Source organism: Rutidosis leptorrhynchoides, chromosome 1, assembly GCF_046630445.1.
Source record: "Rutidosis leptorrhynchoides isolate AG116_Rl617_1_P2 chromosome 1, CSIRO_AGI_Rlap_v1, whole genome shotgun sequence".
NCBI classification, from domain to species: Eukaryota; Viridiplantae; Streptophyta; class Magnoliopsida; order Asterales; family Asteraceae; genus Rutidosis; species Rutidosis leptorrhynchoides.
In genome coordinates, this window is record NC_092333.1 from 274,754,556 (window position 1) to 275,042,913 (window position 288,358).

The window sequence follows — 288,358 nt, forward strand, 5'->3', positions numbered from 1 at the left end:
ATTGAAAACAAATTTTTTTTTTCTTGGCTACTAGCAAGCAGTAGGATTTTTTTGTTTTTTTTTCTCATTTTTTTTATATCATGAACACATTTTTATTTTTTGTTTCATGTTTGTTTAGAAGTCCTAAAAACATTTTGATGATTGACTATTTAGAATGAAGTTGTTTGATTGTTTAGATTTTGGTGAAGAAGATGAAGTGGGTTGAAACATGTAATAGATAAGTATTTGGGTTTGTATTATAAATCAGAAAAACTGAAATGGAGGAATGGTTAAGGGTGTTGATGAGTGAACGAGAGGTTTCGGGTTCGAGCCCGGCTTGGTGCAATTTTTTTAAAACTGACTCCTAAGGTAGTTTTATACTTTTAAAAATTATTATTATTATTAATATTATTATTATTATCCTTAGGTATTTCTACAATTATTAATTTTACAAAACAAAAGATATATATGTAAATATATTATTACATAAAATATACTAATATTACATAAAATTATGTTTCAACTAATATTATTGATATAACATTAATTAAATATCAAATAAGTATCATAATATATTATAAGAATAATTAATACATAACAAATATATAAACTTAATTGATTTATACTATAATGTGTTAATACTTGATATAGGTTCGTGAATCCGAGGCCAACCCTGCATTGTTCAATGTAGCCATATGTATTTTTACTACAAAATACAGTATTGTGAGTTTCATTTACCTTTTTACCCTTTATATTTTTGGGCTGAGAATACATGCGCAACTTTTATAACTGTTTTACGAAATAGACACAAGTAATCGAAATTACGTTCTATGGTTGAATCATCGAAACTGAATATGCCCCTTTTTATTAAGTCTGGTAATCTAAGAATTAAGGAACAGACACCCTAATTGACGCGAACTCTAAAGATAGATCTATCGGGCCCAACAAGCCCCATCCAAAGTACCGGATGCTTTAGTACTTCGAAATTTATATCATGTCCGAAGGAGGATCCAGGAATGATGGGGATATTCTTATATGCATATTGTGAATGTCGGTTACCAGGTGTTCAATCCATATGAATGATATTTTTGTCTCTATGCATGGGACGTATGATTATGAGAAATGGAAGTATGAAATCTTGTGGTCTATTAAAATTATGAAATGATTCTTTATGATAAACTAATGAACTCACCAACCTTTTGGTTGACACTTTAAAGCATGTTTATTCTCAGGTACGAAAGAAATCTTCCGCTGTGCATTTGCTCATATTAGAGATATTACTTGGAGTCATTCATGACATATTTCAAAAGATGTTGCATTCGAGTCATTGAGTTCATCAAGATTATTATTAAGTCAATTATATTTGGATATATTATGAAATGCTTTACATGCCTGTCAACTGTCGATGTAACGAAAGTTTGTCTTTTAAAAACGAATGCAATGTTTGTAAAATTTATCATATAGAGGTCAATTACCTCGCGATGTAATCAACTGTTGTGAATCGTTTGTAATCGATATGGACTTCGTCCGGATGGATTAGGACTGGTCTCTACAGATAAATGATCTCAGATAATAATAGTTGAGAAAATATCTCAAGAAATATGGAGAATATGTATAATGAGAGATACGATGATATCTTATAATATCTAAGATAAGATGATGATGAAGAATAATGTCCGCAAAGGTTTAGAGTCGGGATCAAGGTATTCGTTAATGACTTCGTCAGATACAGAATCATCAAGATTCTTTAAATACAGAGTTTGGCCCTTGTATTTGTCCTTGGTCTCCTTCATGATCTGCTCAATCCGTTGTTCAGTACCAACTCTTCTCTTTTTCTGGGCTTTACCAACTTATTTTTTTTTTCATCAAACTTTTGACTGTTAAAGTCGTTTATAGTTTTTGCTGCTTCATTAGCATTTCGAGAACTAGTTCACAGTTCAGGATGTTTTTCAAAAACTTCATATTCGAAATCCGTAAGTCTTTGAGATAGACGTTATGGGTATATATAACTATTGAAGTAAAAACGCTGCGAGGTTTCAAAATACTGATTGCTGATTTTCAGTAATTGGTATGGCAATTCTTGTTGCAAGATGCGGATGAGTAAAATTGGGGTTTCAATGAATAAGTATAGTGAATTTTCAGAGAGGCTTAAGTCGAAGGTTAATGAAGGTGTTGATAAGTCTACTGCTAATGTGGCGAGGCATAAAAGGTTCCCCAGTAACAATGACAAAAGGACAACGTATCTATCGAGGTTATAATAAGACTGATCCGTCTTGAAAAATCGAAGTTGACTTGCTGGAGCTGTGACAAAATTGGCTACTTTGAAACGGAATCGTAAAGTTGTTTTTGCTAATAAATGGTAAAAGGATCTGACGCGGGTACATGTTAAACTATGACTTTGATTTCGAGAGTTTTTCCGGTACAAAACGACGGGTAACATGTGGTTAGATCATCATCTCGATTGTTCATTATTTGAGGTGTCTTTCGAAATTTCGACGGGTTCAAAATGCAGATTGTCATAGTCAATATCCAATTGATGAAATTGTCATGAATCTCGAATGATTCTCATATCCTTCTGAGTTTTACGAATAAGAGTGACTTTCTATCACAGTTTTGAATTCAAAGTATGGCTTTGATAGATGTAGGAATTTAAGAGTGAGGATTTCGGTTATATCTTGAATTAAATTCTGAGCTTTCAAAATCAAAATATGTAATTGAATTTGGATGTGAATAGTTGTTTTGATTTCTATGAAAGAATGTATATTTTTATGAAGGTAGTGAGTATAGTTGATGATTGTTAATTCAGAATCGAAGAATGTAACATTTTAAATTGTGAATTTAAATATCTCTCAGATATTACCTACCCGTTAAAAAAAATTACAAATAATATTTTGAACAAGAATTTTTATTACAATCTTTATGAAAATATATGTGGGTATATTTTCTTCAGATGTAATACAGATTCAATGAGTTAATATCATATTAAGCTCATTTGATTTTTGACTTGAATTAGAAATGAATAATCCCTAAAACACTAGAGATTACATAATCTTTGCGGAGTATTTCACTAATGTAATCAATACTTCAATATTTATAGATATTTCCTTAGTGAAGTATGCTGATGCTCATAGAACTCTTGCTAACTTCGCAAGATACGAATGTTGTTTTCGAGTACATCGAAGATGAAAGTGTAAAATCAAACATGTTGTTGAATAATGCACTTGATTTATTATGAAACCGAATTCATTTAATTGAAACAGAGATTGTAGTTAACGATGGTTAAGTTGCTAACGAAGAATGTACATCATAGCATATTAGTAATATGAATTAACCTACTAGTTAAGTTTCATACATAATAGCTTAGTACAGAAAGATTTATTATGGTTTAAAAATTTATATATATAAGATATACATATAAATTTTTCGAAGGAATTGAGTTAATACTTCATAACTCGCTAATACTATATCCGTTGTGTGATCCATAATGATTTCCACAGTGATTCTTGAACGGGCGGAGTTTGTAATGTTTAGAGGTGCTGACAATTCTAACAATGTTGACAGCACTGACTGTATTGGTGAGACTACGGGTACTGTGATTCTGCTGGTAAAACAAATCTAGCTTGTAAATCACGCACCATCCTTGTCAGGGTTTTGATTCTTTTCTCTATCATCTCTGTCTACTTATCTGATCTATGATTAAGGCTAAAATAGATAATATCTAAGTCTTTAGAGATTACATAATCACCGTAGAATATGTCTTTGATAAAATTATGAATCAATACTTCATCGTTTTTTGTTGTTGGTATTCCGTATCTATGTTCGTGTGATGTTGATATCCGAGATACAGATTGTGATGTCGCAATGTGTGATGCGGATGTGATTGTTGGTGGAGGTAATGATATTGTTGGTGTTGTTGATGGTGATACCGTTGATGCTGGCGATGCTGCTGGTGCTTATAGTATTGAGGCTTGCGATATTGATGTTACTGGCGATACTGGTTATGCTGCTGGTGCTGCTGATGGTGTTTGTAACCTTCGCACCATGTTCTCCAAAGCCACTACCCGAGCACGAAGCTCGTTGACTTCTTCTATTACACCGGGGTGATTGTCGGTTCGGACGAGCGGATAAATAAAATCTAAAATTTGGTATAGTATATAATCGTGACGAGATACTCTGGAAATGAGAGAAAAGATGGTGTTTCGGACAGGTTCGCCGGTAAGTGCTTCAGGTTCTTCGCCAAGAGGACAATGTGGTGGATGGAAAGGATTGCCTTCTTCTTGTCTCCAATGATTAAGGAGACTACAAACCCATCCCCAATTCATCCAGAATAGGTGATGACTGATTAGTTGATCTATTCCGATCACACTGCTTTCGGAGCTTGAATGGGATTCCATTTCGGAATCCGAGTGACTTGATCTGATGACAAATTCCATTTTGTACGATTGGATAAAGGATTTTTCGATATAAAATGATTTTCTGGCTATTGCGTGGTATTCTATTTACATAAGATATATATATATATATATATATATATATATATATATATATATATATATATATATATATATATATATATATATATATATAGATCAAAAGATTTCGTAGATTACGGAGGAATTTGCGGAATATGTCAGGAAAAGTTTAAAGTAACAGATACGATAAGATATGATTTAGCAGATATGCTAAGATATGAATTTTTGTCTATACACTACTCATGCAATTAATATAGCAAGACGTGTCTAGACTAATAATGATAAGCATGTAATTTCCTAAAGATGATAAGCAGATGATTTTCGACTAGAAATGATAAGCAAAACTTTTTACATGCAAACACGGTCGAAGTCCAGACTTACTAATGCATCCTAACGACTTATTAGTTAGACACACTAATGCAGACCTGGTTCGCTAAGACCACCGCTCTGATACCAACTGAAAGGACCCGTTCATATACATTATAAACCAATCTCAATAGTTGATTACATCGCGAGGTATTTGACCTCTATATGATACATTTTTCAGACATTGCATTCGTTTTTAAAATATAAACTCTCTTTACATCGAAAATTGACAGACATGCATACTATTTCATAATATCCACTATCTAACTATAACTTGACTTAATAATAATATGTCATAAACACAATGACTCGAATGCAAAGTTCTTCGAAATATGCCATGAAAGACTCCAAGTAATATCTTTAAAAATGAGCAAATGCACAACGAAATATTTCTTTAACACCTGAGAATAAACATGCTTTAAAGTGTCAACCAAAAGGTTGGTGAGTTCATCAGTTTATCATAAATATTCATTTCATAACTTTAATAGACCACAAGATTTCATATTTCCAATTCTCATAAATAAACGTCCCATGCATAGAGACAAAAATAATCATTCATATGGATTGAACACCTGGTAACCGACATTCACAATATGCATATAAGAATATCCCCATCATTCCGGGATCCTCCTTCGAACATGATATAAATTTCGAAGTACTAAAGCATCCGGTACTTTGGATGGGGCTTGTTGGGCCCGATAGATCTATCTTTAGGATTCGCGTCAATTAGGGTGTCTGTTCCCTAATTCTTAGATTACCAGACTTAATAAAAAGGGGCATATTCGATTTTGATAATTCAACCATAAAATGTAGTTTCACGTACTTGTGTCTATTTTGTAAATCATTTATAAAAGATTGCGCATGTATTCTCAGCCCAAACATATAAAGGGTAAAAAGGCAAATGAAACTCACGCATATAATTATTGTAAAACCGTTAATAAAGCATTTGCATGTATTCTCAGCCCCAAAAATGTAAAGAGTAAAAGGGGAGCAAATGAAACACACCATACTGTATTTCGTAGTAAAATACATATAACATCATTGAACAAGTGTAAGGTTGGCCTTGGATTCACGAACCTAAATTAATTACATATATTTATATGTTGGTCAATATTCATCTAACAAATTAGGTCAAGTCATAGTGTACCACAATCCTAGTGCTCGAGACTAATATGTAAAAGTCAACAAAAATCAATTTGACTCAAAATAATTTCTAAAATTTATACATGATTATTATATAGTTTAAATATCATCATTTTATATTTTTAAATATTTTTAAAAGATTTGTTAGAGTAAATAATATAATTCATTTATTAATAATTAAAATATACTTTTATATATCCTAGATAATAAAATTTATAAAGTTCATTGAATATCATAAACTGTTATGATAGGTTTTATTAAGGTATTTATATTATTTGTATTACATTTTTATTTGATAAAATAACATTGATAATAATAATAAGTAAAAGTTGTATTATTTTGTATTAATAATTATTATTATTCTACTAATAATAATAACAATATTTATATTTACGAAAATGGTATTATAACAATATGATAATTCTTATTACTAATGAAATTCTATATTAACAATGATATTCCTATTAAAATAATGATTTTTGTAAAGACGATATTTTTAATATTAAATATAATACTTTTAATAATAATAGTGATAAAAGTAATGAAAGATGATAATTTTATTTAAATCAATATCTTTAAATTTCATCATGATACTCATACTCATTATTTCTTAATTTATTCGTTTAATAGTTTTTAATCATCTTTTATACTGTTTTAGTGTTAATGATAATAATAATTATAATAACTATGTGTTACTAATATTAGTTCTAATTATAATAATACTAAAAATAATAAATATTATAATAATATTAATTCTAATAACTATGTAATGATAATAATAATATAACTTTAACAATAGTAATAATAATAAAATAATAATTTTTAATGATACTACTTCTTATAGATAATGATAATGATGATGATGATGATGATGATAATAATAATAATAATAATAATAATAATAATAATAATAATAATAATAATAATAATAATAATAATAATAATAATAATAATAATAATAATAATTAGATAAAAGTTATAACGACGATAATAATGACGATAATAATGATCATTTTTAATAATAATACAAAAATTCATTTGACGATAATTTCTAATCCATCCGTCAAAACCATTCGGTATCTACAGGAAAAGTTCTTAATTTTTCGCTAGCTTTCCAAGGACATGCATATATTATATCTTATCTCAACCGCATGTGTAACTAATTCAAGATTCAAAATAACCTATCTAAGGGCAATATCAAAAGTACAAGCATGCATAATCCTATTTTCTCGAGCACTAGTCAGGGATACACTATTAATATGTAAAAATTAATTTACGAGTACTCACGTATCAATATTGAGATTCAATATTGCAGGAAAGGTATGTAAACGCAACGGAGATGATAAATACTAGATTGACCTCACGAGCATACCCATGAACCATACCCATCACCTCCATACCTATAACCCATAATTTCCTTAGCCCTATCCCACTCGAGAAACTCATTTTTAAATCACGTGAGCAGAACCTCATCGTAGTATTTTATGTATAATACTAATAATATCTCTCCTAATAATACTAATACTAATAATAATAAGATTAATATTTATAATCTTAATATTAACAATAATAATAATATTAATAATTATAAATATAAATATAAAGAGATTGAGAGATGTGAAGTAACAAATGAATCAGGAACCGAGTACGTTCAAGTCTTTATGAATTTTTTCCCACCTAACACCCCATACAATCGCATGGGGTTTGTAAGTTATAACCATGCGTTTGCATGGATAAATAATTGTGGCCAAAATAAATTTTTCAATCCAGCCGCCACACACGTTTTTACATATTACATATGATTCGTAATTTTATATATTATTTAATATATAATATATTTAATCTTTAGAATTAATTAAATATTATATTATATTTACGTGTGTAGAAAAAATGTAATTTTTGTTCAAATGACTCGTACGTTGTCACTTGACTCATGTACCACTTTCAGTTTTTCGAGCGCACTTTCGTACGTGTAGAAAACTAGCCTTTTTCATTACGCGACGTGTACCTTTATAAATAATTTAACTTACTCATCAATAAATTACTTTATGAAAAAGGTGACCTATATAATTGAGTGTTGTGGTCATTACTTCTATAAATCAGTGGCTCGTTGTTTATCAAAATATAATATTTTAAATCAGGACGTTTTATGACTAAATTATATATATTTATATTTTCATTTCAAAATATAAATTTGAACTATTTACTTAATATAGTTTTTCAAAACTAATGTCATTCAAAACTTATATATTTAGGAATCGTTTAAATATTAAAAATTACAATCTCGTAACATTTGTATTTTTAAAGTTTTAAAATTAATATAATTCTTTTATCTATACACGTTCATAAAACGTTTTAATAATCAAATTATTTTATATTCAAAAATCATTTTATTACAAAGGTTATATTAGTAGAAGTTTGTTCATGTCATAAAACGCTTTTAATAATAAAAGTCTATTATATCGAAAAGGCGTTTTCGTTAAAGAAAGTACCATCATATATGAATCATATCAAGTTTCAGGGTTTTAAATTTTCATTTTTAATCATGACTCGTAGGATTAAGTCTAAAGGAAGATCAAACGTAAGGAATCAACTTAATGTAAAATGTCGATCTATTTAACTTGTCAATATTTATTTTCTAATTTATCTATATTCTCTAATTTCACTTTCACAATACATAATAGGAAAATTAATTAATTTATCTTTTCGAAAGTCACGGGGCAATTATTGTAAGGCATGTATTGGAATTTAACAGGAATTTCCACTAATCTGGCTAGCTCTCGCTACTGGACACTTTGTCCTTACTCGAAGATTACTTTACCATTTATTCTGAATATCGGTAAAAGGAAATGATTTCCCAAATCAACGTGGACCTCATAACAGAGACTCGTAATCATAGTTCATTGTATCTGATAATTCAATCATATGTTATTATCTTTTAATTCCGTCAATAAGTATATTGAATAAATATCGAAACAAACACGTTTATGTAAAGTATTATTCATTCAATACCTTGATAGCATTTCCAAGTTCATAAAAATAGATCTCATAGCTTATTTTCATATCAACTAATCCGTTCAATGTTTTATTAATATTTTTCAATTTAAAACTCACATATATGTATATGTATATATATTTGTTTACACATAATTGTTCGTGAATCGTCGGGCATGGTAAAAGGGTAATTGATTACATGAATATAGATTTCAAAACTTTAGAGACTCAACATTACAGATTTTTCTTATCGTGTCGGGAACATATAAAGATTAAAGTTTAAATTTGATCGAAAATTTCCGGGTCATCACATAAGATAGTTTATAGTTATAGAAATTGAATCAAAGTTTGAATACGAGTATTACCCTGAATAAGAAAGATAACCTACTGTAAATAACAAAGGTTTCTTGATCTTAGATGATTACTTGGAATTGATTTGAAAGCTTGGAAGTAGACTTTCAAACTTGAAAGTATTCTTGATTTTATGAAACTAGAACTTATAGAATTTATGAAGAACACTTAGAAATTGAAGATAGAACTTGAGAGAGATTAATTAGATGAAGAAAATTGAAGAATGAAAGTGTTTTTATGTGTTTTTGGTCATTGGTATATGGATTAGATATAAAGGATGTGTAAGTTTGTTTTCTTGTAAATAATTCATGAATGATTTCTAATACTTTTGTAATTTTGTGAGATATTTCATGCTAGTTGCCAAATGATAGTTCCCACATGTTTCATGACTCATTAAGGGCTGCTAAGAGCTGATCATTGAATATATATATACCAATAGTATATACAATTAGAAGCTGGGTATTGTACGAGTACGAGTACCGAACGAATACGAGAAGAAGTCTTGATGAAAATGTATGAGAATGCAATTGTAACCAATTTTGTTAAGTACAAGTATTTTGATATGTGTCTTGAAGTCTTCCAAAAGTATATTAATACAACTTAATACACTGCATATATTTACATTTTAACTGAGTCGTTAAGTCATTGTTTGTCGTTACATGTAAGTGTTGTTTTGAAACCTTTAAGTTAACGATCTCATTTAATGTTGTTAACCCATTGTTTATTATATCTAATGAGATGTTAAATTATTACATTATCATGATATTATGATGTATGAATATATCTTAATATGACTTATATACATTAAAATGTCGTTACAACGATAATCGTTACATATATGTCTCATTTCGAAATTCTTAAGTTAGTAGCCTTGTTTTACATATGAAGTTCATTGTTAACATAGTTAATGATATATATAATTATCATTTTATCATGTTAAATATAGTGTAACAATATCTTAATATGATACATATGTATTTAGTAAGACGTTGTTATAATGATAATCGTTATATATATCGTTTCGAGTTTCTTAACTTAGTAGTCTCATTTTTATGTATATAACTCATTGTTAATATACCGAATGAGACATTACTTATCATAATATCATGTTAACTATATATATATATATATATATATATATATATATATATATATATATATATATATATATATATATATATATATATATATTATCATATAGTTTTTTACAAGTTTTAACCTTCGTGAATCGCCAGTCAATTTGGGTGGTCAATTGTCTACATGAAAACTATTTCAATTAATCAAGTCTTAACAAGTTTGATTGCTTAACATGTTGGAAACATTCAATCATGCAAATATAGTTTTCATTTAATATATATAATCATGTAAAAGTTCGGGTCACTACAGTACCTACCCGTTAAATAAATTTCGTCCCGAAATTTTTAAGCAGTTGGAGGTGTTGACGCATCTTCTGGAAATAGGTATGGGTATTTCAGTTTCATTTTGTAGTAACCCGAACTTTTCTATGTTTATATATATATTAAATGAAATTGTTATTTACATGATTAAGTGTTTCCAATATGTTAAGCAATCAAACTTGTTAAGACTTGATTAATTGAAATAGGTTTCATATAGACAATTGACCACCCAAGTTGACCGGTGATTCACGAACGTTAAAACTTGTAAAAACTATATGATGACATATATATGGTTATATATATAGTTAACATGATTTTATTATAAGTATGTATCTCATTAGGTATTTTAACAATGAGTTATATACATAAAAATGAGACTATTAATTTAAGAAACTCGAAAACGATATATATAACGATTATCTTTATAACAACGTCTTACTAGGTACATATGAATCATATTAAGATATTGATACACTTGGTTAATTATGTTAAATGATAATTAAATATATTATTAAGTGTATTAACAATGAAATACATATGTAAAAATAAGACTACTAACTTAATGATTTCGAAACGAGACATATATGTAACGATTATCGTTGTAACGACATTTAACTGTATATATATCATACTAAGATATATTATATATCATAATATCATGATAATATAACAATTTAACATCTCATTTGTTATAATAAACAATGGGTTAACAACATTCAACAAGATCATTAACCTAAAGGTTTCAAAACAACATTTACATGTAATGACTAACGATGACTTAACGACTCAGTTAAAATGTATATACATGTAGTATTTTAATATGTATTCATACACTTTTGAAAGACTTCAAGACACTTATCAAAATACTTCTACTTAACAAAAATGCTTACAATTACATCCTCGTTCAGTTTCATCAACAATTCTACTCATATGCACCCGTATTCGTACTCGTACAATACACAGCTTTTAGATGTAAGTACTATTAGTATATACACTCCAATGATCAGCTCTTAGCAGCCCATGTGAGTCACCTAACACATGTGGGAACCATCATTTGGAAACTAGCATGAAATATCTCATAAAATTACAAAAATATGAGTAATCATTCATGACTTATTTACATGAAAACAAAATTACATATCCTTTATATCTAATCCATACACCAACGACCAAAAACACCTACAAACACTTTCATTCTTCAATATTATTCATCTAATTGATCTCTCTCAAGTTCTATCTTCAAGTTCTAAGTGTTCTTCATAAATTCCAAAAGTTCTAGTTTCATAAAATCAAGAATACTTCCAAGATTGCAAGTTTACTTCCAAGTTTTCTAAATCCATTCCAAGTAATCATCCAAGATCAAGAAACCTGTGTTACTTACAGTAGGTTATCTTTCTAATAAAAGGTAATAATCATATTCAAACTTTAATTCAATTTCTATAACTATAACAATCTTATTTCGAGTGGAAATCTTACTTGAAATTGTTTTCGTGTCATGATTCTGCTTCAAGAACTTTCAAGCCATCCATGGATCCTTTGAAGCTAGATCCATTTTTCTCATTTCTAGTAGGTTTATCCAAGGAACTTGAGGTAGTAATGATGTTCATAACATCTTTCGATTCATACATATAAAGCTATCTTATTCGGAGGTTTAAACTTGTAATCACTAGAACATAGTTTAGTTAATTCTAAACTTGTTCGCAAATAAAAGTTAATCCTTCTAACTTGACTTTTAAAATCAACTAAACACATGTTCTATATCTATATGATATGCTAACTTAATGATTTAAAACCTGAAAACACGAAAAACACCGTAAAACCGGATTTACGCCGTCGTAGTAACACCGCGGGCTGTTTTGGGTTAGTTAATTAAAAACTATGATAAACTTTGATTTAAAAGTTGTTATTCTGGGAAAATGATTTTTATTATGAACATGAAATTATATCCAAAAATTATGTTTAAACTCAAAGTGGAAGTATGTTTTCTAAAATGGTCATCTAGACGTCGTTCTTTCGACTGAAATGACTACCTTTACAAAAATGACTTGTAACTTATTTTTCCGACTGTAAACCTATACTTTTTCTGTTTAGATTCATAAAAAAGAGTTCAATATGAAACCATAGCAATTTGATTCACTCAAAACGGATTTAAAATGAAGAAGTTATAGGTAAAACAAAATTGGAAAATTTTTCTCATTTTAGCTACGTGAAAATTGGTAACAAATCTATTCCAACCATAACTTAATCAACTTGTATTGTATATTATGTAATATTGAGATACCATAGACACGTATACAATGTTTCGACCTATCATGTCGACACATCTATATATATTTCGGAACAACCATAGACACTCTATATGTGAATGTTGGAGTTAGCTATACAGGGTTGAGGTTGATTCCAAAATATATATAGTTTGAGTTGTGATCAATACTGAGATACATATACACTGGGTCGTGGATTGATTCAAGATAATATTTATCGATTTATTTCTGTACATCTAACTGTGGACAACTAGTTGTAGGTTACTAACGAGGACAGCTGACTTAATAAACTTAAAACATCAAAATATATTAAAAGTGTTGTAAATATATTTGAACATACTTTGATATATATGTATATATTGTTATAGGTTCGTGAATCAACCAGTGGCCAAGTCTTACTTCCCGACGAAGTAAAAATCTGTGAAAGTGAGTTATAGTCCCACTTTTAAAATCTAATATTTTTGGGATGAGAATACATGCAGGTTTTATAAATGATTTACAAAATAGACACAAGTACGTGAAACTACATTCTATGGTTGAATTATCGAAATCGAATATGCCCCTTTTTATTAAGTCTGGTAATCTAAGAATTAGGGAACAGACACCCTAATTGACGCGAATCCTAAAGATAGATCTATTGGGCCTAACAAACCCCATCCAAAGTACCGGATGCTTTAGTACTTTGAAATTTATATCATATCCGAAGGGTGTCCCAGAATGATGGAGATATTCTTATATATGCATCTTGTTAATGTCGGTTACCAGGTGTTCACCATATGAATGATTTTTATCTCTATGTATGGGATGTGTAATGAAATATGAAATCTTGTGGTCTATTGTAACGATTTGATATATATAGGTTAAACCTATAACTCACCAACATTTTTGTTGATGTTTAAAGCATGTTTATTCTCAGGTGAATACTAAGAGCTTCCGCTGTTGCATACTAAAATAAGGACAAGATTTGGAGTCCATGTTTGTATGATATTGTGTAAAAACTGCATTCAAGAAACTGATTTCGATGTAACATATTTGTATTGTAAACCATTATGTAATGTTCGTGTGTAAATAGGATATTTTAGATTATCATTATTTGATAATCTACGTAAAGCTTTTTAAACCTTTATTTATGAAATAAAGGTTATGGTTTGTTTTAAAAATGAATGCAGTCTTTGAAAAACGTCTCATATAGAGGTCAAAACCTCGCAACGAAATCAATTAATATGGAACGTTTTTAATCAATAAGAACGGGACATTTCAGTTGGTATCAGAGCGTTGGTCTTAGAGAACCAGAAAATTTACATTAGTGTGTCTTATCGAGTTTGTTAGGATGCATTAGTGAGTCTGGACTTCGACCGTGTTTTCTTTAAAAATGATTGCTTAACATTTTTGTTGGAAACTATATATTATTAACATGTATATATTATGTGATATATTAATCTCTTAACATGTTTGATATTGTGTAATAGATGTCTACCTCTAGCACAAATCCCATTGACTCACCTAATAATGACGAAGAGTCGAATATATATTGGACTGATTCACAAGTTCCCGAAGAGGAACCGGAAGAAGAATCAGAACCGGAAGAAGAATCAGAACCGGAAGAGGAGGAACCGGAGGAGGAAATAGAACCGGTGGGGGAAATAATAAAATGGTTAAGTAAAAGAAAATTCTCAACCAACCGACCAAGGTTAATTATGGTCAATGGTGTTTCTGCCAAGGAAGCAAAATATTGGGAGGATTACCAATTCTCCGATGAATCGGATTCTGACGACACTTCCGATGATGTTATAGAAATTACCCCAACTGAATTTAAAATGGCAAAAGAAAATAATAAGGGAAAGGGCATAAAAATAAAGAAATCTAATTCCAACCCCGATGAACTTTATATGTATCGTCAACCCCCGAAGTCCTTAAGTTGTAACAATGACCCGGGAACCTCTAAACCACCAGGTTTTTCTAAACCGTTGTGGAAAACGACAGCTAGTATTAGGGGAACATCATATATCCCTAGAAACTTGCCAAAACGAACCAAAACTGAAGAAGAAGAAACGAGCGAGTTGGAATAAGATAGTTGTATTCGTATGGTGTAATATATGTAATATAGTGTGCTTATGCTTTATGATATATGTAAAAATTGCTTGTATTAATAAGTATTTTTTTTTATGAATCTAACTCTTATCTATGTTACAGTATAAAAACACAAAATGAGTAGACACCCCAATATTTTAAGAGACCTACCTGGAGACATGATTGATGAAATCTTGTCTAGAGTCGGTCAGAATTCTTCGGCACAACTATTTACGGCGAAATCAGTTTGTAAGACATTCAAAGAACGTTCCAAGAATGCCTTGGTTTATAAGAGACTTTCGTTTGAAAGATGGGGGATATCACATTGGGAAACCCATAAGTTACGATGTGTTTACTTTGACGCATATATTGCGGGGAATCCAAGTGCTATTTTACGCAACGGGTTAAGAAATTATTTTGACTCAATGTATCCGAATATAGGACTTCATGATTCAGAAAAAGCGGCTAACATGCAACATAAAGAAGCATGTTATACTTACGGGTTAGTAATGTTTGCTTCTCACCAAAGTGAGAACAAGAACATCGGGCTACAACTATTAAACAAAACATTTTCACAAGTAACGGACTCAGTAGTTGGGGTGAGAAACAAGGTTTTTAGATTGTTACGGGACTGTTGGACATTACGTAACCCTCGTCCCTTTGACGACGTTACAACACGCTGTCTTATCAACGGCCATAACGGTTATGTTCCACAAGACCAAGGATGGGAAGTAATCCTAGTAAAACCAGAATGCATGACTTGTTTCTGGATGTATGAATTACGTGTCTTTATTGCCTTTGCTGAACGACTTGTGTACTAGCTAGAATTATCTTCACAACCATCTTGTATCAAATTTATTGTGTGCTATATTTCATGCTATATGTAAAATAAGCGGTATTGTAAGTTTGTAAAATATTGTGTAAAAGTTTGAACGCGAAATATTATTATAATCAGTTTTTCATATAGAATTGTAGTAGTTGAATTGTATATTAGCTACTAAGTATGAACTTAACGGGTAGGTACTACCCGAATTTAAACTTATAAAACGCTAATATGAAGAAAAAGCTTTTATAAATGAGTTCATATTATGCTACGAGATACTATTGACTACTCTTAATATTCTGTATGATTAACTTGTTTCATTTGACTATTTTGAAGGAAATTGCACCAACTACTCGACACACCTTGAATATGAGCGAAGAGGAATTTCGTGCCTTTCTTGCTTCAAACATAGCCGCAGTACAGGCTGCGCTACATACCAACAATAACCTTGGATCTAGCAGTACAGGAAATCGTGTAGGATGCACCTACAAAGAATTCACTGCTTGCAAACCTTTGGAATTTGATGGAACCGAAGGACCGATCGGATTGAAACGGTGAACCGAGAAGGTTGAATCGGTGTTTGCCATAAGTAAGTGTACTGAAGAGGACAAAGTGAACTACGCTACGCATACCTTCACAGGTACTGCATTAACATGGTGGAATACCTATCTAGAGCAAGTGGGACAAGATGATGCTTACGCACTACCGTGGTCAGCATTCAAGAACTTGATGAACGAGAAGTACCGTCCCAGAACCGAGTTCAATAAGCTCAAGACAGAACTTAGAGGGTTACGAACCCAAGGATTTGATATTACCACGTACAAAAGACGATTCACAGAATTATGCCTATTGTGTCCGGGAGCGTTCGAAGATGAGGAAGAGAAGATCGATGCATTTGTGAAAGGATTACCGGAAAGAATTCAAGAAGATATAAGTTCACAAGAGCCCACCTCCATACAACAGGCATGTAGAATGGCTCACAAACTAGTGAACCAGATTGAAGAAAGAATTAAAGAACAGACTGCTAAAGAGACCAATGTAAAGCAAGTCAAAAGAAATTGGGAGGAAAACGGTGATAAGAATCACCAATACAACAACAACAGCAATTACAACAATAATCGCAACAATTATCCCAACAATCGCAACATCATTCGCGACTACAATAAACGGCCCAACAACAACAACAACAACAACAACAACAATAACAACAACAATACCAACAACTACAACAATCATCCCAACAACAATAACAACCGCAACAACAACAACAATCAGAAGCAGCTATGCCAAAGGTGTAAAAAGTATCACTCGGGGTTCTGCACCAAATTTTGCAACAAGTGTAAAAGAAATGGTCATAGCGCGGTGAAGTGTGAGGTCTACGGACCAGGAGTTAACAGAACGAAAGGAACAAATGGTGTCAGAACGAGTAATGGCGGAGCAAGTAGTGTCGGAGCAAGTTATGCCAATGTAGTTTGTTATAAATGTGGAAAACCGGGCCACATTATTAGAAATTGCCCGAACCAGGAGAACACGAATGGACAAGGCCGCAGAGGAGTTTTTAATATTAATGCGGCAGAGGCACAGGAAGACCCGGAGCTTGTTACGGGTAAGTTTCTTATTGACAATAAATCTGCTTACGTTTTATTTGATTCGGGTGCGGATAGAAGCTATATGAGTAGAGATTTTCGTGCTAAATTAAGTTGTCCATTGACGCCGTTGGATAGTAAATTTTTACTCGAATTAGCAAACGGTAAATTAATTTCAGCAGATAATATATGCCGGAATCTCGAAATTAAACTGGGTAGCGAAATATTTAAGATTGATTTGATACCAGTAGAGTTAGGGAGTTTTGATGTAATAGTTGGCATGGACTGGCTGAAGAAGGTGAAATCAGAGATCGTATGTTATAAAAATACAATTCGCATTGTACGAGAAGAAGGAGAACCCTTAATGGTGTACGGAGAAAAGGACAACATGAAGATACATCTTATTAGTAATTTGAAGGCACAAAAACTAATAAGAAAAGGTTGCTATGCTGTTCTAGCACACGTCGAGAAAGTACAAACTGAAGAAAAGAGCATCAATGATGTTCCCGTCGCAAAAGAATTTCCCGATGCATTTGATAATGCTAAAAACGAACATATATTTCATAGCATTATTCCTCAAGAAAGACAAGCTTTTAGTTGCAATTGTTCTATTTACAAGTGATATTCGTTTGTATAATAAAAGGTGAAGACAAAAGACAGATTCGACGAATTGAAGACGCAAACGACCAAAAAGCTCAAAAGTACAAAAGACAATAAAAAAGGTTCCAATTATTGATAAGAAACGTCTCGAAATCACAAGAGTACAAGATTCTAAACGCAAAGTACAAGATATTAAATTGTACGCGAGGACGTTCGAAAATCCGGAACCGGGACCAGAGTCAACTCTTAACGCTCGACGCAACGGACTAAAAATTACAAGTTAACTATGTATATAAATATAATATAATATATAATTAATTATATTAATTATATATATATTATATATATATATTAAAAACCCTCGGCAGAGAAAACTCCAAGGACTGAGCTGTAAAATTAACCTCCGCGACTCGCGGAGTTTGAAGGGGATTTTGCCGCGAGTCGCGGAGCCCCAAATTTCAACTCTGCCTATAAAGCAAACCGAATTCTGATCAAAATATCATCATCTTTTCTTCCTCATTCATACATAAAACTTATATATATATATATAATTTATATTTTAATTTTAATTTTAATTCTAATAATAAGGGTATGTTAGCGAATGTTGTAAGGGTATAAGTCGAAATTCTGTCCGTGTAACGCTACGCTATTTTTAATCATTGTAAGTTATGTTCAACCTTTTTATATTAATGTCTCGTAGCTAAAGTTATTATTATGCTTATTTAAAACCAAGTAATCATGATGTTGGGCTAATTACTAAAATTGGGTAATTGGGCTTTGTACCATAATTGGGGTTTGGACAAAAGAACGACACTTGTGGAAATTAGACTATGGGCTATTAATGGGCTTTATATTTGTTTAACTAAATGAAAGTTTGTTAATGTTAATATAAAGATTTACAATTGGGCGTCCCTATAAATTACCATATACACTCGATCGGACACGATGGGCGGGGTATTTATATGTACGAATAATCGTTCATTTAACCGGACACGGGAATGGATTAATAGCCACTAGAATAATCAAAACAGGGGTGAAATTACATTCAAGGGTAATTGGTGTAATTGTTAACAAAGTGGTAAAACCTTGGTTTACACGCAGTCGATAACCTGGTGTATTCATTAAACAAAGTATTAAAACCTTGTTACAATTCGAATCCCCAATTAGTTGGAATATTTAACTTCGGGTATAATAATAATTTGATGAGGACACTCGCACTTTATATTTATGACTGGTGGACTGTTATGGACAAAAACCAGACGGACATATTAAATAATCCAGGACAAAGGACAATTAACCCATGGGCATAAAACTAAAATCAACACGTCAAACATCATGATTACGGAAGTTTAAATAAGCATGATTCTTTTATTTCATATTTAATTTCCTTTATTTTATATTTAATTGCACTTCTAATTATCGCACTTTTATTTATTTTATTTTATCGCACTTTTAATTATCGTACTTTTTAATTATCGCAAGTTTATTTTATCGCACTTTTATTATTCGCAATTTCATTATCATTATTTACTTTACGCTTTAATTTAAGTCTTGTATTTATTTTATATTTTACATTAGGTTTTAACTGCGACTAAAGTTTTAAAATCGACAAACCGGTCATTAAACGGTAAAAACCCCCCTTTATAATAATAATATTACTTATATATATGTTTGTATTTTTATAAAAGTAAACTAATATAGCGTTGAGCTTTGTTTAAAGATTTCCCTGTGGAACGAACCGGACTTACTAAAAACTATACTACTGTACGATTAGGTACACTGCCTATAAGTGTTGTAGCAAGGTTTAAGTATATCCATTCTATAAATAAATAAATATCTTGTGTAAAATTGTATCGTATTTAATAGTTTTTCCTTGTAAAAATTAATAGTATTTTATACCCCTCTGCTTTGACATCAAGTATTTTTGGCGCCGCTGCCGGGGAACTATCTTAAAAGCCGGAAGCGCAACGCTAATATAAAAAATTTTTAGTTAACTTTTATTAAAATTCGTTTTGTAAAAATACGTTTTAAATATTCGAAAAATATAAAAAGAAAAACAAAAATATAAGTATTTTTAAGATTTTGTTAAATATTTAAGTTTTATAAGTTTCTTTATTTTTATTTTAGTTTATAAAAATATAAGTTTTATTTTAAAATCTTTTATTTATTTAAAAACAGAAAACAGAAAATAAAAAAAAATAAATAAATAAAAACGCGTAAAAACTCAAACCTGTCAGCTGAAATTCTGAACCCCGCGACTCGCGGGGTTTGATGCAATAAATGCCGCGACTCGCGGAGGGTATCTGACAGGCGACAGGAAGCCCTAATCGAGCATTAATTACGGGTTATTATTAATTATAATTATTATTTAAACCTAATTATTATTATTATTATTATTATTAGTTTTATTTTTACTTTTACTTTTTATTTATATATTTTAGTTAAATTAGTTTTATTAAATTGTAAAATTAGTAGTTTTATTAAAAAAATAATATAAATATAATATTTTTATAAAAATTGTACTTTTTACAACTTTTTGTATATTTTTATATTTTGTCCCTTTTTAATCGTTGTAGCGTAATATTTGTATTTTTAGCTCATATTTAATTTTAAACTTAGTTTTTGCTATAGTTATTTTTACTCCTAGATTTTTAGGCTTTGCCGTAGAATTCCTTAAGTGCTTTTTCTTTAGACTAAGATTTAGGTGCTTTAAAATTTTGCGACGCCTTTTTAAGTTTTAGTTTCTTTTTAAGTTATTTCCATTTGGGATTTAGTTTTTCCTGTAAGCTTTAATATTTTTAGACCTTTTACTATGTACCAATTATCATTCCAATTAGTAATATCAATTTGCGATTATAATTTTAAGTTAGTTGTAGTAATAAGGTTAAATTAGTTAAGTATTTTTAAGTTTTTATAAGTTTCTTTTATTTTTCCGTCACCTTTTATTTTTCAACCATTTTTCTTTTTCGACCTTTTGCGACGAACTCTTTTTCTCTCTTATTTCTCGCTATTCTAGTTTTTAGGACTTAGAATTTTTTCTACTTCTTATCTAAATTTCTTAAAATTACGAAAATTTATTTTGAGTGGTTAAATTAATAGACATCAAAATTTTCTGGTTCGTAGTAATAGTTGGATTTGTACGTGGACCGGGTTATTGGAGCCAAACAGTCCTCAATTATATTGAGACCAAACGAATCCTGCCCCTCTGCTGCATCTTTTGGCTATTCGAAACGTGGGCAAAATCAGAAAAGTCTATTAATTGGATAACTTATTATAATTTTTCTTTCCTTTTTAAAACTAATAGGATATTCAGTGAATGCACCGAGCAAGACGTTCGCCGCCGGTCATACGTTCACCACCTGTAACTCGATCAAGACATCGTTTAACAAATATAACCGCCGTTGATTTTTCTTTAGAATCGTCATCCAGTCAACCAAGTACTTCAGTTCAAATTTCCGATAATCCATTTTTTGAACCCAACATCACAATTGAGAATCCAGAGAATATTCAGGAACGGTTCATAGATCCTGAACCACTAAACTTTCCTCCGGAGCCACCAATCATTCAAACAGAGATTGTTGAGGAACGAACTATTAAATCAGAATCATCTAGTGATACCGATTCAACAAATTCAATTATGGAGAATCTGGAACCTTTAAGTATGGAAGACCGAATGAGAGCTAAACGCACTGGCCAAGGTCACGCAATAACTCATCCAGACATTAATGCGCCAGATTATGAAATCAAAGGACAAATTCTACACATGGTGACTAATCAATGCCAATTTAGTGGTGCGCCGAAGGAAGATCCAAATGAACATCTACGTACCTTTAATAGGATCTGCACACTATTTAAAATCCGAGAAGTGGAGGATGAACAGATATATCTCATGTTATTTCCCTGGACTTTAAAGGGAGAAGCCAAAGATTGGTTGGAATCGTTACCTGAAGGGGCGATCGATACATGGGACGTTTTAATTGACAAATTTCTTAAACAATTCTTTCCTGCATCTAAAGCCGTAAGACTTCAAGCAGAAATTGTTACGTTCACACAAAAACCAAATGAAACTCTATATGAGGCGTGGACAAGATATGGAAAGTTATTAAGAGGATGTCCGCAACATGGTTTAGACACCTGTCAAATAGTACAAATATTCTACCAAGGATGCGACATCACTACAAGAAAAGACATAGATATAGCAGCTGGTGGTTCGATTATGAAGAAAACCGAAACTGATGCTTACAAAATTATTTATAATACTGCTTCCCACTCACATGAGTGGCACCAAGAAAAAGATATCATTAGATCATCTAAAGCAGCTAGAGCCGATTCTAGCCATGACTTAGATTCCATTTCCGCAAAGATAGATGCTGTGGAGAGACGAATGGAAAAGATGACTAAGGATATTCACTCAATACGAATTAGTTGTGAGCAGTGTGGAGGACCACATTTGACAAAAGATTGTCTCAGTATTGAATTAACAATGGAACAAAGAGAGAATATTTCATACATAAACCAAAGGCCTGGAAATAATTATCAGAATAATTATCAACCGCCAAGACCGATTTACAATCAAAACCAGAATTATAACCGAAATATTCCATACAACAACCAACAAGGTCCTAGCAATCAACAAGTATCCAATAATACTTATAATCAGCAAAGACCGAATTTTCAAAACAAACCACCACAACAAACCGATGATAAAAAGCCGAATTTAGAAGATATGATGACGAAGCTAGTTGAAACTCAAACGCAGTTTTTCACATCTCAGAAACAAACCAATGAACAAAATGCTCAAGCATTTAGAAATCAACAAGCTTCTATTCAAAATCTGGAACAAGAAGTAAGTAACCTAGCAAGGTTAATAGGTGAAAGAAAACCGGGAAGTCTACCTAGCGATACAAATGCTAACCCCCGGAATGAAACAACTAAAGCTATTACCACAAGAAGTGGTACAACACTTAAACCACCTGAAATACCTGTAACTTTTGATGAAACTATTCCTACTCCACAAGAACCACAACCTGATCAAGATAAGGAAAAAGAACCGGTAGTTGAAAAGATTAATGAAAATAACACAGTTAAGGATAAACCTTTTGTTAAACCATACCAACCACCACTTCCTTACCCGAGTAAAATGAAGAAAGAGAAACTTGAAGCCGAGCAATCCAAATTTTTGGATATGTTTAAACAGATAAATGTAAATCTTCCTTTCATTAATGTGATTTCAGGAATGCCTAGATATGCTAAATTCTTGAAAGATCTAATCACAAATAGAAAGAAAATGGAAGAACTCTCGGCTGTCACTATGAATGCTAATTGTTCAGCAGTGCTGTTGAATAAGATACCAGAAAAACTATCTGATCCAGGAAGTTTCACAATTCCATGTTTTCTGGGTAGTCTTAGTTCAATAGAAGCATTGGCAGACTTAGGTGCTAGTATAAATCTAATGCCGTATTCACTATACGCTAAACTAGACCTTGGAGAATTAAAACCAACAAGAATAAGCATACAACTAGCCGATAGATCAATAAAATATCCTAGAGGGATAATGGAGAACATGCTAGTTAAAGTTGGTACTTTAGTATTTCCAGTAGATTTTGTTGTTTTGGACATGGAAGAAGATTCTCAAGTTCCTCTCATATTAGGAAGACCATTCTTAAACACGGCTAAAGCAATGATAGACGTGTTCGGTAAGAAACTGACCCTAAGTATAGAGGATGAGAGTGTTACCTTTTCAGTTGATAGAGCAATGCAACAACCACAATCTGCAGATGATACATGTTATTATATTCAAACTATAGATGCACATGCAGAATTATTAGAAGAATTTCCAGAATTACAAGGGACAGGAGAATGTTCTTTAGGAGAAGGTAATGAACCAATTGATGAAGCTGAAATGTTAGCTACACTTATAGCTAATGGATATGAACCAACAACAGAAGAAATTCAAATGCTAAAAGAAGAAGACAGATATCGATATAAATCATCGATAGAAGAACCTCCGAAATTAGAGTTAAAGCCACTTCCAAACCATTTGGAATACGCTTATTTACATGGTGAATCTGAATTACCTGTAATAATATCGTCTTCTCTTACTGAAAATGAGAAATCACAACTCATTTCTGTGTTGAAAGCTCATAAACCAGCCATTGCATGGAAGATTCATGATATTAAAGGAATAAGTCCTTCGTATTGCACACATAAAATCCTTATGGAAGAAGGTCATAAAACGTATGTGCAACGCCAACGAAGACTAAATCCTAATATGCAAGATGTAGTTAAGAAAGAGATTATTAAACTGCTAGATGCAGGTTTAATTTATCCAATCTCTGATAGTCCATGGGTAAGCCCAGTTCAATGCGTACCTAAGAAGGGTGGCATGACTGTCATTACAAATGAGAAAAATGAGCTTATTCCTACTAGGACTGTAACAGGATGGCGTGTATGTATTGATTATAGAAAATTAAATGACGCCACCAGAAAAGATCACTTTCCCTTACCTTTCATAGATCAAATATTGGAAAGATTAGCCGGAAATAGTTACTATTGTTTTCTAGATGGATTTTCCGGATATTTTCAAATTCCAATAGCACCCGAGGACCAAGAGAAAACCACATTCACGTGCCCTTATGGTACTTTTGCTTACAAAAGAATGCCATTTGGACTTTGTAACGCCCCTGCAACCTTTCAAAGGTGTATGATGGCGATTTTTCATGACATGATAGAAGAATGCATGGAAGTATTCATGGATGACTTTTCAGTCTTCGGTGATACATTTAAATCATGTCTAGTTAATCTGGAACGAATGCTAATTAGATGCGAAAAATCAAATCTAGTACTTAATTGGGAGAAATGCCATTTCATGGTTAAAGAAGGCATCGTTCTTGGACATAAAATTTCAAAAGAAGGGATTGAAGTGGATAGAGCTAAAGTAGATGTAATTGCTAAACTTCCACATCCCACCAATGTTAGAGGAGTTAGGAGTTTTCTAGGGCATGCCGGTTTTTACCGACGTTTTATAAAAGATTTTTCTAAAATTGCCACTCCTATGAATAAACTCCTAGAAAAGGATGCGCCATTCATCTTTTCAGATGAGTGTATCAAATCTTTTAATATTCTTAAAGAAAAACTCACTAATGCACCGATCATGATAACACCAAATTGGAATCTACCATTTGAACTAATGTGCGATGCAAGTGATTTTGCAATGGGAGCCGTTTTAGGACAAAGGATTGAAAAACGATTTCAACCTATATATTATGCTAGTAAGACATTACAAGGAGCACAAACAAACTATACAACTACTGAAAAAGAACTCCTTGCTATTGTCTTTGCTTTTGACAAATTTCGATCATATCTCGTTCTAGCAAAAACGGTGGTCTATACCGACCATTCTGCTCTTAGATACCTATTTTCAAAACAAGATGCTAAACCAAGATTAATCCGTTGGATCTTACTCTTACAAGAGTTTGATATTGAAATCCGAGATAAAAGAGGAGCTGAAAATCTCGCCGCTGATCATCTTTCTCGTCTTGAAAATCCTGAGTTAGAAGTTCTAAATGAATCGGCCATACAAGACAACTTTCCTGATGAATATCTATTGAAGATAGATTATAAAGAAATCCCATGGTTTGCAGACTATGCAAACTACTTAGTTTGTGGATTCCTTGAAAAAGGATTATCGTACCAAAGACGAAAGAAATTCTTCAGTGATATAAAACACTATTTCTGGGAAGATCCACATCAGTTTAAAAGTTGTCCCGATGGAATAATACGCCGATGTGTATTTGGAGATGAAGCTAGTAAAATTTTAAACCATTGTCACACAGGACCAACAGGAGGGCATTATGGGCCTCAACTAACAGCAAGAAAAGTTTATGAAGCTGGATTCTATTGGCCTACAATTTACAAAGACGCACACCTTCTTTGCAAATCCTGTGATGCATGTCAAAGGACCGGAAAAATAAGTCAACGTGATGAAATGCCACAAAATGTCATCCAAGTATGTGAAGTATTTGACATTTGGGGTATTGACTTTATGGGTCCATTTCCAAAATCTCATAATAATTTATATATACTCGTAGCCATTGATTATGTATCTAAATGGGCGGAAGCACAAGCTCTCCCAACTAACGATGCACGAGTTGTAGTTAACTTTTTAAAACGTCTTTTTGCAAGGTTTGGAACACCGAAAGCTTTAATAAGTGATCGGGGTACTCATTTCTGTAATAATCAACTTGATAAAGTTCTTAAAAGATATGGAGTAACTCATAAAATCTCCACCGCATATCATCCACAAACAAGTGGACAAGTTGAAAATACCAACCGAGCTTTAAAACGTATTCTAGAGAAAACCGTAGGATCAAATCCGAAGGAATGGTCCATTAAATTGGAGGATGCACTCTGGGCTTTTAGAACAGCCTACAAAACTCCAATTGGAACCACACCTTTTAGACTTGTTTATGGAAAAGCATGTCATCTTCCAGTAGAAATTGAACACAAAGCATTTTGGGCTTTGAAGACATGTAATCTTGATTTACATGAAGTCGGACGTCTACGATTAAGTCAACTAATTGAATTAGAAGAATTAAGACATGAAGCATACGAAAATTCGTTAATCTATAAAGAAAGAACGAAGAAATGGCATGATAAAAGAATCAGAAGTTCAAAAGAATTTAAAGAAGGAGACAGAGTTCTTCTTTTCAATTCACGATTCAAGCTATTTCCTGGAAAATTGAAATCAAGATGGTCTGGACCATTCATAGTCAAAAGAGTTTTCCCATACGGAACGATAGAATTAATAAATTCAAATGGGATTGAATTTAAAGTTAATGGTCACAGAGTTAAACATTACATACATGGTCCGATGGAAGTCGACAACGAAGTTAATCACAATTTCGACACCACAGCTAACTAAGTGTGGGGAGAATCAAGTCTTTAAAGGATAATATGTATTTCTGTTAGAGTTAGATTGTCTGTTTTCGTGTAGTTCTCGAAAATGGAACACGTATGGTCTTTCCCTAGCAGACCCTAAAGAACTAGTCTTCTCCCCCCATTCTGAATTTTTATTTTTTTTAGGTTTTTACCAAATGAAGACTGCCTGTGAACTAAACCATGGTCTAATGCTACACGCTTTGATCACTAAACGTAATAATGACATACTACCGAGTGAATTAGTATCAGTAATCAGAGAAAGAATGGATGGAGTTAGAAAAGAATCTAGATGCGAAGATAATAAGTTACAATTTGGTAAAGGAAAATCAAAATCCGCAGCGAAAAGAAGAGCACGACACCTAGAAAGATGTCACAAATGCGGAAAATGGTCACATGGAGGTAAATGTTCAAATAATCAAACCTATTCAAATACCGAATTTGTTACTTTATGCAGAGACGGACCGTTCATATGTTTAGAAGAAAAGACACTGAATGCTCGAGGTTAGGCCTATGTAGCCATGGAAAACCAATTAAACCGACTATCTTATGAATGGAATAGATCATATAACTAAGAAATCTATTTCACAGGTATGTCTGTACAGTTTTTATTTTTATTTTTATTTTTAACCTTTTGATAATAAACGCTAATTTGTTCGCTAAAAAGTATTAAATTGGTATTGAATAAAATTAGGTTTGGCGACCGAAATTATTGATATCATTCAAAAATTTATTACATCACTGCGAAATTTAACGTTTATTCTTAAGGTATAAATATCTTTAATCAATCAACCCAAAATATTTCAAAAATTCATCATGAGTTAAATTAGGTCTTGGAACCGAAATTACTTTACCGAAAAGAGGGGCGCATATTTTTGATAATATTTGATTGATTAAAGTGGGATAAAAAGACAAAAAGATTTTTAATTTTATTTTTACCATGTTTTTAAAATTAATATTTAAATCTTAAATTAATATTGTAAACTTTGTAAAAACAATATATTTAAAATCGTAAATATTTGAAAAATTAATATAAGTTTGATATGAATTTATAAATTTTTAAATTAAGTTTGGTATGAATTTTTAATTTTTAAAATATTAATTTTTAATTTTATGCATTTCAAATTTTAAGTTTGGTGTGAATTTTTAATATTAATTTTGAATTTTATATTTAAGTTGTGTGAATTTAAAAACAAAAATTTACTTTATCTCATTAAGTTAAGAATATGATTTTTAAAATTCGTCGTAAGTTGAAGACTAGGTCTTTGAACCGAAATTGCTTTACCCGAGGGAGGGACGAGAACTTTTATTATCATTATTTTTAATCTTTTTGATTTAAAGTATGCCAAAAACATTAAAAAACCCAAAAATCTTAGCTTTTAAAACAATCGCTACAAAAAGACAAATTTTAAAATTTTGTCGAGAGACGGACTAGGACATCGATCCGAAACGACCTCGTCCTAAATAACAAGGGAAACAAAATTTTAAAATTAAATACTTAATTGTTTTATAAGTTAAAGATTATAAAAAAAAAAAAAACAAAAAAAGAGCAAACTCCGCGACTCGCGGAGTTTGAAAGGGAAACCTCCGCGACTCGCGGAGGGACCAAAACCCAGAAAAAAAATAAAACGCAAAAACAGATCAGTTTACTCCCCACAAAAACACACTGCAAAAATACAGCTCGAAACTGCACCCGAAAAACACGAAAAAACCCCCCAAAAATCCCAATTTTTAACCGTTAATCACCAAATTTTTTGCTAAAATCATGTTGAGAAGGATGCTATCTAAGAATTACTCAAGATAAACGGTAAATTTCTACACCTAAACACCATTTAATTCAAAATTTGATGTTCTTGAGCTATTTTTTCCGCAATTTGATTTTGATGCTTTTTAGTGTAATTAAGCTTAAATTGTTTATGTATTATGCTTGTATAACCTAGATTGATGCTGTTTAACATGATTAGAAGCCTTAAACTTCAAATTTTGAGTAATCTAGGGTTTGTGTTCTTGAGCAAATTTGGGGCTTTTTGATATAAACAGGTTATGGCCGATTTTTGTCATGAATTGTTTCTAAATTGAGTAGTGTAACATGTCTAGGTAGTTAAATGATCCAAACTTTGAGCCTAAACATGATTTTGAGAATTAAAGTGGACTTTTTCAAAGTCTAAAATTCATGAACTTGATTTTTGAAAGATAATGCCATTTGAGACCTGTTTAATTGCTAGTAATGATTATTTTGACATGTTATTTGAGTTGAATGCTTATGAACTTGGCGAACATTTTCGTATATGCTTATTTGAAAAAGTGTAGATTTGATAAAAATGTGAAAATGAGCTTAAGTTTGATATAAATTGATAATGTCATTGTAATTATTTTGATTGATGATTTTGCTGACACTAATGCATATTTGGATGCACAAAATTTGTGTTTGATGTGTTTTGCAGAATGAAAGGGGTGAATCTTCATCCCAAGCCCGCAATGCTCCTGCTGAGAATTTGGAACAACAGGAGGTGGATAACTACTACAAGCAGGATGTACCTCATCCAGTCATGACCTTTTCCGATATGCATTTGGAAGAGTTGCACCCGAACCTGAGATTTGACAGACTTTGGATAGATTATCCAAAATATCAATGGGGTTTGCATACTCTTCACTCTAAGGTTGTTGAGGTACCGAGGGTCATAGAATGGGGACCCTTAGAAGCTGTAGAATTGGCCGGGCCAATTAGGGAATTACTTGTACACAGGTATGGTAGTTCTTCTTTTAATGACTGGATATGTTTATTCACCATACGTAGACCTGTATATAAAGTATGGTGTGAAGAGTTGTTATGTAGTATAGAGTTGAATGATCGGGTAGCTAGTTTAACCGATCGTTCTTTTATTAGATTTTTGTTAGGCGGTTCGATGCGCCACATGTCTTTACTGGACATGGCTCAGGCTTTACGTATATATACGCCTGAGGAGTTAGCGTCTGCCGATTGTAGAGGATTGATACTAAACGTTAGAAAGATAGATGAAAATTTTGATACACACGGTGTGTGGAGTCAAATGACAAGCCATCACCGTTTCAAAGGGGGAAACTACTCTTATTTGGATATAGATAGAGCCGAATTAAGAGTAATACATAGGTTTTTAGCTAATTCGATTACACAAAGGGGTAAGAACAAAGAAAAAGTAAATGAACAAGATTTGTTTTACCATATGTGTATTCGAGACCCACAGAGCGCTGTAAGTATACCATATTGTGTGGGTTATTATTTATCAGCTATGGTTTGGGGGATGCGACCACATAGCATAATAGGAGGTGGTATTTTTATTACTTTGATTGGTGAATATCTCGGTGTGGATATAAGTCAGGGGGGATTATTACTAGAAGAGCCGGAACCCCGCGACACTATAGGTTTAAATGTATACCATGGTGCGAAAGTTTTGAAGAGGCGAAATAACGCCGCAGTACGATACCATGGTAGACATCCACAGGTAGAGAGAAACCAGCAACAAGGTAATGTAGGAGGGGGGAATGAGATACAAGAAATGCATAGGTTTATAGCTTCTCAGGAATACGAAAATGCTAGACAGAGAGCATTTGAAGATTGGCAAGTTCATCAGAACCAGATCATAGCTCATTGCCAACATATAGGTAGAAACTATATTCCTACACCGAAACCCATCTTCCCTCCTTGGTCTATAGAGATGCAGCCACCATATCCTACGTATGACCCTGCCGAAGCATTCTATAGCACTTATGGTTATGCCTGGAACCCCTATTGGTACCAATATCATCCTTAGTTTACTTATTATTTTTTTTATTATTTTGTAATTTGTAATTATTGATACATTTAATATTTTTATTAATATTGTAATCATTTTTATAATTATCTAACTTTTATTCTTAGATTTTAATAATTTTTGAATGTGGGGTAATATACCAAACTTCAAAAATATGTATATATGTTTGCAGTTTATCTTATGTACACAACAGGGTAAAACAACGCATTTTCAAAGACTGGCATTAAGTTCAGCAAAAGCAACTAATTTTGACGACAAGATGCAAAATATATGTGAAATAACAACAAGACGGAATGAACAAATGATGTGCACAATTTATCATTCAGCAAACAAACGCCAATATATTTGGAAACTTTGGTAAAAATTTAATCATTTTCACACAAATCACCCTCAATAATTTAAATTGTTACTGATTTCTTGCAAATGAGGGCATTGCAAGATCTTAAGTGTGGGAAGGGATTAAATTCTTTCGGATTTTAAAATTTTTATATTAAACACTTGGTTACCATTAAAAATACTAGTAAAGCAGTAGTTGTATTAGAATCTAGTGCTCTCTGATAAAAAAGAACAGCCCTAGTCTTATATACTGACTACCCAATTCTAGTAAAATTTTTCAAAATTTTCAATTAAATGAATTCAAAATCATGTTTATACATATTTATGAACGATAAAACTAGGTTTTAACACCGAAATTATTGTTACCTCAGAAAGGACATAAATTGAGAAACAAACTAAAATGTTAAAATTCATTTAAAATGGAATAAAGGACGATAAAAAGGAAAATAAAAGCTAAGTGTGGGAAAATTTACCAAGTTATTTTAAACATATGTCACATATATCTGTAACAAATAACTGAAAATACTTTTGCTTTGAACTAAACTAAACTGTTTTACCCAATGAAAGAAAAGAAGAGATGGATCTACACGATGAATCAATTCCATCATTAAAAGGAAGTAAAGTCTTCCGAAAAAGACACGCGCTTCTTGATTTAGGTCATGAAGTTGTCGTTCAGACCAGCTGTAGGTTGACGAAAAATCTAGAAAAGTCATCTCTAAAATCAGCAGGAAATCCACGGACCTCAGCATTAAACAGGGTCGCCATGTGGTCAGATTTATCCTAACCATGAGAAGGATTTATCTCGTACAATGGGGGGGCACCATGCAAATTAGCTGGATAAGACTAATGAATCAGATCCCCAGAAAGGATAATCTCCTTAAAGATTAAAAATCAGCTTTTAAGACTGATATTACTCAATCCTAGAGATTGACCTTAAAGATTGAGAATTACAAACTCATGGAATTCGATGATATCTAAACTCGAGCTTAAACGAGAAAATATTTTGATCAAAAATTACAAACCGATTTGTTTTCTGAAAACCCTATTTTCAATGCGTTCATTACCATTGAACGTAAAATCCTAGGAATTCACCTGGAATTCATTAGGTCACCTGAACTAAATCGGGTGTCAACCGTAAGAACGGTGGTTGCATAGTGGTCAAAGACAGGACCTTGTGCCATACCGAAAAATTATAAGGGTGAGCTTTACTATTGCTCCTACCAAGGATAGTAATTGCGTCCGACACGTTATAGACCATAATCAAAAGCATGTCACGGGACATTGCCTAAACAGTTGCTTGTTCAACGCTTTCCTTTCAACCGGACGGTAGTTTACCGAAAGGTAATATACGGGACAAGTAAACTGGACGTGTTGCTTTCCAAACACAAGGTTAGCAAGTGGGTGACACAAAACCGCAAGTTTTGAGCTAAAATTTTCAAATCTGAAACCCACCAAACCCACAAAAATATTTTGCAAACACCGGTAAAGGGTTATTCCGGAAAACTTATCTAGGGTAAAAACTAGATTTAATTTTCAAAAGATCAAATGTTTTCATAAAGATCCAATTTCCTTAATGGATCTAAATTTTTATAGTCATGTGGGACTGTAAACCATATCGTTACTACCATTGTTTATACCGCCGTATAGAAATCACTGATGTACAAAGTGTGAAGAATAAAGAAGTGATTCTAGTATTTCAAGACGATATTGCTTGAGGACAAGCAACGCTCAAGTGTGGGAATATTTGATAATGCTAAAAACGAACATATATTTCATAGCATTATTCCTCAAGAAAGAAAAGCTTTTAGTTGCAATTGTTCTATTTACAAGTGATATTCGTTTGTATAATAAAAGGTGAAGACAAAAGACAGATTCGACGAATTGAAGACGCAAATGACCAAAAAGCTCAAAAGTACAAAAGACAATCAAAAAGGTTCCAATTATTGATAAGAAACGTCTCGAAATCACAAGAGTACAAGATTCTAAACGCAAAGTACAAGATATTAAATTGTACGCGAGGACGTTCGAAAATCCGGAACCGGGACCAGAGTCAACTCTTAACGCTCGACGCAACGGACTAAAAATTACAAGTTAACTATGTATATAAATATAATATAATATATAATTAATTATATTAATTATATATATATTATATATATATATTAAAAACCGTCGGCAGAGAAAACTCCAAGGACTGAGCTGTAAAAGTAACCTCCGCGACTCGCGGAGTTTGAAGGGGATTTTGCCGCGAGTCGCGGAGCCCCAAATTTCAACTCTGCCTATAAAGCAAACCGAATTCTGATCAAAATATCATCATCTTTTCTTCCTCATTCATACGTAAAACTTATATATATATATATATAATTTATATTTTAATTTTAATTTTAATTCTAATAATAAGGGTATGTTAGCGAATGTTGTAAGGGTATAAGTCGAAATTCTATCCGTGTAACGCTACGCTATTTTTAATCATTGTAAGTTATGTTCAACCTTTTTATATTAATGTCTCGTAGCTAAAGTTATTATTATGCTTATTTAAAACGAAGTAATCATGATGTTGGGCTAATTACTAAAATTGGGTAATTGGGCTTTGTACCATAATTGGGGTTTGGACAAAAGAACGACACTTGTGGAAATTAGACTATGGGCTATTAATGGGCTTTATATTTGTTTAACTAAATGAAAGTTTGTTAATGTTAATATAAAGATTTACAATTGGGCGTCCCTATAAATTACCATATACACTCGATCGGACACGATGGGCGGGGTATTTATATGTACGAATAATCGTTCATTTAACCGGACACGGGAATGGATTAATAGCCACTAGAATAATCAAAACAGGGGTGAAATTACATTCAAGGGTAATTGGTGTAATTGTTAACAAAGTGGTAAAACCTTGGTTTACACGCAGTCGATAACCTGGTGTATTCATTAAACAAAGTATTAAAACCTTGTTACAATTCGAATCCCCAATTAGTTGGAATATTTAACTTCGGGTATAATAATAATTTGATGAGGACACTCGCACTTTATATTTATGACTGATGGACTGTTATGGACAAAAACCAGACGGACATATTAAATAATCCAGGACAAAGGACAATTAACCCATGGGCATAAAACTAAAATCAACACGTCAAACATCATGATTACGGAAGTTTAAATAAGCATAATTCTTTTATTTCATATTTAATTTCCTTTATTTTATATTTAATTGCACTTCTAATTATCGCACTTTTATTTATTTTATTTTATCGCACTTTTAATTATCGTACTTTTTAATTATCGCAAGTTTATTTTATCGCACTTTTATTATTCGCAATTTCATTATCATTATTTACTTTACGCTTTAATTTAAGTCTTGTATTTATTTTATATTTTACATTAGGTTTTAACTGCGACTAAAGTTTTAAAATTGACAAACCGGTCATTAAACGGTAAAAACCCCCCTTTATAATAATAATATTACTTATATATATGTTTGTATTTTTATAAAAGTAAACTAATATAGCGTTGAGCTTTGTTTAAAGATTTCCCTGTGGAACGAACCGGACTTACTAAAAACTACACTACTGTACGATTAGGTACACTGCCTATAAGTGTTGTAGCAAGGTTTAAGTATATCCATTCTATCAATAAATAAATATCTTGTGTAAAATTGTATCGTATTTAATAGTTTTTCCTTGTAAAAATTAATAGTATTTTATACCCCTCTGCTTTGACATCAGTATTTCCGAAAGAATTACCGGGACTACCTCCACATCGATCTGTTGAATTTCAAATAGATCTTGTACCAGGAGCTGCACCAATAGCTCGTGCTCCTTATAGACTCGCACCCAGCGAGATGAAAGAACTGCAAAGCTAACTGCAAGAACTATTAGAACGTGGTTTCATTCGACCAAGCACATCACCATAGGGAGCTCCTGTTTTGTTTGTCAAGAAGAAGGATGGTACATTTAGGTTGTGTATTGACAACAGAGAGTTGAACAAACTTACCATCAAAAACCGTTATCCACTGCCGAGAATTGACGACTTATTTGATCAACTACAAGGCTCGTCGGTTTATTCAAAGATCGATTTACGTTCTGGATATCATCAAATGCGAGTAAAGGAGGATGATATTCCAAAAACTGCTTTTAGGACGCGTTATGGTCATTACGAGTTTATGGTTATGCTGTTTGGATTGACTAACGCACCAGTTGTGTTCACGGACCTTATGAACTGAGTGTGTGGACCATACCTTGACAAGTTTGTCATTGTTTTCATTGATGACATACTTATTTACTCAAAGAATGACCAAGAACACGGTGAACATTTGAGAAAGGTGTTAGAAGTATTGAGGAAGGAAGAATTGTACGCTAAATTTTCAAAGTGTGCATTTTGGTTGGAAGAAGTTCAATTCCTCGGTCACATAGTGAATAAAGAAGGTATTAAGGTGGATCCGGCAAAGATAGAAACTGTTGAAAAGTGGGAAACCCCGAAAACTTCGAAACACATACGCCAATTTTTAGGACTAGCTGGTTACTACAGAAGGTTCATCCAAAATTTTTCCAGAATAGCAAAACCCTTGACTGCATTAACGCATAAAGGGAAGAAATTTGAATGGAAGGATGAACAAGAGAAGTGTTTCAGTTATTGAAGAAAAAGCTAACTACGGCACCTATATTGTCATTGCCTGAAGGGAATGACGATTTTGTGATTTATTGTGACGCATCAAAGCAAGGTCTCGGTTGTGTATTAATGCAACAAACGAAGGTGATTGCTTATGCGTCTAGACAATTGTAGATTCACGAACAAAATTATACGACGCATGATTTGGAATTAGGCGCGGTTGTTTTTGCATTAAAGACTTGGAGGCACTACTTATATGGGGTCAAAAGTATTATATATATCGACCACAAAAGTCTTCAGCACATATTTAATCAGAAACAACTGAATATGAGGCAGCGTAGGTGGATTGAATTGTTGAATGATTACGACTTTGAGATTCGTTACCACCCGGGGAAGGCAAATGTGGTAGCCGACGCCTTGAGCAGAAAGGACAGAGAACCCATTCGAGTAAAATCTATGAATATAATGATTCACACTAACCTTACTACTCAAATAAAGGAGGCGCAACAAGGAGTTTTAAAAGAGGGAAATTTAAAGGATGAAATACCCAAAGGATCGGAGAAGCATCTTAATATTCGGGAAGATGAAACCCGGTATAGGGCTGAAAGGATTTGGGTACCAAAATTTGGAGATATGAGAGAAATGGTACTTAGAGAAGCTCATAAAACCAGATACTCAATACATCCTGGAACGGGGAAGATGTACAAGGATCTCAAGAAACATTTTTAGTGGCCGGGTATAAAAGCCGATGTTGCTAAATACGTAGGAGAATGTTTGACGTGTTCTAAGGTCAAAGCTGAGCATCAGAATACATCAGGTCTACTTCAACAACCCGAAATCTCGAAATGGAAATGGGAAAACATTACCATGGATTTCATCACTAAATTGCCAAGGACTGCAAGTGGTTTTGATACTATTTGGGTAATAGTTGATCGTCTCACCAAATCAGCACACTTCCTGTCAATAAGAGAAGATGACAAAATGGATAAGTTAGCACGACTGTATTTGAAGGAAGTCATCTCCAGACATGGAATACCAATCTCTATTATCTCTGATAGGGATGGCAGATTTATTTCAAGATTCTGGCAGACATTACAGCAAGCATTAGGAACTCGTCTAGACATGAGTATTGCCTATCATCCACAAACTGATGGGCAGAGCGAAAGGACGATACAAACGCTTGAAGGCATGCTACGAGCATGTGTTATTGATTTCGGAAATAGTTGGGATCGACACCTACCGTTAGCAGAATTTTCCTACAACAACAGTTATCATTCTAGTATTGAGATGGCGCCATTTGAAGCACTTTATGGTAGAAAGTACAGGTCTCTAATTTGTTGGAGTGAAGTGGGGGATAGACAGATTACGGGTCCGGAGATAATACAAGAAACTACCGAGAAAATCATCCAAATTCAACAAAGATTGAAAACCGCCCAGAGTCGACAAAAGAGCTACGCGGACAGTAAAAGAAAAGATATATAGTTTGAAATTGGAGAAATGGTCATGCTTAAGGTTTCACCTTGGAAAGGCGTTGTTCGATTTGGTAAACGGGGGAAACTAAATCCAAGGTACATTGGACCATTCAAGATTATAGATCGTGTCGGACCAGTAGCTTACCAACTGGAGCCACCTCAACAACTCGCGGTTGTACATAACACTTTCCACGTCTCAAATTTGAAGAAATGTTTTGCTAAAGAAGATCTCACTATTCTGTTGGACGAAATCCAAATCAATGAAAAACTTCAATTCATTGAAGAACCTGTCGAAATAATGGATCGTGAGGTTAAGAGACTTAAACAAAACAAGATACCGATTATTAAGGTTCGATGGAATGCTCGTAGAGGACCTGAGTTCACCTGGGAGCGTGAAGATCAGATGAAGAAGAAATACCCGCATTTATTTCCAGAAGATACGTCAACACCTCCAACTGCTTAAAATTTCGGGACGAAATTTATTTAACGGGTAGGTACTGTAGTGACCCGAACTTTTCCATGTTTATATATATATTAAATGAAATTGTTATTTACATGATTAAGTGTTTCCAATATGTTAAGCAATCAAACTTGTTAAGACTTGATTAATTGAAATAGGTTTCATATAGACAATTTACCAGCCAAGTTGACTGGTGATTCACGAACGTTAAAACTTGTTAAAACTATACGATGACATATATATGGTTATATATATAGTTAACATGATTTTATTATAAGTATGTATCTCATTAGGTATTTTAACAATGAGTTATATACATAAAAATGAGACTATTAATTTAATAAACTCGAAAACGATATATATAACGATTATCGTTATAACAACGTCTTACTAGGTACATATGAATCATATTAATATATTGATACACTTGGTTAATTATGTTAAATGATAATTAAATATATTATTAAGTGTATTAACAATGAAATACATATGTAAAAATAAGACTACTAACTTAATGATTTCGAAACGAGACATATATGTAACGATTATCGTTGTAACGACATTTAACTGTATATATATCATACTAAGATATATTATATATCATGATATCATTATAATATAACAATTTAACATCTCATTTGTTATAATAAACAATGGGTTAACAACATTCAACAAGATCATTAACCTAAAGGTTTCAAAACAACATTTACATTTAATGACTAACGATGACTTAACGACTCAGTTAAAATGTATATACTTGTAGTGTTTTAATATGTATTCATACACTTTTGAAAGACTTCAAGACACTTATCAAAATACTTCTACTTAACAAAAATGCTTACAATTACATCCTCGTTCAGTTTCATCAACAATTCTACTCATATGCACCCGTATTCGTACTCGTACAATACACAGCTTTTAGATGTATGTACTATTAGTATATACACTCCAATGATCAGCTCTTAGCAGCCCATGTGAGTCACCTAACACATGTGGGAACCATAATTTGGCAACTAGCATGAAATATCTCATAAAATTACAAAAATATGAGTAATCATTCATGACTTATTTACATGAAAACAAAATTACATATCCTTTATATCTAATCCATACACCAACGACCAAAAACACCTACAAACACTTTCATTCTTCAATTTTCTTCATCTAATTGATCTCTCTCAAGTTCTATCGTCAAGTTCTAAGTGTTCTTCATAAATTCCAAAAGTTCTAGTTTCATAAAATCAAGAATACTTCCAAGATTGCAAGTTTACTTCCAAGTTTTCTAAATTCATTCCAAGTATGTAGCGACCCCGACAAATCGTCAAGTGACGGCGTCGTCTACGTAGGTCCCATTTCATGGTCATAAGTCTTTAAGACAAAGTTTGACCAAAATATGTCGCCTTCATTTCAAAATAAAGATTGTTCCCAAAGTTTACAAGAATTGTTCAACCAAAAGTTAAGTTACAAGGTTATAAGTACATTTGAAATCTAGGCGACACGGTTTAAAGTAAAGTCAAAGACGCTCCAAGTAATGCATGTATACTCGACATCCAATGCAAGTATCAAATAGTGAGCGGAAGCATGTTTCACACATCGTGTAAGACCTGAGAAAAACATAGAAATCTGTCAACGAAAACGTTGGTGAAATCATAGGTTTAAGTAAGTAAGTGAGTAAAAGTAAGTAAGTCGAACCACAAGGTTTGCAAAGTTGAAATAATAGTAACACATTCTAAAAGTTAATATTCACGAGCACCCAATTATCAAAACTTAACATTCCGTCCGTTGAATACCCCATCAATAGTGCTAGAACAAACACTGATTCTCGAAAATATATTTCATCCGTAAACGGTAGCGAACCGTCAAAGATGAGGGTTGTCAAACCCATATGGCCATATAACATAAGTTCTCGCTTACACCATCTGATGTAACTAATGATAATCGGATTGAGGATTTTCGTTCTAAACTCGTATGTAGAATGTTTGTTTTCCCGTTCTTGTGTTCACTTAGTTCAAAAGAATCGTTTATGTTTTCTCATCCCAAAAGTAAGTTCAAAAGAGTAAAAAGTGGGACTATGATCTCACCTTGAGTGCAAGAGTTAATAAAGTACTTCAACAAGTAGACGCGTGCAAAGACAAAGCTAGTCTTGACCTAAACATATAGGTTGTATCAATAACGGTAAATACAAACGGTCAAAGATGTTCAATTAGTCCTATGGCTCGTTACGACTCGATTAATATAGCATGTGAATCAATTTGTCAAGTTTCATGCACGATACAAGTAGTTAAGTATGTTAGAACGATTGTATAATCGTTTGGTTAAGTTTGACTAAAAGTCAAACTTGGTCAAAGTCAAAGTCAACGGGGTCGGGTCGGGTATCCGACAATTTTCCCAAGACGAGAAGTCATATAAGAGCCTAATAGTCAAGTTTCATGTTAAATGGAGTTTTAGTTAAGCGGAAACATTTTTGTGACATTTAAAAACAAAAGAGAGTGGCCTGGGGCTTTTGCGCGGCGCGCACTGGGTTGCGCGGCGCGCACCCAAGTGTAATTTCTGGTCAGAACTCAACCAAGAAGGCAAACATCTGGGATCTCTGATTCTGCGCGGTGCGCGGGTAAATGCGCGGCGCGCAATACCTGGGAATCATGCAGTTTGCAGAAAAAAATGGTCCAAGTCACGAACCAAAATACAATATAACACATTTCATGCACCGAAAACACTTAAAACGCATAACCTATATCATTAGAAAGGTAATTTGACAAGGAAAACAACTAAGCACATTTCATCAAGCAATTCATCAATTTCAATAACCGATTTTCCGTCAAGTGATCATTAAGAATCCATTTTCAAAGTTTCAAGCTCATCAAATGCATTTTAAGTTTCGGGAATCCAATTCACACATGTGATATGCCGTTTTGAAGGTAATCAAACACACATTGCAACTAAACACTTATCAACAACAATTCATAGCATTTGATGCGCCAAAAGTTCATATAAAGCTTATCAAACCCTAATCCAAAATCACCAAAATCACTAATCAAGTTTATGAAGTTTTACAAATCAACCTACACATCAAATTGAAGCTAGTGACACTAGGAACACATCTAATACTTGCACTTTAACATATTAACAACATTTAAGCATCCAAATCATAAATCAAACACACCAAACTTTCAAGTTCATGCTAGTTATCAAAAATAATGAAATCGAACATATAAATCATATATTCATGTTAGACTTGAGCCATAGACACTAATTAACAACTTTATAAGTTAAAAACATCAAGAACACAAAAATCTAGTGATTTTAGAAAGTTACCCAAACGAGATGAGGTTGGTATGAAATCGAAGAGGAAGATGCAAGGATTCCAAATATGTAATTTGTTTGGATTGAAGCTTGATCGATTTAAAATGGATGATGATTTCTTGTTTGAAGATTTGAGAGAATTCTTGAAAGTGTTAAAAGAAAATGAAAATGAAAATGGAAGGGAATGGGGAGGTGGGTGTTGACTAGTCAAAAGCTAGTCACATCTTTGCTCCCTTGGCGAAACTAGTCCCTCGAGTTTGTTGTCGGGTGCGGGAATTAACCAAACGAAATATTTTAAAACGTTAGAGTAAACGAGTGATGTTATAATTAAATAACGAGAATATTATGAACGTTAGTTAACGAAAGATGCCAAATTAAATGACGAAAGATATTATTTAAAAAAAAAAAAGACGGTGTTAAAATAAATTTAACGGAAAAACGCGGGATGTTACATTATCCACACCTCAAAAGAAATTTCGTCCCGAAATTTAGTTGGAAGTAGTAGTCGATATCTCTTACTCGAGACTTTACGTTGTTCATGACATGAATAAGTGTAGGTACGTCCTTGAGTGTTCTCATGAATTTGGATAGTCAGGGTTTTACGTTGTATTAAGGTTTGGTTTTACGATCCCCGGTTTCAACTGGTTTTCCTATGAAGAGAAGTTTGTCATCGATAGTTGGTGTATCTAGCAGGATTGCACGTTCCTGTTCCGCAGGACACGTTTCTAAGTTTGTTACACGAAATGTAGGGTAAACGGAAACTTAATTTAGTCGGAAGTTCTAAACGGTAGGAAGCGGTTCCAATACGCCCCAAGGTTTCAAAAGGTTCGATATTGCGGATATAGCCTTTCTCAATTTCCCAAAATGGATTACACCTTTCCAAGGTGCGGTTTCTCAATATTACGCGGTTACACACTGGGATTTGTGAGGTTTTCATCTAAGTTTGGTATAACTCTTTTGGCGACTACGGATCGTCTCGAGCCCTCCTCGGATTTGAATGATCTCAATTGTTGTTTCTTGATGGAGTTCAGATTTCGGTGGTTGATGCTTTGGTTAAATGAACAGGGGTATGACATTAGCGGTCATATAGGGTTTCGGAAAGTGCGCGTGAACACACGAGTGGTAACTACTGTTGTAAGAGTGATCTACTAAAGGTGACAATACGAGTTTGTGACATGTCTTTCCAAGACGTAAATCGTTCGTTTGCTCGGTTCGTCAGTTTGTGGGTGGTACGCGGTACTCATGTCTAAGCGGGTTCCCAAGGTTTCTTGTAACACTAGAAGTGAAACGAGTATTTCGATACAGGATAAATGACAAAGATACACCGTGTTGGTGTAGAATCTCTTAAGATATGTTTGAACAAGTCAGTTAGGGTTCGAAAAATGTTCGTTAGGACTATTCACCCTCATGGCGAATACTAATGTAATATAAGGAGTTTCTCTATCCTTGGAGAAATGTTACAAGGAGTTTCCTTAAACGGAAATGCGAGCGATAAAGATAGGAGTGAAATGAGGAGCTAGAATAGGATGAGCTTACATCTCGAGGTTGCCATAACGTGCCTCTAGTTGTCAAAAGTTGAAGTCTGAAAGAGAAACGAGGTAGTACACGTAGTTGTATAGTTCGGGGTTGAACAATAGTTGACCGATTATCAGGAACATAAGGGCGTTAAGTCAAAGAAGAGTGAAGTATCGTTGGATTGTGTGTTATCTTAAATTCCAGTAATATCAGACAGTAACGGTGAAATAACAGAGGTATGTGTGTGGTACGTGATGACGAGAAAGTTGATCGGATCTACAGTTTAGTATTCGAATTCTTCGTGCAAAATAACGAATTTTAGTTACGTTAATTTTGAGTCGAGAGAGTATGCCTTTCGGCGTTCATGTAGAAATATTTTCATGTTTGAGTTCCATCTGTTGCTATACGATTTTAACTAGAAATGTTGGTGTGAAGAATCACGCTCAAGGTTCGAACACGGAGAGGTTTAAAGTTTTCCCTTAGTGAGTTAACGAGTTTAAAAGTCGGGTAACACGAGAAAAGTCAGAAATGAATCTTTGGTAATAACAGACGAGATCTAAGATTTTTTTTTTTTTTTACGAATACAAGTCCGAGTTGGTAGAGTTTCCTGATTACATGTGGCTTGATTTCGAGATTGATTGTAATGCCTTGACCATTAACATCATGGTCTAGAAAATTGGACTTCGTTCAACAGAAATTCTCACTCGGAGAATTTGGTATAGAGTTGCTCTTTTCTCAAAAGTTCGAGCGTCAGATGGTGATGTTGTTCGTTTTCCTTCTTTACTTAAATAAGTTAAGATGTCATCCAAAAATACGATAACAGATTTGTCTAGATAAGTTGCATACGTGGTTTAGGAGGTTCATGAATACGGACGGAGTCCTAAATAAATCAAACGGTACTAAGAGAGATTTACAACTAACGTTGCGAGTTCGGAAGATGGCTTAGGAGACATCGTCTCCCTTAACCCCCAATTGGTGATAACCGGAACGGAGGTCGTTTTGGAATACACACGGGATTCATGCAAGAAATCATGAGGTCATGGATGCGAGGGAGAGGGTATCGGTTTCCAACCGAAAATTACTCAGTTCACAATAATCTATACAAGATGATGGGGAAACATTTTCTTTTTTTTTTTTTTTTTTTAACGAATAGGTTCCGAGCTCCCTAGTTCTATAGGTGTCAAGTCAAAAGTCTTAACGTATATCCTCCAATAAAATTTATAGGCACACAATATTTTCCGTTGGTCACTTAAATTGCCTAAGTAGTGTCTAGGGGAAAAAGGTGGAATATAAAGAGCACGAGTCAAATCCTTGGTTATAAAACGTCTAACGGTACTCGAATCGAATAAGTATGAAATATACGGTTTGTTGTGAAGAAACGTACCCGTGACTAGTCCATCATCGTCTCGGGCATCCTAGGTGTCGATGTTGTAAGTTCAACGGCGCGCGTTGGTTTTTGCTTTATTCTTTGGGCATTCATTCCTAAAATGACCCGATTGGCCACATTTGTAGCAAATACTCGGCTTTGGTGCGTCGGGCCCCTTTTGAGTGACGGGGGCGGTACTTCCACAATACTTGGCAATATGACCACTACCTTGGCACCGATGGCAAATTAGCTTGCCACATTCACCAAAATGATGCTTGTGGCATTTGTTGCAAAAAGGTCGTGTCCCGGCATAACTTTTCTTGCCGACGGGGGTGAGAGGTTCCTTGGCAAAGTTGTTGTTGTAGTTACTCGATTGGGGGGCTTCCCATGTTCTTTTGTTGTTACTCGGGTGGTTCTCGACCATTGGTGCCGGTGCTTCCATTTCATTCGCCGTTTCTAAAGTTTGGCGGGCCTTGGTTAAAGCCTCTTGTAGGTTAGTGGGTTGGGATGCCATTACCCCGTGTTGAATGCTCTTAGGGAGGCCATCCATGTAAAGTTCGACTCTTAGGGATTCGGGAGTCATGAGATTTGGACACATTGAGACTAATTCGGTGAACCGTTGATTATAAGTTCCGAGGTCATTCCCGACCGTTTTTAAATTCCTTAGACCCTGTTCGGGCCTCCGAGTCTCGTCGCGCGGGAAGTATTCGGTGATCATTCTTTCTCTTAATTCAGTCCAAGAGAGTGTGTGGGCTTCATCTCTTCCCACTAATTGTACATACGTGTTCCACCATGAGAGAGCAATACCGGTGAAAGTGAGGGTGGAAAACTTGACCTTATCTTGGTCTCGACAACCGCTTGTGTTAAAAACGGTCTCCATTTGTTCAAACCATCGGGTGAGAGTAACCGGTCCCCCGGTTCCATCGAAAGTGGGAGGATTGTACTTCATGAAGTTCTTGTAGGAGCAACCTTCGATTGAATTACCGGCTCCATGATTGTTGTTGTTAGAAAAGTGATCGGCCACGGCCGTACCCACGGCGGTGGTTATCATTCGTTGAAGAGCTTGTTCTAGAGTTTCGAGAGGAGTATTGTGTTGACCTTGGTGAGCCATTGTTCCTTCATGACACAAGAATATCGTTGGTTAGTATTTTCAACAATACTAACCGGAGTATGGAATAAGGATAAAGAGAAAATTTTCCTTGACTCGCCTTAAATTCTCTATGTCATAGTGTCGGAACGTCCATGTGAATCACCGTAATATAATCCCGGAAATTATATTACCCTGATTCTCATGTGCATTTAACATTACTTCATAAAGTCAAGGTGGCGCATCAACAAAATTTATCAACGTAAGATCAAGATCGAATACGAGTTAGATATGATAGAAGAGTTCGAGTATAAATGCACAAATAGTCAAGTAATTCCTACTTTAGTCTATATGCCGGTTGTAGTCTAGATTCACCTATGTACCCTATGACTCGGGGTGGACACAAATGAACTCTAAATCCCTACAACCAAGGCTCTGATACCACTTGTAGCGACCCCGACAAATCGTCAAGTGACGGCGTCGTCTACGTAGGTCCCATTGCATGGTCATAAGTCTTTAAGACAAAGTTTGACCAAAATATGTCGCCTTCATTTCAAAATAAAGATTGTTCCCAAAGTTTACAAGAATTGTTCAACCAAAAGTTAAGTTACAAGGTTATAAGTACATTTGAAATCTAGGCGACACGGTTTAAAGTAAAGTCAAAGACGCTCCAAGTAATGCATGTATACTCGACATCCAATGCAAGTATCAAATAGTGAGCGGAAGCATGTTTCACACATCGTGTAAGACCTGAGAAAAACATAGAAATCTGTCAACGAAAACGTTGGTGAAATCATAGGTTTAAGTAAGTAAGTGAGTAAAAGTAAGTAAGTCGAACCACAAGGTTTGCAAAGTTGAAATAATAGTAACACATTCTAAAAGTTAATATTCACGAGCACCCAATTATCAAAACTTAACATTCCGTCCGTTGAATACCCCATCAATAGTGCTAGAACAAACACTGATTCTCGAAAATATATTTCATCCGTAAATGGTAGCGAACCGTCAAAGATGAGGGTTGTCAAACCCATATGGCCATATAACATAAGTTCTCGCTTACACCATCTGATGTAACTAATGATAATCGGATTGAGGATTTTCGTTCTAAACTCGTATGTAGAATGTTTGTTTTCCCGTTCTTGTGTTCACTTAGTTCAAAAGAATCGTTTATGTTTTCTCATCCCAAAAGTAAGTTCAAAAGAGTAAAAAGTGGGACTATGATCTCACCTTGAGTGCAAGAGTTAATAAAGTACTTCAACAAGTAGACGCGTGCAAAGACAAAGCTAGTCTTGACCTAAACATATAGGTTGTATCAATAACGGTAAACACAAACGGTCAAAGATGTTCAATTAGTCCTATGGCTCGTTACGACTCGATTAATATAGCATGTGAATCAATTTGTCAAGTTTCATGCACGATACAAGTAGTTAAGTATGTTAGAACGATTGTATAATCGTTTGGTTAAGTTTGACTAAAAGTCAAACTTGGTCAAAGTCAAAGTCAACGGGGTCGGGTCGGGTATCCGACAATTTTCCCAAGACGAGAAGTCATATAAGAGCCTAATAGTCAAGTTTCATGTTAAATGGAGTTTTAGTTAAGCGGAAACATTTTTGTGACATTTAAAAACAAAAGAGAGTGGCCTGGGGCTTTTGCGCGGCGCGCACTGGGTTGCGCGGCGCGCACCCAAGTGTAATTTCTGGTCAGAACTCAACCAAGAAGGCAAACATCTGGGATCTCTGATTCTGCGCGGCGCGCGGGTAAATGCGCGGCGCGCAATACTTGGGAATCATGCAGTTTGCAGAAAAAAATGGTCCAAGTCACGAACCAAAATACAATATAACACATTTCATGCACCGAAAACACTTAAAACGCATAACCTATATCATTAGAAAGGTAATTTGACAAGGAAAACAACTAAGCACATTTCATCAAGCAATTCATCAATTTCAATAACCGATTTTCCGTCAAGTGATCATTAAGAATCCATTTTCAAAGTTTCAAGCTCATCAAATGCATTTTAAGTTTCGGGAATCCAATTCACACATGTGATATGCCGTTTTGAAGGTAATCAAACACACATTGCAACTAAACACTTATCAACAACAATTCATAGCATTTGATGCGCCAAAAGTTCATATAAAGCTTATCAAACCCTAATCCAAAATCACCAAAATCACTAATCAAGTTTATGAAGTTTTACAAATCAACCTACACATCAAATTGAAGCTAGTGACACTAGGAACACATCTAATACTTGCACTTTAACATATTAACAACATTTAAGCATCCAAATCATAAATCAAACACACCAAACTTTCAAGTTCATGCTAGTTATCAAAAATAACGAAATCGAAAATATAAATCATATATTCATGTTAGACTTGAGCCATAGACACTAATTAACAACTTTATAAGTTAAAAACATCAAGAACACAAAAATCTAGTGATTTTAGAAAGTTACCCAAACGAGATGAGGTTGGTATGAAATCGAAGAGGAAGATGCAAGGATTCCAAATATGTAATTTGTTTGGATTGAAGCTTGATCGATTTAAAATGAATGATGATTTCTTGTTTGAAGATTTGAGAGAATTCTTGAAAGTGTTAAAAGAAAATGAAAATGAAAATGGAAGGGAATGGGGAGGTGGGTGTTGACTAGTCAAAAGCTAGTCACATCTTTGCTCCCTTGGCGAAACTAGTCCCTCGAGTTTGTTGTCGGGTGCGGGAATTAACCAAACGAAATATTTTAAAACGTTAGAGTAAACGAGTGATGTTATAATTAAATAACGAGAATATTATGAACGTTAGTTAACGAAAGATGCCAAATTAAATGACGAAAGATATTATTTTAAAAAAAAAAAGACGGTGTTAAAATAAATTTAACAGAAAAACGCGGGATGTTACAAAGTAATCATCCAAGATCAAGAAACCTTTGTTACTTACAGTAGGTTATCTTTCTAATACAAGGTAATAATCATATTCAAACTTTAATTCAATTTCTATAACTATAACAATCTTATTTCGAGTGGAAATCTTACTTGAAATTGTTTTCGTGTCATGATTCTGCTTCAAGAACTTTCAAGCCATCCAAGGATCCTTTGAAGATAGATCCATTTTTTTCATTTCCAGTAGGTTTATCCAAGGAACTTGAGGTATTAATGATGTTCATAACATCATTCGATTCATACATATAAAGCTATCTTATTCGGAGGTTTAAACTTGTAATCACTAGAACATAGTTTAGTTAATTCTAAACTTGTTCACAAATAAAAGTTAATCCTTCTAACTTGACTTTTAAAATCAACTAAACACATTTTCTATATCTATATGATATGCTAACTTAATGATTTAAAACCTGGAAACACGAAAAACACCGTAAAACCGAATTTACGCCGTCGTAGTAACACCGCGGGCTGTTTTGGGTTAGTTAATTAAAAACTATGATAAACTTTGATTTAAAAGTTGTTATTCTGGGAAAATTATTTTTATTATGAACATGAAACTATATCCAAAAATTATGGTTAAACTCAAAGTGGAAGTATGTTTTCTAAAATGGTCATCTAGACGTCGTTCTTTCGACTGAAATGACTACCTTTACAAAAATGACTTGTAACTTATTTTTTGACTATAAACCTATACTTTTTCTGCTTAGATTCATAAAATATAGTTCAATATGAAACCATAGCAATTTGATTCACTCAAAACGGATTTAAAATGAAGAAGTTATAGGTAAAACAAGATTGGATAATTTTTCTCATTTTAGCTACGTGAAAATTGGTAACAAATCTATTCCAACCATAACTTAATCAACTTGTATTGTATATTATGTAATCTTGAGATACCATAGACACGTATACAATGTTTCGACCTATCATGTCGACACATCTATATATATTTTGGAACAACCATAGACACGCTATATGTGAATGTTGGAGTTAGCTATACAGGGTTGATGTTGATTCCAAAATATATATAGTTTGAGTTGTGATCAATACTGAGATACGTATACACTGGGTCGTGGATTGATTCAAGATAATATTTATCGATTTATTTCTGTACATCTAACTGTGGACAACTAGTTGTAGGTTACTAACGAGGACAGCTGACTTAATAAACTTAAAACATCAAAATATATTAAAAGTGTTGTAAATATATTTTGAACATACTTTGATATATATGTATATATTGTTATAGGATCGTGAATCAACCAGTGGCCAAGTCTTACTTCCCGACGAAGTAAAAATCTGTGAAAGTGAGTTATGGTCCCACTTTTAAAATCTAATATTTTTGGGATGAGAATACATGCAGGTTTTATAAATGATTTACAAAATAGACACAAGTACGTGAAACTACATTCTATGGTTGAATTATTGAAATCGAATATGCCCCTTTTTATTAAGTCTGGTAATCTAAGAATTAGGGAATAGACACCCTAATTGACGCAAATCCTAAAGATAGATCTATTGGGCCTAACAAACCCCATCCAAAGTACCGGATGCTTTAGCACTTCAAAATTTATATCATATCCGAAGGGTGTCCCGGAATGATGGAGATATTCTTATATATGCATCTTGTTAATGTCGGTTACCAGGTGTTCACCATATGAATGATTTTTATCTCTATGTATGGGATGTGTATTGAAATATGAAATCTTGTGGTCTATTGTTACGATTTGATATATATAGGTTAAACCTATAACTCACCAACATTTTTGTTGACCTTTAAAGCATGTTTATTCTCAGGTGAATACTAAGAGCTTCCGCTGTTGCATACTAAAATAAGGACAAGATTTGGAGTCCATGTTTGTATGATATTGTGTAAAAACTGCATTCAAGAAACTGATTTCGATGTAACATATTTGTATTGTAAACCATTATGTAATGGTCGTGTGTAAATAGGATATTTTAGATTATCATTATTTGATAATCTACGTAAAGGTTTTTAAACCTTTATTTATAAAATAAAGGTTATGGTTTGTTTTAAAAATGAATGCAGTCTTTGAAAAACGTCTCATATAGAGGTCAAAACCTCGCAACAAAATAAATTAATATGGAACGTTTTTAATCAATAAGAACTGGACATTTCACATTTGATCTTCACGCTCCCAGGTGAACTTGGGTCCTCTACAAGCATTCCATCGAACCTTAACGATTGGTATTTTATTTTGCTTAAGTCTTTTAACCTCACGAACCATTATTTCAACGGGTTCTTCGATGAATTGAAGTTTTTCATTTATTTGGATTTCGTCTAACGGAATAGTGAGATCTTCTTTAGCATAACATTTCTTCAGTTTCGAGACATGAAAAGTATTATGTACCTCGGCGAGTTGTTGAGGTAAGTCAAGTCGGTAAGCTACTAGTCCGACACGATCTATAATCTTGAATGGTCCAATGTACCTTGGATTCAGTTTCCCCCATTTACCAAATCAAATAACGCCTTTCCAAGGTGAAACCTTAAGCATGACCATCTCTCCAATTTCAAATTCTATATCTTTTCTTCTAATGTCCGCGTAGCTCTTTTGTCGACTTTGGGCGGTTTTCAACCGTTGTTGAATTTGGATGATTTTCTCTGTGGTTTCTTGGATGATTTCTGGACCCGTAATCTGTCTATCCCCCACTTCACTCCAACAAATCGGAGACCTGCACTTTCTACCATAAAGTGCCTCAAACGGTGCCATCTCTGAAATGTCCCGTTCTTATTGATTAAAAACGTTCCATATTAATTGATTTCGTTGCGAGGTTTTGACCTCTATATGAGACGTTTTTCAAAGACTGCATTCATTTTTAAAACAAACCATAACCTTTATTTCATAAATAAAGGTTTAAAAAGCTTTACGTAGATTATCAAATAATGATAATCTAAAATATCCTGTTTACACACGACCATTATATAATGGTTTACAATACAAATATGTTACATCGAAATCAGTTTCTTGAATGCAGTTTTTACACAATATCATACAAACATGGACTCCAAATCTTGTCCTTATTTTAGTATGCAACAGCGGAAGCTCTTAATATTCACCTGAGAATAAACATGCTTTAAACGTCAACAAAAATGTTGGTGAGTTATAGGTTTAACCTATATATATCAAATCGTAACAATAGACCACAAGATTTCATATTTCAATACACATCCCATACATAGAGATAAAAATCATTCATATGGTGAACACCTGGTAACCGACAATAACAAGATGCATATATAAGAATATCCCCATCATTCCGGGACACCCTTCGGATATGATATAAATTTCGAAGTACTAAAGCATCCGGTACTTTGGATGGGGTTTGTTAGGCCCAATAGATCTATCTTTAGGATTCGCGTCAATTAGGGTGTCTGTTCCCTAATTCTTAGATTACCAGACTTAATAAAAAGGGGCATATTCGATTTCGATAATTCAACCATAGAATGTAGTTTCACGTACTTGTGTCTATTTTGTAAATCATTTATAAAACCTGCATGTATTCTCATCCCAAAAATATTAGATTTTAAAAGTGGGACTATAACTCACTTTCACAAATTTTTACTTCGTCGGGAAGTAAGACTTGGCCACTGTTGATTCACGAACCTATAACAATATATACATATATATTAAAGTATGTTCAAAATATATTTACAACACTTTTAATATATTTTGATGTTTTAAGTTTATTAAGTCAGCTGTCCTCGTTAGTAACCTATAACTAGTTGTCCACAGTTAGATGTACAGAAATAAATCGATAAATATTATCTTGAATCAATCCACGACCCAGTGTATACGTATCTCAGTATTGATCACAACTCAAACTATATATATTTTGGAATCAACCTCAACCCTGTATAGCTAACTCCAACATTCACATATAGAGTGTCTATGGTTGTTCCGAAATATATATAGATGTGTCGACATGATAGGTCGAAACATTGTATACGTGTCTATGGTATCTCAAGATTACATAATATACAATACAAGTTGATTAAGTTATGGTTAGAATAGATTTGTTACCAATTTTCACGTAGCTAAAATGAGAAAAATTATCCAATCTTGTTTTACCCATAACTTCTTCATTTTAAATCCGTTTTGAGTGAATCAAATTGCTATGGTTTCATATTGAACTCTATTTTATGAATCTAAACAGAAAAAGTATAGGTTTATAGTCGAAAAAATAAGTTACAAGTCGTTTTTGTAAAGGTAGTCATTTCAGTCGAAAGAACGACGTCTAGATGACCATTTTAGAAAACATACTTCCACTTTGAGTTTAACCATAATTTTTGGATATAGTTTCATGTTCATAATAAAAATCATTTTCTCAGAATAACAACTTTTAAATCAAAGTTTATCATAGTTTTTAATTAACTAACCCAAAACAGCCCGCGGTGTTACTACGACGGCGTAAATCCGGTTTTACGGTGTTTTTCGTGTTTCCAGGTTTTAAATCATTAAGTTAGCATATCATATAGATATAGAACATGTGTTTAGTTGATTTTAAAAGTCAAGTTAGAAGGATTAACTTTTGTTTGCGAACAAGTTTAGAATTAACTAAACTATGTTCTAGTGATTACAAGTTTAAACCTTCGAATAAGATAGCTTTATATGTGTGAATCGAATGATGTTATGAACATCATTACTACCTTAATTTCCTTGGATAAACCAACTGGAAAAGAGAAAAATGGATCTAGCTTCAATGGATCCTTGGATGGCTCGAAGTTCTTGAAGCAGAATCATGACACGAAAACAAGTTCAAGTAAGATCATCACTTGAAATAAGATTGTTATAGTTATAGAAATTGAACCAAAGTTTGAATATGATTATTACCTTGTATTAGAATGATAACCTACTGTAAGAAACAAAGATTTCTTGAGGTTGGATGATCACCTTACAAGATTGGAAGTGAGCTAGCAAACTTGAAAGTATTCTTGATTTTATGAAACTAGAACTTTTGGAATTTATGAAGAACACTTAGAACTTGAAGATAGAACTTGAGAGAGATCAATTAGATGAAGAAAATTGAAGAATGAAAGTGTTTGTAGGTGTTTTTGGTCGTTGGTGTATGGATTAGATATAAAGGATATGTAATTTTGTTTTCATGTAAATAAGTCATGAATGATTACTCATATTTTTGTAATTTTATGAGATATTTCATGCTAGTTGCCAAATGATGGTTCCCACATGTGTTAGGTGACTCACATGGGCTGCTAAGAGCTGATCATTGGAGTGTATATACCAATAGTACATACATCTAAAAGCTGTGTATTGTACGAGTACGAATACGGGTGCATACGAGTAGAATTGTTGATGAAACTGAACGAGGATGTAATTGTAAGCATTTTTGTTAAGTAGAAGTATTTTGATAAGTGTATTGAAGTCTTTCAAAAGTGTATAAATACATATTAAAACACTACATGTATATACATTTTAACTGAGTCGTTAAGTCATCGTTAGTCGTTACATGTAAGTGTTGTTTTGAAACCTTTAGGTTAACGATCTTGTTAAATGTTGTTAACCCAATGTTTATAATATCAAATGAGATTTTAAATTATTATATTATCATGATATTATCATGTATGAATATCTCTTAATATGATATATATACATTAAATGTCTTTACAACGATAATCGTTACATATATGTCTCGTTTAAAAATCATTAAGTTAGTAGTCTTGTTTTTACATATGTAGTTCATTGTTAATATACTTTATGATATGTTTTCTTATCATAGTATCATGTTAACTATATATATATATCCATATATATGTCATCATATAGTTTTTACAAGTTTTAACGTTCGTGAATCACCGATCAACTTGGGTGGTCAATTGTCTATATGAAACATATTTCAATTAATCAAGTCTTAACAAGTTTGATTGCTTAACATGTTAGAAACATTTAATCATGTAAATATCAATCTCAATTAATATATATAAACATGGAAAAGTTCGGGTCACTACAGTACCTACCCGTTAAATAAATTTCGTCCCGAAATTTTAAGCTGTTGAAGGTGTTGACGAATCTTCTGGAAATAGATGCGGGTATTTCTTCTTCATCTGATCTTCACGCTCCCAGGTGAACTCGGGTCCTCTACGAGCATTCCATCGAACCTTAACAATTGGTATCTTGTTTTGCTTAAGTCTTTTAACCTCACGATCCATTATTTCGACGGGTTCTTCGATGAATTGAAGTTTTTCGTTGATTTGGATTTCATCTAACGGAATAGTGAGATCTTCTTTAGCAAAACATTTATTTAAATTCGAGACGTGGAAAGTGTTATGTACAGCCGCGAGTTGTTGAGGTAACTCAAGTCGGTAAGCTACTGGTCCGACACGATCAATAATCTTGAATGGTCCAATATACCTTGGATTTAATTTCCCTCGTTTACCAAATCGAACAACGCCTTTCCAAGGTGCAACTTTAAGCATGACCATCTCTCCAATTTCAAATTCTATATCTTTTCTTTTAATGTCAGCGTAGCTCTTTTGTCGACTTTGGGCGGTTTTCAACCGTTGTTGAATTTGGATGATCTTCTCGGTAGTTTCTTGTATAATCTCCGGACCCGTAATCTGTCTATCCCCCACTTCACTCCAACAAATCGGAGACCTGCAGTTTCTACCATAAAGTGCTTCAAACGGCGCCATCTCAATGCTTGAATGGTAACTGTTGTTGTAGGAAAATTCTGCTAACGGTAGATGTCGATCCCAACTATTTCCGAAATCAATAACACATGCTCGTAGCATGTCTTCAAGCGTTTGTATCGTCCTTTTGCTCTGCCCATCAGTTTGTGGATGATAGGCAGTACTCATGTCTAGACGAGTTCCTAATGCTTGCTGTAATGTCTGCCAGAATCTTGAAATAAATCTGCCATCCCTATCAGAGATAATAGAGATTGGTATTCCATGTCTGGATATGACTTCCTTCAAATATAGTCGTGCTAACTTCTCCATCTTGTCATCTTCTCTTATTGGCAGGAAGTGTGCTGATTTGGTGAGACGATCAACTATTACCCAAATAGTATCAAAACCACTTGCAGTCCTTGGCAATTTAGTGATGAAATCCATGGTAATGTTTTCCCATTTCCATTCTGGGATTTCGGGTTGTTGAAGTAGACCTGATGGTTTCTGATGCTCAGCTTTGACCTTAGAACACGTCAAACATTCTCCTACGTATTTAGCAACATCGGCTTTCATACCCGGCCACCAAAAATGTTTCTTGAGATCCTTGTACATCTTCCCCGTTCCAGGATGTATTGAGTATCTGGTTTTATGAGCTTCTCTAAGTACCATTTCTCTCATATCTCTAAATTTTGGTACCCAAATTCTTTCAGCCCTATACCGGGTTCCGTCTTCCCGAATATTAAGATGCTTCTCCGATCCTTTGGGTATTTCATCCTTTAAATTTCCCTCTTTTAAAACTCCTTGTTGCGCCTCCTTTATTTGAGTAGTAATGTTATTATGAATCATTATATTCATAGATTTTACTCGAATGGGTTCTCTGTCCTTCCTGCTCAAGGCATCGGCTACCACATTTGCCTTCCCCGGGTGGTAACGAATCTCAAAGTCGTAATCATTCAATAATTCAATCCACCTACGCTGCCTCATATTCAGTTGTTTCTGATTAAATATGTGTTGAAGACTTTTGTGGTCGGTATATATAATACTTTTGACCCCATATAAGTAGTGCCTCCAAGTCTTTAATGCAAAAACAACCGCGCCTAATTCCAAATCATGCGTCGTATAATTTTGTTCGTGAATCTTCAATTGTCTAGACGCATAAGCAATCACCTTCGTTCGTTGCATTAATACACAACCGAGACCTTGCTTTGATGCATCACAATAAATCACAAAATCATCATTCCCTTCAGGCAATGACAATATAGGTGCCGTAGTTAGCTTTTTCTTCAATAACTGAAACGCTTTCTCTTGTTCATCATTCCATTCAAATTTCTTCCCTTTATGCGTTAATGCAGTCAAGGGTTTTGCTATTCTGGAAAAGTCTTGGATGAACCTTCTGTAGTAACCAGCTAGTCCTAAAAACTGGCGTATGTGTTTCGGAGTTTTCGGGGTTTCCCACTTTTCAACAGTTTCTATCTTTGCCGGATCCACCTTAATACCTTCTTTGTTCACTATGTGACCGAGGAATTGAACTTCTTCCAACCAAAATGCACACTTTGAAAACTTAGCGTACAATTCTTCCTTCCTCAATACTTCTAACACCTTTCTCAAATGTTCAATGTGTTCTTGGTCATTCTTTGAGTAAATAAGTATGTCATCAATGAAAACAATGACAAACTTGTCAAGGTATGGTCCACACACTCGGTTCATAAGGTCCATGAACACAGCTGGTGCATTAGTTAAACCAAACGGCATGACCATAAACTCGTAATGACCGTAACGTGTTCTGAAAGCAGTCTTTGGAATATCATCTTCTTTCACCCGCATTTGATGATACCCGGAACGTAAGTCAATCTTTGAATAAACAGACGAGCCTTGTAGTTGATCAAATAAGTCATCGATTCTCGGTAGTGGGTAGCGGTTCTTGATGGTAAGTTTATTCAACTCTCGGTAGTCGATACACAACCTGAATGTACCATCTTTCTTCTTGACAAACAAAACAGGAGCTCCCCACGGTGATGTGCTTGGTCGAATGAAACCACGCTCTAAAAGTTCTTGTAATTGGCTTTGTAGTTCTTTCATCTCGCTGGGTGCGAGTCTGTAAGGAGCACGAGCTATTGGTGCAGCTCCTGGTACAAGATCTATTTGAAATTCAACAGATCGATGTGGGGGTAATCCCGGTAATTCTTTCGGAAATACATCAGGAAATTCTTTTGCGACGGGAACATCATTGATGCTCTTTTCTTCAGTTTGTACTTTCTCGACGTGTGCTAGAACAGCATAGCAACCTTTTCTTATTAGTTTTTGTGCCTTCAAATTACTAATAAGATGTAGCTTCGTGTTGCCCTTTTCTCCGTACACCATTAAGGGTTTTCCTTTTTCTCGTATAATGCGAATTGCATTTTTGTAACAAACGATCTCCGCTTTCACTTCTTTCAACCAGTCCATACCGATTATCACATCAAAACTCCCTAACTCTACTGGTATCAAATCAATCTTAAATGTTTCGCTAACCAGTTTAATTTCTCGATTTCGACATATATTATCTGCTGAAATTAACTTACCATTTGCTAATTCGAGTAAAAATTTACTATCCAAAGGCGTCAATGGACAACTTAATTTAGCACAAAAATCTCTACTCATATAGCTTCTATCCGCACCCGAATCAAATAAAACGTAAGCAGATTTATTGTCAATAAGAAACGTACCCGTAACAAGCTCCGGGTCTTCCTGTGCCTCTGCCGCATTAATATTGAAAACTCTTCCACGGCCTTGTCCATTCGTGTTCTCCTGGTTCGGGCAATTTCTAATAATGTGGCCTGGTTTTCCACATTTATAACAAACTACATTGGCATAACTTGCTCCGACACTACTTGCTCCGCCATTACTCGTTCCGACACCATTTGTTCCTTTCGTTCTATTAACCCCTGGTCCGTAGACCTCACACTTCGCCGCGCTATGACCATTTCTTTTACACTTGTTGCAAAATTTGGTGCAGAACCCCGAGTGATTCTTTTCACACCTTTGGCATAGCTGCTTCTGATTGTTGTTGTTGTTGCGGTTATTATTGTTGTTGGGATGATTGTTGTAGTTGCTGTTGTTGTTGTTGTTGTTGTTGTTGTTGGGCCGTTTGTTGTAGTTGCGATTGATGTTGCGATTGTTGGGATAATTGTTGCGATTATTGTTGTAATTGCTGTTGTTGTTGTATTGGTGATTCTTATCACCGTTTTCCTCCCACTTTCTTTTGACTTGCTTCACATTGGCCTCTTCAGCAGTCTGTTCTTTAATTCTTTCTTCAATCTGGTTCACTAGTTTGTGAGCCATTCTACATGCCTGTTGTATGGAGGCGGGCTCGTGTGAACTTATATCTTCTTGGATTCTTTCCGGTAATCCTTTCACAAACGCGTCGATCTTCTCTTCCTCATCTTCGAATGCTCCCGGACACAATAGGCACAATTCTGTGAATCGTCTTTCGTACGTGGTAATATCAAATCCTTGGGTTCGTAACCCTCTAAGTTCTGTCTTGAGCTTATTGACCTCGGTTCTGGGACGGTACTTCTCGTTCATCAAGTGCTTGAATGCTGACCACGGTAGTGCGTACGCATCATCTTGTCCCACTTGCTCTAGATAGGTATTCCACCATGTTAACGCAGAACCTGTGAAGGTATGCGTAGCGTACTTCACTTTGTCCTCTTCAGTACACTTACTTATGGCAAACACCCATTCAACCTTCTCGGTCCACCGTTTCAATCCGATCGGTCCTTCGGTTCCATCAAATTCCAAAGGTTTGCAGGCAGTGAATTCTTTGTAGGTGCATCCTACACGATTTCCTGTACTGCTAGATCCAAGGTTATTGTTGGTATGTAGCGCAGCCTGTACTGCGGCTATGTTTGAAGCTAGAAAAGTACGGAATTCCTCTTCATTCATATTCACGGTGTGTCGAGTAGTCGGTGCCATTTCCTTCAAAATAGTTAAATGGAACAAGTTAATCATACAGAATATTAAGAGTAGTTAATAGTATTTTGTAGCATAATATGAACTCATTTATAAAAGCTTTTTCTTCATATTAGCGTTTTATAAGTTTAAATTCGGGTAGTACCTACCCGTTAAGTTCATACTTAGTAGCTAATATACAATTCAACTACTACAATTCTATATGAAAAACTGATTATAATAATATTTCGCGTTCAAACTTTTATACAATATTTTACAAACTTACAATACCGCTTATTTTACATAAAGCATGAAATATAGCACACAATAACTTTGATACAAGATAGTTGTGAAGACAATTCTAGCTAGTACACAAGTCGTTCAGCAAAGGCAATAAAGACACGTAATTCATACGTCCAGAAACAAGTCATGCATTCTGGTTTTACTAGGACTACTTCCCATCCTTGGTCTTGTGCAACATAACCGTTATGGCCGTTGATAAGATAGCGTGTTGTAACGTCATCAAAGGGACGAGGGTTACGTAATGTCCAACAGTCCCGTAATAATCTAAAAACCTCATTTCTTACCCCAATTACCGACTCCGTCACTTGTGGAAACGTTTTGTTTAATAGTTGTAGCCCGATGTTCTTGTTCTCACTTTGGTGAGAAGCGAACATTACTAATCCGTAAGCATAACATGCTTCTTTATGTTGCATGTTAGCCACTTTTTCTAAATCACGAAGTCCAATATTCGGATATATTGAGTCAAAATAATTTCTTAACCCGTTGCGTAAAATAGCATTTGGGTTCCCCGCAATATATGCGTCAAAGTAAACACATCGTAACTTATGGGTTTCCCAATGTGATATCCCCCATCTTTCAAACGAAAGTCTCTTATAAACCAAGACATTCTTGGAACGTTCTTCGAATGTCTTACAAACTGATCTCGCCTTAAATAGTTGTGCCGAAGAATTCTGGCCGACTCTAGACAAGATTTCATCAATCATGTCTCCGGGTAGGTCTCTTAAAATATTGGGTTGTCTATCCATTTTGTGTTTTTAAACTGTAAAATAGACAAGAGTTAGATTCATAAAAAAATACTTATTAATACAAGCAATTTTTACATATATCATAAAGCATAAGAACACTATATTACATATATTACACCACACGAATACAACTATCTTATTCCGACTCGCTCATTTCTTCTTCTTCAGTTTTGGTTCGTTTTGCCAAGTTTCTAGGGATATATGATGTTCCCCTAATACGAGCCGTCGTTGTCCACATTGGTTTAGAAAAACCTGGTGGTTTAGAGGTTCCCGGGTCATTGTTACAACTTAAGGACTTCGGGGGTTGACGATACATATAAAGTTCATCGGGGTTGGAATTAGATTTCTCTATTTTTATGCCCTTTCCCTTATTATTTTCTTTTGCCTTTTTAAATTCAGTTGGGGTAATTTCTATAACATCATCGGAATTCTCGTCGGAATCCGATTCATCGGAGAATTGGTAATTCTCCCAATATTTTGCTTCCTTGGCGGAAACACCATTGACCATAATTAACTTTGGTCGGTTGGTTGAGGATTTTCTTTTACTTAACCGTTTTATTATTTCCCCCACCGGTTCTATTTCTTCATCCGGTTCCGATTCTTCTTCCAGTTCCGATTCTTCTTCCGGTTCCGACTCTTCTTCCGGTTCCTCTTCGGGAACTTGTGAATCAGTCCACAAATCATTCCAATTTACATTTGACTCTTCATTATTATTAGGTGAGTCAATGGGACTTGTTCTAGAGGTAGACATCTATCACATAATATTCATATGTTAAAAATATATAGTTTCCAACAAAAATGTTAAGCAATCATTTTTAAAGAAAACACGGTCAAAGTCCAGACTCACTAATGCATCCTAACAAACTCGATAAGACACACTAATGCAAATTTTCTGGTTCTCTAAGACCAACGCTCGGATACCAACTGAAATGTCCCGTTCTTATTGATTAAAAACGTTCCATATTAATTGATTTCGTTGCGAGGTTTTGACCTCTATATGAGACGTTTTTCAAAGACTGCATTCATTTTTAAAACAAACCATAACCTTTATTTCATAAATAAAGGTTTAAAAAGCTTTACGTAGATTATCAAATAATGATAATCTAAAATATCCTGTTTACACACGACCATTATATAATGGTTTACAATACAAATATGTTACATCGAAATCAGTTTCTTGAATGCAGTTTTTACACAATATCATACAAACATGGACTCCAAATCTTGTCCTTATTTTAGTATGCAACAGCGGAAGCTCTTAATATTCACCTGAGAATAAACATGCTTTAAACGTCAACAAAAATGTTGGTGAGTTATAGGTTTAACCTATATATATCAAATCGTAACAATAGACCACAAGATTTCATATTTCAATACACATCCCATACATAGAGATAAAAATCATTCATATGGTGAACACCTGGTAACCGACAATAACAAGATGCATATATAAGAATATCCCCATCATTCCGGGACACCCTTCGGATATGATATAAATTTCGAAGTACTAAAGCATCCGGTACTTTGGATGGGGTTTGTTAGGCCCAATAGATCTATCTTTAGGATTCGCGTCAATTAGGGTGTCTGTTCCCTAATTCTTAGATTACCAGACTTAATAAAAAGGGGCATATTCGATTTCGATAATTCAACCATAGAATGTAGTTTCACGTACTTGTGTCTATTTTGTAAATCATTTATAAAACCTGCATGTATTCTCATCCCAAAAATATTAGATTTTAAAAGTGGGACTATAACTCACTTTTACAAATTTTTACTTCGTCGGGAAGTAAGACTTGGCCACTGTTGATTCACGAACCTATAACAATATATACATATATATTAAAGTATGTTCAAAATATATTTACAACACTTTTAATATATTTTGATGTTTTAAGTTTATTAAGTCAGCTGTCCTCGTTAGTAACCTATAACTAGTTGTCCACAGTTAGATGTACAGAAATAAATCGATAAATATTATCTTGAATCAATCCACGACCCAGTGTATACGTATCTCAGTATTGATCACAACTCAAACTATATATATTTTGGAATCAACCTCAACCCTGTATAGCTAACTCCAACATTCACATATAGAGTGTCTATGGTTGTTCCGAAATATATATAGATGTGTCGACATGATAGGTCGAAACATTGTATACGTGTCTATGGTATCTCAAGATTACATAATATACAATACAAGTTGATTAAGTTATGGTTAGAATAGATTTGTTACCAATTTTCACGTAGCTAAAATGAGAAAAATTATCCAATCTTGTTTTACCCATAACTTCTTCATTTTAAATCCGTTTTGAGTGAATCAAATTGCTATGGTTTCATATTGAACTCTATTTTATGAATCTAAACAGAAAAAGTATAGGTTTATAGTCGGAAAAATAAGTTACAAGTCGTTTTTGTAAAGGTAGTCATTTCAGTCGAAAGAACGACGTCTAGATGACCATTTTAGAAAACATACTTCCACTTTGAGTTTAACCATAATTTTTGGATATAGTTTCATGTTCATAATAAAAATCATTTTCTCAGAATAACAACTTTTAAATCAAAGTTTATCATAGTTTTTAATTAACTAACCCAAAACAGCCCGCGGTGTTACTACGACGGCGTAAATCCGGTTTTACGGTGTTTTTCGTGTTTCCAGGTTTTAAATCATTAAGTTAGCATATCATATAGATATAGAACATGTGTTTAGTTGATTTTAAAAGTCAAGTTAGAAGGATTAACTTTTGTTTGCGAACAAGTTTAGAATTAACTAAACTATGTTCTAGTGATTACAAGTTTAAACCTTCGAATAAGATAGCTTTATATGTATGAATCGAATGATGTTATGAACATCATTACTACCTTAATTTCCTTGGATAAACCTACTGGAAAAGAGAAAAATGGATCTAGCTTCAATGGATCCTTGGATGGCTCGAAGTTCTTGAAGCAGAATCATGACACGAAAACAAGTTCAAGTAAGATCATCACTTGAAATAAGATTGTTATAGTTATAGAAATTGAACCAAAGTTTGAATATGATTATTACCTTGTATTAGAATGATAACCTACTGTAAGAAACAAAGATTTCTTGAGGTTGGATGATCACCTTACAAGATTGGAAGTGAGCTAGCAAACTTGAAAGTATTCTTGATTTTATGAAACTAGAACTTTTGGAATTTATGAAGAACACTTAGAACTTGAAGATAGAACTTGAGAGAGATCAATTAGATGAAGAAAATTGAAGAATGAAAGTGTTTGTAGGTGTTTTTGGTCGTTGGTGTATGGATTAGATATAAAGGATATGTAATTTTGTTTTCATGTAAATACGTCATGAATGATTACTCATATTTTTGTAATTTTATGAGATATTTCATGCTAGTTGCCAAATGATGGTTCCCACATGTGTTAGGTGACTCACATGGGCTGCTAAGAGCTGATCATTGGAGTGTATATACCAATAGTACATACATCTAAAAGCTGTGTATTGTACGAGTACGAATACGGGTGCATACGAGTAGAATTGTTGATGAAACTGAACGAGGATGTAATTGTAAGCATTTTTGTTAAGTAGAAGTATTTTGATAAGTGTATTGAAGTCTTTCAAAAGTGTATAAATACATATTAAAACACTACATGTATATACATTTTAACTGAGTCGTTAAGTCATCGTTAGTCGTTACATGTAAGTGTTGTTTTGAAACCTTTAGGTTAACGATCTTGTTAAATGTTGTTAACCCAATGTTTATAATATCAAATGAGATTTTAAATTATTATATTATCATGATATTATCATGTATGAATATCTCTTAATATGATATATATACATTAAATGTCTTTACAACGATAATCGTTACATATATGTCTCGTTTAAAAATCATTAAGTTAGTAGTCTTGTTTTTACATATGTAGTTCATTGTTAATATACTTTATGATATGTTTTCTTATCATAGTATCATGTTAACTATATATATATATCCATATATATGTCATCATATAGTTTTTACAAGTTTTAACGTTCGTGAATCACCGATCAACTTGGGTGGTTAATTGTCTATATGAAACATATTTCAATTAATCAAGTCTTAACAAGTTTGATTGCTTAACATATTAGAAACATTTAATCATGTAAATATCAATCTCAATTAATATATATAAACATGGAAAAGTTCGGATCACTACAATCTCAATACCCGAGTGGTAACTATTATTGTAGGAAAACTCTGCTAATGGTAGATGTCAATCCCAACTATTTCCAAAATCAATAACACATGCTCGTAGCATGTCTTCAAGCGTCTGTATTGTCTTTTCACTCTGCCCATCAGTTTGTGGATGATAGGCAGTACTCATGTCTAGACGAGTTCCCAATGCTTGTTGTAATGTCTGCCAAAACCTTGAAACAAATCTGCCATCCCTATCAGAGATAATAGAGACTGGTATTCCATGTCTGGAGACAATTTCCTTCAAGTATAATCACGCCAACTTCTCCATTTTATCATCTTCTCTCATTGGCAGAAAGTGTGCTGACTTGGTGTGACGATCAACTACTACCCAAATAGTATCATAACCACTTGCAGTCCTTGGTAATTTAGTAAAGAAATCCATGGTAATGTTTTCCCATTTCCATTCTGGGATTTCGGGTTGTTGAAGTAGACCTGATGGTTTCTGATGTTCAGCTTTGACCTTAGAACACGTCAAATATTCTCCTACATATCTAGCAATATCGGCTTTCATACCCGGCCACCAAAAGTATTTCTTGAGATCTTTGTACATCTTTCCCACTCCGAGATGTATTGAGTATCTAGTTTTATGTGCTTCCTTAAGTACCATTTCTCTCACATCTCTAAACTTTGGTACCCAAATTCTTTCAGCCCTATACCGGGTTCCGTCTTCCCTAATATTAAGATGTTTCTCCGAACCTTTGGGTATTTCATTCTTCAAATTTCCCTCTTTTAAAACTCCTTATTGTGCCTCCTTTATTTGAGTGGTAAGGTTAGTACGAATAATTATATTCATAGCTTTTACCCGAATAGGTTCTCTGTCCTTTCTACTCAAAGCGTCGGCTACCACATTTGCCTTCCCCGAGTGGTAACGAATCTCAAAATCGTAATCATTTAACAATTCAATCCACCTATGCTGCCTCATGTTCAGTTGTTTCTGATTAAATATATGTTGGAGACTTTTGTGGCCGGTATATATAATACTTTTGACCCCATATAAGTAGTGCCTCCAAGTCTTTAATGCAAAAACAATAGCACCTAATTCCAAATCGTGAGTCGTATAATTTTGCTCGTAAATCTTCAATTTTCTGGACGGATAGACAATTACCTTCATTCGTTGCATTAATACACAACCGAGGCCTTGCTTTGAGGCGTCACAATATATCACAAAATCATCATTCCCTTCAGGCAATGACAATATAGGTGACGTAGTTAACTTTTTCTTCAACAGTCGAAACGCTTTCTCCTGCTCATCCTTCCATTCAAATTTCTTCCCTTTATGCGTTAATGCAGTCAAGGGTTTTGCTATTTTTGAAAAATCTTGGATGAACCTTTTGTAGTAACCAGCCAGTCCTAAAAATTGGCGTATATGCTTCGGGGTTTTCGGGGTTTCCCACTTTTCAACGGTTTCAATCTTTGCCGAATCTACTTGAATACCTTCTTTGTTTAATATGTGACCGAGGAATTGAACTTCTTCCAACCAAAATGCACACTTTGAAAATTTTGCATACAGTTGTTCCTTCCTCAATAATTCTAGCACTTTTCTCAAATGTTATTCGTGCTCTTGATCATTCTTTGAGTAAATGAGTATGTCATCGATGAAAACAATGACAAACTTGTCAAGATATGGCCCACACACTCAGTTCATGAGATCCATGAACATAGCTGGTGCGTTAGTCAATCCAAACGACATAACCATAAACTCGTAATGATCGTAACGCGTTCTGAAAGCAGCCTTTGGAATATCATCCTCCTTCACCCGCATTTGATGATACCCGGAACGTAAATCGATCTTCGAATAAACCGACGAGCCTTAGAGTTGATCAAATAAGTCATCGATTCTCGGTAGTGGATAACGGTTCTTGATGGTAAGTTTGTTCAACTCTCGGTAGTCGATACACAATCTAAATGTACCATCCTTCTTTTTGACAAACAAAACAGGAGCTCCCCATGGTGATGTACTTGGTCGTATGAAACTACGTTCTAAAGTTCTTGTAGTTAGCTTTGGAGTTCCTTCATTTCACTGGGTGCGAGTCTGTATGGAGCACAAGCTATTGGTGCAGCTCCTGGTATAAGGTCTATTTGAAATTCAACGGATCGGTGTAGAGGTAGTCCCGGTTATTCTTTCAGAAATACATCAGGAAATTCTTTTGCGATGGGAACATCATTGATGTTCTTTTCTTCGGAATTGACTTTCTCGACATGTACTAGAACAGCATAGCAACCTTTTCTTATTAGCTTTTGCGCCTTAAAATTACTAATAAGATTTAGCTTCGCGTTGCTCTTTTCTCCGTACACCATTAAGGGTTTTCCTTCTTCTCGTACAATGCGAATTGCATTTTTGTAACATACGATCTCTGCTCTCTCTCCTTTTTCAACCAGTCCATGCCAATTATCACATCAAAAACTCCCTAACTCTACTGGTATCAAATCAATCTTAAACGTTTCGCTAACCAGTTTAATTTCTCGATTCCGACCTATTTTATTTGCCGAAATTAATTTACTGTTTGCTAATTCGAGTAAAAATTTATTATTCATAGACGTCAATGGACCACTTAATTTAGCACAAAAATCTCTACTCATATAGCTTCTATCCACACCCAAATCAAATAAAACATAAGCAGGTTTTTCATCAATAAGAAATGTACCCGTAACAAGCTCCGGGTCTTCCGGCGCCTCTACCGTATTAATGTTAAAAACTCTCCCACGGCTTTGCCCATTATTATTTCCCTGGTTTGGGCACGTAGTTTTGTAGTGGCCATTTTTTCCGCATCCGAAACAAATAATGTGGGCAGTATTTGTTCTTTTAGTCACTGGTCCGAAAGCTTCACACTTCGTTGCAGCATGACCCTTCCTATTACATTTGGTACATACTACTTCACAAAATTTACTCGGATGATATCCTTCACACCTATAGCATGGAATTTTCTGATTGTTGTTGTCATTGTTGTTATTGAGATTGTTATTGGGATTGATGTGGTTGTTATTGTTGTTGGGACGGTTGTTGTAGTTGTTGTTGAGACGTTTGTTGTAATTATTGTTGGAATTTCGATTGTTGTTGTTGCGATTGATGTTACGATTGTTGGGATAGTTGTTGCGATTGTGGTTGTGATTGTTGTTGTTGTTGTACTGGTGACCCTTGTCACTGGTTTCTTCCCACTTTCTCTTGACTTGTTTCATGTTGGCTTCTTCGGCCGCTTGCTCTTTAATTCTTCCCTCAATTTTGTTTATGAGTTTATGAGCCATTCGACTTGCCTTTTGTATGGAGTCAGGCTCGTGTGAACTCACATCTTCTTAAATTCTTTCTGGTAACCCTTTCACAAATGCGTCGATCTTCTCTTCTTCATCTTCGAATGCTCTTAGACACAATAGGCACAAGTATGTGAATCTTCATTCGTGCGTACTAATGTCGAAACCTTGTGTTCGTAATCCTCTAAGCTCTACCTTGAGCTTATTGATCTCGTTTCTAGGACGGTACTGCTCATTCAATAAGTGCTTGAATGCTGGCCACGGTAGTGCGTAAGCAGCATCTTGTCCCACTTGTTCTAGATAGGTATTCCACTATGTTAACACAGTACCTGTGAAGGTATGCATGGTGTACTTCACCCTATCTTCTTCAGTACATTTACTTATGGCAAACACCGATTCGACCTTCTCGGTCCACCGTTTCAATCCGATTGGTCCTTCGGTTCCATCAAATTCTAAAGGTTTGCAGGCAGTAAATTCTTTGTAGGAGCATCCTACACGATTTCTTGTGGCGTAAGTTGCATTGCTAGATTCAGAGTTATTATTGTTGTTTTGCATTGCAGCCTGTACTGTGGCTATGTTGGCAGCAAGAAAAACACGGAAGTCTTCCTCGCTCATGTTCAAGTTATGACGAGTAGTCGGTACCATTTCCTTCAAAAATAGCCAAAAGAATTAAGTTAATCATATAGAATATTAAGAGTAGTCAATAGTATTTCGTAGCATAATATGAACTTATTTATAAAAGTTTTTTCTTCATATTAGCGTTTTATAAGTTTTAATTTGGGTAGTACTTACCCGTTAAGTTCATACTTAGTAGCTAACATACAATTCAACTACTACAATTCTATATGAAAAACTGATCATAATATTTTGCGTTCAAACTATTATACAATTTTTACAAACTTACAATACAGCTATTATACATATAGCATGAAATATAGTACACAATAACTTTGATACAAGGTAGTTGTGAAGATATTTCTAGTTAATACGCAAGTCGTTCAGCAAAGGCAATAAAGACACGTAATTCATAAGTCCAGAAGCAAGTCATGCATTCGAGTTTTACTGGTATAATTTCTCATCCTTTGTCTTGTGGAAAATAACCGTTGTGACCGTTGGCTAGGCAGTATGTTGTAACGTTTTCAAAAGGACAGGGGTTACGTAATGCCCAACAGCCCCGTAATAATCTAAAAATCTTATTTCTCACCCCAACTACTGAATCCGTCACTTGTGGGAATATTTTATTTAGTAGTTGCAATCCTATGTTCTTTTTCTCAATTTGGTGAGAAGCGAACATTACTAACCCGTAGACATAACATGCTTCTTTATGTTACATGTTTGAAGCTCTTTCTAAAGAATGAAGTCCTATGTTGGGATAGGTAGAGTCAAAATAGGCTCTCAACCCGTAGCGTAAAATTGTATCTAGGTTCCCCGCATTCAATGCTTTAAAGAAAACACGGCGTAACTTATGGTCTCCCCAATGTGATATACCCCATCTATTAAAGGAAAGCCTTTTATATACTAAGGCATGCCTGGAACGTCTTTCAAAAGTTTGACAAACTAATTTCACCATAAATAATTGTGCCGATGAACTCTGACCAACTCTAGACAAGATTTCATCAATCATGTCCCCGGGTAGGTCTTCTAAAATATTCGGTTGTCTATCCTTAACGTCCATTGTGTGTTTTTATACTGTAAAATAGACGAGGATTAGATTCGTAAAAGATAATTAACAAACAAACAAGCAATTTTTACATATAACATGAAAATACAAGCACACTATAATACATATTTTACACAACATGATTACAACTCTTTATTCTGACTCACTCGTTTCTTCCTCTTCGGACTTGGTTCGTATCGCTAATTTCCTAGGGATATATATGGTGCTCCCCTAATACGAGCCGTTCTTTTCTCAAATGGTCTAGAAAAACCTGGTGGCTTAGATGTTCCCGGGTTATAGTGAAAGTTTAAGAAATACGGGTGTTTACGGTACACCCCATCAGGGTACTTCATGTTAACATAATGTTCATCGGTTTTGGGCTCGGGTTTTTCTATTTTGATGCCTTTTCCCTTATTGTTTTCTTTTGCTTTTTCAAATTGGGTCGAGGTAATTTCTATAACATCATCAGAATCCTCATCGGGATCCGATTCATCAGAAAATTGGTAATTCTCCCAATATTTTGCTTCTTCGGCGGAAACACCATTGACCATTTTTAACTTTGGTCCATTGGTTGAGGATTTTCTTTTATTTAACCGTTTTTCTGTAGTTATTAATATTTCTTCCTCCGAAACCTCTTCTTCTTCCGGTTCCTCTTCTTCCGATTCCTCTTCTTCCGGTTCTTCCTCTTCCGATTCTTCCTCTTCCGGTTCTTCCTCGGGAATTTGTGAATCTTCATAAAATATATTCGACTCTTCATTATTATTAGGTAAGTCGATGGGATTTGTACTAGAAGTAGACATCTATCACACAATATCAAACATGTTAAGAGATTAATATATCACAAAATATTTACATGTTAATAATATATAGTTTCCAACAAAAAGTGTTAAGCAATCATTTTTAAAGAAAACACGGTCGAAGTCCAGACTCACTAATGCATCCTAACAAACTCGGTAAAATACACTAATGCAAATTTCTGGTTCTCTAAGACCAATGCTTGGATACCAACTGAAATCTCCCGTTCATATCGATTATAAACGTTTCGTATTAATTGATTTCCTTGCGAGGTATTGACCTCTATATGACACGTTTTTCAAAGAATGCATTCGATTTTTAAAACAAACCATAACCTTTATTTTATCGTTAAAGGTTTAAAATATTATGACGTTTATCAAACAATGATAATCTAAAATATAACATTTTCACATGACCATTACATAATGGTTTACAATAATATTACACAACAATATAAGTCTTCGAATGCAGTTTTTAAACAATATTATACAAGCATGCAGACTCCAATCTTGTCTTTATTTAGTATGCAATAACGGAAGCTCTTAATAATCACCTAAGAATAAACATGCTTTAAACATCAACAAAAATGTTGGTGAGTTATAGGTTTAACCTATATATTTATCAATTTGTAATAATAGACCACAAGATTCTCAATTTCCATTTCTCAATAACATGCAAACTGCATAAAAATCATTCATATGATTAACACCTTGTAACCGACCTTAACAGGATGCATATAGAATATCCCCATCATTCCGGGACTCTCATCGGACATGATAAATCGAAGTACTAAAGTATCCGTAACTCGGATGATGCTTGTTGAGCCAAATAGATCTATCTTTAGGATTCACGTCAATTGGTGGCAATTATAATAAACACCAATTCTTAGGCTACCAAGCCAAAAATGGGCATATTCAGTTCGATAATTCAACATAGAATGTAATTTTTTATCACTTGTGTCAATTTCGTAAAACATTTATAAAACTGCATGTATTCTCATCCCAAAAATTATAGATTTTAAAAGTGGGTCTATAACTCACTTTCACAGATTTTTACTTCGTCGGGAAGTAAGACTTGGCCACGGGTTGATTCACGAACCTATAAAAAATGTATACATATATATCAAGGTATGATCGAAATATATTCACAACATTTTTTAATACGTTTTAACGCTTTAAGTTTGTTAAGTTAGCAGTCCAACGTTAGCAATCTACAACTAGTTGTCCACAGTTAGATGTACAGAAATAAATCAATATATATTATCTCGAATCAATCCACGACCCAGTGTATACAAGTCTCAGGCTAGATCACAACTCAAAGTATATATATTATTTTGGAATCAACCTCAACCCTGTATAGCTAACTCAAGCATTACTGCATATAGAGTATGTATGGTTGTTCCCAAATAATATATATATAGATAGGTTGATATGATATGTCAAAACATTGTATACGTGTCTATGGTATCCCAAGATTACATAATAAATGTTAGAATACGTGTATAATACAATATAAGTTAGTTAAGTTATGACTTGTATAGATTTGTCACAAATTTCACGTAGCTACAACAAACAAAATTATCCAATCTTGTTTTACCCATAACTTCTTCGTTTTAAATCCGTTTTGAGTGATTCAATTTGCTATGGTTTCATAATGAACTGAAATTTATAAAACAAAACAGAAAAAGTATAAGTTTATAGTCGTAAATACAGGTTACAAGTCAATATTGTAAGAGGTAGTCATTTCAGTCGAAAGAACGACGTCTTGATGACCATTTTGAAAAACATACTTCCACTTTGTGTTTAACCATGATTTTTGGATATAGTTTTATGTTAATAATAAAAATCATTTTCCCAGAAGAACAACTTTTAAATCAAAGTTATCTTAGTTTTTAATTATCAAACCCAAAACAGCCCGCAGTTTTACTACGATGACGTATGTCCGGTTTTACGGTGTTCATCGTGTTTCCAGATTTTAAATCCTTAAGTTAGCATATCATATAGATGTATTACATGTGTTTAGTTGATTTTAAAAGTCAAGTTATAAGGATTAACTTTATTTGCGAACAAGTTTAGAATTAATTCAACTATGTTCTAGTGATTACAAGTTTAAATCATCGAATAAGATAGTTATGTATATATGAATCGAATGATGTTATGAACATCATTACTACCTCAAGTTTAGTAGGTAAACCTACTATAAGTGATAAGAAATGATCTAGCTTCAAAGGATCTTGGATGGCTTGAAAGTTCTTGAAGTAGAATCATGACACGAAAACAAGTTCAAGTAAGATCTTTACTCGAATTAAGATAGTTTATAGTTATAGAAATTGAATCAAAGTTTGAATATGAGTATTACCTTGAATAAGAAAGATAACCTACTGTAAATAACAAAGGTTTCTTGATCTTAGATGATTACTTGGAATTGATTTGAAAGCTTGGAAGTAGACTTGCAAACTTGAAAGTATCTTGATTTTATGAAACTAGAACTTATAGAATTTATGAAGAACACTTAGAACTTGAAGATAGAACTTGAGAGAGATTAATTAGATGAATAAAATTGAAGAATTAAAGTGTTTGTATGTGTTTTTGGTCGTTGGTATATGGATTAGATATAATTGATGTGTAAGTTTGTTTTCTTGTAAATAATTCATGAATGATTTATAATACTTTTGTAATTTTGTGAGATATTTCATGCTAGTTGCCAAATGATGGTTCCCATATGTTTGATGACTCATTAAGGGCTGCTAAGAGCTGATCATTGGATGTATATACCAATAGTATATACAATTAGAAGCTGGGTATTGTACGAGTACAAGTACCGAACGAATATGAGTAGAATTCTTGATGAAAATGTATGAGAATGCAATTGTAACCAATTTTGTTAAGTACAAGTATTTTGATATGTGTCTTGAAGTCTTCCAAAAGTATATTAATACAACTTAATACACTACATATATATACATTTTAACTGAGTCGCTAAGTCATCGTTAGTCGTTACATGTAAGTGTTGTTTTGAAACTTTTAAGTTAACGATCTCATTTAATGTTGTTAACCCATTATTTATTATATCTAATGAGATGTTAAATTATTACATTATCATGATATTATGATGTATGAATATATCTCAATATGATTTATATACATTAAAATATCGTTACAACGATAATCGTTACATATATGTCTCGTTTCGAAATTCTTAAGTTAGTATTCTTGTTTTACATATGTAGTTCATTGTTAACATACTTAATGATATATATAATTATCATTTTATCATGTTAAATATAGTGTAACAATATATTATAATGATACATATGTATTTAGTAAGACGTTGTTATAACGATAATCGTTATATATATCGTTTCGAGTTTCTTAACTTAGTAGTCTCATTTTTATGTATATAACTCATTGTTAATATACCTAATGAGATAATTACTTATCATAATATCATGTTAACTATATATATATATATATATATATATATATCATCATATAGTTTTTACAAGTTTTAACGTTCGTGAATCGCCGGTCAATTTGGGTGGTCAATTGTCTACATGAAACCTATTTCAATTAATCAAGTCTTAACAAGTTTGATTGCTTAACATGTTGGAAACATTCAATCATGCAAATATAGTTTTCATTTAATATATATAATCATGGAAAAGTTCGGGTCACTACAATTTTAGAGAGAGAGAGAGAGAGAGAGAGAGATGAAGTGGGTGAAAGAAAAATTTGAAATTTTCTGGGTCTAGCAGAGTTTTAAAGTACCAGGTACAGGAGCACCGTTCCTAAATTAGGAGCGCCATTCCTAGAAGAAAAAACGCCGCTTTTGGAAGTGGAAAGCACCGATCTTGGCTACTGATCAAATTCGATCCCAGATCACAACCTATAGCGGCGCTCTTATGATAGAAGTGCCGCTCTTAAAGAGCCAAAAGTGTCGCTTTTATTACAAAAGCGTCGCTCTTCAACCTAGAAGCAGTTTTCCACATTTTAAGTCCATTTCAACCCGTTCACAAGCTATTTTTGACATTTTTTAGTTTCCCATATGCATGAAATGCTGTTAAATGCAAATGCAACTAACAAAAAGAATATCATACAGTTCTATATGAGATGCAATCTAAAAATGAACATATAATACAAGTGTGATTGTTTTTTATCACGGGTCTATCACTTGACCCGTTTTGACACAAAGATGTTACTTGGGGTAGAGCTTGATGTCATCAAGATCGAAAGCATTGACTTCATCATTGTAAATCTTAAGCCTATGATCGTTTACCTTGAAAGTATTTCCATTCCCAAACAATTCTACATATCCCGTAGGGTATGATCTCTTGACAATATATAGACCCGACCACCTAGACTTAAGTTTCTCGGGTGAGAACTTGAACCTTGAGTTAAAAACGAGCACCTTGTCGTTTGGGTGAAATTCCTTAGGACCTTTTAATCGGGCATCATGCCACTTCTTGGTTTTCTCTTTGTATGACAAAGAATTCTCGTATGCATCTAACCTTAGTTCTTCTAACTCATGAAGTTGCATAACCCGCTTTTCTTTTGATTTGGTCAAATCTAGGTTTACATCTTTTAATGCCCAAAATGCTCTATGTTCAACCTCCACCGGGAGGTGACAAGCTTTACCATATACTAACCTAAACGGTGTGGTCCCTAGGTGTCTTATAGGCGGTCCAAAATGCCCATAATGCATCTTCTAGCTTAATGGACCATACCTTCGGGTTGTTTTGAACCGTCTTCTCTAATATCCTTTTCAAGGCACAATTAGTGTTCTCGACTTGACCACTCGTTTGGGGGTGGTAATGAAATGTCCCGTTCTTATTGATTAAAAACGTTCCATATTAATTGATTTCGTTGCGAGGTTTTGACCTCTATATGAGACGTTTTTCAAAGACTGCATTCATTTTAAAACAAACCATAACCTTTGTTTCATCAATAAAGGTTTAAAAAGCTTTATGTAGATTATCAAATAATGATAATCTAAAATATCATGTTTACACACGACCATTACATAATGGTTTACAATACAAATATGTTACAACAAAATAAGTTTCTTGAATGCAGTTTTTACACAATATCATACAAGCATGGACTCCAAATCTCGTCCTTATTTAAGTATGCAACAGCGGAAGCTCTTAATAATCACCTGAGAATAAACATGCTTAAAACGTCAACAAAAATGTTGGTGAGTTATAGGTTTAACCTATATATATCAAATCATAATAATAGACCACAAGATTTCATATTTCAATACACATCCCATACATAGAGATAAAAATCATTCATATGGTGAACACCTGGTAACCGACATTAAAAAAATGCATATATAAGAATATCCCCATCATTCCGGGACACCCTTCGGATATGATATAAATTTCAAAGTACTAAAGCATCCGGTACTTTGGATGGGGTTTGTTAGGCCCAATAGATCTATCTTTAGGATTCGCGTCAATTAGGGTGTCTGTTCCCTAATTCTTAGATTACCAGAATTAATAAAAAGGGGCATATTCGATTTCGATAATTCAACCATAGAATGTAGTTTCACGTACTTGTGTCTATTTTGTAAATCATTTATAAAACCTGCATGTATTCTCATCCCAAAAATATTAGATTTTAAAAGTGGGACTATAACTCACTATCACAGATTTTTACTTCGTCGGGAAGTAATACTTGGCCACTGGTTGATTCACGAACCTATAACAATATATACATATATATCAAATTATGTTCAAAATATATTTACAACACTTTTAATATATTTTGATGTTTTAAGTTTATTAAGTCAGCTGTCCTCGTTAGTAACCTACAACTAGTTGTCCACAGTTAGATGTACAGAAATAAATCGATAAATATTATCTTGAATCAGTCCACGACCCAGTGTATACGTATCTCAGTATTGATCACAAATCAAACTATATATATTTTGGAATCAACCTCAACCCTGTATAGCTAACTCCAACATTCACATATAGAGTGTCTATGGTTGTTCCGAAATATATATAGATGTGTCGACATGATAGGTCGAAACATTGTATACGTGTCTATGGTATCTCAAGATTACATAATATACAATACAAGTTGATTAAGTTATGGTTGAAATAGATTTGGTACCAATTTTCACGTAGCTAAAATGAGAAAAATTATCCAATCTTGTTTTACCCATAACTTCTTCATTTTAAATCCGTTTTGAGTGAATCAAATTGCTATGGTTTCATATTGAACTCTATTTTATGAATCGAAACAGAAAAAGTATAGGTTTATAGTCGGAAAAATAAGTTACAAGTCATTTTTGTAAAGGTAGTCATTTCAGTCGAAAGAACGACGTCTAGATGACCATTTTAGAAAACATACTTCCACTTTGAGTTTAACCATAATTTTTGGATATAGTTTCATGCTCATAATAAAAATTATTTTCTCAGAATAACAACTTTTAAATCAAAGTTTATCATAGTTTTTAATTAACTAACCCAAAACAGCCCGCAGTGTTACTACGATGGCGTAAATCCGATTTTACGGTGTTTTTCGTGTTTCCAGGTTTTAAATCATTAAGTTAGCATATCATATAGATATAGAACATGTGTTTAGTTGATTTTAAAAGTCAAGTTAGAAGGATTAATTTTTGTTTGCGAACAAGTTTAGAATTAACTAAACTATGTTCTAGTGATTACGAGTTTAAACCTTCGAATAAGATAGTTTTATATATATGAATCGAATGATGTTATGAACATCATTACTACCTCAAGTTTAGTAGGTAAACCTACTGGAAGTGACAAGAAATGATCTAGCTTCAAAGGATCTTGGATGGCTTGAAAGTTCTTGAAGTAGGATCATGACACAAAAACAAGTTCAAGTAAGATTTTTACTCGAATTAAGATAGTTTATAGTTATAGAAATTGAATCAAAGTTTGAATATGAATATTACCTTGAATAAGAAAGATAACCTACTGTATATAACAAAGGTTTCTTGATCTTAGATGATTACTTAGAATGGATTAGAAAGCTTGGAAGTAAATTAGTAAACTTGAAGGGATTTTTGAAGTGTTCTTGAAGTGTTCTTCCTATGATGATTATAGCTTGATTCTTGAAGTGATTTTTGATGAAGATGATGATTAACTACTGGAAAAATACGTTCATAATAGTGTGTGTGAGTTGAGAGAGAATTAGAAAGAGAATTGGAAGTGAAATGGAGTGAATGATGAGTGGTAATTGGTGAGTGGTGAGTGGGGTTAAAAGGAGTTCTAGTTAGTTGACTAGCTCATGGTAGAAGTTAAAATTGATTAGTCATACATGACATAATCAAGAGTGGAATCTCATGCTAGTTCCTATTGGTATATACCCATAGTAAGTACGTTTTGAAGCTGTGTATAATACGGGTAAGAATACGACTAGAATTCTTGATGAAAGAAAAGAATGGGAAAGTAACTGTAACCATTTTCATTAAGTATGAGTGTTTTGATATATGTCTTGAAGTCTTCCAAAAGTATTTTAATACATCTAAATACACTACATGTATATACATTTTAACTGAGTCGTTAAGTCATCGTTAGTCGTTACATGTAAGTGTTGTTTTGAAACCTTTAAGTTAACGATCTCAATTAATGTTGTTAACCCATTGTTTATTATATCTAATGAGATGTTAAATTATTATATTATCATGATATTATGATATATTAATATATCTTAATATGATATATATACATTTAAATGTCGTTGCAACGATAATCGTTACATATATGTCTCGTTTCGAAATCCTTAAGTTAGTAGTCTTGTTTATATGTATATAACTTATTGTTAATATACTTATGGAGATACTTACTTATCATAATCTCATGTTAACCATATGTATATCCATATATATATCGTCATGTCGTTTTTACAAGTTTTAACGTTCTTGAATCGCCGGTCAACTTGGGTGGTCAATTGTCTATATGAAACATATTTCAATTAATCAAGTCTTAACAAGTTTGATTTCTTAACATGTTGGAAACATTTAATCATGTAAATATCAATCTCAATTAATATATATAAACATGGAAAAGTTCGGGTCACTACAGTACCTACCCGTTAAATAAATTTCGTCCCGAAATTTTAAGCTGTTGAAGGTGTTAACGAATCTTCTGGAAATAGATGCGGGTATTTCTTCTTCATCTGATCTTCACGCTCCCAGGTGAACTCGGGTCCTCTACGAGCATTCCATCGAACCTTAACAATTGGTATCTTGTTTTGCTTAAGTCTTTTAACCTCACGATCCATTATTTCGACGGGTTCTTCGATGAATTGGAGTTTTTCGTTGATTTGGATTTCATCTAACGGAATAGTGAGATCTTCTTTAGCAAAACATTTCTTCAAATTCGAGACGTGGAAAGTGTTATGTACAGCCGCGAGTTGTTGAGGTAACTCAAGTCGGTAAGCTACTGGTCCGACACGATCAATAATCTTGAATGGTCCAATATACCTTGGATTTAATTTCCCTCGTTTACCAAATCGAACAACGCCTTTCCAAGGTGCAACTTTAAGCATGACCATCTCTCCAATTTCAAATTCTATATCTTTTCTTTTAATGTCAGCGTAGCTCTTTTGTCGACTTTGGGCGGTTTTCAACCGTTGTTGAATTTGGATGATCTTCTCGGTAGTTTCTTATATAATCTCCGGACCCGTAATCTGTCTATCCCCCACTTCACTCCAACAAATCGGAGACCTGCACTTTCTACCATAAAGTGCTTCAAACGGCGCCATCTCAATGCTTGAATGGTAGCTGTTGTTGTAGGAAAATTCTGCTAACGGTAGATGTCGATCCCAACTGTTTTCGAAATCAATAACACATGTCGTAGCATGTCTTCAAGCGTTTGTATCATCCTTTCGCTCTGCCCATTAGTTTGTGGATGATAGGCAGTACTCATGTCTAGACGAGTTCCTAATGCTTGCTGTAATGTCTGCCAGAATCTTGAAATAAATCTGCCATCCCTATCAGAGATAATAGATATTGGTATTCCATGTCTGGAGATGATTTCCTTCAAATACAGTCGTGCTAACTTCTCCATCTTGTCATCTTCTCTTATTGGCAGGAAGTGTGCTGATTTGGTGAGACGATCAACTATTACCCAAATAGTATCAAAACCACTTGCAGTCCTTGGCAATTTAGTGATGAAATCCATGGTAATGTTTTCCCATTTCCATTCTGGGATTTCGGGTTGTTGAAGTAGACCTGATGGTTTCTGATGCTCAGCTTTGACCTTAGAACACGTCAAACATTCTCCTACACATTTAGCAACATCGGCTTTCATACCCGGCCACCAAAAATGTTTCTTGAGATCCTTGTACATCTTCCCCGTTCCAGGATGTATTGAGTATCTGGTTTTATGAGCTTCTCTAAGTACCATTTCTCTCATATCTCCAAATTTTGGTACCCAAATCCTTTCAGCCCTATACCGGGTTCCGTCTTCCCGAATATTAAGATGCTTCTCCGATCCTTTGGGTATTTCATCCTTTAAATTTCCCTCTTTTAAAACTCCTTGTTGAGCCTCCTTTATTTGAGTAGTAAGGTTATTATGAATCATTATATTCATAGATTTTACTCGAATGGGTTCTCTGTCCTTTCTGCTCAAGGCATCGGCTACCACATTTGCCTTCCCCGGGTGGTAACGAATCTCAAAGTCGTAATCATTCAATAATTCAATCCACCTACGCTGCCTCATATTCAGTTGTTTCTGTTTAAATATGTGTTGAAGACTTTTGTGGTCGGTATATATAATACTTTTGACCCCATATAAGTAGTGCCTCCAAGTCTTTAATGCAAAAACAACCGCGCCTAATTCCAAATCATGCGTCGTATAATTTTGTTCGTGAATCTTCAATTGTCTAGACGCATAAGCAATCACCTTTGTTCGTTGCATTAATACACAACCGAGACCTTGCTTTGATGCGTCACAATAAATCACAAAATCATCATTCCCTTCAGGCAATGACAATATAGGTGCCGTAGTTAGCTTTTTCTTCAATAACTGAAACGCTTTCTCTTGTTCATCATTCCATTCAAATTTCTTCCCTTTATGCGTTAATGCAGTCAAGGGTTTTGCTATTCTGGAAAAGTCTTGGATGAACCTTTTGTAGTAACCAGCTAGTCCTAAAAATTGGCGTATGTGTTTCGGAGTTTTCGGGGTTTCCCACTTTTCAACAGTTTCTATCTTTGCCGGATCCACCTTAATACCTTCTTTGTTCACTATGTGACCGAGGAATTGAACTTCTTCCAACCAAAATGCACACTTTGAAAACTTAGCGTACAATTCTTCCTTTCTCAATACTTCTAACACCTTTCTCAAATGTTCACCGTGTTCTTGGTCATTCTTTGAGTAAATAAGTATGTCATCAATGAAAACAATGACAAACTTGTCAAGGTATGGTCCACACACTCGGTTCATAAGGTCCATGAACACAGCTGGTGCATTAGTTAAACCAAACGGCATGACCATAAACTCGTAATGACCGTAACGTGTTCTGAAAGCAGTCTTTGGAATATCATCTTCTTTCACCCGCATTTGATGATACCCGGAACGTAAGTCAATCTTTGAATAAGCAGACGAGCCTTGTAGTTGATCAAATAAGTCGTCGATTCTCGGTAGTGGGTAGCGGTTCTTGATGGTAAGTTTGTTCAACTCTCGGTAGTCGATACACAACCTGAATGTACCATCTTTCTTCTTAACAAACAAAACAGGAGCTCCCCACGGTGATGTGCTTGGTCGAATGAAACCACGCTCTAAAAGTTCTTGTAATTAGCTTTGCAGTTCTTTCATCTCGCTGGGTGCGAGTCTGTAAGGAGCACGAGCTATTGGTGCAGCTCCTGGTACAAGATCTATTTGAAATTCAACGGATCGATGTGGGGGTAATCCCGGTAATTCTTTCGGAAATACATCGGGAAATTCTTTTGCAATGGGAACATCATTGATGCTCTTTTCTTCAGTTTGTACTTTCTCGACGTGTGCTAGAACAGCATAGCAACCTTTTCTTATTAGTTTTTGTGCCTTCAAATTACTAATAAGATGTAGCTTCGTGTTGCCCTTTTCTCCGTACACCATTAAGGGTTTTCCTTTTTCTCGTATAATGCGAATTGCATTTTTGTAACAAACGATCTCTGCTTTCACTTCTTTCAACCAGTCCATACCGATTATCACATCAAAACTCCCTAACTCTACAGGTATCAAATCAATCTTAAATGTTTTGCTAACCAGTTTAATTTCTCGATTCCGACATATATTATCTGCTGAAATTAATTTACCATTTGCTAATTCGAGTAAAAATTTACTATCTAAAGGCGTCAATGGACAACTTAATTTAGCACAAAAATCTCTACTCATATAGCTTCTATCCGCACCCGAATCAAATAAAACGTAAGCAGATTTATTGTCAATAAGAAACGTACCCATAACAAGCTCCGGGTCTTCCTGTGCCTTTGCCGCATTAATATTGAAAACTCTTCCGCGACCTTGTCTATTCGTGTTCTCCTGGTTCGGGCAATTTCTAATAATGTGGCCCGGTTTTCCACATTTATAACAAACTACATTGGCATAACTTGCTCCGACACTACTTCCTCCGCCATTACTCGTTCTGACACCATTTGTTCCTTTCGTTCTATTAACCCCTGGTCCGTAGACCTCACACTTCGCCGCGCTATGACCATTTCTTTTACACTTGTTGCAAAATTTGGTGCAGAACCCCGAGTGATACTTTTCACACCTTTGGCATAGCTGCTTCTGATTGTTGTTTTTGTTGCGGTTATTATTGTTGTGGGATGATTGTTGTAGTTGCTGCTGTTGTTGTTGTTGTTGTTGTTGTTGTTGTTGTTGTTGTTGGGCCATTTGTTGTAGTTGCGATTGATGTTGTGATTGTTGGGATAATTGTTGCGATTATTGTTGTAATTGCTGTTGTTGTTGTATTGGTGATTCTTATCACCGTTTTCCTCCCACTTTCTTTTGACTTGCTTCACATTGGCCTCTCCAGCAGTCTGTTCTTTAATTCTTTCTTCAATCTGGTTCACTAGTTTGTGAGCCATTCTACATGCCTGTTGTATGGAGGTGGGCTCGTGTGAACTTATATCTTCTTGGATTCTTTCCGGTAATCCTTTCACAAACGCGTCGATCTTCTCTTCCTCATCTTCGAATGCTCCCGGACACAATAGGCACAATTCTGTGAATCATCTTTCGTACGTGGTAATATCAAATCCTTGGGTTCGTAACCCTCTAAGTTCTGTCTTGAGCTTATTGACCTCGGTTCTGGGACGGTACTTCTCGTTCATCAAGTGCTTGAATGCTGACCACGGTAGTGCGTACGCATCGTCTTGTCCCACTTGCTCCAGATAGGTATTCCACCATGTTAATGCAGAACCTGTGAAGGTATGCGTAGCGTACTTTACTTTGTCCTCTTCAGTACACTTACTTATGGCAAACACCGATTCGACCTTCTCGGTCCACCGTTTCAATCCGATCGGTCCTTCGGTTCCATCAAATTCCAAAGGTTTGCAGGCAGTGAATTCTTTGTAGGTGCATCCTACACGATTTCCTGTACTGCTAGATCCAAGGTTATTGTTGGTATGTAGCGCAGCCTGTACTGCAGCTATGTTTGAAGCTAGAAAAGTACGGAATTCCTCTTCATTCATATTCACGGTGTGTCGAGTAGTCGGTGCCATTTCCTTCAAAATAGTCAAATGGAACAAGTTAATCATACAGAATATTAAGAGTAGTTAATAGTATTTCGTAGCATAATATGAACTCATTTATAAAAGCTTTTTCTTCATATTAGCGTTTTATAAATTTAAATTCGGGTAGAACCTACCCGTTAAGTTCATACTTAGTAGCTAATATACAATTCAACTACTACAATTCTATATGAAAAACTGATTATAATAATATTTCGCGTTCAAACTTTTATACAATATTTTACAAACTTACAATACCGCTTATTTTACATAAAGCATGAAATATAGCACACAATAACTTTGATACAAGATAGTTGTGAAGATAATTCTAGCTAGTACACAAGTCGTTCAGCAAAGGCAATAAAGACACGTAATTCATACGTCCAGAAACAAGTCATGCATTCTGGTTTTACTAGCATTACTTCCCATCCTTGGTCTTGTGGAACATAACCGTTATGGCCATTGATAAGACAGTGTGTTGTAACGTCGTCAAAGGGACGAGGGTTACGTAATGTCCAACAGTCCCGTAACAATCTAAAAACCTCATTTCTTACCCCAATTACCGACTCCGTCACTTGTGGGAACGTTTTGTTTAATAGTTGTAGCCCGATGTTCTTGTTCTCACTTTGGTGAGAAGCGAACATTACTAATCCGTAAGCATAACATGCTTCTTTATGTTGCATGTTAGCCGCCTTTTCTAAATCATGAAGTCCAATATTCGGATATATTGAGTCAAAATAATTTCTTAACCCATTGCGTAAAATAGCATTTGGGTTCCCCGCAATATATGCGTCAAAGTAAACACATCGTAACTTATGGATTTCCCAATGTGATATCCCCCATCTTTCGAACGAAAGCCTTTTATAAACTAAGGCATTCTTGGAACGTTCTTCGAATGTCTTACAAACTGATCTCGCCTTAAATAGTTGTGCCGAAGAATTCTGACCGACTCTAGACAAGATTTCATCAATCATGTCTCCGGGTAGGTCTCTTAAAATATTGGGTTGTCTATCCATTTTGTGTTTTTATACTGTAAAATAGACAAGAGTTAGATTCATAAAAAAAAAAATACTTATTAATACAAGCAATTTTTACATATATCATAAAGCATAAGCACACTATATTACATATATTACACCACACGAATACAACTATCTTATTCCGACTCGCTTGTTTCTTCTTCTTCGGTTTTGGTTCGTTTTGCTCAGTTTCTAGGGATATATGATGTTCCCCTAATACGAGCTGTCATTTTCCACATTGGTTTAGAAAAACCTGGTGGTTTAGAGGTTCCCGGGTCATTGTTACAACTTAAGGACTTCGGGGGTTGACGATACATATAAAGTTCATCGGGGTTGGAATTAGATTTATTTATTTTTATGCCCTTTCCCTTATTATTTTCTTTTGCCTTTTTAAATTCAGTTGGGGTACTTTCTATAACATCATCGGAATTCTCGTCGGAATCCGATTCATCGGAGAATTGGTAATCCTCCCAATATTTTGCTTCCTTGGCGGAAACACCATTGACCATAATTAACCTTGGTCGGTTGGTTGAGGATTTTCTTTTACTTAACCGTTTTATTATTTCCCCCACCGGTTCTATTTCTTCATCCGGTTCCGATTCTTCTTCCGGTTCCGATTCTTCTTCCGGTTCCGACTCTTCTTCAGGTTCCTCTTCGGGAACTTGTGAATCAGTCCACGAATCATTCCAATTTATATTTGACTCTTCATTATTATTAGGTGAGTCAATGGGACTTGTTCTAGAGGTAGACATCTATCACATAATATCAAACGCGTTAAGAGATTAATATATCACATAATATTCACATGTTAAAAATATATAGTTTCCAACAAAATTTGTTAAGCAATCATTTTTCAAGTAAACACGGTCGAAGTCCAGACTCAATAATGCATCCTAACAAACTCGATAAGACACACTAATGCAAAATTCTGGTTCTCTAAGACCAACGCTCGGATACCAACTGAAATGTCCCGTTCTTATTGATTAAAAACGTTCCATATTAATTGATTTCGTTGCGAGGTTTTGACCTCTATATGAGACGTTTTTCAAAGACTGCATTCATTTTAAAACAAACCATAACCTTTGTTTCATCAATAAAGGTTTAAAAAGCTTTATGTAGATTATCAAATAATGATAATCTAAAATATCCTGTTTACACACGACCATTACATAATGGTTTACAATACAAATATGTTACAACAAAATAAGTTTCTTGAATGCAGTTTTTACACAATATCATACAAGCATGGACTCCAAATCTCGTCCTTATTTAAGTATGCGACAGCGGAAGCTCTTAATAATCACCTGAGAATAAACATGCTTAAAACGTCAACAAAAATGTTGGTGAGTTATAGGTTTAACCTATATATATCAAATCATAATAATAGACCACAAGATTTCATATTTCAATACACATTCCATACATAGAGATAAAAATCATTCATATGGTGAACACCTGGTAACCGAAATTAACAAAATGCATATATAAGAATATCCCCATCATTTCGGGACACCCTTCGGATATGATATAAATTTCGAAGTACTAAAGCATCCGGTACTTTGGATGGGGTTTGTTAGGCCCAATAGATCTATCTTTAGGATTCGCGTCAATTAGGGTGTCTGTTCCCTAATTCTTAGATTACCAGAATTAATAAAAAGGGGCATATTCGATTTCGATAATTCAACCATTGAATGTAGTTTCACGTACTTGTGTCTATTTTGTAAATCATTTATAAAACCTGCATGTATTCTCATCCCAAAAATATTAGATTTTAAAAGTGGGACTATAACTCACTTTCACATATTTTTACTTCGTCGGGAAGTAATACTTGGTCACTGGTTGATTCACGAACCTATAACAATATATACATATATATCAAAGTATGTTCAAAATATATTTACAACACTTTTAATATATTTTGATATTTTAAGTTTATTAAGTCAGCTGTCCTCGTTAGTAACCTACAACTAGTTGTCCACAGTTAGATTTACAGAAATAAATCGATAAATATTATGTTGAACCAATCCAAGACCCAGTGTATACGTATCTCAGTATTGATCACAACTTAAACTATATATATTTTAGAATCAACCTCAACCCTGTATAGCTAACTCCAACATTCACATATAGAGTGTCTATGGTTGTTCCGAAATATATATAGATGTGTCGACATGATAGGTCGAAACATTGTATACGTGTCTATGGTATCTCAAGATTACATAATATACAATACAAGTTGATTAAGTTATGGTTGGAATAGATTTGTTACCAATTTTCACGTAGCTAAAATGAGAAAAATTATCCAATCTGGTTTTACCCATAACTTCTTCATTTTAAATCCGTTTTGAGTGAATCAAATTGCTATGGTTTCATATTGAACTCTATTTTATGAATCTAAACAAAAAAAGTATAGGTTTATAGTCAGACAAATAAGTTACAAGTCGTTTTTGTAAAGGTAGTCATTTCAGTCGAAAGAACGACGTCTAGATGACCGTTTTAGAAAACATACTTCCACTTTGAGTTTAACCATAATTTTTGGATATAGTTTCATGTTCATAATAAAAATCATTTTCTCAGAATAACAACTTTTAAATCAAAGTTTATCATAGTTTTTAATTAACTAACCCAAAACAGCCCGCAGTGTTACTACGACGTCGTAAATCCAGTTTTACGGTGTTTTTCGTGTTTCCAGGTTTTAAATCATTAAGTTAGCATATCATATAGATATAGAACATGTGTTTAGTTGATTTTAAAAGTCAAGTTAGAAGGATTAACTTTTGTTTGCGAACAAGTTTAGAATTAACTAAACTATGTTCTAGTGATTACGAGTTTAAACCTTCGAATAAGATAGTTTTATATATATGAATCGAATGATGTTATAAACATTATTACTACCTCAAGTTTAGTAGGTAAACCTACTGGAAGTGACAAGAAATGATCTAGCTTCAAAGGATCTTGGATGGCTTGAAAGTTCTTGAAGTAGGATCATGACACAAAAACAAGTTCAAGTAAGATTTTTACTCGAATTAAGATAGTTTATAGTTATAGAAATTGAATCAAAGTTTGAATATGAATATTACCTTGAATAAGAAAGATAACCTACTGTATATAACAAAGGTTTCTTGATCTTAGATGATTACTTGGAATGGATTAGAAAGCTTGGAAGTAAATTAGTAAACTTGAAGGGATTTTTGAAGTGTTCTTGAAGTGTTCTTCCTATGATGATTATATCTTGATTCTTGAAGTGATTTTTGATGAAGATGATGATTAACTACTGAAAAAATACGTTCACAATAGTGTGTGTGAGTTGAGAGAGAATTAGAAAGAGAATTGGAAGTGAAATGGAGTGAATGATGAGTGGTAATTGGTGAGTGGTGAGTGGGGTTAAAAGGAGTTCTAGTTAGTTGACTAGCTCATGGTAGAAGTTAAAATTGATTAGTAATACATGACATAATCAAGAGTGGAATCCCATGCTAGTTCCTATTGGTATATACCCATAGTAAGTACGTTTTGAAGCTGTGTATAATACGGGTAAGAATACGACTAGAATTCTTGATGAAAGAAAAGAATGGGAAAGTAACTGTAACCATTTTCGTTAAGTATGAGTGTTTTGATATATGTCTTGAAGTCTTCCAAAAGTATTTTAATACATCTAAATACACTACATGTATATACATTTTAACTGAGTCGTTAAGTCATCGTTAGTCGTTACATGTAAGTGTTGTTTTGAAACCTTTAAGTTAACGATCTCAATTAATGTTGTTAACCCATTGTTTATTATATCTAATGAGATGTTAAATTATTATATTATCATGATATTATGATATATTAATATATCTTAATATGATATATATACATTTAAATGTCGTTACAACGATAATCGTTACATATATGTCTCGTTTCGAAATCCTTAAGTTAGTAGTCTTGTTTATATGTATATAACTTATTGTTAATATACTTATGGAGATACTTACTTATCATAATCTCATGTTAACCATATGTATATCCATATATATATCGTCATGTCGTTTTTACAAGTTTTAACGTTCGTGAATCGCCGGTCAACTTGGGTGGTCAATTGTCTATATGAAACATATTTCAATTAATCAAGTCTTAACAAGTTTGATTGCTTAACATGTTGGAAACATTTAATCATGTAAATATCAATCTCAATTAATATATATAAACATGGAAAAGTTCGGGTCACTACAGGTAAGGAGTCGAGAACCTATACACTACACCATATTTTTCCATGACTTTCTCCGTAAGTTGATTCACAAAATGCGTTCCTTGATCCGAGATCAACGCTTTTGGAACCCCAAACCTAGCAAACAAGATTTTTAAGAACATAACAACAAAGCTCGCATCATTTGTTGGCAAGGCTTTAGCCTCGGCCCATTACAATACATAATCAACCGTTACTAAAATGTAAAGGCATTTATTCGAGTTTGAAACGGCCCCATGAAATCTAGGCCCCAAACATCGAATACCTTGCATATTTGAATTCGGGTTTGAGGCATTTCATCTCTTTTCGAAATGGAATCGGACTTTTGACACGAATTATAACGTTTCACTAATTCATGGGCATCCCTGAATATAGTGGGCCAATAGAAACCCGAATCAAACACCTTTTTCGCGGTGTGATTCGGTCCAAAATGGCCACCCGTGGGCGCACTATGATAACTTTTTAAGATATCCCGGGCTTCTTGCCCATACACACACCTCCGGATCACTTGATCCGCCCCTATGCGGAACAAATCCGGGTTTTCCCAAAAATAATACCTTAGGTCATTGAAAAATTTCTTCTTTTGTTGATACGAAAGACCTTTTCTCAAAACATTTGAGGCCATATAGTTTGCAAAATGGGCAAACCATGGAACCTCATCTACTAACTCAATCCCCATCAAATGTTCATCCAAGAAAGTGTCCCGAATTTTGGACTCATCTAATGGTTGTAGCCCGGGGTCATCTAACCTAGACAAATGATCGGCCGCCACATTCTCGGCCCCCTTTTTATCCTAAGAGAAGAACCCACCTAATTAGCCTATGTTTCGAATCTTGTTTTTGAAAAAGATATCGCAACGCGGAGTGGTCCGTGTATACGACCGTTTTAGAAAGCACGAGGTAAGATCGAAATTTGTCAAAAGCAAACACTACCGCGAGAAGATCTTTCACAGTGGTAGTGTAGTTCAATTGTGCCCCGGTCAATGTCTTACTCGCATAATAAATTGGTCAAAAGTGTTGGTCAACTCCTTGACCAAGGACGGCCCCAAGCGCATAATTGCTCGCGTCACACATCAATTCAAAATCTTTATCCCAATTGGGAGAGATAAAAATCGGTAGGTTAATGAGCTTTTCCTTAAGTAAGTTAAACGCCTCGATGCAATCATCATTAAACAAGAAAGGTTGGTCCTTTTCTAGCAATTTGGTCATGGGACGGGCAATTTTAGAAAAATCCTTTATAAATCGGCGGTAGAATCCCGCATGCCCAAGAAAACTTTGGATTGCTTTTAAATCTGATGGTATGGGTAAGTCTTTTATTGCGCTAACCTTAGCCTTATCAACCTCGATTCCCGCCTTAGAAATTTTATTCCCAAAACCACCCCTTCGTTTACCATAAAATGGCATTTTTCCCAATTAAGTACCAAATTAGCTTTTTCGCAACGGGTCAACATTTTATCAAGGTTTTGGAGACAATGGTAGAAAGAGTCTCCAAAAACTGAAAAGTCGTCCATGAAAACCTCCATAGTATCCTCTACTATATCTGAGAAATTCGCAAGCATACACCTTTGGAATGTCCTCGGGGCGTTACACAACCCGAAGGGCATTTGGCGATATGCAAAAGTACCATATGGACATGTAAAGGTCATTTTTTCTTGGTCCATGGGATCAATAGGGATTTGAAAGTATCCCGAAAGCCCATCAAGAAAACAATAAAATTCTTTTCCACTTAAACGCTCAATCATTTTATCGATATATGGGAGAAGGAAATGATCCTTTCTCGTGGCATCGTTTAGACGCCGATAATCAATACACACCCGCCATCCCGTGGTTCTGGTTGGGACAAGCTCATTTTGGTCGTTTAAGATCACCGTGGTCTCACCCTTTTTGGGAACCACTTGGACGAAACTCACCCATGGTGAGTCCGAGATGGGGTAGATTAAGCCCGTGTCTAGCAATTTAATAACCTCCTTCTTTACAACATCTTTCATATTAAGGTTAAATCTCCTTTGTCTTTGGACAACCAGTTTAAAGTTCTCCTCTATGAGGATTTTGTGAGTGCAATATGATGGATTGATCCTGAAAGGACCCGTTCATATACATTATAAATGATTCACAATAGTTGATTACATCGCGAGGTATTTGACCTCTAAATGATATATTTTACAAACATTACATTCATTTTTAGAAGACAAACTTTCATTACAACGAAAGTTGACAGACATGCACATTATCCCATAATATATCTAAATTATGATTGACTTATTATCAATCTTGATGAACTCAATGACTCGAATGCAACGTCTTTTGAAATATGCCATGAATGACTCCAAATAATATCTCTAAAATGAGCAAATGCACAGCGGAAGATTTCTTTCATACCTGAGAATAAACATGCTTTAAAGTGTCAACCAAAAGGTTGGTGAGTTCATTAGTTTATCATAATCGATCATTTCCATAATTTTAATAGACCACAAGATCCTCATTTTTCATAAATATCATTACACTCGCAAGTGTATAAAATCCATTCGTATGATGAACACCGAGTAACAGACATTAACATAATGCATATAGAATATCCCCCGTATACTCGCAAGTATGCCATAAATATTGACAATCGCAATCACCATTTAAATCGAAGTACTAAAGCATTCCAAATTCCAGAATGTGGTTTGTTAGGCCCATAGATCTATCATTAGGATTCGCGTCAATTAGGGGCCATTTCCCTAATTCTTAGGTTACCAGACTTGAAGGGGCGATATTCGGTATAGTAATCCAACCATACAATGTAGTTTCAAGTACTTGTGTCTATTTTGTCAAACATTTATAAAAGCAGTGCATGTAATCTCAGCCCAAAAATATATATTGCAAAAGCATTTAAAAAGTGAGCTAATGAAACTCACGATACGATATTTTATAGTAAAAATATGAATACGACGAAACTGAACAATGCAGTGTTGGCCTTGGATTCACGAACCTATATCATTTGTGTATTTATTAATATACATAGTTGTAATCGAACAATTATATATATAAATTTATTAATTATATCATTTTTATATTAATATAATATATGTTTCATATATTCATTTTATATGTAAAAATATATTAAATTTTGTTATGTTATATCTAGTAAATATATTTTTATACATATATTTATATATATTGTTTGTTTAGTTAAAACAGTACTTTAGTAATATTAAGATAATATTTGAAATAGTGATGATACTAATATTAATAATAATGATAGTTTTAATAATAAAGACAAAATGATAATTTTAATAGAAAAGTTAATTTTAAATAAAAAGATGATAACTTTAGTAAAAGAGATAATTTTTCTAAAAAGGATACTTTTAATAATAATAATAAAATGATAGTTTTCCTAAAAAGATCATTCTCTTAATGATATAATAATTTTTAATAATAATAATTCTAATAAGGATAATCATATTAATAATAATACTGATAATATAAATAATACTTCTTATGATAATAATAATAACTATATTAATAATGATAATATTAATAATCATACTACTTAAGATTAATACTTATAATGATGATGATGATGATAATAATAATAATAATAATAATAATAATAATAATAATAATAATAATAATAATAATAATAATAATAATAATAATAATAATAATAATAATAATAATAACAATAATAATAAGTTTTGAAAATAGAAATTAAAAAAAACTACCTTTAAAAGAGTTTCTAAAAAAAAAGCCCCAAACCGGGCTCAAACCCTCGACCTCTCGCTCACCCGACACTCTACTGAACCACTGCTCCATTTCTGTTTATCTGTTTTAACTCGTGATCTAAATCAAGTTAACTCGTTTTCTCTTTTTCATCTTTTTCTTCTCAACTCCAAATCGACAGGAACACAAAATAATCAAATCAACCAGTTTTCGTTTTGAACTACGATATTATATTAAACCAGAAACAACTAGCAATGAGTGAATTGATTTATCAAAACAGGAAGAGAATAAAATAAAATAAAATAAAAGCTGTATAGCTTCCTGATGAACATGATGAACTTTATATATGATTTCAATTTTTAGACTGTTTCAGATCATGAGTTCAACATGAACTAGGTTGAAAATCATTCACATAAACTTCATAAATCATCAATTAAACTTGAAACGTAAAAATGAAACCGAATTTTACCAAGAACACTTCGGTTGACTTTTAGAAATTAAAGTTTGACTCTAAAATTCGAGCTTGATAGATAAAATTGAGACTTTATATTTTACAGACAGTTTGAGTAAAAGATTCCTAACAACATTGCATTAACACATTTTGAAATTAAATTCGAACTCGTTCAAGTTGAGAAATGAAAGCAAAAACAGAGAATACGCTGTGTTCTTGTACTTTTCTATTTAAATTCGATAAATTAAAAATTTTTAAATTGATAAATGATAATGGTAATGAAAAAGAAACTGAATGAGGTACTCCATATCATTGAACTCTTCGTTTAATTTATAGTCAAGTGTCGACAGTAAAAGATTTGATCAGAAAAGAAATATGAATAAAAAAAATATTAAAATAGATATAGATGGGTAACTGAATTTGGATATATCTGTTTTGGATTTCGATTCTTATTAAAAGTTATAGACAAGAAACAAAAATTTAAAAAGCTGATGGGGATGTCAAACAGAATACGAGCTGTTATATATATACAAGATGATTAATCGTATTTATATATTTATATAAATATATATTGGTATTTGTATCTATATATATCTATCTGTATTTTGTATATGTATATATATATATTTGATTATAAATTGTATATTACAATATTCATATATCTGTGTTTGTATACCTCTTTTATTTATAATTCTATATTACTATTGATTTTGATAATAATAATAATAATAATAATAATATTACTAATGATTTTGATAATAATTACAATAAAATGTATAACAATAATATTATTAATATTAATAATACTAATTATAATAGTATTAATATTTTTAATAACAACAATAATAGTAATAATAATATTACCATATCAATATATATATATATATATATATATATATATATATATATATATATATATGAAATTTTTTTGTACAAAATTAATATACTATGTATACTGTATTAAATATTCAAATATGTTATATGAATATTACATAATTAGTAATATGTAATGTTAATATATTAAATGTAATTACAAGATAAAATAAAGTTATTTTATTGATAAACATTACCTCCATTATTAATATTAGTATCAGTATTATTAATATTATCGATTTAATACATAATATATAAATAAGAGATTTGATAAGTATAAATTGTGTGTGTATATATATATATATATATATATATATATATATATATATATATATATATATATATATATATATATATATATATATATATATATATATTTACATAGATGGTTTTTAATATGAGCTTAATTATTTTGTATCATACTTTACATATTTGATTCTGATGTTTCAATTATCTTATTATTTCACATTATTATATATATGCTTACGTTTATATATATATATATATATATATGTACATATATATATATATACATATATATATATATATATATATATATATATATATATATATATATATATATATATATATATATATATATATATATATATATATATATATATATATATATATATATATATATATATATATATATATATTTCTACAAACAATTATTCATGAATCGTTGGCAATGGTCAAAGGTTACATGCATCCAGGTAAACAGTTCAAAAATTTCTAGACTCAATATTACAGACTTTGCTTATCATGTCGGAAACATATAAAGATTAAGTTTAAATTTGGTCAGAAATTTCCGGGTCGTCACAGATCCCCGGGATATCCATGGTCTTCCATGAAATTGCTTTATGGTGAGACTTGAGAAGTGAAACAAGCTTTGACTTTTGGTTAACGGTGAGTCTAGATGAGATGATCACCGGAAGTTGACTTGACTCTTTAAGATATGCATACTCAAGATGCTCGGGGAGCTCTTTGAGCTCAAGTGTGGGACGTTCTTCCCATGAGGACTTGATTCTAAATCTATCCTCATTAGGAATAGCCTCAAATGACTCTTCTCAACTTGTTTCACTTTCAAACTCATTATCATCGACACTAACATTCATCAATTCTTTAAAATCGGCTTCTAAGTCCACAATTTCATTTTCAAAAATTTGCTTGAACCCCGAGGAATCAACCCCCAAAAGCTTTTTAAGCTCCTCATCAACATAAAGGTCAATATGGTCAAGGGCATAACACTCATCATCATCGGTGTTGCTCGGTTGCTTCATAGCTTCTCGAATATTTATGGTCACACGCTATTCACCAACTCCAATGTTGAGTTGGTTGCGTTGCACCAAGATGATGGTGTCAACGGTTGCAAGAAATGGTCTACCTAAGATGAGGGGGACTTGAAGGTCCTCCTTCATCTCCATGATAACAATATCAATCCGAAACACCAAGGAGTCAATGCTAACCAAGATGTCCTCGGCGATTCCAATAGCGGTGTCAAATGAATGGTTGGCCAATCTTATACGAACTCGAGTTAGTTTAAGAGTTCCAAGGCTAAGTCTTTCATAAAGTGAGTGGGGCATTAGGTTAATACTTGCTCCCAAGTCGGCAAGTGCATTGAACACTTCCAATTCACCGAACTTACATGGGAAAATAAATTTTCCCGGATCACCTAACTTCTTAGGGATTCTTGGCCTTGACGCAAGTATCTTATTGCACTCCTCTTCAATAAAGAATGATGTTTCCTCATGATATTTACCCCTTTGAGAGATTAACTCTTTGATGAAGCATCCATAATTGGGCATCCCTTTGAGCACGTCAGTAATAGGCAAGTTGACCGAAACATTTTTCATCATATCTTGGAACTTTTTGTATTGATCTACCAACTTATCCTTCCTTAAAGCTTTTGGATATGGAACCAACCTTGTAACCTTCAAAGGCTCTTTACCCTTATCATTACCCCTTTCATCATTACCCTTTGCATCATTACCATTGACCCCGGTTGAGTCAACCTTTTCTTTATCCTTCTCCTTGCTAACCTCGATTTCCTCCTCAATGAAGCTTGGTAGTGGTTCTTGGGTGATAAAGGGTTGTGGTTGTGGATCTTCAACTCCTTGAGTGGTTAGACCGATTCGAGTGGTTATGGCATTGACGTTTTCATTTCGGTTTGGGTAGTTAGGGTTTTGATTATTGTTGCTTTCAATAGGAATAACCCTTGTGGTGTTGTTGTTGTTTTGGTTTTGGTTTTGTTGTCGTTTATTGTTGTAGGTGTTTGGGTTAACTTGAGTGTTGGATGGTAAGGTGCCTTGAGGTCTTTCGGCAACTTGGCTTGAAAGTCTCCCAACGGTGCTCTCATGTTTTTGGAATGAGGCTTATTGTTGCTTAAGTTGTTGCTTCAAGAACTCGTTTTCCATCAACAAAAATGCTTTGGTAGTTTACGCCTTCTTAAGAAGTTTTGCATAATCTCTTCTAGTCCCTTAGAAGGTTGGAAAGGTTGGTTGTTCGGTGGATTTTGTTGGTTTTGTTGAATGTAACCTTGGTTATTTTGTGGATGACTATAATCTTGGTTTTGATAACTTTGATTTCCTTGGTAAATTGGGTTGGAATGGTTATTGTAAAATTGATTGTTGTAATTTTATTGGTTTTGGGATTGAAAGTTGTTTCCTCGTTTTTGGTTGTAATTTGAGTTGTATCCTTGGTTGCGGTTTTGGTTGGTGAATCCGGGTGGTGCATTGGTTTGAGTGTTGAACGACACTTGTTTTTGGTTAGGGTTGTAGTAGCTTTGGTTTGATTGATAAGAATTGTTTCCTTGGTTTGAAGTTCCTCCCTGTTGAAAGTTTTGATTACTCACATAATTCACGTGAGTATCTCAATTCATAGGAATGTCGTCCAAGTCAATGTGGTTGCATTGATTGATTTGGGGATAATTTTTGGTGAAGTGTGGTCCTTCGCACCTTTGACAACCGACTTGCATCGCGACTATCGATTGTTGTAGATTCTTCAACTCTTTCCCATACATTTGAAATTGATTGTTTAAGCTTTCTAAGGTAATTTGCCCATCATCACTCTCCACTTGAGCTACACTCTTCTTTGTCAAATCTCTTGGTGAAGGTGCCCATTCATATGTATTAACCTATATGTCTTCTAGTAAAATTTCTGCCGCATTAGGTGATTTGTACATAAACACTCCACCCGAAGAAGAATCAAGATATTGCTTAGTCAAAGCATTAGTACCCTGATAGAACGTGATGATGTACTCCTTCTTAGTCAAATCATGCGGTGGGCAAGCTCTTAATAACTTCTTGAAGCACACCCACGCATCATTCAAAGACTCATCCCCTCGTTGAGTGAACCCATTGATTTCCATTCTTAAGCATTCCACCTTTGAAGGTGGGAAAAAGTGATTGATAAATGCATCGGTTAAATCTTGAAAAGATCTAATGGAATCGGATGGAAAATTTCTTAACCAAGCTTTTTGCTTCTCCTTGAAGTGTAAAGGGGAATGTGAAATGTCCCGTTCTTATTGATTAAAAACGTTCCATATTAATTGATTTCGTTGCGAGGTTTTGACCTCTATATGAGACGTTTTTCAAAGACTGCATTCATTTTAAAACAAACCATAACCTTTATTTCATCAATAAAGGTTTAAAAAGCTTTACGTAGATTATCAAATAATGATAATCTAAAATATCCTGTTTACACACGACCATTACATAATGGTTTACAATACAAATATATTACAACAAAATAAGTTTCTTGAATGCAGTTTTTACACAATATCATATAAGCATGGACTCCAAATCTCGTCCTTATTTAAGTATGCGACAGCGGAAGCTCTTAATAATCACCTGAGAATAAACATGCTTAAAACGTCAACAAAAATGTTGGTGAGTTATAGGTTTAACCTATATATATCAAATCATAATAATAGACCACAAGATTTCATATTTCAATACACATCCCATACATAGAGATAAAAATCATTCATATGGTGAACACCTGGTAACCGACATTAACAAGATGCATATATAAGAATATCCCCATCATTCCGGGACACCCTTCGGATATGATATAAATTTCGAAGTACTAAAGCATCCGGTACTTTGGATGGGGTTTGTTAGGCCCAATAGATCTATCTTTAGGATTCGCGTCAATTAGGGTGTCTGTTCCCTAATTCTTAGATTACCAGACTTAATAAAAAGGGGCATATTCGATTTCGATAATTCAACCATAGAATGTAGTTTCACGTACTTGTGTCTATTTTGTAAATCATTTATAAAACCTGCATGTATTCTCATCCCAAAAATATTAGATTTTAAAAGTGGGACTATAACTCACTTTCACAGATTTTTATTTCGTCGGGAAGTAAGACTTGGCCACTGGTTGATTCACGAACCTATAACAATATATACATATATATCAAAGTATGTTCAAAATATATTTACAACACTTTTAATATATTTTGATGTTTTAAGTTTATTAAGTCAGCTGTCCTCGTTAGTAACCTACAACTAGTTGTCCACAGTTAGATGTACAGAAATCAATCGATAAATATTATCTTGAACCAATCCACGACCCAGTGTATACGTATCTCAGTATTGATCACAACTCAAACTATATATATTTTGGAATCAACCTCAACCCTGTATAGCTAACTCCAACATTCACATATAGAGTGTCTATGGTTGTTCCGAAATATATATAGATGTATCGACATGATAGGTCGAAACATTGTATACGTGTCTATGGTATCTCAAGATTACATAATATACAATACAAGTTGATTAAGTTATGGTTGGAATAGATTTGTTACCAATTTTCACGTAGCTAAAATGAGAAAAATTATCCAATCTTGTTTTACCCATAACTTCTTCATTTTAAATCCGTTTTGAGTGAATCAAATTGCTATGGTTTCATATTGATCTCTATTTTATGAATCTAAACAGAAAAAGTATAGGTTTATTGTCGGAAAAATAAGTTACAAGTCGTTTTTGTAAAGGTAGTCATTTCAGTCGAAAAAACGACGTCTAGATGACCATTTTAGAAAACATACTTCCATTTTGAGTTTAACCATAATTTTTGGATATAGTTTCATGTTCATAATAAAAATCATTTTCTCAAAATAACAACTTTTAAATCAAAGTTTATCATAGTTTTTAATTAACTAACCCAAAACAGCCCGCGGTGTTACTACGACGGCATAAATCCGGTTTTACGGTGTTTTTCGTGTTTCCAGGTTTTAAATCATTAAGTTAGCATATCATATAGATATAGAACATGTGTTTAGATGATTTTAAAAGTCAATTTAGAAGGATTAACTTTTGTTTGCGAACAAGTTTAGAATTAACTAAACTATGTTCTAGTGATTACAAGTTTAAACCTTCGAATAAGATAGCTTTATATGTATGAATCGAATGATGTTATGAACATCATTACTACCTTAAGTTCCTTGGATAAACCTACTGGAAAAGTGAAAAATGGATCTAGCTTCAACGGATCCTTGGATGGCTCAAAGTTCTTGAAGCAGAATCATGACACGAAAACAAGTTCAAGTAAGATCATCACTTGAAATAAGATTGTTATAGTTATAGAAATTGAACCAAAGTTTGAATATGATTATTACCTTGTATTAGAATGATAACCTACTGTAAGAAACAAAGATTTCTTGAGGTTGGATGATCACCTTACAAGATTGGAAGTGAGCTAGCAAACTTGAAAGTATTCTTGATTTTATGTAACTAGAACTTGTAGAATATATGAAGAACACTTAGAACTTGAAGATAGAACTTGAGAGAGATCAATTAGATGAAGAAAATTGAAGAATGAAAGTGTTTGTAGGTATTTTTGGTCGTTGGTGTATGGATTAGATATAAAGGATATGTAATTTTGTTTTCATGTAAATAAGTCATGAATGATTACTCATATTTTTGTAATTTTATGAGATATTTCATGCTAGTTACCAAATGATGGTTCCCACATGTGTTAGGTGACTCACATGGGCTGCTAAGAGCTGATCATTGGAGTGTATATACCAATAGTACATACATCTAAAAGCTGTGTATTGTACGAGTACGAATACGGGTGCATACGAGTAGAATTGTTGATGAAACTGAACGAGGATGTAATTGTAAGCATTTTTGTTAAGTAGAAGTATTTAGATAAGTGTATTGAAGTCTTTCAATATTGTATAAAAACATATTAAAACACTACATGTATATACATTTTAACTGAGTCGTTAAGTCATCGTTAGTCGTTACATGTAAGTGTTGTTTTGAAACCTTTAGGTTAACGATCTTGTTAAATGTTTTTAACCCAATGTTTATAATATCAAATGAGATTTTAAATTATTATATTATCATGATATTATCATGTATGAATATCTCTTAATATGATATATATACATTAAATGTCTTTACAACGATAATCGTTACATATATGTCTCGTTTAAAAATCATTAAGTTAGTAGTCTTGTTTTTACATATGTAGTTCATTATTAATATATTTAATGATATGTTTACTTATCATAGTATCATGTTAACTATATATATATATATATCCATATATATGTCATCATATAGTTTTTACAAGTTTTAACGTTCGTGAATCACCGGTCAACTTGGGTGGTCAATTGTCTATATGAAACATACTTCAATTAATCAAGTCTTAACAAGTTTGATTGCTTAACATGTTGAAAACATATAATCATGTAAATATCAATCTCAATTAATATATATAAACATGGAAAAGTTCGGGTCACTACAGTACCTACCCGTTAAATAAATTTCGTCCCGAAATTTTAAGCTGTTGAAGGTGTTGACGAATCTTCTGGAAATAGATGTGAGTATTTCTTCTTCATCTGATCTTCACGCTCCCAGGTGAACTTGGGTCCTCTACGAGCATTCCATCGAACCTTAACAATTGGTATCTTGTTTTGCTTAAGTCTTTTAACCTCACGATCCATTATTTCGACGGGTTCTTCGATGAATTGGAGTTTTTCGTTGATTTAGATTTCATCTAACGGAATAGTGAGATCTTCTTTAGCAAAACATTTCTTCAAATTCGAGACGTGGAAAGTGTTATGTACAGCCGCGAGTTGTTGAGGTAACTCAAGTCGGTAAGCTACTGGTCCGACACGATCAATAATCTTGAATGGTCCAATATACCTTGGATTTAATTTCCCTCGTTTACCAAATCGAACAACGCCTTTCCAAGGTGCAACTTTAAGCATGACCATCTCTCCAATTTCAAATTCTATATCTTTTCTTTTAATGTCAGCATAGCTCTTTTGTCGACTTTGGGCGGTTTTCAACCGTTGTTGAATTTGGATGATCTTCTCGGTAGTTTCTTGTATAATCTCCGGACCCGTAATCTGTCTATCCCCCACTTCACTCCAACAAATCGGAGACCTGCACTTTCTACCATAAAGTGCTTCAAACGGCGCCATCTCAATGCTTGAATGGTAGCTGTTGTTGTAGGAAAATTCTGCTAACGGTAGATGTCGATCCCAACTATTTCCGAAATCAATAACACATGCTCGTAGCATGTCTTCAAGCGTTTGTATCGTCCTTTCGCTCTGCCCATCAGTTTGTGGAAGATAGGCAGTACTCATGTCTAGACGAGTTCCTAATGCTTGTTGTAATGTCTGCCAGAATCTTGAAATAAATCTGCCATCCCTATCAGAGATAATAGAGATTGGTATTCCATGTCTGGAGACGACTTCCTTCAAATACAGTCGTGCTAAATTCTCCATCTTGTCATCTTCTCTTATTGGCAGGAAGTGTGCTGATTTGGTGAGACGATCAACTATTACCCAAATAGTATCAAAACCACTTGCAGTCCTTGGCAATTTAGTTATGAAATCCATGGTAATGTTTTCCCATTTCCATTCCGGGATTTCGAGTTTTTGAAGTAGACCTGATGGTTTCTGATGCTCGGCTTTGACCTTAGAACACGTCAAACATTCTCCTACATATTTAGCAACATCGGCTTTCATACCCGGCCACCAAAAATGTTTCTTGAGATCCTTGTACATCTTCCCCGTTCCAGGATGTATTGAGTATCTGGTTTTATGAGCTTCTCTAAGTACCATTTCTCTCATATCTCCAAATTTTGGTACCCAAATCCTTTCAGCCCTATACCGGGTTCCGTCTTCCCGAATATTAAGATGCTTCTCCGATCCTTTGGGTATTTCATCCTTTAAATTTCCCTCTTTTAAAACTCCTTGTTGCGCCTCCTTTATTTGAGTAGTAAGGTTATTATGAATCATTATATTCATAGATTTTACTCGAATGGGTTCTCTGTCCTTCCTGCTCAAGGCATCGGCTACCACATTTGCCTTCCCCGGGTGGTAACGAATCTCAAAGTCGTAATCATTCAATAATTCAATCCACCTACGCTGCCTCATATTCAGTTGTTTCTGATTAAATATGTGTTGAAAACTTTTGTGGTCGGTATATATAATACTTTTGACCACATATAAGTAGTGCCTCCAAGTCTTTAATGCAAAAACAACCGCGCCTAATTCCAAATCATGCGTCGTATAATTTTGCTCGTGAATCTTCAATTGTCTAGACGCATAAGCAATCACCTTCGTTCGTTGCATTAATACAAAACCGAGACCTTGCTTTGATGTGTCACAATAAATCACAAAATCATCATTCCCTTCAGGCAATGACAATATAGGTGCCGTAGTTAGCTTTTTCTTCAATAACTGAAACGCTTTCTCTTGTTCATCATTCCATTCAAATTTCTTCCCTTTATTCATTAATGCAGTCAAGGGTTTTGCTATTCTGGAAAAGTCTTGGATGAACCTTCTGTAGTAACCAGCTAGTCCTAAAAACTGGCGTATGTGTTTCGGAGTTTTCGGGGTTTCCCACTTTTCAACAGTTTCTATCTTTGCCGGATCCACCTTAATACCTTCTTTGTTCACTATGTGACCGAGGAATTGAACTTCTTCCAACCAAAATGCACACTTTGAAAACTTAGCGTACAATTCTTCCTTCCTTAATACTTCTAACACCTTTCTCAAATGTTCACCGTGTTCTTGGTCATTCTTTGAGTAAATAAGTATGTCATCAATGAAAACAATGACAAACTTGTCAAGGTATGGTCCACACACTCGGTTCATAAGGTCCATGAACACAGCTGGTGCATTAGTTAAACCAAACGGCATGACCATAAACTCGTAATGACCGTAACGTGTTCTGAAAGCAGTCTTTAGAATATCATCTTCTTTCACCCGCATTTGATGATACCCAGAACGTAAGTCAATCTTTGAATAAACAGACGAGCCTTGTAGTTGATCAAATAAGTCATCGATTCTCTGTAGTAGGTAGCGGTTCTTGATGGTAAGTTTGTTCAACTCTCGGTAGTCGATACACAACCTGAATGTACCATCTTTCTTCTTGACAAACAAAACAGGAGCTCCCCACGGTGATGTGCTTGGTCGAATGAAACCACGCTCTAAAAGTTCTTGTAATTGGCTTTGCAGTTCTTTCATCTCGCTGGGTACGAGTCTGTAAGGAGCACGAGCTATTGGTGCAGCTCCTGGTACAAGATCTATTTGAAATTCAACGGATCGGTGTGGGGGTAATCCCGGTAATTCTTTCGGAAATACATCGGGAAATTCTTTTGCGACGGGAACATCATTGATGCTCTTTTCTTCAGTTTGTACTTTCTCGACGTGTGCTAGAACAGCATAGCAACCTTTTCTTATTAGTTTTTGTGCCTTCAAATTACTAATAAGATGTAGCTTCGTGTTGCCCTTTTCTCCGTACACCATTAAGGGTTTTCCTTTTTCTCGTATAATGCGAATTGCATTTTTGTAACAAACGATCTCTGCTTTCACTTCTTTCAACCAGTCCATACCGATTATCACATCAAAACTCCCTAACTCTACTGGTATCAAATCAATCTTAAATGTTTCGCTAACCAGTTTAATTTCTCGATTCCGACATATATTATCTGCTGAAATTAATTTACCATTTGCTAATTCGAGTAAAAATTTACTATCCAAAGGCGTCAATGGACAACTTAATTTAGCACAAAAATCTCTACTCATATAGCTTCTATCCGCACCCGAATCAAATAAAACGTAAGCAGATTTATTGTCAATAAGAAACGTACCCGTAACAAGCTCCGGGTCTTCCTGTGCCTCTGCCGCATTAATATTGAAAACTCTTCCGCGGCCTTGTCCATTCGTGTTCTCCTGGTTCGGGCAATTTCTAATAATGTGGCCCGGTTTTCCACATTTATAACAAACTACATTGGCATAACTTGCTCCGACACTACTTCCTCTGCCATTACTCGTTCCGACACCATTTGTTCCTTTCGTTCTATTAACCCCTGGTCCGTAGACCTCACACTTCACCGCGCTATGACCATTTCTTTTACACTTGTTGCAAAATTTGGTGCAGAACCCCGAGTGATACTTTTCACACCTTTGGCATAGCTGCTTCTGATTGTTGTTGTTGTTGCGGTTATTATTGTTGTTGGGATGATTGTTGTAGTTGCTGTTGTTGTTGTTGTTGTTGTTGGGCCATTTGTTGTAGTTGCGATTGATGTTACGATTGTTGGGATAATTGTTGCGATTATTGTTGTAATTGCTGTTGTTGTTGTATTGGTGATTCTTATCACCGTTTTCCTCCCACTTTCTTTTGACTTGCTTCACATTGGCCTCTTCAGCAATCTGTTCTTTAATTCTTTCTTCAATCTGGTTCACTAGTTTGTGAGCCATTCTACATGCCTGTTGTATGGAGGCGGGCTCGTGTGAACTTATATCTTCTTGGATTCTTTCCGGTAATCCTTTCACAAACACGTCGATCTTCTCTTCCTCATCTTCGAATGCTCCCGGACACAATAGGCACAATTCTGTGAATCGTCTTTCGTACGTGGTAATATCAAATCCTTGGGTTCGTAACCCTCTAAGTTCTGTCTTGAGCTTATTGACCTCGGTTCTGGGACGGTACTTCTCGTTCATCAAGTGCTTGAATGCTGACCACGGTAGTGCGTACGCATCGTCTTGTCCCACTTGCTCTAGATAGGTATTCCACCATGTTAACGCAGAACCTGTGAAGGTATGCGTAGCGTACTTTACTTTGTCCTCTTCAGTACACTTACTTATGGCAAACACCGATTCGACCTTCTCGATCCACCGTTTCAATCCGATCGGTCCTTCGGTTCCATCAAATTCCAAAGGTTTGCAGGCAGTGAATTCTTTGTAGGTGCATCCTACACGATTTCCTGTACTGCTAGATCCAAGGTTATTGTTGGTATGTAGCGCAGCCTGTACTACGGCTATGTTTGAAGCTAGAAAAGTACGGAATTCCTCTTCATTCATATTCACGGTGTGTCGAGTAGTCGGTGCCATTTCCTTCAAAATAGTCAAATGGAACAAGTTAATCATACAGAATATTAAGAGTAGTTAATAGTATTTTGTAGCATAATATGAACTCATTTATAAAAGCTTTTTCTTCCTATTAGCATTTTATAAGTTTAAATTCGGGTAGTACCTACCCGTTAAGTTCATACTTAGTAGCTAATATACAATTCAACTACTACAATTCTATATGAAAAACTGATTATAATAATATTTCACGTTCAAACTTTTATACAATATTTTACAAACTTACAATAACGCTTATTTTACATAAAGCATGAAATATAGCACACAATAACTTTGATACAAGATAGTTGTGAAGATAATTCTAGCTAGTACACAAGTCGTTCAGCAAAGGCAATAAAGACACGTAATTCATACGTCCAGAAACAAGTCATGCATTCTGGTTTTACTAGGACTACTTCCCATCCTTGGTCTTGTGGAACATAACCGTTATGGCCGTTGATAAGACAGCGTGTTGTAACGTCGTCAAAGGGACGAGGGTTACGTAATGTCCAACAGTCCCGTAACAATCTAAAAACCTCATTTCTTACCCCAATTACCGACTCCGTCACTTGTGGGAACGTTTTGTTTAATAGTTGTAGGCCGATGTTCTTGTTCTCACTTTGGTGAAAAGCGAACATTACTAATCCGTAAGCATAACATGCTTCTTTATGTTGGATGTTAGCCGCTTTTTCTAAATCACGAAGTCCAATATTCGGATATATTGAGTCAAAATAATTTCTTAACCCATTGCGTAAAATAGCATTTCGGTTCCCCGCAATATATGCGTCAAAGTAAACACATCGTAACTTATGGATTTCCCAATGTGATATCCCCCATCTTTCGAACGAAAGCCTTTTATAAACCAAGGCATTCTTGGAACGTTCTTCGAATGTCTTACAAACTGATCTCGCCTTAAATAGTTGTGCCGAAGAATTCTGACCGACTCTAGACAAGATTTCATCAATCACGTCTCCGGGTAGGTCTCTTAAAATATTGGGTTGTCTATCCATTTTGTGTTTTTATACTGTAAAATAGACAAGAGTTAGATTCATAAAAAAAATACTTATTAATACAAGCAATTTTTACATATATCATAAAGCATAAGCACACTATATTACTTATATTACACCACACGAATACAACTATCTTATTCCGACTCGCTTGTTTCTTCTTCCTCGGTTTTGGTTCGTTTTGCCAAGTTTCTAAGGATATATGATGTTCCCCTAATACGAGCCGTCGTTATCCACATTGGTTTAGAAAAACCTGGTGGTTTAGAGGTTCCCGGGTCATTGTTACAACTTAAGGACTTCGGGGGTTGACGATACATATAAAGTTCATCGGGGTTGGAATTAGATTTCTCTATTTTTATGCCCTTTCCCTTATTATTTTCTTTTGCCTTTTTAAATTCAGTTGGGGTAATTTCTATAACATCATCGGAATTCTCGTCGGAATCCGATTCATCGGAGAATTGGTAATCCTCCCAATATTTTGCTTCCTTGGCGGAAACACCATTGACCATAATTAACCTTGGTCGGTTGGTTGAGGATTTTCTTTTACTTAACCGTTTTATTATTTCCCCCACCGGTTCTATTTCTTCATCCGGTTCCGATTCTTCTTCCGGTTCCGATTCTTCTTCTGGTTCCGACTCTTCTTCCGGTTCCTCTTCGGGAACTTGTTAATCAGTCCACGAATCATTCCAATTTACATTTGACTCTTCATTATTATTAGGTGAGTCAATGGGACTTGTTCTAGAGGTAGACATCTATCACATAATATCAAACGCGTTAAGAGATTAATATATCACATAATATTCACATGTTAAAAATATATAGTTTCCAACAAAATTTGTTAAGCAATCATTTTTCGAGTAAACACGGTCGAAGTCCAGACTCACTAATGCATCCTAACAAACTAGATAAGACACACTAATGCAAAATTCTGGTTCTCTAAGACCAACGCTCGGATACCAACTGAAATGTCCCGTTCTTATTGATTAAAAACGTTCCATATTAATTGATTTCGTTGCGAGGTTTTGACCTCTATATGAGACGTTTTTCAAAGACTGCATTCATTTTAAAACAAAGCATAACCTTTATTTCATCAATAAAGGTTTAAAAAGCTTTACGTAGATTATCAAATAATGATAATCTAAAATATCCTGTTTACACACGACCATTACATAATGGTTTACAATACAAATATATTACAACAAAATAAGTTTCTTGAATGCAGTTTTTACACAATATCATATAAGCATGGACTCCTAATCTCGTCCTTATTTAAGTATGCGACAGCGGAAGCTCTTAATAATCACCTGAGAATAAACATGCTTAAAACGTCAACAAAAATGTTGGTGAGTTATAGGTTTAACCTATATATATCAAATCATAATAATAGACCACAAGATTTCATATTTCAATACACATCCCATACATAGAGATAAAAATCATTCATATGGTGAACACCTGGTAACTGACATTAACAAGATGCATATATAAGAATATCCCCATCATTCCGGGACACCCTTCGGATATGATATAAATTTCGAAGTACTAAAGCATCCGGTACTTTGGATGGGGTTTGTTAGGCCCAATAGATCTATCTTTAGGATTCGCGTCAATTAGGGTGTCTGTTCCCTAATTCTTAGATTACTAGACTTAATAAAAAGGGGCATATTCGATTTCGATAATTCAACCATAGAATGTAGTTTCACGTACTTGTGTCTATTTTGTAAATCATTTATAAAACCTGCATGTATTCTCATCCCAAAAATATTAGATTTTAAAAGTGGGACTATAACTCACTTTCACAGATTTTTACTTCGTCGGGAAGTAAGACTTGGCCACTGGTTGATTCACGAACCTATAACAATATATACATATATATCAAAGTATGTTCAAAATATATTTACAACACTTTTAATATATTTTGATGTTTTAAGTTTATTAAGTCAGCTGTCCTCGTTAGTAACCTACAACTAGTTGTCCACAGTTAGATGTACAGAAATAAATTGATAAATTTTATCTTGAACCAATCCACGACCCAGTGTATATGTATCTCAGTATTGATCACAACTCAAACTATATATATTTTGGAATCAACCTCAACCCTGTATAGCTAACTCCAACATTCACATATAGAGTGTCTATGGTTGTTCCGAAATATATATAGATGTGTCGACATGATAGGTCGAAATATTGTATACGTGTCTATGGTATCTCAAGATTACATAATATACAATACAAGTTGATTAAGTTATGGTTGGAATAGATTTGTTACCAATTTTCACGTAGCTAAAATGAGAAAAATTATCCAATCTTGTTTTACCCATAACTTCTTCATTTTAAATCCGTTTTGAGTGAATCAAATTGCTATGGCTTCATATTGATCTCTATTTTATGAATCTAAACAGAAAAAGTATAGGTTTATAGTCGGAAAAATAAGTTACAAGTCGTTTTTGTAAAGGTAGTCATTTCAGTCGAAAGAACGACGTATAGATGACCATTTTAGAAAACATACTTCCATTTTGAGTTTAACCATAATTTTTGGATATAGTTTCATGTTCATAATAAAAATCATTTTCTCAGAATAACAACTTTTAAATCAAAGTTTATCATAGTTTTTAATTAACTAACCCAAAACAGCCCGCGGTGTTACTACGACGGCGTAAATCCGGTTTTACGGTGTTTTTCGTGTTTCCAGGTTTTAAATCATTAAGTTAGCATATCATATAGATATAGAACATGTGTTTAGTTGATTTTAAAAGTCAAGTTATAAGGATTAACTTTTGTTTGCGAACAAGTTTAGAATTAACTAAACTATGTTCTAGTGATTACAAGTTTAAACCTTCGAATAAGATAGCTTTATATGTATGAATCGAATGATGTTATGAACATCATTACTACCTTAAGTTCCTTGGATAAACCTACTGGAAAAGAGAAAAATGGATCTAGCTTCAATGGATCCTTGGATGGCTCAAAGTTCTTGAAGCAGAATCATGACACGAAAACAAGTTCAAGTAAGATCATCACTTGAAATAAGATTGTTATAGTTATAGGAATTGAATCAAAGTTTGTATATGAGTATTACCTTGATTTGGAATGTTATCTTACTGTAAACAAAAAGGATTTCTTGAGGTTGGATGATCACTTTACAAGATTGGAAGTGAGCTAGTAAACTTGGAAGTATTCTTGATTTTATGAAACTAGAACTTGTAGAATATATGAAGAACACTTAGAACTTGAAGATAGAACTTGAGAGAGATCAATTAGATGAAGAAAATTGAAGAATGAAAGTGTTTGTAGGTGTTTTTGGTCGTTGGTGTATGGATTAGATATAAAGGATATGTAATTTTATTTTCATGTAAATAAGTCATGAATGATTACTAATATTTTGGTAATTTTATGAGATATTTCATGCTAGTTACCAAATTATGGTTCCCACATGTGTTAGGTGACTCACATGGGCTGCTAAAAGCTGATCATTGGAGTGTATATACCAATAGTACATACATCTAAAAGCTGTGTATTGTGCGAGTACGAATACGGGTGCATACGAGTAGAATTGTAGATGAAACTGAACGAGGATGTAATTGTAAGCATTTTTGTTAAGTAGAATTATTTTGATAAGTGTCTTGAAGTTTTTCAAAAGTGTATGAATACATATTAAAACACTACATGTATATACATTTTAACTGAGTCGTTAAGTCATCGTTAGTCGTTACATGTAAATGTTGATTTGAAACCTTTAAGTTAACGATCTTGTTAAATGTTGTTAACCCAATGTTTATTATATCTAATGAGATTTTAAATTATTATATTATCATGATATTATTATATATTAATATATCTTAATATGATATATACACATTTAAATGTAGTTACAACGATAATCGTTACATATATGTCTCGTTTCGAAATCCTTAAGTTAGTAATCTTGTTTTTACATATGTAGTTCATTGTTAATATACATAATGAGATGTTTACTTATCATTTATCATGATTAAACATAGTGTATCAATATCTTAATATGATTCATATGTATTTAGTAAGACGTTGTTATAACGATAATCGTTATATATATCGTTTCGAGTTTCTTAAATCAATAAACTCAATTTTATGTATATAACTCATAGTTAAAATACCTAATGAGAAACTTACTTATAATAATATCATGTTAACTATATATATAATCATATATATGTCATCATATAGTTTTTACAAGTTTTAACGTTCGTGAATCCCCGGTCAACTTGGGTGGTCAATTGTCTATATGAAACCTATTTCAATTAATCAAGTCTTAACAAGTTTGATTACTTAACATGTTGGAAATACTTAATCATGTAAATATCAATTTCATTTAATATATATAAACATGGAAAAGTTCGGGTCACTACAGTACCTACCCGTTAAATAAAATTCGTCCCGAAATTTTAAGCAGTTGGAGGTGTTAACGTATCTTCTGGAAATAAGTGCGGGTATTTCTTCTTCATCTGATCTTCTGTTTCCCAGGTGAACTCGGGTCCTCTATGAGCATTCCATCGAACTTTAACAATTGGTATCTTGTTTTGCTTAAGTCTTTTAACCTCACGATCCATTATTTCGACGGGTTCTTCGACGAATTGAAGTTTTTCGTTGATTTGGATTTCGTCTAACAGAATAGTGAGATCTTCTTTAGCAAAACATTTCTTCAAATTTGAGACGTGGAAAGTGTTATGTACAGCCGCGAGTTGTTTTGGTAATTCAAATCGGTAAGCTACTGGTCCGACACGATCAATAATCTTGAATGGTCCTATATACCTTGGATTTAATTTCTCTCGTTTACCAAATTGAACAACGCCTTTCCAAGGTGCAACCTTAAGCATGACCATCTCTCCAATTTCAAATTCTATATCTTTTCTTTTAATGTCAGCGTAGCTCTTTTGTCGACTTTGGGCGGTTTTCAACCGTTGTTGAATTTGGATGATTTTCTCGGTATTTCTTGTATTATCTCTGGACCCGTAATCTGTCTATCCCCCATTTCACTCCAACAAATCGAAGACCTGCACTTTCTACCATAAAGTGCTTCAAACGGCACCATCTCAATGCTTGAATGGTAGATGTTGTTGTAGGAAAATTATGCTAACGGTAGATGTCGATCCCAACTGTTTCCGAAATCAATAACACATGCTCGTAGCATGTCTTCAAGCGTTTGTATCGTCCTTTCGCTCTGCCCATCAGTTTGTGGATGATAGGCAGTACTCATGTCTAGAAGAGTTCCTAATGCTTGCTGTAATGTCTGCCAGAATCTTAAAATAAATCTGCCATCCCTATCAGAGATAATAGAGATTGGTATTCCATGTCTGGAGATGACTTCCTTCAAATACAGTCATGCTAACTTCTCCATCTTGTCATCTTCTCTTATTGGCAGCAAGTGTCCTGATTTGGTGAGACAATCAACTATTACCCAAATAGTATCAAAACCACTTGCAGTCCTTGGCAATTTAGTGATGAAATCCATGGTAATGTTTTTCCATTTCCATTCCGGGATTTCGGGTTGTTGAAGTAGACCTGATGGTTTCTGATGCTCCGTTTTGACCTTAGAACACTTCAAACATTCCCCTACGTATTTAGCAACATCGGCTTTTATACCCGGCCACCAAAAATGTTTCTTGAGATCCTTGTACATCTTCCCCGTTCCAGGATGTATTGAGTATCTGGTTTTATGAGCTTCTTTAAGTACCATTTCTCTCATATCTCCAAATTTTAGTACCCAAATCCTTTCAGCCCTATACCGGGTTCCGTCTTCCCGAATATTAAGATGCTTCTCTAATCCTTTGGGTATTTTATCTTTTAAGTTTCCCTCTTTTAAAACTCCTTATTGCGCCTCCTTTATTTGAGTAGTAAGATTAGTATGAATCATTATATTCATAGATTTTACACGAATGGGTTCTCTGTCCTTTCTGCTCAAGGCGTCGGCTACCACACTTGCCTTCCCTGGGTGATAACGAATCTCAAAGTCTTAATCATTCAACAATTCAATCCACCTGCGCTGCCTCATGCTCAGTTGTTTCTGATTAAATATGTGTTGAAAACTTTTGTGGTCGGTATATATAATACTTTTGACCCTATATAAGTAGTGCCTCCAAGTCTTTAATGCAAAAACAACCGCGCCTAATTCCAAATCATGCATCGTATAATTCTGTTCGTGAATCTTCAATTGTCTAGACGCATAAGCAATTACTTTCGTTCGTTGCATTAATACACAACCGAGACCTTGCTTTGAGGCATCACAATATATCACAAAATCATCATTCCCTTCAGGTAATGACAATATAGGTGCCGTAGTTAACTTTTTCTTTAACAATTGAAATGCTTTTTCTTGTTCATCTTTCCATTCAAATTTCTTCCCTTTATTCGTTAATGCAGTCAAGGGTTTTGCTATTCTAGAAAAATCTTGGATGAACCTTCTGTAGTAACCAGCTAGTCCTAAAAACTGGCGTATGTGTTTCTGAGTTTTCGGGGTTTCCCATTTTTCAACGGTTTCAATCTTTGCTGGATCCACCTGAATACCTTCTTTGTTCACTATGTGACCGAGGAATTGAACTTCTTCCAACCAAAATGCACACTTTGAAAACTTAGCGTATAGTTTTTCTTTTCTCAGCAACTCTAGCACTTTTCTCAAATGTTCTTCATGCTCTTGATCATTTTTTTGAGTAAATAAGTATGTCATCGATGAAAATAATGACAAACTTGTCAATATATGGCCCACACACTCGGTTCATGAGGTCCATGAACACAGCTGGTGTGTTAGTCAATCCAAACGGCATAACCATAAACTCGTAATGACCGTAACGCGTCCTAAAAGCAGTCTTTGGAATATCATCCTCCTTCACCCCCATTTGATGATATCTAGAACGGAAATCGATCTTCGAATGAACAGACGAGCCTTATAGTTGATCAAATAAGTCATCGATTCTCGGTAGTGGGTAGCGGTTCTTGATGGTAAGTTTGTTCAACTCTCGGTAGTCGATACACAATCTGAATGTACCATCTTTCTTCTTGACAAACAAAATAGGAGCTCCCCATGGTGATGTGCTTGGTCGAATGAAACCACGCTCTAAAAGTTCCTGTAACTGACTTTGTAATTCTTTTATTTCGCTGGGTGCGAGTCTGTATGGAGTACGAGCTATTGGTGCAGCTCCTGGTACAAGGTCTATTTGAAATTCAACGGATCGATGTGGGGGTAATCCTGGTAATTCTTTCGAAAATACATCGGGAAATTATTTTGCAACGGGAACATCACTGATGTTCTTTTCTTCAGGTTTAACTTCCTCGATGTGTGCTAGAATAACGTAACAACCTTTTCTTATTAGTTTTTGCGCCTTCAAACTACTAATAAGATTTAATTTCGCGTTGTTCTTTTCTCCGTACACCATTAAAGGTTTTCCTTTTTCACGCATAATGCGAATCGTATTTTTGTAACAAACGACCTCTGCTCTTACCTTCTTCAACCAATCCATGCCAATTATTACATCAAAACTCCCTAACTCGACTGATATTAAATCAATCTTAAACGTTTCATCACCCAGTTTAATTTCTCTATCCCGACATATATTATCTGCTAAAATTAATTTACCATTTGCTAATTCGAGTAAAAATTTATTATCCAAAGGCGTCAATGGGAAACTTAATTTAGCACAAAATTCTTTACTCGTATAGCTTCTATCCGCACCCGAATCAAATAAAACATAAGCAGATTTATCGTCAATAAGAAACGTACCCGTAACAAGCTCCGGGTCTTCCTGTGCTTCTGCCGCATTAATATTGAAAACTTTTCCACGGCCCTGCCCATTAGTATTCCCCTGATTCAGGCAATTTCTAATAATGTGGCCCGGTTTTCCACATTTATAACAAACAGCGTTGGTATTACTTGCTCCGACACTATTCATTTCGGCATTACTTGTTCCGACATTATTTGTTCCTTTAGTTATGTTAAACTTTGGTCTGTAGACCTCACACTTTGTCGCACTGTGACCATTTCTTTTACACCTGTTGCAAAATGTCGTGCAAAACCCCTGATGATTTTCTTCACACCTATGACATGGCTGTTTTTGGTTTTTGTTGCCATTGTTGTTATTGAGGTTGTTGTTGGGATTGTTATTGTTGTTGAAACGATTGTTGTAGTTATTGTTGTTGGGCTGTTTGTTGTAGTTATTGTTAGAATTGCGGTTATTGTTGCGATTGTTGTTGTAGTTGTGTGATGACCCGGCAATTTTCGACCAAATTTAAACTTGATCTTTATATAATTTTGACAAGATAAGCAAAGTCTGTATTGTTGAAATGTCAAAAACTTTGAACTGTGTTCATATAATCATTTACCTTCAACTGCTCTCGACGATTCACGAACCTTAATTGTAAATAGAAATGTATATATATATAAATAAGAATATATGTAAATAAATATATATTATAAATTAAACTATTATGCGATTTAATTGTTATGAAAAAATAACTTAAGATAATCTAAAAACTGTTATTTAAAAATGTTTAATTAATGAATATATAATATCTGGATAAAGTATACTTTAAATAAATGAAAAATAACAATTAGAATAATTAAGTACTATTAATAGATAGGTATATGTTATTATGAGTTCCATTAAAAATATATATATATATATATATATATATAAATATATATAGAGAATTATTAAGATTACCATTTTCCTTATTACCATTATCATGAAAAATATAATCAATGTTATAAATACTATTATAAAGATAATACAAATTATTATTATTATCATTAATAATATCATATTTAAGAGTATTATTAATAATTACTTGTATTATCAATATTGTTAGGATTATTGTTAACTATTATTATAATTATGTATATATTATTCTTGTTTGTATTAATATTATTATTTAGTATTATTATTAATATTAATTGTAATATTATTTTAGTTATAATTAGTTATAATTAAATAGCTGTAAACAGATTGGGATCTCTTTGACATCACAATCAACTTTAGCTATTTTGTTTTTTTTTCTTCCCCAAAATAAGTACCAATCTGTTTCCACTTGCTTTCGTTCTGTAGCTGATTATATCAAGTCGTACGAATCTGAATCTAAACAACAAGATAAAACCAAAATTTGTTAACAATCTTAATCAATCTTTTAAATTATTTTTTATTATCCATATCTGCTCCTAAATTGATTCTGTCGATGACTCCTTCAGCCATATATCAATCGAATATCTTAGATTGTGTAGACTTATTCGAACAACTATCACCATTATCAGCGATATCTCTTTTGCTTCTTTCATTTTCTGTTACATGAACATCATCACCACCTTCAACTCCACCATCACCGCTAGTAGACCACGACTAGTCATCATATTTTTACTACTACTCGTGAACACCACAACACGAACATGCAGCTGCTGCACCCACTTAATGCTCGAAACAAAACGACTATCGTTAAGGTATCTTATCGCCAACCACCACCTTTCCTCAATCACCACCCAACACCACCATCACAATTGAAACCCATGAAGAACTACTTCTTCCTGTTGTTAGAAAAATCGTGAAATTTATGAGCTCATGCAACACAGCCTTATCTAGTGTTATTGTAATATTTTCTGCTGTGAAGATCGAACCAAACCAACTTGCAACCCTTCCCGTATGCTACTTCCATTATCGTTTTTCTGTTCCTTTTAGTGAAATCAACAAACACCACACACGCAAATATGCTTTACTCGAAGTATTTCTTGTATGTTCTCCACAACATGCTTTATATAAAAGTTGAGATAGTTTAATAATCATCAACCGACAACTTTAACCAAGTACTCCTTTCATTATTCTTTTGCTAGTGGCTAAGAAAAAGAAGAATATAATCAAGTGAGATGATGAGTGGAGCATTTAGGTTATAAAAAAAAAGAAGAAAAAGATTTCGGCAACCACCCATTCGTATTCCCTTTTTCATTTTTTTCTATTAACCGACCCCCACCAATTACGAATCCCTAAATCAGATTATTGAGCTATGAAGGAGTTGGAGTTTATTATAGATCGTGTTCCATTTTCTTTCTTTAGACCGTTTTAAGTAGATTTGCAATAGGTTTTGGATTAGATCACTACTTAGACTCTTGCTAATTGGGGCTCTTAAACTTCTGTTGGGCCTGCTGCATTTATTTTTATCGATTGGTGATCGAGTATGGTGATGGAGAATGATGATACGAGTATGATACTACTACAGCCGTTACAAATCATTAACCTGCAAACCCTTTTCCTGTTACACACAAAGTTTCTGTTTCGGATTCTGTGTCTGTCGAAAAAGAACCACTATGTCACTGTTATTGTTACGGGTTCTATCTCTATAGTTTGTTAAACGAATTGGTGTTAGAAAATAAGGATAATGATAATGATTAGGTTATAATAATAATGATATGATAAGGAGAAAGTTCGTGGTATTAATTGAATGATGGTTAGATGACAAATGTTATTTGGGTTCATGATGATAATGATGAGAAGGAAGGAAAACAGATTTAGGTTAAAAGGATTTAATATCCTAGTTCTAACAGAAAAACAAAATCAGATGAATGGCTAAGTGTGTTAGTGGATTAATGAGAGGTCAAGGGTTCGAATCTGAGCAGTGGCATATTTTTTTGAAAGCCTTTTTTAAACCCTTTTAAGGTAGTAATTCATTTTTATTAATTATTATTATTATGATTATTATTATTGTTATTGTTATAGTGAATAAGTAAAAACAATTAATAGTTAAGGTTATAATTATATACATGTAGATTATAAATACAAATATAGTTATAAAGATGATTAAACTTCTAATTAAAGTGATGACTTAAAATGTAATATTATTATTTTCAAATATCATTATATTATTAGTATTATCGTTATTATTAATATTATTATTATTATTTTTATTCATTAATATTATTATTATTATTATTATTATTATTATTACAGTTACATTATTATTATGATCATTTTTACTAATAGTATCATTAAAATACCTATTAAAAATAAAATTATTATTTAACTTACCATTATTATTAAGAAATATTATTTTTACTAAAACTATCATTATTAATGCTATCAATATTATCTGTATCATTATCATTAAAATAAATACGAATACAAAAGTAACAGTATTAATGACATTATTAAGGTTATAAGCACAAAAATGAAGATTATATATATAAATATATATTTAATACACATAACTTAACTATAATTACATATCTATATATAAATGAAAATATATATATAATGAAACTTATTAATCTACTGTATAAATTAATTACATCATTAATAATAACATATAGAAATTATTCGATTTCAAGAATATGTTTTAATATATATATATACAATTGATATAGGTTCATGAATCCGAGGCCAACACTGCGTTGTTTAATGTCGTTATATGTATTTTTACTACAAAATACATTAGGTGAGTTTCATTTGCCTTTTTACCCTTTATATTTTTGGGCTGAGAATACATGCGCAATTTTTATAATTGTTTTATGAAATAGACACAAGTAATCGAAACTACATTCTATGGTTGAATTATCGAAATCGAATATGCCCCTTTTTATTAAGTCTGGTAATCTAAGAATTAGGGAACAGACACCCTAATTGACGCGAACTCTAAAGATAGATCTATTGGGCTTAACGAACCCCATCCAAAGTACCGGATGCTTTAGTACTTCGAAATTTATATCATGTCCGAAGGAGGATCCCGGAATGATGGGGATGTTCTTATATATATTGTGAATGTCGGTTACCAGGTGTTCAATCCATACGAATGATATTTTGTCTATATGCATGGGACGTATGTTTATGAGAAATGGAAATATGAAATCTTGTGGTCTATTAAAATTATGAAATGATTATTTATGTTAAACTAATGAACTCACCAACCTTTTAGTTGACACTTGAAAGCATGTTTATTCTCAGGTATAAAAGAAACTTTCCGCTGTGCATTTGCTCATTTTAAAGACAGTATTTGGAGTCGATCATCGCAATGGAACCAGTTGTTGGTAACTTCGTCCAGATGGATTAGGACGGGTCCTTTCAAGTTGTTGGGATAGTTGTTGCGATTTTGGTTGTAATTGTTGTTGTTGTACTGGTGACTCTTGTCGCCGTTTTCCTCCCACTTCCTCTTGAGTTGTTTCGTGTTGGCTTCTTTGGCCGCCTGTTCTTTAATTCTTCCCTCAATCTGATTTATGAGTTTATGAGCCATTCGACTTGCCTTCTGTATAGAAGCGGGCTCGTGTGAACTCACATCTTCTTGGATCCTAACTGGTAACCCTTTTACAAACGCGTCGATCTTCTCTTCTTCATCTTCGAATGCTCCTGGACACAATAGGTACAACTCTGTGAATCGTCGTTCATATGTGGTAACGTCGAACCCTTGTGTTCGTAACTCTCTAAGTTCTACCTTGAGTTTATTAACTTCGTTTCTAGAACGGTACTGCTCGTTCATCAATTGCTTGAATGCCGACCATGGTAGTGCGTAAGCAACATTTTGTCCTACCTGTTTAAGATAGGTGTTCCACCACATTAACGCAGTACCTGTAAAGGTATGCGTAGCGTACTTAACTTTGTCCTCTTCAATACACTTACTTATGGAAAACACCGATTCGACTTTCTCGCTCCACCGTTTCAATCCAATTGGTCCTTCGGTTCCATCAAATTCCAAAGGTTTGCAGGCAGTAAATTCTTTGTAGGAGCATCCTACACGATTTCTTGCGCCGTTAGCTGCACTGCTAGATTCAGAGTTATTGTTGGTATGTAGCGCAGCCTGTACTGCAGCTATGTTTGCAGCAAAAAAAGTACGAAATTCCTCTTCGCTCATATTCATGGTTTGTCGAGTAGTCGGTGCCATTTCCTTCAAAATAGCCAACTGAATCGAGTTAATCATACAGAATATTAAGAGTAGTCAATAGTATTTCGTAGCATAATATGAACTCATTTATAAAAGCTTTTTCTTCATATTAGCATTTTATAGTTTTAATTCGGGTAGTACCTACCCGTTAAGTTCATACTTAGCAGCTATTATACAATTCAACTACTACGATTTTATATGAAAAACTTATTACAATAATATTTCGCGTTCAAACTTTATACAATATTTTACAAACTTACAATACCGCTATAATACATATAGGTTGAAATATAACACATAATAACTTTGCTACTCGGCAGCTATGAAGGCAATTCTCGTTAATACGCAAGTTGTTCAGCAAAAGAAATAAAGACACGTAATTCATAAGTCCATAAATAAGTCATGCATTCAGGTTTTACTAAGACGACTTCCCATCCTTGATCTTGTGGAAAATAACCGTTATGACCATTGGCTAGGCAGCATGTTGTAATGTCGTCAAAAGGACGAGGGTTTCGTAAAGTCCAACAGCCCGTAATAATCTAAAAACCTTGTTTCTCACCCCAACTACTGAATCCGTCACTTGCGGGATGGTTTTATTTAAAAACTGCAATCCGATGTTCTTTTTCTCACTTTGGTAAGAAGCAAACATCACTAACCCGTAAGCATAACATGCTTATTTATGTTGCATGTTAGAAGCTCTTTCTAATTCACGAAATCCTATGTTGGGATATGTTGAGTCAAAATAGGTTCTTAACCCGTAGCGTAAAATTGCAATTGGGTTCCCCGCATTTAATGCTTTAAAGAAAACACGTCGTAACTTACGGTCTCCCCAATGTGATATACCCCACCTATCAAAGGAAAGCCTTTTATAAACTAAGGCATTTCTGGAAAGTCTTTCAAATGTTTGACAAGTTAATTACGCCATAACTAAATGTGCTGATGAATTCTGACCGACTCTAGACAAGATTTCCTCAATCATATCCTCTGGTAGGTCTTCTAAAATATTCGGTTGTCTACCCTTAACGTCCATTTTGTTTTTATACTGTAAAATAGACAAGGATTAGATTCGTAAAAGATAATTAACAAACAATACAATCAATTTTTACATAGAACATAAAAGTACAAGCATACTACAATACATATAATACACAACATGATTACAACCCTCTAATCTGAATCACTTGTTTCTTCTTCTTCGGACTTGGTTCGTTTTCCTAATTTTCTAAGTATATATGGTGTTCCTCTAATACGAGCCATCGTTTTCCATATTGGTTTAGAAAAACCTGGTGGTTTAGAGGTTCCCGGGTCATTGTTACATTTTAGTAAATACGGATGTTGCCGATACATATAAAGTTCATCGGGGTCGGAATCGTTTTTCTCTATTTTTATACCTTTTCCCTTATTATTTTCTTTCGCTTTATTAAATTGGGTCGAGGTAATTTCTATAACATCATCGGAATCCTCATCGGGATTCGATTCATCGGAAAATTGGTAATCTTCCCAATATTTTGCTTCCTCGGTGGAAACACCATTGACCATTATTAACTTTGGTCCGTTGGTTGAGGATTTTCTTTTATTTAATCAATTTACTATATGTATCAATATTTCTTCCTCCGGAACCTCTTCTTCTTCTGGTTCCTCCTCTTCCGATTCCTCCTCTTCTGGTTCCTCTTCTTCCGGTTCCTCCTCTTCCGGTTCCTCTTCGGGAATTTGTGAATCTTCTCAAAATATATTCGACTCTTCATTATTATTAGGTGAATCAATGGGATTTGTACTAGAGGTAGACATCTATCACACAATATCAAACACTTTAAGAGATTAATATATCACATAATATTTACATGTTAATAATATATAGTTTCCAACAAAAAAAATGTTAAGCAATCATTTTTGAAGAAAAACACGGTCGAAGTCCAGACTCACTAATGCATCCTAACAAACTTGGTAAGACACACTAATGCAATTTTCTGGTTCTCTAACACCAACGCTCGGATCCCAACTGAAATGTCCCGTTCATATTGAATATAAACGTTCCATATTAATTGATTTCATCGCAAGGTTTTGACATCTATATGAGACGTTTTTCAAAGACTGCATTCATTTTAAAACAACCATAACCTTTATTTTATCAATAAAGGTTTAAAAAGCATTACGTAGATTATCAAATAATGATAATCTAAAATATACCGTTTACACACGACCATTACATAATGGTTTACAATAAGAATATATTACATCAAAAATAAGTTTCTTGAATGCAGTTTTTACATAATATCATACAAGCATGGACTCCAAATCTTGTCCTTATTTTAGTATGCAACAGCGGAAGCTCTTAATAATCACCTGAGAATAAACATGCTTAAAACGTCAACAAAAATGTTGGTGAGTTATAGGTTTAACCTATATATTATCAAATCATAATAATAGACCACAAGATTTCATATTTCAATATACATCCCATACATAGAGATAAAATTCATTCATATGGTGAACACCTGGTAACCGACATTAACAAGATGCATATAAGAATATCCCCTATCATTCCGGAAAATCCTTCAGACATGATAAAAACAACATCGAAGTATAAAGCATTCGGTACTTTAGATGGGGTTCGTTAGGCCCAATAGATCTATCTTTAGGATTCGCGTCAATTAGTAGATCGGTTTACTAATTCTTAGGCTACCAATCAAAAGGGGCATATTCGGCTTCGATCATTCACCCATATAATGTAGTTTCATTTACTTGTGTCTATTTTGTAAAACATTTATAAAACTGCATGTATTCTCATCCCAAAATATTAGATTTTAAAAGTGGGACTATAACTCACTTTCACAGATTTTTACTTCGTCGGGAAGTAAGACTTGGCCACTGGTCGATTCACGAACCTATAAAAAATATGTACATATACATCAAAGTATGTTCAAAATATATTTACACCATTTTTAATACGTTTTAATGTTTTAAGTTTATTAAGTCAGCTGTCCTCGTTAGTAACCTACAACTAGTTGTCCACAATTAGATGTACAGAAATAAATCAATATATATTATCTTGAATCAATCCACGCCCAGTGTATACACGTCTCAGGCTAGATCACAAATCAAAGTATATATATTTTTGGAATCAACCTCAACCCTGTATAGCTAACTCCAACATTACTGCATATAGAGTGTCTATGGTTGTTCCAAATAATATATATACATGAGTCGATATGATATGTCAAAACATTTGCATACGTGTCTATGGAATCCCAAAATTACATTAGAAATCATGTATAATACAATATAAGTTAGCTAGGATATGATTTGTATAGAATTGTTACAATATTTCTACAACAATCAAAAAATATCCTATCTTGTTTTACCCATAACTTCTTCGTTTTAAATTCGATTTGAGTGAATCAAATTGCTATGGTTTTATATTGAACTCTATTTTATGAATCTAAATAGAAAAAGTATAGGTTTATAGTCAGAAATATAAGTTACAAGTTATTTTTGTAATAGGTAGTCATTTCGGTCGAAAGAACGACGTCTTGATGACCATTTTAAAAAACATACTTCCACTTTGAGTTTAACCATGATTTTTGGATATAGTTTCATGTTCATAAGAAAAATCATTTTCCCAGCAGAACAACTTTTAAATCAAAGTTTATCATAGTTTTTAATTAACGAACCCAAAACAGCCCGCGGTGTTACTACGACGACGTATATCCGGTTTTACGGTATTTTTCGTGTTTTCCGGTTTTAAATCATTAAGTTAGCATATCATATAGATACAGAACATGTGTTTAGTTGATTTTAAAAGTCAAGTTAGAAGGATTAACTTTTGTTTGCAAACAAGTTTAGAATTAACTAAACTATGTTCTAGTGATTACATGTTCAAATCTTCGAATAAGATAGTTTTATATGTATGAATCGAATGATGTTATGAACATCATTACTACCTCAAGTTTAGTAGGTAAACTTATTGGAAGTGACAAGAAATGATCTAGCTTCAAAAGATCTTGGATGGCTTGAAAGTTCTTGAAGTAGAATCATGACACGAAAACAAGTTCAAGTAAGATTATCACTCGAATTAAGATAGTTATAGTTATAGGAATTGAATCAAAGTTTGTATATGAGTATTACCTTGATTTGGAATGATATCTTACTGTAAACAACAAGGATTTCTTGAGGTTGGATGATCACTTTACAAGATTGGAAGTGAGCTAGTAAACTTGGAAGTATTCTTGATTTTATGAAACTAAAACTTGTAGAATTTATGAAGAACACTTAGAACTTGAAGATGGAACTTGAGAGAGATCAATTAGATGAAGAAAATTGAAGAATTAAAGTGTTTGTAGGTGTTTTTGTTCGTTGGTATATGGATTAGATATAAAGAATATATAATTTTATTTTCATGTGTAACACCCATTTTTCAGTTTCACGTTATTTCGAGCGTCATTCGAAATACGAGGCATGTAAGCATATATTTGGATCCCAAATAAAATTATAGTTGATGTTCTAAAACCTTACCATTGGATAGTAAATCTCATTACGTTTCCAACGATATTTGGTTCATCAAAAACGGAGCTACGGTTTGAAAGTTACGACCAAAACAAGTTCAGTCAGGCTCAGTTCATTGGGACGCCGTCCAGACTTTGGGACGCCATCCAAGAATGAAGGGTGGGACGCCGTCCAGACTTTGGGACACCGTTCAAGAATGAAGGGTGGGACGCCGTTCGGCCATTTTGGACGCCGTTCAAAGTGCCTGACAGGCCAGCAGCTGTATTTTAAAGGTTTTAAAAGAGGGTATTTGAGTCTTTTCACTTGGGGGTCGGTTTTGAGCCATTAAAACTGATCCACTCTCATTCTTATCCCCATTTCACCTTCTCAAACACTCTCATCAAACCCTAGTGATAGAGAGAGGTTCTAGCGAGAGAGAGTTGGGGATTTGGAGAAGAATAAGTGTGATTCGGGTCGGGTCTCAAGAGTTAAAGTTGTTCACCTCGTTCACGGCTACGTGGTGGTAGTGTTGGTAAGCTCTAAATTCGAATTTCTTTGTTAAGATTATTGTTTGAGTGAAAGTTTGTGCTAGTTAGAGTTATAACCCATTTATTGTGAAGTTTTGGGGTTTTTGGGGAAGATTCATGTATGTAAACCCGAATTGGTGACTTAGGGTTTCAATTGATGGAATTGTTAGTTTGGACCTTGCATGTGTTAGTTAAACCTTAGAACACTTGTGTTGACTTGATTTTTGGGTGTAAACCCTAATCTAGGTCAAAATGGGTCGAATGGGTATTTTGGGTCAAGTAAACTTGATTCGGTGTCAAACTAAGTTATGGGTCAAGATTTGATGAACCAAGTATATAAATGTTTGATTCAAGTGTTAAATGGTATTTTGGAAAGTTAGTCACTAGCCATTAGTGATTAAAGATATTTTTGGGACTTATGTCAAAATGGGTTGACTTAGATGGGTCAAATTTGGTAATGACTTTAATTTTGGATTAATTGGATGATAAGCAATTTTGGTTAAGACCTAGATTGGTTTAAATGGTGTCAAATATAATTTTGGTTAAATTGTACTTGTTAGATGGGTCGGAATTACCACCCGTAGTGGTAATTGGTGAAGTCCACTTTATGTGTCTAAATGGGCGGTTTGTGGTGATAGGTGTAAACCCTTGGTTAAGGGTGTTGAAGTTGAATTCTCTCGTAGAGAATGTATGTTGATTGTTTGTATATCTATATGCGTATTATAGGTAAAAGGTTTGCTCGGTTGCTTTTGGAGGCGATTTACGTTTATGACTTGTGCGGGCAATTCGAGGTGAGTGGAATAATTATATGTGTAGGTATATAATGTATCTATTTGTTGTAGCGTGAAATGTGTAGTGTCGAGGTGCTAAGACACCATGTTTCACGTGAAGAGTGTAGCATCGAGGTGTTAAGATGCCACTCGGGTGTAGCATCGAGGTGTTAAGATGCCACCTAGGAGTGTAGTGTCGAGGTGTTAAGACACCACTCCGTAAAATAATGAGTGTTGCATCGAGGTGTTAAGATGCCACTCGGGGTGATGTGCCGAGGTGTTAAGGTGCCACCCTAGGGGTTAGTGGTGCGAGGTGTTAAGTGCCCTAACGGATGTTATGAACACCGATGGCATTTTCGCGAGCGCCGTTCCCTTGTACTATTGGTTAACCATGGTTATTTGTGTTGTAGCGTAAGCATATTATATTTGTTCATATTATATATGCTTTTGTTATGCTAGCTTGATTATTGGAGGTTATAGCTTGTAATTTTGATGATAAGCTAATCGTGTTGCTAGCATGTATGCGGTATGTGTGTAAGTGTTTGCAAGTAGGTATATTATATATGTATGTGTATAATTATTGCATTCACTAAGCTTTATGCTTACCCCTCTCGTTGTTTACCTTTTTACAGGTATTTTGTTATGAAGCTAGCTAGTTGTTAGACTAGAGGCATAGGAGCGCTTGGGCTCGAAGGGGTAGCTTTTGGTTATATGGACGCGGATTGGGGATTTGGTAGTCCCCGAGATTATGCTCTTGGTATTGGGTTGGGTTATAGAGTCCTAATCCGTCTAAAGAGATAAATGGGTCGAAATCGCTACATTATTTGTAAAACGGGTCATTGTGGGCTCGGTGTTGTAAAACTTGTTTTTATGGTGGAAATATCTTAGTTTTACTTAATATGACATATTGTGAAATTGGTTACGTTTAAAAGTGTCGGGAAGCGGGATTTCCACTCGCGTGTAAATAAAAACTGATCAGTACTTTTTAGTTCATTGGGACGCCGTCCCAAATCCTTGGACGCCGTCCCAGTTGTAAAGGCTGGACGCCGTCCCGATTTCTGGACGCCGTCCAGATGGGCAGTCACAGAAATTTTTTTTTTTTTGGCGTCGTGTTTTTGGTAAATCAATGTTGGGTTGTTACAAGTGGTATCTGAGCATAGTTTAAGGGAATTAGGTGACCTTGGAGTAGGTGCCTAGTCTTAGACTTATTGGCGGTTGTGCGTTATTTGCGGGACTTGTAGGAATACGGGTCGGATTAAGATTTGTTAGTACCTTAGAGTAGGTGACTAACTAGGACTAGTGCTTGTCCAATGTGGGATTATGTGGGGCCTTATTTCGTGAGTAAATTAGTGCCTTAGATTGCTAGTGCCTAATGTAAGTAGGCGAACTTGGACGTTGTTTTAGTGATAGTCACCTAGGTTGTAGGTTGACTTGTTGTTGCGGTGTACTTGTGTACATTTAGTATTTATATTGTATATAGGTATATATATACAAGTATCTTTTGTGCGGTATCCTAGGGATGAATCTATTGGGGAGATTCGTATGTTTGGCGGTTTTGAGTGATCAAGTTCACGGTAAGGACTTTGGTCATTCGGCTACTAAGAGTTATCGCGTGTTATTTTGTGTGAATGTTGCGTCAGTCTGGGTAAAGTACTTTGCGTGACCATGTGGAAATGGTAAGATACGCATTTGTAATAATGACCGATCACCATTATTACGAAAGTGTATCTTGACACTAAACATGACATGACGAGTACCGAATGGAGGAAACGTGGCATGGTTGGGGTAGATTCGGGATAAATGAGGAATCTTTATTTTTTCCTAAGTGATAGTTGTCTCGGGTGATGTGCTTGTAATCGCATCGGGTTCGTTGCGAGTCGTGAAGTGTTACGATGGATTCGGTTAGTTAAGTGAGTGAGCTAACTCACAAGTTTGGTGCGTGCTTAGCCACCCTAAGTAGTGTGTGCATTATTGAGATTGTTATTGGTTTTAGTTGCCCATCGTAACTAGGAAGATCGATTTACGTTTGCGTGTGTGTGACGAGGACTTGAATTCTGTAATGGAATGCGATAAGTCTAATGATTGTAGTTTTGAGTTACACTCTGTAGAGTGTGTAGTTAGATAATCGTTTTAGGATTCTTGTTGTGAGTCGCCTTGGAATTGGCGAATCGAGGAGTCTTCGGGTCGTTAAACTCATGGGAGTGGGACCCGTGTAATGTTGATTGCGTTAGTGTGTTGTAGATTATAGGGCAACATTCCTAATGGAATATCCCTTGTAGTAGTGGTTTTATCGGGATGTAGAAGGGTGTAAGACTTGGTATCCCCGAGCATCTCCTTGTGTTAGATGAAGGGCCTCATTAGGCTATATCGTTTGGCCTTGTGGAAATTGCGGGTAGCGTGTGATCGCTAGGAACTTTCGATAAGACAATAAACCGTAAGGTTGTCGGGTAGGTATGACTTCGGGTCATTATTATAGAGAGATGGGTGACATCGGGTGTATGGAACCTAAAGATCGATTTTCTAAAATTCATTTGATTGTGGTGGGAGTCTGCATGACACTGCGTCAGGTGCCTTTTTATACCTGCTAGTGTAATGTTCAACTCCGATAGTGGTGTGATCACTTTGTGCTTAGGGTGCCCGTGAGATACCCTTGGAAGCATCGGAGATTATAATAGTGATCGACGGGTGATGGTAATTCGACGGTTGCGAAAGTCGAAGTTTAAGAGCATTGTGACGAATACTTCTTATGAAGTGACGGGTGAGCGAATCTTGTTGCTCTTAAGTGATAGACGGGTAGAGATGACCGGTGAGCCGGTGACGGACTTAATGGTCGGTTAGTCCGAAGGATATGATGAAGTGTTGACATTGTGGTGGACGCAATTATGGTGTCAGAAATTGGTCACTCTTCTCCATGAGAGTAAGCAATTGTTGAAAAAGTTCGTTGCGTGGAAGGGCGGGTGATCTCGACTGAGATGCATGACTGAGTAAGCGGAGTGACATATGCCTAGGCTTAGAGGCATATGTAGTACTTTGGTGGAGTTTTCTTTTCAAACAATTAAGGTAGTTAGTTGTGAATTGTGGTATGAATGTGCGATGTCATCGCGTGTACGACGTCTCAAGTGATTGTGCATGTCGGCTCTGAGAGCTTAAAGTGAATTTGCGGTGAATTGATGTTTATGTCCAACGGTGAAAATGGTCAGGTGTGACGTGGAATTTCAATTCTGCGGGATGTTATCATCTTGGCGGTGAGAATAGGGAGATAAATCCTAAGTGGGGGAGTTTTTACTGTCGCCCGAGGAAAACTCCAGTGGTGTTATGTATAGTGAAATGTCGGAGCGTACCGTGCTAAGCCTCAATAGTTATTCGGAGTTCCTAACGAGGAAGAGTGACTGGTTGCTAATGTCGACTCGAGATCGTGCTTTACGATTGTGAGTTACAACTCGAGAATGTTATGCGTGAAGATTGTGATGATGGGATCGAAGGAAGTGTAATACTTCCTATGTAAGGTGGTCGTGTAGTACCAATGTGCGGTATGAGACCAAATGTGAAGTTTGAGATCCCGGAGAGAGAGAATGAAGTTGTCATTGCGGGTTCTCCCGTAGTGAAAAATCTGGGTTGTCGTGAAACCCGGACAGTATAATTGAATGAGAACAAGTTCGATATCGTGACGAATATCGTATTTTCCCTATCGGGAAACGCAATCGTGGAGATTGTCAGTGGATTATTCCACTTTATGGACGAATGTGAGGAGGAGAGTGTTGATTTTGACTGCCTCACATCGAGACACGCAGATGTTGTTTGTTTGCGAGAGTGTGCTCCCTAGTGATGCGACTGTTAGTTGCATTGAAATATTGAGACCATCCTTAACGGACGGTCTAGGTAGGAAAGTTCACCCGGCGTGGTGAATATTTTTGTGAGTCGTGTGGCGAGTTGCTGAAATTTTGTGATGATGATTCACCGTTGACGGGATTTTGGTATACGAATAGCTTCTATACTAGTACTAGGAAGCCGTATTGTATGGTTCAGAGGAGAAACCCTATGACGATGCGTTGATGTTTCGTCTAATTTGTGGTGTATTATTGTCGTCCTAGATTAATCCAGTGACGTATAGTCGTGTGTGGATCGATCGGCGGGAAAGTGGTGCTTCTTAAGTGTTATTGCGGGGTTATTAAATTTTTTTTTTTCGTTGAAGGAATGATCCGGTGTAGAGCCGGAGGGAGTTTGGTTCTTGGCCTAAAGAATATTCAGTAATGATCGGTCGAGTAGTACGGTTACGAACCGAATGAGTACGAAATTTTAAGGAAGCATGAATCCTTCTCGATTTGGATTAATGTAAGACTTGGTTCGCGGCGTAGTGAATTTAGAAGATCGCATAGGGCGATATAGTTATGGATGACGCTTGTTGCGTGTTGCAGCCGTGAGAACTTGAAGGAAAATGTGGTATTTTTCGTATTTCCTAAATGGAAATTCTGGACGTTGAGTGTATGAGATATCGTTTATTGCGGTAGTGCACGCTAGTGATCATTAGCGTGTGGTGGGATCTTAGAATTCACGGATGATGTTATGGATGACGGGCTTTGTTGTGTTTTGTAGGAATCGTGAGGTGTGATGACGATGGTTGCCGGTGAATTGTCCTTCTTTTAGGACGATTGTGAAGTACGGTTGTTGTATTATGATGCGTTAGTGCACGAAGCGAGGAATTCGGATGAGTTTACTACTTGTGTGACTCCGCGTTGGAAGCGGAAATGTTCGTGGGAGAAGTGCTTAACTTCTAGTGTTTGTGTGGATCACGAGGACGTGATCCAATTTAAGTGGGGGAGAGTTGTAACACCCGTTTTTCAGTTACACGTTATTTCGAGCGTCATTCGAAATACGAGGCATGTAAGCGTATATTTGGATCCCAAATAAAATTAGAGTTGATGTTCTAAAACCTTACCATTGGATAGTAAATCTCATTACGTTTCCAACGATATTTGGTTCATCAAAAACAGAGCTACGGTTTGAAAGTTACGACCAAAACAAGTTCAGTCAGGCTCAGTTCATTGGGACGCCGTCCAGACTTTGGGACGCCGTCCAAGAATGAAGGGTGGGACGCCATCCAGACTTTGGGATGCCGTCCAAGAATGAAGGGTGGGACGCCGTCTGGCCATTTTGGACGCCGTCCAAAGTGCCTGACAGGCCAGCAGCTGTATTTTAAGCGTTTTAAAAGAGGGTATTTGAGTCTTTTCACTTGAGGGTCGGTTTTGAGCCATTAAAACTGATCCACTCTCATTCTTATCCCCATTTCACCTTCTCAAACACTCTCATCAAACCCTAGTGAGAGAGAGAGGTTCTAGCGAGAGAGAGTTGGGGATTTGGAGAAGAAGAAGTGTGATTCGGGTCGGGTCTCAAGAGTTAAAGTTGTTCACCTCGTTCACGGCTACGTGGTGGTAGTGTTGGTAAGCTCTAAATTCGAATTTCTTTGTTAAGATTATTGTTTGAGTTAAAGTTTGTGCTAGTTAGAGTTATAACCCATTTATTGTGAAGTTTTGGGGTTTTTGGGGAAGATTCATGTATGTAAACCCGAATTGGTGACTTAGGGTTTCAATTGATGGAATTGTTAGTTTGGACCTTGCATGTGTTAGTTAAACCTTAGAACACTTGTGTTGACTTGATTTTCGGGTGTAAACCCTAATCTAGGTCAAAATGGGTCGAATGGGTATTTTGGGTCAAGTAAGCTTGATTCGGTGTCAAACTAAGTTATGGGTCAAGATTTGATGAACCAAGTATATAAATGTTTGATTCAAGTGTTAAATGGTATTTTGGAAAGTTAGTCACTAGCCATTAGTGATTAAAGATGTTTTTGGGACTTATGTCAAAATGGGTTGACTTAGATGGGTCAAATTTGGTAATGACTTTAATTTTGAATTAATTGAATGATAAGCAATTTTGGTTAAGACCTAGATTGGTTTAAATGGTGTTAAATATAATTTTGGTTAAATTGTACTTGTTAGATGGGTCGGAATTACCACCCGTAGTGGTAATTGGTGAAGTCCACTTTATGTGTCTAAATGGGCGGTTTGTGGTGATAGGTGTAAACCCTTGGTTAAGGGTGTTGAAGTCGAATTCTCTCGTAGAGAATGTATGTTGATTGTTTGTATATCTATATGCGTATTATAGGTAAAAGGTTTGCTCGGTTGCTTTTGGAGGCGATTTACGTTTATGACTTGTGCGGGCAATTCGAGGTGAGTGGAATAATTATATGTGTAGGTATATAATGTATCTATTTGTTGTAGCGTGAAATGTGTAGTGTCGAGGTGCTAAGACACCATGTTTCACGTGAAGAGTGTAGCATCGAGGTGTTAAGATGCCACCTAGGAGTGTAGTGTCGAGGTGTTAAGACACCACTCCGTAAAATAATGAGTGTTGCATCGAGGTGTTAAGATGCCACTCGGGGTGATGTGCCGAGGTGTTAAGGTACCACCCTAGGGGTTAGTGGTGCGAGGTGTTAAGTGCCCTAACGGATGTTATGAACACCGATGGCGTTTTCGCGAGCGCCGTTCCCTTGTACTATTGGTTAACCATGGTTATTTGTGTTGTAGCGTAAGCATATTATATTTGTTCATATTATATATGCTTTTGTTATGCTAGCTTGATTATTGGAGGTTATAGCTTGTAATTGTGATGATAAGCTAATCGTGTTGCTAGCATGTATGCGGTATGTGTGTAAGTGTTTGCAAGTAGGTATATTATATATGTATGTGTATAATTATTGCATTCACTAAGCTTTATGCTTACCCCTCTCGTTGTTTACCTTTTTACAGGTATTTTGTTATGAAGCTAGCTAGTTGTTAGACTAGAGGCATAGGAGCGCTTGGGCTCGAAGGGGTAGCTTTTGGTTATATGGACGCGGATTGGGGATTTGGTAGTCCCCGAGATTATGCTCTTGGTATTGGGTTGGGTTATAGAGTCCTAATCCGTCTAAAGAGATAAATGGGTCGAAATCGCTACATTATTTGTAAAACGGGTCATTGTGGGCTCGGTGTTGTAAAACTTGTTTTTATGGTGGAAATATCTTAGTTTTACTTAATATGACATATTGTGAAATTGGTTACGTTTAAAAGTGTCGGGAAGCGGGATTTCCACTCGCGTGTAAATAAAAACTGATCAGTACTTTTTAGTTCATTGGGACGCCGTCCCAAATCCTTAGACGCCGTCCCAGTTGTAAAGGCTGGACGCCGTCCCGATTTCTGGACGCCGTCCAGATGGGCAGTCACAGAAATGTTTTTTTTTTTGGTGTCGTGTTTTTGGTAAATCAATGTTGGGTTGTTACATCATGTAAATAAGTCATGAATGATTACTAATATTTTTGTAATTTTATGAGATATTTCATGCTAGTTGCCAAATGATGGTTCCCACATGTGTTAGGTGACTCACATGGGCTGCTAAGAGCTTATAATTGGAGTGTATATACCAATAGTACATACATCTAAAAGCTGTGTATTGTACGAGTACGAATACGGGTGCATACGAGTAGAATTGTTGATGAAACTGAACGAGGATGTAATTGTAAGCATTTTTGTTAAGTAGAAGTATTTTGATAAGTGTCTTAAAGTCTTTCAAAAGTGTATGAATACATATTAAAACACTACATGTATATTCATTTTAACTAAGTCGTTAAGTCATCGTTAGTCGTTACATGTAAATGTTGATTTGAAACCTTTAAGTTAACGATCTTGTTAAATGTTGTTAACCCAATGTTTATTATTTCTAATGAGATGTTAAATTTTTATATTATCATGATATTATGATATATTAATATATCTTAATATGATATATACACATTTAAATGTCGTTACAACGATAATCGTTACATATATGTCTCGTTTCGAAATCCTTAAGTTAGTAGTCTTGTTTTTACATATGTAGTTCATTGTTAATATACATAATGACATGTTTACTCATCATTTATCATGATTAAACATAGTGTATCAATATCTTAATATGATTCATATGTATTTAGTAAGACGTTGTTATAACGATAATCGTTATATATATCGTTTCGAGTTTCTTAAATCAATAAACTCAATTTTATGTATATAACTTATAGTTAAAATACCTAATGAGAAATTTAGTTATCATAATATCATGTTAACTATATATATATATATATATATATATATATATATATATATATATATATATATATATATATATATATATATATATATATATATATATATATATATATATATATATAATCATATATATGTCATCATATAGTTTTTACAAGTTTTAACGTTCGTGAATCACCGGTCAACTTGGGTGGTCAATTGTCTATATGAAATATATTTCAATTAATCAAGTCTTAACAAGTTTGATTGCTTAACATGTTGGAAACACTTAATCATGTAAATATCAATTTCATTTAATATATATAAACATGGAAAAGTTCGGGTCACTACATGGTACTCATGACCATTTACTTTATCTCGGTATGCCCTTGTTAAACTTTTGATATTATGAATTTTAATAATTACTAATAACTTGAGGTTTTTGCTTATATGTGAATAATTTATTTGTAGGTAGTGCTTTTGGATTGAAAAGATTTAGTGAAGACCTCGGACTTATGCTTCAAGACTTGGTTATTTTTTATTAATTGTCAAATGTTACTTTACTCATATGTTGAATATCATGTTGTTTAAGTTACCTATGTTTAGTGATGTTTTCAAAAAAATAATGTATTTAATCTTTTATTTTAGTTTATGAAATTTCTGTTTACTTTGAATGTATATATATATATATATATATATATATATATATATATATATATATATATATATATATATATATATATATATATATATATATATATATATATATATATATGCCGTTGCAATAAATTATTTAGAACCTTGAAATTGGTTACAAAGGGTCCTAATACATGATTTTTAGGACACTATTTGTCTGATCGTTAATGATATTATAGGATCTTTATTCATGATTTTCATAAACTTATTAGAACCCTTTTTAAAAATCTTAATATGTTTTTTAGGACCCTTAAATAAAGTGCTTATATGTTTTAAAATATTAGAAGTCACATTATATGACCTTATAATAAGATCCTAATAAGTTCATGAGATCCTTCTTAAGGGTCCTTAATGATATTATAGAACCCTTATTCATAGGTTTCATAAACTTTTTTCAGCTATTAGGACCTTTTTTAAAGATCCTAATATGTTTTTTAGGACCCGTAAATAAAGTCCTTATATATTTTAAAATATTAGAAGTCACATTATATGACACTATAATAAGGTCCTAATATGTTCACGAGACCCTTCATAAAGGTCCGTAATGATATTATAGAACCTTTATTCATGGGTTTCATAAACTTTTTTCAGCTATTAGAACCTTTTTTAAAGATCCTAATATGTTTTTTAGGACCCTTAAATAAAGTACTTATATGTTTTAATATATTAGATGTCACATTATATGACCCTATAATAAGGTCCTAATATGTTCATGGGACCTTTCGTAAGGGTTCTTATACATTTTTTAAAACACTTTTGTAATAACGTCCTAATATGTAGTTAGTACCCTTATTAGTCTTTTGGGACGCCACCTTGGGAGAACCCTTTCGTTAAGGGTCGTATCAGCTCAAAGGTCCTATTAGAGTACATAATAGGACCTTTTTGGGTCCTAAAAGGCCATTTTTCTTGTAGTGCTATTACACTCAAAATAAAATCATTAATGAGTGAGCAGTCGGGTTGGGTAAGGATAAAAACCGTTTACTCATGTTAGGCAAGTTTTGACCAGTTTCCTTATTCCAAGTCGACTTAGGGTGTTTTTAACTTGCACATACACATGCTCCATACAAGATGATCGACTTTTATACCAAAACAAACTTCAAAAGACCACTCCCAAAAGTCCTATGATCGACAAGCACTATGTCAGCTGTGTTTACCAAATGATCGGTTGGGCTAATAAATTTGTAATGACCATACGTCAGCTGTGCTTACCAAATGATCGGTTGGGCTAATAACAAAAACAATAAACAGCCATAGAATACAGATCGCAAACAACACTATATTAATCACCATATATCGGTTGGTCTAATAACAAAAATATTAAGCAAAGTTTATTAATATAGATAACAGGCTTTTAATATATTTGTAGGGTCATAAAAAAACCCAAACATGGTTATTTTGGGTTGATATATCCGGCTGTCTCTATGGTTGCCCAACATAAACATTATATGACAAGTTTACCCTTAGCTTGATATAATATATGCCTTTTGCTTATGGTTGTAATGTACTATTTTTTTATGATATATAAGGGAATATTGATGATGATGTGAAAAAGACGATGGAGGAAATAAAGGAGCAAACGGAGAATATCAAATTAATTTAGCACTGCTTTGTCATGTAAATACGATGTGTGTATTGTAATAGCATAGAATTATCATTTAATGTGTAGTCAATAACAATCTTAATTGCATACAATTGTCAGCGCTAAGCGCCCTGTGGTAAATCTTGTTTAGATGTTCTAAACACACTAAAAATAATCTCAATTTCAAATCTCAGTTTCAAGAACCCTATCCATAACCGATTTCTTATCTCAAATTAATTTCCCTAAAAACCTCGCTAGAAAAAAAAAATATATTACCTCAATCGTTTTCTTAATTGTTCACAATCGTTTGAGTAATAGATTAGTTATTCTAAAGCCATTTGTTCAATCATCGATTTCCCAATCAATATGTCCCAATTGAATTATCCTTCAGCTGTTCCTTCAATTAGATACAAAGGTTTGTAAAATTGCATTTCAGGTGTTGCAAAAGGGGGTGAAGCAGAAAAATTTATGGTCGGTATTTAGTTGAATCATTTGAAGGTCCTTTAGGTTATGTGTTGTTGATTAGTTGATAGTAATAAGGACAATAATAAGTATTAAGTAATAATATAGTAGGGTTTTAGATTACTATGAATATTGTGTAGGTCTTAGACTTTGCATTTGATGTCCTCAATAATTGGTAAAAAGAATTTGGGTTTTAATTAGTACAACGACATGTTTTGGGCGTAACTGATCCTCGATTTTGGGGGCCTTGCAGGTATATAACAGATGCTCATATTCAAGCATTGGATTTCGATGAGGCTAAAAAGTTGTGTCAAATGTCACTTAATATCCATAAAGAAAGCGGGTCATCCGCTTCTGTTGAGAAGCGTCAGTTAGGAGACTTATGGGTCTTGTTTGTGATGTGAAAGGTGAATACGAGGCTGCACTTGAACATTACGTGTTGGCTAATATTACTATGTCGGCATCGGGTCAAGACGCTAATATAGCTGAGTTTGATATGTGTATCGGTGATGCTTATTTATGTTTAGCTCATTATGATGAAGCTGTTTTTGTTTATCAAAAAGCGCTTAATGTGTTTAAGGCTACAGAAGGGGAGAATCATCCTTCGGTCACTTTTGTTTTTGTTCGTTTGGCTGAGCTGCACACAAAAAGGGAAAGTTTCTTGACTCAAAATCTTATTGTGGAAATGCTTTAAGGATTTACAATAAGCCCATGCCTAGAAGCCCGAATGATGGTCTTAATGGTCCAACACTCCCAATGTGAAATCAAATATGGGTGTAAAACAAGGCCGGGTCCAGTGCGGTATAAACCCTACCCGTTTTTCATTTATATTTTCTTTTCCACCGCCGAATTTAAATTTTCTTCGTTTCAGGTTTTGGTTATCTCCTGCGCTTTTGCAATTTCTTCTTTATACTTTCATTTTAATTTCTCTATATTTGCTATTTGTGATGCTGAATCTATTCTGCTTTGTTCTATGTTATCTGCTTAATTGATGCCATGGTTTTATTATTACTTATATGTCTGCTTTCACACTTTTCACATATGTTTTGTAGATGATTATAGAGATATTATGATCGCCTCTTTTAGAAAAAATAAAAAATTGATTCTGTATACACATAATAGTTGAGGCAATATCAGTGCTAAAGAAATACGTTATTTTATATTTTATTTTATTTTTTATTACATATACAGTATATTTTTATTAGTTGATGCATATATGTTGTTTTGTGGCTGATTATTGATATCTTTTTGGAAATGTAATAATTAAAAATTTGTATAGATCTTATGTTTGTATTTGTTGCTATTTTTACGATATGTATCCCATTTTATTGTACATTTTATATAGAAATATAAATATATATGACTTGTCTAGTGAACACTTCTACTAAATTATTGCACGTGTTTATGATACAGTTTTCAAGTCTTTGTTACTAAATGAATTGTGCTTATTTTTTTACCAGGTCTAAGGTTATCTGTTTGATTACATTTATAGATTATTGACAATCATGGCGACTCAACTGAGCAAAACTGAGCAAAAAACGAAAGGTCAGTCTTTACAAACTCTGTTACAAGTTGATATTATATATATATATATATATATATATATATATATATATATATATATATATATATATATATATATATATATATATATATATATATATATATATATATATATATATATATATATATATATATATATATATATATATATATATATATATTGGTAGGATGAAGAGGGAAGTAACCATTCGGGGGGAAGCGGGGGGAAGCAAAAACTTTTTTTTTTTTCGTTTTTTGAAAAAACTTTGTTCACGAACATTATAGATGAGATGAAAATATGAACATTTAGTAGAGACACTTTGTGATAAATATTTTTATTTTGGCGGGAAAACGCTCGAAGAAGTAATATATAACAATTATCGTGTTTTTCGAGGGTATTTTGAGGTTTTAGCTATTGGGGTTTAGATATTAGGGTTTAGATATTAGGGTTTATAGGGTTTAGATATTAGGGTTTAGAAATTTAGGGTTTAGGGTTTAGATTTAGGGTTTAGATTTAGGATTTAGATAGAGTTTTTAACACGAACGGTTTAGAGTTTAGGGTTTAGGGTTTGGTGTTTTGGGTTTATGGAATAAACCCAAAACACCAAACCCTAAACCCTAAACCCTAAACTCTAAATCGGGCTAAATTTTACTTCACAAAACATGAAGAAGAAAAAAAGACGTTCATATTCTTCACGAACAATATTATCTTGAATGTTATTTTTGTCGATCGTTTTCCCGCCTAAATAATGACATTCATCACGAAGTGTCTCTTCTAAATGTTCATATTTTCGTGTGATCTTGATGCCGGAAAAAAAAAATTCCAAAAAAAACGGAAAAAAAAAATTTTTTGCTTCCCCCCGATTGGTTACTTCCCCATTGATCCTGCCCCATATATATATATATATATATATATATATATATATATATATATATATATATATATATATATATATATATATATATATATATATATATATGGGGCAGGATCAATGGGGAAGTAACCAATCGGGGGGAAGCAAAATTTTTTTTTTTTCGTTTTTTTTGGAATTTTTTTTTCCGGCATCAAGATCACACGAAAATATGAACATTTAGAAGAGACACTTCGTGATGAATGTCATTATTTAGGCGGGAAAACGATCGACAAAAATAACATTCAAGATAATATTGTTCGTGAAGAATATGAACATCTTTTTTTTCATGTTTTGTGAAGTAAAATTTAGCCCGATTTAGAGTTTAGGGTTTGGTGTTTTGGGTTTATGGAATAAACCCAAAACACCAAACCCTAAACCCTAAACTCTAAACCGTTCGTGTTAAAAACTCAATCTAAATCCTAAATCTAAACCCTAAACCCTAAATTTCTAAACCCTAATATCTAAACCCTAATATCTAAACCCCAATAGCTAAAACCTCAACATATGCTCGAAAAACACGATAATTGTTATATATTACTTCTTCGAGCGTTTTCCCGCCAAAATAAAAACATTTATCACAAAGTGTCTCTACTAAATGTTCATATTTTCATCTCATCTATCTATAATGTTCGTGAACAAAGTTTTTTCAAAAAACGAAAAAAAAAAAAAAAGTTTTTGCTTCCCCCCGAATGGTTATTTCCCTCTTGATCCTACCCCTATATATATATATATATATATATATATATATAAACGCTCGAAGAAGTTTCATTTTCAAAACTAAGAGTTGTGGCAAAGAAGTAGTCGGCTTTATTGGAAATTGTGTTGAACCAAAATGGGACAGGCTTGTGTACAAATCGAGTTGTTAGACCAAGCTGCTGATTTGTTTAAAAAAGTAAAGGGTGTTTTAGAGGTTGAATATGGTCCTCATCATCTTGATACACTTGTTGTTAATCGTAATTTTGCTAGTACTTATGATGCAATGGGAAGGTGGCTTGTAAAGTTGTAATCATATTATAAACGCCTGAAAGGAGGCAGAAAAGGTTGTCACTTGTCAAAAAAAAAAAAAAAAAAAAAAGAAAAAAAAAACTAATGTATTCAAAGATGAAGCAACATGTGATTCCCACTTTGTTTAGTTATCGATCTTAATATGGGAATGTGAAAAAGGTGGAAACCTTAAGCCATTGTAAGTGATTATGGTAATTAAATGTCAGCTATTACGACCATGTATATCTTATACTCATTACTTTTTTTCAATTTATGTACATTGTGTTTTTCTATTAAACTCATATGTGTTTTTTTTTTTCTGATAAATTCGGGGTTAACTCTGTTGTGGCCGGTGTAAATAAGGAAGCGTCTAGAGAACGAGGATCCACATGTATTTGCATTTGGTGGATTGACAACTGCAGCCCAAATTTTTAGACCAGACTGTCTTTTGGGTGAAGGAGGTTTCAGGAGAGTATATAAACGGCGGTTATAAAGTAAGAACAAGGTATATTAGACTTACCGAGTTTTTGTTTCTATTTATTTTAGTACTGTTTCTTCATTCTTTCAGTTTATCATTGATAAGAGGCATACTCTGACTTTAGAGAGTCAAATCATGTACATTTTTTATTTTCTGGCTTGATAAAATTGTCATATAGTGTCAAAATATTATGTATATATAAAATATAAGTTGTATATTTTGAAATGGTCAATAATATATATGTATATATAAAATATTAATTATCTACAACATTGATGTTATCATGTTAAGCCTACTTCACCACCCTAACTTGGTAAATTCAATCGGATATTGTATGGCACTAGGATCACTGGAAGACCATGTACATGGTGAGTTGAAACTTTTGACATCTTCTCACAGTTAATAGACATGGGGTGAAGTTAGTGTTCATGTGGCGATAAAAAAAGATGAAGATTTTATAAGATCATATGGCTTACTTGGACTTGGCCAAATTGAAGATGTTATTGGTACATCTATTGTGTGGCCATCTTCTTTAATCTCGATATTCCATTGTTAAATTGTTGATGTAATTAGGTTTTCTAACTTGGAAGCTTATGCTTATACATCGATTATTTGTTAGTAGGTTGCCACAAGATTGAGAAGATTGCATGATTACAAGGGATTTATACTTGATGATGTTGCTGCTTTTTCCTTTTCAAATGTTGTTCCTGTTGGATTACTTTGATTGTGGATGTTTTTTTAGTGTGTCACTTATTTATCTTGTATTTAGTTTGCAACAATATTTTATTTAATGAAAATTATTAATGACATGTCTATATTGATTAAACAAATATATATATATATATATATATATATATATATATATATATATATATATATATATATATATATATATATATCTCATTGGAATCATTGTGATAATAAGCAAATGAAAGAAAATAATTTTAGGACTCTTTTTGAATCTATTAAATTTTTTTAATCGTGAACTACTAAGGTCATTGCCATTACAAAGCCATTACATATAAAATTTTATAGGACCCTTTTTGGCTTTTTGGGAGTACTAATTAGTATATCGTTAGCTTCTTAATATCATAGTTATGACATGATAATTACAAAATATATTTTTAGAACCCTTTTTATAAGTTCTAAATTCATCACATTTATTGATATCATGGCCATTATAGATTATCTATATTAGGACCCTTATCGGTCGTAATAAAGAGTCTCAAATATGTTTTTAAGGACCTTTTTCCTTCGTAATAAAGGGTCCCAATATGTTTTTAAAGACCATGGTCCATCGTAATAAAGTGTCACAATTAGTTTTTAGGACCTTTAATAAAGGGTCCTGAAATGTTTCTAGGACCCTATTTACTAACGTAGATCGTCACATGATAGGACCTTTTTTGGGGTCCTTATAGGTCATTTTTTTGGGACCCTTTTACCTTTAGTGACGCCTTATCTAGTAACCGTTCAGAAAAGTGTCCTATGAGCAAAAGTTTCCCAAACTGGCACATATTAGGACCCTTTTGGGGGTCCTGTAAGGTCATTTTTGTTGTAGTGGACTTTTAAGTTAATATACAGCCTGCGTTTTTTTGGACTAACATATTGATTTAATGGGTCCTTGTGGGCTGTCCAAAAATAAATGCATGGCATTGTTATAGTCTATAAATATAAATTCTAGAGATAAATATAGATTAGTATCGAGTTTTATAAAATGTGATATTTTAAAATGAGATGTACAAACTTTGGACAATAAATAGTTGGACATAAAACCGTAGCATAGTTTTACCTATATGTTAAGTCGTGATAATTGATAGAATGATAAATATATAGGTAGACTTGTTAGCTAAAGAGAGCCATTTTAAAGAATAATTTTAGCAACACTATCAAGTGAGTTCTTGCAATTTACGACTTTGAGATACATGTTATTTTAAGTGTTAAAAATCATATGCATGCATGCAGTGGCGGATCCAGGAAAAATTTTCACCGGAGGCATTTTTTTTTTAAAACGTAGGAATTTATTTGGCAATATATAGAGTTTTGGGGCAAAATATAGAGTTTTTTGAGCAAAATTTGGAAGTTTTTGGGGCAAAATATGGAGGTTTTGGGGCAAAATATGAAGGGTTTGGGGCAAAAAAAATTTCCACCGAGGGCAAAATCGAAAAACCGAAAAAAATTGCACTAAAATTTCAAAATCCACCGGGGGCGGCCGCCCCCCTCCGTTACACTTTGGATCCGCCTATGCATGCATGCTATGAATGAATATGTCTATGTGATACATTGGTGGATTTGTCGGGACACGGACTTACAGTTACAGATGTCGGGACACCGACTTACGGTTATAGATACAGATTTATAAAAACCGGTATAAGTGTTTATACACTAATATATACTTGGTTATGTCTGGGCACCGACCAGTCATGCTACAAGTATTAGTGCATTTACACTAATTACTTGGTACGTTTTTATACAGTTCCACCTGATGTATTCACTAAAGTATGAGATTTCATTACAGTCTTGTTACTGTTTTCATGAATATTTATGCATGGCAAATACAATTATTTTTAATGTTATGAACTTGCTATATAACCATACATTTTATCATATAGTTGCAATGAATGATTCTTATATGAATGTATTTTATTGTATTTTTTGTATGCGTTAAGAATGCTTGAACTCACTAAGTTTTTGCTGATTAGTATTTGTAAACATGTATCTCAGGACCTAAGGATAGGACAAGTACAAGCAAAGATAAGGACTAGGGATGACAATGGATCGGATATGGAGCGGGTGATGCCGTATCCATATCCATATCCATTTAGTTTTTGTTCATCCATATCCATATCCATATCCGTTTAGTTTCAGGTCATCCATCCATATCCATATCCAGTGGATTAAGCGGGTTAATGAATATCCAATGGATATTATAAAAATGTTATGATATTTTTTTATATGCGATTAAAATAAAAATGTAGTATAGCAGAAATAAATATAACATGACATATTTAAAATCTACCCATAAGAATGTGTAATCTTTGTTGAAGATATAACAAAATTTATTACTTTTACTATAAAACATGGATTATGAAAAATTAAATATGAAATTTGCAAGTTTATTTTATTAGATATGCGCGTTTTATTGTAATATATTATAGTTATTTCATTATAAGGTTGAAAGTAAAATATAAATCTAACGATAAATGAACTTGTAATAGTAAATATGTAAGCATATATCTATATTTATGTATCTGTATATGTTTTCGGGTGGTAATGGATATATCCATGGATGAAATTTTTCATCCATGTCCATATCCATATCCACTTAGGTTCATCCATATCCATTTAGCTTCGTCCATATCCATCACGAAGCGGGTGGATCGGATGGATATCCACTGGATCGGGTGGCCATTGCCATCCCTAATAAGGACCTAAGGATAGGACAAGTACAAGAAAAGATAAGAAAAGGTCCGAAGTAAAGAAGACAGTGCTTTTTGTGGTTTCTTTTGTTATGATCATAAGATATGTAATTAGAAGTTTAATATTTTAAGGCTTCCACTATTATGTATTGTAAGATACGCAGTATTGTATATGTTTTGAATGTTCACATAGTCGTAAGTCGACACCTGGTAACGAGGGTGTCACATATTACGTAACACACATAATAATCAAGCAAACACACATTTCGTAAGGCACATAATAGTCAGACCAACATTTGTTCAAATGTCAAATTAAGCACAAACTTCACAAACATAAGTTTCATGAACCACACGTCTTGATCATGCTTCCTACACTCTTTTGCATGAAAGCGCCTTTGCCATGTCTTTCATGGTCTTCATGAGCTAGGAATTGTTCTTTCTGAGCTTCACTTCTTTCTAAAGGATCTTGTCAACCCTTGCGCTTCGGTTCATGTTCAAGAATTCTTCATAGTTTTTCTCCATGTTTTCTTCCTCACTTTCGGAGGTAATTTCCTTTACTCCGGATGCCTCACCAGGGTCGTATTTTTCAATATCCTCTGAGTCACTGTCTGAGATTGTGTGGCTCTTGCAAATGTACCTTGTTGATGACTGCTTCTGACAACAGTGAGTTTGTTGATAGGTTCAAGAGACGGAGCATGCGAGATGTGATGAGTGGCCTTTAGATGAGCAAACAACATGCTAAGATGTAGACCGTATGGAAGCACTTTATTTGATTCTGTGAGCACTTTGTTCATTCTAGAAGCCATAAGAAATGCTACATTGATGGTTTGATCAAACTCAATAGCCCACATGACAAATATTTTAGTGGCATGAATATTTTCATGATTTCCTCCTTTGCAGTAGATGTTGTGATCTATTATCTTGTTCCAAATGTCGTACTTAGGTAATAGATCCCTTTCCATTAATCCATGAGCAAGAATTTCTGAGTGGTTGGCGTCTGGGTTGTAGAAGTGGTTTAGAAAGTCGGTTGCTTGTATGTACTTGGGAAGATTTTCCATCTTGTGTCGCCTACTGTAGAAGTAGAGCCCTATAGCAGGAACACACAAGATTGTGCCAAATTGCTCCAGAGTGAGTTTATGCCATCGATTACCAAGATGAAATCTTACTATGTCGTCCTCAAAATTAAAGTTGGCATAGAATTCTTTCACAAGTTCTGGATAGACCATCCCTTTGAGGACAAGAAATGCAGTTAGTCCCAGATGCGAAAACTTTTCAACTGCTTCAGAAAACTTTTTGTAATTTACCTGTAAGAACCAGTTTTCCTCAGTTGTTTGGGACGCTGTCCAAATGTGTGGGGCGCCGTCCAAGTGTGAAGGACTGGACGCCATCCAATAATTTGAACGCCGTCCAGATGGGCTGGCAGACAAGCTGTTTTGCTTTTAAATATTCAAAGGGGTTAGTTTGTTCTTTTCACTTGTTGAACGAATTTAAGGCCACTAGATCAGATTGGAGTGAGTCATTACTCCATTTTCAACTACCACCTCCTATCCACTTGAATTCTAGAGAGAGAAAGGTTTTAGCGTGAGAAAGCTTAATCCAAAGAAGAAGAAGCTAGTTTCGGGCCAAAGTGTGTGTTTTAAAGTTGTTCATCTACTTCCTAGCTACGTTGTGATAGTGGTGGTAAGTCTTAAACCTAATTTCCTCATTTTAAGTTGTTATGGGTTAGGGTTTGGGCTATAGATGAACATAAAACCCATATTTGATGATTTTGGGTGTTCTTGGGTAAGATTGAGTCATGAAGACTCAATAGTAACTGACCCAGGGTTTCAAAGTGTAAATTGGTGTTTGTGAGTTCTAAATTGGTTAGTTAACTACTAGCACATCTTGATGTGAAGTAAGTGGGTGTTATTTGAGTATTTGGTGACCAATTGGGTGTGTGAACCTTGAAATAGGTCAAATGGGTCTTTGATGACCTAAGTTGTCTAAATATGTGTGGAAATGCGATAACCTTGTGTTAATGAATAATTTAAGACCCGAAACTTGCTAGTGTTAGGGTTTTGGCGATGTTGACCTAATATGATTATTAAGAGTGCAAATGGGTCGAAATTGCACAATGAGTCAAAAGGATACAAGGATGGCGAGTGAGTTGATCGACCAACTCGATTGTGTGATTGATTATATGCATTATGTATATATAGGTACGTCGCGTTGAAGGTTGCGAGTTTGATTATCTCACCAAAGACGTTAAGGTGAGTGGAATAATTATATATGTATGTATATGATTTATTTACTTGTGGGGTATGGGTTAAAGTTCGATGTTGACGATACCATATCCTAGAGTATATTGTTGGTTGATGAGGGTTAAAGTTCGATGTTGATGATACCTCATGTATGGATTGAAAGTTCGGTGTCCACGAAGCCATACACTATTGTAGTGACATTTTATGAGGGTTTAAGTTCGATGTTGACGATACCTCATATGTGGGATTAAGTTCGATGTTGACGATACCACATTTATTAGTACGAATGGGAATTAAGTTCGATGTTGACGACACCATTCGTTGGGCTAGCCTTGGGATTTGAGTACTAATGGATGTTGTGAACATCAATGTTTATGTATTCGTGTTGTAGCATGTTGTATTGTTGTGTTATATGCTATTGTTGTACTAGCTTTGTTATCGTGCTTTTAGCGTTATACATTATAAAGGTATGCTAATTACGTTGCTAGTATGTATGCGGATTTGGTGTAAGTGATTGCATGTAAGTAAGTTATATATGTATATGTATAATTATTGCATTCACTAAGCTTTAGCTTACCCTCTCGTTGTATACCTTTTTAGGCTCCGGCGTGGACAAAGGAAAAGGTATTCAGTTAGATTAGTGGTCACCCGCTTATTTTGATAGGGGATGCTTTTGGGTTAGCTTTTGGAAGTCGGCCAAGATTTGGGTAGTTTAACCCCAAACACCATGCTCTAGGTGTCGTTTGGAATTTAAACTATGATGGTCGAAACTTGTATTTTGAACGAATTTTGTAAAATGGGACATTGTGGGCCCGTTGTTGTAAAACTCGTTTTCATGATGAAAATCTCTTAGTTTTACTTATTATAACACGTTGTGAAAAGGTTTTCATTTAAGTGTATCGGGAAGCGGGATTTCCGCTCGTGTAATTTGGAACCCAAGATTAGAACCTGACAGTTCATTGGGACGTCGTCCCAATTGTTTGGACGCCGTCCAAGTCTTCAGTACTGGACGCCGTCCAGGAATCTGGACGTCGTCCAGATGTACTTGTCCAAATTTTTTTTTAGGTGTGTTTTTTATATAACGAGGTCGGGTCGTTACAAGTGGTATCAGAGCATGGTCTAAGGGATTTAGGCGACTTGAGATAGGTGCCTAGACTTAGACTTTATGGTGTATGCGCGTTATGCGGGACTTGTAGGAGACGGGTCGGACCGGGGATTGGTTAGTGCCTAGTTTTAGGTGAACTAACTATGCGATAATTGTTTTGTGTTGTGTTTTGCAATCATCAAGCGAGATAGACGTTGTACTAGCAAGTTAATGTGACGTGATCGCGTAACAATGATTAGCTACCATTGTTACGGGTTCAAATCGTGTCGAACAAGGGAAATACGACGATTGTTGAGCAAGATGGGGCGGTGAGGTGTTCATGTATATTGTGTCATGTCTTTTCGTTCATTATTTAATTTACTTCGTTTTATAGAATGAAAATGAGAAATGGACATGATACCAATGAAGGACGCACGAGGGAGGACGTTGAACTCATGGCCAAGGTTGAGGCCATCTTTAAAAGGCTAAAAATGGAATTTCTTGACGATGTCCGAAGGGTTTTCCAAGAATCGGTTGATGGGCAAGTAACCAAAATGATCAATGAGCGAATGAATGCCGCGATCTAGGAGGCATTAGAAGCTAGAAACATTCATCCTCGTGGTGAAGGGGGTGATGGTAATGGTGGTTATGGAAGGCGAGACTTCCATTACAAAAATTTCAAGGATGCTCAACCCCCGATGTTTAATGGGGTACGAGATTCGTTAAAAAGCACATGTTGGATTTCCGATATTGAGGGAGCTTTTCGTACCGCGGAATGTCCTCCCGAGAAGAAGGCGATGTATGAGTCTAGCACGTTGCGAGAAGAAACGAAGTTGTGGTGGGATGATAAGATCCAATTATATGGTGAAGAGCAATGCATGAGCTTGACGTGGGAGGAGTTTAAGAAGGAATTTTCAAAGAATACTGAACTTCTTCCGACCTTGATAGAATCTAGGACGAGTTGCACAATTTGTGACAAGGTTCAATGGACTTGGTTACTCTCAAGTCTACCTTCTTGGTAAAGACTCGTTTTTGTCCGGAATATGTTGGTGACGACCACAAGTTGATGAAGGATTTCTACCGTACCATGAATGATGAGTTGAAGGGTAAGATTAGTCGGGGAATGGCTAAGTCTTTTGAAGAGTTATTTAAGTTGGCCCGAGGTTTCGAGCCAGAGGTTCCAATGAAAAGTGATTTCTCTTTTTCTAAGAGAAAGTTTGAGGGTTCAAGTCATTCGAACGTTTCCAACAAGAAAAACAAGAAGGGTTCCAAAAGTGTGAATAGTGTGAAGAAGAGTGGTTTTGGGAACTTTATCCCTACTTGCTACAATTGCGGGGTACGTGGTCATTTGGCTAGAGATTGTACGAAGCCAACTTTGACAAACAAGCTCACTTGTTTTAATTGCAACAAAGAGGGGCACCGAAAGTCAGAGTGTCCCGATTTGAACACCGATCATGTTAAGAGGTTGGAGAAGGCGGCGGGTACGGCTAGGGGTCGCAATTATTTGATGACTAATGACGAGGCCAAGCAATCCAATGAAGTTGTCTCAGGTACTTTCATGGTTAACTCTAATCCGGCAAGGATAGTTTTTGATAGTGGTGCTAACTTGTCGTTTGTGTCACCAAAGTTTGTGCCTAAACTTAATAAACCGTTAGCTAAGTTAAGTCATCCGGTAGAAGTTGAAATAGCGGATCGCAAGACGGTGCTAGTGGGTGATGTGTGTAAAAATTGTGATGTTGTGTTTGGTGCCGAAAACTTTAAAATTGATCACATCCCGATGACTTTAGGTGATTTTGAAATTGTCATTGGTATGGATTGGCTCGATCGTTATAGAGCCGATATTGCATGCCATGAAAAATCTATTCATGTGAAGACCCCTAGTGGGGGAGAATTAATTATTCATGGCGATAAGCGAAGAAGACTTGTGCCGATATGCACTTTTGCACGGGCACGTCGTTTCCTTGTTAGTGGTGGTATGGCTTTTCTTGCCCATGTTGTTGATACTCGTGAAGAGCCACCACCCATTCGTGAAATTTTAGTGGTTAGTGAATACGAAGACGTTTTTCCGGATGAATTACCGGGTGTTCCGGCCGAAAGACAAGTTGAATTTCGCATTGAGTTGGTTCTGGGAGCTACTCCCATTGCTAAAACTCCTTATCGTTTAGCACCGACGGAGAGGCAAGAGTTGTTAAATCAAACCCAGGAGTTGCTTGAAAAGGGTTTTATTCGACCGAGTGCTTCGCCGTGAGGCGCTCCGGTTTATTCGTGAAGAAGAAGGATGGTAGTATGCGGATGTGCATCGATTATCGGGAGTTGAACAAAGTGACGATAAAGAATCGTTATCCATTGCCTCAGATTGATGATTTGTTTGATCAACTCCAAGGTGCAACGTATTTCTCTAAAATCGACCTACGGTCTGGCTATCACCAAATGCGGGTCCGTGAGGAAGATATTGAGAAAACGGCTTTTCGAACGCGTTATGGGCATTTTGAGTTTATGGTAATCCCTTTTGGTCTTACGAATGCACCGGCGGCATTCATGGATCTTATGAACCGAGTGTGCCAACCTATGTTGGACAAGTAGGTAATTGTGTTCATTGATGACATACTTGTTTATTCAAAGAGTATGAAGGAACATGAACATTATTTGCGGGGTGTGTTGAAGACGTTGCGGAAGGAGAAGTTATATGCTAAATTCTCCAAATGTGAATTTTGGCTAAGGGAAGTTCAATTCCTTGGCCATATTGTGAACAAAGATGGCATTAAGTGGATCCGGGGAAGATCGAGACGGTAAAGAGTTGGGGACGACCGACTACGCCTAAGGAAATCCGAAGTTTTCTCGGATTGGCCGGTTATTATAGTCGGTTTATCCAAGACTTTTCTAAAATTGCTTCTCCATTGACGAAATTGACGAGAAAGAACGCGAGGTTTAATTGGGAGAACGAGCAAGAAATTGCTTTTCAATTGTTAAAAGAGAAGTTGTGTCAAGCTTCGGTTTTAGTATTGCTGGAAGGTGTAGAAGACATGACGGTTTATTGTGATGCTTCCTTAAATGGGATCGGGTGTGTTCTAATGCAAAGAGGTAAAGTCATCGCGTATGCCTCTCGACAATTAAAGGAACACGAAACGAGATATCCGACTCATGATCTTGAGTTGGCGGCGGTTGTTCATGCGTTGAAAATTTGGTGCCATTACTTGTATGGTGTCAAGTGTACGATTTATTCGGATCACAAGAGTTTGAAACACCTTTTCGATCAACGAGATTTGAATTATCGTCAACGTAGATGGATGGATGTGGTGAAAGACTATGATTGTGAAATACTTTATCATCCGGGTAAGGCAAATGTGGTCGCGGATGCGTTAAGTCGGAAGAGTCAACATCCGGCGATACGAGTAGGATCGTTACGCATGATTATTACTAATGATTTTCTTGTAAACCTTGGCGAGACTCAAATTAAAGCTTTTGTTAACAATAAGCATGAGGAACGAATCGTGGGACAAACGGAGTCTATTACCTTAGGTCCACATGGTTTGTTATCTTTTCAGGGAAGAGTGTGGGTGCCTAAAATGGGTGATAATCGATGAGTGCTACTTGATGAAGCACATAAGTCAAAGTATTCTATTCATCCGGGCGCGACGAAAATGTATCTTGATTTAAGGAAGGAGTATTGGTGGCCGGACATGAAACGTGATGTTGTTAAGTATGTTGAGCAATGCGTCACGTGTTTGCAAGTTAAAGCCGAACACCAAAAGCCGTATGGTAAATTACAACCATTAGAAATCGCGAAGTGGAAATGGGAGCACATTACCCTGGATTTCATCACAAAGTTACCTACAACGGCGAGAACACAATTTGATTCGATTTGGGTGATAGTTGATCGATTGACGAAAAGTGCTTTGTTTCTTCCCATTCGGGAAGCGATATCGTCTGAGACCTTGGCTAAATTGTTCATCAAGGAAGTGATATCGAGACATGGGGTTCCTATATCTATTATTTCGGATCGAGATACCCGTTTTACATCTCGGTTTTGGGAAAAGTTTCATGAAGATATGGGTACACAATTGAAATTGATCATGATGTACCATCCTCAAATGGACGGTGAAACCGAACGTACGAATCAAACTTTGGAGGATATGTTACGGGCATGCATTATTGATTTCGGTGGTAGTTGGGATGAGCACTTGCCTTTGGTGGAATTCTCGTACAATAATAGTTATCATACTAGTATTGGGATGCCACCCTATGAGATGCTTTATGGGCGGAGGTGTCGAACTCCGATTTGTTGGGGCGAAGTGGGTCAAAGAGAAATCGGGAGCACCGATTTGGTCTTAGAGACAAATAGCAAGATTGAGACGATTCGGACTCACTTGAAAGCGACTCAAGATAGACAAAAGTCGTATGCCAACAAACGTAGGCGATTGATTGAGTTCCAAGAAGGTGACATGGTGATGCTTAAGGTTTCGCCATGGAAAGGTATTATTCGGTTTCGAAAACGGGGAAAGTTAGCTCCTCGGTTTATTGGGCCATTTAAAATTTTAGCTCGTGTTGGTGAAGTCGAGTATTGTTTGGAATTACCCAAAGAGCTTGCGGGGATCCATAATACATTTCATGTTTCCCATCTCCGTAAGTGTCTTGCGGATGATTCATCTTGGGTACCTTTAGACGAGATTGAGTTAAACAATAAGTTAGAATATGTTGAGGAGCCGATTGCTATACTCGATGAGAAGGTCAAGTGGTTGAGAAATAAAGAAGTGAGAACTTATAAAGTTCAATGGCGCCATTGTAAAGGTTTCGAGTTCACTTGGGAGCCCGAAGAGTTTGTGTTGGTGTATCTTCCCTCTTGTCATGCGGCTTGGATTACGAGGACGCAATCCGGTTCAAGTGGGGGAGAGTTGTAAGAACCAGTTTTCCTCAGTTGTTTGGGACGCCGTCCAAATGTGTGGGACGCCGTCCAAGTGTGAAGGACTGGACGCCGTCCAGATGGGCTGGCAGACAAGCTGTTTTGCTTTTAAATATTTAAAGGGGGTAGTTTGGTCTTTTCGCTTGTTGAACGAATTTAAGGCCACTAGATCATATTGGAGTAAGTCATTACTCCATTTTCAACCACCACCTCCTATCCACTTGAATTCTAGAGAGAGAGAGAAAGGTTTTAGTGTGAGAAAGCTCAATCCAAAGAGGAAGAAGCTAGTTTCGGGCCAAAGTGCATGCTTTAAAGTTGTTCTTCTACTTCCTAGCTACGTTGTGATAGTGGTGGTAAGTCCTAAACCTAATTTCCTCATTTTAAGTTGTTATGGGTTAGGGTTTGGGCTATAGATGAACATAAAACCCATATTTGATGATTTTGGGTGTTCTTGGGTAAGATTGAGTCATGAAGACTCAATAGTAACTAACTTAGGGTTTCAAAGTGTATATTGGTGTTTGTGAGTTCTAAATTGATTAGTTAACTACTAGCACATCTTGATGTGAAGTAAGTGGGTGTTATTTGGGTATTTGGTGACCAATTGGGTGTGTGAACCTTGAAATGGGTCAAATGGGTCTTTGATGACCTAAGTTGTCTAAATATGTGTGAAAATGCGATAACCTTGTGTTAATGAATAATTTAAGACCCGAAACTTGCTAGTGTTAGGGTTTTGGCGATGTTGACCTAATATGATTATTAAGAGTGCAAATGGGTCAAAATTGCACAATGAGTCAAAAGGATACAAGGATGGCGAGTGAGTTGATCGACCAACTCGATTGTGTGATTGATTATATGCATTATGTATATATAGGTACATCGCGTTGAAGGTTGCGAGTTTAATCATCTCACCGAAGACGTTAAGGTGAGTGGAATAATTATATATGTATGTATATGATTTATTTACTTGTGGGGTATGGGTTAAAGTTCGATGTTGACGATACCATATCCTAGAGTATATTGTTGGTTGATGAGGGTTAAAGTTCGATGTTGACGATACCTCATGCATGGATTGAAAGTTTGGTGTCAACGAAGCCATACACTATTGTAGTGACATTTTATGAGGGTTTGATGATACCTCATATGTGGGATTAAGTTCGATGTTGATGATACCACATTTACTAGGACGAATGGGAATTAAGTTCGATATTGACGATACCATTTGCTGGGCTAGCCTTGGGATTTAAGTACTAATGGATGTTGTGAACATCAATGTTTATGTATTCGTATTGTAGCATGTTGTATTGTTGTGTTATATGCTATTGTTATACTAGCTTTGTTATCGTGGTTTTAGCGTTATACATTATAAAGGTATGCTAATTACGTTGCTAGTATGTATGCGGATTTGGTGTAAGTGATTGCATGTAAGTAAGTTATATATGTATATGTATAATTATTGCATTCACTAAGCTTTAGCTTACCCTCTCGTTGTTTACCTTTTTAGGCTCCGGCGTGGACAAAGGAAAAGGTATCCGGTTAGATTAGTGGTCACCCACTTATTTTGATAGGGGATGCTTTTGGGTTAGCTTTTGGAAGTCGGTCAAGATTTGGGTAGTTTAACCCCAAACACCATGCTCTAGGTGTCGTTTGGAATTTAAACTTTGATGGTCGAAACTTGTATTTTGAATGAATTTCGTAAAACGGGACATTGTGGGCCCGTTGTTGTAAAACTCGTTTTGATGATGAAAATCTCTTAGTTTTACTTAATATAACACGTTGTGAAAAGGTTTTCATTTAAGAGTATCGGGAAGCGGGATTTCCGCTCGTGTAATTTGGAACCCAAGATCAGAACCTGACAGTTCATTGGGACACCGTCCCAATTGTTTGCCTTCCAAGTCTTCAGTACTAGATGCCGTCCAAGAATCTGGACGTCGTCCAGATGTACTTGTCCAAAAAAAAATGTTAGGTGTGTTTTTGATATAACGAGGTCGGGTCATTACATTACCATTCTCCCTTCTATGATTTTTCTTTAGCTAATCCATTTCTTGTTGTAATCAATTCGTGCTTTTACACCTTTGGGTGGCTTGTAGATTCCTTGGTCTCTTGACTTTGCATCCTTGGTCCTTGCCATTTTCTGTAGAATAACACTTCAATTTAAATCAAAGTTAATGTACAAATGACTCAATTGTTTAATCAATGTTTTGCAAACTTAGTTAACATAAGCACAAGTGTGTTTTAAAGTTAACTTCCTTCACATTCTCACCCTCTTTTGGTAGAAATGTGTTTGCAAATGTACGAATGCATATTTTCAAAATGTTCATACATGATAATGATTTTCAAACTTGGTTACCATCAATACTTGATGTCAACATTCTTCACATTCTCACCCTCTTTTGGTGACAATGCGTTTGCAATTTTGATTATTAGTGATTTTCATAATGTTCACATGTGTTCGTGTTTTCAAGCTTGATTTTTAATACTACACAAGTGTTTTGATGTTACCAATTTCTACAATATTACTCTTCATTAGTGACAATGTACTTGAACCATGTGAACAATGAACTTATGAAAACCTAATCCAGTTGTATGATGAACCCTAGAATTCATAACTTGAATTAATGCATTTTTAGTCATGATTTCAAAGGTTTTAGAAGTTCTCATGAACATATTTGATCATTAGCGTCAATTTGAGTGGAATTTTCTAATTAGGGTTTCTTCAAACAATGTTTGAAGATTTCATCATACTGACACAATTGGATGAAGGGAATTCATAGATTAATCTTACCGAGAGTGAAGATTAAGGATGAGTGAGAGAAAATTCTTCAGCGTGCGAGGTCTTGAGCCGTGGAAGAGAGGGAGTGAAAATAGGTTTTGAATAGAATGAGGAATGAGGGCTAAAAGATAGAATAAAAATCCATCAGGACCCGTGCGGTCGATCTGCGGTCGATCTGCAGTCGACCGAGGGGTTGACCGTGGAGAAAAAAACTCTGCGGTTGTGCCTGCGGTCTACCGTGGTTCGGCCGTGCAGCTTAGAATAATGAACTTTGTCTATTTCTTCTAGTCAAGCGCGTTTTGGCAATTTTGTCATTCGATAAAATACTTGAGGACAAGTTTTCTTTGCTTAACATTGTATGATCACATCCAACCGATGTTTCATCATCAATGACACGTATGTAGGCACGTTTATATATATATATATATATATATATAAATATATATATATATATATATATATATATATATATATATATATATATATATATATATATATATATATATATATATATATATATATATATATAGTTATACATATATTATACACATAAGGCACATAGTCCTACAACTAGCATGCAATCTTTTCAAGCAATCATTCATTCCTAAGCTAGGCATAATCTTGTTAAGTAATTCTTAAAATCACTTTGTGGATGTGCAATTTGAAATAGTGACACGTTGACTTAAAACATATTAAATTTTAAATGCACAAACCTCTTTCCTTATTGTTTGATCATTGATTCTCATTGATCTTAAGATTACCCAAACCTTGACTTATCCTTTCGCATTGAGTTACTAGATTTGTTTACCCTTTCTAGGTTTTCAACTTTCTAATGATTGACCTTGGACTTAGAGTACTTTGTTTGTGTCTACTAGAGTTGTGACTAGATTTCAAAACAATTTTTTCTTTAAAAAATTTTTTTTTTGTCATTTAAAGACCTTTTCAAATAATTGTTTTCATCACTTAAGACTTTGTTGAGTTGATTAACCTTTTGTAATTCTTTTTCGAACAATTTTACTTTGTCACAACTTCTACTATACAGAAATTTTACTGCTTTGTACTCATCTAGCAAATCTTCATAATTAGAAGGATAGAATACATGTACCTCATTGCTTTAAATGCTTGAGTTCTCACATTCTTCTTCTTGGAAGAAAGAATCAACCTCATCTTCACTACGAGCATCTTAGCTTGGAGAGTATCTTGAACCTATGAGACAAAAGTCTTCATCTTCACCTCCATCTTAATGATCCTCCATATCTCATAATCCTTTGATTTGACATATATTTCGAATCTTAATTTCCACAAATACACATCCTCTCTATCAAATATTGGTTCTTCTCTAGCCAACCTTTCAAGGTATGCCATTGTTTGAGTTGATCCCAAGAACGTTTGACTCGGGTTTTTGCACAAAATGGTTTGTGACTCAATCAAAAATGTTTCTAGAGCAAATGTTCGAGCAAGCACTCTGATACCAATTGTAAGTAACTAGAGGGGGAGGGGTGAATAGTTACTTAATATGATTTTTAAAACTTTTTTGATGATCAACAAGATTTGAACAATCCTTGATCACTTTCAACTCAAACCAATGTGTGTCGTGTTTATGTTTGTAGTAATGCAGAATGTAAAGTAAAGAACATAAACACAAGGATTTATAGTGGTTCGGGTGAATGTTAACTAATCCACCTTAATCCACTCCCCAATTCACTATTCGGGAGTTTTGCTTCACTAAGCACCTTTCTCCAAATCCGATGGAGATCCGATTTACAAGCCTTGTGAAATGTCCCGTTCTTATTGATTAAAAACGTTCCATATTAATTGATTTCGTTGCGAGGTTTTGACCTCTATATGAGACGTTTTTCAAAGACTGCATTCATCTTTAAAACAAATCATAACCTTTATTTCATAAATAAAGGTTTAAAAAGCTTTACGTAGATTATCAAATAATGATAATCTAAAATATCCTGTTTACACACGACCATTACATAATGGTTTATAATACAAATATGTTACATCGAAATCAGTTTCTTGAATGCAGTTTTTACACAATATCATACAAACATGGACTCTAAATCTTGTCCTTATTTTAGTATGCAACAGCGGAAGCTCTTAGTATTTACCTGAGAATAAACATGCTTTAAACGTCAACAAAAATGTTGGTGAGTTATAGGTTTAACCTATATATATCAAATCGTAACAATAGACCACAAGATTTCATATTTCAATACACATCCCATACATAGAGATAAAAATCATTCATATGGTGAACACCTGGTAATCGACATTAACAAGATGCATATATAAGAATATCCCCATCATTCCGGGACACTCTTCGGATATGATATAAATTTTGAAGTACTAAAGCATCCGGTACTTTGGATGGGGTTTGTTAGGCCCAATAGATCTATCTTTAGGATTCGCGTCAATTAGGGTGTCTGTTCCCTAATTCTTAGATTACCAGACTTAATAAAAAGGGGCATATTCGATTTCGATAATTCAACCATAGAATGTAGTTTCACGTACTTGTGTCTATTTTGTAAATCATTTATAAAACCTGCATGTATTCTCATCCCAAAAATATTAGATTTTAAAAGTGGGACTATAACTCACTTTCACAGATTTTTACTTCGTCGGGAAGTAAGACTTGGCCACTGGTTGATTCACGAACCTATAACAATATATACATATATATCAAAGTATGTTCAAAATATATTTACAACACTTTTAATATATTTTGATGTTTTAAGTTTATTAAGTCAGATGTCCTCGTTAGTAACCTACAACTAGTTGTCCACAGTTAGATGTACAGAAATAAATCGATAAATATTATCTTGAATCAATCCATGACCCAGTGTATACGTATCTCAGTATTGATCACAACTCAAACTATATATATTTTGGAATCAACCTCAACCCTGTATAGCTAACTCCAACATTCACATATAGAGTGTCTATGGTTGTTCCGAAATATATATAGATGTGTCGACATGATAGGTCGAAACATTGTATACGTGTCTATGGTATCTCAAGATTACATAATATACAATACAAGTTGATTAAGTTATGGTTGGAATAGATTTGTTACCAATTTTCACGTAGCTAAAATGAGAAAAATTATCCAATCTTGTTTTACCCATAACTTCTTCATTTTAAATCCGTTTTGAGTGAATCAAATTGCTATGGTTTTATATTGAAATCTATTTTATGAATCTAAATAGAAAAAGTATAGGTTTATAGTTGGAAAAATAAGTTACAAGTCATTTTTGTAAAGGTAGTCATTTTAGTCGAAAGAACGACGTCTAGATGACCATTTTAGAAAACATACTTCCACTTTGAGTTTAACCATAATTTTTTGATATAGTTTCATGTTCATAATAAAAATAATTTTCCCAGAATAACAACTTTTAAATCAAAGTTTATCATAGTTTTTAATTAACTAACCCAAAACAGCCCGCGGTGTTACTACGATGGCGTAAATCCGGTTTTACGGTGTTTTTCGTGTTTCCAAGTTTTAAATCATTAAGTTAGCATATCATATAGATATAGAACATGTGTTTAGTTGATTTTAAAAGTCAAGTTAGAAGAATTAACTTTTATTTGCGAACAAGTTTAGAATTAACTAAACTATGTTCTAGTGATTACAAGTTTAAACCTTCGAATAAGATAGCTTTATATGTATGAATCGAATGATGTTATGAACATCATTACTACCTCAAGTTCCTTGGATAAACCTACTGGAAATGAGAAAAATAGATCTAGCTTCAAAGGATCCTTGGATGGCTTGAAAGTTCTTGAAGCAGAATCATGACACGAAAACAATTTCAAGTAAGATTTCCACTCGAAATAAGATTGTTATAGTTATAGAAATTGAATTAAAGTTTGAATATGATTATTACCTTGTATTAGAAAGATAACCTACTGTAATTAACAAAGGTTTCTTGATCTTGGATTATTACTTGGAATGGATTTAGAAAACTTGGAAGTAAACTTGCAATCTTGTAAGTATTCTTGATTTTATGAAACTAGAACGTTTGAAATTTATGAAGAACACTTAGAACTTGAAGATAGAACTTGAGAGAGATCAATTAGATGAAGAAAATTGAAGAATGAAAGTGTTTGTAGGTGTTTTTGGTCGTTGGTGTATGGATTAGATATAAAGGATATGTAATTTTGTTTTCATGTAAATAAGTCATGAATGATTACTCATATTTTTGTAATTTTATGAGATATTTCATGCTAGTTGCCAAATGATGGTTCCCACATGTGTTAGGTGACTCACATGGGCTGCTAAGAGCTTATCATTGGAGTGTATATACCAATAGTGCATACATCTAAAAGCTGTGTATTGTACGAGTACGAATACGGGTGCATACGAGTAGAATTGTTGATGAAACTGAACGAGGATGTAATTGTAAGCATTTTTGTTAAGTAGAAGTATTTTGATAAGTGTCTTGAAGTCTTTCAAAAGTGTATGAATACATATTAAAACACTACATGTATATACATTTTAACTGAGTCGTTAAGTCATCGTTAGTCGTTACATGTAAATGTTGTTTTGAAACCTTTAGGTTAACGATCTTGTTGAATGTTGTTAACCCATTGTTTATTATAACAAATGAGATGTTAAATTGTTATATTATCATGATATTATGATATATAATATATCTTAGTATGATATATATACAGTTAAATGTCGTTACAACGATAATCGTTACATATATGTCTCGTTTCGAAATCATTAAGTTAGTAGTCTTATTTTTACATATGTATTTCATTGTTAATACACTTAATAATATATTTACTTATCATTTAACATAATTAACCAAGTGTATCAATATCTTAATATGATTCATATGTACCTAGTAAGACGTTGTTATAACGATAATCGTTATATATATCGTTTTCGAGTTTCTTAAATTAATAGTCTCATTTTTATGTATATAACTCATTGTTAAAATACCTAATGAGATACATATTTATAATAAAATCATGTTAACTATATATATAACCATATATATGTCATCGTATAGTTTTTACAAGTTTTAATGTTCGTGAATCACCGGTCAACTTGGGTGGTCAATTGTCTATATGAAACCTATTTCAATTAATCAAGTCTTAAAAAGTTTGATTGCTTAACATGTTGGAAACACTTAATCATGTAAATAACAATTTCATTTAATATATATATATATATATATATATATATATATATATATATATATATATATATATATATATATATATATATATAAACATGGAAAAGTTCGGGTCACTACAGTACCTACCCGTTAAATAAATTTCGTCCCGAAATTTTAAGCAGTTGTAGGTGTTGACGTATCTTCTGGAAATAAATGCGGGTATTTCTTCTTCATCTGATCTTCACGCTCCCAGGTGAACTCGGGTCCTCTACGAGCATTCCATCGAACCTTAACAATCGGTATCTTGTTTTGTTTAAGTCTCTTAACCTCACGATCCATTATTTCGACGGGTTCTTCAATGAATTAAAGTTTTTCATTGATTTAGATTTCGTCCAACGGAATAGTGAGATCTTCTTTAGCAAAACATTTCTTCAAATTTGAGACGTGGAAAGTATTATGTACAGCCGCGAGTTGTTGAGGTAGCTCCAGTTGGTAAGCTACTGGTCCGACACGATCTATAATCTTGAATGGTCCAATGTACCTTGGATTTAGTTACCCCCGTTTACCAAATCGAACAACGCCTTTCCAAGCTGAAACCTTAAGCATGACCATTTCTCCAATTTCAAACTCTATATCTTTTCTTTTACTGTCCGCGTAGCTCTTTTGTCGACTCTGGGCGGTTTTCAATCTTTGTTGAATTTGGATGATTTTCTCGGTAGTTTCTTGTATTATCTCCGGACCCGTAATCTGTCTATCTCCCACTTCACTCCAACAAATCGGAGACCTGCACTTTCTACCATAAAGTGCTTCAAACGGCGCCATCTCAATGCTTGAATGGTAGCTGTTGTTGTAGGAAAATTCTGCTAACGGTAGATGTCGATCCCAACTGTTTCCGAAATCAATAACACAAGCTCGTAGCATGTCTTCAAGCGTTTGTATCATCCTTTCGCTCTGCCCATCATTTTGTGGATGATAGGCAGTACTCATGTCTAGACGAGTTCCCAATACTTGCTGTAATGTCTGCCAGAATCTTGAAATAAATCTGCCATCCCTATCAGAGATAATAGAGATTGGTATTCCATGTCTGGAGATGACTTTCTTCAAATACAGTCGTGCAAACTTCTCCATCTTGTCATCTTCTCTTATTGGCAGGAAGTGTGCTGACTTGGTGAGACGATCAACTATTACCCAAATAGTATCATAACCACTTGCAATCCTTGGCAATTTAGTAATGAAATCCATGGTAATGTTTTCCCATTTCCATTCCGGAATTTCAGGTTGTTGTAGTAGACCTGATGGTTTCTGATGTTCAGCTTTGACCTTAGAACACGTCAAACATTCTCCTACATATTTAGCAATATCGGCTTTCATACCTGGCCACCAAAAATGTTTCTTAAGATCCTTGTACATCTTCCCCGTTCCAGGATGTATTGAGTATCTGGTTTTATGAGCTTCTCTAAGTACCATTTCTCTCATATCTCCAAATTTTGGTACCCAAATTCTTTCAGCCCTATACCGGGTTCTGTCTTCCCGAATATTAAGATGCTTCTCCGATCCTTTGGGTATTTCATCCTTTAAATTTCCCTCTTTTAAAACTCCTTGTTGCGCCTCCTTTATTTGAGTAGTAAGGTTAGTGTGAATCATTATATTCATAGATTTTACTCGAATGGGTTCTCTATCCTTTCTGCTCAAGGCGTCGGCTACCACATTTGCCTTCCCCGGGTGGTAATGAATCTCAAAGTTGTAATCATTCAACAATTCAATCCACCTACGCTGCCTCATATTCAGTTGTTTCTGATTAAATATGTGTTGAAGACTTTTGTGGTCGGTATATATAATACTTTTGACCCCATATAAGTAGTGCCTCTAAGTCTTTAATGCAAAAATAACCGCGCCTAATTCCAAATCATGCATCGTATAATTTTGCTCGTGAATCTTCAATTGTCTAGACGCATAAGCAATCACCTTCGTCCGTTGCATTAATACACAACCGAGACCTTTCTTTGATGCGTCACAATAAATCACAAAATCATCATTCCCTTCAGGCAATGACAATATAGGTACCGTAGTTAGCTTTTTCTTCAATAATTGAAACGCCTTCTCTTGTTCATCCTTCCATTCAAATTTTTTCCCTTTATGCGTTAATGCAGTCAAGGGTTTTGCTATTTTGGAGAAATCTTGGATGAATCTTCTGTAGTAACCAGCTAATCCTAAAAATTGACGTATATGCTTCGGAGTTTTTGGGGTTTCTCACTTTTCAACGGTTTCGATCTTTGCCGGGTCCACCTGGATACCTTCTTTGATCACTATGTGACCGAGGAATTGAACTTCTTCCAACCAAAATGCACACTTTGAAAACTTAGCGTACAGTTTTTCTTTCCTCAATACTTCTAGCACTTTCCTCAAATGTTCTTCGTGCTCTTGATCATTCTTTGAGTAAATAAGTATGTCATCGATGAAAACAATGACAAACTTTTCAAGATATGGCCCACACACTCGGTTCATAAGGTCCATGAACACAGCTGGTGCGTTAGTCAATCCAAACGGCGTAACCATAAACTCGTAATGACCATAACGCGTCATAAAAGCAGTTTTTGGAATATCATCCTCCTTTACTCGCATTTGATGATATCCAGAACGTAAATCGATCTTCGAATAAACCGACGAGCCTTGTAGTTGATCAAATAAGTCGTCAATTCTCGGCAGTGGATAACGGTTTTTGATGGTAAGTTTGTTCAACTCTCTGTAGTCAATACACAACCTAAATGTACCATCCTTCTTTTTGACAAACAAAACAGGAGCTCCCCATGGTGATGTGATTGGTCGAATGAAACCACGTTCTAATAGTTCTTGCAGTTGGCTTTGCAGTTCTTTCATCTCGCTGGGTGCGAGTCTATAAGGAGCACGAGCTATTGGTGCAGCTCCTGGTACAAGATCTATTTGAAATTCAACAGATCGACGTGGAGGTAGTCCCGGTAATTCTTTCGAAAATACATCGGGAAATTCTTTTGCGACGGGAACATCATTGATGCTCTTTTCTTCAGTTTGTACTTTCTCGACGTGTGCTAGAACAGCATAGCAACCTTTTCTTATTAGTTTTTGTGCCTTCAAATTACTAATAAGATGTAGCTTCATGTTGCCATTTTCTCCGTACACCATTAAGGGTTCTCCTTCTTCTCGTACAATGCGAATTGCATTTTTATAACATACGATCTCTGCTTTCACCTTCTTCAGCCAGTCCATGCCAACTATTACATCAAAACTCCCTAACTCTACTGGTATCAAATCAATCTTAAATATTTCGCTACCCAGTTTAATTTCTCGATTCCGGCATATATTATCTGCTGAAATTAATTTACCGTTTGCTAATTCGAGTAAAAATTTACTATCCAACGGCGTCAATGGACAACTTAATATAGCACAAAAATCTCTACTCATATAACTTCTATCCGCACCCGAATCAAATAAAACGGAAGCAGATTTATTGTCAATAAGAAATGTACCCGTAACAAGCTCCGGGTCTTCCTGTGCCTCTGCCGCATTAATATTGAAAACTCTTCCGCGGCCTTGTCCATTCGTGTTCTCCTGGTTCGGGCAATTTCTAATAATGTGGCCCCGTTTTCCATATTTATAACAAACTACATTGGCATAACTTGCTCCGACACTACTTGCTCCGCCATTACTCGTTCCGACACCATTTGTTCCTTTCGTTCTGTTAACCCCTGGTCCGTAGACCTCACATTTCGCCGCGCTATGACCATTTCTTTTACACTTGTTGCAAAATTTGGTGCAGAACCCCGAGTGATACTTTTCACACCTTTGGCATAGCTGCTTCTGATTATTGTTGTTGTTGCAGTTATTATTGTTGTTGGGATGATTGTTGTTGTTGTTGTTGTTGTTGTTGTTGTTGTTGTTGTTGTTGTTGTTGTTGTTGTTGTTGTTGTTGTTGTTGTTGTTGTTGTTGTTGTTGTTGTTGTTGTTGTTGTTGGGCCGTTTGTTGTAGTTGCGATTGATGTTGCGATTGTTGGGATAGTTGTTGCAATTATTGTTGTAATTGCTGTTGTTATTGTATTGGTGATTCTTATCACCGTTTTCCTCCCACTTTCTTTTGACTTGCTTTACATTGGCCTCTTCAGCAGTCTGTTCTTTAATTCTTTCTTCAATCTGGTTCACTAGTTTGTGAGCCATTCTACATGCCTGTTGTATGGAGGCGGGCTCGTGTGAACTTATATCTTCTTGGATTCTTTACGGTAATCCTTTCACAAACGCGTCGATCTTCTCTTCCTCATCTTCGAACGCTCCCGGACACAATAGGCATAATTCTGTGAATCGTCTTTCGTACGTGGTAATATCAAATCCTTGGGTTCGTAACCCTCTAAGTTCTGTCTTGAGCTTATTGACCTCGGTTCTGGGACGGTACTTCTCGTTCATCAAGTGCTTGAATGCTGACTACGGTAGTGCGTACGCATCATCTTGTCCCACTTGCTCTAGATAGGTATTCCACCATGTTAACGCAGAACCTATGAAGGTATGCGTAGCGTACTTCACTTTGTCCTCTTCAGTACACTTACTTATGGCAAACACCAATTCGACCTTCTCGGTCCACCGTTTCAATCCGATCGGTCCTTCGGTTCCATCAAATTCCAAAGGTTTGCAGGCAGTGAATTCTTTGTAGGTGCATCCTACACGATTTCCTGTACTGCTAGATCCAAGGTTATTGTTGGTATGTAGCGCAGCCTGTACTGCAGCTATGTTTGAAGCTAGAAAAGTACGAAATTCCTCTTCATTCATATTCACGGTGTGTCGAGTAGTCGGTGCCATTTCCTTCAAAATAGTCAAATGGAACAAGTTAATCATACAGAATATTAAGAGTAGTTAATAGTATTTCGTAGCATAATATGAACTCATTTATAAAAGCTTTTTCTTCATATTAGCGTTTTATAAGTTTAAATTCGGGTAGTATCTACCCGTTAAGTTCATACTTAGTAGCTAATATACAATTCAACTACTACAATTCTATATGAAAAACTGATTATAATAATATTTCGCGTTCAAACTTTTATACAATATTTTACAAACTTACAATACCGCTTATTTTACATAAAGCATGAAATATAGCACACAATAACTTTGATACAAGATAGTTGTGAAGATAATTCTAGCTAGTACACAAGTCGTTCAGCAAAGGCAATAAAGACACATAATTCATACGTCCAGAAATAAGTCATGCATTCTGGTTTTACTAGGACTACTTCCCATCCTTGGTCTTGTGGAACATAACCGTTATGGCCGTTGATAAGACAGTGTGTTGTAACGTCATCAAAGGGATGAGGGTTACGTAATGACCAACAGTCTCGTAATAACCTAAAAACCTCATTTCTTACCCCAATTACCGACTCCGTCACTTGTGGGAACGTTTTGTTTAATAGTTGTAGCCCGATGTTCTTTTTCTCACTTTGGTGAGAAGCAAACATTACTAACCCGTAAGCATAGCATGCTTCTTTATGTTGTATGTTAGCCGCTTTTTCTAAATCATGAAGTCCTATATTCGGATACATTGAGTCAAAATAATTTCTTAACCCGTTGCGTAAAGTAGCATTTGGGTTCCCCTCAATATATGCATCAAAGTAAACACATCGTAACTTATGGGTTTCCCAATGTGATATCCCCCATCTTTCAAATGAAAGTCTCTTATAAACCAAGACATTCTTGGAACGTTCTTCGAATGTCTTACAAACTGATTTCGCCGTAAATAGTTGTGCCGAAGAATTCTGAACGACTCTAGACAAGATTTCATCAATCATGTCTCCGGGTAGGTCTCTTAAAATATTGGGTTGTCTATCCATTTTGTGTTTTTATACTGTAAAATAGACAAGAGTTAGATTCATAAAAAAAAATACTTATTAATACAAGCAATTTTTACATATATCATAAAGCATAAGCACACTATATTACATATATTACACCACACGAATACAACTATCTTATTCCGACTCGCTCGTTTCTTCTTTTTCGGTTTTGGTTCGTTTTTCCAAGTTTCTAGGGATATATGATGTTCCCCTAATACGAGCTGTCGTTTTCCACAACGGTTTAGAAAAACCTGGTGGTTTAGAGGTTCCCGGGTCATTGTTACAACTTAAGGGCTTCGGGGGTTGACGATACATATAAAGTTCATCGGGGTTGGAATTAGATTTCTCTATTTTTATACCCTTTCCCTTATTATTTTCTTTTGCCTTTTTAAATTCAGTTGGGGTAATTTCTATAACATCATCGGAATTCTCGTCGGAATCCGATTCATCGGAGAATTGGTAATCCTCCCAATATTTTGCTTCCTTGGCGGAAACACCATTGACCATAATTAACCTTGGTCGGTTGGTTGAGGATTTTCTTTTACTTAACCGTTTTATTATTTCCCCCACCGGTTCTATTTCCTCCTCCGGTTCCTCCTCTTCCGGTTCTGATTCTTCTTCCGGTTCTTCTTCGGGAACTTGTGAATCAGTCCAATATATATTCGACTCTTCGTTATTATTAGGTGAGTCAATGGGATTTGTGCTAGAGGTAGACATCTATCACACAATATCAAACATGTTAAGAGATTAATATATCACATAATATATACATGTTAATAATATATAGTTTCCAACAAAAATGTTAAGCAATCATTTTTAAAGAAAACACGGTCGAAGTCCAGACTCACTAATGCATCCTAACAAACTCGATAAGACACACTAATGTAAATTTTTGGTTCTCTAAGACCAACGCTCGGATACCAACTGAAATGTCCCGTTCTTATTGATTAAAAACGTTCCATATTAATTGATTTCGTTGCGAGGTTTTGACCTCTATATGAGACGTTTTTCGAAGACTGCATTCATCTTTAAAACAAACCATAACCTTTATTTCATAAATAAAAGTTTAAAAAGCTTTACGTAGATTATCAAATAATGATAATCTACAATATCCTGTTTACACACGACCATTACATAATGGTTTACAATACAAATATGTTACACCGAAATCAGTTTCTTGAATGCAGTTTTTACACAATATCATACAAACATGGACTCCAAATCTTGTCCTTATTTTAGTATGCAACAGCGGAAGCTCTTAGTATTTACCTGAGAATAAACATGCTTTAAACGTCAACAAAAATGTTGGTGAGTTATAGTTTTAACCTATATATATCAATCGTAATAATATACCACAAGATTTCATATTTCAATACACATCCCATACATAGAGATAAAAATCATTCATATGGTGAACACCTGGTAACCGACATTAACAAGATGCATATATAAGAATATCCCCATCATTCCGGGACACCCTTCGGATATGATATAAATTTCGAAGTACTAAAGCATCCGGTACTTTGGATGGGGTTTGTTAGGCCCAATAGATCTATCTTTAGGATTCGCGTCAATTAGGGTGTCTGTTCCCTAATTCTTAGATTACCAGACTTAATAAAAAGGGGCATATTCAATTTCGATAATTCAACCATAGAATGTAGTTTCACGTACTTGTGTCTATTTTGTAAATCATTTATAAAACCTGCATGTATTCTCATCCCAAAAATATTAGATTTTAAAAGTGGGACTATAACTCACTTTCACAGATTTTTACTTCATCGAGAAGTAAGACTTGGCCACTGGTTGATTCACGAACCTATAACAATATATACATATATCTCAAAGTATGTTCAAAATATATTTACAACACTTTTAATATATTTTGATGTTTTAAGTTTATTAAGTCAGCTGTCCTCGTTAGTAACCTACAACTAGTTGTCCACAGTTAGATGTACAGAAATAAATCGATAAATATTATCATGAATCAATCCACGACCCAGTGTATACGTATCTCAGTATTGATCACAACTCAAACTATATATATTTTGGAATCAACCTCAACCCTGTATAGCTAACTCTAACATTCACATATAGAGTGTCTATGGTTGTTCCGAAATATATATAGATGTGTCGAAATGATAGGTCAAAACATTGTATACATGTCTATGGTATCTCAAGATTACATAATATACAATACAAGTTGATTAAGTTATGGTTGGAATATATTTGTTACCAATTTTCACGTAGCTAAAATGAGAAAAATTATCCAATCTTGTTTTACCCATAACTTCTTCATTTTAAATCCGTTTTGAGTGAATCAAATTGCTATGGTTTAATATTGAACTCTATTTTATGAATCTAAATAGAAAAAGTATAGGTTTATAGTTGGGAAAATAAGTTACAAGTTGTTTTTGTAAAGGTAGTCATTTCAGTCGAAAGAACGACGTCTAGATGACCATTTTAGAAAACATACTTTCACTTTGAGTTTAACCATAATTTTTGGATATAGTTTCATGTTCATAATAAAAATCATTTTCCCAGAATAACAACTTTTAAATCAAAGTTTTTAATTAACTAACCCAAAACAGCCCGCGGTGTTACTACGACGGCGTAAATCCGGTTTTACGGTGTTTTTCGTGTTTCTAGGTTTTAAATCATTAAGTTAGCATATCATATAGATATAGAACATGTGTTTAGTTGATTTTAAAAGTCAAGTTAGAAGAATTAACTTTTATTTGCGAACAAGTTTAGAATTAACTAAACTATGTTCTAGTGATTACAAGTTTAAACCTTCGAATAAGATAGCTTTATATGTATGAATCGAATGATGTTATGAACATCATTACTACCTCAAGTTCCTTGGATAAACCTACTGGAAATGAGAAAAATAGATCTAGCTTCAAAGGATCCTTGGATGGCTTGAAAGTTCTTGAAGCAGAATCATGACACGAAAACAATTTCAAGTAAGATTTCCACTCGAAATAAGATTGTTATAGTTATAGAAATTGAATTAAAGTTTGAATATGATTATTACCTTGTATTAGAAAGATAACCTACTGTAATTAACAAAGGTTTCTTGATCTTGGATTATTACTTGGAATGGATTTAGAAAACTTGGAAGTAAACTTGCAATCTTGTAAGTATTCTTGATTTTATGAAACTAGAACGTTTGAAATTTATGAAGAACACTTAGAACTTGAAGATAGAACTTGAGAGAGATCAATTAGATGAAGAAAATTGAAGAATGAAAGTGTTTGTAGGTGTTTTTGGTCGTTGGTGTATGGATTAGATATAAAGGATATGTAATTTTGTTTTCATGTAAATAAGTCATGAATGATTACTCATATTTTTGTAATTTTATGAGATATTTCATGCTAGTTGCCAAATGATGGTTCCCACATGTGTTAGGTGACTCACATGGGCTGCTAAGAGCTGATCATTGGAGTGTATATACCAATAGTGCATACATCTAAAAGCTGTGTATTGTACGAGTACGAATACGGGTGCATACGAGTAGAATTGTTGATGAAACTGAACGAGGATGTAATTGTAAGCATTTTTGTTAAGTAGAAGTATTTTGATAAGTGTCTTGAAGTCTTTCAAAAGTGTATGAATACATATTAAAACACTACATGTATATACATTTTAACTGAGTCGTTAAGTCATCGTTAGTCGTTACATGTAAATGTTGTTTTGAAACCTTTAGGTTAACGATCTTGTTGAATGTTGTTAACCCATTGTTTATTATAACAAATGAGATGTTAAATTGTTATATTATCATGATATTATGATATATAATATATCTTAGTATGATATATATACAGTTAAATGTCGTTACAACGATAATCGTTACATATATGTCTCGTTTCGAAATCATTAAGTTAGTAGTCTTATTTTTACATATGTATTTCATTGTTAATACACTTAATAATATATTTACTTATCATTTAACATAATTAACCAAGTGTATCAATATCTTAATATGATTCATATGTACCTAGTAAGACGTTGTTATAACGATAATCGTTATATATATCGTTTTCGAGTTTCTTAAATTAATAGTCTCATTTTTATGTATATAACTCATTGTTAAAATACCTAATGAGATACATATTTATAATAAAATCATGTTAACTACATATATAACCATATATATGTCATCGTATAGTTTTTACAAGTTTTAATGTTCGTGAATCACCGGTCAACTTGGGTGGTCAATTGTCTACATGAAACCTATTTCAATTAATCAAGTCTTAAAAAGTTTGATTGCTTAACATGTTGGAAACACTTAATCATGTAAATAACAATTTCATTTAATATAATAATAAACATGGAAAAGTTCGGGTCACTACACCTTGTACTTCTCCTAAGACAACAAACCTAATCCTTCTATCCTGATATCGGGCAAAAAGTCACATTTTTATCCCCCAATATTAAACCCTAGAACAATAAAGATTTAAACTTTGTAGGCAAAATTATCGCTTTTTTGGTTGATTTTGTAGATTAAGTAATTACGAAGGCGATGCAAAAAGAATAAAGTAAAACAGAGCTAAAACGAAGATCCTAGAGCGAAAACGGTGAAAGACAAGAAATCAAGTTACGATCCAGTGAAATCAGGCTGACCAGGCCAGCAAATGGCCTGCCATACGGCTTGCCAAATGGCCTGCCAAACGATTAGAGCAAACAGCCTCGATAAACGGCTTGCCTTAGCAAACGGCCCCTGCAAACGGTTTGCCAAACGGCCTGCCAGCCGTTTGCAGGCAATTTTCAAGTCTATTTAAAGGGCTTTCTCCATTCATTTCAACACACACTCAATTTGTAATTCATTTCATATTTTCAAGCTTTTAGTTAATCATTAGTAGTAGTTGGCTTACCTTTTATTTTCCGGAGGATATCCCGGCGAGTCCCTGCGATCTCGGGCAGATTTCTTCGGCCTTTTCAGGTTTTTATCCGAAATGCTTGTATTTTGTATTAAACATGTGTTCTTACTTTTTATGTTTATACGTTCCGGTATTATCATGATAGCTTAATTAATCTGTATGTTTCCATGATAGAAGTTTGAGTTAGCTTAATTATGTTAATTTAGTACGATTACTGTTATAATACTGAACTAGGAAGTCTGATAGATTTGTATGCTAGCATCTTAAGGATTGACCAACCTAGTTGTGATCAGGACTTGTCCACCTATATGAAATTAGCTACTTCATAGGATTAAGACCCCTGGTTATACTGTATCTGAAGATTCTATGAACTCTATATGGCCTGAGTTCCCGAGAGGCATTTAATGCGCTTTTAGGACACGGAACTTAGGAATTGAGACATGAATGACCTAGTATGCCTATGGACTGTTCCGAAGAGACCACTTAGGAGCTGTTAAGATCTAGTTAGTGACTTCACTTTGTGACCCACACCTATTGCATGTTCTTGTCTGATTGTTGCCTTAGGTCTTAGTCATATCAACTGTTTAGGTATTCATTAGGTTTCTATCTGCTTTACTATCAGTATATTAACTGTAATGCTGTATAATGTTTGATTTGATATGATCTCATTAGTATGATGGAATGGTTGTTAGTTTTCATTTAAGGTTATTCCAACTTAAACCGACGGATTCCTTCCGTTTGTGATCAGTCTTCAATCAACACGGCACGTTGTTATTCAGTTGACTTAGCTGATAACAATGGTTAGGATTAGAGCTTAACTCACTAATAAACCTAGTACTTTACTGAGGATAACCTCCGAGGTATTGTTACCTTTCAATTATACGACCAAGTGACATACTCCTCACTGCTCAAAGAGAACTCCGAGAGTTCAGAGACAAGTAGGTCTGTGTAATTGGCTCATCCAACCAGATCTACATCATTCCAAGCATAGTCTTAACATAAGCATAATTACCTTTCACTAACCCAATACTGATATCTTGGTCAACATTTCCCTGATCTGCATACTCCGAATATCCTTTCACTTTATTTACTTTTCTGCACTTAGGACCTTTAGCTAAAATCAAACTACTATCTTTTATCCAGGTAATTTAACTAAAAGACAATTATCCACTGGATCTTCAATTCGTTAATCAGCAGAAAAATACGACACTAGGTTAACTTACACCTTCTACACCTTAGAAAGTAAAAGTAAATTTAGGCCCCACATAAAATAAATAAACGAATACACTGTGTGCTACTGAATCGGACATCCTGCAACCTAACGACACCGCACAAATAAAACTGTCCGTTTGTAGAATATCACTACTCTCTCTTGGCGCCACCGCCGGGGATCGAATATTTTGATCGAGAAATATTTTTAACAGACAAAGTGTTGTTTGGTGGTGTCTAAGAAAGAGAATTATACACGGACTTGGTTGTTGGATTTTCCGAACAGTCTCCAATTATATTTGAACCAAAAGGATCCTGCCTCTCCGTAGTCAGCTTGGCCACCTCGATTCAAGTAATCTGTAAGAAATCCTATCAGTTAAGATATCCAATCTGGACAGCCACCGAATTTCAAGAATAATTGTTTTTATTAAATTATCGATCCTTTTAGTAAATTAATATTTTCTAAAAGTTACTTTTAAGTCTTTTTAAACAGAAAATCTAAAAATGAAACAACAAGACACCCTTGCTTCTATGCATAAGTTATGCTTAGAGGAAAGAGGAGGACCAATCACCTTAAGAACCGAAGGAATTCCTGAAATCAGTTCACACATGATTAAACTAGTCAGTATGATCTGTAAATTTCAAGGATTACCAACTGACGATCCAAACTTTCATTTAAACAAATTTATCATTCTGGTTGACTCTTTTAAGAATGAATAAAACGAGAAAAATATTTTAAAACTTCATCTTTTTCAATATTCACTTTCTGCACACGCTTTAGCATGGTTTGACGAACTTAAACCGAATTCGATCCATTCATGGAAGGTTTTAGAAACTAAATTTCTAAACAAATTTTATTCACCCTCCGTACAAACCTGTTTAAGAAATGACATCACAAACTTTTCTCAAAAAGAAAACGAGTCATTGTGTCTAGCATGGAATAGAATAAAGATGATGCTTAAAAGATGTCCGAATCATTCGTTAAGTTGGACGGACATAATCTGTACGCTTTATAATGGTTTGGCCAAGGATGATAAGTCTCTCCTAGACATGGCCTCGCAAGGCAATTTCATATCCCGAACAGCAGACGAAGCATGGAATCTCTTGGACACAATAGTTGCACAATGGAAAGATTGGAACAATGAAGCTGCTGAGAAGGATGACGTCTTCACTCATACGGTAAAAATGTTGGAAACTAGGTTACAAGATCTCACCCTCACTCTTCAAAATTTACCAATTTCTAGAAACTTCGATGCTACTAGAACCAATCTAAGGTACCCTTACCCTAGATGGGCACACAAACTGCAAAATAGCTCGGATCATAATATAATCTTCCCGTTGCACAAACCTACTCTCCACTCTAAGGAAATTTTAGTTGAATTTATGAAAAAGCAATACACTATAAACCTTCAAGTCATAGAATGTCATAATAAGTTCGACACTTTGATAAAGACTTTTGAAGAATTAATCACTAATTTTCAGCTTACACTTAAACGATTAACCACTAAAGTTGATATAGAGTGTAGTGAGTTTGATGTCCTAGTAATTACTAGAGGAGGGAAGGAAACAACTGTCAATATACCCATACAAGATTTTTCCGATAAGGAACCTGTGCCGATTGACCCAGTCGTCAATCCACCGGAACCTATCTCTCCTAAGGCCCCGGAAATTATTACGCGCCCCTGCATACCTTTCCCAGGTAGGCTTAGGAAGGAAAAACAAGAAGCGCAATTCGGTAAGTATTGGGACATTATTAAGAATTTGCATTTGAATGTACGACTAGTAGATGCTTTAGTAGAAATGCCCAACTGCGCTAAATTTTTTAACGAACTACTTTCAAACAAAGAGAGATTAAGAGAGATAGTTAGATTGCCCTTAAGTGAAGAATGCTCGTTAGTGTTACAACATAGAATTCCCCCTAAGTTAGGAGATACAGGAAGATTCACGGTACCTTGCTACCTGCAAGATGTCCAAATTAGCAACGCGTTAGCAGACTTAGGAGCCAGTGTAAACCTAATACCCTATTCGTTATTCAAAAAGCTAGGATTAAATGACTTAAGGCCTACCAGAATGACTATCCAACTCGCGGACAGATCAGTTAAGATTCCTCGGGGAATAGCTGAGGATGTCCTAGTTAGAGTGGATAAGTTCGCATTTCCCGTGGATTTCATCATTATGGATATTGAGGAAGACACGAAGGTCCCACTCATTCTTGGCAGACCATTCCTGAATACTGCCAAGGCCGTAATTGATGTGCACGAGAAATCGTTGAAATTAAGGGTTGGAGGAGAAGAAATCACATTTAATGTTGATCGCCTCATGAACCATCCTAAAGAAAAAGATGTGAATCTCTCTGATTCTTTTCAAGAACTCGTCAACAAATACCTGGAAGAAACTATGGCTATATGTAGTCAAGATCAAATTTGTAAAGATCTGTTTTTAACGCCCTGTCCTAATCCATCCGGACGAAGTCCATATCGATTATAAATGATTCACAATAGTTGATTACATCGCGAGGTACTTGACCTCTATATGATACATTTTACAAACATTGCATTCGTTTTTGAAAAGACAAACTTTCATTTCATCGAAAGTTGACAGGCTTGCATACCATTTCATAATATATCCAACTATAATTGACTTGATAATAATCTTGATGAACTCGACGACTCGAATGCAACATCTTTTGAAATATGCCATGAATGACTCCAAGTAATATCTATAAAATGAGCAAATACACAGCGGAAGATTTCTTTTGTACCTGAGAATGAGTTCATTAGTTTAACATAAATAATCATTCCATAATTTTAATAGACCACAAGATTTCATATTTCCATTTCTCATAAACATACGTCCCATGCATAGAGACAAAAATATCATTCATATGGATTGAACACCTGGTAACCAACATTCACAATATACATATTAGAATATCCCCATCATTCCGGGATCCTCCTTCGGACATGATATAAATTTCGAAGTACTAAAGCATCCGGTACTTTGGATGGGGCTTGTTTGGCCCGATAGATCTATCTTTAGAGTTCGCGTCAATTAGGGTGTCTGTTCCCTAATTCTTAGATTACCAGACTTAATAAAAAGGGGCGTATTCAGTTTTGATCATTCAACCATAGAACGTAATTTCGATTACTTGTGTCTATTTCGTAAACCAGTTATAAAAGTTGCGCATGTATTCTCAGCCTAAAAATATAAAGGGTAAAAAGGTAAATGAAACTCACAATACTGTATTTTGTAGTAAAAATACATATGACGACATTGAACAATGCATGGTTGGCCTCGGATTCACGAACCTATATCAAGTATTAACACATTATAGTATAAATCAATTAAGTTTATATATTTGTTATGTATTAATTATTCTTATAATATATTATGATACTTATTTGATATTTAATTAATGTTATATCAATAATATTAGTTGAAACATAATTTTATATAATATTAGTATATTTTATGTAATAATATATTTACATATATATCTTTTGTTTTGCAAAATTAATAATTGTAGAAATACCTGACTAAGGATAATAATAATATTAATAATAATAATAATAATTTTTAAAAGTATAAAACTACCTTAGGAGTCAGTTTTAAAAAGATTGCACCAAGCCGGGCTCGAACCCGAGACCTCTCGCTCACTCATCAACACCCTTAACCATTCCTCCATTTCAGTTTTTCTGATTTATAATACAAATCCAAATACTTATCTATTACATGTTTCAACCCACTTCATCTTCTTCACCAAAATCTAAACAATCAAACAACTTCATTCTTAATAGTCAATTATCAAAATGGTTTTAGGACTTCTAAACAAACATGAAACAAAAAATAAAAATGTGTTCATGATATAAAAAAATGAGAAAAAAAAACAAAAAAAATCCTACTGCTTGCTTGTAGCTAGAAAAAAAAATTTTTGTTTTCAATTTTGAGTTCGTTTTGGACAATCTTTACAACATGAAACATGTTTCAAATCATTCCTAAAAACTATTGAAATCGTCAATTGAACTTAAAACATCAAAACAAGCTCTAATTTCTCCAAGAACAAAACAGTTAACTTTTTGACAATTTAACTTTGACTCGCAAATTCGAATTCGTTATTAAGAATTGGAACTTGAGATTTTGCAGGAAGTTTAAGTAAATGATTCCTAACAACTCTGAATTTTTAGTTTTTGAAATTTGTTTCGAATTTACGTTAGTGTATATTACTGTGAAGAACTCAAGAACTCAAAAATTGATTTTTAGATTAAGAGTGTTATAGGTTATGATTACAACATGAATTGTGTTGCAAATCATTCCTATAAACTTTATGGATCATCAAATTAACTGGAGATATCAAAACAAACTCGAATTTGATTCAAGAACACTTAGTTGACTTTGAAAACCAAAACTTTGACTCTCAAATTAGAAATTGATAGAAAGAATTGAAGATTGAAAACTTACAGATAGTTTTTATAGACGATTCCTAACAAGACTGCATTATTACATTTTGGAAATTCATTCAAAATCAAAATATGGTGAAAAAGATGAATGTACAGAGTGTCGAGCTTATTTTGTGATTTTTTATGTTTTACTTAATGAATTGCAGAATAATTCTTTTATAGAGTGATTGCATTGATCCTAATTGAGTTGTGAAATGGACATCTAACAGATTACAGACAGAAAACAAAATTTGAAAAAGTTGGATTGAAATGGGTAACGGAATGGTACTAGTTCTTGACTTTTTTTTGAGATTAATATTAATAATTAATAAATATATTAATAATAATAATAATAATAATAATAATAATAATAATAATAATAATAATAATAATAATAATAATAATAATAATAATAATAATAATAATAATAATAATAATAATCATCATCATTATATCCATAATAATAATAAGTAATAATTATACAAAAATCATAAAAAATGATAATAATATTATTAATGATAAAAAAAAATAATGGTTTCTTTAATAATAATATCTAATTCACGGAGTATCATATTGTGTCCATTGCTAAACAGTTAACATATAAAAGTGTTCCTAGAAATCCCAATTTTTTTGATTAAACATATTTAATTTTTTCACTCATTACCTGTTTGAAACCTGATAAAAAAGGTTCGAAAAATATTTATTTTCTGTTCCAATTTATATTTATGGAGTACAAAAACTTAGATTGAAATGGTAAAAAAAATATTTATCAAAACTATTGTCTTTTTAATCAAATTTTGAAACAACATTTATTTTAGAACTTCTTATATATATATTAGATCTATTTTAAAATAATTAAACATCAACCGAAAGTTACAGACATTTACCATTTAAGCTCAAAATTAAATATATTTAATATACACTATGTATATATATAAACAGTTTTAAATAACAAAATTTACTATTCACATAAATATATATTAAATGATTAAAATATATATACATATAAAATAATAGTTTTTATTACAATGTATTTTATTGTACATATTTATTTATAACAATAAATGTATATAATAGTTTATTAATGTTAATGTTATTATATATATTATACATATATTTATATATACACATATTTATATATATCCACATATTTACAAGCAATGGTTCGTGAATCATCGGAAACAGTCGAAAGTCAATTGAATATATGAACATTGTTTCAAAATTTTCTAGACTCAACATTACATACTTTGCTTATCGTATCGAAATCATATCAAGATTAAGTTTAAATTTAGTCGGAAATTCCCGGGTCGTCACAGTACCTACCCGTTAAAGAAATTTCGTCCCGAAATTTGAGTGAGGTCGTTATGGCTAACGATAAATATGTTTTCCTGACGAATATGAGCTGATAAATAGAGTTTTATCATTATTGCATAATACAGATAAAATAATTCGATTATTCGAAGAGCACGAATGAAGCTATCACCAAAGAGTGAAATAGGAAAGTAAAGATTCATCTTAACTTTTGACAGAGTCAGGGTTGAATTTAGAAAATAAAGTTTGTCTTAACTTTTGACGTCGTCTTGATTAAATTCCGGAATTCAAGGGATATAAAGAAAATCTTCGAAATCTAAAAGATTTGATTATTTGGCGAATAAGGAAATTAAGATCTCTATAATTAAATGCGATGATTTGTCCCGATTACTACATCTGATATTTCCATTATAAATTTACCTTTTCCGTTCCATTAGTTTTCACCACTTCTATACTCAATTCCCAAATCCAGAAGATTGTGAAAATGCTTAATCCAATTCTAATCCTTGTCCTTATCCTGACTGTCGTAACAATCATTCTCCTTTTTCAACTTCCACAGAATGAATCTGTTTATTTCTACTATGCTCTAGGGATTATTGTATTTATAATCCTCCCGTGTCTTTATATTGCTATACACACTGATATCCACAATTTGTAATTTCGGTGTTGTTGTTGGGCTTTATATTCTTCCTTATATTTCAATGTCCCTATTCCTGTCTCCTATAATCACTGTCATCCACAGTTAATACTTCCCCCCTTATTTGCTGCGATTTATACTCCAATTTATATTTCGGAGCTTTGTCCCTTCGTTTCTTCTTCTTCTTGCGATTGTGCATCTCTGGTAATGGTCCAGAATTCGCAGATATAAGTTTCAGAATGAACATTGTTAGTGTCCTAAGAAAGAAACAGTAATAGCACAATTTGATTTGTTAAATTACCAGAATTCAAGGAAAGATAGGACTATCAAGAAAAATATGTTCTTAATATGTTTATAGATTAGACAGAACGTAAGAGTCGTGTAACATGGCACATGATGACGTTATGATCTATGAATCATCATGTTCCATTTAGAAACTCAGCATGACTTATTGTAATATAATCACGTTGATCAAGTGTCATTATATTATACTAACTCATGCTTCGGTTCCGAACATTACTTCAATAACATTCATATTTTAAGCTCAAAAGTTTACAGAATATAGAAACTAACAGTTTCTATATGATGTAACACTGATAGCACGAAGAGATTAATGATTTCAGATTAGAATAGTTATGAAAATATCTTCAGAAATATAGAGGATATTTATAATGAAAGATACGATGATATCTTGGAATTTCTAATATCGAAGGGTGGTGAAGAAAATTTATCCGCAAGAGTTTGGAGTCAGAAGCAAGGTATTCGCTAAAGATTTCATCAGAAACAGAATCATCAGGATTCTTAATGTACAAGCTTAGTTCTTGTGATTTGTTCAAAGACTCCTTCGTAGTTTGCTCAATCAGTTTTCCAGTTCTAACTTTTCTGAGCTTTTCCAACATACTATTCTTTGTCATCAAACTTCCGATGATTAAGGGCGTTTATGGTTGTCTATGGTTTCTGCTGCTTTATTCAGCTTTTTTTCAACATTCAGAGTATTGATTTGTGACTGAGTGCTTTTCAGAATTTCAGAATGAGAGATCATAATTCTAAGAGATAAATGTCATACATATAACTGTTGATGTAGATATGCTGTGAGTTTTCAAAGTACTGATGGCTGATTCCCGATAATTGGTATGGCAGTTCTCATTACAAGATGCGGATGAGTATATGATAGGATTTCAATGAATAAATATAATGATTTGTCAGAGAAATTTAAGCCAAGAAGCAACAAGGTTGCTGGTACGTGTGCTGGTAATATGGTGGAATATAAAAGAATTCTCTGGTATCAAAAGGGTAATTGTATATATCAGGATTTATAGTAAGGTTACTTCGAATGAAAAGTCAAAGTTGACCTGCTGGAGCTGTGACAAAATTGGCTACTTTGAAAAGGGATTGCAAAGTTATTTTTGCTAATAAATGCCAAAGGATCTGACGCGGCTATGTGTTAAACTTTTACTCAATTGCCGAGAGTTTCTTATGTGCATAACTATATGCATAAATCTTTTCTTCCGTAGATGAAGTGTGGTTGGTTCATCCTCTCGATTGAGGTGTTTTCAAGAATCATGAAAGGTTTGAACGCAGACTGTAATTGTCAAGATACAAATGAGGTTTAAGATGAGACTAAGTGGCAAACTTGAAGAAATGTTTAGTTTCATATGTTATAATCAATATTTTAATTCATTTTAATTGTCCAATGTTGATAGTCCACAGTTAGCAGTGTGCAAATAATAATTCATATATAGTTTACTATATAATATTCGAATTAATTAATACGTGTCGTGACCCGTATACGTCTCAGACTCGATCACAACTCAAAGTATATATATTATTATAGAATCAACCTCAACCCTGTATTGCTAACTCCCGCATTACTGCATATAGAGTGTCTATGGTTATTCTAAATAATATATATAGATGGGTCGATATGATATGTCAAAACCTTGTATACGTGTCCCGATATTTAAAGTGCGTAAAAATAAATAACAGAAATTTAATGACGATAAATAAAGTGCGTAAAGTAAATAACAGAAATTAAATGACGATAAATAAAATTGTGAGAATGTAAATTGCAATAATTAAATTGCGATAAATAAAGTGTTATCAGTTAGCTGGGAACAATTAGTTAGGAACAGTTAGCGTGGATTCTTAACAAAATTTCTCATAGTTAATTTGTTTGTTTCTAACAAATTTTATTTTGTCAAATGTTTCCTTCATTATGCCACTTGATTTTTGATAAATCAAAATCCAAATATGAAATTGGATGAATATGGTTATTCTGTGGTGAACGGATTTGTATATCGGTGGACGTAAGTAGGATAGTAAACGACTGTTGAATTATATTCGAAGAATGTACAGTGTAACTTATTAATGTGAAATCTAAATACTCCTCGGGTATTACCTACCCGTTAAAATATTTTCACCATTAACAGTTTGTACACAAGAATTTTTAATTACAATCTATATGAAAATATATATACATATATATTTTCTTCAGATGTAATCATGGATTTAATGAGTCAATATGATATTAAACTCATTTGATTTACCGTTGGAACAAGAATATATAATCTCTAAAACATTAGAGATTACATAATCGCCATGTCGAACGAAGATAAATGATGTAGAACGATACGTAGAACGATGATTATACTTGAGGTACAGAGTGAGATGTTGAGGCATGGATTGTTGATGGTATTGGTACTGTTATTGATGGCACTGTTGATGCCAGTGATGTTGCTGAAGCTGGTAAATTTTGCACTATCTTTTCCAAGGCTACAACTCGGGCGTGAAGCTCGTTGACTTCTTCTATTATACTAAGATGATTGTCGGTTCGAACGAGCGGATGAATGAGGTTTAGAATCTGAGATAGTATATGATCGTGACGAGACACTCTGGAAGTGAGAGAGAAAATGGTGTCTCGAACAGGTTCGCCGGTAAACGCTTCAGGTACATTGTCAATAGGTGAATTCGTTTTATGGAAGGGATCTCCTTCTTCGCGTCTCCATTGATTAAGTCGACTACGAACCCATCAGATGAATTGGGGATGACTGATTGATTGATTCATTCCGGTGACGCTGATAGGTGAAACTCCATATAGAAATAGCCATCGGAATCCGAGGAATTCGAACTGCTTGAGGAATTCATCTCGTACGATCAGATGAAGGATTTTCGATAAGAAATAGATTATAGGATGTATATTAGTACCCTGCAATACATAATTTACATATGCATATATAATACTAAAATCCCATAAATTATGGAGGAATCTACGGAAGCTGTCAGGCAAAGGTAACAATAACATATACGCTAAGATATGAACTTATCTATACACTGTCTATGCAATAGAGGCAGTAAGACGTGTCTAGATTTTAAGGATGATAAGCAAATAATTTTTGACACTAAATGATAAGCAAAACTTTTGACATGCAGACACGGCCGAAGTCCAGACTCACTAATGCATCCTAACGACTTATCAGTTAGACACAATAATGCAGACCTGGTTCGCTAAGACCACCGCTTTGATACCAACTTCAACGCCCCATCCTAATCCATCCGGACGAAGTCCATATCGATTATAAACGATTCACAACAGTTGATTACATCGCGAGGTACTTGACCTCTATATGATACATTTTACAAACATTGCATTCGTTTTTGAAAAGACAAACTTTCATTTCATCAAAAATTGACAGGCTTGCATACCATTTCATAATATATCCAACTATAATTGACTTGATAATAATCTTGATGAACTCGACGACTCGAATGCAACATCTTTTGAAATATGCCATGAATGACTCCAAGTAATATCTATAAAATGAGCAAATACACAGCGGAAGATTTCTTTCGTACCTGAGAATAAACATGCTTTAAAGTGTCAACCAAAAGGTTGGTGAGTTCATTAGTTTAACATAAATAATCATTCCATAATTTTAATAGACCACAAGATTTCATATTTCAATTTCTCATAAACATACGTCCCATGCATAGAGACAAAAATATCATTCATATGGATTGAACACCTGGTAAGCGACATTCACAATATACATATTAGAATATCCCCATCATTCTGGGATCCTCCTTCGGGCATTATATAAATTTCGAAGTACTAAAGCATCCGGTACTTTGGATGGGGCTTGTTGGGGCTGATAGATCTATCTTTAGAGTTCGCGTCAATTAGAGTGTCTGTTCCCTAATTCTTATATTACCAGACTTAATAAAAAGGGGCATATTCAGTTTCGATCATTCAACCATAGAACGTAATTTCGATTACTTGTGTCTATTTCGTAAAACAGTTATAAAAGTTGCGCATGTATTCTCAGCCCAAAAATATAAAGGGTAAAAAGGTAAATGAAACTCACAATACTGTATTTTGTAGTAAAAATACATATGACGACATTGAACAATGCATGGTTGGCCTCGGATTCACGAACCTATATCAAGTATTAACACATTATAGTATAAATCAATTAAGTTTATATATTTGTTATGTATTAATTATTCTTATAATATATTATGATACTTATTTGATATTTAATTAATGTTATATCAATAATATTAGTTGAAACATAATTTTATATAATATTAGTATATTTTATGTAATAATATATTTACATATATATCTTTTGTTTTGCAAAATTAATAATTGTAGAAATACCTGACTAAGGATAATAATAATAATATTAATAATAATAATAATAATTTTTAAAAGTATAAAACTACCTTAGGAGTCAGTTTTAAAAAGATTGCACCAAGCCGGGCTCGAACCCGAGACCTCTCGCTCACTCATCAACACCCTTAACCATTCCTCCATTTCAGTTTTTCTGATTTATAATACAAATCCAAATACTTATCTATTACATGTTTCAACCCACTTCATCTTCTTCACCAAAATCTAAACAATCAAACAACTTCATTCTTAATAGTTAATCATCAAAATGGCTTTAGGACTTCTAAACAAACATGAAACAAAAAATAAAAATGTGTGTTTTCAATTTTGAGTTCGTTTTGGACAATCTTTACGACATGAAACATATTTCAAATCATTCCTAAAAACTATTGAAATCGTCAATTGAACTTAAAACATCAAAACAAGCTCTAATTTCTCCAAGAACAAAACAGTTGACTTTTGACAATTTAACTTTGACTCGCAAATTCGAATTCGTTATTAGGAATTGGAACTTGAGATTTTACAGGAAGTTTAAGTAAATGATTCCTAACAACTCTGAATTTTTAGTTTTTGAAATTTGTTTCGAATTTACGTTAGTGTATATTACTGTGAAGAACTCAAGAACTCAAAAATTGATTTTTAGATTAAGAGTGTTATAGGTTATGATTACAACATGAATTGTGTTGCAAATCATTCCTATAAACTTTATGGATCATCAAATTAACTGGAGATATCAAAACAAACTTGAATTTGATTCAAGAACACTTAGTTGACTTTGAAAACCAAAACTCTGACTCTCAAATTAGAAATTGATAGAAAGAATTGAAGATTGAAAACTTATGGATAGTTTAGATAGACGATTTCTAACAAGACTGCATTATTACATTTTGGAAATTCATTCGAAATCAAAATATGGTGAAAAAGATGAATGTACAGAGTGTCGAGCTTATTTTGTGATTTTTTATGTTTTACTTAATGAATTGCAGAATAATTCTTTTATAGAGTGATTGCATTGATCCTAATTGAGTTGTGAAATGGACATCTAACAGATTAAAGACAGAAAACAAAATTTGAAAAAGTTGGATTGAAATGGGTAACAGAATGGTACTAGTTCTTGACTTTTTTTTTAGATTAATATTTATAATTAATAAATATATTAATAATAATAAAAATAATAATAATAATAATAATAATAATAATAATAATAATAATAATAATAATAATAATAATAATAATAATAATAATAATAATAATAATCATCATTATATCCATAATAATAATAAGTAATAATGATACAAAAATCATAAAAAATGATAATAATATTATTAATGATAAAAAAAATAATGGTTTCTTTAATAATAATATCTAATTCACGGAGTATTATATTGTGTCCATTGCTAAACAGTTAACATATAAAAGTGTTCCTAAAAATCCCAATTTTTTTTGATTAAACATATTTAATTATTTCACTCATTAACTGTTTGAAACCTGATCAAAAAGGTTCGAAAAATATTTATTTTCTGTTCCAATTTATATGTACGGAGTACAAAAACTTAGATTGAAATGGAAAAAAAAATATTTATCAAAACTATTGTCTTTTTAATCAAATTTTGAAACAACATTTATTTTAGAACTTCTTATATATATATATATATATATTAGATCTATTTTAAAATAATTAAACGTCAACCGAAAGTTACAGACATTTACCATTTAAGCTCAAAATTAAATTTATTTAATATACACTATGTATATATATAAACAGTTTTAAATAACAAAATTTACTATTCACATAAATATATATTAAATGATTAAGATATATATATACATATAAAATAATAGTTTTTATTACAATGTATTTTATTGTACATATTTATTTATAACAATAAATGTATATAATAGTTTATTAACGTTCATGTTATTATATATATTATACATATATTTATATATACACATATTTATATATATCCACATATTTACAAGCAATGGTTCGTGAATCATCGGAAACAGTTGAAAGTCAATTGAATATATGAACATTGTTTCAAAATTTTCTAGACTCAACATTACATACTTTGCTTATCGTATCGAAATCATATCAAGATTAAGTTTAAATTTAGTCGGAAATTCCCGGGTCATCACACTATTCTTTACACCTCCTGAAGGAAATCTTGACAACCATTCCGCCATAAACCTTAGTCAACACAAATCTCCCCTCTCTGAAAGTAATTTTCTTGGCAAGTCTATTCAAATAGCACCACTAGGACAAGGCATTCCTTTACCTCTATTAAGGAGAAGACCGAATGAAGAAACGGATTTCATTCTAGTATATCAGGAACCCCAGTCAAAGGAGGACTGTGAGGAGTTTCCTGAACCTACCTTCGAAAATAAAGAAGATGTTTCTGAAGAGGAAGCATTAAGAAGGACAATTTCCAAAAATGAAGAACAAATAGCATCAGTGACCGCTACTGAAGAATCATAATTCCAGGAGAAGTATGACTCATTAGCCCGAAAGGAGAAAGCTAGGATGAACCCATCTATCAAGGGACCTCCGGAATTGGAATTAAAGAAGTTACCCGACAATCTGGAGTATGCATTCTTAGAAGGAGAATCGCAACTCCCTGTAATTATTTCAAAAGACCTCATGCCACAAGAGAAGGCGAAATTGATTCAAGTTTTGAAATCGCATAAGAAGGCAATTGCTTGGAAGATCTCCGACATCAAAGAGATCAGTCCTAACTATTGCACCCACAAGATCTTCATGGAAGATGATTTCAAACCTTCAGTTCAGAGGCAAAGAAGGGTCAACCTTATGATTCAAGAAGTCGTCAAGAAAGAAGTAATCAAACTTCTGGATGCCGGTCTGATCTATCCTATCTCTGATTCGCCATGGGTTAGTCCTGTTCAAGTGGTACCCAAAAAGGGAGGGACAACCGTAATCCAAAATGAGAATAATGAACTTATTCCAACTCGGGAAGTCACCGGTTGGAGGGTTTGTATAGATTATCGTAAACTAAACGATGCAACCCGAAAGGATCATTTTCCATTACCTTTCATCTATAAAATGTTGGAACGTCTATCAGGAAATGAATACTACTGTTTCCTTGACAATTTTTCCGGCTACTTTCAAATTCCCCTCGATCCAAAGGACCGAGAAAAGACAACCTTTACTTGTCCTTATGGAACATTTGCTTAATGACGCATGCCCTTTGGGTTATGCAATGCACTAGCTACATTCCAGCGATGCATGGTAGCAATATTCCACGATATGATTGAACGTTGTATGGAAGTCTTCATTGATGACTTCTCAGTCTTTGGTAGTACCTTTAATTTATGCCTTTCAAACCTTGACAAGATGCTCACCCAGTGTGAAGAGTCAAATTTAGTTCTGAATTGGGAAAAATGACACTTCATGGTTAAAGAAGGGATAGTTTAAGACATAAGATTTCAAAAGCAGGAATTGAAGTCGATAAGGCTAAGATTGAGACCATTACTAAACTTCCAGAACCTACCACAGTAAGAGCGGTAAGGATTTTCCTTGGACATGCCGGTTTTTACCGATGTTTCATTAAGGATTTTTCAAAGGTCACACGACCTCTCACTCATCTCATAGGAAATGAAGTCCCGTTTGTCTTCGATGAAGTATGTCGAAAAGCATTCAACTATTTGAAAGAACAGCTAACACATGCGCCCATCATGATAGCTCCTGATTGGAGTCTACCATTTGAAATCATGTGTGATGCGAGTGACTTCACAGTTGGATCTGTGCTTGGACAACGGGTAGATACGCACTTTCATCTAATCTATTACGCAAGCAAAATCTTAATCGGAGCTCAAGAGAATTACACTACCACGGAAAAGGAGCTGCTAGCTGTAGTATTCGCCTTCAACAAATTCCGTTCCTATCTCATCCTGTCCAAAACTACAGTCTATACAGATCATTCAGCCCTCAAATATCTATTCACTAAGCAATACGTGAAACTAAGACTCCTACGATGGATCTTACTCCTTTAGGAATTCGATATTGAGATTAAAGATAAGAAAGGAGTAGAGAACGTCACAGCAGACCATCTTAGTCATTTGGAGAATCCAGCGATGGAAAAACTTGCTGAACAAGATATCAGAGATAAATTTCCAAAAAAAAACAGCTTATGAGTTTAGGACAAACTCACATAGGATCACAATTTACTGACACTCCTTGGTATGCTGACATGGCCAACTACCTAGTTGCCGGAGTAATACAAAAGGAAATGAGCACCTCCCGAAGAAGGAAGTTCTTCAGGGATGCCAAGTACTACTACTGGGAAGATCCTTACCTGTTTAGAATTTGCCCTGATCATATAATCAGGAGGTGCGTACATGAGAAACAAGCAGCAGGGATTCTTCACCAATGTCATCATGGAGAAAATTTAACCGCAAGAAAAGTCTATGAATCAGGATTCTATTGGACATCTATATTCCGAGATGCGCAAGAGCTTGTAAAGTCTAATGGGAAAGAATATGTCCTCGTAGTAGTAGATTACGTCTCCAAATGGGTGGAAGCCTAAGCATTTTCAAATAATGATGCCAAAGTCATCACCAACTTCCTGAAGAGACTCTTCTGCAGATTTGGGGCTCCCCGTGCTATAATAAGTGATAGAGGCACACACTTCTGTAATACCCAATTTATGAAGGTGATGCAACAACACGGAGTTACCCACAAAATATCCACTGCCTATCATCCGCAGACTAACGGACAAGCAGAGGTCACGAACAGAGAACTCAAAAGAATCTTAGAACAAACTGTCGGCCATCATGGAAATAAATGGGCCGAGAAACTAGATGATACTCTGTGGGCATTCCGGACTGCTTACAAGAATCCTCTAGGAACTACACCCTATTGCATGATCTATGGAAAAGCCTGTCACCTTCCGCTAGAACTTGAATATAAAGCTCTCTGGGCGCTGAAGACCTGCAACCTCGATCCCTTGGTTACCGCAAAACATCAGAAGATGCAAATGAACAAACTCGCAGAATTAAGAGACCAAGCATATGAAACGTCATACATTTACAAGGAACGATCGAAGCTTACGCATGATGCAAAATTGATTCCTACAAAGTTCACCCCTGGAGATAAAGTTTTGCTCTTCAATTCTCGGTTCAAGAAGTTCGCAGGAAAATTTAGATCAAGATGGAGTGGCCCATACAAAGTTGTACATGATTTTCCACGAGGAGCCGTGGAATTGGAAGGACCTACTGGCAACTTCAAAGTCAACGACCACCGGTTAAAAGCTTATCGAGAAGACCACAATCAGGAGGAGCACCGCTTCTCCTTTGATCCATTCTAACGACCTGACAAGGAAAAGTCGAGCTGTAATGAGTTGATAAACAAAGCGCTCTTGGGAGGCACCCCTTGCTTATCCTTTTTATTACTTATTATTTTTATTTCAATTATTTTCAGTCTTAAGATATTATCTATGTGTACTAACAACTAAGCGCCATACTTGCGCTTAGTACTTACAAGTTTGTTGAATGTGTTCAGGCAAAAAATGCCAAGTTCGGGAGCTTCAGCTTACATCCAGTTCGCAGGAGGAGGACTCCTAGAGTTTACTAATCCAGAAGCAGTGCTGATCAGAACATGCCATCAACAGGGCAATTAGGCCCAAGGCGATTGATATTGGAGAGTGTTGAGGAGGACATTGGCACAACACCGCCAGTTCCTCCCGTTCGACGATCTAGACGTCTAGCCAGGAGACCAGCCGAGCACACACAGCTACCAGAGATACATGAGCCACAGACGGTGATACACTATGGAGCCACTTTAAGTGCCCTGATGTTGCATGGGCACTACTCAGAGACTAGTAGAGACTCTACCGAGCTTTTAGAGCATACCTTTAGCGTGAGGGGATGCCGCGTAGTACTCTGGGCCCGTCTTCATTTAGGGTAGTGCGCCGTGTTCAGCCGAAATGATAAGCTACCCCCAGGCGTTCCACACCGGCCTCAGTTCACTCAGTTTCCTCAGCTGCCATGCCTGAACATGCTACTCCTATTCACATCACGCCACCTGCTCCAGTCACCGAGCCAGTTCCAGTCACTGAGCTACCTAAGGGTTGTCACTTAGTCACTATTCCCATATCAGTTGAACCACCAACGGCCCAGGCATTTGAGATCACCGGGAGCATACCTGACGAGGAGCCTTTCCCGAGCCTATCCCACCTAGAGCTGCCGTCAGACCTATGTTTGGATTCACTACTAGGCCCTGAGTTGGATATAGGGCAACCTCTCGAGTAATTACCGAGGCTAGAGGATGATGATGATAACTTCAGATACTTCGCAGTGCCGACTCAGCACATTGACCAGGATAGTATTCCATAGACTACTTTACTTTATTTTACTTTTACTTTTTTCTTTTTGAAGCATTGTACTAAAAAAGTTATATATAGTGGAAATGCTGCCTTTCTCTTTTTGTTCTTCATGCAGAAATATTTTCAAAACAGACTGGTCCCTAGGAGATTAACCGTTGGAAGGCCCAACACTAGGAAAATAACACGACCATAGGGAAGTAATCCTTCCTCAAACCTATTTCGATTATAACGCACTAAAATCTCTAAGTGTGGGGTAACCCCCACAACTAACTTAGAAATTTTAAAAGTCAATGTCCTTAATTTATAAAGTATTAAAATATTCTTTCTAGAGAACATTAGGGACAATGTTCTTCTAAGTATGGGGTAATGGGTAAAGTTTTTAAAGGTTTTTAAAGGTCAAGTAACCATAAAAAGCCAAGTTTTGAAAAATTCTTTTGCCCAAAAGCAATTAAGCAATGGATATTCGGTAATTTTGAAAAATTCTTACCTTGTTTTTGCCCAAAAGATCTAATAAAATTGCTAGAAATCGATTTTCGGAACATTTATTAGAGCGGAACGATTAAGCTGAAAACTTATGTTTTGTGTCAAAAGATTTCTTTTAAGAAAATAAGTAAAAGGCTATGCATGATCAAGCACGACCCCTACTCTAACGACCCGTACTAATCCATCTGGACGAATACATTACAATTGATTACATCGCGAGGTACTTGACCTCTATATGATACATTTCACATACATTGCATTTGTTTTTAAAAGACAAACTTTCATTTCATCGAAAGTTGACGGCATGCATACCACTTCATAATATACCCAACTATAATCGACTTAATAATAATCTTGATGAACTCAATGACTTGAATGCAACGTCTTTTGAAATATGTCATGAATGACTCCAAGTAATATCTCTAAAATGAGCAAATGCACAGCAGAAGATTTCTTTCATACCTGAGAATAAACATGCTTTCAAGTGTCAATCAAAAGGTTGGTGAGTTCATTAGTTTAACATAAATAAACATTTTCATCATTTTAATAGACCACAAGATTTTCATTTTCAGTTCTCATAAATATACGTCCCATGCATAGAGACAAAAATCATTCATATGGATTGAACACCTGGTAACCGACATTAACTAGATGCATATAAGAATATCCCCTATCATTCCGGGACATCCATCGAACATGATATAAAACAACATCGAAGTACTAAAGCATCCGCTCCAACGGATGGGGTTCGTTAGGCCCAATAGATCTATCTTTAGGATTCACGTCAATTAGTAGATCGGTTTACTAATTCTTAGGTTACCAAGCAAAAGGGGCATATTCGGCTTCGATCATTCAAACATATAATGTAGTTTCGATTACTTGTGTCTATTTCGTAAAACATTTATAAAAGCGCATGTATTCTCAGTCCCAAAAAAATATATTGCGTAAGCATTTAAAAAGGGAGTAATGAAACTCACAATACGATATTTTGTAGTAAAAATATACATACGACGGAACTGAACAATGCAAGGTTGGCCTCGGATTCACGAACCTATATCATTTATATATATTAACACATATAATTGTAATCGGATGAATATATATTATTAATGATATACTTGTTAAATTATATGTTATATGTATTAATTATAGTTTTATGTAACTAATTGTTATTTGATAAAATAATACTAATAAATAAAAGTTGTATTCTCTTATAAATATAATAATAGTAACAATACTTATTAATAAAAATACTTATAGTAATAATAACCATGATAATAATAATATTATTAATGATAATCAAAATAATGATAATATTCATGTATATTTATACATCATGATAATGATATTAATAATAATAATAATAATAATAATAATAATAATAATAATAATAATAATAATAATAATAATAATAATAAAATTAACAATAATAAGTAAATAGGAATTCTACCTCAAAGAAGTAATCCTTAAAAAAAAATGCCCAAGTCCAGGTTTGAACCCGCGACGTCCCGCTAACCCAATAATGTAGTGACCCGTCCTAATCCATCTGGACGAAGTCTTCAACAGTTGGTCCCATTGCGAGGTTCTGACCTTTATATGCCATGAACGACTCCATGTAATATGAGCAAATGCACAGCAGAAGATTTCTTTCATACCTGAGAATAAACATGCTTTAAAGTGTCAACCAAAAGGTTGGGGAGTTCATAAGTTTATCATAAAACAATAAAATTCATCATTTTGATAGACCACAAGATTTAAATGCTGCATGGTATAAATGGGCCCGAATCCTATACCCACCTGTAATGTACATGCGATATCTTTTAAATACAGTACACCTTTCTCGTGTACGAAATCCTTTTTTCATAAATCTTAGTAACCGTACACATATCTCGTGTACAAAATATATTACACATAACCTGTGTATAAAAATCATTCTCTCGATACATAACATTCACATCAATTGGTGGCAATTATCATGTCCACATAATTCAATGGTGGCAATTATCATGTCTACATAATTCAATGGTGGCAATTATCATGTCCACATAATTCAATGGTGGCAATTATCATGTCCACATAATTCAATAATAATTCGCAGAACTTCTGTCTGCATAATAATTCATTCGAGGAATGTTTTGCTTGTGTCTATCTCGTCAAACATTTATAAAAGCATTTTATGTATTCGCAGTTCAAAATATATTTCAAAAGCATTTAATAAAGCAGTTGTAAAAACAGCGCATGTATTCTCAGTCCCAAAAATGTAAAGAGTAAAAGGGAGCAAATGAAACTCACCATATTGTATTTTGTAGTAAAAATACGTATGACGACAATGACAAACTGAATAATGCAGGGTTGGCCTCAGATTCACGAACCTATATCATGTATATATAAATATATATCAACACATATAATTGAAGTCAAATAAATTTATGTATTATTATTAATATAACTGTTATTTTTTTAGTAATTCATGTGTTTCATTATTAACTTAAATATGTTTACTTTATATACTTTAAATAAATATTTTATAAAAAAATAGTTTTCTTAAGTATATCTTTATATAACTAACTTTTATTGTAATAATAATAATCTTAATAATAATAATAATAAATAATATTAATATTAATATTAAGTAATAAGTAAACTACCTGAAAGAAGTATTCCTTTAAAAATGCCAAAGTCCGGGTTTGAACCCGCGACGTCCCACTAACCCGATAACACTCTTAACCAATGGACCTTCCGTTTGTTTTAGTTTTTACTGCTCGATTAATTACCTAACATATATGAAACGGTTTGCTTTCCTCCTTCATTTTAACCCAATCAATTATGTAAATCCGTTTTCTGTTTCTTCCTTCTCTTTCATTAAACCCTTTTTATGATCATCTTTTCCATAATCAATACCATCATCGTCATAAACCATAAGTCTAATCCTTTCATCATTATGATCATCACTCCATCTCCATCATAATACTATCTTCATCTAATAGTCTCTCATCATGCTTCATGATCTTAATACACCCTCACCATCTTCATATTTGTTTGTCCAAAGAAACGGATTAGTTACAGTACTAGTTCGCTATCAATAGGAGTAGAATAGTCGGACCATAGGTCTATTGGGCTTAGTCTAATACCAACGGCCCAATATCCAATTGAACAAGGCTTAACTTAAATACTACTAGCCCAATACAAATAAAAAGCCAAAAAGGAAAACACTAAATTCGGTTTTTGCTTCTGTGTGGATCGATTAGAAACACAACTACCATGACCTATTAATATCATCATATATCCCCTCATCATCATGATTATGTGTCATCAAAAAAAAAAATCGTTGACCAAAAATCACGGTCCAAAAAAAAAGAAAAAAAAAATGAAAATGGAAGGATGGCTAATAAGTGGGGTTCGGTTTGCATTAGGTAGAACAGGAGGTATCATTTAAAAAAAAAATAATGAAATGCCATCCCATTTTGTCGGCCAACACTTTCCCATATTCACATGCAATATTGATTTTCTTGCATTTTAAATCCACTGATATATATCCATCCGTCCCCATATCATCATGTAATCATCATCACATCATGCTCATAACCTTTAATCGTAATCGTATTTATCTCCATATTATCATCCACGGTTATCATATATCCTAATCTATACTTATCATCTTTAACTATACCATTTTATGTATAACCGAATTCTTTAAACTCCACTCAACTTTATCATTCTAATTAATCCTTAATAACCCAAGTGGGGTTATGTTAATACTTGTCTCCCCAAAAAAAATTAAGTGGTAGACTAGCAGTCATCTTCCTCCCTTCTCAATCATACCCATATCGACCACCTTGGAGCTTTTCTTTTGAGTAAAATAAATTACCCAACCCTACCTATTATCAAGTGGTTTATAGAATACTTATTGTTTCAATTTCGGTGACTCATCATCACCTTTATGTATCCATAAATATCTTATCATTTTCATATTATCATCTCATAATTCTTAATGGGAATCCGTTAGTCTCGATGGCAACAATAAAAAATACGTATACCAACTTCACTAACCCAACTCGCTTTTGCAGCTCCTTTATCAAACGTTTGGCCCAAGTTAAATAGAAAATTTTTCGGTCCCACTTTCTTGTATAATTATTTGGTTAATTGAATTCATAAGTCCAACCACATATTACTTTATACCCACTAATGGATCGTGGGATTGGATGCTGGAGGACTGTCAGCCAATAAAGAGAAGGGCATAATTAAAAGGTGAGGGTGTTTATTTATAACCACAAGCAGAAAAATAACACAGCCCTAGTACAAAATATATATATATATATATATATATATATATATATATATATATATATATATATATATATATATATATATATATATATATATATATATATATATATATATATATATATATGTATATATATATATATATATAAGGATGTTGTGGTGGTGACTGTTGAGCTGAATAGAAAAAGAAAGTATACCGCACAGTAGTAGCAATCATCCACAGGAGCAGTATCTATCAAATGGGTGGCATTTTAGGGTGGTTTTGCTCGGCAGAAATAGTGATGACAAGGCAGATGTAGCTGCAGCAGCAACTCGACTTTAAAGGGCTGTAGCAGCTGTTTTTCTGTGATAAAAAATATATAGCGAGGTAATTGTTTCGTGGGGTGGTTTTGGTGTTTTACTTTTGAATAGATGAAGAGAGAGAGAGAGAGAGAGATGAGACGTTAGAGAGATAGAAGGTGGTGGTAGTCTTTGATGGTTAGTGGTGTCATGGTTGCCAATGTAGAAAGAAAGCAAATGAATTCAGGGATCGATCTGGGTAATGACGTTTCATATTTAATGGTAGTACCCGAGGTTTGTTCATGAAGGTTGATGGTTTGAGCATGGGCGTATGGGTGATGGAAAACATAATAGCGATAACACCCATGTGGGTTTTGAAGAAAAGAGAAGAAGAAGATCAAATGGTGTCTTTGATTACAAAAATTATGAAGTGATTGATTGTTTTGTAGCTTAACAAACTCGACAAGAATCATTCGCTAGTACCGAAATATATTAGAAAATTGAAAGGGAAGTTGATAGCTAATAGAATTTTGGATTTTTTTTCCTTGAATTTAATCTATGATTGGTACAATTGAATCAATTAACAATAGAAGGATAATGACCTAAAACAAACACTGATTTACCAAATCTTTATATACAATTTTTCATAATTGTTATTAAATAATGATGAATTAATATTTAATAATTATAATTATATTAATTATAATCAAAATACTGAAAATAATAGTAAAATTAATATTAATAATAATAACACTATTAATATTAATGAAATTAATAAAATAATGATTTTAATAGTGATATTAACAATTAGATGATATTAATAATATTAGTTACAAAAATATTAATATTATTAATGATAATAATAATACCAATATTAGTAATATTACAATTTATACATATCAGATTTTATATATATATATATATATATATATATATATATATATATATATATATATATATATATATATATATATATATATATATATATATATATATATATATATATATATATATATATATATATATATATATTTTACGTTAGAATTTATAGTATTTTTAATACAAATATTTGGATTAATATTAACATTAACATTAATTAACATTGATACTATAATGAATGTAATAATAATAACATTAATATAACATTTATATTTACATATTTATTTACTAACAAGTGTTCTTGAATCGTAGGAAATAGTCGAAGGTCATATGCAGTTATGAAAACATTCTAAAAATTTTTGAGACTCAATACTACAGGCTTTGCTTATCATGTTGAAAATACAATATCGTATCGAGAGTTTGATTTAAAATTAGTCGAAATTTTCTGGGTCACTACAGTACCTACCCGTTAAAGAAATTTTGGCCCAAAATTTGAGTGAGGTCGTCATGGCTAACAATAAAAATGTTTTCATAACGAATATGAATTGATAAATATAGTTTTATCATCATTGAGTAATACGGATAAAATAATTCGATTACCCAAACATTATGAATGAAGTTATCACTAAATAGTGAAATGAGAAAGACTTGTGTCATTATAACTTTTGACTAGTCATGGTTGAATTCCGGAATTCAAGGGATATAAAGAAAATCTTCGAAATCTAAAAGATTTGATCCTTCAGCGAATAAGGAAATTAAGATCTCTATAATTAAATACGATGATCTACCTCGATTACTCTGTCTGATATTCCCATTATAAATTAAACTCTTCCGTTCCATTATTCTCACCATTCCTATACTTTCTTTCTTAGTTCATACATCCAAAAGATTGTGAAAATGCTTAATCCAGTTCTAATCCTTGTCCTTATCCTTACTATCACAACAATCATTTTCCTTTTTCAACTTTTCCCGGAGGAATCTGTTTTCTTCTACTTCGCCCTTGGGGTTATAGTGTTTTTAATTCTCCCATGTCTTTATGTTGCTATAAACATTGATATACACGGTTTGTAATTTACATGTTGTTATTGGGCTTTATATTTTCTCTAATATTTTGAAGCTCTATGCTTTTGTTTTCTCTTCTCGACTTCAAGTCAAGCGAATAATGGTCCAGAATTTGTAGATATAGAGTTTCGAATGATTATAATGTTCTAAGCAGGAAGGAACGTGATAGCACGATTTGATTTTCAAATTTATCAACATCACGGAAGATAGAACCATTAAGAATACATTTTCTTGATATATTCAGAAGTTAACTAGAATGAAAGAGTTATGTAACATGGCACATGATGACGTTATGATCTGTGAATTATCATGTTCTAATAGAACTTCCAGCATGACTTACTGTAATATAATCACGTTGGCCAAGCGCCATTATATTATACTAACTCATGCTTCAATTCCCAATACTTCTCCACAATTCATTCATAATTTATACTTAGATTTTACAGAAGTTTTCAATATAACGAAATACAAAAAACACGAAGAGGTAGATAATTTCGGACAAGAATATTTATGAAAATATCCTCAGAAATATCGAAGATATTTATGATGATATCTTGGAATTTTCTAGGTTCGAAGATTGATGAAGAAGATTTTCCGCAAGATTTTAACGTGGGTACGGAGCAGGATATTCTCTAAGATTTCGTTGGATCCAGATTTATCTGGGTTCTATGAATTTAGGGTTTGGTCCTTGTATTTTTTTTATTTTTTTTTTGTCTCCTTCATGGTTAGCTCAATCCGTTTTTCAGTACCAAATTTTCTATCGAGCGTTCCCAACACTCTATTTTTTTTTTTTTTGTCATCAACCTCTTGGCCATTTATGTAGTGACCCGAACTTTTCCATGTTTATATATATTAATTGAGATTGATATTTACATGATTAAATGTTTCCAACATGTTAAGCAATCAAACTTGTTAAGACTTGATTAATTGAAATATGTTTCATATAGACAATTGACCACCCAAGTTGACCGGCGATTCACGAACGTTAAAACTTGTAAAAATGACATGACGATATATATATGGATATACATATGGTTAACATGAGATTATGATATGTAAGTATCTCCATAAGTATATTAACAATGAGTTATATACATATAAACAAGACTACTAACTTAAGGATTTCGAAACGAGACATATATGTAACGATTATCGTTGTAACGACATTTAAATGTATATATATCATATTAAGATATATTAATATATCATAATATCATGATAATATAATAATTTAACATCTCATTAGATATAATAAACAATGGGTTAACAACATTAATTGAGATCGTTAACTTAAAGGTTTCAAAACAACACTTACATGTAACGACTAACGATGACTTAACGACTCAGTTAAAAGGTATATACATATAGTGTATTTAGATGTATTAAAATACTTTTGGAAGACTTCAAGACATATATCAAAACACTCATACTTAACGAAAATGGTTACAGTTACTTTCCCATTCTTTTCTTTCATCAAGAATTCTAGTCGTATTCTTACCCGTATTATACACAGCTTCAAAACGTACTTACTATGAGTATATACCAATAGGAACTAGCATCTTGATTATGATATGTATGACTAATCAATTTTAACTTCTACCATGAGCTAGTCAACTAACTAGAACTCCTTTTAACCCCACTCACCACTCACCAATTACCACTCATCATTCACTCCATTTCACTACCAATTCTCTTTCTAATTCTCTCTCAACACACACACACTATTATGAACGTATTTTTCCAGTAGTTAATCATCATCTTCATCAAAAATCACTTCAAGAATCAAGCTATAATCATCATAGGAAGAACACTTCAAGAACACTTCAAAAATCCCTTCAAGTTTACTAATTTACTTCCAAGCTTTCTAATCCATTCCAAGTAATCATCTAAGATCAAGAAACCTTTGTTATATACAGTAGGTTATCTTTCTTATTCAAGATAATATTCATATTCAAACTTTGATTCAATTTCTATAACTATAAACTATCTTAATTCGAGTAAAAATCTTACTTGAACTTGTTTTTGTGTCATGATCCTACTTCAAGAACTTTCAAGCCATCCAAGATCCTTTGAAGCTAGATCATTTCTTGTCACTTCCAGTAGGTTTACCTACTAAACTTGAGGTAGTAATGATGTTCATAACATCATTCAATTCATATATATAAAACTATCTTATTCGAAGGTTTAAACTCGTAATCACTAGAACATAGTTTAGTTAATTCTAAACTTGTTCGCAAACAAAATTTAATCCTTCTAACTTGACTTTTAAAATTAACTAAACACATGTTATATATCTATATGATATGCTAACTGAATGATTTAAAACCTGGAAACACGAAAAACACCGTAAAACCGGATTTACGCCGTCGTAGTAACACCGCGGGCTGTTTTGGGTTAGTTAATTAAAAACTATGATAAACTTTGATTTAAAAGTTGTTACTCTGAGAAAATGATTTTTATTATGAACATGAAACTATATCCAAAAATTATGGTTAAATCAAAGTGGAAGTATGTTTTCTAAAATGGTCATCTTGACGTCGTTCTTTCGACTGAAATGGCTACCTTTACAAAAACGACTTGTAACTTATTTTTCCGACTATAAACCTATACTTTTTCTGTTTAGATTCATAAAATAGAGTTCAATATGAAACCATAGCAATTTGATTCACGCAAAACGGATTTAAAATGAAGAAGTTATGGGTAAAACAAGATTGGATAATTTTTCTCATTTTAGCTACGTGAAAATTGGTAACAAATCTATTCCAACCATAACTTAATCAACTTGTATTGTATATTATGTAATCTTGAGATACCATAGACACGTATACAATGTTTCAACCTATCATGTCGACACATCTATATATATTTCGGAACAACCATAGACACTCTATATGTGAATGTTGGAGTTAGCTATACAGGGTTGAGGTTGATTCCAAAATATATATAGTTTGAGTTGTGATCAATACTGAGATACGTATACACTGGGTCGTGGATTGATTCAAGATAATATTTATCGATTTATTTCTATACATCTAACTGTGGACAACTAGTTGTAGGTTATTAACGAGGACAGCTGACTTAATAAACTTAAAACATCAAAATATATTAAAAGTGTTGTAAATATATTTTGAATATACTTTGATATATATGTATATATTGTTATAGGTTCGTGAATCAACCAGTGGCCAAGTCTTACTTCCCGACGAAGTAAAAATCTGTGAAAGTGAGTTATAGTCCCACTTTTAAAATCTAATATTTTGGGATGAGAATACATGCATGTTTTATAAATGATTTACAAAATAGACACAAGTACGTGAAACTACATTCTATGGTTGAATTATCGAAATCGAATATGCCCTTTTTTATTAAGTCTGGTAATCTAAGAATTAGGGAACAGACACCCTAATTGACGCGAATCCTAAAGATAGATCTATTGGGCCTAACAAGCCCCATCCAAAGTACCGGATGCTTTAGTACTTCGAAATTTATATCATATCCGAAGGGTGTCCCGGAATGATGGGGATATTCTTATATATGCATCTTGTTAATGTCGGTTACCAGGTGTTCACCATATGAATGATTTTTATCTCTATGTATGGGATGTGTATTGAAATATGAAATCTTGTGGTCTATTGTTACGATTTGATATATATAGGTTAAACCTATAACTCACCAACATTTTTGTTGACGTTTTAAGCATGTTTATTCTCAGGTGATTATTAAGAGCTTCCGCTGTCGTATACTTAAATAAGGACGAGATTTGGAGTCCATGCTTGTATGATATTGTGTAAAAACTGAATTCAAGAAACTTATTTTGTTGTAACATATTTGTATTGTAAACCATTATGTAATGGTCGTGTGTAAACAGGATATTTTAGATTATCATTATTTGATAATCTACGTAAAGCTTTTTAAACCTTTATTGATGAAATAAAGGTTATGGTTTGTTTTAAAATGAATGCAGTCTTTGAAAAACGTCTCATATAGAGGTCAAAACCTCGTAACGAAATCAATTAATATGGAACGTTTTTAATCAATAAGAACGGGACATTTCAGTTGGTATCTGAGCGTTGGTCTTAGAGAACCAGAATTTTGCATTAGTGTGTCTTATCGAGTTTGTTAGGATGCATTAGTGAGTCTGGACTTCGACCGTGTTTACTTGAAAAATGATTGCTTAACAAATTTTGTTGGAAACTATATATTTTTAACATGTGAATATTATGTGATATATTAATCTCTTAACGCGTTTGATATTATGTGATAGATGTCTACCTCTAGAACAAGTCCCATTGACTCACCTAATAATAATGAAGAGTCAAATATAAATTGGAATGATTCGTGGACTGATTCACAAGTTCCCGAAGAGGAACCGGAAGAAGAGTCGAAACCGGAAGAAGAATCAGAACCGGAAGAAGAATCGGAACCGGATGAAGAAATAGAACCGGTGGGGGAAATAATAAAATGGTTAAGTAAAAGAAAATTCTCAACCAACTGACCAAGGTTAATTATGGTCAATGGTGTTTCTGCCAAGGAAGCAAAATATTGGGAGGATTACCAATTCTCTGATGAATCGGATTTCGACGAGAATTCCGATGATGTTATAGAAATTACCCCAACTGAATTTAAAAAGGCAAAAGAAAATAATAAGGGAAAGGGCATAAAAATAGAGAAATCTAATTCCAACCCCGATGAACTTTATATGTATCGTCAACCCCCGAAGTCCTTAAGTTGTAACAATGACCCGGGAACCTCTAAACCACCAGGTTTTTCTAAACCAATGTGGATAACGACGGCTCGTATTAGGGGAACATCATATATCCCTAGAAACTTGGCAAAACGAACCAAAACCGAAGAAGAAGAAACAAGCGCGTCGGAATAAGATAGTTGTATTCGTGTGGTGTAATATATGTAATATAGTGTGCTTATGCTTTATGATATATGTAAAAATTGCTTGTATTAGTAAGTATTTTTTTTTATGAATCTAACTCTTGTCTATTTTACAGTATAAAAACACAAAATGGATAGACAACCCAATATTTTAAGAGACCTACCCGGAGACATGATTGATGAAATCTTGTCTAGAGTCGGTCAGAATTCTTCGGCACAACTATTTAAGGCGAGATCAGTTTGTAAGACATTCGAAGAACGTTCCAAGAATGCCTTGGTTTATAAAAGGCTTTCGTTTGAAAGATGGGGGATATCACATTGGGAAATCCATAAGTTACGATGTGTTTACTTTGACTCATATATTGCGGGGAACCCAAATGCTATTTTACGCAATGGGTTAAGAAATTATTTTGACTCAATATATCCGAATATTGGACTTCGTGATTTAGAAAAAGCGGCTAAAATGCAACATAAAGAAGCATGTTATGCTTACGGATTAGTAATGTTCGCTTCTCACCAAAGTGAGAACAAGAACATCGGGCTACAACTATTAAACAAAACGTTCCCACAAGTGACGGAGTCGGTAATTGGGGTAAGAAATGAGGTTTTTAGATTGTTACGGGACTGTTGGACATTACGTAACCCTCGTCCCTTTGACGACGTTACAACACGCTGTCTTATCAACGGCCATAACGGTTATGTTCCACAAGACCAAGGATGGGAAGTAATCCTAGTAAAACCAGAATGCATGACTTGTTTCTGGACGTATGAATTACGTGTCTTTAGTGCCTTTGCTGAACGACTTGTGTACTAGCTAGAATTATCTTCACAACCATCTTGTATCAAATTTATTGTGTGCTATATTTCATGCTATATGTAAAATAAGCGGTATTGTAAGTTTGTAAAATATTGTGTAAAAGTTTGAACGCTAAATATTATTATAATCAGTTTTTCATATAGAATTGTAGTAGTTGAATTGTATATTAGCTACTAAGTATGAACTTAACGGGTAGGTACTACCCGAATTTAAACTTATAAAATGCTAATATGAAGAAAAAGCTTTTATAAATGAGTTCATATTATGCTATGAAATACTATTAACTACTCTTAATATTCTGTATGATTAACTTGTTCCATTTGACTATTTTGAAGGAAATGGCACCGACTACTCGACACACCGTGAATATGAATGAAGAGGAATTCCGTACTTTTCTAGCTTCAAACATAGCCGCAGTACAGGCTGCGCTACATACCAACAATAACCTTAGATCTAGCAGTACAGGAAATCATGTAGGATGCACCTACAAAGAATTCACTGCCTGCAAACCTTTGGAATTTGATGGAACCGAAGGACCGATCGGATTGAAACGGTGGACCGAGAAGGTCGAATCGGTGTTTGCCATAAGTAAGTGTACTGAAGAGGACAAAGTGAAGTACGCTACGCATACCTTCACAGGTTCTGCGTTAACATGGTGGAATACCTATCTAGAGCAAGTGGGACAAGACGATGCGTACGCACTACCGTGGTCAGCATTCAAGCACTTGATGAACGAGAAGTACCATCCCAGAACCGAGGTCAATAAGCTCAAGACAGAACTTAGAGGGTTACGAACCCAAGGATTTGATATTACCACGTACGAAAGATGATTCACAGAATTGTGCCTATTGTGTCCGGGAGCATTCGAAGATGAGGAAGAGAAGATCGATGCGTTTGTGAAAGGATTACCGGAAAGAATCCAAGAAGATATAAGTTCACACGAGCCCGCCTCCATACAACAGGCATGTAGAATGGCTCACAAACTAGTGAACCAGATTGAAGAAAGAATTAAAGAACAGACTGCTGAAGAGGCCAATGTGAAGCAAGTCAAAAGAAAGTGGGAGGAAAACGGTGATAAGAATCACCAATACAACAACAACAGCAATTACAACAATAATCGCAACAATTATCCCAACAATCGCAACTACAACAAACGGCCCAACAACAACAACAACAACAACAACAACAACAGCAACTACAACAATCATCCCAACAACAATAATAATCGCAACAACAACAACAATCAGAAGCAGCTATGCCAAAGGTGTGAAAAGTATCACTCGGGGTTCTGCACCAAATTTTGCAACAAGTGTAAAAGAAATGGTCATAGCGCGGCGAAGTGTGAGGTCTATGGACTAGGGGTTAATAGAACGAAAGGAACAAATGGTGTCGGAACGAGTAATAGCGGAGCAAGTAGTGTCGGAGCAAGTTATGCCAATGTAGTTTGTTATAAATGTGGAAAACTGGGCCACATTATTAGAAATTGCCCGAACCAGGAGAACACGAATGGACAAGGCCGCGGAAGAGTTTTCAATATTAATGCAGCAGAGGCACAAGAAGACCCGGAGCTTGTTACGGGTACGTTTCTTATTGACAATAAATCTGCTTACGTTTTATTTGATTCGGGTGCGGATAGAAGCTATATGAGTAGAGATTTTTGTGCTAAATTAAGTTGTCCATTGACGCCTTTGGATAGTAAATTTTTACTCAAATTAGCAAATGGTAAATTAATTTCAGCAGATAATATATGTCAGAATTGAGAAATTAAACTGGTTAGCGAAACATTTAAGATTGACTTGATACCAGTAGAGTTAGGGAGTTTTGATGTGATAATCGGTATGGACTGGTTGAAAGAAGTGAAAGCAGAGATCGTTTGTTACAAAAATGCAATTCGCATTATACGAGAAAAAGGAAAACCCTTAATGGTGTACGGAGAAAATGGCAACACGAAGCTACATCTTATTAGTAATTTGAAGGCACAAAAACTAATAAGAAAAGGTTGCTATGCTGTTCTAGCACACGTCGAGAAAGTACAAACTGAAGAAAAGAGCATCAATGATGTTCCCATTGCAAAAGAATTTCCCGATGTATTTCCAAAAGAATTACCGGGATTACCCCCACATCGATCCGTTGAATTTCAAATAGATCTTGTACCAGGAGCTGCACCAATAGCTCGTGCTCCTTACAGACTCGCACCCAGTGAGATGAAAGAACTGCAAAGCCAATTACAAGAACTTTTAGAGCGTGGTTTCATTCGATCAAGCACATCACCGTGGGGAGCTCCTGTTTTGTTTGTCAAGAAGAAAGATGGTACATTCAGGTTGTGTATCGACTACCGAGAGTTGAACAAACTTACCATCAAGAACCGCTACCCACTACCGAGAATCGATGACTTATTTGATCAACTACAAGGCTCGTATGTTTATTCAAAGATTGACTTACGTTCCGGGTATCATCAAATGCGGGTGAAAGAAGATGATATTCCAAAGACTGCTTTCAGAACATGTTACGGTCATTAAGAGTTTATGGTCATGCCGTTTGGTTTAACTAATGCACCAGCTGTGTTCATGGACCTTATGAACTGAGTGTGTGGACCATACCTTGACAAGTTTGTCATTGTTTTCATTGATGACATACTTATTTACTCAAAGAATGACCAAGAACACGGTGAACATTTGAGAAAGGTGTTAGAAGTATTGAAGAAGGAAGAATTGTAAGCTAAGTTTTCAAAGTGTGCATTTTGGTTGGAAGAAGTTCAATTCCTCGGTCACATAGTGAACAAAGAAGGTATTAAGGTGGATCCGTCAAAGATAGAAACTGTTGAAAAGTGGGAAACCCCGAAAACTCCGAAATACATACGCCAGTTTTTAGGACTAGATGGTTACTACAGAAGGTTCATCCAAGACTTTTCCAGAATAGCAAAACCCTTGACTGCATTAACGCATAAAGGGAAGAAATTTGAATGGAATGATGAACAAGAGAAAGCGTTTCAGTTATTAAAGAAAAAGCTAACTACGGCACCTATATTGTCATTGCCTGAAGGGAATGATGATTTTATGATTTATTGTGATGCATCAAAGTAAGGTCTCGGTTGTGTATTAATGCAACGAATGAAGGTGGTTGCTTATGCGTCTAGACAATTGAAGATTCACGAACGAAATTATACGACGCATGATTTGGAATTAGGCGCGGTTGTTTTTGCATTAAAGACTTGGAGGCACTACTTATATGGGGTCAAAAGTATTATATATACCGACCACAAAAGTCTTCAACACATATTTAATCAGAAACAATTGAATATGAGGCAGCGTAGTGGATTGAATTATTGAATGATTACGACTTTGAGATTCGTTACCACCCGGGGAAGGCAAATGTGGTAGCCGATGCCTTGAGCAGGAAGGACAGAGAACCCATTCGAGTAAAATCTATGAATATAATGATTCATAATTACATTACTACTCAAATAAAGGAGGCGCAACAAGGAGTTTTAAAAGAGGGAAATTTAAAGAATGAAATACCCAAAGGATCGGAGAAGCATCTTAATATTCAGGAAGACGGAACCCGGTATAGGGCTGAAAGGATTTGGGTACCAAAATTTGGAGATATGAGAGAAATGGTACTTAGAGAAGCTCATAAAACCAGATACTCAATACATCCTGGAACGGGGAAGATGTACAAGGATCTCAAGAAACATTTTTGGTGGCCGGGTATGAAAGCCGATGTTGCTAAATACGTAGGAGAATGTTTGACGTGTTCTAAGGTCAAATCTGAGCCTCAGAAACCATCAGGTCTACTTCAACAACCCGAAATCCCGGAATGGAAATGGGAAAACATTACCATGGATTTCATCACTAAATTGCCAAGGACTGCAAGTGGTTTTGATACTATTTGGGTAATAGTTGATCGTCTCACCAAATCAGCACACTTCTTACCAATAAGAGAAGATGACAAGATGGAGAAGTTAACATGACTGTATTTGAAGGAAGTCGTCTCCAGACATGGAATACCAATCTCTATTATCTATGATAGGGATGGTAGATTTATTTCAAGATTCTGGCAGACATTACAGCAAGCATTAGGAACTCGTCTAGACATGAGTACTGCCTATCATCCACAAACTGATGGGCAGAGCGAAAGGACGATACAAATGCTTGAAGACATGCTACGAGCATGTATTATTGATTTCGGAAACAGTTGGGATCGACATCTACCGTTAGCAGAATTTTCCTACAACAACAGCTACCATTCAAGCATTGAGATGGCGCCGTTTGAAGCACTTTATGGTAGAAAGTGCAGGTCTCTGATTTGTTGGAGTGAAGTGGGGGATAGACAGATTACGGGTCCGGAGATTATACAAGAAACTACCGAGAAGATCATCCAAATTCAACAACGGTTGAAAACCGCCCAAAGTCGACAAAATAGCTACGCTGACATTAAAAGAAAAGATATAGAATTTGAAATTGGATAGATGGTCATGCTTAAAGTTGTACCTTGGAAAGGCGTTGTTCGATTTGGTAAACGAGGGAAATTAAATCAAAGGTATATTGGACCATTCAAGATTATTGATCGTGTCGGACCAGTAGCTTACCGACTTGAGTTACCTCAACAACTCGCGGCTGTACATAACACTTTCCACGTCTCGAATTTGAAGAAATGTTTTGCTAAAGAAGATCTCACTATTCCATTAGATGAAATCCAAATCAACGAAAAACTTCAATTCATCGAAGAACCCGTCGAAATAATGGATCGTGAGGTTAAAAGACTTAAGCAAAACAAGAAACCAATTGTTAAGGTTCGATGGAATGCTTGTAGAGGACCCGAGTTCACCTGGGAGCGTGAAGATCATATGAAGAAGAAATACCCGCATCTATTTCCAGAAGATTCGTCAACACCTTCAACAGCTTAAAATTTCGGGACGAAATTTATTTAACGGGTAGGTACTGTAGTGACCCGAACTTTTCCATGTTTATATATATTAATTGAGATTGATATTTACATGATTAAATGTTTCCAACATGTTAAGCAATCAAACTTGTTAAGACTTGATTAATTGAAATATGTTTCATATAGACAATTGACCACCCAAGTTGACCGGCGATTCACGAACGTTAAAACTTGTAAAAATGACATGACGATATATATATGGATATACATATGGTTAACATGAGATTATGATATGTAAGTATCTCCATAAGTATATTAACAATGAGTTATATACATATAAACAAGACTACTAACTTAAGGATTTCGAAACGAGACATATATGTAACGATTATCGTTGTAACGACATTTAAATGTATATATATCATATTAAGATATATTAATATATCATAATATCATGATAATATAATAATTTAACATCTCATTAGATATAATAGACAATGGGTTAACAACATTAATTGAGATCGTTAACTTAAAGGTTTCAAAACAACACTTACATGTAACGACTAATGATGACTTAACGACTCAGTTAAAATGTATATACATGTAGTGTATTTAGATGTATTAAAATACTTTTGGAAGACTTCAAGACATATATCAAAACACTCTTACTTAACGAAAATGGTTACAGTTACTTTCCCATTCTTTTCTTTCATCAAGAATTCTAGTCGTATTCTTACCCGTATTATACACAGCTTCAAAACGTGCTTACTATGAGTATATACCAATAGGAACTAGCATGGGATTCCACTCTTGATTATGACATGTATGACTAATCAATTTTAACTTCTACCATGAGCTAGTCAACTAACTAGAACTCCTTTTAACCCCACTCACCACTCACCAATTACCACTCATCATTCACTCCATTTCACTTCCAATTCTCTTTCTAATTCTCTCTCAACACACACACACTATTATGAACGTATTTTTCCAGTAGTTAATCATCATCTTCACCAAAAATCACTTCAAGAATCAAGCTATAATCATCATAGGAAGAACACTTCAAGAACACTTCAAAAATCCCTTCAAGTTTACTAATTTACTTCCAAGCTTTCTAATCCATTCCAAGTAATCATCTAAGATCAAGAAACCTTTGTTATATACAGTAGGTTATCTTTCTTATTCAAGGTAATATTCATATTAAAACTTTGATTCAATTTCTATAACTATAAACTATCTTAATTCGAGTAAAAATCTTACTTGAACTTGTTTTTGTGTCATGATCCTACTTCAAGAACTTTCAAGCCATCCAAGATCCTTTGAAGCTAGATCATTTCTTTTCACTTCCAGTAGGCTTACCTACTAAACTTGAGGTAGTAATGATGTTCATAACATCATTCGATTCATATATATAAAACTATCTTATTCGAAGGTTTAAACTCGTAATCACTAGAACATAGTTTAGTTAATTCTAAACTTGTTCGCAAACAAAAGTTAATCCTTCTAACTTGACTTTTAAAATTAACTAAACACATGTTCTATATCTATATGATATGCTAACTTAATGATTTAAAACCTGGAAACACGAAAAACACTGTAAAACCGGATTTACGCCGTCGTAGTAACACTGCGGGCTGTTTTGGGTTCGTTAATTAAAAACTATGATAAACTTTGATTTAAAAGTTGTTATTCTGAGAAAATGATTTTTATTATGAACATGAAACTATATCCAAAAATTATGGTTAAACTCAAAGTGGAAGTATGTTTTCTAAAATGGTCATCTAGACGTCGTTCTTTCGACTGAAATGACTACCTTTACAAAAACGACTTGTAACTTATTTTTACGACTATAAACCTATACTTTTTCTATTTAGATTCATAAAATAGAGTTCAATATGAAACCATAGCAATTTGATTCACTCAAAACGGATTTAAAATGAAGAAGTTATGGGTAAAACAAGATTGGATAATTTTTCTCATTTTAGCTACGTGAAAATTGGTAACAAATGTATTCCAACCATAACTTAATCAACTTGTATTATATATTATGTAATCTTGAGATACCATAGACACGTATACAATGTTTCGACCTATCATGTCGACACATCTATATATATTTCAGAACAACCATAGACACTCTATATGTGAATGTTGGAGTTAGCTATACAGGGTTGAGGTTGATTCCAAAATATATATAGTTTGAGTTGTGATCAATACTGAGATACGTATACACTGGGTCGTGGATTGATTCAAGATAATATTTATCGATTTATTTCTATACATCTAACTGTGGACAACTAGTTGTAGGTTATTAACGAGGACAGCTGACTTAATAAACTTAAAACATCAAAATATATTAAAAGTGTTGTAAATATATTTTGAACATACTTTGATATATATGTATATATTGTTATAGGTTCGTGAATCAACCAGTGGCCAAGTCTTACTTCCCGACGAAGTAAAAATCTGTGAAAGTGAGTTATAGTCCCACTTTTAAAATCTAATATTTTGGGATGAGAATACATGCAGGTTTTATAAATGATTTACAAAATAGACACAAGTACGTGAAACTACATTCTATGGTTGAATTATCGAAATCGAATATGCCCCTTTTTATTAAGTCTGGTAATCTAAGAATTAGGGAACAGACACCCTAATTGACGCGAATCCTAAAGATAGATCTATTGGGCCTAACAAGCCCCATCCAAAGTACCGGATGCTTTAGTACTTTGAAAGTTATATCATATCCGAAGGGTGTCCCGGAATGATGGGGATATTCTTATATATGCATCTTGTTAATGTCGGTTACCAGGTGTTCACCATATGAATGATTTTTATCTCTATGTATGCGATGTGTATTGAAATATGAAATCTTGTGGTCTATTGTTACGATTTGATATATATAGGTTAAACCTATAACTCACCAACATTTTTGTTGACGTTTTAAGCATGTTTATTCTCAGGTGATTATTAAGAGCTTCCGCTGTCGCATACTTAAATAATGAAATGTCCGCGACTAATCCTCCCGGACGAAGTCATCAACAGTTGGTCCCATTGCGATGATCGACTCCAAGTAATGTCTTTAATATGAGCAAATGCACAGCGGAAGACTTAATTTGTACCTGAGAATAACATGCTTTAAAATGTCAACATAAAGTTGGTGAGATATATAGGTTTGATGCTAGCAGCGTTATAACTATGGACCACAAGATTTTAAGTTTATACATGATACACTCCTCGTGTATAGAAAAGACGTTGAGAACTTGGTAACCATACTTAACATTTAAATCACAGCAGCATATTCTTATATAAACCCTACACCGTACCAAGTGTAGTAACGAAATGAAGTACTGTGCAACCGTTTAAAACTGGTCGTCCAGCCCGGTTGGGGTTGTCAGGCCCGATAGATCTATCAACAGGATTCACGTTTACGCTCCTCACGTAAATATTAGCTACCAAGTATAAAGAAATATGCCATGGTACAACTCAACGTAGAATTTATTTTTGATCACTTGTGTCCATAACGTAAATCATTTATAAAAACAGCGCATGTATTCTCAGCCCAAAAATATTTAAAGTTTAAAAGGGACTATATACTCACCATACTGTATTTTGTAGTAAAAATACATATAACACCATTGGTAAATTATAAGGTTGGCCTTCGATTCACGAACCTATATCAGTTGCATATATATTAACACATATTCCTTTTAATCAACTAAGTTTACTTATGTTTTATAATTTATTAAGATCAGTATCTTTAAATATAATTATACTTATAATGAATGTATGATATATAATTTAATTAAAGTTTTATCAATATAATTGATAATATATTAGTTACAAACATAATAGTAATAATAAAAATAATGTTAATGATAAAATAATAATACAAATAATGATAAATAAAATGATAGTTTTAATAAAAATGATAACTTTATTAGTAATGAAAATTTTAATAAAATACTCTCTTTAATAATAAATGGTAAATTTAATAACAATAATAATAATAATAATAATAATAATAATAATAATAATAATAATAATAATAATAATAATAATAATAATAATAATAATAATAATAATAATAATAATAATAATAATAATAATAATAATAATAATAATAATAATAATGCAAATTTTATATAATATGACAAGTTTATTATAATGTTAATGATAATGATAATACTTAGTTTTTAATGAAATTATAATAATGATACTTATAATGTTAATAATAGTGATTACCTCTAATATTAATGATAATGGTAATAATACTGATATTAATAATAACTATAAAAATAACCATTTTGTTACTAAAGATAATAATTTTAGTTGTAGTTCATTAAATGATACTTATGTTATTAATAATATTAATAATAATAATAATACTAATAATAATAAGGATAGAAATAAAATAAAAGAGTATACCCTTTTCAAGCTTTTTCTAAAAAGGATGTCCAAAACAAGACTTGAACCCATGACCTCTAGTTCATCTAAATACACCACTAACCATCCCACCATTTTCGTTTTTCTCTTTATACTCCTAGCTAAACTATTTATCCCGTTTATTATCAGTCCGGCCCAACACAAAATGGGACAGAGCCCATCATATAATTCGGCCCTACAGACCCAATGTTTATTAGTAAAAAAATACACTGCAGACTAGGTTCGAACCCCTGACCACTCGGTTAACCACAACACCCATTAACCACTCGGCTGATTCAGTTTTTCTGATTTAATTCATGTATTAACCCTTTTATCCCGTAATCAGTTAATTTCATCTTGTTTAATATATCAGTCGACCAGGTATCCCAACTTGGAATCAAATAATTCATTAATGTTTGTAATAAAATTTAATACTCAATTGCAAACAACTTATTCGGAAAACAGGTTCAATTAAAAAAAAATTAAAAAAAATAATAATAAAATGAAGGGATCTGCTGTTGCCTTACGGTTTCAAAAAAAAAAAAATGATTTTGAGTTTGGTGATGTTTTGGCCAAAGGCTATAACACAAATTATGTTTCAAATGTCTTGTAAAAACTTTCCAATATGTCAATTGACCTTGATTTATAACAGATAACGTGAATTCGACGAAGAACAATCGTTTGACTTATTAACACCCAAACTTTGACTCCGAAATTATTCTTTGATTTTGCAAATTAAGATCTGAAAACTTGGAGATAGATTGAAGGAAGGATTTTTAACAACCCTTCATTTATAGATTTTGAAATAAACTCGAAATTAAAGTTTTAAAAAAAAAATGAGCAACGAACAGGGTATCGACTTTAAAAAAAAAATTGATATATAACAGATAGGTAAAGGATACTTGTAGATATAATTGATAGAGGTGATGGAGAAATCGAATATATTATGAATCAGAAAGAGATGACTGATGAGTGTGTGTGTCGACAATTTTTGCTCACGGGTGAGGAGAAAAAAAAATAAAGTGGAAACACATAGCTAACAACTTTGGATTTTATCTGTGTGTGTGTGAGATTCAACAAAATGTATACATATTTATAGAATAGATTTAGATATATTAATAAATATATTAAATATAAATATAATTATAAATATAATAATAATACATATATCTAATGCAATCTGACAACGTGCAACTACAGTTACCAGATTTAATTTCTATCTACAGTTTATTCCGAATGGTCAAATCGTGCACATTACTAAACAGTTAGTGTATAAAAGTATCCCTAAAAATCCCAAATTTTTAGATTAAACATATTTAAGTATTTCACTCATTCCCTGTTTGAAACCTGATCAAAAAGATGTGTCTAATATTTATTTTTAATTCAAAGTAATCTGTATGGAGTATTAAAACCCAACCCATCAAAGTAAAAAGATATTTATAAAATTATATTAACTTTTACTCTCGCCTATAAATATAATAATCTTATATCGAAACTTAATAGTATAATACCTTGTTAATGTTATCAATTTATAAGTATATATCATATATGCACATAACTATTCGTGAATCGTCAGGCTTAACCAAAAGGGTATCTGTCTATCCGAATATAGAGATTTCAAACTTTCTAGACTCAACATTAAAGATTTTTGCTTATCTTGTCAGAAATATATAAAGATTAGGGTTTAAATTTGGTCGGAAATTTCCGGGTCGTTACAGTACCCACCCGTTAAAGAAATTTCGTCCCCGAAATTTGGTAGAGGTTGTCATAAATAACAATAGGAATGTTTTTATGACGAATATGAGCTAATAACGGAGTTTTATCATTATTGATGGATATAGATAAAACATTTTGATCATGTGAAGCGTACGAGTGAAGTTATCATAAAAGAGTGAAATGAGTAATATGGTATCGTTTTAACTGATGTCGTGGTTATGATTGATTTTCGGAATTCACGAGTTTTAAAGAAAATCTTTCGTAATAAGATTTGGTTCTTCGGCGATTTAGGAAACATGATCTCCTTGGATTTAATGCGGCAAATCTGTTGTGATTTCTTTGTCGGATATTTTTACTTATAAAACTACCCCCCTTCGTTCCCTTATTTCCATATCTCACATCTTCTACTCTTTCTCCTTAATTCTTACTTAAAGATATTTGCCAATATGCCCCATCCTATTCTAATCCTTGATATACTCTAAATTTTCACATATGTCATTCTTCTTTTTCATCTGCTACCAGAAGAGTCTATTTACTTCTACTATACTCTTGTGTTGATAGTGTTTCTAGTTCTCCCGTGTCTCTATATCGCTATCGGCAACAATATACACGGTTTGTAATTTCGGGGTTGTTTTCGGCCTTTGTATTCTTCATTATTTTTCAGAGCCTCATACTTTCATTTTCTTTTCCCGACTTCGAGTCAAGCGAGTAATGATACGAAATTGGTAGGTATGAAAATTGGAATAAACATAGCTAATGCTTTAAGAAAGAATTGGTAATGGCACGATTTTGATTTGTCAAATTACCAGAATATCCAGAAAGATAGAACTATCAAGATGATATATTCTTGATATGTTTGGAGATTGGATAGAATGTAAGAGCCGTGTAACATGGCATATGATGATGGTACTGTGAATCATCACATTCCATTAGAACTCAACATGACTTACTGTAATATAATGAAGTTGATCAAGTTTCATTATATTATACTAATTCATGCATCATTTCCCAACACTGCTTCAGAACATTCCGATTTTAAATTCGAAGGTTGCCGAATTTGGAAACTATCACAGTTTCTTTTATATTGTAATACAGATATTACGGAGAGATAAATGATCCCAGATAAGAATAGTTGTGAAAATATCTCCAGAAATATGGGAAATATGTATAACGGAAGATATGAAGATATCTTATAATATCTAAGATAAGATGATGATGAAGAATATCATCTGAAAAGATTTAGAATAAGGAGTAGAGTTTTCACTAACGGTTTCAGCAGGCACTGAATTGTTTGGATTCTTTGAAGTCAAACTTATTCTTTATAATTTGTCAACAGCCTCTTTCATACTTTGCTCAGTTCGTTTTCCAGTTTCAACCCTTCTCTTTTTCTGAGCTTTTTTAACATACTGTACTTCATCGTCAAGCTTTTGACTGTTAAAGTCGTTTACAGTTTTTGCTGCTTCATTAGCATTTCAAGAACTACTTCACAGTTCAGGGTGTTTTTCAGAAACTTCACATTTGAAGTATAAAATTCTTAGAGATAAACGTTGTAGGTATAACTGAAGAAGTTCTGCGAGATTTTCAAAATACTGATTGCGGATTTCGCCAAAGAGATAACGAGCTGCTGGTACATCTGTTGATGATGTCGTGGAATATAAAAGGTTTTTCGGTAATAACGGCGAAGGGACAAGGTATAAATATCGTGGTTATAATAGGAGTGGTCTCACTGAGTAGTCGAAGTGAAGCTGTGACAAAATTGGCTACTTTGAAAGGAATCGTAAGGTTGTTTGTGCTAATGAATGATAAGGAATTTCGATGCGGACACGTTTCAACTATAACTTCGGTTTCGAAAGTTTTTCAGATGCATAACTGTATGCATAAATATTCCTTCCGTAGACGAGGTGCGGCTAGTTCAACTTCTCGATCAAGGTGTTTTCAAGAATCATGAAAGGACTTGAATGCGAATTGTAATTGTCAAGATACGAATGAGGTTTAAGATAAAATCAAATGGCAAACTTGAAGAATTGTTTAGTTTTATATGTTATAATCAATATTTTAATTCATTTTAATTGTCCAAAGTTAGCAGTCCAATAGTCCGATTGTCCAATGGTTCAATAGTTCAACAGTTCAATATATTCATATATAATTTAATATACATAATTAATTAATACGTATCGTGACCCGTGTACCGGTCTCAGTGTCGATCACAACTCAAAGTATATATATATTTTGGAATCAACTCCGACCCTGTATAGCCACCTCCCACATTCACATATAGAGTGTCTACGGTTGTTCTGAAATACATATATAGATGGGTCAATATGATAAGTCGAAACCTTATATACGTGTCCCGTTATTTAAAATGCGTAAAATAAATAAATATATATCATGACCCATTATACAACGTGTTGTCTCAGAATTAATCCAACGTATTGTTGTACATGTGTCCCGACAGTATGTACAGTGCAGAAATTAAAATTGCGAGAATGTAAATTGCGATAAATTAAATGTTAATTAGTTAGCTGGGAACAGTTAGCCGGAACAGTTAGCGTGGATTCCTATCACAATTTCAATTAATTAATTCGTTTGTTTCTAACACTTTTTATTTTTGTCTAATGTTTTCTTCGTTATGCCACTTGTTGGATTCTGATAGGTTAAAATCCAAATATGAAATTTGAATAGAAATGGTTATTCTGTGGTGAACGGATACGTATATCGGTAGTTGTGAGTAGGATAGTAAATGATTGTTGAATCAGATTCGAAGAATGTACAGTGTAACTTATTAATGTGAATTCTAAATATTCCTCGGGTACTACCCACCCGTTAAAATATTTTCATCATTAACAGTTTGTACAAAAGAATTTTTAATTACAGTCTTTATGAAAATATACTTGCATATATATTTTCATCGGATGTAATCATGGATTTAATGAGTCAAAAACTCATCCGATTTATCGTTAATACTAGATTACATAATCTCTAAAACTTTAGAAATTACATAATCACCATGTCGAACGAGGAAAAATGAGGTAAAACGATACGTAAAGCGAAGATAATCGATGTAGAACGATATATATAGAACGAAGATCATACTCGAAGTTTCGACGAGGTTTTTAAGGTATGTGATGTTGATATCCGAGATACAGTTTGTGATGTTGAGATTTTGGGGGTGATAAGAGTACTGTCGGCGTTGATGATGGTGGTACAGATTATGCTGCTGGTGCTGCTGCTGCTGGTGGTTGCAACCTTCACACCATGTTCTCCAAAGCCGTCACGCGAGCACGTAGTCCGTTAACTTCTGCTAGTACACCGGGATGATTGGCGGTTGAAGTGAGCGAATGAAAAAGATTCGAAATATGGAAAAGTATATAATCGTGACGAGATACTCTGGAAATGAGAGAGAAAATGGTTTCTCGAACAGGTTCGCCGGTAAGTGCTTCAGGTTCATCGCCAAGAGGGCAATTTCGTGGATGGAAGGGATCTTCGATGTGAAATGATTTTTAGATATCGGATGATATTCTAACTATATAGAATATCTATATATATAGTCCTAAAGATTTCGTAGACTACGGAGGAATTTACGACATGTTTCAGGCAATTCTATGGTAATAGATACGCTAAGATATGAATTTTGTCTATACACTATCAATGCAGTAAATGCAGTAAGACGTGTCTAGACTTTAAAAATGAATATCAGGCAATTTCCTAGGGATGATAAGCAGATGATTTCCGACTAGAATGATAAGCAAAACTTTTTGGCAGGCAGACACGGTCGAAGTCCAGACTCACTAATGTATCCTAATAACTACTAGTCAGACACACTAATGCAAGGCCTGGTTCACTAAGACCACCGCTCTGATACCAACTGAAATGTCCACGACTAATCCTCCCGGACGAAGTCATTAACAGTTGGTCCCATTGCGATGATCGATTCCAAGTAATGTCTTTAATATGAGCAAATGCACAGCGGAAGACTTAATTTGTACCTGAGAATAACATGCTTTAAAATGTCAACATAAAGTTGGTGAGATATATAGGTTTGATGCTAGCAGTGTTATAACTATGGACCACAAGATTTTAAGTTTATACATGATACACTCCTCGTGTATAGAAAAGACGTTGAGCACTTGGTAACCATACTTAACATTTAAATCACAGCAGCATATTCTTAAATAAACCCTACACCGTACCAAGTGTAGTAACGAAACAAAGTACTGTGCAACCGTTTAAAACTGGTCGTCCAGCCCGGTTGGGGTTGTCAGGCCCGATAGATCTATCAACAGGATTCGCGTTTACGCTCCTCACGTAAATATTAGCTACCAAGTATAAAGAAATATGCCATGGTACAACTCAACGTAGAATTTATTTTTGATCACTTGTGTCCATAACGTAAATCATTTATAAAAACAGCGCATGTATTCTCAGCCCAAAAATATTTAAAGTTTAAAAGGGACTATATACTCACCATACTGTATTTTGTAGTAAAAATACATATAACACCATTGGTAAATTATAAGGTTGGCCTTCGATTCACGAACCTATATCAGTTGCATATATATTAACACATATTCCTTTTAATCAACTAAGTTTACTTATGTTTTATAATTTATTAAAATCAGTATCTTTAAATATAATTATACTTATAATGAATGTATGATATATAATTTAATTAAAGTTTTATCAATATAATTGATAATATATTAGTTACAAACATAATAGTAATAATAAAAATAATGTTAATGATAAAATAATAATACAAATAATGATAAATAAAATGATAGTTTTAATAAAAATGATAACTTTATTAGTAATGAAAATTTTAATAAAATACTCTCTTTAATAATAAATGGTAAATTTAATAACAATAATAATAATAATAATAATAATAATAATAATAATAATAATAATAATAATAATAATAATAATAATAATAATAATAATAATGCAAATTTTATATAATATGACAAGTTTATTATAATGTTAATGATAATGATAATACTTAGTTTTTAATGAAATTATAATAATGATACTTATAATGTTAATAATAGTGATTACCTCTAATATTAATGATAATGGTAATAATACTGATATTAATAATAACTATAAAAATAACCATTTTGTTACTAAAGATAATAATTTTAGTTGTAGTTCATTAAATGATACTTATGTTATTAATAATATTAATAATAATAATAATACTAATAATAATAAGGATAGAAATAAAATAAGAGAGTATACCCTTTTCAAGCTTTTTCTAAAAAGGATGTCCAAAACAAGACTTGAACCCATGACCTCTAGTTCATCCAAATACACCACTAACCATCCCACCATTTTTGTTTTTCTCTTTATACTCCTAGCTAAACTATTTATCCCGTTTATTATCAGTCCGGCCCAACACAAAATGGGACAGAGCCCATCATATAATTCGGCCCTACAGACCCAATGTTTATTGGTAAAAAAATACACTGCAGACTAGGTTCGAACCCCTGACCACTCGGTTAACCACAACACCCATTAACCACTCGGCTGATTCAGTTTTTCTGATTTAATTCATGTATTAACCCTTTTATCCCGTAATCAGTTAATTTCATCTTGTTTAATATATCAGTCGACCAGGTATCCCAACTTGGAATCAAATAATTCATTAATGTTTGTAATAAAATTTAATACTCAATTGCAAACAACTTATTCGGAAAACAGGTTCAATTAAAAAAAAATTTAAAAAAAAAATAATAAAATGAAGGGATCTGCTGTTGCCTTACGGTTTCAAAAAAAAAAAAAAATGATTTTGAGTTTGGTGATGTTTTGGCCAAAGGCTATAACACAAATTATGTTTCAAATGTCTTGTAAAAACTTTCCAATATGTCAATTGACCTTGATTTATAACAGATAACGTGAATTCGACGAAGAACAATCGTTTGACTTATTAACACCCAAACTTTGACTCCGAAATTATTCTTTGATTTTGCAAATTAAGATCTGAAAACTTGGAGATAGATTGAAGGAAGGATTTTTAACAACCCTTCATTTATAGATTTTGAAATAAACTCGAAATTAAAGTTTTTAAAAAAAAATGAGCAACGAACAGGGTATCGACTTTAAAAAAAAATTGATATATAACAGATAGGTAAAGGATACTTGTAGATATAATTGATAGAGGTGATAGAGAAATCGAATATATTATGAATCAGAAAGAGATGACTGATGAGTGTGTGTGTCGACAATTTTTGCTCACGGGTGAGGAGAAAAAAAATAAAGTGGAAACACATAGCTAACAACTTTGGATTTTATCTGTGTGTGTGTGAGATTCAACAAAATGTATACATATTTATAGAATTGATTTAGATATATTAATAAATATATTAAATATAAATATAATTATAAATATAATAATAATACATATATCTAATGCAATTTGACAATGTGCAACTACAGTTACCAGATTTAATTTCTATCTACAATTTATTCCGAATGGTCAAATCGTGCACATTACTAAACAGTTAGTGTATAAAAGTATCCCTAAAAATCCCAAATTTTTAGATTAAACATATTTAAGTATTTCACTCATTCCCTGTTTGAAACCTGATCAAAAAGATGTGTCTAATATTTATTTTTAATTCAAAGTAATCTGTATGGAGTATTAAAACCCAACCCATCAAAGTAAAAAGATATTTATAAAATTATATTAACTTTTACTCTCGCCTATAAATATAATAATCTTATATCGAAACTTAATAGTATAATACCTTGTTAATGTTATCAATTTATAAGTATATATCATATATGCACATAACTATTCGTGAATCGTCAGGCTTGACCAAAAGGGTATCTGTCTATCCGAATATAGAGATTTCAAACTTTCTAGACTCAACATTAAAGATTTTGCTTATCGTGTCAGAAATATATAAAGATTAGGGTTTAAATTTGGTCGGAAATTTCCGGGTCGTTACAAATAAGGACGAGATTTGGAGTCCATGCTTGTATGATATTGTGCAAAAACTGCATTCAAGAAACTTATTTTGTTGTAACATATTTGTATTGTAAACCATTATGTAATGGTCGTGTGTAAACAGGATATTTTAGATTATCATTATTTGATAATCTACTTAAAGCTTTTTAAACATTTATTGATGAAATAAAGGTTATGGTTTGTTTTAAAATGAATGCAGTCTTTGAAAAACGTCTCATATAGAGGTCAAAACCTCGTAACGAAATCAATTAATATGGAACGTTTTTAATCAATAAGAACGGGACATTTCAATTTAGGCCATATACAATTTTACTGTTTCGTCTGTATTTAATGCTACGATATTTGAATCGTTGGTTATCAATCCGAGGTGTTTTCAGGAGTGTTGCGTTTTTAGATGATTAAACGCTGATGGTAATATGGTGGAATATAAAAGGTTCCCCGGTAGCAATAAAAGAGCACACATATATATCAAGGTGTTAATAAGGTTGTTTCAAACGAAAAATCGAAGTTGACTTGCTGGAGCTGTGACAAAATTGACTACTTTGAAAAGGGATTGCAAAATTATTTTCGGTAATAACAACAACAAAGGAGCTAGCACACATACGGGTTAAACGTTTTCTCAGTTTCCGAGAGTTTTCAGGTGCATAACTATACGCATCAATCTTTCTTTCTGTAGATGAAGTGTGGTTGGTTCATCCTCTCGATTGAGGTGTTTTCAAGAATCATGAAAGGTTTGAACGCAGATTGTAATCGTCAAGATACAAATGAGGTTTAAGATGAAATCAAGTGGCAAACTTGAAGAATTGTTTAGTTTCATATGTTATAATCAATATTTTAATTCATTTTAATTGTCCAATGTTGGTAATCCATAGTTCAAAGTCTACAGTTAGCAATTCAATAATTCATATATAATTATATATATAACATTCAAATTAATTAATACGTATCGTGACCCGTGTACATGTCTCAGACTCGATCACAACTTAAAATATATATATTATTGTAGAATCAACCTCAACCCTGTAAAGAGAACTCGATCATTACTGCATATAGAGTGTCTATGGTTATTCCAAATAATATATATATGCGTCGATATGATATGTCAAAACCTTGTATACGTGTCCCGATATTTAAAGTGCGAAAAAATAAATAACAGAAATTAAATGACGATAAATAAAGTGTGTAAAGTAAATAACAGAAATTAAATGATGATAAATAAAATTGCGTGAATGTAAATTGCAATAATTAAATTGCGATAAATAAAATGTAATCAGTTAGCTAGGAACAATTAGCTAAGAACAGTTAGCGTGGATTCTTAACAAAATTCCTCATAGTTAATTTGTTTGTTTCTAACAAATTTTATTTTGTCAAAAGTTTTCTTCATTATGCCACTTGTTGGATTCTGATAAATCAAAATCCAAATATGAAATTGAATGGAAATGATTATTCAGCGGTGAATGGATACTTATAACTGTGAATGTATGTAGGATAGCAAATGACCGTTGAATCAGGTTCGAAGAATGTACAGTGTAACTTATTAATATGAAATCTTAAATATTCCTCAGGTATTACCTACCCGTTAAAATATTTTCATCATTAACAGTTTATACAAAAGAATTTTTATTTACAATCTTTATGAAAACATATATACATATATATTTTCTTCAGATGTAATCATGGATTTAATGAGTCAATATGATATTAAACTCATTTGATTTACCGTTAGAACAAGAATATATAATCTCTAAAACAATAGAGATTACATAATCGCCATGAAGAACGAAGATAATTGATGTAAAATGATATGTAGAACGATGATTATACTCGAGGTACAGAATGAGATGTTGAGGCATGTATTGTTGATAGTACTGGTGCTGTTACTGATGCTACTGTTGGTGCCGGTGGTGTTGTTGAAACTGGTAAATTTTGCACCATAATCTCCAAATTGATTATTCGAGCACGAATCTCATTGACTTTTTCCATTAATACAGGATGATTGTCGGTCGGAACGAGCGGATGAATAAGGTTTAGAATTTTTGATAGAATATAATCGTGATGAGATACTTTAGAAATGAGTGTGGAAATGGTGTTTCGAATGGGTTAGCCGGTAAGTGCTTCAGGTTCTTCGTCAAGAGGTGAATTTGGTTGATGGAAAGGATCACCTTCTTTTTGTCTCCAATGATTAAGTAGACTACGAACCCGTCAGGTGAATTGGTGGATACATTCTGGTGACACTACTTTCGAAGCTTAGGTGAAACTCCATATCGGAATAGTTGTCGGAATTTGAGGAATTCGAACTGGTTGAGGGATTCAACTTGTATAATCAGATGAAGGATTTTTGATAAGAAATAGATTATAGGATGTAGATTAGTACCCTGCAATACATAATTTACATATGCATATATAATACTAAAATCCCATAAGTTACGGAGGAATCTACGGAAGCTATCAGGCAAAGGTAACAATAACAGATACACTAAGATATGAATTTATCTATACACTGTCTATTCAATAGAGGCAGTAAGACGTGTCTAGACTTAAGGATGATAAGCAAATAATTTTTCAACACTAAATGATAAGCAAAACTTTTGACATGCAGACACGGTCGAAGTCCAGACTCACTAATGTATCTAAGCAACTATCAGTTAGACAAACTAATGCAAGACCTGGTTCGCTAAGACCACCGCTCTGATACCACCTGTAGTTACCCGTCCTAATCCATCTGGACGAAGTCTTCAACAGTTGGTCCCATTGCGAGGTTCTGACCTCTATATGCCATGAATGACTCCATGTAATATGAGAAAATGCACAGCGGAAGATTTCTTTCATACCTGAGAATAAACATGCTTTAAAGTGTCAACCAAAAGGTTGGGGAGTTCATAAGTTTATCATAAACAATAAAATTCATCATTTTGATAGACCACAAGATTTAAATGCTGCATGGTACAAATGGGCCCGAATCCTATACCCACCTGTAATGTACATGCGATATCTTTTAAATATAGTACACCTTTCTCGTGTACGAAATCCTTTTTTCATAAATCTTAGTAACCGTACATATATCTCGTGTACAAAATATATTACACATAACCTGTGTATAAAAATCATTCTCTCGATACATAACATTCACATCAATTGGTGGCAATTATCATGTCCACATAATTCAATGATGGCAATTATCATGTCCATATAATTCAATGGTGACAATTATCATGTCCACATAATTCAATGGTGGCAATTATCATGTCCACATAATTCAATAATAATCCGCAGAACTTCTGTCTGCATAATAATTCATTCGAGGAATGTTTTGCTTGTGTCTATCTCGTCAAACATTTATAAAAGCATTTCATGTATTCGCAGTTCAAAATATATTTCAAAAGCATTTAATAAAGAAGTTGTAAAAACAGCGCATGTATTCTCAGTCCCAAAAATGTAAAGAGTAAAAGGGAGCAAATGAATCTCACCATATTGTATTTTGTAGTAAAAATACATATGACGACAATGACAAACTGAATAATGCAGGGTTGGCCTCAGATTCACGAACCTATATCATGTATATATAAATATATATCAACACATATAATTGAAGTCAAATAAATTTATGTATTATTATTAATATAACTGTTATTTTTTTAGTAATTCATGTGTTTCATTATTAACTTAAATATGTTTACTTTATATACTTTAAATAAATATTTTATAAAAAAATAGTTTTCTTAAGTATATCTTTATATAACTAACTTTTATTGTAATAATAATAATCTTAATAATAATAATAATAATAAATAATATTAATATTAATATTAAGTAATAAGTAAACTACCTCAAAGAAGTAGCCCTTTAAAAATGCCAAAGTCCGAGTTTGAACCCGCGACGTCCCACTAACCCGATAACACTCTTAACCAATGAAACTTCCGTTTGTTTTAGTTTTTACTGCTCGATTAATTACCTAACATATATGAAACGGTTTGCTTTCCTCCTTCATTTTAACCCAATCAATTCTGTTAATCCGTTTTCTGTTTCTTCCTTCTCTTTCATTAAACCCTTTTTATGATCATCTTTTCCATAATCAATACCATCATCGTCATAAACCATAAGTCTAATCGTTTCATCATTATGATCATCACTCCATCGCCATCATAATACTATCTTCATCTAATAGTCTCTCATCATGCTTCATGATCTTAATACACCCTCACCATCTTCATATTTGTTTGTCCAAAGAAACGGATTAGTTGCAGTACTAGTTCGCGATCAATAGCAGTAGAATAGTCAGACCATAGGTCTATTGGGCCTAGTCTAATAGCAACGGCCCAATATCCAATTGAACAAGGCTTAACTTAAATACTACTAGCCCAATACAAATATAAAGCCAAAAAGGAAAACACTAAATTCGGTTTTTGCTTCTGTGTGGATCGATTAGAAACACAACTACCATGACCTATTAATATCATCATATATCCCCTCATCATCATGATTATGTGTCACAAAAAAAAAAAAAGTTCTTGACTAAAAATCACGGTCCAAAAAAAAAAAAGAAAAAAAAAATGAAAATGGAAGGATGGCTAATAAGTGGGGTTCGGTTGCATTAGGTAGAACAGGAGGTATCGTTTAAAAAAAAAAATAATGAAATGCCATCCCATTTTGTCGGCCAACACTTTCCATATTCACATGCAATATTGATTTTCTTGCATTTTAAATCCACTGATATATATCCATCCATCCCCATATCATCATGTAATCATCATTGCATCATGCTCATAACCTTTAATCGTAATCGTATTTATCTCCATATTATCATCCACGGTTATCATATATCCTAATCTATACTTATCATCTTTAACTATACCATTTTATGTATAACCGAATTCTTTAAACTCCACTCAACTTTATCATTCTAATTAATCCTTAATAACCCAAGTGGGGTTATGTTAATACTTGTCTCCCCAAAAAAAATTAAGTGGTAGACTAGCAGTCATCTTCCTCCCTTCTCAATTATACCCATATCGACCACCTTGGAGCTTGTCTTTTGAGTAAAATAAATTACCCAACCCTACCTATTATCAAGTGGTTTATAGAATACTTATTGTTTCAATTTCGGTGACTCATCATCACCTTTATGTATCCATAAATATCTTATCATTTTCATATTATCATCTCATAATTCTTAATGGGAATTCGTTAGTCTCGATGGCAACAATAAAATATATATACCAACTGCACTAACCCAACTCGCTTTTACAGCTCCTTTATCAAACGTTTGGCCCAAGTTAAATAGAAAATTTTTCGCTCCCACTTTCTTGTATAATTATTTGGTTAATTAAATTCATAAGTCCAACCACATATTACTTTATACCCACTAATGGATCGTGGGATTGGATGCTGGAGGACTGTCGGCCAATAGAGAGAAGGGCATAATTAAAAGGTAAGGGTGTTTATTTATAACCGCAAGCAGAAAAATAACACAGCCCTAGTACAAAACAAATATATATATATATATATATATATATATATATATATATATATATATATATATATATATATATATATATATATATATATATATATATATATATAAGGATGTTGTGGTGGTGACTGTTGAGCTGAATAGAAAAAGAAAGTATACCGCACAGTAGTAGCAATCATCCACAGGAGCAGTATCGCTCAAATGGGTGGCATTTTAGGGTGGTTTTGCTCAACAGAAATAGTGATGACAAGGCAGATGTAGCTGCAGCAGCAACTCGACTTTAAAGGGCTGTAGCAGCTGTTTTTCTGTGACAAAAAATATATAGCGAGGTAATTGTTTCATGGGGTGGTTTTGGTGTTTTACTTTTGAATAGATGAAGAGAGAGAGAGAGAGAGAGAGAGAGAGAGAGAGAGAGATGAGACGTTAGAGAGATAGAAGGTGGTGGTAGTCTTTGATGGTTAGTGGTGTCATGGTTTTCGATGTAGAAAGAAAGCAAATGAATTCAGGGATCGATCTGGGTAATGACGTTTCATATTTAATGGTAGAACCCGAGGTTTGTTCATGAAGGTTGATGGTTTGAGCATGGGCTTATGGGTGATGGAAAACATAATAGCGATAACACCCATGTGGGTTTTGAAGAAAATAGAATAAGAAGATTAAATGGTGGCTTTGATTACAAAAATTATGAAGTGATTGATTGTTTTGTAGCTTAACAAACTCGACAAGAATCATTCGCTAGTACCGAAATTTATTAGAAAATTGAAAGGGAAGTTGATAGCTAATAGAATTTTGGATTTTTTTTCCTTGAATTTAATCTATGATTGGTACAATTGAATCAATTAACAATAGAAGGATAATGACCTAAAACAAACACTGATTTACCAAATCTTTATATATGATTTTTCATAATTGTTATTAAATAATAATGAATTAATATTTAATAATTATAATTATATTAATTATAATCAAAATACTGACAATAATAGTAAAATTAATATTAATAATAATAACACTATTAATATTAATGAAATTAATAAAAATAATGATTTTAATAGTGATATTAACAATTAGATGATATTAATAATATTAGTTACAAAAATATTAATATTATTAATGATAATAATAATAACACCAATATTAGTAATATTACAATTTATACATATCAGATTATATATATATATATATATATATATATATATATATATATATATATATATATATATATATATATATATATATACATATTTATATTTTACGTTAGAATTTATAGTATTGTTAATACAAATATTTGGATTAATATTAACATTAACATTAATTAACATTGATACTATAATGAATGTAATAATAATAACATTAATATAACATTTATATTTACATATTTATTTACAAACAAGTGTTCGTGAATCGTATGAAATAGTCGAAGGTCATATGCAGTTATGAAAACATTCTAAAATTTTTTGAGACTCAATACTACAGACTTTGCTTATCGTGTTAAAAATACAATATCGTATCGAGAGTTTGATTTAAAATTAGTCGAAATTTTCCGGGTCACTACAAATAACACCTTTAACCATTCCTCTATCACCTTATTTCTTATTAAATCCTTTCCTTAATCTAGTTAACCCTCATATCTCTATTTCAATTTTCTTCTTCTTCTTTCATAATTCAATATCATGTAATAATATCATCAATAATCATCATTGTAATTCGACACAGAGTCATCATCATCTTATAAATCTAACCTAATCATCATTTGTATTTTAGTTATCACATGAACCGAAAACTATATAGCCACAGCAAGTTGTTTCATGGGTTTTGCATGTCAAAGCAGCACAGCAACAGATTTATTTGGCCCACACAGGAAGCTGAATTCGTGGCCCAACATGGCAACCAAAATATACGGCTCAACATTTGTAGTCCAACATATATGAAGTCCAAAAATATAATTCACTTTAAAAGCTTAATACAAAAACCCATATAACCTACATGATCCAATAATTAAATTAGTGGATAACCTAATACTAGCAGCGACATATATTCAATTTATTTCGGTTGATCATCATCATCATCATCATTTGATTATCGGATTATAATCTTAACATCACATCACCCTCATCAAAAAGTATCACGTATCATGTTGTAATGGCAGTTTTTGGTTCGAGTAGGAAGGAAGGGAAGCAGCAAAACCACGGCCCAAATCAAAAAGGAATGGCAGCCCAAACAAAAAAAAAATATATAGGGATCGGTATGTACCGCAGTCCACTTTAATGATATTGTAATGGCCCAACAACAGCCCGACCATCAAAATAAACATCTCAATTGCTAACTTAGTGGGTGTAGGGTACCTGTCGGCCACCAGGGAGAAAGAAGAAAAAATTATAAAAGAAACAGCAGCAATCCTGGTAATCTTCCACTTTCTTTATAATAGAAATCGAAACAGAAATAAATATAGTGGCAGTAACAGTACTTGGTTGGTTGTTGTGGGTTTGTTGTTGAACTCGAAAATAATAGACGGTTGAGCTTTAGCAATAGAAGGAGGTTGATGATAGAAGGTGTTCATTGGTGATAGTTTGGGTTACGATAGAAAACTAGGAACAATAGCATATATATCGTGGAATTGAGTTATACGTAGAAGGCTTAATAGTGACTGAACACAAAAAAAAAATTGGGTTTGATGTTGTCGATGGTTATGGAATACAAGAAGTACGAGTGTTGTGGTGATGGTCTCAGTTCATCATCTTCATCGCATAGAACAATGAGAACATGGCTGCAATATGAGAGTTGCAGGTTTTAGAGAGAGAAAGAGAGATGTAGGGAGCAAGGAAGTGAGGGTGGTTCTTGGTTTCATTTTTTTTAATCGTAACAGACAAGAAACGTGCGAGTTGTAGTTTGCGATTGTTTAATTCACGAAGGAAGCAAGAAATGTGGTGATGGGTTTTGATGGTTTTCAAAGAAAATAACGATGATGGTGGTTTTGATTGTTGTGGTGGTTGTTTGATCATTTGAGAGAAGAAGGGTATAGGTAATGGTTTGGTCGATGGTGGACTGCAACAAACTCGTGGGTGGTGTCCGGTTAGATTTTCAAAATAAAAAGTAAAACAGATGGCATAGCAGCAAAAATCACGATGGTCCTTAATGGTCTAGAGATTTTTGAGGTGTATGTAGTTCGTTTGTTAAGCACGAGCCAAAAATTGTTTCAGGAGAAGAAAGTTTGTAATCAAAATGAAATGGCGATGATTAAGATGGTTTGGTTCTGGTGTTCTTGAAGAAAGAGAAGGAAGAAGATACATAACTAGGTGATGGTTGTTGTGTGATTTCATAGGAATACATGCGAGCTGCAGTAGAAAACATGGCTAGTTTGGGTTGTTATGGGTTTAACACTATCACAAGATAAAAGTAATAAGCATCCGTGTTAATATTCATGGTGGTAGTGTAGTGTTGTTGGGTGGCAATAGTTATTGCTCAAGAAAAGAAGAAAAAGCAAGGAATAGAAGTGGGTATTCAAATGATTAGGCTAATTAGTCGATTGATTTGGTGTAAGTGTGTAAATATCAAATATGTGTATATATATATATAATATGATTTGACAGAAAGGTGATGATCAAATTGCACATATGTATATTATTCCCTTGTCATTGTTTGAAAAAAAAACAAAAGGAAATACAATAAACATTTAAATATTATTTAATTATATTCTCCTAATGTAAACGTGAATATACAGTAGCGAATAGTTCAGCAGCCTATTATTTTGTTTTTAACTACCGACAGTTTTAACGGACTATGTATCGTGCTAAATCAGTGGCGGATAAACGTGTTCAGAAAAATTCCATATTTTTAAATTAACTATATTTATTTATTTTGGTCATTATGGTATAAAATTCGATCATTAATTTATTAAATAAAAATTACATCAACCGTCCCTCTCATTTATGGGTGAAATATAAAAAGTGTTAAAACTTAACAAATAGTTCCTAAATACATTTTTAACAAGCCTAAAATTTATAGAACTCATTTTCGTATCACCGTTTATTTTAAAATTACATAAGTTTGAATTAAACTTGCTTAATATCAATCGGCACATTAAACGAGTATTACAATCATTTAATATTTAATTTTAATATACTTTATTTGTATATAGATATGTTTTAAATAATAATTATTATTTTTACATAATTAATTTCTAACAATTACATCATAAATTATATTTCAGATCATATATATATTTATTTAAATATATACATACCTATTTACAAATAGTTGTTCGTGAATCGTCGGAAATAGTCAAAGGGTAATTTGAATAAATGAACATAGTTTCCAAAATTTTCGAGACTCAACATTACAGACTTTGCTTATCGTGTCGAAATCAAATAAAGATTAAGTTTAAATTTAGTCGGAAATTCCCGGGTCGTCACAGTACCTATCCGTTAAAGAAATTCCGTCCCAAAATTTGAGTGAGGTCGTCATGGCTACCAATAAGAATGTTTTTCTGACAAATATGAGCTGATAAATAGAGTTTTATCAATTATTGGTTAATATAGATAAAATGATTCGAGTACTCGAGTGAAGCTGTCACAGCAGATCGAGATAGAGATTTAACTTTTGACGTAGCCACGGTGGATTTCCGGAATTCAAGGGATTAAAGAAAATCTTCTAAATCTAAAAGATTTGATTCTTCGGCGAATAAGGAAATTAAGATCTCTATAATCAAATACGGTGATCTGCCTCGATTACTCTATTTGATATTTCCATTATAAATTAAACTCTTCCGTTCTATTATTCTCACCATTCCTATACTTTCTTTCTTAGTTCATACATCCAAAAGATTGTGAAAATGCTTAATCCATTTCTAATCCTTGATATTTTTCTAATTATCATTTCTGTCATCCTTCTTTTCAATCTTCCACCAGAAAAATCTGTTTACTTCTACTATTACCTTGGGTGATACTATTCTTAATTATACTGTGTCTTTATATTGCTATTCGTATTAATATCCACGGTTTGTAACCTCTGTATTGTTATTGGGCTTTATATTTTCTCTTATATTTTGGAGCTCTTTGCCTTTTTATTATCTTCTCGACCTCTAGTAAAGCGAGTAATGATCCAGAATTCGTAAGTATGGAGTTTCGAATGAACATCATGTTCTAAACAAGAAAGAACGTATTAGCACGATTTGATTTGTCAAATTACCAGAATATCCGGAAAAGACCGAATCATTAAGAAAATATTTTCTTGATATTTTTGAGGTTAAATAGAATACAAGAGTCGTGTAACATGGCACATGATGATGGTATGATCTGTGAATCATCGAGTTCCATTAGCAAACTCAGCATGACTTACTGTAATATAATCACGTTGATCAAGTGTCATTATATTATACTAATTCATGCATCAGTTTCTTTACATTTCTCCAGAATTCATTCATAAATTAAACTTAAATTTTACAGAAGTTTCCAATATAATGAAACACAGAAAGCACGAAGAGGTATATAATTTTGGACAAAAATATTTAGGAAAATATCCTCAGAAATATTGAAGATATTTATGATGATATTTTGAAATTTCCAAGTTCGAAGGTTGATGAAGAAAAATTTTTCGCAAGATTTTAACATGACTTCGGAGCAAGATATTCTATAAAGATTTCAATGGATCTAGAATTACCTGAATTCTTCAAATATAGGGTATGGTCCTTGTATTTGTCCTTGGTCTCCTTCGTGGTTAGCTCAGTCCATTTTTCAGTTCCAACTTTTCTGAGCTTTTCCAACATACTATTCTTTATCATCAAACTTCCGACGATTAAGGTCATTTACGGTTGCCTACAGTTTCTGTTGCTTCATTCAGCTTTTTCAAGTTCAATGTATTGATTCGTAGGCTGTGTGCTCTTCAAAATTTCAGAATTGAAGATCGTAATTCTAGGAGATAATTGTTATATGTATACATATAACTATTGGTGTAGAAATGCTACGAGATTCGAAATACTGATTGCTGATTTTCCGTAATTTGTATGGCAATTATTGTTACAGGGTATAGATGAATACACGATGGGGTTTCAATGAATATAATGATTTTTTGGAAAGTCCAGATTCATTGAAGTTGCTGGTAAGTTTACTGCTAATGTGGTGGAATATAAACGGATCCCCTGTAACGATGACGACAGGCAAACTTATATATCGAGGTTATAATAAGGTTAATTCAAATGAAAGTCGAAGTTGATTTGTTGAAGCTGTGAAAAAATTGACTAATTTGAAAAAGAGTTGCAATGTTATTTTCGGTAATAACAATGCCAAAGGAGCTAGCACAAACACGTGTTAAACGTTTACTCAGGTTCCGTGTGTTTTCAGGTGCATAACTATATGCATCAATCTCTTCTTCCGTAGATGAAGTTCGGTTGGTTCATCCTATCGATTGAAGTGTTTTCAAGAATTATGAAAGGTTTGAATCGCAGATTGTAATCGTCAAGATACAAATGAGGTTTAAGATGAAATCAAGTGGCAAACTTGAAGAATTGTTTAGTTTCATATCTTATAATCAATATTTTAATTCATTTTATTTGTCCAATGTTGATAGTCCACAGTTAGCAGTCCAATAATTCATATATAGTTTAATATATAATATTTGAATTAATTAATACGTATAGTGACCCGTGTACATATCTCAGACTCGATCACAACTCAAAGTATATATATTATTATAGAATCAACCTCAACCCTGTATAGCTAACTCTATCATTACTGCATATAGAGTGTCTATGGTTATTCCAAATAATATATATAGATGCGTCGATATGATATGTCAAAACCTTGTATACGTGTCCCGATATTTAAAGTGCGTAAAATAAATAACAGAAATTAAATGACGATAAATAAAATTGCGAGAATATAAATTGCGATAAATAAAATGTAATCAGTTAGCTAGGAACATTTAGCTAGGAACATTTAACGTGGATTCTTAGCAAAAATTTTCTCATAGTTAATTTGTTTGTTTCTAACAAATTTTATTTTGTCCAATGTTTTCTTCATTATGCCACTTGTTGGATTCTTATAGGTCAAAATCCAAATATGAAATTGAATGAAAATGGTTATTCTGCGATGAACGGATTCGTACTTCTGTGGTTGTAAGTAGGATAGTAAATTACTGTTGAATCATATTCGAAGAATGTACAGTGTAACTTATTAATGTGAAATCTAAATAGTTCTAGGGTATTACCTACCCGTTAAAATATTTTCACCATTAACAGTTTGTACAAAAGAATTTTTAATTACAATCTTTATGAAAATATACTTACATATATATTTCCCTCAGATGTAATCATGGATTTAATGAGTCAATACTCATTTGATTTACCGTTAGAATAAGAATATATAATCTCTAAAACATTAAAGATTATATAATCGCCATGTCGAATGAAGATAAATAATGTAGAATGATTCGTAGAACGATGATTATACTCGAGATACAGAATGAGATATTGGGGTATGTGATGTTGAAACTTGTGTTGTTGGTGGTACTGTTGATGCCGGTGATGTTGCTGAAGCTGGTACATTTTACACCATATTCTCTAAAATGATTACTCGAGTGCGTAGTTCGTTGACTTCTTGTATTACTCCGGGATGATTGTCGGTCGGAACGAGCGGGTGAATAAGGTTTAGAATTGTGGATAGAATATAATTGTGTCGAGCTTTTCTGGAAATGGGGCTGAAAATGGTGTTTCGGATAGGTTCGCTGGTATGTGCTTTGGGTTCTTCACCAAGAGGTGAATTCGGTTGGTGGAAGGGATCGCCTTCTTCGTGTCTCCATTGATTAAGTTGACTACGAATCCATCAAATGACTTGGGGATGGATGATTGGTTGATTCATTATGGTGACACTGCTTTCGGATCTTAGGTGAAACTCAATATCAGAATAGCTGTCAGAATCCGAGGAATTCGAACTGGTTAAGGGATTCATCTCGTACGATCAGATGAAGGATTTTCGATAAGAAATAGATTATAGGATGTAGATTAGTACCCTGCAATACATAATTTACATATGCATATATAATACTAAAATTCCATAAGTTATGGAGGAATCTACGGAAGCTGTCAGGTAAATTCTACAGTAACAGATACGCTAAGATATGAATTAGCAGATACGCTAAGATATGAATTTTGTCTATACACTATTCATGCAATCAATGCAGTAAGATGTGTCTAGACTAAGAATGATAAGCAGGTAATTTCCTAAGGATGATAAGCAGATGATTTTTGACATAAAATGATAAGCAAAACTTTTGACATGCAGACACGGTCGAAGTCCATACCCACTAATGCATCTAAACAACTATCAGTTAGACACACTAATGCAAGACCTGGTTCGCTAAGACCACCGCTTCGATACCAACTCTAACGACCCATCCTATTCCATCTGGACGAATACATTACAATTGATTACATCGCGAGGTACTTGACCTCTATATGATACATTTTACATACATTGCATTTGTTTTTAAAAGACAAGCTTTCATTTCATCGAAAGTTAAAGGCATGCATACCACTTCATAATATACCCAACTATAATCGACTTAATAATAATCTTGATGAACTCAATGACTTGAATGCAACGTCCTTTGAAATATGTCATGAATGACTACAAGTAATATCTCGAAAATGAGCAAATGCACAGCGGAAGATTTCTTTCATACCTGAGAATAAACATGCTTTCAAGTGTCAACCAAAAGGTTGGTGAGTTCATTAGTTTAATATAAATAAACATTTTCATCATTTTAATAGACCACAAGATTTTCATTTTCAGTTCTCATAAATATACGTCCCATGCATAGAGACAAAAATCATTCATATGGATTGAACACCTGGTAACCGACATTAACTAGATGCATATAAGAATATCCCCTATCATTCCGGGACATCCATCGGACATGATATAAAACAACATCAAAGTACTAAAGCATCCGCTCCAACGGATGGGGTTCGTTAAGCCTAATAGATCTATCTTTAGGATTCGCGTAAATTAGTAGATCGGTTTACTAATTCTTAGGTTACCAAGCAAAAGGGGCATATTCGGCTTCGATCATTCAACCATATAATGTAGTTTCGATTACTTGTGTCTATTTCGTAAAACATTTATAAAAGCGCATGTATTCTCAGTCCCAAAAATATATATTGCGAAAGCATTTAAAAAGGGAGTAATGAAACTCACAATACGATATTTTGTAGTAAAAATATGCATACGACGGAACTGAACAATGCAAGGTTGACCTCGGATTCACGAACCTATATCATTTATATATATTAACACATATAATTTTAATTGGATGAATATTTATTATTAGTGATATACTTGTTAAATTATATGTTATATGTATTAATTATAGTTTTATGTAACTAATAGTTATTTGATAAAATAATAATAATAAATAAAAGTTGTATTATCTTATAAATATAATAATAGTAATAATTCTTATTAATAAAAATAATTATAGTAATAATAACCATGATAATAATCATATTATTAATGATAATCAAAATAATGATAATATTCATGTATATTTATAAATCATGATAATGATGTTAATAATAATAATAATAATAATAATAATAATAATAATAATAATAATAATAATAATAATAATAATAATAATAATAATAATAATAATAATAATAATAATAATAAGTAAATAGGAATTCTACCTCAAAGAAGTAATCCTTAAAAAAAATGCCCAAGTCCAGGTTTGAACCCGCGACGTCCCGCTAACCCAATAACACCTTTAACCATTCCTCTATCACCTTATTTCTTATTAAATCCTTTCCTAAATCAAGTTAACCCTTATATCTCTATTTCAATTTTCTTCTTCTTCTTTCATAATTCAATATCATCTAATAATATCATCAATAATCATCATTGTAATTCAACACAGAATCATCATCATCTTATAAATCTAACCTAATCATCATTTGTATTTTAGTTATCACATGAACCGAAAACTATATAGCAGCAGCAAGTTGTTTCATGGGTTTCGCATGTCAAAGCAGCACATCAACAGATTTATTTGGCCCACACAGGAAGCTGAATTCGTGGCCCAACATGGCAACCAAAATACACTGCTCAACATTTGTAGTCCAACATATATGAAGTCCAAAAATCTAGTTCACTTTAAAAGCTTAATACAAAAACCCATTTAACCTACATGATCCATTAATTAAATCGGTTGATAACCTAATACTAGCAACGACATATATTTAATTTATTTCGGTTGATCATCATCATCATTTGATTATCGGATTATAATCTTAACATCACATCACCCTCATCAAAAAGTATCACGTATCATGTTGTAATGGAAGTTTTTGGTTCGAGCGGGAAGGAAGGGAAGCAGCAAAACCACGGCCCAAATCAAAAAGGAATAGCAGCCCAAACACACAAAAAATATATATAGGGATCGGTATGTATAGCAGTCTACTTTAATGATATTGTAATGGCCCAACAACAGCCCGACCATCAAAATAAACATCTCAATTGCTAACTTAGTGGGTGTAGGGTACCTGTCAGCCACCAGGGAGAAAGAAGAAAAATTATAAAAGAAAAAGCAGCAATCCTGGTAATCTTCCACTTTGTTTATTATAGAAATCGAAACAGAAATAAATATAGTGGCAGTAACAGTACTTGGTTGGTTGTTGTGGGTTTGTTGTTGAACTCGAAAATAATAGACAGTTGAGTAGTAGCAATAGCAGGAGGTTGATCATAGAAGGTGTTCATTGGTGATAGTTTGGGTTGCGATAGAAAACTAGGAACAACAGCATATATATCATGGAATTGAGTTATACGTAGAAGGCTTAATAGTGACTGAACACAAAATATTGCTATTCGTATTAATATCCACGGTTTGTAACCTCTGTGTTGTCGATGGTTATGCAACACAGGAAGTACTAGTGTTATGGTGATGGTCTCGGTTCATCATCTTCATCGCATAGAACAATGAGAACATGGCTGCAATATGAGAGTTGCAGGTTTTAGAGAGAGAAAGAGAGATGTAGGGAGTAAGGAAGTGAGGGTGGTTCTTGGTTTCATTTTTTTTAATCATAACAAACAAGAAATGTGCGAGTTGTAGTTTGCGATTGTTTAATTCACGAAGGAAGCAAGAAATGTGGTGATGGGTTTTGATGGTTTTCAAAGAAAATAACGACGATGGTGGTTTTGATTGTTGTGGTGGTCGTTTGATCATTTGAGAGAAGAAGGGTATAGGTAATGGTTTGGTCGATGGTGGACTGCAACAAACTCGTGGGTGGTGTCCGGTTAGATTTTCAAAATAAAAAGTAAAACAGATGGCATAGCAGCAAAAATCACGATGGTCCTTAATGGTCTAGTGATGTTTGAGGTGTATGTAGTTCGTTTGTTAAGCACGAGCCAAAAATTGTTTCAGGAGAAGAAAGTTTGTAATCAAAATGAAATGGCGATGATTAAGATGGTTTGGTTCCGGTGTTCTTGAAGAAAGAGAAGGAAGAAGATACATAACTAGGTGATGGTTGTTGTGTGATTTCACAGGAATACATGCGAGCTGCAGTAGAAAACATGGCTAGTTTGGGTTGTTATGGGTTTAACACTATCACAAGACAAAAGTAATAAGCATCCGTGTTGATATTCACAGTGGTAGTGTAGTGTTGTTGGGTGGCAATAGTTATTTCTCAAGAAAAGAAGAAGAAGCAAGGAATAGAAGTGGGTATTCAAATGATTAGGCTAATTAGTCGATTGATTTGGTGTAAGTGTGTAAATATCAAATATGTGTATATATATATATATATATATATATAATATGATTTGACAGAAAGGTGATGATCAAATTGCACATATGTATTTTATTCCGTGGTCATTGTTTAAAAAAAAACCAAAAGGAAATACAATAAACATTTAAATATTATTTAATTATATTCTCCTAATGTAAACGTGAATATACAGTAGCGAATAATTCAGTAGTCTATTATTTTGTTTTTAACTACCGACAGTTTTAACGGACTATGTATCGTGCTAAATCAGTGGCGGATAAAAGTGTTCAGAAAAATTACATATTTTTAAATTAACTATATTTATTTATTTTGGTCATTATGGTATAAAATTCGATCATTAATTTATTAAATAAAAATTACATCAACTGTCTCTCTCATTTATGGGTGAAATATAAAAAAGTGTTAAAACTTAATAAATAGTTCCTAAATACATTTTTAATAAGCCTAAAATTTATAGAACTCATTTTCGTATCACCGTTTATTTTAAAATTACATAAGTTTGAATTAAACTTGCTTAATATCAATCGGCACATTAGACGAGTATTACAATCATTTAATATTTAATTTTAATATACTTTATTTGTATATATAGATATGTTTTAAATAATAATTATTATTTTTACTTAATTAATTTCTAACAATTACATCATAAATTATATTTCAGGTCGTATATATATTTATTTAAATATATACACACCTATTTACAAATAGTTGTTCGTGAATCGTCGAAAATAGTCAAAGGGTAATTTGAATAAATGAACATAGTTTCCAAAATTTTAGAGACTCAACATTACATACTTCGCTTATCGTGTCGAAATCAAATAAAGATTAAGTTTAAATTTAGTTGGAAATTCCCAGGTCGTCACACCTACTCCCCAAAAGTAAGGAATCTTGGACCCAAAGTATCTGTATGACCCATCAAATCTACATTACTTTGTTATTTTGATTGATGAGCATGCCGGTGTACGTTTCAAGTTAGAACTTGGTTCAGACATACATTTCAAGACCAATGGTTAGTAAGTGTCATAAGTGGTGCAGGTGCAATACTCCTTCCGAAATCATTCTGAATAGAGAAGACAAAAAGCCATCCATTTCTGTTTCCACTCCACGCAATTTAAACTGACCAACTCACATAAAGAATTGATGAATCGGAAATATTCAACCCAAATTCACTCCAAAAATACACCATTCACCTTCACTCCCCTTTCCGTTCATCAAAAAATCCAGAGATTAATAAAGAGATAGATCGATCAAATTCACTTCAAAAGCACTTGTTGAAAGATTTCAAGCCCCTGATTGTTTTTGATAGGTCAAAGACCTATTTTCAGTGGATTATCACTTTCTCTCTGGGCACCAGGAACGAAAGACAAAAGTTATGAAGAAAGGGTATGCCAAAAAAAAAAAAAATTGATTATGAAAGAGCAAAGTCTCTATAAATAAGGCAAAGAAAAACCCGAGAAATTGCCCTAAAGAAGAATGCCAGAGGAGCCAAAGAAAATTCTAGACAAAGTCTTAGCAAAATCCGCCTCTTCCGAAGAAAACTTTTACGGATTCTAGGTTGTTCTCTATCCAAAATGGATACTCTGAAGAATCAAAATCTGTCAATTCTCTCAAAAGATCTGGATACCTTTCACCGATCCATAAATTCCCAACCAAACCCTATAACCCGTCTTCCTCTTGAAAGAATGCTTAGGAAGAAGATCTATGTCATCCTTACTTAACCGGTGGAGATATCGATGCTTTTCCAAGCCTATGATGAGAACTGTTACGCGACTGGCTTCGGAGCGACAATACAATTAGAATAGGACACCCTAAACACTTGAGTGATATGAGTGATCCGCTAGTGAGAAGACTGATCATGTATACTCTACATCTGAGAGTTGGAAAGTACGCCTTTTTCACTATGGACGCGATTGAAATCTAGCGGCCAAACCATCGAAGCTCGAAACTTTTTCTAATACTTTCGAAATATGTGCTGACTTCTAATGAAGGCATATTAAAAATATCTACGGGTGGGGCAAGGGAGAGTCTATTAGAAAGATCCTTATATTCCCGCTTTTTTCTTGAGGACAAGCAAACCCAAGTGTGGGGTATTTAATATCGAGCAAAAAGTCACTTTTTTATCCCCAATATTAAGCCCTAGAACAATAAAGATTTAAACTTTGTAGGCAAAATTATCACTTTTTCGGTTTATTTTGTAGATTAAGTAATTACGAAGGCGATGCAAAAAGAATCAAGTAAAACGGAGTTAAAACGAAGATCCTAGAGCGAAAACGGTGAAAGACAAGAAATCAAGTTACGATCCAGTGAAATCAGGCTGACCAGGCCAGCAAACGGCCTGCCATATGGCTTTCCAAATGGCCTGCCAGTATGGCAAACGGCCAGCCAAACGGTCAGAGCAAACGGCCTCGATAAACGGCTTGCCTTAGCAAATGGCCCCTGCAAACGGCTTGCCAAATGGCTTGCCAAACAGCCTGCCAAAGGCCTGCCAGCCGTTTGCAGGCAATTTTCAAGTCTATTTAAAGGGCTTTCTCCATCCATTTCAACACACACTCAATTTGTAATTCATTTCATATTTTCAAGCTTTTAGTTAGTCATTAGTAGTAGTTGGCTTAGCTTTTATTTTCCAGAGGATATCCCGGCGAGTCCCTGCGATCTCGGGCAAATTTCTTCGGCCTTTTCTGGTTTTTATCCGAAACGCTTGTCTTTTGTATTAAACATGTGTTCTTACTTTTTATGTTTAATAATGTGTTCCGATATTACCATGATAGCTTAATTAATCTGTATGTTGCCATGATAGAAGTTTGGGTTAGTGTAATTATGTTAATTTAGAACGATTACTATTATAATACTGAACTAGGAAGTCTGATAGATTTGTATGCTAGCATTTTAAGGATTGACCAACCTAGGTTGTGATCAGGACTTGTCCACCTATACGAAATTAGCTACTTCATAGGATTAAGACCCCTGGTTATACTGTATCTGAAGATTCTATGAACTCGGTATGGTCGGAGTTCCCGAGAGGCATTTAATGCGCTTTTAGGACACGGAACTTAGGAATTGAGACATGAATGACCTAGTATGCCTATTGACTATTCCGAAGAGACCTCTTAGGAGCTGTTAAGACCTAGTTAGTGCCTTCACTGTGTGACCCATGCCTATTGCATGTTCTTGTGTGATTGTTGCCTTAGGTCTTAGTCATATCAACTGTTTAGGTATTCATTAGGTTTCTATCTGCTTTACTATCAGTATATTAACTATAATGATGTATAATGTGTGACAACCCGGGAATTTCCAACCAAATTTAAACTTTAATCTTTATATGTTTCCGACACGATAAGCAATATTTGTTAAGTTAAATTGCAAGAATTTTAAACTATGTTCATACATTCATTCAACCTTGACCAAGTTCCAACGATTCACGAACCATTAAACGAATATGATTATATATGTATATGTGTATATATATTATAACTTGAAACGTAAACAAAATATTAGATTAAATACTTTATATGATTGTATCTGTTTCAAAATGTTTATCAATGGAATTAGAAGATAAGATCAAATGATTGAATTATCAGATATATTGAATTATGATTACAAGTCTCTGTTGAAAGGCCCACGTTGATTTGAGAAATCTTTCCATTTTAACAATATTCGAAAAATGGTAAAGTGATTTATAAATAAGAATAAATTGTCAATCATTGAGAACTAGACAAAGGATAGTGGAAGATTGAATCTCATAAAGACTTGATTGATCTATTTAGTTTCAAACGTACAAAAACGTTTTCAATTTAAAAAGAACTTTATTATTAAAACGTATATAACTTTTATAAATATCTAGAATCACTTTTGACAACTCATTACTTAACTAGTATGATAAAGATAACGATATTTATATTTTATGTTATTAAATATATATAACGATTTAAATTAATATTATATATATTTATATGCGTATTATACGTACATAATTTTATACTTTTACTATACTTAAACTTTACCTTTACTTTATTTTTACTTTACTTTAACTTTAATAATTCACTTTAATAATTCATACTTTAATAATTCACTTTAATAATTCATACTTTAATAATTCACTTTAATAATTCATACTTTAATAATTCACTTTAATATTTCATACTTTAATAATTCACTTTAATAATTCATACTTTAATAATTCACTTTAATAATTCATACTTTAATAATTCACTTTAATAATTCATACTTTAATAATTCACTTTAATAATTCAAAAATCTATTATAAATAGAATTCAATAGGTTTCATTATTTCATAGAAACTTGAAAATATTTTTCTCTAAACTCTCTCAATCGATTTACATATATATATTTACTCCGTATTATTTCAAGATATTATTAGTATACATAAAATATTACGTCGGAGTGCGGTCCGAGTGATTTCGAAATTGTTTTTCGAGTGGGATTGGATTAAGGAATTTATGGGTTATAGCTATGGAGGTGATTGGGTATGGTTCATGGGTATACTCATGAGGTCAATATAGTGTTTATCATCTCCGTTGCGTCTACGTACCTTTCCTGCAATATTGAATCTCAATATTGATACGTGAGTACTCATAATTTAACTTTTACATACTAATAGTGTATCCCTGACTAGTGCTCGAGTATATAGGATTATGCATGTTTGTACTTTTGATATTGCCTTTAGTTAGGTTATGTTGAATCCTGAATTAGTTATATATGCGACTGAGATAAGGTATAAGATATGCATGTCGTTGGAAAGCTAGCGAAAAATTAAGAACTTTTTATTTAGATATCGAATGATTTCGATGAACGGATTTGGAGTTATAGTCCATCGAATTTTTGTATTATTATTAAAAATGATTATTATTATCATCGTTATTATCATCGTTATTATCGTCGTTCTAGTTTTATCTTATTATTATTATTATTATTATCTTTATCAATAAAAGGATTTATCATTAAAAATTGTTTTTTTTATTATTATTACTATCGTTATTATCATTAAAGTTATTATTATTATTATTATTATTATTATTATTATTATTATTATTATTATTATTATTATTATCATTATTATTATTATCATTATTAATATATATATCATTATTTAAAAATGGTTATTGTTATTATTATTATTATATTATCATTATCGTTAATAATGTCATAGTAATTATCATTATTAGTATTATTGTAATTAAAACTAATATTAGTAACACCTAATTATTTTGATTACTATTATTATCATTATTATGAACACGATATAAAAGACGATTAAAAGCTATTAAACGAAACGATTAGGAAATAATGAGTAAAAGTATCATGATGAAATTAAAATATTATAAGATACTGATTTAGATAAAATTATCGTTCTTATTATTTTTATCATTACTATTATTATTAAAAGTATCGTTAGTATCAAAACTATCATTTTAACAAAAATTATCATTTTAACAAAAATTATCATTTTAATAGAAATGTCATTGTTACTATAAAATATCATTTTTATTATCATTTTAAATAGAATTATTATTTTAAAGATAATATTAAAAATTATCGTAAATATTAAAGTTATCATAATTAGAATTATCGTTTTATCATAATATTATCTTAGTAATTATAAATATTGATATTTTTATAATAATAATTATTATTACAAAATAATACAACTTTTACTTACTAACATTATAGATATTATTTTATCAAATAAATATGTAATACAAACATATTTTACTACGTGTAATAAATTACTTTAATAATACCTATCATATTATCTTTATGATATTAAATGAACCCTATAAATTTTATTACTTAATATATATAAAAGTATATTTTATTATATAAATTTTAATATAAAATTTTATTTATTAATAAATGAATTATATTAATTACTCTAATAAATCTTTTAAAAATATTTAAAAATATAAAATGACGATATTTAAAATATATTATAATCATGTATAAATTTTGGAAATCATTTTGAGTCAAATTGACTTTTATTGACTTTTGCATATTAGTCTCGAGAATTAGGATTGTGGTACACTATGACCTGACCTAATTGTTAGACAAATATTGACCAACATATAATTATATATAATTAATTTAGGTTCGTGAATCCGAGGCCAACCTTGCACTAGTTCAATGACGTTATACGTATTTTCACTACGAAATACAGTATGGTGAGTTTCATTTGCCTTTTTACCCTTTATATTTTTGGGCTGAGAATACATGCGCATTTTTTTAAATGTTTTACGGAATAGACACAAGTAATCGAAACTACATTATATGGTTGAATGATCGAAATCGAATATGCCCCTTTTTATTAAGTCTGGTAATCTAAGAATTAGGGAACAGACACCCTAATTGACGCGAATCCTAAAGATAGATCTATTGGGCCCAACAAGCCCCATCCAAAGTACCGGATGCTTTAGTACTTCGAAATTTATATCATGTCCGAAGGAGGATCCCGGAATGATGGGGATATTCTTATATGCATATTGTGAATGTCGGTTACCAGGTGTTCAATCCATATGAATGATTTTTGTCTCTATGCATGGGACGTATATTTATGAGAACTGGAAATGAAATTTTTGTGGTCTATTAAAATGATGAAAATGAATGATTATGACAAACTAATGAACTCACCAACCTTTTGGTTGACACTTTAAAGCATGTTTATTCTCAGGTATTAAAGAAATCTTCCGCTGTATATTTGCTCATTTTAAAGATATTAATTGGACTCTTTCATGGCATATTTCGAAGAACGTTGCATTCAAGTCATTGAGTTCATTAAAGATTATTATTATTAAGTCAATTTATAGTTGAATAGTGAATATTATGAAATGGTATACATGCCTGTCAATTTTCGATGTAAAGAAAGTTTGTCTTTTAAAAACAAATGCAATGTTTGTAAAATGTATCATATAGAGGTCAAATACCTCGCGATGTAATCAACTATTGTGAATCGTTTATAATGTATATGAACGGGTCCTTTCAGTTGGTATCAGAGCGGTGGTCTTAGCGAACCATGTCTGCATTAGTGTGTCTAACTGATAAGTCGTTAGGATGCATTAGTGAGTCTGGACTTCGACCGTGTCTGCATGTCAAAAGTTTTGCTTATCATTTTTAGTCGGAAATCATCTGCTTATCATTCTTGGGAAATTACCTGCTTATCATTATTAGTTTAGACACGTCTTGCTACATTAATTGCATGAGTAGTGTATAGACAAAATTCATATCTTAGCGTATCTGCTAAATCATATCTTATCGTATCTGTTACTTTAAATATCCCGTAAATTCCTCCGTAATCTACGAAATCTTTTGTTCTATATCTATGGATATTCTATGTAATTAGAATACCATCCGATAACCGAAAATCATTTCATATCGAAAAAAATCCTTATTCAATCGTACGAAATGGAATTCATCATTAATTCAAGTTCCTCGGATTCCGAAATGGAATCCCACTCCAGCTCTGAAAGCAGTGTGACCGGAATGGATCAACCAATCAGCCATCATCTATTCTGGATGAATTGGGGATGGGTTTGTAGCCTCCTCAATCATTGGAGACAAGAAGAAGGTGATCCCTTCCATCCACCCCATTGCCCTCTTAACGAAGAACCTGAAGCACTTACCGGCGAACCTGTTCGAGACACCACTTTCTCTCTCATTTCCAGGGTATCTCGTCACGATTATATACTACATCAAATTCTAGATTTTATTTATCCGCTCGTTCCGACCGACAATCATCCTGGAATAATAGAAGAAGTCAACGAACTTCGCGCTCGGGTAGTGGCTTTGGAGAATATGGTGCAGAGATTACAAACACCAGCAGCAGCATCAGCAACATAACCAGTACCACCATCATCAACACCAACAGTACCATTACCACCTCCAACCACAACCGCATTGTAAACCTCAACTTCACAATCTGTCCCACGAGCATCAACGTCATACGCACCATAGATACCAAGGAGTACCAACAACAATAACTGACAAAGTATTAATTCATAACTTCATTGGAGAAACATTCCGCGGCGATTATATAATCTCTAAAGTCTTAGAGATTATCTAATCTAGCCCTAACCATAAATCAGTTAAGTGAACCAAAATGATAGAAGGAAGAGTAGAAACCCTGACAAAAATGGTGTGTGATTAACAAGTTAAACTTGTTTTACCAATAGCATCAACAGTACCGTCAGCGTCACCAGCATCGTCAGTACAGTCAACATCAGAATCAACAACACCTATAACATCACAAACTCCGTCAGTTCAAGAATCACTGTTTACATCATTACGAATCAATAACGTGTATATTGTATCAACAAGTTATGAAGAATTAACTCATTCCCTCTGAAGAAATTATATATATATTTTATATATATATATTTTGAAATAAAAAATAAATCTTTCCGTGCTAAGCTATTGTGTGTGAATCTTAACTACTCGGTTAATTCATATTACAAATATGCAATAATGTACGTCCCTCACCCGCGACTTAACCATCGTTAACTACAATCTCTGTCTCAATTCAACAAATTCCAATTCCTAATAAATCAAGTATATATTTGATTTTACACTTCATCATTGATGTAATCGAAACTTTTCAGATAACATCATTCGTACTTTGCGAAGTTCACAAGAATTTAACAAAAACCAACATCACATCTCAACAAATAACGAAGTATTGATTCATAATTTCAATATTATTGAAGAAATACTTATGTAACCTCTAAAGCCTTCAAGGAATTATTCAATTCTAGTTCCAACCGTAAATCTAATGAGTTTAATTTAGTATTAACTCATTAAAATCTATGTTACATCTGAGAAGAATATATACATATATATTTTCATAAAGACTGTAATAAAATTCTTATGTACAAAATATTAACTGTGAAAAAAAATTTTAACGGGTAGGTAATACCCGAGAGATATATATAAATTCACAATTAATATGTGACATTCTTCGAATCAGATTAAGCAAATTATCAATTATACTTCCTACTTTCACAATAATATACATTCTTTCATAGAAATCAAAACAACCATACTCATTCAAACCCAATTACATATTCTAATTTTAAAATCCCAGAATTCAATTTGAGATATAACCGGTACCATCACTTTTAGATTCCTACATCTTTTAAAGCTATACTTTGACTTCAAAAGTGTGTTAGAACATCAAATGTATACAAACGATTACAATCTGTGTTCAAACCTTTCGAAAATCTCTGAAGACACTTCAAATAATGAGCAATCGAGATGATGATCCAACCACATATTACCCACAGTTATGTACTTAAAAAGCTCTTGAAACCAAAGTCATAATTCAACACATATCTGTGTCAGACCTTTTGGCATTTATTAGCAAAAATAACCTTGCAATTCCTTTGCAAAGTACCAAATTATATCACAGCTCCAGTAAGACAATTTTGATTTTTTCATTCGGAGTAGCCTTATCATAATTTTGATATATGTGATTACCCTTTTGTTACCGGAGAACCTTTCATATTCCACCACATTAGCAATAAACTTACCAACAACTTCACTGATCTTGGGCATTCCGAAGAATCATTATATTTATCGAAACCTCATTATTTACTCATCTGCCTCTTGTAATGAGAATTGCCATATGAATCATTGGGAATTAGAAATCAGTATTTTGAAATCTCACAGCATGTTGACGCCAACAGTTATACATAACGTCTATTTCCAAGGCTTACATACTTCGAATGTGAAGTTTCTGAAAAACACTCTGAACCGCGAACTAGTTCTCAAAATGCTGATGAAGTAACAAAAACTGTAAACGACCTTAGCAGTAAAAAGTTTGATGGTAAAGATTAGTGTATTAGCAAAGCTCAGAAATAGAGAAGTTTTGGAACTGGAAAACGGATTGAGCAAAGTATGAAGGAGGCTGTGGACAAATCACAAAGACTAAACCTGCCTTCAAAGAATCCAAATGATTCAGTGTCTGCTTAAGTCATTAACGAATACCTTGCTCCTGACACTAAACCCTTACAGACAACATACTTCATCATCCTCTGATATTAGAAATTCTAAGATATCATCGTATCTTTCATTATAAATATCCTCCATATTTCCGAAGATATTTCCATAACTATTCTTATCTGGAATCATTTATCTCTTTGCGCTATCTGTATTACATCAAAAAGGAAACTGTTTAGTTCCTATACTCTGTAAACCTTTGAGTTTAAAATATGAATATTTTTGAAGTAGTGTTGGAAACTGAAGCACGAGTTAGTATAATATAATGACACTTGATCAACGTGATTATATTACAGTAATTCATGCTGAGTTTCTAAATGGAACGTGATGATTCATAGATCATAACATCATCATGTGCCATGTTATACGACTCTTGTATTCTATTTAACCTCTAAAATATCAAGAAAATATTTCTTGATGATTCGGCTTTTTCTGAGGTATTCTGGTAATTTGACAAGTCAAGATCGTGCCATTACAATTTTCTTCCTAGAACATTAACAATGTTCATTCCAAAATTCATATCTGCAAATTCTGGACCATTACATGCGGTGCTTAATCGCAAGGAGAAGAAACGAAAGGACAAAACTTCGAAATAGAAATTGGGGTATAAATTGCAGCAAATAAAAGAGAGCATTAACTATGGATGACAATGATTATAGAAGATAGAAACAGAGACTTTGAAATATAAGGGAAGATATAAAGCCCAACGACAAACCAAAAGTTATAAACCATATATATCGATGCATATAGTAATATAAAGACACGGGAGAACTAGAAACACTATAAACCCAAGAGTATAGTAGAAGTAAATAGATTCTTCCAGCGATAGATGAAAAAGAAGAATGACCGATATGAAAGTTAGAAGTATATCGAGAATCAGAACTGGATGGAGCATATTGATGAATACTTTAAAATATGAGTTGAGGGGGAAAGAATAGAAGGTGATGAAACATGACTAGGAACTTAGAAATCAACAGATTTAACTCACACAATGACGGAATAAGTGAATCAAACCCTCTAGTGAATAGGTTAAGCTTTTTGGGATTAATTTAGTCATACCACAACTAAATCAATTGTGATTAGATCAACACTTAGAGCTATTATTCACCACCTGGGTGATTTGGGTTGAGAGAGAATCGGAGGAGCTCACCAGATCTGAGTGTGTGTAACAAATGAGAGGCTTAACCTAAAATGAAGAACATAAGACTTTATATACCCCTGCTATTGACTCACCCGTACGATTCATCCATCACACATATGAGTTGGCTTCATCAGCCGTACGGGTGATCACTCACTCGTGTCTTCTCATTTAGGTTGTAATTGTGACTTAGCTCAGCATCAACCGTGCGTATGAGCCTGTCAGCCGTGCGAGTGAGGCTTCACTCGGACGTCTGACTAAGTCTAACATAGTCAAACATCCAAATCTCGTTCCTGCAGTTCCTGTAACCACATACAAACACGGATAGGATAATAACGAACGATCATGGTGGCCTGTAAACTGTTGTACCTGCAATGGACGTGGGTAGATGTCTAGGGACTTGCATAAAATGCATCAACAGAAGGTGTGAGTTGTAAGAAAACGAAGGAGGTGAATTTATAAGAAAATCTCCGACAGAACAATTAAAATGGACGATCGCATTTAAAGCGGATCCTAATTCCCTTTGTTACCGGAGAATCAAATCTTATTACAAAGATTTTCTTCAAATCCCTTGAAATCTGGAAATCAATCATATCTACGTCAAATGATAAGATGAATCTACACTTACTCATTTCACTCTTCTATGTTAGCTTCATTCGTACTCTTCATATAAATGGATTGTTTATCCAAATTATTCGCTGATGATAAAACTCTAATTTTCAGCCTGTATGCATCATGAAAACATACTTATTATCATTCACGACCTTTCCACTCAAATTTCGGGACGAAATTTCTTTAACGGGTAGGTACTGTGACAACCCGGGAATTTCCAACCAAATTTAAACTTTAATCTTTATATGTTTCCGACACGATAAGCAATATTTGTTAAGTTAAATTGCAAGAATTTTAAACTATGTTCATACATTCATTCAACCTTGACCAAGTTCCAACGATTCACGAACCATTAAACGAATATGATTATATATGTATATGTGTATATATATTATAACTTGAAACGTAAACAAAATATTAGATTAAATACTTTATATGATTGTATCTGTTTCAAAATGTTTATCAATGGAATTAGAAGATAAGATCAAATGATTGAATTATCAGATATATTGAATTATGATTACAAGTCTCTGTTGAAAGGCCCACGTTGATTTGAGAAATCTTTCCATTTTAACAATATTCGAAAAATGGTAAAGTGATTTATAAATAAGAATAAATTGTCAATCATTGAGAACTAGACAAAGGATAGTGGAAGATTGAATCTCATAAAGACTTGATTGATCTATTTAGTTTCAAACGTACAAAAACGTTTTCAATTTAAAAAGAACTTTATTATTAAAACGTATATAACTTTTATAAATATCTAGAATCACTTTTGACAACTCATTACTTAACTAGTATGATAAAGATAACGATATTTATATTTTATGTTATTAAATATATATAACGATTTAAATTAATATTATATATATTTATATGCGTATTATACGTACATAATTTTATACTTTTACTATACTTAAACTTTACCTTTACTTTATTTTTACTTTACTTTAACTTTAATAATTCACTTTAATAATTCATACTTTAATAATTCACTTTAATAATTCATACTTTAATAATTCACTTTAATAATTCATACTTTAATAATTCACTTTAATATTTCATACTTTAATAATTCACTTTAATAATTCATACTTTAATAATTCACTTTAATAATTAATACTTTAATAATTCACTTTAATAATTCATACTTTAATAATTCACTTTAATAATTCAAAAATCTATTATAAATAGAATTCAATAGGTTTCATTATTTCATAGAAACTTGAAAATATTTTTCTCTAAACTCTCTCAATCGATTTACATATATATATTTACTCCGTATTATTTCAAGATATTATTAGTATACATAAAATATTACGTCGGAGTGCGGTCCGAGTGATTTCGAAATTGTTTTTCGAGTGGGATTGGATTAAGGAATTTATGGGTTATAGCTATGGAGGTGATTGGGTATGGTTCATGGGTATACTCATGAGGTCAATATAGTGTTTATCATCTCCGTTGCGTCTACGTACCTTTCCTGCAATATTGAATCTCAATATTGATACGTGAGTACTCATAATTTAACTTTTACATACTAATAGTGTATCCCTGACTAGTGCTCGAGTATATAGGATTATGCATGTTTGTACTTTTGATATTGCCTTTAGTTAGGTTATGTTGAATCCTGAATTAGTTATATATGCGACTGAGATAAGGTATAAGATATGCATGTCGTTGGAAAGCTAGCGAAAAATTAAGAACTTTTTATTTAGATATCGAATGATTTCGATGAACGGATTTGGAGTTATAGTCCATCGAATTTTTGTATTATTATTAAAAATGATTATTATTATCATCGTTATTATCATCGTTATTATCGTCGTTCTAGTTTTATCTTATTATTATTATTATTATTATTATCTTTATCAATAAAAGGATTTATCATTAAAAATTGTTTTTTTATTATTATTACTATCGTTATTATCATTAAAGTTATTATTATTATTATTATTATTATTATTATTATTATTATTATTATTATTATTATTATTATTATTATTATTATTATTATCATTATTATTATTATCATTATTAATATATATATCATTATTTAAAAATGGTTATTGTTATTATTATTATTATATTATCATTATCGTTAATAATGTCATAGTAATTATCATTATTAGTATTATTGTAATTAAAACTAATATTAGTAACACCTAATTATTTTGATTACTATTATTATCATTATTATGAACACGATATAAAAGACGATTAAAATCTATTAAACGAAACGATTAGGAAATAATGAGTAAGAGTATCATGATGAAATTAAAATATTATAAGATACTGATTTAGATAAAATTATCGTTCTTATTATTTTTATCATTACTATTATTATTAAAAGTATCGTTAGTATCAAAACTATCATTTTAACAAAAATTATCATTTTAACAAAAATTATCATTTTAATAGAAATGTCATTGTTACTATAAAATATCATTTTTATTATCATTTTAAATAGAATTATTATTTTAAAGATAATATTAAAAATTATCGTAAATATTAAAGTTATCATAATTAGAATTATCGTTTTATCATAATATTATCTTAGTAATTATAAATATTGATATTTTTATAATAATAATTATTATTACAAAATAATACAACTTTTACTTACTAACATTATAGATATTATTTTATCAAATAAATATGTAATACAAACATATTTTACTACGTGTAATAAATTACTTTAATAATACCTATCATATTATCTTTATGATATTAAATGAACCCTATAAATTTTATTACTTAATATATATATAAAAGTATATTTTATTATATAAATTTTAATATAAAATTTTATTTATTAATAAATGAATTATATTAATTACTCTAATAAATCTTTTAAAAATATTTAAAAATATAAAATGACGATATTTAAAATATATTATAATCATGTATAAATTTTGGAAATCATTTTGAGTCAAATTGACTTTTATTGACTTTTGCATATTAGTCTCGAGCATTAGGATTGTGGTACACTATGACCTGACCTAATTGTTAGACAAATATTGACCAACATATAATTATATATAATTAATTTAGGTTCGTGAATCAGAGGCCAACCTTGCACTAGTTCAATGACGTTATATGTATTTTCACTACGAAATACAGTATGGTGAGTTTCATTTGCCTTTTTACCCTTTATATTTTTTGGCTGAGAATACATGCGCATTTTTTTAAATGTTTTACGGAATAGACACAAGTAATCGAAACTACATTATATGGTTGAATGATCGAAATCGAATATGCCCCTTTTTATTAAGTCTGGTAATCTAAGAATTAGGGAACAGACACCCTAATTGACGCAAATCCTAAAGATAGATCTATTGGGCCCAACAAGCCCCATCCAAAGTACCGGATGCTTTAGTACTTCGAAATTTATATCATGTCCGAAGGAGGATCCCGGAATGATGGGGATATTCTTATATGCATATTGTGAATGTCGGTTACCAGGTGTTCAATCCATATGAATGATTTTTGTCTCTATGCATGGGACGTATATTTATGAGAACTGGAAATGAAATTTTTGTGGTCTATTAAAATGATGAAAATGAATGATTATGACAAACTAATGAACTCACCAACCTTTTAGTTGACACTTTAAAGCATGTTTATTCTCAGGTATTAAAGAAATCTTCCGCTGTATATTTGCTCATTTTAAAGATATTAATTGGAGTCTTTCATGGCATATTTCGAAGAACGTTGCATTCAAGTCATTGAGTTCATTAAAGATTATTATTATTAAGTCAATTTATAGTTGAATAGTGAATATTATGAAATGGTATACATGCCTGTCAATTTTCGATGTAAAGAAAGTTTGTCTTTTAAAAATAAATGCAATGTTTGTAAAATGTATCATATAGAGGTCAAATACCTCGCGATGTAATCAACTATTGTGAATCGTTTATAATGTATATGAACGGGTCCTTTCATAATGTTTGGATTGATATGATCTCATTAGTATGATGGAATGGTTGTTAGTTTTCATTTAAAGTTTTGCCAACTTAAACCGACAGATTCCTTCCGTTTGTGATCAATATTCAATCAACACGGCACATTGTTATTCAGTTAACTAAACTAATAACGAGGGTTAGGATTAGAGCTTAACTAACTAATAAACCTAGTACTTTACTGAGGTTAACCTCTGAGGTATTGTTACCTTTCAATTATATGACCAAATGACATACTTCTCACTGCTCAAAGAGAACTCCGATAGTTTAGAGACAAGTAGGTATGTGTAATTGGCTCATCCAACTAGATCTACATCTTTCCAAGCATAGTCTTAACATAAGCATAATTACCTTTCACTAACCCAATACTGATATCTTGGTCAACATTTTCCTGATCTGCATACTCCGGATATCCTTCCACTTTATTTACTTTTCTGCAGGACCTTTAGCTGAAATCAAACTACTATCTTTTATCCAGGTAATTTAACTAAAAGACAATTATCCACTTAATCTTCAATTCGTTAATCAGTAAAAAAAAATACGACACTAGGTTAACTTACACCTTCTACACCTTAGAAAGTAAAAGTAAATTTAGGCCCCGCACAAAATAAATAAATGAAGACACTGTGTGCTACCGAATCGGACATCCTACGACCTAACGACACCGCACAAATAAAACCGTCCATTTGTAGCATATCATATCCCTTTGAAAGATTACTTCTAACTTGGATCAACTTCTCTTTACCTTGGACAAGTATTATGTGAAGACCCGTCCTATTCCATAAGGACGAATACAATAACATATGGTTACATCGCGAGGTACTTGACCTCTATATGTTACATTTTATAAACATTGCATTAGTTTTTAAAAGACAAATTTTCATTTCATTGAAAGTTGACAGGCATGCATACTGTGACGACCCGAAAATTTCCGACCAAATTTAAACGTAACCTTTATATGTTTCCGACACGATAAGCAGAATTTGTAATGTTGAAGTTCAAAAAGTTTGGAACTACATTCATGTAATCAATTACCCTTTGACCGTGTTCGATGATTGACGAACAATTATGTGTATATAGATATGTATATATAATATATAATATTAATTGAAAACATTAACAAAGTATTAGATATATGATACTTTACATGAACGTATTTGTTTCGATATATTTATCGACAGAATTAAGAGATAATATCAAATGTTTGAATTATCAGATACATTATGATATGATTACGGGCCAATGTTATGAGGTCCACTGTGATTTAAGAAATCTATTCTTTTTGACAATATTCGTAAAATAGTAAAGTGATCTATAAGTAAGAACGTGGAGTGTAAATAATTTAGATGTTGAATATCGACAAGTTAAGTAACTCGACATTATTCATTAAGATGATTTCATACGTTTATTAAACCTTTGGACTTTATCCCATGCTTCACCAACAGACTGTAATTTAAAAACTTGAAACCTATTATGAATATATATAATTCTACTTTTCTAAAATGTTTTATGATATAACGATTTAAATTAATATTAAATATATTTATATGCGTATTATACGTACATAGTTTTATACTTTTACTATACTTTAACTTTACCTTTACTTTACTTTTACTTTATTTTTACTTTACTTTAACTTTAATAATTCACTTTAATAATTCACTTTAATAATTCATACTTTAATAATTCACTTTAATAATTCATACTTTAATAATTCACTTTAATAATTCATACTTTAATAATTCACTTTAATAATTCATACTTTAATAATTCACTTTAATAATTTAAAAATCTATTATAAATAGAATTCAATAGGTTTCATTATTTCATAGAAACTTGAAAATATATTTCTCTAAACTCTCTCAATCGAATTACATATATATATTTACTTAGTATTATTTCAAGATATTATTAGTATACATAAAATACTACGACGGAGTTATATTCAGACGATTTCAAAATAAGTTTTCAAACGGGATAGAGTTAAGGAAATTATGGGTTATAGCTATGGAGGTTATGGGTATTGTTCGAGGGTATTGCTCTTGAGGTCAACCTAACGTTTATCATTTTCGTTGCGTCTACGTACTTTCCTGCAATATTGAATCACAATATTGATACGTGAGCATTCATATCTTATCTTTTATATATTAAGAGTGTATCCCTGACTAGTGCTCGATTATATATGATTATGCATGTTTGTATGCTTAGTTTTGTCGTTATATAGTTTATGATAAATCACGAATTTGATACATATGCTACTGAGATAAGGTATATGATATGCATGTCGTTGAAAAGCTAAAGAAAAATTAATAACTTTTCATTTAGAAATTATGTGGGTTCGATGAACGGATTAAAAGATATGGTCAACTGAATTATTATTAATTTTAATATTATTATTAAAAACGATTATTATAATTGTTATCAGTTGATGTTATTACTAAAATTATCTTTATTACTAAAAATTAATATTTTTATTGAAACTATCATTTTATTATTTTTATCATTATTATTATTATCAATATTATTTTATCAAATAAATATGCGTACAAAGATATTTTTACCACACGTAATATAATTACATTAATAATACATACCACTATATTTTTATGATATTAAGTGAATTTTATAAATTTTATTAATTGAGATATATAAAAGTATATTTTTATCATATATGAATTTAAATATAAATTTTTATTTATTAATAAATGACTTGTATTATTTAGTATAATAAGATCTGATAAATATATTTAAATATATAAAACGACTATATATAAGTTATATAATAAACATGTATAAATTTTGGAAGTCATTTTGGGTCAAGTTGACTTTTGTTGACTTTTGCATGTCGGTCTCGAGCATTAGGATTGTGATACACTACTACTTGATCTAAATTGTTAGACAGATATTGACCAACATATAAATATATATATTTAATATAGGTTCGTGAATCCGAGACAAACCCTGCACTTGTTCAGTGCCGTCATATACATAATTGCTACGAAATACAGTATTGTGAGTTTCATTACTCCCTTTTTATATATATTTTTGGGCTGAGAATACATGCACTGTTTTATAACTGTTTTACTAAATGGACACAAGTACTAAAAACATATTCTACGTTGAGTTTTACCACTTTGCATATTTTTCCCTAATAGCTTGGTAACTACCATTTACATGCGGTATTGTAAACGCGAATCCTGTTGATAGATCTATCGGGCCTGACAACCCCAACCGGACTGGACGACCAGTATTCAACGGTTGCACAGTACTTCATTTCAGTGACTACATTTGGTACAGTGTAGTGAGATTTCATAATAAAGGGAATATGCGACGTTGATTAAATGTTAAGTATGGTTACCAAGTGCTCAACCACTTAGAATATTTTTATTAAAACGTTTATGTATATGAAATCTTGTGGTCTATTACTATTACAGAAATGATTGATTATGATAAACTAATGAACTCACCAACCTTTTGGTTGACACTTTAAAGCATGTTTATTCTCAGGTATTAAAGAAATCTTCCGCTGTGCATTAGCTCATTTTAAGGATATTACTTGGAGTCATTCATGACATACTTTGAAAGACGTTGCATTCGAGTCGTTGAGTTCATCAAGATTAATATTAAGTCAATTATAGTTGGATGTAATATGAAATGGTATGCATGCCGTCAATTTTAGATGTAAAGAAAGTTTGTCTTTTAAAAACGAATGCAATGTTTGTAAAACGTATCATATAGAGGTCAAATACCTCGCAATGTAATCAACTATTGTGAATCATTTATAATGTATATGAACGGGTCCTTTCAGTTAGTATCAGAGCGGTGGTCTTAGCGAACCAGGTCTTGCATTAGTGTGTCTAACTGATAGTTGTTAAGATGCATTAGTGAGTCTGGACTTCGACCGTGTCTGCATGTCAAAAAGTTTGCTTATCAATTCTAGTTGGAAATCATCTACTTATCATCCTTAGGAAATTACCTGCTTATCATCTTAAGTCTAGACGCGTTTTCCTGCATTTATTGCATAATAGTGTATAGACGAATTCTTATCTTAGCACATCTATTACTGTGAACTTTGACTGACATCTTTTCAAAGATTCTCTGTAATTTACGGAATTTTGGTACAAATTATGTAATTGAAGAATACCAAATCTAAATTCTACAATCTATTTCATACCAAAAATTCTTTCCCTGATCCTACGATATGGATCCCTCAACCAGTTCGAATTCCTCAGATTCCGACAGGTATTCCGATATGGATATCTACCTGAGGTCCGAAAGTAGCATCACCAGAATGGATCAACCAATTTCCCATCATCTATTTTGGATGAATTGGGGATGGGTCCGTAGTCAACTCAACCATTGGAGATAAGAAGAAGGTGATCCCTTCCATCCACCACATTGCTCTCTTGACGATGAACCTGAAGCACTTACCGACGAACCTGTTCGAGACACCATTTTCTCACTCATTGCTAGAGTATCTCGTCATGATTATATACTATCCCATATTGCGAATCTTATTCATCCGCTCGTTCCAACCGCCAATCATCCCGGTGTACTAGCAGAAATTAACGAACTTCGTGCCCGAGTAGTGGCTTTGGAACACATGGTGCAAGGATTATAAACACCATCAGCAGCACCAGCAGCATAACCAATACCGCCAGTAACATCCACATCACAAGCCTCAATACCACAAGCTTCAGCAGCATCACCAGCAGTTACCGGCAGTATCATCAGCATCAACAATATCGTCAGCACCACCATCACCGTCAGTACTGTCAGCATCATCAGCACTAGCAGCACCTATAACATCACAAGTTCCGTCAGTTCAAGAATCGCCGTGGACGTCATCATTGATCAACAACGAGTATTTTGTATCAACGAGTTATGAAGTATTAACTCATTCTTCTGAAGAAATTATATATATATATATATATTTTATATATATGAATGCTGAAACTATAAAAATCTTTCGTACTAAGCTATTGAATATGAATTGAAAAAGGGTAGATACTACTCAGTTAAATTCATATTACTAATATGCTATGATGTACATCCTTCGTTAACAACCTAACCATCGTAACTATAATCTTTGATTCAATTAAATGAATCCAGTTTCATAATAAACCAAGTGTATCATTCAATAACATGTTTGATTTTACACTTTCATCTTCAATGTACTCGAAACTTACTGGAAAACAACATTCGTATCTTTTGAAGTTAGCAAGAGTTCTATGAGCATCAACATAATTCACTAAGGAAATATCTATAAGAATAAATATTGAAGTATTGATTACATTAGCAAAATACTCCGCGAAGATTATGTAATCTCTAATGTTTTAGAGATTATTCTTTACTAATCCAAGCCGAAAATCAAATGAGCTTAATATGATATTAACTCATTAAATCTGTATTACATCTGAAGAAAATATACATACATATATTTTCATAAAGACTGTAATGAAAAATTCTTGTTCAAAATATTATTTGTGATATTTTTTTTAACGGGTAGGTAATACCCGAGAGATATATAAATGCACAATTAATATATTACATTCTTCGATTCTAATTCAGTAAATCAACAACTATACTCCCTATTTTCACAACAGTATACCTTCTTTTATAAGAAATCAAAACAACCATACTCATTCAAATTCAATCACCTATTCTGATTTTTGAAATCTCAGAATGCAACTTGAGATATAAGCAAAACCATCACTCTTAGATCCTTACATTTTTTTCAAAGCTATACTTTGACTTCAAAACTGTGATAGAACATCACTTTTAATTGTAACACTCAAAAGGATACGAGAATCAATCGATATTTATGACGAATTTATCCTTTGGATATTGACAATGACAAGCTGCATTTAAAACACTTCGAAATTTCGGAAGACACTTCAAATAAGGAACAATCGAGATGATGATCCAATCACACATTACCCGAAGTCTTGTACCTGAAAAACTCTCGAACCCAAAGTCATAGTTTAACATGTACCCTTGTTGAATTCTTTAGCATTTATTAGCAAAAACAACCTTACGATTCTTTTCAAAGTAGCCAGTTTTGTCACAGCTCCAACAAGTCAACTTCAACTTTTCAGTAAAACTAATTTTATTATAACTTTGATAGATACGCTGCCCTTTCACCATCGTTACTGGGGAACCTTTCATATCTCACCACATTAGCAGTAAACTTATCAACAACTTCATTAACCTTCGACTTAAACCTCTTCGAAAAGTCACTATACTTATTCATTGAAACTCCATCTCTTACTCATCTTGCAACAAGAATTGCCATACCAATTACTGAAAATCAGCAATCAGTATTTTGAAATCTCGCATCGTTTCTACTTCAATAGTTATATATACATATAACGTCTATCTCCGAAACTTACACACTTCGAATGTGAAGTTTCTGAAAAACATCTCAAACTGTGAATTAGTTCTCGAAATTCTAATGAAGCAGCAGAAACTGTAAACGACTTTAACAGTCAAGAGTTTGATGACAAAGAATAATGTGTTGGTAAAGCCCAGAAAAAGAGAAGAGTTGGTACTGAACAATGGATTGAGCAGACCGTGAAGGAGACCAAGGACAAATACAAGGACCAAAGTCTGTGTTTAAAGAATCTTGATGATTCTGTTTCTGATGAAGTCATTAACGAATACCTTGCTCCTGACTCTAAACCTTTGCGGACCTTATTCTTCATCATCATCTTATCTTAAATATTATAAGATATCTTCGTATCTTTCATTATACATATTCTCCATATTTTTGGAGATATTTTCACAACTATTCTTATCTAAGATCATTTATCTCTCCATAATATCTGCAACATAAAAGAAACTGTGTTGGTTTCTAAATTCTGAAAAAAAAATTCAAATATGAATGTTTTGAAGTAGTGTTGGGAACTAAAGCATGAGTTAGTATAATATAATGACACTTGATCAACGTGATTATATTACAGTAATTCATGCTGAGTTTCTAATGGAACGTGATGATTCACAGAACATACCGTCATCATGTGCCATTTACATGACTCTTACATTCTACCAAATCTCCAAACATATTAAGAACATATCTTCTTGATAGTTCTATCTTTCTGGATATTCTGGTAATTTGCCAAATCAAGATCATACCATTACGATTTTCTTCTTAGAACATTAACTATGTTCATCCAAAACTTCATACCTACTAATTCTGGACCATTATTCGCTTGACTTAAAGCCGGAAAGAGACAACAAAAGTATGAAACTCCGAAATGTAAGGGAGAATATAAAGTCCACTAACAACACATAAATTACAAACTGTGTATATCAATGTTTATCTCAACATAAAGACACGGGAGAATTAAAAACACTATAACCCCAAGGGCGAAGTAGAAGAAAACAGATTCCTCTGGTGAAAGTTGGAAAAGGAGAATGATTGTTGCGATAGTAAGGATAAGGACAAGGATTAGAACTGGAATAAGCATTTTCGCAATCTTTTGAAATTGGAATTGAGTATAGAAGTGGTAAAAACTAATGGAATGGAAAAGGTAAATATATAAGGGAAATATCAGACGTAGTAATCGGGACAGATCATCGCATTTAATTAAAGAGATCCTAATTTCCTTAAATCTCGAAGAAACAGATCTTATAGATTTCCAAGATTTTTTTTTTGAATCCCTTGAATTCCGAAATTCAACCATGACTACGTCAAAAATTATGATGAAACTTATTTTCCTCATTCCACTATTTTGTGATAGCTTCACTCATACGCTTCGAGTAATCGGATCATTTTATCCATATTACTCTATGGTAATAAAATCCTATCTATCAACACATATCCGTCATGAAAACATTTTTATGGTTAGCCATGACGACCTCGATCAAATTTCGGGACGAAATTTCTTTAACGGGTAAGTACTGTGACGACCCGAAAATTTCTGACCAAATTTAAACCTAACCTTTATATGTTTCCGACACGATAAGCAGAATTTGTAATGTTGAAGTTAAAAAAGTTTGGAACTACATTCATGTAATCAATTACCCTTTGACCGTGTTCGATGATTCACGAACAATTATGTGTATATAGATATGTATATATAATATATACTATTAACTGAAAACATTAACAAAGTATTAGATATATGATACTTTACATGAACGTATTTGTTTCGATATATTTATCGACAGAATTAAGAGATAATATCAAATGATTGAATTATCAGATACATTATGATATGATTACGGGTCAATGTTATGAGGTCCACTGTGATTTAAGAAATCTATTCTTTTTGACAATATTCGTAAAATAGTAAAGTGATCTATAAGTAAGAATGTGGAGTGTAAATAATTTAGATGTTGAATATCGACAAGTTAAGTAACTCGACATTTTTCATTAAGATGATTTCATACGTTTATTAAACCTTTGGACTTTATCTCATTCTTCACCAACAGACTGTAATTTAAAAACTTGAAACCTATTATGAATATATATAATTCTACTTTTCTAAAATGTTTTATGATATAACGATTTAAATTAATATTAAATATATTTATACGCGTTTTATACGTACATAGTTTTATACTTTTACTATACTTTAACTTTACCATTACTTTACTTTTACTTTATTTTTACTTTACTTTAACTTTAATAATTCACTTTGATAATTCACTTTAATAATTCACTTTAATAATTCACTTTAATAATTCATACTTTAATAATTCACTTTAATAATTCATACTTTAATAATTCACTTTAATAATTTATACTTTAATAATTCACTTTAATAATTCAAAATCTATTATAAATAGAATTCAATAGGTTTCATTATTTCATAGAAACTTGAAAATATATTTCTCTAAACTCTCTCAATCGAATTACATATATATATTTACTTAGTATTATTTCAAGATATTATTAGTATACATAAAATACTACGACGAAGTTATATTCAGACGATTTCAAAATAAGTTTTCAAACGGGATAGAGCTAAGGAAATTATGGGTTATACCTATGGAGGTTATGGGTATTGTTCGAGGGTATTGCTCTTGAGGTCAACCTAACGTTTATCATTTTCGTTGCGTCTACGTACTTTCCTGCAATATTGAATCATAATATTGATACGTGAGTATTCATATCTTATCTTTTATATATTAATAGTGTATCCCTGACTAGTGCTTGATTATATATGATTATGCATGTTTGTATGCTTAGTTTCGTCGTTATATAGTTTATGATAAATCACGAATTTGATACATATGCTACTGAGATAAGGTATATGATATGCATGTCGTTGAAAAGCTAAAGAAAAATTAATAACTTTTCATTTAGAAATTATGTGGGTTCGATGAACGGATTAAAAGATATGGTCAACTGAATTATTATTAATTTTAATATTATTATTAAAAATGATTATTATAATTGTTATCAGTTGAAGTTATTACTAAAATTATCTTTATTACTAAAAATTAATATTTTTATTGAAACTATCATTTTATTATTTTTATCATTATTATTATTATCAATATTATTTTATCAAATAAATATGCGTACAAAGATATTTTTACCACACGTAATATAATTACATTAATAATACATACCACTATATTTTTATGATATTAAGTGAATTTTATAAATTTTATTACTTGAGATATATAAAAGTATATTTTTATCATATATGAATTTAAATATAAATTTTTATTTATTAATAAATGACTTGTATTATTTAGTATAATAAGATCTGATAAATATATTTAAATATATAAAACGACTATATATAAGTTATATAATAAACATGTATAGATTTTGGAAGTCATTTTGGGTCAAGTTAACTTTTGTTGACTTTTGCATGTCGGTCTCGAGCATTAGGATTGTGATACACTACTACTTGATCTAAATTGTTAGACAGATATTGACCAACATATAAATATATATACTTAATATAGGTTCATGAATCTGAGACAAACCCTGCACTTGTTCAGTGCCGTCATATACATAATTGCTACGAAATACAGTATTGTGAGTTTCATTACTCCCTTTTTATATATATTTTTGGGCTGAGAATACATGCACTGTTTTATAACTGTTTTACTAAATGGACACAAGTACTAAAAACATACTCTATGTTGAGTTGTACCACTTTGCATATTTTTCCCTAATAGCTTGGTAACTACCATTTACATGCGGTATTGTAAACGCGAATCCTGTTGATAGATCTATCGGGCCTGACAACCCCAACCGGACTGGACGACCAGTATTCAACGGTTGCACAGTACTTCGTTTCAGTGACTACATTTGGTACAGTGTAGTGAGATTTCATAATAAAGGGAATATGCGACGTTGATTAAATGTTAAGTATGGTTACCAAGTGCTCAACCACTTAGAATATTTTTATTAAAACGTTTATGTATATGAAATCTTGTGGTCTATTACTATTACGGAAATGATTGATTATGATAAACTAATGAACTCACCAACCTTTTGGTTGACACTTTAAAGCATGTTTATTCTCAGGTATTAAAGAAATCTTCCGCTGTGCATTAGCTCATTTTAAGGATATTACTTGGAGTCATTCATGACATACTTTGAAAGACGTTGCATTCGAGTCGTTGAGTTCATCAAGATTAATATTAAGTCAATTATAGTTGGAGGTAAAATGAAATGGTATGCATGCTGTCAATTTTAGATGTAAAGAAAGTTTGTCTTTTAAAAATGAATGCCATGTTTGTAAAACGTATCATATAGAGGTCAAATACCTCGCAATGTAATCAACTATTGTGAATCGTTTATAATGTATATGAACGGGTCCTTTCACATACCCTTTCATAATATATCCAATCTATAAATGACTTAATCTTTTATCTTCTTAATAATAATCTTTATTGAACTCAATGACTTGAATGCAACGTCTTTTGAAATATGCCATGAATGATTCCAAGTAATATCTCTAAATGAGCAAATGCACAGCGGAAGATTTCTTTTAAACCTGAGAATAAACATGATTTCAAGTGTCAACCAAAAGGTTGGTGAGTTCATTAGTTTATCATAAATATTCATTTCCATCATTTTAATAGACCACAAGATTTCAGATATATAATTATACACGTAACCCGAGTACAAAATAGTACGCATAACATGCAAATTAAAAATCATTCATATGGTGAACACCTGGTAACCGACATTAACAAATGCATCTAGAATATCCCCAATATACATGTACACTCAACTGTATATAAAATCTAAGTACTAAAGCATCCATAACCTGGATGGGACGTGTCAAAGTCCATAGATCTATCTTCAGGATTCGCGTTAATTTGGGGGTCAGTTCCCAAATTCTTAGGCTACCAAGCTATAATTCAACCATAGAATGTAGTTTCAAGTTCTTGTGTCTATTTCGTAAAACAGTTATAAAAGCAGCGCATGTATTCTCAGTCCCAAAAATATATATAAAAAGGGAGTAATGAAACTCACAATACTATATTTCGTAGCAATTATGCATATGACGGCACTAAACAAGTGCAGGGTTGGCCTCGGATTCACGAACCTATATTAAGTATATATATATTTATATTTGGTCAATATCTATCTAACAATTTAGATCAAACCGTAGTGTATCACAACCCTAATGCTCGAGACTAATATGCAAAAGTCAACAAAAGTCAACAAAAGTTAACTTGATCCCAAAATGACTTCCAAAATCTATACATGATTATTATATAACTTAAATATAGTCGTTTTATATATTTAAATATATTTAACAGATTTTTATTAAAGTAAATAATATAAATTATTTATTAATAAATAAAAATTTATATTAAAATTTATATATATAATAAAAATATACTTTTATATATCTTAGGTAAATAAACTTATAAAGTTCACTTAATATCATAAAAATATAGTGGTACGTATTATTAATGTAATTATATTACATGTGGTAAAATATCTTTATATCATATTCATTTGATAAAATAATATTACTAATAATAATAATAATAATAAAAATAATAATAATAATAATAATAATAATAATAATAATAATAATAATAATAATAATAAGTAAAAGTTGTATTATTTTGTAATAATAATAATTATTATTATTTTATTAATAATAATAACAATATTTATATTTACTAATGATGATATTAATTATGATAAAATGAAAATTTTAATCATGATAATCTTCATAATAATGATACTTTTTAATATTAACTGTAACAATAATAATATTTTATAAACATACTAATTCTATTCAAAATGATAATTTCTAAAATGATAATAATAATGATATTTTATACTAATAATAATATTCTTATTAAAAATTATAATTTTAATAAAAATGATAGTTTTAATATTAATGATACTTTTAATAATAATAACAATAAAATAATGAAAACGATATTTTTATCTAAATCAATATCTTACAATATTTTGATTTCCAATCAATTTGTTTAATATCTTTTAATCTTTGTTTATATCGCATTCATATTAATGATGATAACATTAATCATGATAATTAGATGATACTAATATTAGTTTTAATGATAATGATACTAAAAATAATAATTATGATAATACTGATGATAATACTAATAATTACTATAATGATAATAATAATAGTAATAATAATAATAATAATAATAATAATAATAATAATAATAATAATAATAATAATAATAACTTAGTTATAATTACGATAGTGTTAATAATAACAATAATGATTTTTAATGATAATATTTATATTGATAATGATAATAATAATAATTTTTAGACAATAATAATAACGACGATAATAACGACGATAGTAATAATAATCATTTTAACAATAATAATACTAAAATTAATAATAATTCAGTTGACTATATCTTTTAATCCGTTCATCGAAACCACACGATTCCTAAATAAAAAGTTATTTATTTTTCGTCAGCTTTCCAACGACATGCATAACATATACCTTATCCTAGTATCATATGTATTAAATTCATGATCTATCATAAACTATTTAACGACGAAATTAAACATACAAGCATGCATAATCCTATATACTCGAGCACTAGTCAGTGATACACTATTGATATATAAAAGATAGGATATGAGTGCTCACGTATCAATATTGTCATTCAATATTGCAGGAAAGTACGTAGACGCAACAGAGATGATAAACACTAGTTTGATCTCACGAGCATACCCCCGACAATACCCATAACCTCCATAGCTAATCCATAATTTCCTTAGCTCTATCCCACTAAAAAAAAATCAGGTTGAAATAACTCGCTCATGACTCCGTCGTAATATTTTATGTATAATAATACTAATAATAATACTCCTAACTATAAGATTAATAATAATAATAATAATATAAATAATAATAATAATAATAATACAGAGTGTGAGAGAAGAAGGAAGAAGAACAATTGAATGAACGATCCAAACTGAACTCGCTCGATTTATAATCATTTCAGCTACCAACCCCCCATGCGATCGCATGGGGATTGTGCTTCGAATCCATGGGATCGTACGGTACTAGTTTCCAGCTCAAATTCACGTTTAATATCCTGCCGACACTCATGTTATACATATATATATATATATATATATATATATTTATTTATTTATTTAATATATAATATATTTAATCTTTAGAATTAATTAAATATTATATTATATTCTCGTGCATAGTTGATTTGTAATTTTAGCACCGATGAATTGTACGTTGATGCTCGACTTATGTGCCAGTTCCGGGTTTTCGAACGTCCTTTCGTACGCTTAGAAAACTTGTACTTTACGTTTTGCGACACGAACCTTTATCAATAATTAGACTTATTTCACCAATAATTATACTCCATGAAATGTAACTTATACATTTGAATATTTTGGTCATTTACTTTTATAAATTGACGTCTCATTATATATACATATGATAATTTAAATTAAAACGCTTTGTATCCAGTTAATATTATATTTAATCACTTTGCAAAATATATATATATATATATATATATATATATATATATATATATATATATATATATATATATATATATATATATATATATATATATATATATATATATATATATTCTCAAAGAAAAATATAATTTCGTACATATTATATAGGATTGAAATATCTATTTAATAATATTATATTTTAGTTTTTCAAAAATAATTTATATTTCAACGTTCAATATATATAATTTAAAATCGTTTAAATAATAGATATTATTATATCACCTAACGTTTATACTCTAGAACTTAATTTGATATAATTCATTTATGTGCCAACGTTTATTTTAACTTCCCAAACGTTCTAAAAATCAATCGAATCAAATAACCAAATGTTACTATCGTTTACTTAATTAATTTGAAACCATATATATTCAATATTCATAAACATGTTTTAAAATACACGTTGCGAGTTTTTTAAGTACTTAATAATTAATATTCCAACCTTTTGTATATATAATCAAATTATGTTACAAAAACATCTTAATAATCAAATTCTATTGAATCGAAAAACATTTCCGCACGTTTGAAAATAGATCATCGAATATTATGAAATTCAACTCTCCACTAACTTTTATCTAACTCTCGTTATTTGACACTTTTGTTTTTTACTTGTAATTCACTTTACCATTTATTCTAAATACCGTTAAAAATAAAGGTTTCCTAAATCAAAGTGGACCTCTCAACAGAGACTGGTAATCATACAATGTATCTGATAAATCAATCATTTGATATTATCTTCTAATTCCATCGATAAACATATTGAAACAAATACGTTTATGTTAAGTATTATACGTTTAATTCTTTGTTAATATTCTCAAGTTATAATATATACATATACATATATATACATATTCATATCCAATTATATAATGGTTCGTGAATCGTCGGAATTTGATTAAGGTTAAATGAATGTATGAACAAAGTTTAAAATTCTTGAGATTCAATATTACAGACTTTGCTTATTGTGTCAGAAACATATAAAGATTAAAGTTTAAATTTGGTCGGAAATTTTCGGCTTGTCACATATTAATCATCAATGGAATTAATCAACTCCCTAGTTCCCTTTAAGGAAGATGATAGATAAGCTAGCATATGCTTCAAGTTACAATGTACAAGACTCACCCTTTCTAGTGATGACAATCCTAAGACAATTCTAAGGATTAATACAACACTATGTAAACTCACAAAGATAGTAATTTGATAGTAAGTTTACAACCCATACTCTAATCTGTGAGATTATAGAACTTCTCTTGCTAATCACAAACACATGTATATGAGTTGTGTTCTTGTAATTCTCTGATGATTTTGAGTTGAAGAATGCAAGAGGTCTAAGTCTTTAAAGTTCTCCAAGTCTTGCTATTTATATGAAGAGAGATAAAATGTAGCCGTTGTTGCGACTGGGACCACAGTCGACCGTGGGTCGACCGTACGCGATCCAGTCCAAAAATTTTATCCGTTGTATAGCCGTTTGAATCCGTTTTGAACTTTTATATTTGGACTCTTTACTTCATTTAATACATGTAAAAGATACCCAACATCCTATACAAGTAGTATATGCATTAAGTGTTCATTTACCTTGGATGTATTGCATTGATAGTGACTTGTCATGCTTAAAGTCGAAAGTATAACATTCTTGGATACAAGTCATGATAATCATTTGAGGCAATCTCAGTTTTGTCATAATCATTTTTTCTATAATTAACACATTTTCTAAAGTCCTATTGGTTGGTCAACATGTCATTGATGACAAAAACCCACTTTAATCACAAAGCACATTAGTATTCAATTTTAAACTTATTTATGAATTACTTAAGTGTGTTCATGATGTCTTAACAATTTAAGCAAGTAATATCAATTAAACATACTATAAGACATCAAGTTAATCAAGTCTAAAACATACTCAAACTAGATTTTAGACTCAAGAAAACCTATGTGTGTTAATAATTCTTTATCCTTTTAAGATTACTATATTATTACATGTTAAGCATTATCCAAGTAGCATAGGCATATATTGAAGTAGTCCAAATACAAGTTGATGGATTTCCAACTTGTTACACATAGCAAGACAAGGTTCATACATATTAAGTAACTATTTAGAAAGTTAGCATTTAGCACATAGTCAAATAATACTCATGTATTAATAGAAAGTAGTAAAGTAATATTCATGTAATGACTAGCAAGAGATCACTAATTAATCTAGGATTAAACATATAGTGACACCATAGCATTGAATTAAGGCTATGAAAGTTTTACTTACAAAGTGGCATTTGCAAGATTAATGTATAAGTATACATTAATGTCCAACACATGTATAAGGAAGGAGCAACTCGTGGTTAGGACTTGATGACCATCCTAAGTAAGTCTAAATACATTTTAGGATCACTTGTTTTCTTGTAACACTTATGTGTTATCCCTTAATCAAGGCTTAAATGTCATTTGTAGTGACCCGAACTTTTCCATATTTATATATATTAAATGAAATTGATATTTACATGATTAAGTGTTTCCAACATGTTAAGCAATCAAACTTGTTAAGACTTAATTAATTGAAATAGGTTTCATATAGACAATTGACCACCCAAGTTGACCGGTGATTCACGAATGTTAAAACTTGTAAAAACTATATGATGACATATATATGTATATATATATATATATATATATATATATATATATATATATATATATATATATATATATATATATATATATAGTTAACATGATATTATGATAAGTAAGTATCTCATTAGGTATTTTAACCATGACTTATATACATAAAAATGAGACTATTGAATTAAGAAACTTGAAAACGATATATATAACGATTATCGTTATAACAACGTTTTACTAATTACATATGAATTATTTTAAGATATTGTTACACTATATATAAACATGATAAATGATAAGTAAGCATATCATTAAGTATATTAACAAAGAACTACATATGTAAAAACAAGATGTCGTTACAACCAATTTTGTTTTACTAACTTCTTGTTGTAGCTACGTGAAAATTGGTAACAAATCTAAATTAATCATATCATAGCTAAATCATATTGTATTATACATGTATTCCAATATATATGTAATCTTGGGATACCATAGACACGAATACAATGTTTTGACATATCATATCGACCTATCTATATATATATTTCGGAACAACCATAGATACTCTATATGCAGTAATGTTGGAGTTAGCTATACAGGGTTGAGGTTGATTCCAAAATATTATATATACTTTGAGTTGTGATCTAGCCTGAGGCTTGTATACACGAGGTCGTGGATTGATTCGAGATAATATATATTGCTTTATTTTATGTACATCTAACTGTGGACAACTAGTTATAGGATACTAACGAGGACAGCTGACTTAATAAACTTAAAACAGCAAAACGTATTAAAAATGTTGTAAATATATTTTTGAACATACTTTTATATATATGTACATATTTGTTATAGGTTCGTGAATCGACCAGTGGCCAAGTCTTACTTCCCGACGAAGAAAAAATATGTGAAAGTGGGTTATAGTCCCACTTTTAAAATCTAATATTTTGGGATGAGAATACATGCAATTTTATAAATGTTTTACAAAATAGACACAAGTAAATGAAACTACATTCTATGGCTGGATTATTAAATCGAATATGCCCATTTTTAGTCTGGTAATCTAAGAATTAGGGAACAGACACCCTAATGGACGCGAATCCTAAAGATAGATCTATTGGGCCCAACGAGCCCCATCCAAAGTATCGGATGCTTTAGTACTTCGAATTCATCATGTCCGAAGGGAGTCCCGGAATGATAGGGGATATTCTATATGCATCTTGTTATGGTCGGTTACCAGGTGTTCACCATATGAATGATTTTTATCTCTATGTATGGGATGTATATTGAAATATGAAATCTTGTGGTCTATTATTACAAATTGATAAATATATAGGTTAAACCTATAACTCACCAACATTTTTGTTGACGTTTAAAGCTTGTTTATTATCAGGTGATTATTAAGAGCTTCCGCTGTTGCTTGCTAAAATGTGGATAAGATTTGGTGTCAGCATGCTTGTATAATATTGTTTAAAACTGCATTCGAGATTTACTTTATTGTAACATATTAATATTGTAAACCAATATGTATTGGTAGTGTGTAAGTGTGATATTTTAGATTATCATTTCTGGATAATCTGGGTGGTGACTTTTTAACTTTGTCGATAAAATAAAGGTTATGGTTTGTTTTAAAAATGAATGCAGTCTTTGAAAAACGTCTCATATAGAGGTCAAAACCTCGTAACAAAATCAATTAATATGGAACGTTTATAATCAATATGAACGGGACATTTCAGTTGGTATCCGAACGTTGGTCTTAGAGAACCAGAAATTTTCATTAGTGTGTCTTATCGAGTTTATTAGGATACATTAGTGAGTCTGGACTTCGACCGTGTTTTCTTTAAAAACTATTGCTTAACACTTTTGTTGGAAACTATATATTATTAACATGTAAATATTATGTGATATATTAACCTTTAATGTGTTTGATATTGTGTGATAGATGTCTACTACTAGTACAAATCCCATCGACTCACCTAATAATAATGAAGAGTCGAATATATTTTGGGAAGATTCAAAAATTCCCGAAGAAGAACCGAAAGAAGAGGAACCGGAAGAGGAGGAACCGGAAGAAGAGGAACCGGAAGAGGAGGAACCAGAAGAGGAAGAACCGGAAGAAGAAGAGGTTTCGGAGGAAGAAATATTGATACCTACAGTAAATCAATTAAATAAAAGAAAATTCTCAACCAACGGACCAAAGTCAATAATGGTCAATGGTGTTTCCGCCGAGGAAGCAAAATATTGGGAGGATTACCAATTTTCCGATGAATCGGATCCCGATGAGGATTCCTATGATGTTATAGAAATTACCTCGACCCAATTTAATATAGCAAAAGAAAATAATAAGGGAAAGGTATAAAAATAGAGAGACCTGATTCCAACCCCGATGAACTTTATATGTATCGGCAACGTCCGTATTTCCTAAAATGTAACAATAACCCGGGAACCTCTAAACCACCAGGTTTTTCTAAACCATTGTGGAAAATGACAGCTCGTATTAGAGGAACACCATATATCCCTAGAAAATTAGGAAAGCGAACCAAGTCCGAAGATGAAGAAACCAGTGATTCAGATTAGGGAGTTGTAATCATTTTGTGTATTATATGTATTGTAGTGTGCTTGTACTTTTATGTTTTATGTAAAAATTACTTGTATTGTTTGTTAATTATTTTTTACGAATCTAATCCTTGTCTATTTTACAGTATAAAAACAAAATGGACGTTAAGGGTAGACAACCGAATATTTTAGAAGACCTACCAGAGGATATGATTGAGGAAATCTTGTCTAGAGTCGGTCAGAATTCATCAGCACATTTAGTTATGGCAAAATTAACTTGTCAAATATTTGAAAGACTTTCCAGAAATGCCTTAGTTTATAAAAGGCTTTCCTTTGATAGGTGGAGTATATTACATTGGGGAGACTGTAAGTTACGCCGTGTTTTCTTTAAAGCGTTAAATGCGGGGAACCCAAATGCAATTTTAAGCTACGGGTTAAGAACCTATTTTGACTCAACATATCCCAACATAGGATTTCATGAATTAGAAAGAGCTTCTAGCATGCAACATAAGGAAGCATGTTATGCTTACGGGTTAGTGATGTTCGCTTCTCACCAAAGTGAGAAAAAGAACATCGGGTTACAACTATTAAATGAAACATTCCCACAAGTGACGGGTTCAGTAGTTGGGGTGAGAAACAAGGTTTTTAGATTATTACGGGGCTGTTGGGCATTACGAAACCCTCGTCATTTTGACGACATTACAACATGCTGCCTAGCCAATGGTCATAACGGTTACTTTCCACAAGACCAAGGATGGGAAGTCGTCTTAGTAAAACCAGAATGCATGACTTGTTTCTAGACTTATGAATTACGTGCTTTTATTTCTTTTGCTGAACAACTTGCGTATTTACTAGAAGTGCCTTTATAGCTGCCGAGTAGCAAAGTTATTATGTGCTATATTTCATCCTATATGTATAATAGCGGTATTGTAAGTTTGTAAAACTTTGTATAAAATTTGAACGCGAAATTTTATTATAATCAGTTTTTTCATATAGAATTGTAGTAGTTGAATTGTATATTAGCTACTAAGTATGAACTTAACGGGTAGGTACTACCCGAATTAAAACTATAAAATGCTAATATGAAGAAAAAGCTTTTATAAATGAGTTCATACTATGCTATGAAATACTATTGACTACTCTTAAAATTCTATATGATTAACTTAATTCTTTGGGCTATTTTTTGAAGGAAATGGCACCGGCAACTCGTCAGAATTTGAACATGATTGAGGAAGACTTCCGTGTTTTCCTTACAGTAAACATAGCCGAAGTACAGGCTAAGATGCAAAATAATAATAACTTTAGATCTAGCAGTGGAACTAATTCTACAAGAAATCGTGTAGGATGCTCCCACAAAGAATTCACTGCCTGCAAACCTTTAGAATTTGATGGAACCGAAGGACCAATTAGATTAAAACGGTGGACCGAGAAGGTCGAATCGGTGTTTGCCATAAATAAGTGTACTGAAGAGGACAAAGTTAAGTACGCTACGCATACCTTCACAGGTACTGCGTTAACGTGGAGGAACACATATCTTGAACAGGTAGGAAAAAATGCTGCTTACGCACTACCGTGGTCGGCATTCAAGCAATTGATGAATGAGCAGTACCGTCCTAGAAACGAAGTCAATAAGCTCAAGGTAGAACTTAGAGAGTTAAAAACACAAGGATTTTACATTACCACATATGAACGACGATTCACAGAGTTGTGCCTATTGTGTTCGGGAGCGTTCGAAGATGAAGAAGAGAAGATCGACGCGTTTGTAAAAGGGTTACCAGTAAGGATTCAAGAAGATGTGAGTTCACACGAGCCCACTTCCATACAGAAGGCAAGTCGAATGGTTCATAAACTCATAAATCAGATATGAGGGGAGAATTAAAGAATAGGCGGCCGAAGAAGCCAACACGAAACAACTCAGGAGGAAGTGGGAGGAAAACGGTGACAAGAGTCACCAGTACAACAACAATAATAATTACAACCACAACCGCAACAACAATCGCAACAATAACCGCAATCCTAACAATAACTACAACAAACATCCCAACAACAACAACAACTACAACAACCATTTCAACAACAATAACAATCCCAATGACAACCTCAATAACAACAAACAACAGAAACAACCATGCTTCAGGTGTGCAGAGTACCATCCGAATGCGTTTTGCACAACAGTTTGCACCAAGTGTAAGAGAAGTGGTCATGGCGTGGCAAAATGTGAGGTTTACGGACCAAAGAACAACAAAAATAAAGAAACAAATAAGGTCGGAACAAATAATGCCGACGTAGTTTGTTATACATGTGGAAAACCGGGCCACATTATTAGAAATTGCCCAAACCAAGGGAATACTAATGGGCAAGGCCGTGGAAGAGTTTTCAATATTAATGCGGCAGAAGCGCAGGAAGACCCGGAACTTGTTAGGGTACGTTTCTTATTGACAATACATCTGCTTATGTTTTATTTGATTCGGGTGCGGATAGAAGCTATATGAGTAGAGATTTTTTGACTAAATTAAGTTGTCCACTGACGCCTTTGGATAATAAATTTTTACTCGAATTAGCAAACGGTAAATTAATTACAGCATATAATATATGTCGGAATCGAGAAATTAAGCTGGTTAGTGAAATATTTAAGATTGATTTGATACCAGTAGAGTTAGGAAGTTTTGATGTAATAATTGGCTTGGACTGGTTGAAAAAGGTGAGAGCAGAGATTGTATGTTACAAAAATGCAATTCGCATTGTACGGGAAAAAGGAAAACCCTTAATGGTGTACGGAGAAAAGAATAACGTGAAATTAAATCTTATTAGTAGTATGAAGGCGCAAAAACTAATAAGAAAAGGTTGTTACGTCATTCTAGCACACATCGAGGAAGTTAAACCTAATGAAAAGAACATCAGTGATGTTTCCGTCGCAAAAGAATTTCCCGATGTATTTCTGAAAGAATTACCGGGATTATCCCCACATCGATCCGTTGAATTTCAAATAGGCCTTGTACCGAGAGCTGCACCAATAGCTCGTGCTCCATACAGACTCGCACCCAGCGAAATGAAAGAATTACAAAGTCAGTTACAAGAAATTTTAGAGCGTGGTTTCATTCGACCAAGCACATCACCATGTGGAGCTCCTATTTTGTTTGTCAAGAAGAAGGATGGTACATTTAGATTGTGTATCGACTACCGAGAGTTGAACAAACTTACCATCAAGAACCGCTACCCACTACCAAGAATCGACGACTTATTTGATCAACTACAAGGCTCATCGATTTTTTCGAAGATTGATTTACGTTCTGGGTATCATCAAATGCGGGTGAAGGAGGATGATATTCCAAAGACTGCTTTTACGAGTTCATGGTTATGTCGTTTGGGTTGACTAACGCGCCAGCTATGTTCATGGATCTCATGAACCGAGTGTGTGGACCATACCTTGACAAGTTTGTCATTGTTTTCATCGATGACATACTTATTTACTCAAAGAATGACCAGGAGCACGAAGAACATTTGAGAAAAGTGCTAGAGTTGTTAAGGAGAGAAAAACTGTATGCTAAGTTATCAAAGTATGCATTTTAGTTGGAAGAAGTTCAATTCCTCGGTCATATAGTGAACAAAGAAGGTATTCAGGTAGATCCAGCAAAGATTGAAACCGTTGAAAAGTGGGAAACCCCGAAAACTCCGAAGCATATACGCCAATTTTTAGGACTAGCTGGTTACTACAGAAGGTTCATCAAAGATTTTTCCAGAATAGCAAAACCCTTGACTGCATTAACACATAAAGGGAGGAAATTTGAATGGAAGGATGAACAAGAGAAAGCGTTTTAATTGTTAAAGAAAAAGTTAACTATGGTGTAGCGACCCGTCCTAATCCCTCTGGATGAAGTCCATATCGATTACAAACGATTCACAATAGTTGATTACATCGCGAGGTACTAGACCTCTATATGATACATTTTACAAACATTGCATTCATTTTTGAAGAGACAATCTCTCATTACATCGAAAGTTGACGGCATGCATACCATTTCATAATATATCCAACTATACTTGACTTAATAATAATCTTGATGAACTCAACGACTCGAATGAAACGTCTTTTGAAATATGTCATGAATGACTCCAAGTAATATCTTTTAAATGAGCAAATGCACAGCGAAAGATTTCTTTCATACCTGAGAATAAACATGCTTTCAAGTGTCAACCAAAAAGGTTGGTGATTTCATTAGTTTAAATAATCATTTCATAATTTTAATATACCACAAGATTTCATATTTCCATTTCTCATAAACATACGTCCCATGCATAGAGACAAAAATCATTCATATGACATGGTAACCGACATTAACAAGATGCATATAAGAATATCCCCTATCATTCCGGGAAATCCTTCGGACATGATATAAAACAACATCAAAGTACTAAAGCATCCAGTACTTTGGATGGGGTTCGTCGGGCCCATAGATCTATCTTTAGGATTCGCGTCAATTAGGCATGCACTAATTCTCAAAATTAGTGATGTTCCCTCATTCTTAGGCTACCAAGCAAAAAGGGGCATATTCGGCTTCGATCATTCAACCATATAATGTAGTTTCGATTACTTTTGTCTATTTCGTAAAACATTTATAAAAATTTCGCATGTATTCTTAGCTCAAAAATATAAAGGGTAAAAAGGCAAATGAAACTCACCATACTGTATTTTGTAGTAAAAATACATATGACAACATTGAACAAAAGTAGGGTTGACCTCGAATTCACGAACCTATATCATTCATATATATATATATATATATATATATATATATATATATATATATATATATATATATATATATATATATATATATATATATATATATATATATTAACACATATACTTGTAACCGAATAAATTTATATATTATATCTTAACTTATATATCTTATATATTGAATTTGTATATATTTAAAATAGTTAATATTTATATAGCTTACTATTATAATTAAAATCAATAATTTGTTATATGTACATTCTTATATAAATAATTACATGTAATATTATGGTAGTTATATTACTTATATAGAAAAATATTTATTTATTTGTTATAATAATATTATTAATATAAAAGTAGTAATCATAATGATAATATTAATAATAATAATAATAATAATAATAATAATAATAATAATAATAATAATAATAATAATAATAATAATAATAATAATAATAATAATAATAATAATAATAATAATAATAATAATAATAATAATAAGAACAATAATAATAATAATAATAATAATAATAATAATAATAATAATAATAATAATAATAATAATAATAATAATAATAATAATAATAATAATAATAATAATAATAATAATAATAATAATAATAATAATATAATGTTTATAATAACCATACCTAAATCATAATTACATTTATACTTATATTTATAATTATGTTTCTTATTATCGCCATTAAGCTCATGATCGAGATTGTGATCATAATCATACTATTTTTATAACCTTACTTATATCCATAAGCATTTCTATATATTTATTATTTTTATTCTTTTAACGACAATTACATTTATTAATCTCTTAGTGTATTTAATCATACATAAATCAAAAGCACAACGAGTTTATATTATTCTATTGTCATCCTTATTATTTTTCGTAATAGTATAATAATAATAATAATAATAATCCTACTTGTAATTATAATTATGATACTAGTATTAAAAGGGTAATTACTACTTTTATTGGTAAAAATAATAATAGTAACAACTAATATACTAATAATAATAACAATAACTAATAACAACAATAATATTAACAATAATAATAATAATAATAAAAATGATAATAATTATAATAATGATGATAGACTACCTCTTAGGGTTTAACAAAAAATGGCAGTCCTTGTAGGGACTCGAACCCGCGATCACTTGCAAACCCGAACCAACACTTAACCATCCATCTATTCCTTCTTTTCTGATTTATACTCATATCCCTTATATATATATATATATATATATATATATATATATATATATATATATATATATATATATATATATATATATATATATATATATATATATATATATATATATATATATATATTGAAATGTCCCGTTCTTATTGATTAAAAACGTTCCATATTAATTGATTTCGTTGCGAGGTTTTGACCTCTATATGAGACATTTTTCAAAGACTGCATTCATTTTAAAACAAACCATAACCTTTATTTCATCAATAAAGGTTTAAAAAGCTTTACGTAGATTATCAAATAATGATAATCTAAAATATCCTGTTTACACACAACCATTACATAATGGTTTACAATACAAATATGTTACAACAAAATAAGTTTCTTGAATGCAGTTTTTACACAATATCATACAAGCATGGACTCCAAATCTCGTCCTTATTTAAGTATGCGACAGCGGAAGCTCTTAATAATCACCTGAGAATAAACATGCTTAAAACGTCAACAAAAATGTTGGTGAGTTATAGGTTTAACCTATATATATCAAATCATAATAATAGACCACAAGATTTCATATTTCAATACACATCCCATACATAGAGATAAAAATCATTCATATGGTGAACACCTGGTAACCGACATTAACAAGATGCATATATAAGAATATCCCCATCATTCCGGGACACCCTTCGGATATGATATAAATTTCGAAGTACTAAAGCATCCGGTACTTTGGATGGGGTTTGTTAAGCCCAATAGATCTATCTTTAGGATTCGCGTCAATTAGGGTGTCTGTTCCCTAATTCTTAGATTACCAGACTTAATAAAAATGGGCATATTCGATTTCGATAATTCAACCATAGAATGTAGTTTCACGTACTTGTGTCTATTTTGTAAATCATTTATAAAACCTGCATGTATTCTCATCCCAAAAATATTAGATTTTAAAAGTGGGACTATAACTCACTTTCACAGATTTTTACTTCGTCGGGAAGTAAGACTTGGCCACTGGTTGATTCACGAACCTATAACAATATATACATATATATCAAAGTATGTTCAAAATATAATTATAACACTTTTAATATATTTTGATGTTTTAAGTTTATTAAATCAGCTGTCCTCGTTAGTAACCTACAACTAGTTGTCCACAGTTAGATGTACAGAAATAAATCGATAAATATTATCTTGAATCAATTCACGACCCAGTGTATACGTATCTCAGTATTGATCACAACTCAAACTATATATATTTTGGAATCAACCTCAACCCTGTATAGCTAACTCCAGCATTCACATATAGAGTGTCTATGGTTGTTCCGAAATATATATAGATGTGTCGACATGATAGGTCGAAACATTGTATACGTGTCTATGGTATCTCAAGATTACATAATATACAATACAAGTTGATTAAGTTATGGTTGGAATAGATTTGTTACCAATTTTCACGTAGCTAAAATGAGAAAAATTATCCAATCTTGTTTTACCCATAACTTCTTCATTTTAAATCCGTTTTGAGTGAATCAAATTGCTATGGTTTCATATTGAACTCTATTTTATGAATCTAAACAGAAAAAGTATAGGTTTATTGTCATAAAAATAAGTTACAAGTCATTTTTGTAAAGGTAGTCATTTCAGTCGAAAGAACAACGACGTCTAGATGACCATTTTAGAAAACATACTTCCACTTTGAGTTTAACCATAATTTTTGGATATAGTTTCATGTTCATAATAAAAATCATTTTCTCAGAATAACAACTTTTAAATCAAAGTTTATCATAGTTTTTAATTAACTAACCCAAAACAGCTCGCGGTGTTACTACGACGGCGTAAATCCGGTTTTACGGTGTTTTTCGTGTTTCCAGGTTTTAAATCATTAAGTTAGTATATCATATAGATATAGAACATGTGTTTAGTTGATTTTAAAAGTCAAGTTAGAAGGATTAACTTTTGTTTGCGAACAAGTTTAGAATTAACTAAACTATGTTCTAGTGATTATAAGTTTAAACCTTCGAATAAGATAGCTTTATATGTATGAATCGAATGATGTTATGAACATCATTACTACCTTAAGTTCCTTGGATAAACCTACTGGAAAAGAGAAAAATGGATCTAGCTTCAACGGATCCTTGGATGGCTCGAAGTTCTTGAAGCAGAATCATGACACAAAAACAAGTTCAAGTAAGATCATCACTTGAAATAAGATTGTTATAGTTATAGAAATTGAAACAAAGTTTGAATATGATTATTACCTTGTATTAGAATGATAACCTACTGTAAGAAACAAAGATTTCTTGAGGTTGGATGATCACCTTACAAGATTGGAAGTGAGCTAGCAAACTTGAAAGTATTCTTGATTTTAGGTAACTAGAACTTGTAGAATTTATGAAGAACACTTAGAACTTGAAGATAGAACTTGAGAGAGATCAATTAGATGAAGAAAATTGAAGAATGAAAGTGTTTGTAGGTGTTTTTGGTCGTTGGTGTATGGATTAGATATAAAGGATATGTAATTTTGTTTTCATGTAAATAAGTCATGAATGATTACTCATATTTTTGTAATTTAATGAGATATTTCATGCTAGTTGCCAAATGATGGTTCCCACATGTGTTAGGTGACTCACATGGGCTGCTAAGAGCTGATCATTGGAGTGTATATACCAATAGTACATACATCTAAAAGTTGTGTATTGTACGAGTACGAATACGGGTGCATACGAGTAGAATTGTTGATGAAACTGAACGAGGATGTAATTGTAAGCATTTTTGTTAATTAGAAGTATTTTGATAAGTGTATTGAAGTCTTTAAAAAGTGTATAAATACATATTAAAACACTACATGTATATACATTTTAACTGAGTTGTTAAGTCATCGTTAGTCGTTACATGTAAGTGTTGTTTTGAAACCTTTAGGTTAACGATCTTGTTAAATGTTGTTAACCCAATGTTTATAATATCAAATGAGATTTTAAATTATTATATTATCATGATATTATCATGTATGAATATCTCTTAATATGATATATATACATTAAATGTCTTTACAACGATAATCGTTACATATATGTCTCGTTTAAAAATCATTAAGTTAGTAGTCTTGTTTTTACATATGTAGTTCATTGTTAATATACTTAATGATATGTTTACTTATCATAGTATCATTTTAACTATATATATATCCATATATATGTCATCATATAGTTTTTACAAGTTTTAACGTTCGTGAATCACCGGTCAACTTGGGTGGTCAATTGTCTATATGAAACATATTTCAATTAATCAAGTCTTAACAAGTTTAATTGCTTAACATGTTGGAAACATTTAACCATGTAAATATCAATCTCAATTAATATATATAAACATGGAAAAGTTCGGGTCACTACAGTACCTACCCGTTAAATAAATTTCGTCCTGAAATTTTAAGCTGTTGAAGGTGTTGACGAATCTTCTGGAAATAGATGCGGGTATTTCTTCTTCATCTGATCTTCACGCTCCCAGGTGAACTCGGGTCCTCTACGAGCATTCCATCGAACCTTAACAATTGGTATCTTGTTTTGCTTAAGTCTTTTAACCTCACGATCCATTATTTCGACGGGTTCTTCGATGAATTGAAGTTTTTCGTTGATTTGGATTTCATCTAACGGAATAGTGAGATCTTCTTTAGCAAAACATTTCTTCAAATTCGAGACATGGAAAGTGTTATGTACAGCCGCGAGTTGTTGAGGTAACTCAAGTCGGTAAGCTACTGGTCCGACACGATCAATAATCTTGAATGGTCCAATATACCTTGGATTTAATTTCCCTCGTTTACCAAATCGAACAACGCCTTTCCAAGGTGCAACTTTAAGCATGACCATCTCTCCAATTTCAAATTCTATATCTTTTCTTTTAATGTCAGCGTAGCTCTTTTGTCGACTTTGGGCGGTTTTCAACCGTTGTTGAATTTGGATGACCTTCTCGGTAGTTTCTTGTATAATCTCCGGACCCGTAATCTGTCTATCCCCCACTTCACTCCAACAAATCGGAGACCTGCACTTTCTACCATAAAGTGCTTCAAACGGCGCCATCTCAATGCTTGAATGGTAGCTGTTGTTGTAGGAAAATTCTGCTAACGGTAGATGTCGATCCCAACTGTTTCCAAAATCAATAACACATGCTCGTAGCATGTCTTCAAGCGTTTGTATCGTCCTTTCGCTCTGCCCATCAGTTTGTGGATGATAGGCAGTACTCATATCTAGACGAGTTCCTAATGCTTGCTGTAATGTCTGCCAGAATCTTGAAATAAATCTGCCATCCCTATCAGAGATAATAGAGATTGGTATTCCATGTCTGGAGACGACTTCCTTCAAATACAGTCGTGCTAACTTCTCCATCTTATCATCTTCTCTTATTGGTAGGAAGTATGCTGATTTGGTGAGACGATCAACTATTACCCAAATAGTATCAAAACCACTTGCAGTCCTTGGCAATTTAGTGATGAAATCCATGGTAATGTTTTCCCATTTCCATTCCGGGATTTCGGGTTGTTGAAGTAGACCTGATGGTTTCTGATGCTCAGCTTTGACCTTAGAACACGTCAAACATTCTCCTACATATTTAGCAACATCGGCTTTCATACCTGGCCACCAAAAATGCTTCTTGAGATCCTTGTACATCTTCCCCGTTCCAGGATGTATTGAGTATCTGGTTTTATGAGCTTCTCTAAGTACCATTTCTCTCATATCTCTAAATTTTGGTACCCAAATCCTTTCAGCCCTATACCGGGTTCCGTCTTCCCGAATATTAAGATGCTTCTCCGATCCCTTGGGTATTTCATCCTTTAAATTTCCCTCTTTTAAAACTCCTTGTTGCGCCTCCTTTATTTGAGTAGTAAGGTTATTATGAATCATTATATTCATAGATTTTACTCGAATGGGTTCTCTGTCCTTCCTGCTCAAGGCATCGGCTACCACATTTGCCTTTCCCGGGTGGTAACGAATCTCAAAGTCGTAATCATTCAACAATTCAATCCACTTACACTGCCTCATATTCAGTTGTTTCTGATTAAATATGTTTTGAAGACTTTTGTGGTCGGTATATATAATACTTTTGACCCCATATAAGTAGTGCCTCCAAGTCTTTAATGCAAAAACAACCGCGCCTAATTCCAAATCATGCGTCGTATAATTTTGCTCGTGAATCTTCAATTGTCTAGACGCATAAGCAATCACCTTCATTCGTTGCATTAATACACAACCGAGACCTTGCTTTGATGCGTCACAATAAATCACAAAATCATCATTCCCTTCAGGCAATGACAATATAGGTGCCGTAGTTAGCTTTTTCTTCAATAACTGAAACGCTTTCTCTTGTTCATCCTTCCATTCAAATTTCTTCCCTTTATGCGTTAATGCAGTCAAGGGTTTTGCTATTCTGGAAAAGTCTTGGATGAACCTTCTGATGTAACCAGCTAGTTCTAAAAACTGTGATGACCCGGGAATTTTCGACCAAATTTAAACTTAATATTTATATGTTTTCGACACGATAATCAAAGTCTGTAATAGTGAGTCTCGAAAATTCTGATATTTATATTCATGTAACCAATTTCACTTTGACCAGGCTCGACGGTTCACGAACATATGATTGTAAGTAAATATGTATATATAGGTATATATGAATATAAAATAAGTATATACATACAATGATTTGGAATTTTAGAATGCAGTTAATCATCTGAATTAAATAAGTATAATAATATAGTTAAGTTATTACTAAAATGAATCTATATATATAAAAATATATGATTTCCGTACATAGTTATTATAGGTACAATGAATAAGAAATTATTACTCAATAAAAGTTACTACATAAAGGATATTATATAACTATAGTACATAATCAATAAAATGTATTATCAATATATTAAATTTAATTATAAGTTGTTATAATGATATTATTATTACTTTATCATTTTCTGATTAGTAGTATTATTTTGTGATTAATATTATTAACATTATTATTATTAATTCTATTTTTTTTATATGCATTAATGTATTATTATTATAATTATAATTATTAATTATTATTATTATTATTAATTATTAATGTTAATTAATTAAATATGGAACATATAAATTGAACCAACTTTTCATCACAAGCAAATTCTATATTCTTTCTTCAATATTCGTTTCTGCTAACATCCAAATAAGTGACCACTTTATCAATCTCAAACAAAATCAGTTAGAGGCCTTAATCAACTTTTACTTTTTTTTATTTATTTTATGTACGAACGAATTTTCTTGTGTCCACCCAATTATCACAAGCAAACAACACCACTCTTTCATGAGAACTATGTATTATGTTTAATATTGATCAAACCATCTTGCTTGTTTCTTCTTCAACCACCTTTCACAACAAAACCCACACAAACACATTGATGAAAATTGTTATTACGGTTGCAGTCTACAATCACCACCCATATCCGCCATCACCACACCTCTCTACCTAAATTATATATATACATATACGTATATATGCATCGAATGTAAATAAATCAACACCACCTTAAACTCCATCTTCGTTTTACTATCATCACCATTACTTGAATATGGTCACCACCGCCACCGTGAGCTCCACTGCCATTCTTCAAACTCACCAGTAACCACCACCGTACCATCACCCTTCTATACATATTTCATTGTAAGTCACAAACTCTTGAACTTATACCTTTTTGTTGCAAATCGTGAATCACCACCATCAATTATAAACTGAAAATTCGCTGCAGTATACATTCTGTTATTAACCGATCGACACCCAAAACGAAACCTCCAACTACTATCACCTTAACACCATCGCCACCAAGAGCGACCACCACTAACCGTCTCTCTCTATCTCTCTCCTATTCTTATCCTAAAACAACCCCACGAAACCACCATTTATTGTAATTCTAGTTTCGGTTACCACAAACCGTCGATGATTTCTTTATTTCCGGTTTTTGTTTGGAACCAAAGCCACCACTAAATCACCGCTATTTTCAACGGATCATAACCATCAAACCACCCGCAACATCTTCGAGTACCACTACTATGCTGTGTACTTGTTCCAAACACAACACCATTACAGCACCACCATGACAACCATACCATCTCCACTTTGATCATCTATTATTGCTACCTGAGTGCTATTTTTTTCTGATGTTATCTATTCAGAAACCAACAACAGTACCACTACCACTATTATTGCTTCGATGGAAAACTCGAGTTAGATGAGATATACAGTGTCGGTACATATAGATGATAGAGTTGTTACATAAAATAATGAAAATAATAAAGAGGATGGTTGTGGCATTAAAATGATTGATATAATTAAGATCACTTTACAGCTAGCATATAATCGAATATTTAATTGGAACAAGTTGCAAGATCTACTAAAAAAAAAAAAAGGACGTTCGGTTAATTTTATATATCCTTTCTTTTGACCGTATCATAGCAATTCATTTTCCATATTAAGAAGATATGGGCCGTAATATTTATTAGGCTTTTAAATGATGGGCCGTTAATGAATTAAAGTGATGGAAATGGATTAGTGGGCCGGGTTCTTAATTAGTTGGGTTCTAAGGGCAACTTGGGCCGTACAGCTAATCGGGTTAAATAGGATGAGCTAGAAGTTAAATTAGAAAATCAGAAGGCAGATGGATGGTTTAGGAGTATTGTTGGGTTTCAAGAGGTTGCGGGTTCGAGCCCGGGCTAAGTCAGTTTATTTCTTTTTGGAGCTTTTTAAGGTAGTTTCTATTATTATTATTATTATTATTATTATTATTATTATTATTATTATTATTATTATTATTATTATTATTATTATTATTATTATTATTATTATTATTATTATTATTATTATTATTATTATTATTATTATTATTATTATCATTCTATAAAACAAATATTTATATGAAACATATATACAAAGTATATAAAAATATATAACAATTAAAATAATATATATATATATATATATATATATATATATATATATATATATATATATATATATATATAATATCAATACATAATTTGTTCGATTTCCCTTATATGTGTTAATATATATATATAAATGATATAGGTTCGTGAATCTGAGGCCAACCCTGCATTGTTCTGTTGTTCAATATCGTCATGTGTATTTTTACTACAAAATACAATACTGTGAGTTTCATTACTCCCTTTTTAAATGCTTTTGCAATATATATTTTTTTGGGACTGAGAATACATGCGCTTTTATAAATGTTTTACGGAATAGACACAAGTAAGTGAAACTACATTCTATGGTTGAATTATCGAAATCGAATATGCCCCTTTTTATTAAGTCTGGTAATCTAAGAATTAGGGAACAGACACCCTAATTGACGCGAACTCTAAAGATAGATCTATCGGGCCCAACAAGCCCCATCCAAAGTACCGAATGCTTTAGTACTTCGAAATTTATATCATGTCCGAAGGAGGATCCCGGAATGATGGGGATATTCTTATATATATATTGTGAATGTCGGTTACCAGGTGTTCAATCCATATAAATGATATTTTTGTCTCTATGCATGGGACGTATATTTATGAGAAATGCAAATCTTGTGGTCTATTAAGATGATGGAAATGATTATTTATGTTAAATTAATGAACTCACCAACCTTTTGGTTGACACTTTAAAGCATGTTTATTCTCAGGTACGAAAGAAACCTTCCGCTGTGCATTTGCTCATTTTAAGGACATTACTTGGAGTCGATCATCGCTCTGGGATCAAAAGTTGATGACTTCGTCCGGATGGATTAGGACGGGTCTTCACAGTTGGTATCAGAGCGGTGGTCTTAGCGAACCATGTCTTGCATTAGTGTGACTAACTGATAGTTGTTAGGATGCATTAGTGAGTCTGGACTTCGACCGTGTCTGCATGTCAAAAGTTTTGCTTATCATTTCGTGTCGGAAATCATCTGCTTATCATCCTTAGGAAAATTACCTGCTTATCATTCTTAGTCTAGACACATCTTACTGCATTGATTGCATTAATATTGTATAGAAAAATTCATATCTTAGCATATCTGCTAATTCATATCTTAGCGTATCTGTTACTGTAAACTTTTCCTGAAGCTTCCGTAGATTCCTCCGTAACTTATAGGATTTTAGTATTATATATGCGTATGTAAATTATGTATTGCAGGATACTAATCTACATCCTATTCTATTCCTTATCGAAAATCCTTCATCTGATCGTACGAGATGAATCCCTCAACTAGTTCGAGTCCCTCGAATTCCGACAGCTATTCCGATAGTTATCCCGACAGTTATTCAGAATGGATAGTCATCTAAGCTCCGGAAGCAACGACACCAGAATGAATCAACCAATCCTCCATCCCCAATTCATCTTATGGATTCATAGTCGACTTAATAAATGGAGACGCGCAGAAGGCGATCTCATCCACTAACCGAATTCACCTTTTGGCGAAAAACCTGAAGCACTTACCAGCGAACATGTTCGTAATACCATTTTCATCCTCAATTCTCGAATATCTCACCACAAATATATCATAACTCAGATTCTAAACCTTATTCATCCGCTCATTCCGATCGACAATCATCCTGGAGTAATAAGTCAACGAACTTCACGCTCGAATAATCAATTTGGAGAATATGGTGCAAAATGTACCAGCTTCAGCAACATCACCGGCACCAACAGTACCATCAATAATAGCACCAGTACCATCAACAATCCATGCTTCAATATCATCATCTGTACTTTGAATATGATCTTCGTTCTACGTATCGTTCTACCTCATTTATCTTCGTTCGACATGACGAATATGTAATCTCTAAAGTTTTAGAGATTATTTATTCTAGTTCCAACCGAAAAGCAAATGAGTTTAATATCATATTAACTCATTAAATCCATGAATACATCTGAAGAAAATATACATGTATATATGTTTTCATAAAGATTGTAAATACAAATTCTCTTGTACAAACTGTTAATGGTGAAAATATTTTAACGGGTAGGTAATACCCGAGGAATATTTAAATTTCACATTAATAAGTTACACTGTACGTTCTTCGAATCTGTTTCAACAGTCATATACTATCCTACTTACATCCACCGATAAACGTATCCGTTCACCAAGGAATAACTATTTTTATTCAAATTCAAATTTCATATTAGGATTTTGACATATCAGAATCCAACAAGTGGCATAATGAAGAAAAAATGGACACAATAAAAATTGATTAGAAACAGACTAATTAACAATATGAAATTTTGTTAAGAATCCACGCTAACAAAATCATAGCTAACTGTTCCTAGCTAACTGTTAATTCCGTATTACATTTTATTTATCACAATTTAATTATCGTAATTTACATTCTCGCAATTTTATTTATCGTCATTTAATTTCTGTTATTTATTTTACGCACTTTATTTATCGTCATTCTGTTATTTACCCATTTTAAATATCAGGACACGTATGCAATGTTTTGACATATCATATATATATATATATATATATATATATATATATATATATATATATATATATATATATATATATATATATATATATATATATATATATATATATATATATATATATATAGTTTGAGTTGTGATCGAGTCTGAGACGTATACGGGTCACGATACGTATCAATTAATTCGAATATTATATATTAAAATATATGAATTACTGGACTGTTACTGTGGACTATCAACTGTGGACTATCAGCACTGGACAATTAAAATGAATTAAAATATTGATTATAACATATGAAACTAAACAATTCTTCAAGTTTGTCACTTGATTTCATCTTAAACCTCATTTGTATCTCGTCGATTACAATCTGCATTCAAACCTTTTAATGATTCTTGAAAACACCTCAACCGATAGGATGAACCAACCGCACTGCATCTACGGAAGAAAAGATTGATGCATATAGTTATGCACTTGAAAAACTCTCGGAAACTGAGTAAACGTTTAACACATGACTGTGCTAATTTCTTTAGTGTTATATTTACCCAAAATAACCTTGCAGTTCTTCTTCATAATAGCCAATTTTATCACAGCTCCAGCAAGACAACTTCGACTTTTCATACGAAACAACCTTATTATAACGTTGATATATACGCGTACCCTTTTATTGTACCAGGGAACCTTTCATATTCCACCATATTACCATAAGCTTTTAATCATCTAAAAACACAATTCTTCTGAAACCACCTCGGATTAAAAAAAAGATGATTCAGATATCATAGCATTAAATGCAGAGGAAACAGAAAAATGGTAGATGGTCTAAACGGCCAAAAGTTTGATGAAAGAAATGAGTGTTAGGAACGCTCGATAGAAAATTGGGTATTGAAAAACAGATTGAGCTACCCATGAAGGAGACTAAGGACAAATACAAGGACCAAACCCTATATTCAAAGGATTCAGGTAATTCTGGATCCGTTGAAATCTTTAGAGAATATCTTGCTCCGAAGTCATGTTAAAATCTTGCGGGAAATCTTTCTCCATCAACCATCGAACTTAGAAATTCCAAAATATCATCATCAATATCTTCGATATTTCTGAGGATATTTTCATAAATATTCTCGTCCGAAATTATATACCTCTTCGTGCTTCCTGTGTATCATTATATTGGAAACATTCAAGAGAAAATTTAGTACCGAAAAGCAGATTATGCGAAACTATGAAGAAATCCGTGGACAAATCACCAAGAATAAGTTTGACTTCAAAGAATCCAAATGATTCGATGTCTGCTAAAGTCTTTAGTGAATATCTTACTCCTTACTCTAAACCCTTACGGACAATAGTTTCTATCATCCTCTGATCTTAGATATTCCGAGATATTATCGTATCTTTCATTATAAATATCCTCGATATTTCTGAATATATATTCATGACTAATCATATCTGAAATCATTAATCTCTTCGTGCTATCAGTATTACATCATATAGAAACTGTTAGTTTCTATATTCTGTAAACTTTCGAGCTTAAAATATGAATGTTATTGAAGTAATGTTGGGAACTGATGCATGAGTTAGTATAATATAATGACACTTGATCAACGTGATTATATTACAGTAAGTCATGCTGAGTTTCTAATGGGACGTGATGATTCACAGATCATAACATCATCATGTGCCATGTTACATAACTCTTTCATTCTAATTAACCTCTGAACATATCAAGAAAATATATTCTTGATAGTTCTATCCTCAGAGATTCTGGTAATTTGACAAATCAAATCGTGCTAATACGTTCTTTCGTGTTTAGAACATTAAGCTCATTCGAAACTCCACACCTATGAATGCTGGACCATTACTTGCAAAAAAAAAAAAAAAAAAACAAAAGCATGAAGCTCCGAGATAGAAAGGGGGTATAAATCGCAGCAAATAAGAGAGAGCATTAACTGTGAATGAGAATGATTATAGAAGACGGAAACAGGTATTCCAAAATATAAGAGAAAATATAAAACCCAATAACAACACTGAGGTTTCAAACCGGGGATATTAATACGAATAACAATATAAAGACACGG

At 33.1% G+C, this 288,358-nt stretch overlaps 1 long non-coding RNA gene and 1 other non-coding gene across 5 annotated transcripts; both read left to right on the forward strand.

Annotated features, from left to right (window-relative positions):
* The first annotated feature begins 95,651 nt into the window (after positions 1–95,651).
* Positions 95,652–95,759, forward strand: LOC139887421 (small nucleolar RNA R71). Its single transcript, XR_011773254.1, has one exon. It is a non-coding gene; the product is annotated as a small nucleolar RNA R71 (small nucleolar RNA).
* Positions 95,760–133,980: 38,221 nt separating this feature from the next.
* Positions 133,981–138,981, forward strand: LOC139869508 (uncharacterized). Of its 4 annotated transcripts, none has more exons than XR_011766130.1 (6): positions 133,981–134,213; positions 134,514–135,061; positions 135,721–135,805; positions 138,064–138,205; positions 138,523–138,684; positions 138,801–138,981. It is a non-coding gene; the product is annotated as an uncharacterized lncRNA (long non-coding RNA). The 4 variants fall into 4 exon arrangements; XR_011766136.1 differs by having other exon boundaries at positions 135,753–135,805; XR_011766125.1 differs by lacking the exons at positions 133,981–134,213; positions 134,514–135,061; positions 135,721–135,805 and having other exon boundaries at positions 137,450–138,205; positions 138,798–138,981.
* Positions 138,982–288,358: the final 149,377 nt, after the last annotated feature.